The sequence below is a fragment of the Sceloporus occidentalis genome, unplaced genomic scaffold, assembly GCF_023333645.1.
Source record: "Sceloporus occidentalis isolate IW3139 unplaced genomic scaffold, rSceOcc1.0.p SCAF_2, whole genome shotgun sequence".
Lineage (NCBI taxonomy): Eukaryota > Metazoa > Chordata > Lepidosauria > Squamata > Phrynosomatidae > Sceloporus > Sceloporus occidentalis.
In genome coordinates this window covers 67469416-67713252 of record NW_028316982.1, presented here as the reverse complement: position 1 = coordinate 67713252, position 243837 = coordinate 67469416, and the positions used below count along the sequence as shown (strand labels likewise).

Sequence of the window (243837 nt, the reverse complement as noted above, 5' to 3'; positions counted from 1 at the left end):
CAATTATGATGAAGTTGGACAAACAGGTGAATAGACAGATGGATGATTTATTCATAAGGCTTACATACAGTGGACCCTTGTTATAGGCTGGGGTTTGGTTCCAAGATCCCCCGTGGATAACAAAATCCGTGGATGTTTAAGTCCCATTAAATATAATGACATAGCAAAATGGTGTCCCTTATAAAAAATGGAAAATCAAGGTTTGATATTTGAAATTTATACTTTTTATGAACATTTTCAAACCGTGGATGCTTGAATCCGTGTATAAAAAATCCGTGTATAAGAAGGGCCGACTGTACTGCCTTTCTCCCATGCTTGAGATATAAGGTATTTTCCAACATAATGAAAAAGTACCAGTAAATCCACATTAAATTATACGTTTTAATTTTTAAAACTGTTATAATATTAAAACAAATTTGGAACAGTTTCAAAATTTGCAATAATAACAATACATCACATTAACATATTTAAATCCCACTCAACCATTTAACACTTGTGTATGTGTTCAGTCAGCTGCTGAAAGTCTCCCTTAACAGAAAAGCCTCCTTGTGGAAGAATAATTGTGAGGAGGGAGGGAGTTCCAACATGGTCTGGGAGTAGCTACTGAGAAGGCTTTCTCTTATGTCTTTACCATACATCTTACTGAAGATGGTGAGAACTAGATAAAATGCAAAGATCTCAAAAGGCAGGCCTGTGTGGAAGGATAAGGTGTTTCAGAAAGGCATACCCCATTATAGGGCATTATAGATACAAACAACATCTTGAATTGTGTCTGGAAACAGACTAGTAGCCAGTAGCTAGATGGTTCTGTGCTTCTTGTAATCCACCTGACCAATAGAGTACCCACAACACTTTTGCCCATCTGAAATTTCTGACCGCTTTTCAAAGGCAGATAATGTAAACTGCATAATAATAATCCATATGGGATGTGCCTAATGTATGTGTCACCATGGCCAGATCAGGCATCTTCAGTAATAGGCACAGCTAGCACACTAGCTTTAATTGCGCAAAGCACTTTGACCAATTTAGAAACCTGGTAATTCCAGTTTGGGATTGGATCCAGAATTAGTTACAAACTGTAAACCTGCATTTTTAAATGTAGTGTGACCTCCATCCATCGCAGGCTGAATGCCTACTGTATATACATACTTGGCTATAAGTTGATCTCATGTATAAGTCAAGGGCAGGTTTGGGGGCCAAAATTTTGATATGACATCTAGATAAGTCAAGGATAACATTTAGGGACATGTAACAAAGGATGTAAAGGATGAAGCAAGAAAAAACGATGCCAAAGAACTTCCAAAATTCTGGCAGGCATAACTGTTTGTGTTCACTCTAAAAGCTGGATGGTTGAGAGAGTAAAGGAGGTCAGTGCTTCTTTTAGGTGCTTCAAGGAGGGCTTAAGATGTCACCTTTTACCAGAGGATGGTTCCTTTTTTGATAAGAGTTACAGTACTTACAGTGACACATGGATAAGTCAACCCAGGTTTTTAAAGTCAATTTTTGATTAAAATTTCTAGACTTATATATGAGTATATACAACATTCCTTGATCTGCCTTTCAGATGATCTCCCGGCATGTCTCTGCCTTCTCTGTTTTAAGTTTCACTTTGATCCTCATCCAGTCCATTATTGATACCAGACACTGGTTTAAAACTAAAACAACTTCCTTAGATTGACATAGAAAGGAGAAACAGAGTTTGAAGTCCCCAACATGTTGGTGGCACCAAATTCTAAATTTTCAGATCCACCTGCCACCACCCCGTAGTTTCATGTAAATATTAAATAGCATATGTGTGTGTGGGGGGGGGATGACAGAAAAATGCCACAGTCAGGATGTCAAACAAGTATCACCCAGCACAACTTCTGAGCCTGTTCTGCTAGGAAGGACTGAAGCCACTTCAGAAGAATGCCTTCACAGAGAGGTGGTTATTAAAAATACTAAATACTAAAGCCAGTGATATTGAATCCAATGAAGAGATCCACCAGAGGGAAAAGGCACTCCATTCATTTCCCAGTGTAGATTGTCTACCATTGTCTACCAAGCTAACCAATGCTCTGCCTATTCCCTAACAAAGCTGAAAGGAGATTGAAATGGATCTAAACAATCTATTTCCTTCAGAAACCTTTAGAGATGAGAGGTCATTATGCAGTCCAGGACCTTGCCTAGAAATTGAATATTGAAGATTGGGTGATAATTGGACATTTCAGGGACACTGAATCTTGTTTTCCTACTGTTCCTTGCTTTTATAATTGCATCTTTTAGGCATAGTAACACTTTCTTCTATTGCAGAGAGCCATGCATCACTTTACACCCCCACTCACAGTTTTTATAAGCTACAAAGGGCAAGGATCCAGCATACATATGACAGGCCTCACCTCCCTAAGGAGCCTGTCCACATCCTTGGAATGTACAAATTCATATGTATCCATTATTGTTGGATAAGCCAGGGCCAGCATTAACATCCGTAGAACTATTACTCTCAACAGTGTCTAATAAAGTTTCTTCCTGACCAAATGCATTGTACTGAAAGAAAAATGTTATGATTTGTGCCAATTTATAGTGCACCATTTATTGTTGCTTTTTGTAGTTTCTTGTTTCTTTCCCATATAAACATTCTTTTGACTTAAAAAGACTTGAATATTAAGGTAGCACATTTCAGTTAATTTGTGGGTTTCTTGTGACACCGGTTGTTATATTAAATGATTGTGCATCCAACACCCTCACATCCCTCTCGAAATGTATTTCCAGATGTGTTGTAATCCTCATATGGTCTCCTTCTGTTTCTCCCCCAGTGTGTCCTTCATATTTTTGAATTCTCTAGTGTTATGACACAACAGTAGTAAACTATAATGGTATTGCTGTGTTTGTTTCCTTCACAAAAGATCATGTTCACACACTCCCTTGCAGACTGTCTCCATTCCTCAAATAGGGAGTGATTGCATGCCTGTTGCGTGCGTGTGTGACATGGTGATCTTGTTGCAAGGAAACAAAGGAATAGTACAATTACAGTTTACCACTTTTGCACTATATCACTAGAGATTTTTAAAAATTTTCTAAGCAGTAGCTTCCTGTGCTCATACATCCCAAAACACATATACACACACTAGCATACCTTCCAGAGGTCCCAATTTGGCAGGGACAATCCCAGTTAATCCTCTATCATTCCACTTTCTCAGCTCCTTTTAAAATGTCCCAGTTTTGCTCTCCTCCTCTCACTCTTCCCTGCTTTGACCCCCTGTTTATGTATATTGCTGCAAACTAAGCTCTAAGTGCAAAAATAGTTTGCTCTCAGTTAATACAGCAGGGGGGCAGAGGAGGGAGTGAGGTCTTGCATTTCTCTGTAGAGTTAGGCAAAAGCATACTGCTGAAGCCCTTCCTACCTTGTGTGTTCTTCCAGATTAATCAATGTTGTCATCCTGCCCACACTGTGATGTTGCTTAGCCACATGTGTCCTGGTTTTCATTTGTGAAATATTGGAGGGTATGCACTAGTCAACCTGAGGAAAGCTTCCACTCTTGCCTCTTCCCATTCTTTCTTGATCTTGCTGCTTCACTCTAAGCAGAAATTGACTGATATGCAGGGGTTGGTGTTTCTGAGCACAGGAGTCAACTATTTTATCACTAAAGCTCCAGAGAGAGGGTTTTAAAAATAAATAAATAAATAAATAAATAAATAAATAAACAAACAAATCATTAAAAAGAGGCATGAGGGGAGGGAAGAGAAGAGAAATAGGGAAGAGGGCAGAGACATCCTGAAAATAAGGAGGGCTGGTGGGATTGGACACACTTGGCTGAATTGTTACAGTTCATGAGATGTCCAAATGCATTGATGTTTTTAAAAATGCCTTTCAGGTAGAAACAAAACACTCTGGACAAAGATGGGGAAATACCCAAAAATATTGCATAGTTGGGAAAACATTGCTTTTTTAAAAAAGTGGGACAGACGACAACAAATACTGACACTTGCAAACACATTTGCTCCTTCAGGAAGAGTCAAAACCCAGAAAGTGATATGTAGATTCTTCACAGTGGGCTGTCACTTCTCCTCTTGCACACCATAGTGTAATAGCCCCTTGTCCACACAAGGGAGCTCTACTGGACAGCTCTAGGTGGACATAAAACTGGTAAATAAAAAAGGGCTCTTGTTTTCTTTCTCTCTTTTCTTTGCTACCAGTACCACTATGGAATAGTAGGCCTTCCCTTAGGTTTCAGCCTTGGCACAATAGGAATTGAACTTTCTGTTTCCTTTGTTGTGGTTGCTTTCCCATTTATTTATTTCATTTCTGACACACTCTCCTACTATTAGGTTACAAAAAGCAGCTTACAGCATGATGAAAACATAATACAAAACTACAAAATATAACATTCCACCTAAAACAATGTAGAGAACTATAACATGTTCATGCAGCATAATAATATTTTTATATCTAACAACCACCTGCAAAAATTCTAATTAAAATCAGAATGTTGGACTATATCTATATCTATATGATATAGATATCCAAATCCTAGGTGTCACAATGTGTGTGTGTGTGCGTGCGTGCGTGCGCGCGCGCACACACACACACACACAGACTTCACTTGATGGTCAATATAGAAATTAATAGAGTACATAACTGGAAGCAGAAGATGGAGATACTCCATTCTTTCTGTAAAAACAAGATCAGGAGTACATTGTGAAACAGACCATGAATTACTAAAAGCAAAAGTCAGAGTAAAGCTAAATAAGAGTAGTAAACCAACCATCATGCCAAAATACAACCTGAAGAACAACCCCATAGAATTTACAGACAATGTAAGAAAAACAGATTTGCACTGTTAAATCTAATTGGCCAGAAACCAGGTGAACTCTGGACTGAAGCCAGGGATATTGTCATGAAAGAAACTGAGTATCCCACATAGAACCATAGAGTTGGAAGAGATCATGAAGGAATGCAGAAAGTCATTATCTGCAATGGAAAATAAAGATAAGCTTCAATGGACGACAGATGAAACTCGACACTGTCAAGGTCAGAAGAGAAGAAAAAGTGAAAGATGACTGAAATAGAATGAGAACCCTGAATGCAACTGTTCAATGACTTGTGCACAGGGACAAGGACAACTTCTATAATAATCAGTGCAGGGAAATAGAAGATGACAACAAAAAAGGAAGAACAGGAGACATCTTCAACAAGATCTGAGAAATCAAAGAAAAATTTAAACCAACTGGGGGAAAACCAGCAGGGGAACACATTGTGTGATTAAGTAGAAATAAAAAGATGATGGGAACAATACACAGAAGAACTATATAAAACAGATGGAAGGATGACAATTCATTTCAAGAAAAACCATATCAAGATGAGACACCAATTTTAGAAAATGAAGTGGAAGATGCACATACAGCACTTGGGAGAAATAAATCTCCAGGAACAGATGGCATACCAATAAGCTGCTTCAGTCTACAGCAACATAATCTACTCTAGTTCTAACTAAATATGTCAACTAATATAGGAAACAAAACAATGGTGCATTACAGACCGCCTGAAAGCGGCAGTCTGCCGCCGCCGCCATTAGCGGTGCCAAGGAGCCCCAGCGGCCAAACCGCGAGGCTCCCCGATGCTGTAAAAAAGAAGCGCCAAAATGGCACTTTTTTTTGCACTCTGGAAGTGATGCTGCAAGTTGCTAGTCGCGCACTCACGGCATCACTTCCGCCACACAACGTGCGGACGCTAAGTGTCCACAACGTCAAGATGGCGACACCAGTGTAGAACGGGTGCCGCCATTTTGTACGTCATCAGGACATACTAGGGGTATGTCCTGATGACGTACAAACCCTAGTACGTCCTGAGGACCTACTTTACGCCCGTTTGTAACGGGCCAATGGTCCACAGACTGGAAATGCTCAATCTATATTCCAATCTCAAAGAAAGGAAACACCAGGGATTTAAGTATTCACAGGATCACTGCATTAATTTTCCAGGCAAGCAAAGTGATACTCAAAATTTAACAACACAGATTTATACCATATATGGAGTGATAAACACCAGATATCCAAGCTTGATTTAGGAAGGGAAGAGGCACTAGGGACCATATTGCAAACATATGCTGGATAACAGAGAATACCAATGAATTTCAAAAGAAAATCAGACTATCTTTTATAGTTTATAAGTATTTGATTGTATAAATCACAAAAAGCTATGGATCACTCTTAAAGAAAAAGATGTGCCACAACATTTGATTCTCCTGGTGTGTAACCTGTATTCAGAACAAGAGGCTCCTGTTAGGACAGAATACAAAGAAACAGAATGGATTCCAGTTGATAAAGGGAGGCTCTATCTTATCACCATATCTATTTAACTTGTATGTCAAAAATATCATACATAGATTAGACTCAGAAGCAGGAAACGTAAAAATTGGGGGAAAGAACATCAACCATCTAAGATGCTACTAACAAAAAATAGCAAAGACTTGGAAGGATTATTGAAGAAAGCCAAAGCAGAAAATGCAAAGGCACATTTACAGCTGAACATTAAGAAAACCAAAATAACGATCATAGATGATTTACAAAACTTTAAAATAGACAACGAAGACCTTGAAATAATTAAAAAATAATTAAAGATGTTCCATACCTTAGCTCAATCATTAATCAGAGTGGAGATTGTCAAGAAATCAGAAGGAGACAAGGACTTGGAAGGGCAGCTATGAAGGAACCAGACAAGATCATGAAGTGTAAGATACAGCCCTTAATACTGAATTTAAGATGGCCCATGCCATCATATTTCAAATATCTATGTATGGTTGTGAAAGCTGGATAGTAAAGAAAGCTGAGAATCAGTAGTGCTTGAGAAGAGTTCTCAGGATACCATGGAGTGCTAAATAGACAAATAAATGGGTCCTAGAACAAATCAGGTCTAAACTCTCCCTAGAAGTCAAGATGCCTAAACTGAGGCTGTTGTTCTTTGCCATATCATGAGAAGACAAGATGCATTAGAAAAGACAATGACGCTTAGTGAAGTTGAGGGAAGTGGGGAAAGAGGAAGACTGTATTATAGATAGACTCAATCAGGGAAACCACAGCCTTGAGTCTGGAAGACCTGGGTGGTGCTGTTGATGACAGCATGATTTGGAGGTCTCTCATTCATAGGAGTGCCCTAAGTTGAAGTCAACAACAAAGCCACTGGTGACTTTAAAAGCCAACAACAATACATTGGACTGACCCACAAGCAAACTGGTTAATGAAGGAAGAAGCACAGTTGTAATATTTTCTAAATGGTCAGCTTCAACCAGAACTCTCATAGGTGGCTGAGTCAAATTTCCAGGTTGTCTTAATGGGACATATAGCAATCTAGGTATCCTAGTACTCACACACACACACACACACACACACACACACACACACACACGGATGACTAAGCTCAGGAATGCTTCCAGGTGAATGGTTCCTTGAGTTATCAATCATACACAGCACAGCAATTCGCTCTTTGGAAGTGGTAGAAAAGCATGGAATGGTTACACAGAGAAGACTTGAGGGCCTTTCACACTACACAGGTATAGCACTATGATTCTACTTTCACTGCAATGATAGCATTCTCTGGAATCCCGAGGGTTGAAATTTGGCCTCTGGTTGAGAATCCTAAATTCTCTGTAAAATGGAAAGTCCAGGATTCCATAGGAAGCTGCCATGGCAGTTAAACTGGAATTGTTGCACTATAAATATGTAGTGTGAAAGGGTCCATAGAAACTTATCAAATTCTGTGAATGTGGTAGAACAATTGTGCACTATAAATTAGGTCTAGAAACAGCTCAGGTGTGCTCTTCTCAAGAAAAGGAACAGCCAATATATTACACAAAATGATAAAAAGCAGTCCTGACCACTACCATCACATGGGCATATGATTACAATCTAGGAGTGTCAACTGGTTGCCTCAGTTGAACCATCTACCAGGAATAGATGGACGCTGAGCACCTATTCCAGACTCATCTGAATTTCCAGCCAACCATTCTTTCTGTGTTTTCTGTAATATATTTTAGCTTGTTCACCTTCATGCAGTCCAACATCTAATTAAAAATAGGCCAAACCTGTTCTTCAGCCGATTCATCAACCCATCATTCAAAATGGACTTCTCCTATTTTTGTATTTTATGTCTTATATTATGTGGACTGTAAACTCCTTGTGGTAGGAATGTTAAGTAGAAATCATTCTTCTTTAGAGCAGTTGTACCTCTCTCTAACAAGATTGGGGCCAATAAAGCGTGCTGAGGCCTGAAGCAACACTTAATTCACGAGGCTCTATAGCACTGCTCCCAAACGGGTATTCTATTGTATTTAGAGGACCCTCATAATTTATATAACTATTGCTTACATTGGTTGTTGTTGTTTTTGTTCACCTTCAAGTTCTGACCTGAAAGTGAAGCTATCATGGGGTTTTCTTGGCAAGATTTGTTCAGATGTGTTTGCTTAGATAGATTGCATATAAATCCAGCAATGAAAGGAATATAAATGGTCATGGTAATTGTCCAAATCTGGTATTTTGAAAGAGATTCAAGGAATATAGATATCCATGGTAATTGTCTTAATCTGGTATTTTGAGAGATATACAAGGGGTATAGACATCCATGGTAATTGTCTTAATCTGGTATTCTGAGAGATATACTGTCCACCAATTGTACACCCTGTTTCTTGTCATCATTTTTTCTAGCAAGAGTGACCAGTACAGAGGTTACATTAAAATGGCCATCATAAAGACTACTGCCTTTTAATTGCCACTTAAAAGATGGAATTGTAGCTGACTGTCAGTCAGCTGCAAAACATCAGTGCTAATTCCGATAGTAAAAGTCAATGAGCAGGTTGTGATTTCCTAGTGTCCTGTATCATGATAATGTGCAGCCCTGAAAAATATACACGCATGTGCATGTGCACAGGTTATAGGACAACTAGATCAAAGCATCTCCAGATTAACTCAGAAATAGTTCTTCTTAATTATCAGTGACAAATCCACTCTCTCTTCTGGCACATGTGCCAACTGGGGCACAGGACAGACCGTCAAAAAAGGATTGTCTCCCAGTGCTCAGCTTTGGTCCGCGGGGAAGCCTCAGCCTCCAGACCATGGGACTTCCCTGCGGACCAAAAAGAACCCGCAAAAAGTGGGTTCTTCTTGTGGCGCCATTATGATGCGCACTCGCGATGTCACAATGGTGCCACAATGTGTGGATGTTAGGCATCCATCACGTAACAATGGTGGCACCCATCTGTACAGGGCGCCGCCATTTTGACGCCTTCATCACATGCGAGGGGCGAGGGGCTTCTAGAAGCACTGCCTCTCGCCCGTGATGACAGTGGCCTATCGTGCCCGTCTGGACCGGGCCTATGAGTCAGTTGCAGATACAACATTGTTTTAGAATCAGGCCTTGGTTGCAAATGTGCTCTGGAGAAGAAGATTAATGGAAGTACAGTCCTCATACTGAATAGTACAGACTGGACGCTGCTAAAAGACCTGATTTGATAGAAATATCATGGCACCTAGTTTTCATTCTAATAGGGAGTATATCAAGATCAGTAGATTTGGCCTGGGTGCCATGTAGAGCATGTTTCTAGAGGAGAGCCGTAATAAATAAAGTGGTGTCTTTGTTCTAAGTCAAGACAGTTTTGATGGATTAGTAGTACAGAACAATGTGTTCTGAAAGACAAAAAATAGCCAGTACTATGAGATTTACACTCACAAATATTGCCATGTGTTTCTATTGATAAGCTCAATTTCAGTGGTAGGTTTTAGCAAATACATATGTGTATTCATGCAAGTATATATACTGTGAGGGAACAGTACACTCCAAATACAAAAATTCCACATCCTTTGATACTTGGGAGCCATCAATCACCTGGCTAAATCAAGTCAGTCCCAGTGACAGAATGAATGAAAATTTGCATGTCAAGATGTCTATAAATCATCTCCACCCCCATCCCCACCATTTTACCCTAAGGCTCTTTCACATTACACAGCTATAGCACCATGATTCCACTTTTAACTTCCACAGTTCCATTTTATGAAATCCTGAGGTTTATATTTTAGTGAGACACTATAACTCTCTAATGAGAATTCTAAACACCCCTCTCTGAACTGCAAATCCCAAGATTTCATAGGATGGAACTATGGCAATTAAAGTGGAATCATGGTACTGTAACCATGTAGTATGAAAGGTCCCTTCCTGATTTATTTAATATGCTTTTATCCTGTTTAAATTATTCAGTTGTTTTTATCTGGGATTATTTTAAACTGTTCATATTGTTTCAGTTGTATGCCACCTTGAGATCTTATAACAGAGGGTAGGACAGAAATATTTAAATAGATGAGAGAGAGAGAGAGGTAACTCAGTCCCATGGATTTGATGGGTCTATGGTATTTGGGCCCAAGAACTGGATGTAGCACTTAAAGGCCAACCTGGACAAATAAAAAAGAGGCAGGTTGAATTCCCATCGTTACAACTGACTAAATTAATGAATGACTCAGTATTCTATTTTTAAAGACAATTTGTTCACCCGGTTAAATACAGTTCTAAAGGCACAGGCAATTGTCATAGCATCTGGCTGTAAGCAATCATACTGTGATACTCACTGAGACAGAATTCAAGATTGAAGCAGAAGGAAAAACTGAAACAAATCCATTTTAGCAAGTTATATTTTACCCTGGCTAGTTCATCTTTAGCTAGTACATTATTAGTGAAGAGAGCAAAAATCAAATTGCCTGTCTCTTTATATCTTCTTTGTATAAATCTATTTGGATTTGGAGCACAGTTTGGGCCATCCCATTTCCCATGAAGCCGAAGGGCATCATTGCACTGGGGGCAGTATAGAAAAGCATGTCCAAAATTATCAAAGGCTCCTTCTGAATAACAGAACTTTTTCTTCCCTTATCACTATCATCATCATCATAATGATGATGATGATGATGATGATCATCATCATCATCATCAATAAAATGGGTCAGCTTATTTAAATGGCTCTTGAATAGATTCAGAACATAGAAAATAAAGCACTGCTTCACATAATGTAGTTAATTTATGGCTTTTATTGCCTCTACATGCAATGGCACCACTAGTTCAGACGCAGACATTAGACTGGTTGTGTGCTATTAAAAAGAGCTTGGACAAATTCATGAGCAGTAGCTTTCTGGAACTAATTAACTATGATAGCTGAAAGGAACCTCCAGGTTCAGAGGCAATATATCTCTGAATACCAAATGGAAAGAGCTATCACATTCATATCCTGCTGTGGGCTTCTCAGATGTATCTGGTTGGCCCTCAATGGCAAGAAGATCCTTGACTAGATGGACACTCAGTCTGATCCTCCAGGGTTTTCTCAGGTTCTTAAGGCAAAAGTGGAAAGGTGCTAAATTCTTTTTGCTATTTTCCAATAAATTAAATGCATTAGTTGATGAATACACAATTACAGATTAGAAATGTAGTTGTGTAATAAGTCAAGAAATAAGAAGAAGAATAGGAAGGGCAGCTATGAAAGAACTGGAAAAGATACTGAAGAGCAAAGACATAGAACTGAGCATTAAAATCAGAATCGTTCAGGCCATTGTATTCCCAATTACCATGTTGGATGTGAGAGCTGGACAGTGAAGGAAGCAGACAGAAAATGTGGTGCTGGAGAAGAGTACTTAGGTTACCATAGACAGCCAAGAAGACAAACAAATGGGTTCTTGAACAGACCAGAGCTCTCCCTGGGAGCTAAGATGATCAAGTTGAGACTATCATACTTTGACCACATAATGAGAAGGCACGGATCACTAGAAAAAACAATAATGCTCGGAAAGGCAGAGGGTAGAAGAAAGAGAGGAAGACCCCAAACCAGATGGATAAACTCAATTAGGGAGGTTATGGGCAAGGGCTTGCAGGATTGTTGGAGATGTCTCATCCACAGGGTCACCATGAGTCGGAACCAACTTGAGGGTAGCTAAGAACAACAACAACAAGTTAACTACCTATTTTTTTTTTTACTGAAATGAATTAAAAACAGCTTTCATGAGAAAAAATATAATAGATAAAAGCATAAAATAAAATTCCAAAGGCAAGACTAAAAGATCTCTGAGACAGGGAGATTTTGGCCAAAGGCCTAAAAAATAAAGTCCTGGAGCCCAACAAAGCTTCCCTAGGAGGGCATATCAACCAAGTAAGTGAATATTTGATTTGAAATGAAGATTTCCAAGTTTTGAAATATTCACCCACTTTATGGAAGGTACTCCTGAGGGAACCAGAGTGCTGAGGCAGTTTGAGCATTGGACTACAACTGTGGAGACCAGGGTTTGAATCCTCACTTCACCACAGATACCTACTAGGTGATCTTGGCCAAGTCACACTCTTTCAGCCCCAGAGGAATAAATCTTGCCAAGAAAACCCTGTGTTAGGTTTGTCTTAGGGCCACTATACAACAACTTGAGGGCCCATGACAACAGCGACAACAACAACAAATTCCTGAGGGAGCTGTATTGGAACCCAATATTTTATGTTCATCGGTACCTGGCTGAAGTCTATCTGTCCCAGGGAGCTTTCAATGGAACTTTAACTACTGGTAATGTTTTGCTTTTTAATTTTAAGCTTAAAAAATATTTGAAACACTCATTTTCATTTCAGGACTAATACCTGCCAAATCCTTTTTACAAATTTTACCTATTTTGCAAAATTCATAGCTTTCCTTATGAAAGACTGACTTGATTTTTGAAACATACTATAAATAAGTTGATCGTTTGCCCAAAAGTCCTTTATTCTGCACATGAATTATATCAAAATGGCAACAGTGTTTGATTTGAAATTTCTCTTTTTGTTTCTTTTTCAGTTTATGAAATCATCATTAAGGCTATTTCATTTCCTGCCCTGCTTTTGGAAGCAAGTTACCCTGGATGTTTTTGCCCTCCGGTACTTGGAGTACTATCAACACATTTGACAAACTGTGGGTGTAAGTGAAGCTGAACCCTTTTAGACGTTTCACAATCTCATGTGTATGAAACAATGAGAGGAAGGATAGGAGGAAGGAAAGACAAAGCCAAATGGTGAAAGTGGCAAGGAACAGAGCACTAGTAAAATATTAAAGAGTAGAATTACTTTTCACAGGGCATGAGCAATTCAGCATATCAGGAGGGTGGACTGGGAGAGGATAGCATTTGTCCAGGCAGCTAGGATAGTACACAGAGTGCTTGGCAGAGGCACAGCCTATATTCCACAGAAAAGACACCTGGACTTCATACCCAAACTATACATTTATTGTTCTAAAATCTAGCTGAAAAGCTGTTGAAATGCACTTTGGTCTCTGATGAGTTATTTCATTCTGCAAGATACTCATTGCTTTCAAGTACCTGATAAAATGTATATGAATTAAAAACAAAAAGTTCACAAAATGGTGGGGTATTGCTTTGGGAACAAGAATAACTTTGCTGGTTCTCACTCAGTATTTCAAAAATATTTGCTTTATGCCCCTTCTAACCTGCCTTTTTGTATATCATGGGATATTCTCCCATTGTAGAAGCAAAATTTGGTTCTGACAAGTAGTTCTTATTACTTCATTTTGTTTTACTTGTCCTGAAGCACTTACCAGCCATCTGTGTTATGACAGTGCCTGACAACCAAAACATATAAATTAGAAGGCCATGCTCATGCCTTCTATTTGGTTTCAGTTGGGTTTCCCCCCTTTTACCCCTACAGTGTCTGTGTTTTTCTATTTTTTTCCAGCTAATGTCTAAAAAATTGTCTTGCAATTCTTCTTAAAATACAAAAATGAAAAGGGGGCTACACAAATTAGCTAATTTTAGAACGTTTGAATCTATAAGCTAAATTTGGTCCACCTGTGAGCATCTGTTTAAGCTTTTTGTATTCCCCAACCTGATTCCCTGTAGCCATTTCAGACTGTAATTCCCATATGCACTGGCTACTATTGTCTGTTATGAGGGATCAGGTGAGCTGAAGTCCAGAACAATCTGGAAAGCACCAGATTGGGCAAAACTATTCAAGGGGCTTTGTAAAGTCATTTAAAAAAAATCACTGGATCACTCCTCTCCCTTCTTGCTTGCCTTTAGCTATTGCTTTAATTCCTGTAGGGTCAGCTGGTGTTTGTTCCATAAAAATGCATTTACCAGACTAGACTGCCAGAAGGCAACTGTGGAAACGAAAGTTTACTTTCTATGCCCCATGCTCAGTCTATCAGCTTCTCCCTCCACAACAGATTGACCTAAATCCTTTGTATGAAGGAAATGTCTTTTCACAGAAAGATGGGTAGTTCTTTCTCTTTCATGACATATTCTCAAATATTGTGGAGAACAAGAAGCTCACTCCACCCTTGAGAATGTAGAAATATACACTATGGAGACTGCCCTTTGAAGGAGCAGGTCAAATTGCTATCAAAATGGAAAATGCATGTTTTCTTTTAAACTTACCCTTCAGGGTTTACACATTTCAGAGAGTCCATTGATACATAGCACTCTTAGATGGGTGACAGCATAAGCTTATGCTCAGCTACTCAAAAGCAAGCCCCACTATATTATATAGGGCTAACTCCCATGTTCAGTTAAGATAATCTTGAAGCAATTTGTTTGGAAATTTTAACATCCCTCCCTCCCCCCGAGTGATACCATATTGTATTAGATACCATACTGTTCTTTGACCAGGGAGACATATGGATTCAAATTCTATGCTCAGCCATGAAGTTTATAAATAAATAAAATAAATAATTGTTCATATCGTGATCGTGTGCCAGTCTCATCCTAGCCAAGTTTACAAGGTGGGAATAAAGGAAGACTGAAAAGCGGGATGATGCTCTGAACGCAGTGTTGGAAGAAAGAGAGTAAAATTAACATAGTAGCCCTGCTGAATCATACCAAAGGGTCTGTCTAGTCCAACATTTTGTTTCTTATTGTGGCCCAGCAGGTGTCGCTACAAAGCCCAAGGGCATGAAGCCATAATAACTTTCTTCTTTTGTTGGTCCATGGTTATTGATATTTGGAGGATTCAGTAAGCTGACTGAATCTTGGGCACAGCCATTGTGCCCAATAGCCACTGATAACTTTTTCCTACATGAATTCATCTAATCCTTTTTTAAAGCTGTACTGTATATGTGTCTCCACTTTGTGAAAGTCAACTGCACAGTTCAGATGCAGAGGATGATGAAACTAATAAACAGTTTAACTTTATGCAAAGGGATCGTGTAGCACCTTTAAGACTAAGGACATTATTGCACGCCAAATCCCCACCGGGATAGACGTGGGTTGTAACCATCACCAATGGGTCTTATTGCACTGCCCCATATCTTGGATGGGAATGGGAAAATCCCATTCATGAAAAGCTGCAGGAGAAGCCCACATTGGGCTAGACCTGTGTCTATCCTAGGACAGATTTAGTGTGTGATAATCTCCTAACTGAAAGAAAGAAACTAGTAGCATGAGCTTTCATAGACTTGAATCTACTTCCTCAGATACAAGAATTTAACTTGCTGCAGCCCCAAACTATTAATCCTAAGGTTCCATAGGATGGAGCCAGGGCACTTAAAAGTGAGATCAAACTGCTACAAAGGCATACTATGGATATACCAAGTATCAAATAACCACCTAGGGAAGATTTGTCATTCAAAATATGGCATTTGGAGACGTCATTAACCATCGATCACTTGTCCCTGCATGCTCTATTCCTGATAAGAAGATACATCCATACATCACCACTGTCCTATTTGGGGCCCCATGGCACAGCTTCTAATTAGAGAAATGGAATCACAGACTATTGGAAAGAATAATAATATGAAAATTAACAAATATTCTAAGGAGACCAAACTGTGTATAGTTTGTAGTGAGCCATATCATGAATTAATTTTTCCCTTTAAAGGAGAATGAACGAATTGTTATGTGTCCCTTTACACTGCAGGGAGAATCAACTCTCCTTTTAGGCTGATGTAACGTTGTTTTGAGTGTCCACCATTTCGGTCCCTGGTGGGTTGGCCCAAACTCAGCCTATCTACTAAAAGGTGAATTTTACACCACTCCTAGGAATACAATGATTGATCCGCTATCTGGAAAAGCAGCTTAGCCTGGAGGATAGAGAGAAGGTCATTTGACATCACTCTGTGCACTTTTTTTAAAAAAAAGTCTCTGTGACGATACCATTCGGGTTCCTGTCCAGAAGAACGATGAAGATTCTGGACACTCAACAATACTGATTTCTACAGTTAAAGAATATCAAAGGAAACCTGACAAATAAACCCGACCGTTCCCTACCTTCCTGTCACTTTATTCATTTTAATTATGTAACCAAAGGGAATGGAATTATTTGGTGAATCCCAGTTTGGCTGGGCTCTGTATGCTATAAAACGGTGAGAAACATTCATGGGCAAACAAGCAACCACACTGTGCCCTATAATCTAGTAATCCAGGCAGTGTATATAATTTAATACACTGCAACATATTTTTATCTGATTTTATCTATCTCTTGTTTGGCAATGTGAGATAGTATCCATGATTTCTGTGCTGTCCTCTTTGGTCTCCTCTGATGAAATTTTATGTACACAACACTAAACACAGCTGAGTAAAAAGTAATCAAATTGCAACTCAGTTATTGAAAATGTTCTGACAATGTTTTTTTAAATGTTGCTATGAATTATTATGGGATGTTTTCTGAACTTGGAACTTTCATAGGACAAAGGATGGAGTACAGTAATTGCAAACAGTCAGAAATGAGTTGTTTGTGAGGGATGCAGGTTATGGGATATGACCATATTCATTACATATTCATTACTTCCCCAGGTCACTCCAGTGCTTCTGTTCAAAGTACAAACCTCAAGATCCCATAGAATGGAATCATGGCAGTTAAAGTGGAATAATAATGGACTTTATCACAAGGGGGAAATCGGGGATTTAAACAGCGATTATCCTGTGAAAATTGTGCAATCGTGATTATCATTTTCACACAATGTCACGATTAAAGTGCCACTATCCTGGGAATAAACAGGCAATAATAATCTACAAATCATTCATGGGGGAATCCTATTGCCTGTTTATTCCCAGGATAATGGCTTTTTAATTGCAATGTGTGTGAAAATGTTAAACACGATTGCACGATTTTCACAGCATAATCGATTTTAAACCCCTGCTTTTCCCCGTATGATAAAGTCCTTTGTTATAATTGTGTCCTGTGAATGGATCCCTGGTCAATAGGAGCTGCTAACCCACCAAAGTTCTTCAGGGGGTGTCCAGCTCTTGGCACCCCTTCTCCATAGAGTTTCTTGTGGAATCCCAATCCTTCTCCTTGAAGGAAGTCTCTCTAGAGGTCAGGGCAGCTGGGATTCTCACAGTTTTCTGAGCACAGTCATATAGCCATGCCACACTATTTGAATATCTGTGTTCATGCAGGATGAATTAAAATAAAATCAAGCAACATTGCTGTCACCAAAAATCTCAGACAAGCCCTTCAGAGCAAGAATTCATGGCCAGTATTCAAAGGTCCCAATTCACACACTGAGAGCTATCATGGTAGTATTCTTCTTTTAGTGCAAGAGACTTTTGTGTGCAATGTGTAATTGATTTATGGAATTAATTACAACAATATGACAAGATGAAATGATGACTGTCATCCTAACAGGGCCTTTTTTTTTGCTGGGGGGTTCCATAAGAGAAATTCATGGAGGATAGGTCTAATACAGAAGAGGCTGGAAAAGTTACTTTACATTGTTTCACGTGGCCAGAACCAGACTAGCAACTGTTATTGGCTGCCCAAGTGCGGAATGACTGCCAGGAGAGATTTGACATCTAAACATGCTGTTTAAATTTAAAACAGTATTAAAGACTTATGTCTTCCAGGAGAACTACCCAATTGATTTTAAACTAGGAATTTGAAATTGGGATGTTTTAATTTTATGCCAGATGATTTTATTATGTCTGTGTTTATGTGTTTTAATTTAATTTAATGTGTTTAAATTATTTTATGTGTTTTAATCTGTGTCGCAACCTGTCTTGTGCCTTGGTCACCTGTTATACCAGTTCAGCCTGCAAGGAATCGAGAAAACTAGGCTGCAGAAGAGCCAGAAAGAATGGGGCTGTAGGCTTGTAAGGGAGTGTGTGCTCAGCAAGGGACCAGAGATCAAAGCAAGGCTTGGGTCTTGTTTGCATGGATCAAAAGGCCCATTCCCCACACACCACCCTGCTCAGGTGTTGTTCTGTTTGGATGATGCACAGTGCAAAACCCCTTATTTTTTATTTATTTATTTATTTACTTTATTTATATGCTGTTTTTCTCTCAGGACAGGCCCCAGGTGTGAACAGTCTGGACAATGTCTGGCATGTTTCACACCAGAACTGGGGTATAACACTGTTATCATGGATTAAAATAAGTTACCTGTTGCTTCAGGAACATCCAGAGGCCTCCATTCCCGCGCCGTGCTGGCAGTCTGCATGGATGTCCTATTGACGTGCCTGGTGCATTGCTGCTGGGCATCTCATTTTGACCTGAGAATAAGAGACTCGCGGAGTCTGTACAAAGTTGGGTGGCTTAGTGAGATACCAATGCAGACAGCGTCCATGACATGGGAACAGAAAGCCAAGTAATGGGGGTATGCTGGGGCAGGGGCAGAGCCAGGATACTCAGGCTGCTCCTGGAGTATCCTGGCCAGTGCAGACAAGGCCTGAGAAGCATCTGTGTCAGAGGGATGGAGAGGAAGAACCATTTAGCAGTAGCCTTTATGAAAGCTGACAGCTTTAGTGAGAGGACAGCTGGATCCAGAGGGTTGGGTGCTAGACCTACATGAAGACTTTTTGAAAAGAGGTCAGATCTGGAATCCCAGTCATATGCAAGGCCGAGCAATGACAGACTTCCATGTGAATTAATGGCGGTGCAGTCTGGCAAAATAATTGGCTCTTAATAAAGTAGGAGCTGGAATTTTAGGTTATATCCCATTCTGAGTGGCAAATAAAAATTAGTGTTTCCAATCTGAAGTCGAAGACTTTCATGGCCGGCATCCATGTTTTTTTGTGGGTTTTTTGGGCTATGTGACCATGTTCTAGAAGATTTTCTTCCTGACGTTTCGCCAGCATCTGTGGCTGGCATCTTCAGAGAATGCTTGCCTGGAAAACGTAGGTCTATATATACTGTGTGAGCCTGGGCATGCAGGAGAGAGTTGCATGGGTATTGTTCTGTGCTGATGGCAGCCTCCCAGCCTGAGGCCTCCCAACCTGAGGCCTGCCATCAGCACAGAAGAATACACTCCTGCATTCCTAGGCTCACATAGTATATATAGACCCACTTTTCCCAGGCAAGCATTCTCTGAAGTTGCCAGCCACAGATGCTGGCAAAACGTCAGGAAGAAAATCTTCTAGAACATGGCCACATAGCCTGAAAAACCCACAAAAACCAGTGTTTCCAATTGTTATTGTTGTTGCCTCCTCCTTCAGGTCATTTCCAATTTATGGCAACCCTAAGGCAAATCGATCACGGGATTTCCTTGGCAAGGTTTGTTCAGAGGGAGTTTGGCTTTGTCTTGCTCTGAGGCTGACAGAGTGTGACATGCTCCAGGTTAGCCAGTCGGTTTCCAGGGCTGGGCCTGGCATCCAGAGGGATAGTCTAACACTCAAGTTGCTACACCACATTGGCTCTTTTTTGCAATTATTAGTAAAAATTATTATACTTAGATTATCTTTAAAATAACTGAGGAAAATGTGGTCCATGGGCTTCATGTGGCCAACAAATCCCAGTTTTGTGCCCCTGAAGCCCCAAGCAGTCTCTCAAAACACCTGTGAAATCCATTAAAAAATCTAGGCAATTTGGGAGTAATTTCTGCCTGAATAATTCATAAAATGCACCAAAAATGTGTACAGATGGCATGGTTTAGCCTCACCCCTTGAACCTTTGCTGCCAATGAAAAATCGGAAAAATAGTGACCTAAATGGCAAAAACTGGCTTCTCTGCCACTGTTGTCCACCCAGACCTATAAAAATAAAAAATAGTACATGATTCTCTCTGCCTGTACAACCACCTGTGTGTGACGGCCATAACTCCTCCAAATATAGTTTTTGTTGGCTCAAAATTTGACAGAATGCTGTTGGTAAGAGTCCAAGTTGTAGTACCAAGTTTCAAGGTGAAATTTCAAATGGTTAGCTGGCTGGTGTTGCATGTCCTACTTTTAGGCTGTGCTTGACCACTGTTTTTGACACTGAATCCACAGTATGTTCAGTGAGAGTTTTTCTTACATTCACAGATACAGATCATTCATGAGCAACTCCCTGGTGGTGGGGGCTGCACTACTACTGCAAATGCTGTGGCTACTGTAACCACAATTTCACCACTACCATCTCTTTATTTACAGGCAACAGACCATGCAAACACTATATTAAACCATTCATTTTTTTTTCAAAAAAGAAAGAGCACATGATACATATTATTAGATGCAAAATAAACCTAATATTTATAAAATACAGTCCATTAAATATATGCAATTATAATTATGCTGTCATAAATGATCTGGTAAAAAAAGCCAAATTTTAAACTTAGCCATTTGCTCAGTAACTGACTTGTTGGAGCCCTGGAGCAACATGATCAAAAGAGACTCAGGGGAGCAGCCTGAGAAAAGCTGGATAATTGGATATATTATGTCTTGGCTAGCCCCTTGACAATAACAGCAGGGGAAGAATACTTGTGAGTTACTCTTTTTTTGAGTATTCTACATGCAAGATACACTACTTATTACAGGGGCAGCTTCTGTTGTTTGGCTTTTTTCCAGGACATACTCTACAGTTGAACCTTCTGACCATAAGGAATTCCAAAATGTCCCCCATTTTGAGCGTGATTAAGAAGAGTGAGTAACACTACGTTTGTCTGTCCCCCTTTGAGAAATTCATTTGCCTGGCACCCCATCCTCACTGTAAATAGTGGGATAGGATGGATCTTTCTAGAATTCCTTTTTCCTAAGAGCAGCAGCAGACAAGACTTGCTCCCAGAGTTCAAGGCACATTTGTTTCTTGGAGAGGAAAAGGACAACAAGTGTGTTAGGCAATGGGCTACTAGAAGACACAGTGCAAAAGTTGAAAGGATTTTCTCCTTAAGTTCAGCACATAGCACAAATTAAAGGAATGATTTAAATGTAGAATCAGTCAAGAATTTGTTGGTATATTTTTAAGCATTTGTCTTGCTCAGAATTCTAGAAACATAGTCCAAGCCAACAAGGCATTTTAACAAAGGCCTGTTACAGACTGCCAAAATAAAGCTGCTTCAGGTCTCTTTGGAGGTATGCTATTTAAATGATGCATGTGTCCTAAGAGTCCGGAGGACGCACCAAAGTCACACCCCATTCCTAAGCACCAGAGTGCAGCTTTGGTGCAGTTTCCGGATTCTTAGGACCCATGCATCATTTAAACAGCATACCTCCAAAGAGACCTGAAGTAGCTTTATTTTGGCAGCCTGCAACAGGCCAAAGATAAGTTCATCAGAAAAATATGGTTGAGTACCTAATAAAATACAGTATATGCAATATAGATGTAAACAAGCCATATGAAATTAATTTATAGTTATATGAATGTGTTCACCTTTAATTTCTTTTTTAAATTTTATTTTAACTTTGCATCATATACAAATACATAGAACGATACAATTTTGTATATAAAGAAATGGAAATATGCATACACACACACACACACACACACACATATATATACTTGTATGTATATTTGTAAGCCAAATACATCTACTATTGGGGCATGGTAACTTCTTTTCACAGATATTTGAGATTACTTTCTGTCATCATCTGTTATTCACTTCTTGTCGCGTGGTAAAGTCATTTTCTTATTAGATTTCTTATTGTTTTCCTTCAGTTAGTAGAGAGAATAAGGATTGTAAAACGCTATGATGAATTATGGCCATCCAATAATCTTTTTATTACTGTAATGAGGAGTGGGAATGAATTGCATTCAGAAAAGTAACTTCTGAAGTTCTGCTTTAGCATGCCCTTTTGGCTATTTAGGGGAATCATAAGACAGACATCAGAGCTAATGGAACTGAGGCATGGACAGAAGCTGAGCACAGAGCTAAAAATTCAGAATATATTTGAAGTGCTTGCTTGATACCCAAAAGATTCAAAGGTTTCCTTTTGTGCCAATGAAGAATGCTGGGCATGTGTATAATAAAATACAATAAAATGGAGGGTTGAAATCAACAAAACCAAAGCCAAAGCTATAACTAAAACGAAACCACTCAGACATGGAGGGATTGCAAGTAGTCAGGTCACAACAACCCAGCATGGTGACGTGGTTTGAATGTTAAGCTATAACTCTGGAGACCAAGGTCTGAATTGCAGCTTGGCTGTGGAAACCCGCTAGCTGACTTTGGAAAAGTCACACTCTCTGAGCCTCAAAGGAAAGCAAAGGTGCCCCCCCCCCAAACAAATCTTCCCAAGGAAACAGCTTGGAGTTGCCCTACGTTAGAAATGACTTTAAGGCATACAACAACACAAACAACAGGTCAACAACAATCAGACAAAACTGCAGATTGGAAAAGTGACTTTTATTTTTTGAAGATCAACATCCAGAATTCCCCAGCTAACATGCCATTCAGGAGTATGCTGGAGAATTCTAGGATATGTCATCCAAAACGTTTGGTGTTAACGCTTCAAACCTACTTCAGTGGAGGTAAATCTTGCAGAATTTACTTTTTTGGATTAAAACTTCCCGGAATTTGGATTATAACAGTTCCTAGTGGCTATGCTGACTGGTGGGGTTCTGGGATCTTTAGTCCAAATGTAGCTTTTCCCAGCTTTGGGTGGCTATGGTGTGTCATCGCTATAGCAGCACTAAGTGAACTTTTAAGAACAAGAGCAACACCTTGGGTGTGTCTCTGAGTCTTTGAAGAATTGAGTTCTCAGTCTGCTGACTGACTCTGAACTCAGATTTTTAAGGCTGTCTTTCCTCACAACTGCTCTGCTTACACTGGGTAGATGCAGATGCAGAAGAGAAACTCAGGTGCCCTGAAACTCAGGTGCATTTGGTCTTATCACACCTACCTATGTTCACAACAAGTCTAAAGGGCAAAGGGCAAAACATACCATCAGTGTGGCCCTCATCACTGGAAAAAAGCCTACCAGTCAAGGAGTGACAGACTTCAATTTGCAAGAAGGAAACAAAACCTTTGTTCTATTACAGGCCATAGAATGTGACAAAGTTTCCATCTGAAAATGACTTATAGTTGCAAAAATATTTCTACTAGCATTCCCAGATTCCACAGCCAAAAGGTGGCCAAAGAGAGGAAATAAATAGCTTTAAAAGTGGGTAAAGAGTGACCCAGAACTCCATAAAGTTTGCATATGCTATTTTATAAGTACAGATGCATCTATAGAAAGAATTGTGTTTATTTAGAGAAAAAGGAACTTTTCAATTATGTGGCTGCTGAGTTGGCTACTCCAGGTGTCACTTGGAGGCAGATATTTTCAAGGTCTCTGCTGTCTTTATTATTATTATTATTAACCTTTATTTATAAAGCGCTGTAAATTTACACAGCGCTGTACATACAATCTTTTTAATTGGATGGTTCCCTGCCCGTCTTCTTCTGATTCTTTATATTAAACTAGTTTTATTAGATTGGACAGCCTTCAAGTAGAGGACCATCCTCTGTGAATTAGGACATATGACTGACTTATCTATGTTCCTCCCACTAGCTCTGCATAGGGTCAGCTGTATTTTAGGTGGGGCTAGAAATGACCCAATTAAAGGTACTGATCCCTGTTTACAAGAAGTTGGGTTTTCTAACCAAATCTTATATCTTTTATTAGCCTAAAATGCATGCTGGTTCCTGCCTTGCTTTTAAGCATAGAGAAGACATTATAGGGTCATAATTATATATAATCATAAAATAATCATAAAAACCATAATAATGATCAGTGTTACATTTTGCTACATATTTTAAAAACTATACATGCTAAAATAGAAGTACACATATATGTATGTACATATCCATTTAACTACATAGGTTGCGTCTTTTCTCGTAACATCCACTGCAAATGTGGTTGCTGGCTTTTTTTAAAAATAGACTTTGAAACATTAATCTTTTGTTTCCTTTTAAGCAACAGGATAAAGTTTAAATAAACCCAACAAGTTTTTTGAATTACTGTTTTTCCCTTGGCTGCATCCTTATGTTCCTCAACCGCAAACATACCTGCCAACATTTCACAGATGAAAACCAGAACTCATGTGGCCAAGCAATGTCAGAGTGTAGTCAAGATGGCACACACATATATGTATAGAATTCAAAGATGTAGCTGTGTTAGTCTGTAGAATCAGTATATAGAGAGATCTTGTAGTACCTTTGAGACTAATTCAAAGAAAGATGTTGGCAGCATGAGCATTTGGAGACTTAGGTCTACCTCCTCAGATGCATTTGGTGATCTGAGGAATGCCAAATGCATTGAAGTCTACAAAAGCTTGTGCTCCCAATTTCTTTCTTTCAGTTAGTCTCAAAGATTCCACAAGATCTCTCTACATACATATATGTATATGCATACATACTATTACTGAGGGAGAACACACAAAGTTGGAGAGGCTGTACCAGTTTGCTTTGGCTTGAGGCTACTGGAAAAAGCAAGATCTCCCCTTCCTCTCCTCCTCCCTGATGAATGAACCTAGTGCAAACTCCTTTTGCACTTTGAACTCTGCTTGCAGCAACTGAAAAAAAGCTGAGGACAAAGAGGCAAAGTGGGAGAAGAAGAAACACTATGCAAGGTAGGGAGGGGGGAAATCAATGGGGCAGGAAACCTACATTAGTTGTGTGGAACATTTTATGTCATTCTTTTGGTGTGTGATCATAAATGCATAAGAGGCCAGCTGAATCAGACCTTAGAAAGTTGCTTTAAGAGAAGGGAATCTGATGAAACTTTGGACGTTATCAGACAAGGGAAATTGGAAGTATAATGCAATAGCAATCCAAATGCAATCATGGGGTTTAACGTTATTGCGTGATAGACTACCACACGCAATTTCGGGCAATAGAAAGTCAGTCTGAACGCAATCAAGTGGTTTCACGTTATTGCGTGAGAGGTGATCACATGCAATTTCAGGCAATGGCAAGCTATTTTTGGGCAATGGGAAGTCAGTTTGAATGGAATTCAAATTCACGTGAATGTATTCTGGCCCCACTTTCTTTTCATTCGAAATTAAGAGAAATTCCTCCCGTATGATAAACTCCTCTGAAGACAACAGTTGCAGGGCAATACTCTGGGTCATACTCAATGTGCTGGCAGTCTCACTTATTGCAAAGATGCTTGTTTTTTCACCAGTCCTTTTATTAATGCCCTCTATTAATAATATAACTTACACTGCCACTACTTCAGGTATCAGATTTCACTCTGATCTCATGGTCAACAACATCCTGTTTGTAACCATGTACCTGATATATAGATTGGAACCTATCTGATTATATTCCACACATTTAAGGAAGTGGATTGTAATACATTTGTGAACTTGATTGTTTGAAAATCCTTATAAAAGGAGCTTTGCAAATTCTGGACCCAGGATCCCTGTAGTGTAGAATCAAGCTGATGCTTCTGAGAAGAGGGAAGGAGCACGATATCATCACTAAACCTGGAGGCCTTTATTTGGCTGTTGTAGCCCACAGCCATTTTCAGATCCACTCCCCATGAATTTGCCCAAAACCCGTTATAGACTTTTGTAGCCACAGGCTATTACTACATCTTTTGCCAGTGAAATCTGTGAAATATTTATATTTTGTGTAAGGTTATTTCTTTAGCCTGCCCTGAATCTATTGCCTTATTGAAGTAGAACAAGGGTGCATCTACACTGTAGAAACGATGCAGTTTAACACCACTTTAACTGCCATGGCTCTATTCTACACAATCCTGGGATTTGTAGTTTTGTGAAACACCAGCATTATTTGGCAAAGAAAGCTAAAGACTTTGCAAACTACAAATCCCAGGATTCCATAGATGAAGCTACAGCACATAAATGATGTCAAACTGCATTATGTCTACAGTGTAGATGCATCTCAAGTGTCTGCACACTGAATGATTGAATCTTGTATTTTGCTAGAACTCTCCTTTTCAAATTTGAGGGCAGTGCTGGTGGGAAATATCAGGACAGAAAGTTGGTAGAAAACAAAATGAAATTGTCATATAATGTTCCTGGTTTCTACCATAAAACTAGGTAGGAAATGTCAAGATATCACCCTTCCTTTGGAACAACCTATTCACCTCACTGTTTTACTACACGGTTGGGAACCTCTGACCTGTGAGATATGGCTGGTTGTTTCTTGTGTTCTTATATCAGCAATTGGTGCTAACAGGATATTTGGGGGGGTTGCAGTTGCATGGAGCTGAATTCTGCTTTGTAGCCAGGAAGCTATTTACCAGATATGTATTGAACTAATCTCTGCTCTATATGCTTGGAGAAATGCTAAATTTGTAGAATTACATCTAGTTCTGCCCACTTTGCTTTGGACAAACTCAATGGCCTTTGCTCTGTTCATTGTTGGAATGAATCCCTTTTCAAATTGGACTTTGAAAATGCTCCATCATACCACTCACACTCCCCATCATATGATGAGCATTATATTGGTTTTATGAAGTTGAGCCATTTTTTGTACTCTGCTTTTGGAAAGCTTTTTACTTTTTTTGTTTATAGCTTTTTCTTTCCTTTTAAATCTGGGATCTAAATTTTAGTCAAGGGTAGATTGGAAGTGGAATGGCAAGTGGATATAATTAGAGGTTTGAAGATCTGATTATATCCTTGCCTGTGACATGTAAGTAATATTATGTTACCAAATAATGGGAGAGAAGGTAACACTTCAACCTGGCAATTATTTTGTTATGATACATTTGGAGCCACAGTGGAATCAAGTGGCACACTGAACGGCAGGGATCATAAAGTGTCTGGGCCAGAGAGAGTTTCATCTGTGCAATTCAGATGGCAAAACACTATTGGCAGTGTCAGTATACCTCATATATGGAAACTTCACACATGGATCCATGTCACCAATACCGTATGTCACCATAATTGGTAACATGACAATGCAGATATTGAAAACATTGTCTTTAGATGTTTTTTAGGTAATACGGATAGGATAGCCTTTGGGTTTTGACTCATGAATGCAGTTTCATGGAGCCTTGTCATCTTGTCATGTTTTAACTGATACAATGGTAAACATGCAAATATAGAGATATCTTTCTTCACTATTAAAAGTTCGGCTATGAGAACTGGTGTTATTTTGTTTGGCTTTGCCTTGGTCAAGCTCTTCGTCTCAGCCTTTATTTCTGGGTCTGAGGATGAAAAGCATTTTGCAAAATGTCCCCCTTGACGCATATTAATCTCATTTATGTTTTGTTGTTAATCCCACTGCTGAACCGTAGATAGTTGGGATCAAGAAAGGTGGAAGCAATCAGTGATATCACTGGGGAGGTGCTGAGAGACACTGCAACAAAGCACATGTTCCCAAGACATGATGAGAAAATGTTAGAACATTTATCAAGCAGGCTTAAAATGTGCAAGATTTAAAGAAGAAGAATCTAAAATAAACCAGAGTTGCATTCCAAAAGCATGGCCACTCCATATAACTTCTTTAAAGAAATATATTCAGTTAATCTTGAAAAAGAGCATTTGATGCCATATTCATTGGGTCACAATCAAGAGCATTTCTAAGGTTGCTTCGCCGTGAGTTCCTGGGCTGGTGCCTTCCCCTTTCAACTGCTTCCAGTCTTTGCACCATACCACAGGATGGTGCAGTCCATAAGTGAGAAATAGCATGAAACTGAGCCAAATTCCCCATAGCCATCTTGTCCCTTCTTGTAGCAGTTGGCTTGGCACAGAAAATTCCAGATCCTCTCCCTTGGGCTCCATTATGCAGGGCATTAGCATGCATACCATGCAGAAGGCTAGTCTGGGCAATTCTTTGGCATTATTTATTTATTGTGGGGAAAATGAAAAGGCTAACGTAAATGTAGGCATCTGGAGACGGGGTGGAATCATGAAAAGACTGATGAGGGAAATAATCACCAAGGGAAGAATGAAGAACAGCCTCCTCATAACTAATCTCACACGAACTCTGTTTCAAGTGACTTGCATTGTCTGTCTGTTGATTGTATACAATTCCCAATATGTCACATGACACAAACTGGTGAAAGAGAAATCCATGCTCACCTGGCTCTGGCTTGCCCCACATTACAAGAGGCTTTAAACCTTATGCCACAGTGATTTTATCTGGACATCAAGTCTGCACTTTGTGGCAAGGTTGAAGCAGACAGCTAGACAAGCAGGCGAGCCATTCTCTGGGAAAGTGGCAGAGTGCCATTTGCCACTTTACAGGGACTCCCCTCCCCACTCCCTTTGGGCCTGGCTTTCTAAGACTGTCAATTAACAGGCCTCAGCAAACAGGGGAGGAGAACATGAGCTGCCCCATGACAAGGATGCTGATACGTCTCCCTGCAAGTGTTGGATGGGATGTGGAGGGAGCTCTGTTGTCCAACATATGAAATGTGAAATGTGAGCCTTAAAAGAGTCTCAGCCTCTTGATGCTATTGATGGCCACTCTGCCCCTCCCACCGTGCTCCTCGCTGAATGAAAAGCTGCATTGTGATCTTTTTACGCAGCAAGGAGATTATGATGATCTCATAGGTCCGGCTGAAAAGGACTGTCGTTACTCAGTGCCATGGGAGTGATCTCATGTGTGTGCTGGGCCTAGGCAAAGGGAACCTATCTGGAGAAATCACCACGTGCCCTGCTCTTGTGTGACCTACTTGTAATATGTGCTGCTGTTTTTACCTGCTTGGTGGGGTATTTCTTTTGAGATGGTTTCTTCTGGAAACTAAGAATAGGATGCACTTTGGCAAAAAGGGCAAGTGTAGGCATGAGAGGTTCTCCACTTCCAGAGTCACATGAGGGCTGGAAATACATTTTTTGGATTCAAATGTCATGCTGAAAGTAGCATTTGCACACCTCCAGAGAGTTGTGTGAATGCTCAAGGCAGAGTACACATTTTGTCACAATGTTTGCAAGGCTGGGAGGGTATTTCTGAGAAATGAAGTATACCCAAACCAATGTGCATATTTTAAAATGAACCAATTACACACACACACGGAGAGAGAGAGAGAGAGAGAGAGAGAGAGAGAGAGAGACAGACAGACAGACAGACAGACAGACAGACAGAAACACATTTAAGCCAATAAAGCTACATAAATTAAGAAAATTGTGTAAATATATGCATAAATACAGAGAAATTCATTTTAAATATTTGCACCAATACACTGTAGGAAGAAAACAAAGTCTTGTAACCCAGTATGAGCTAAGAGAATGAAAGACAGATTGGATTTGGAGATGGAGAGATTTTCTCATGCCTAAAACATGTGGCGGTGGCTCAAGTGGTTAAGATGCTGACTCTTGATTGCAAGATCAGCAGGTTGGCAGTTTGAGGCCCAGGTGCTGCATGATGGGACGAGCTCCCATCACTAGTCCCAGCTTCTGCCAACCTATCAGTTCGAAAGCATGCAAATGCAATTAGATAAATAAGTACCACTTCGGTGAGAAGGTAAACAGCGTTCTGTGCAATCATGTTGGCCACATGATCACAGAGTAGTCTCTGACAACACTGGCTCTTTGGCTTAGTAACAGATATGAGCACCGCCCCATATGGTCAGAATCAGACACAATTTGACAACCTTGTCAAACCTTTACCTTTACCTTAAAACAGAATAAGGCACTTTGCTGCCTGAAGCAAAAGACAGTATTGTATTCCAGTCTATCCCTATTCCAAGTGCAGCCACCAAGTAGTTTGGAAACTGAACATGGGCAAAGGGATAGCATCCTCAACTGCATCTGAGGCAGCAGACTAGATGAGAAATATAGGGCAGGCCACACATAGTACACACAACTTTGTTCTCCAACACCAGCATCTCTGCAACTCTCCGCCCCTTAGCATCTGCTCCCTCAGGTAGCTTCTCCTTCCTCATATGTGGGCAAAAATCCATTTCTGCCTCAGAGGAACTGCTGCAATCTAGCATAGTCCAAGTACACTGGAAGAGTTCTGTCATCCTCTCAAGGTATATAAACTCTCAGTATTAAGTTGTTTGTGGCACCTAGAATTAGTTCACCCAATATGGGACATTGAGATGACAATATCATCACCTCATATCCTTCTGGGGTTCTTCTGTTGTAACACATCTACAATGAAAGGAATGTAATATATTAACTCCTCCAAATATTTGATGCTGTTGCGTATCTTCAAGTCCTTTCCAACTGATAGTGTCCCAAAGGCAACCTTTTCTTGGACAGATTTGTTCAGAGCCCTGATCCCTACTGCAGCCATAAGTTTGGGAGTTTGATCCTAGAGGGTTCCAAGGCCTTTCATAGGTTAGTAAAATGAGTATCCAGCTTGTTGGGGGCAATTGGCTTACAGACTGTAAACCACTTAGAGAGTGCTGAGTTCACTGTAAGCAGTATAGAAATGTAAATGCTATAGAGAAAGTTAGCCATTGTTTTCCTCAGAGGCTGAGAGAGTGTGACTTGCTCAAGATCAACCAATAGGTTTCCAAGACAGAGGGGAATGTGAACCCTGATCTCTAGGAGTCATAGTTGAACATTCAAACCACTGCACCACAGTGGCTTATAGTTCAGCCTCTGTAAGTGTGTGTGTGTGCGTGCGCATGTGCACGCACAAGTCTATTTGTTACCCAATGTGACCTTAACACCTGCATATACTTTCTATATGTAATGTTCTAAGATACAAGATGGGAAACTCAGGTCTCTTGCAGCTAATTCAAGCACTACTGACTTTCCCAGTAAGGGGCGTTATTCTATCTACTTGCAGTGCTTTGTGCAAGTTGGCACAACTGAGTGAGTAAACTTACAAGGAAAGGAAGGTTCAGCTTGTTGTTAAACTGAACACATTTATACTAACTCTCTCTCATCTTTCATTTTTTTCTCTGCAGATGCATAAAGAACAGTACAGGAAACATTAAAGAATGAGTAGTAAAACTAAAAATGAATGAGTGGTAAATGGGGGACCCGGATTTTTAGTCAAAATACAGAAAAGAGGGGTGGCAGAGAGCAGAGAGAATGTAAATGCACGGACAATTTCAAGGTGAAAGAAAAGAAGAGTGAAAACAAGTGGCGGTGTGTGTGTGTGTGAGGGACAACATTTTTTAAAAAAAACCTTGGGAGGCTTCATTCATAGACACTTCAGGGGAGCTGACTTCAACCTGGTGCCTCTTAAATGTGTTGGTCAACAATGCCCATTCATCCCAATCAGCATGATTTGCAAGATGGGACTGGTGATAGTTGTACTCCAGCACATCTGGAGGATGCCAGGTAGGTGAAGGCATTCTGAGGTATTATAGATCAACATGCATAGCAAATTATACTTAAGCCATTTATTTCAGTTGGCTTAAGTACACTGGCGCCTGTTAGATTATGATTTAGAGACCTTACTATATCTCCACTGGTTTATATGCAGGCAACTATTGCCTTTTGACTGTGACCTGTTGAAATTGCAACCTGTTCTTTTACCACGGTCTTCTCTTTTTTTCCTGAAATAGTTGAACAATTTTTGCTTGTCCAAGATGGAAAGTCCTACATGCACACTTGTGGAAACTTGTCATCTGGCCAATTATCATCTTTCCTAGTTCAGCATTACCAAAATGGATAAGTGACTTTTAAAATGTGTTTTTCAGCAAATGACTGTCAAAAACTGCCATGTGTCAAGGTTTACTGCCTTCACTCCTAGCAGCTGCCCTAAACCCCTGCTTTAAAGATTGAAATCTAAGACAAGAAAAGAAGCTAAATAAATAGATTTTGACATGAGGCAAATTCTGCAGCCAGAATAACATGAATTAAGCAAACATGCATAATTCTCTTAATTAAGAAAAATAAGGGGTTGTGGGATGCGCATGTACAATTGGCTTTCCTTTGTTCTTGAATTTAGTTTCCTTTCAGGAAGAGATTCTGTGAACTAAAGAAACATTTAAAAATGCAGCTGGAGTTGAGCAAAGTCCTTGCTCAGCAGAGTTCAAATGTATTTCTGTGCCAAAACATACGTTACCACAGGAATCCAAGATCTAGGTTAGCAATTCAGTTCAGGCTTCAAAATATGTTTCCAAAGTAAGAGCTCAGCGACTGTTGCTTGAAGAATTTGGTCACACCAGTCTGAATGCCCAGTAACTCCCCAAATTTCCTCGCAGCTTGGCACATAAAGTAGAAGGCTAGAATTCACCTAAGATGGTCAGCCACTTTCTGAGACAGTTAAAAAACCATCCCTTTTCAACTCTGGAAGATTTTAACAAACCCACTCAAAAGGGGTGGTGGTGGTGGGTGAAGCTGAGCCAGCCTGAAGAAATAAACTAGAATGCTAGGTACAGAGACTGTTAGGCCAGAAAGCAATTTGAATGAAAAGCTTTTGTGGGTATGCCAGCAGCTAATTCAGCACCGGTAATTGCTTTTATTATTTTTTCCATAGTTGATAGCCATTTTCACACTTTTGTAAGAAAGAACTCTCTCAATCTCTGCCCCTATTTTTCAGTCAAAACTGGGGAGGGGAACCCCATAATTAGAAATAATAGTGCTAAAGATCTATTCTAGGACAGAAGGCTTTTTGTACAAGCAACTTTGTATAGGCGTGCATATATTTGGCACATGGTTCCACTGCTCTAAATTATAGCCATGTCCTCAGACCTGGCGCATGATTCGAGATGCTGGGATGCATGTAAACAGAGGGTTGCCTTGGCTGGGGCGCTGCAGGTCAGCCAGGACTGTTAATGCTGTTTTCAAATGTTGTCTGGTGAGCATTCAAACTTAATTGTCTTTAAAAGCACTTCAGAGCCACACAAAAGGGATTTGTTTGCTTGTTCTGTAAAATCTAAGGTGCTTCTAAGCAAAACTTGATAGGGACAAATACTTAGAACTAAACTGGGTACTCCAGAGGCTCATTTATTGTCATTGTATGTTCATGATGCTAGAAAACAGCTTGTGACCACAGCCAAAAGGGTGTGATAGCTGCATGAAGAGCATCTGAAAAACTTTTATCGAAGACTAAAACAGTTCCTTTTTGGGAAGACTATAGGTCCCAGACTCTCCTCACTAGCTATACTGGTAAGGGATTCTAAGAGTTGCAGTCCAAAAAAGGAACTCTAACTCTAGCGTGAAGTTGAAGGCTTTCATGGCCGGCATCCATAGTTTTTTTGTGGGTTTTTCGAGCTATGTGGCCATGTTCTAGAAGAGTTTCTTCCTGATGTTTTGCCAGTATTTGTGGCTGGCATCTTCGGAGAAATCTTCTCTGAAGATGCCAGCCACAGATGCTGGCAACACGTCAGGAAGAAACTCTCCGAGAACATGGCCACATAGCCCGAAAAGCCCACAAAAAATCTAACTCTAGCCTTTCCTCACTAGCTCTTAACCTACAGTAATCAACTTATGCACAGCCTACTCCATATGCAGGACACACATGGGGTGTTCAAAAATAATTTTGCAGTAAAGTAAACAATAATAAAAGTGGGATTTTAACCCAAAATCTATCTGGACACAAAAGAGAAGATCTAGGGAAAAAGACAGACATAAAAATAATAAACAAGATCAAATACTTAGGTATTATAATCACAGGGAAAAACTCAGACTTATAAAAAAATAACTACATCAAAACATGGAATATAATAAAAAATAAGATTTTAAAAACTGGAGCAACCAGCAGTTATCCCTCCTTGGTAGAATTGCATCTATAAAGATGAACGTACTACCAATAATGTTGTTCTTATTCCAGTCATTGCCCATCTTGCTAAATAAACAACCATTTAATCTATGGAAGAAGGATATTCAAAGATTTATATGGCAAGAAAAAGACCATGCATTAAAATGACAGCTATGTATGACCGTAAAGAAAAAGGAGGACTAGGACTGCCTAATTTAGAATATTATTTTTATGCCTGTGCATTGATTTGGGTAAAAGATTGAATATTATTCGAAGAAAAAAGAATTTCAGAGCTAGAAAGTTACAACCTCTCAAAAGACTGGCATACATATCTATGTTACGAGAATTTCAAAGAAAAGAAAGAATATAAAGATCATTTTATTAGGAAACTACTATTGAGAGTGTGGTATAAATATAAAAAACATTTCTATAATAAATTCCCCAGATGGTTTTCAATGCAGGAGGTGCTCCATAATAAAGAGAATTTAATGAGAGGGATTAGACCCAAGTACGAAGATTTACTAGCAAAAAAGAAAGATGTTATATGCCTAAAATCATTAGAAGAATTAGAAAAGGAAGGAATAAAAATTCCTTGGTTTTTGTGGGTTTTTCAGGCTATGTGGCCATGTTCTAGAAATTTTTCTTCCTGACGTTTCGCCAGCGTCTGTGGCTGGCATCTTCAGAGTGATTCTACAGTGAATCTTTCTCTGAAGATGCCAGCCACAGATGCTGGCGAAACGTCAGGAAGAAAAATTTCTAGAACATGGCCACATTTCCCGAAAAACCCACAAAAAAACATGGATGCTGGCCATGAAAGCCTTCGACTTCACAAAAGTCCCTTGGATTGTATATTCGCAAATTAGAGAAGACTTTAAAAAATGGACAACTATGGAATAGAGAGTGAAGTAAAGTTATTCGATAAAATTGTGAAGGAAGGAGAAAAAGGCAGGATATCGAAATTATATAAAGTATTGATAGATATGGAACAAAAAGAGGAAATGATAAAAACCAATATGGTAAACTGGATGCAAGATTTTGGTAGAACTATTCCATTAGCCCATTGGGAAAAATCTTGGCAACTCATCCATAAATTCTTGAAATGTAACAATCTAAAAGGTTTTTTTTTAAGTGGTACCTTACTCCTGCCAAATTAGCAAAAATTAAAAGGTTAAAAGAGAATAAATGCTGGAAGTGCAGGAAAAAGGTAGGCACAATGTTCCATGTATGCCGGAAATGTAAAACAGCAAAGAAATTTTGGACAAAAATTTCTAAAATTATGGAAAGAAAACTGAACTTTAAATTACCATTTGCACCAGAACTATATGTATTAAACCTAATGGAAACTGTAAATGAAAGGTTGAATCTGGAAGAAATCAAATTTTGATTTATATGTTAACTGCGGCGCGAATTGTGTACGTGTGTTATTGGAAGTGTAATAAGGGTCCCACCATGAAAGAATGGATCACAAAAGTACAAGAATTGGCAACAATGGACATGATCTCTATGATCAAATGGAGATTCATTTCAACAGCATAAGGAAAAAATGGGAGAAAGTAGTGGAACTTTGGGCTTAACTACAGAGGGAAGGTAAATAATGTAAATCAAGTCAATATTTGTTCTGGTCACAATTCAATGAAACTACGTTTCCTTTTATTTGTTTTTGTTTGTTTGTTCCATTTCTACAATTCTCATATTTGTAAATGTTAAATAAGCATATAAATAATTAAAAAAATAATTTTGCATTAAAAATAGAGGTCTTCTGCACATGGTAGCAGGAGCACACAGTTGGTTAGCTGTTGATGGAAACATCGGAAGGCAGATGCTTTACATATAACCACCACAATCCCAAATGGCTGTAGAAAGTCAGCTTTCCTTTGAGCCTTTTGCTGTCACAGAACCCCTCCTAAAAAGTCACACTTGGGCAAGATTGTCTAGAAACAGCCCCTCACCAACTCTGGCCTGGGTATTGTAACAATGGCTTCTCAGATGGTATGTGAAGAACCACCTGATAACAGACCAGGGCCATACCAAACACCCTGAATTCTTAAATGGTAACTTGTTTTCTGTTTTATTATCATTTATTATCTGCCCTCTGCTTTCAGTTAATTACTCTTTCCCCCATCTCTTAATCTTGGTCCTTCAGTTTATAAAGTGCTTTTTAAACTCTGACCCTGGGTTGGGATTCATGATGCTGACTAGTGCACTTCTTGGGGAATAAATTTGGTGTTATTAGGCTATATCTGATTACTAGTTCCAGATAAGAATAGATCGACTGAATCAATTGATAAATGATAAATCGACATGCTTGCAAATCCCATTGATTCAATTGGTTTGCTCTAGTTGGGACTCAAAATAGGGGTCTTTCATTTCCCATTATTAACCCCACCTCAACTCTTTCTGCTGCTTGGACCTTAGCTAGAATTTACTAAGAGGGACCTAATCCTTTTGTGTTTTCCTTTTTATAGAATATATAGGAACATGAGAGCTATGCTGAATGCAATCAAAGGTCTACCTGATCCAATATCCTATTTACACAGTGACCTTTTAGATGCTTATGCAAGTTATATTGGAGTGCAATACATTTATCTGGCCAGTTTTATTTTCATTCAGTTTTATTTGGAATTGCTGTTTGTTAATGCTCTTAATATTCCATTGTAAATTATCACAAGCACTCACTGAGTACAAGAGTGATTCAGAAGTACAGTCAGATGCATCCATCCATCATTTCTCCATTTTTTTCCAGGTGTGCTGAGTTCTCCTCTCCATTAAGTGCTGGAGAAGACCAAGAGTTTCTGTGTATACCACATGCACTCAGAAATTCCTGCAACCATAAGGTTAAGGGAAATTGTGCATAAGCAAACAGAACAGGGCCAAATGCTTCAGGGTAGAACCCATGCTCTGCAGAAGTTCCCTAGTCCAATCTTTACCACCTACTAGTTGAGCTAGAAACCCTGGAGGACTTTGCTAGACAGTGATGACAGTACTGGGCAAGTTGAACCAATGGTATGACTCAGTAGACATCAGCCTCTTGTTTGACCTGTTTAAATGACATGACATCAACTGCTTTGTGAAAGAAGGAATAGCAGTAGCGTTGCCAGGTGAAAAACAAGACAAGATTGTGCAGAAGTAGGAATGTCAGTGGGTGGAGCTTCCATGGCAAGCAACACTTGTTGAAATTTCCTCTTCTATACACTATTAAAGATATAGGAGCTCTAGGGTTCGCCTGGTAACCCTAGACAGGAAAGAGAGGGAAGCAAGTACAAACAACACCTGACCTATTCTTCCTCCAGCTGGATTATGTTCCTCTATAGCAGTGCTATCTATCTTCAGTGGCCCTTTGGGAGGGAAGCCAGGAGAGAGGAGTAGGCAGCCAAAGAAAACCACTAGGTCCCTACTGGCTTTGACTGATCCTCCCCAGATGACAAAACTATCCAGAAATCATCTTGTGAAATGGAAGCAACTGCATTGCAAAGGGAAGCTAAGCAACATCACAACAGGCAGTTTCTCATGTTCCAGCTAATTTTGTTTTTGTTTCATTTTAATGTATTTATTGCTTCTTATTAATAGTTTAAGCTGCTTAGAGGATATCAGTTGAAAAACAGGATACACATACATCAACAATTTCTAATAGGCACATGAGTCTGGGCCCTCCATCCACTTTACCTTTTTGAAGGTTTTTGGAAGATTCCTCGGAAACAGGGAAGAAGGAATCTGTGTTTTGACTAATATTGAAACAAATCAAAGTTAGAGTTTGTGGATTATATATGAAAAACTAATCTGTTTTTCTTTCAAAATTCAGGCTGCAATCCCCTACACACACTTATGTACACGAAGGTAAACCCCATAGAATCAATTTCTGAGCAGAAATGTATAGAGTTGATCTGGCAGTTACTGGGCAGAATCCAATATTTCGTTCTTAAGAACTAGTGAGTAAACACAGATCATGTTTTACTGAAGCTGCAACATAGATATTTTGGGAGGGCCAATCCACATATAAAAGACTTCAAAGTCAGATTTGAACATGGCTGTCAGTTCAGGATTATCCCAGATTGTGAAGTTTCTGGACTCAAAACTGAGACATGGGGTGCATCTACAACATAGAAATAATGAAGTTTGACACCACTTTAAGTGCTGTAGCGCCATCCTATGGAATCCTTGGATTTGTGGTTTTACACAAATTTTTAGCCATCTCTGCTAAAGAGTGCTGGCACCCCACAACACTCCAAATATCAGGATTCTGTAGAGTGGAGCCATGGCAGTTAAAGTGATGTAAAACTTCATTATTTCTACAGTGTAGATGCACTCTTAGTGATGTCGTTAAGCGTTATGCATTAAGTAACAATTACAGTTGTTCACAGCTTGCCACTCTCACACACACAGACAGAACATATTTTCCTGTTTGGAAATGGAGACAGAAATCTTAATTAAAAGAGTTGTTCCCAGAGCAAGGAGAAATGAGACGAAAATATTTCTTCTTCCTTACTTAGACAGATCAGATAAGGACCACTTAACATAGCCTACTAGCTTCACCTTAGGATTGTTGTAAGTCAGAAATTACTTGAAGGCACATAACAACAACAGTTTACATCTTGCCAGAAGATGAATGGAGAGCAGAGTGTAGTGTGAGTGTAACACTACCCAACTGGGGAGGAAGGAGGAAGCTAGTAAATGAAGACTCTCTCCGGAGAGTCTTTTCAAATTGCAACTCAATTAACCTTGCAAATTGTAGCTGAACTGAAAATTTGCATATAGCCTCTTGCCTGAAGCGAAGCCCACCCACTAAAAATGGGAGAATCTGCACCCTTGTCTCCTGCCTAGAAATGACCCACAAAAACTGGATACTCAGGCCCTGAGATATGGCAACCCTAGCTGTGAAGCATAACTGTGGCCAACCAGATTTCTAGCCCTCCTGGTGACATTGCAAGCAAATGTGGCAAGTTGTTACAGAGATGGCCATATCTCTTTTTTGATTTGCTGTTGGCATACCATCAAAAGTAATCCCATGTGGAGTGCAAATAAAACATAATTAGGCCATTTTAATTTTCAGTCCAAAATGTGAAGTTTTGTTCCAGACGCAGCTGGCTGAGTGCATACATACAAGCATGGATTTGTAAGTAAGTGAAGGCTACTTAAATAAACCAAAGTAAACAATGTAGTGTTTCCAGCACATATTCAGAACTTGGTCTCATTTTTTTTATATAAAAAAGACCCCCCCCTTTCATTTACTCCTGTGATAACTTCCATGCACTTAGTACTCTGCCCTATTCTTTTTCCCCTTAGCTTGCAGATTAGATGTTTTTAAAACAAGAGTTGGACTTGTAGAGAATGGGGGCAATAGCATCCTGCATACTTCTGGCACTGCATAAAGGAAAAGGCTGTATGATAAACAATCACCCAGGACCCTTTGGGGGAAGAATGCAAGTCCATTCTCCCATCAAGTCAGCTGTTTTTCAGTCTCCCATTAGGTCAGCTATCTCTGACCTTTGCTTTAACAAACAAATCACTTGGGGAGAAAATGCTGGTTGGGACAACACATCCAATGGTATCAGTCAGGCATGGTAGGGAGTTGGATGTGTGTGTTTTGTGGTAGTAGTGGTGGAGAGAGAAATCTAAATTTGGAACAACAAATAAAATTGGATACATTTTTCTCTGGCATTATCTTGCCAGGGCAGACACTTTAAGATTAAGAATGACAGTCAAGTACCAGGGGTAAACAAGCCCCTTATCTCTATGGTGCCTGCCTCTGCTGTTTTCAGCAATTGTACACTCACCTCCAAGTCGAGGGAGATACATCTGTGCAAGCCGCAACGGTGACCTCTTTTACTTAACCATGTTATACTATCAAAGATCTATGTTAAATGAAACTTGGGCTCCTGCCAACATAAGGCATTGAAAGGGAAGACTATACAGGTAAACCTTGCACTGGGCCTCAAGGGGGTCTCACTTAAAGGATTTCTATGTCATGCAGAGGCAATTAGCTTCTTCATGGTTAAGCAGAAAGACACATATGTACACACACACACATATTCTCCCTATTACATTTTTCTTTTCTAAAACTTAAGTTGAAATTCTGGCCCTGTAAATATTGACTAGAATGAAAGGGGGGGGGGTATAAATAAAAATAAACAGCAATCTCCAGATTATTATTATTATTATTATTATTAACCTTTATTTATAAAGCGCTGTAAATTTACACAGCGCTGTACATACAATCTTTTTAATTGGACGGTTCCCTGCCCTCAGGCTTACAATCTAAAAAGACACGACACAGAAGGAGAAGGGAGAGGTGGTGGGGAAGGGGCCTGTCTAGTAAGATAATACATATAAAATACATAGCAATACCGGGAATGATTCAATAAAACAGACAACAAAAGAACATCAAATAGCAAGCGACAATTATGCAATGCCTGGGAACGCTTCTCTGAACAGGATGGTCTTCAGCTCCGTTTTGAAGCTGGTTAAGGAAGTGATGGCTCTTGTTTGCGGAGGAAGAAGGTTCCAGGAGTGAGGGGCAGCAAGTGAAAAGGGGCGAATCCGGGATGGGGCAGAGGAAATCCTGGGCTGGGACAGCCGACTTTGACTACCCGAACGGAGGGCCCTAGTGGGAAGGTGAGGAGAAAGAAGGTCTGATAAATATGGAGGGGCCAGCCCATGGAGGGCTTTAAACGTTGACAGCAGGAGCTTATACTGAATGCGGAAAGGGAGGGGGAGCCAGTGAAGGGATGCCAACACAGGAGAGATGTGGTCAGAGCGGATAGAAAAATATATACATACAGAAATGTAACTCTTCCTTTTTTTGGGGGGGGGGGATCAGTGTGAACTTTGCACATGCTAAGTCCCGTCTGTCTTTTAGATTTCTTTGAAAGCATCAGCACTAGGCTGTGTTTTGTTGACAGGCAAAAACAAGATTTTGGCTAATAACTGGTTGCTGTGGAAAGGGTACTGTACTTTAGCCACATTGCTGTTCTTGTTCTTATTATATTTATTTGTATCCCGCCTTTCTCACAAAATTGGGATTCAAGGTGACTTACAATTTAAAACACAGTGCAGCTAAAAACATACAAAAGGTGAGCATTAAAATAGGATCAAACTTTTGACAATATTAAAATTATTTAAAACTACACATTAAGAAACAAAATGCAATTAAAATATGAAAAAACTATTAAAACAGTTCAGTCTAAAACAATATAGATCTCCCAGCCCATTCTTTTAAAAAAAAAATCCCATTGTAAACACATTCCAGAATTGAGATATCTTTGCCTGGCAATGGAAGGACAGAAGGAAGGAGGCCAGTTTAGACTCCCTAGGAAGGTAGTTTCAAAGTCCAGGGTATTCACTAGCCCAGGGTATTCCCCACTAGCCATGTTTGTGATGGTGGTAGAACTGAGAGAAGAGGTTTTTGTGATGATCTCAGGGCCTGGGTTGGCTTATCCAGGGAGATATGGTCCCTACATGAGCCACACTGTTATAATGCCCATACCTGAATTAGTGTTTTCAGGAAGGGACTGAGACCATTTGAGATTTTAGGTAACTTAAACATTGCTTTTTGCCCAAAATGGACCCCAACATGGCACACAATAGTGATTAAAACAAAATATTGCATTAAAGACCGAAGGATAGAATTCATTCAGCTTCTCTGCAGTCTCTTTGACTTCCTGCAGAACAGCTTTAATTTCCAATAGTACACTCTCTGGTTGGGTTTCTACTCTGGATGTATCTAAATACACTTTTAATTGTAATTCCACCCCCCGGGGCCAGGCCTTCTCCTCTATGCCGGCCCCTGACGGGGCACCAGGCCCCGTCAGAGGCCAGCAAAAAAGCCAGCGGGGGCCGCCAGCGCTGGAGGCCTCCTCCTCTTTGCCGGCCCTTTTGCCATTGCAGGGGCCCTCCAAGAGGGCTCTGGCGATGGCAACGGGCCTCCCAGAGGGTCGCTGCCATCACCGGAGCCCTCTTGGAGGGCCCCAGCGATGGCAACGGGCCTCTTGGAGGGCCCCAGCAACGACAACGGGCCTCCCAGAGGGTCGCTGCCGCAGCCGGAGCCCTCTTGGAGGGCCCCAGAGATGGCAGCGGGCCTCTTGGAGAGCCCCAGCGACAGCAGCGGGCCTCTTGGAGGGCCCCAGTGACGGCAATGGGCCTCCCAGAGGCCCGCTGCGGCCGCCGGAGCCCTCTTGGAGGGCCCCAGCGACGGCAACGGGCCTCCCAGAAGGTCGCTGCCGCAGCCGGAGCCCTCTTGGAGGGCCCCAGCGACGGCAAAGGGCCTCCCAGAAGGTCGCTGCCGCAGCCGGAGCCCTCTTGGAGGGCCCCAGAGATGGCAGCGAGCCTCTTGGAGAGCCCCAGCGACGGCAGCGGGCCTCCCAGAGGCCCGCTGCGGCCGCCGGAGCCCTCTTGGAGGGCCCCAGCAACGGCAGCGGGCCTCCCAGAGGGTCGCTGCTGCAGCCACCGGAGCCCTCTTGGAGGGCCCCAGCGACGGCAATGGGCCTCCCAGATGCCCGCTGCCGCTGTCGGAGCCCTGTTCGAGGGCTCCAGCAGCCTCAGCGGGCCTCAGCAAAGTCTCGTGCAACCTTTCTTGTGATCGCCCGAGACTTCGCCTCTAGCCCGCTGCCATTTTGTTTTTCAATGGGGAAGGTCGTGCGAGACTTCGCCACCATTTTGAAAAACAAAATGGCGGCCCTGGGAGCTGGGAAAAGCTGCAATCGGCGGCAGCAGGGGCAGGCAGGGGCCGGCCGAAAGACCTCCGGGGGTCCTATCCGGCCCGTGGGCCGGAGGTTGCCAACCCCTGATCTAAAAGAACACTTAGCTAATGAAGTATTCCTTGTCCCACTCACAAACTTAAGTAAGTCCTACATTGGCCCAATAGAGTGCTACATGAGTAGATTTCCCACTCCGTAAATTCTCTGTAAATGTGCAGCAATACTGCAACCAAGACAGGAAGATAGGAAGAAAAAGAGTGAGCGGTCCCTTATACTTCCTGCAAAAGGGATATCCTACACACCACACAGTTTCTTGCTGTCTAATTTGTACATGTTTTATACAGATTTGCAGTATAAATGAATTACTCTCAGTACTTTAACAATCCTTTTTTGATCTCTCTGACAAGTCTGTGCATCTTATTTGAAGGACTGTAGGCAGTGAGTTGCTTCTCCTCTTTCTCCATCATCTCTTCTTCTCCTGTATTCATTAACTGTGTTGCATTGTTCTGGAGCATGCTTCTTTCTGTTGCCTGTATTTTCCACTTTATTGGAACATACATTTTCATGTTTAAAAATAAAAAGGCTCTCACTGTTTCCATAGGAGCTGCTTTTTTGTGAGGTTTTTTTTGGCCCAAGCAGAATACCAAAAGTTATACTTGCTTTTAAGTAGGAAAATGTATGAACTGGTAACTGACAGTCATCATCCTTAAGATAAATATAAATGATTAGCAAGAATATAAGTATTGCTTTTCAGCTTCTCAAAACTTGCTAGGTTTTTCCCCCACATTCCCCAAAAGAAAAATATTCAGACTTTAATGATCCTATGCCTGAGGTCCATTGAAACTTAGCAGAACAGGCCTCATCGAAACAGTTTACAAGCAAGGTCTGAAAACACAATCTTCAATTGCATAGCATACTTTATGCCTTGAAAGAGCATCTATGATGGGACTGTGGTTGTAGTTAACTGTGTTTCTTCATATTAACATTACCTGTCTCTATGAGCGAGTAGCATGATGCTGACTGGAGTCATCCTTCTCTGTTCTGCATAGGAACATCTTTATGATGCTCTTAACATACAAACCTGAACATATAGACCTATTTTATTTTATCAGCCAAAAGTTAGGGAGTTTAGAACAAAAAAAGAGGAGTTGGTTGACTTGGATTGGCTTAACAACTGGTAGCAGTAGCAAGAAACAAGACATTAAAAAAACCCCACAAACCTGCAGCAATAATTTTAAACAAAAACAGAGAAGTGCCAGAGAATAAATCATACCTACCAACATTTCACAGATGAAAATGGGGACATGTGTGGCTGAACAGCAGCAGTCTGTGGTCAAGAGGGTAAACATTATTAATGAAAACAAAACAAAACAAAAAACCCACACAAGCACAGAGAGGCTGCAGCAGTTTCCTTTTGCTTGAGTCTACAGGGAAGGGTAAAATTCCTTTTCCCACACTGAGTTAATTCATTGTAAACTACTTTTGCATTTTGAACTCAGTTTGCAACAGATGAAGTAAGGGAGCAAAGTGGGAAGAGGGAGGAGAGAGAAACTGGAATATTTTTAAAATGCTGAAACAGTGGGAGGACTGGGATTGATCAGGATAGGCCTTGCCAAATTGGGACAGTTGGAGAGTATGATATATCTATGAGCCATAAAAATATAGTTCTATTCCTGCCTCAACAGCAGCAACAAGAACAAATGGCCAAAAGTGCCAAGGCTGGTCCATTTTGGGTCTTTTTTTTTTTTTTTTTGGTAAAACAACCATCTTAAATATACTAAGGGCACCAGATCCTGTTTGATTTTGAAAGCTGAGCAGGGCCAGGCCTGGTTAGTGCCTTGGAAGGGACACCTCAGCAGAATACCAGGTGCTGTAGGCATATATTGCAGAAGCAAACAACAGCAAACCTCCTCTGCATAAATCTTGCTAAGAAAACCCTATAATAGGGTTGTTTTGAGTCAGGAACAACTTGAAGGAACTAAACACAACACATTAAAACATTCAAATTACATGTCTGGTCAGCCAGGGTGGCTTCCAGATGTCTAGGGGATGTACTACGTTAAACACCATGCCCCCAAACCACCCAGAAGCCAGCTTTACTGGCCAGTCTGTTCCCGCCCTGGATCATCCATACCAATCTCTATTCAGTTGTTTGCATTGTATGCTTGAATGAAATCAATCTGTTCCAAAGGTCCCTATAGAATAACAATGTGTATTTTTTAAAAAAACACCTGCAAGTTTATGTGATGTTGCATGCTATAAATGGATGCTAAAAATAAGGCAAAACATCCAGAGCATGAGGACATCAGAGACTACTCTTTGTTCCAAATGGGTCCTTCTAGCATGGCATGTGCTGAATCTTTCTCTTTGCTATCTAGTTTATAATGGATAACAATATACCTGAATGGTGACAGGCTATTCTCTTTCATTATCTGAGCAACTTGCAAGATTATTTGGATCTTGATGATGCTTCCCCATTAATGCGAAAACGAGGTACTTTCAACTACTACTAAGGTGGTGGTCATGTACCAATATGAATTGACTTTCTTAGTTTAATCCAGCACATTGAAAGTTATAGGTTAGTTAAGGGTGTCCTTAAAGTTAGTATCGTTTCATGTAGTGCATGATGTGCTCAGAGGGTCTATGTATTAAAGCATCACAAGTGAGAAGGGTTTCCCTGTGCAACTAGATGATAAATACAGACTGTGAAAAGTTCTATATTTAAAGGTTAACTTGCTAGCATCTTCCATGTGAGGTTTTTTTTTTTGTATGCACTCCCCTTAAAATGGAAGCTAGTCTGACACGATAAATGTAATCATTCTATACTTCACCCAGTACTATAACATTTTAAAATATTCTGGGACCCAGCACATTTGGTAAAAGGAAGCATAATAATGATGATGATGATGATGATGATAATGATGATGATGATGATGAATGTGTGTGTGTGTGCACGCGCGCAGAAATCCCCTGAGATAAACATTCCATTTCTGGGTTTCTAACTGAGCTGATAAACACAGACATCCAAAAAAGCCAGCTGTTCTCTTTCATCTGTTTGAAGTGCAGCTGGAATAATGCCCACAGAGCCTCCACAAAAATACTTTCTTTGAAAGCAGCTTGCTAATTGTCTTTGAAGGGATTAATCTCACAAATATCAGAATGCCAAAGGGATCTGGTGCCACCTAATGGTCATGGGCTGTGCCATCTTTCATTGTATAACTATGTCTGACCATGCCAGCTTTGTGATTACTATGTCTCTGTGTATGTGCCTTCTAGATTTCCTGTTGATTTATAGTGACCTCATGAATTTCATAGGGTTTTCTTAGGCAAGGAATACTCAAGAGGTAGCTTGTCAGTTTCCTCCTCTGAAATATAGTATACAGCGTCTGGTATTCATTGGCAGTCTTACATCCTGATCATATTTAGCTTCCAAGATAAGACATGATCTGGTGGCTTAGGGTATTTAGGCCCTGCCATGATTACTGTACTGGCAATCTAATCTCCTCTGACCTGTTAATGTACATACAGAGCCTTGGAAAAAAATTTTTGTCTCCCTTTGACTTTTCCACATTTTCTTGTTATAATTTGCTCTTGAAATGGATTTAATGAGTACAGTTATTGCTTGCTGCATATGAGTTGCTCAACAAATAGGTGCAAAATATTTTGTTAACACAACAGAATACTGTATGGAAAAATCTAAGGGGTGTGTGTGAATACACCCATGCGTGCACAGACCAATAGTTGCAATTGTGAGACGTGGGTGAGTTGGAATGAATTTAGCATTCACCTCTTAGAGAACTCTGGTGCTACAATAAACTACAATTCCCAGGATTCCCTAGCATTGAGCCATGGCAGTTAGAGTGCTGTCAAGTGCTAGGGAATCATGGGAATTGTAGTTTATTGTAGCACCAGGGCTCTCTGACATAGAAGGCTAAATGTCTCCCAAATGTACAGTTCCCAGAACTTCCTAGCATTGAGCCAAGGTAGTTAAAGCAGTCTCAACCTGGATTATTTCTGCAGTGTCTTTTGGATATTTATTAACAGTGAACTCAAAAATCTAATCTGTTTCTGTTAGCATTGTGTACAGAATATTTTGAACACACTGAGTTGTCCCTGTATTTATTTTTAATGTTAGAAGCAATAGGATTGGCAAAGAAAATGACATATACTATATGGATCTTGTTGCTGAAAGTAATACTTTTTGTTTTTTGCATCTTTGAAATAACTCTTATGGGAGCTCAAACTGCCTTTCCGAACGTGTTACTTTCCAAATGGGTACAAATTCCACAATCCAATTGCTGACTGTGGCCTGAGGGGTTTGCGATCCAACAGATCTAGGAGGTGATTTCTTCTCACCTTCCCACTAGGGCCCTCCTTTCTGGTAGACAAGGTCTGCTGTCCCAGCCCAGGATTTCCTCTGCCCCATCTCGGATTCGCCCCTTTTCACTCACTGCCCCTCACTCCTGGAACCTTCTTCCCCCGCAAACAAGAGCCATCTCTTCTTTAACCAGCTTCAAAACGGAGCTGAAGACCATCCTGTTCAGAGAAGCGTTCCCAGGCATTGCATAATTGTCACTTGCTTTTTGTTGTTCTTTTGTTGTCTGTTTTATTTAATCATTTCCTGTATTGCTATGTATTTTATATGTATTATCCTACTAGAGAGGCCCCTTCCCCACCACCTTTCCCTTCTCCTTTTGTGTCGTGTCTTTTTAGATTGTAAGCCTGAGGGCAGGGAACCGTCCAATTAAAAAGATTGTATGTACAGCGCTGTGTAAATTTACAGCGCTTTATAAATAAAGGTTAATAATAATAATAATAATAAGTGACAGATTGGCGGAGGCTCCCCTTAAAAACCTGGTATCAAACAAACTGTAGAATTCAATTTTGCCTTTGATCTGCTATCACTTTTCTTTTATTCCCACCAAAACAGGAATTTGTGCAGCCTGAGGTCTGGCTCCCTGGAGGGGAGATACGCACTATGTGCAATAAATCCCTGCTTTCTTGGAATATTACAGGAAAATGAGAGATGTATTCTGGTGTTTTTGTGGAATAAAATGTTGAGCTGTGCTGTTATGGAAAAGGTTTTTATTTGTCCTGCTGACACGTTTCGGGAAAACCGTTCATGAGCTGATTTTTCTGTTTCTCTTTTTCTGTAGCCAGTTTCTAGCATTGAACCAACAAAAACCCAGAATACATCTCTCATTTTCCTGCATTTCACGGTGTTTTCTCCCCTTCAACTCTTCCCTTCTTAGCATATTAACCAGGCCAGAAGCAGACTGGGCAATGGAAGCGGTTAGTGCCTCTTTACTGTCTGACTCTTTAAGACCTCTGTTGAAAAACAAAAACAAAACCCCAAACACCTTGCTCTTACTATACTGGATAACTTTTGGCTAATTTCCAACACTCTATTTTTGGACAAGGTGCTGGAGTGGGTGGTGCCCTCTCTGCTCCAGGAGTGAGATGATGTGATGGTGATCTAACATCCATTTCATGGCTTTAGGCCTGGTTATGGGATGAAGACAGTTTTGGTTGCCTTGGTGGATGATCTAAGCTGGGAAATGGACTGGGGAAGTGTGTTTCTGTTAGATATAGGATGGGGGACACCTGGCTGAACGAGACAACATATGAAAGGTATCTAGAAGTCCAAGTAGACTACAAGATGAACATGAGTCAACAACAACAATAATAATAATAATAATAATAATATTTATTTGTATACCGCCCTCTGGCAAACCAATCCGGGCGGTTAACAACAGTAAAATATAAAATTTGACAATTAAAAACCCTTTATCCCTCCTCCCCTTAAGACAGTATTAAATAGTATAACATATTAAAAACACAATATCAAGCATAAAAACAGCAATTAAAACTAAAAACCCTGATATCCCTCTGTTGATCCTCAACCATCACTAAGATGGGGCCACGGGAGGAATGAGGGAATCAGGGAACCTGGGAACCTGGGCCGGGATGGTTAATCTGGAAAGGCCTGCCGGAAGAGATCCGTCTTGACCGCTTTTTAAAAGCTGTCTAATGATGTTATCTGACGGATCTCATCTGGCAGGTCGTTCCAGAGTTTGGGGGCGACAGCAGAGAACGCCCTCTGGGAGGTCGCTGCAAGCCTAGATTTTAGAGGCTGCAGTAAGTTCTTCCCAGAGGACCGAAGAGCGCGGGGAGGATTGTATGGGAGGAGGCGGTCCCTAAGATAGCTTGGACCCAAGCCATTTAGGGCTTTAAAGGTGATAACCAACACCTTGTACTGGGCCTGGAAGCTGCTAGGCAGCCAGTGGAGGGACCTCAAAACCGGAGTAATGTGGTCCCTCCTAGATGTACCTGACACAAGCCTGGCTGCCATGTTTTGAACCAGCTGTAATTTCCGAGTCAAGCACAGGGGTAGCCCCATGTAGAGTGCATTACAGAAGTCAAGGCGTGAGGTTACCAGCGCGTGCACAACCGTCTCGAGATCCCTTACTTCCAGAAAAGGGCGCAGCTGGCGTATCAGCTGAAGCTGATAACAGGCACTCCTGACCGTCGCATTTACCTGATTTGTCATCAGGAGCGACGAGTCAAGGAGCACCCCCAGACTGCGAACACAGTCGCTGGAGGAGAGTGTGACCCCATCCAGGACTGGAGGTTGCAACCCAATTCTTGGTTTCGGGGCCACTACCATGAGCACCTCCGTCTTGTCTGGATTCAGTTTCAATCTGTTTTTCCTCATCCAGTCCATTACCGCCTGAAGACATTCATTGAGAGAAGAGATGCCATCGGAATTCGAGGCCGACGAACGAGATACGGAGAAATAGATTTGGGTGTCGTCAGCGTACTGATAACACCCAGCACCATAACTCCGTATTATCTCACCCAGCGGCTTCATATAGATGTTAAATAACATCGGGGACAAAATAGCCCCCTGAGGAACCCCACAAGTGAGGTACCTCTTACTGGAGCTATAGTCCCCAAGTAGCACCCTCTGAGACCTGCCCGAGAGGAAGGACCGGAACCACTGCAAAGCAGTGCCCCCGATACCTAACCCCTTCAGGCGGTCCAAGAGGATGCCGTGATCTATAGTATCAAAAGCCACTGAGAGGTCTAAGAGCACCAACAGGGTCACGCTCCCTCTGTCAATGCTCAGACGCAGATCGTCGGTCAAGGCAACCATGGCAGTCTCAACCCCAAAGCCTGTCCTAAAGCCAGTTTGAAATGGGTCTAGATAATCGGCTTCATCCAAGACAGCTTGGAGCTGAACAATGTAATGCGGCAACTAAAAAGGCCAATGCGATTTTAGGCTGCATCAATAGAAGTATAGTGTCCAGATCAATGGAAGTAATAGTACCACTATATTCTGTTTTGGTCAGGCTCCACCTGGAATACTGTGTCCAGTTCTGGGCACCACAATTCAAAAAGGACATTGAGAAACTGGAGCGTGTCCAAAGGAGGGCGACTAAAATGGTGAAAGGTCTGGAAACCTTGCCCTATGAGGAACAACTCAGGGAGCTGGGGATGTTTAGCCTGGAGAAGAGAAGGTTAAGAGGTGATATGATAGCCCTGTTTAAATATGTGAAAGGATGTCATATTGAGGAGGGAGAAAGCTTGTTTTCTGCTGCTCCAGGGAACAGGACCAGGAACAATGGATGCAAGCTACAGGAAAAGAGATTCCACCTCAACATTAGGAAGAACTTCCTGACAAAAAGAGCTGTTCGACAGTGGAACACACTCCCTCGGAGTGTAGTGGATTCTCCTTCCTTGGAGGTCTTTAAACAGAGGCTGGATGGCCATCTGTTGGGGATGCTTTGATTTGGATTTCCTGCATGGCAGGGGGTTGGACTGGATGGCCCTTGTCTCTTCCAACTCTATGATTCTATGATTCCCAGGAAAAATTGGTGTATTTGAGGGAGAAAGCCTTCCTGGTGGTTGCTTCCAGTGTGGAATGGAATCTCTTACTATTGCTAGAATGGGTCCCTCTTTGTTCTCTTTCTGCCAGCAAGTGAAAACTTTTCAATTCTAGTAAGCTTTCAGGAATTGATTGCAATGGGTTTTAATGGTGTATTATTTTGTTGTTATTTGTACCTTGCTTCGTAATGAGTTTTTAATATTTTAATTCTATAGATTGTTTAATTGCTCTTTAAATTCACTTTTATATAATCCTACTAATGTTTTTGTATGTTTTAATCTATTCTGATTTTTAATATTATCTAAGCTGCTTTGAGTCCCAGATGGGCTATAAATGAAAATAACAATAGTACTGCTCATTTGCTTTTCAAATACTTGCTGAAATTACAATCATCATCTTTAAAAATGCCTAAAATACGCTTTGAAAAACATCTTTCATTACATCAAATCGGGTAACCCACCATATTACTTTTGAAATGTAACTTCATTATGACCTTTCACACCCAGCCTCCCCGATAACATATTGCAGGTAACTATTTTGATTTGTTACTCTCAATCTTTACACTTTCCTCAGTCTCCAATAGATACTGCCTAAACATTTTGAGAGAAAAACACAGTATAGCGGTTTTGTGTACTGGACCAGAAGTCTTGAGAGAAGGGTTCAAATTCCATTCAGCCATGCAAACAGACTAGGGGACCCTGCACAAGTCACACTCAGCCTCAGAGGAAATTTCTGAAAACATCTTGCCAAAAAAATAAATGAACTAAATACTATCAAAGGTTTGCCTTAAATTGATGGCTTGAAGGCACATAACAAAATGTTTTCAAGTTCCTCTGTTGAAATGGGAACTCTTGAAACTTAAAAAAAATCATAGAGTTGGAAGAGACCACAAGGGCCATCCAGTCCAACCCCCCTGCCATGCAGGAACTCTCAGTCAAAGCATACCCAACAGATGGCCATCCAGCCTCTGTTTAAAGACCTCCAAGGAGGGAGACTCCACCACTCTCCGAGGGAGTTTGTTCCACTGTCGAACAGCCCTTACTGTCAGGAAGTTCCTCCTAATGTCTTTTCCTGTAGCTTGCATCCATTGTTCCGGGTCTTAGTCTCTGGAGCAGCAGAAAATAAGTTTGCTCCCTCCTCAATATGGCATCCCTTTAAGTATTTAAACAGGGATATCTGTTTAAAAGTATCTACATGCATCATAGTATCCAGTCCTAGAGACTACATATAATAGGTATTGGCAACAGGGTGAATCTGGGGTCAATTTTAGGGATGTATGAATGATCAATGGGGAACATAAAAATGGTGGCAGCGGTGGGGGATCAGTATCAGTAAGGCTATTTCTGGCTTTGAACAATGGATAGGTTTTTAAAAAATGGGCCACTTCACTCCCTCGTGATTTACTTACATATCAATGGCAAGTGTATTATGTACAGCGCTGTGTGCAAATTTATGGCACTTTATAAATAAACTGGAAGTAGTAATAGTAGTAGTAGTTATTGTGTGTCAGGGGCTGCAGGCCCCCACTTTTCCCATTACTGATTTAAATAATATGACTACAATTTTTCTATACTTTCTGCAGCAGGGAGATAGAATGATTGTTGTTGTTGTGTGCCTTCAAGTCATTTCCAACTTATGGTGATGCTAAGGCCCACCTATCATGGGCGTTTCTTGGCAAGTTTCTTCAGAGGGGGTTTGCCATGACCATCCTCTGAGGCTGAGAGAGTGACTTGCCCAAGGTTATCCAGGGGGTTTCCATGCCCAAGCCAGGATTTGAGTGCGAAAACTACTATCCCATCCTGGCTGTCTCAGAGAATGGTAGGTAAATGAAAAGTACACTTGTCCCTCCATATTTGTTAGGGTTAGGGGCAGAAGACCCCCGTGAATATGGAAAAACTGCAAATAACAAAAACACCATGTTTTTACTGAGGGGACACCTCTCTAGGTATCTCTAGGCCCTACAGTGCAACTCTGTGGTTGATGTCCGACAGACACTGACCATAGAACTGCCCTGGAGGAGCTACAAAGGCCTAGTAGAGTATTATCTCTAGGAATCTCTAGGGCTTTCAGTGCAACTTTTAGTTAAAGTTGACCATAGAGTTGTGCTGGAGGACCTAGATATTCCTAGAGAAAACATATTAATTAAATCCGTGAATAATTAAATCCGCAAATATCAAAGCTGCAAATATGGAGGGATGACTGTACATCTCTATCATTTGCCATGTGATAATTTTGTGATTCCTTCCCTTTTATTTTTTATTGAATGGAAAGACTTATTCCAGACTATTTACTTATAGCTGGCAGGCCACATTCCCCATCTCTCTGGCACATGACTCCTTTTCACTAGATGCATGTTACACTTTCCTGTATTGAGGAACATTACAAAGAATAAACAGCTTCCAAAATCTATCTATTTAAAATACTGTTTATTTGTGATTTAACATTAATTAGCATTACATCTATGAGCAATTTCCAACAACATTTATATATCTTTTTTTTCCACAGGACACAGGTTGGCTGGCTCATTCTTTATGCCAAAGCAAGTAAATAGAGGCATTAGCAAAAAAGGTGCAAATAGTTCACGGTTGCATTTTTTAAAAAATATTTATGCACATTGCATTCATTTAGATATATTTTTTAAAAGTTATGAAAAGCATAGTTCACAGGTTACTTTTTCTACATATGTTGTAATACAACACAAAAAATGTAGAACATAAACAAAATTAAGCAACTTAGAGATTCCCACTATTTTTTTCAAAAAGAACACACTTATTCCAGTATTTTGAGATATCCAGAATATCATTTCCAGAGTCACTCCAGCGCTGCATTGTCACACTTACACAGTCAAAGCTAACCCAGCCTGAAACATGCTATAGTCATTTTTGGCATGCCAAACCACCCCCCAGTCATATATAACAATCTGTATACGGTATATATTTTACCTGTCAATCTGGAAGTCACATTGATATTTGAGCTGTATTTGTTTTTGTGGCTACTGATGTAGAAGAGAAATTCAAAGGCCCTTCTATTATTTTTCATGTTTTAGCATGTATTTACAGGTTCATTCTTTGTGTTTTTTAAAAAAATCCAAAACAAAACAAAACTACCAGCAAAGAGGAGCAAGTGGCAGAATCGGCACCTACAGTACTACACTAATTGGTTCTATGATTCCATGAGAAAACCCAGATTTAAATGATCCTATAAAAAAACTACTAAAGCAAAGGGGAGAAAGTGTGGCACTACCCAGAAATCACTATACACTGTTTTATAATTTTAAAAATATGAAACTCCTGTTCCATAATTTTAATAAAAATACTCCCAAATTCATACCATATATTTTATGAAAAATAATTCGCAAGCTATTACTCTCCTTAACTCCACCCCCTTAATCTTTCCATTTCACTTTCCCTTTTTCAATTTTGTCTCCTTCATTTGGTTGTGGGCCCTTCTAGTTGATAGTGCAACACATACTCAGTTGTTTCTAAATCTCTACATTGGATCCAGACTCCATTCAAGGAAGCACATCTGTCATGTGGATATGTGCATTTTCCCTGCACCTAAATGGCTATATAGTGTCAGTTAAAAGACACTGTTCTTTTCCCTGCTACTGGGATCATTGCCACACAGAGTGGTGCCCAAAATATGGTTGCACAAGAATCTCAGGCAAGTGTAGAGCCACTGAGCTGCTTGTAGTCAGTTATGCATTGCTCATCAGCAACACAACTTTTCACACTATGGGCCTACTATTCTGTGTATTGAACACAGCCTTTTGTCTCCTATGATCTCACAAGACCTGAAACCGAGAGTCTCAAAACAAAGAGAGAAAAAAACATATTGTGGATTCAACTTGACCAACAACTCCCCAAAACTCTGCCTTGAGATTTTACCTGGACTTCTGGCAGAAGTAACCTCAAAAGGATAAAATGAAGCTGGGACATGCCTCGTACAGGCCAAAGATCAACAAGATTATTTTTCTTCATTTGAAAGCAATACTATGAGGAGAAAAAAATATAGCAAGATTTAAACCTGAATCCAGTTAAATTTATATGATTTCAACATCTGGTATCAGAGGCTCTGGACTCCTGAATTATATTTAGGTATACTCTACACCAAGCATCCTTAAATACGTTCTACTGTTAAATGCTTGGTTTACATGCCTATAATACTTTATATTGAGTGGTATACAAAAATTTCAACATATAAAATTCTTCTTCTGTTTTGCCATAGTTAAACTAAGTTATCAATGTTAAGCGTATAAAATCCCCTTTATTGAAAAATAAGGGCTTTCTCCCTGCCCCCCCAACTGATAGAATAAAAAAAGTTTCCAAAAAATTATATCTTACTAAAATGAAATATTTGGCAAACATTATTGTAGATGAATGCAATTCTTTACAGAATCTGTAAAATTCCAAATGCAATTCCTTTTACAGTTTCTCCCTCTAATATTATGTGCCAGTGTATAATAAATGACCTACTCTTGAAAAGATGTGGTGAGAGGCACCATCTGAGGAAGGAACGAAACAAATGCTATGGTCAAGATCACAATACAAAGAAGTATCATCCAATTACACAGTGAGGCAGTAGATTAAAAATACTCAAAACATTATCTGATAAACTCAACAGCTACCTTAGTGAAACTGTATTGAAGATTTTCTAGTTGAGAAAAATCTCCATGCATTACTTGCTACCATAAGGGTATCTGAAATTACTATAGTGCTATCTTGGAACACCTGCCAGTGTTAATTTGTGGTGGAACTATTCAATATTTCAAACCCTCATACTAATTAAGAGATGAATTCTTTGCTTGATTAACAGAAAAACTGATTCTATTTTTTTTCCAGTTCAGTACTTAGGTTAAGGCCCAGTTTCCTGCATAACCCCACCTAACTTGACCATGTTAATGGCTGACTAAAATGTGGATTTGAATTGTGCCAGGTAGCCTCAGGCTTCCACCTTTTCCTTCTTTTTGTTCTTTTTTAGGAAAGATGGAGTACGGAATTTCTTCTTCTTCTTTGAAGGTGATTTGGAAGGAGAGCCTTCAGGAGAAAGGGCCTCTTCAATCTTTTCAGAGGTCTTAATTGTAATCTCTACATTCTCTACAGTAGTGGTTAACTGGCTGACTCTCTGTGCAAGATCCTCTTCCACATCATGCGCATCTTCTTTACCATTCATCACCACAACTGGAAGATCCATAGAGATGAGGTTAGCTTCCTGTAGATAATCGCCATTATTTTCTGGGGAAAAACAAGAGGGAGGTATTTTAATCTTTGTTGCATTGACAGTTATGCACCAACACTACAAAGAGCTTTGGGACTTTGAGGGAAGAGTCAAATATTTGGGACTGGTCTCCTATCCTTCTCCATTTCTCCCCTTTCTTCAGTTGTTTGAAATAAAAAGATACCAGAGCTTAACACATGAGCAGTATTAATCACTGGATTTTTTGGAATCAAAGTTTTCAGCCATGTCCTGCACACAACTAGACAATTTAGACTATACCTCACATTAAAATGTGATGCAATGATAATCCCACTAGAGCAACATCATGGCCTGTTATAAAAGTGGCATTATGAGTCAAGGTACACAAATAATGCTGGGAAAGAAATGTGCATGCTTTCCCCAAAATATACTAACCGTACATCAACGTGATGTGGGTACTATCTCTAAGTGACCTGTTCTGAATGGCAAATGAGATTACAGCCAAAATCTGTCCAGCAATTCATATAATTTTAAAATGGATTCCCAAATTCTAATAAATCCAAATGGATTTTTAAAATACATGATTCAACAACATTCTTTTAGCCTTTCATATGACAAGGGTATTATATTTTCCTTGGTTGATCTGAATAATTATAAAATAACCAGCAAAACAGTGTAGAACAGGCTCACAATATTGCAGAGAACATTATACTGTGTACCTTCTAATTTATCAGGGACATTTTGTGGGGACTGAGTTTGAGAGTTAATTTGTGAAACAGATGACCCATCATCTGAGAATAATTCTTGATCAGCATCTGCAGGACAAGAGCTTGAGTTAGTAAAGCCATGCCAAAATAACTGAACACAAAAAGATCAGTACATTAGTGCATACAAAACACAAGCAACCTTGCTAGCACTGACCTGACCATGCTAAAGTTATAACACAGAATTAGGTTAGGTTATAAATTCCATCATATTAGTAAACAACCATTATTAAATGTACACGAAAGATGGCCCCAAATATTTAGAAGAAAGCATTCCGTGAAACATACTTTGATTTAACCATGGAGCTGTTACTTACAAAACAGAACAATCTATGCAACGTTAGTGCTGGAAATGCTAGTGTTAGGTAACACCAAGTTGACAGTTCTTGTGTTATTAAAGACTCTTTATCAGATGCTTTGAATGGAGATGGGTGAAAATGTTGTTGAAATCCAATACTTTTACCTTTGAATCTTTATGCTTTCAAAAATAAGAAATATTGGCAAGTTAGAAGACTGCTAGCTGTAATGCTAATACTACAGGCAAGAGAATACACTACTGACAACTACTTTGCTTCAGCAACGATGTAAAGATTCTTACCTTTCAACCCAAGTTATTATACTATCAAAGTAGCCCAGATAACAATACTGAATTCCTTTCAACTAAGATTAAACTTTTTTTTTCATATGCTGACATATGCTAATATGTGAAAGCCATACAACTGTAGATCAGATGCCACCAAATGGATGCAGCCATACTTCACATGTGGTAAGAATTTAGAAGTGAGGAACACAAGGGATGATACTGTAGAGAAGAAAATTGGTTCAGGGAGCCCTTTTTGGGTGATAGGTGCAAACAGGGAGATAGTAGTAGGTTTAAATGGAGTAGAGAAGGACCTAAAGAAACATGATTTAGGGGAAAGGCCCAGAAGAAAGCAGCCAGCAGATAAGAGGAAACAGGGAATGGTTAGAGAAAAATACAGGGTGCATGTCTCATTGAGATATATTGTGGAGAAAGGCAGGCTGGGCCATAAAAAGAGTAGAGTATACTATATTGAGTTTATAATGCAAAGAAGACATGATCTGTCCAGAAAGAGGGTGGTGTGTGGATGTGTGCTTTAGTAGTGCATTAGACTGTTATTTACACATAAAAAGGATTTCAATCCATTTCTTCAGATATGCCTCTTCACCTGAAGTAGTGGATTGAAATCCATAAAAGCTGATGGTAAAATAAATTATAATCAAGGGTTTTGTGTGTATATATATATATATATATATATAAATGTAATTTCAAATTATTGATGTTTCAGTAATGATTATTCTTCTGGATTTGTATGCTGATTCACTAGATGGAAATCTTGAAACAGTGAAGATCCAGCTGATTACCCTAGTGTCAAAATTAAAAATTCTCTTGGGGCCACAGATCACAGTTATTAATCTTAAATTTTAATCTCTATTGATTTAAACAGGTTCTACGGATGGTGTAATGTTCAAAATTATACTAGTCACAACATAAAGGGTACGCATGAGGCCCTTTTGCCCACATATTGAATGGAAGGGACCATGGGGACTAGTCCTGCTGACTGTTATTATACTCCCCTAACAAATATCTATTTAAATGTAGACTGGAAGGGGTGCTCTCCACAAAAATTTTGTATGTACACAGAATATGTGAGGAAGGACCCTGGCCAATCAGGTTTTCCCCATGCCTACAATAGGTCTCCAGACGTATATCTGAATACGCGGATAATGCCTTCCAAAGAACACAAAGAAGTATGCATGGACACACATATGTAGGATACGTACAGAAATGAGAGTTCTTCCCAAAACATAAATGAGTAAACAAGGAATCTAAAAAATAGACATTAGTGACATTGCCATTGTCATTGCTTAATGCAATGAATGCAGTTTAGAAATCTTGATTTATTTTCAATTCTGTCATTTCAAATTGACTTCCCCTAAGCTCATCTTGGAAACTTTCAGGTGCCCACAGTGCTCACCCTCAATCCCTTGTTGTTTGCGTTCAATTGTCTTTTTGTACTCTTCCAGTTCCTTTTCTGTGAGATGACTGAATGGGTTGGGAGGGGCTGGTGGGGCATGCTCATCTTCTTCAAACTGTACTGGCTGTAAGAGAAAATACTTTAGGAAGTAGGCACCTTCTCCAAAAAACAAAACAAAATGGAAAAAAAAACAGTACAGGCAAACAAACACTAAATCCCCAAATCTTGCAAAAATTAGTAATAACATTCTTTAAACAGGAATCTTAAACACAGAAGCATATAAAAAACAGCCTTCAAGACATAAATTATCCTCAGTTAATGAACAATTATGAAGACATGAAAGGGTGCTTTAATCAGCATGCCAGGCCAGTGTAAAGACGAAACAAACTTTAGGTTTTAAATGTAAAGTTGAAGGCTTTCATGGCTGGCATCCATAGTTTTTTGTGGGTTTTTAGGGCTATGTTGCCATGTTCCAGAAAAGTTTCTTCCTGACGTTTCGCCAGCATCTGTGGCTGGCATCTTCAGAGAAATCTGGAGTTTAGGTTTTAAACTTTAGGACCCAGAAAGGTTGTTCAAATTATTAAGAAGATCACACTTTGAGACAGGTTTCTCTGAAATAAACTTAAAGTTTTTGCACCCATAATTCACTGAACACACTGTACCCCACTTCTTTCTTTGAAGGAGCTTTCACAAATGCAAGGCAACGAACACCTGCAGATGTGACAAGACCAACTTCAAGTATAAATGCTTTACATGCTTGGTAAGTTATGTTTTTATTCCGGACAGTGTATATACTTACAGCACTAGGCTTTTTATCCACCACAATACCAGCAAGCAACTGAGACTGTGGACCTGCAGTCTTTAAGTCATACCGATTTTGCTCCCGAATCTAGTGAAGAAAAAAAAATAGTGCGCTTTTTTTGTTTTTTTAGTACCCCAACTCGCAAATTCATTGAAATACCAGGAATGAAAGACCTGGGTCCAGAAAACAGAAGGTCGGTCAAATCTACCAACTTATTGTTCTTTGTTTTTATTCTGGATCGTACAGTCTAAAATGCTTGCAGATCCTTGCAAATGACAGCATTTTAATATTTTTGCTTCAGTGTGCATTTGGGTGTTTTTATATTTATAACTCAACATTAAACTTTGTCTTATTGTCTTAGCTTTGTCTTATTAGACTTATTTCATACTCAAGATTTCTGAATCAAGGGTAATGAGTTTCATAAAATCCAGGGAATTCTTAAGCAAAATGTATATACATTTACACTATAAATTTTACAGTTTTAAGGCATTCTTAGTGTTGGCAGCTTATTAGTTTTGCACTATGCCTAACTGTGAGCATGTCTATGTAATTTTAAACTCCACAGATTGAGTCTAACCCACTTTCAACCTCATCCATACTGAAGCCTAGAGCTTGGAAAAGAAATTGTTGTTACTGTTGTTGTTATTATTATTTTGGATTTCAACTACTAGAACTCCCAGTCAAGATGCTACAACTCTACAGTGCACATAGCCAGTGATACCAAAAAAGTAAAGTGAAACATAACTTCCAATTTTGACACTATGAGTGTGTATGTGCCTTCCAATCACCTGTTGACTTATGGCAACCCTATGAATCTCATAGGGCTTTCTTAGGCAAGGAATCCTCAGATGTAGTTTTCCATTGACTTCCTCTGATATTACAAGTTCTAGGTACGGAGCTTTCTTAGACAGATTCTGTCTAAGAAAGCTTCATGCCTAGAACTGGTAATACTATTCTGAGTTGATGTCTGGGTGACATTGCTGAGTTAATCCTTTCCAAGTAAGAGTTAGTAATCTCTTTTGAACCAAGTTGACTCTCTCAGGGTAGTGGCGTAGCCCTTTGATCACTAGCAGATGTGGAATTAGATGTTCTCAGAATTTCTGGATGAAACATTATGTATCTGGCAGAACAATCATTTCCCAGGGTGTAGCTCGAATTCATATGAATATCAAAGAATACATTGGGGAGAAAAAGCAGCCAGCAGTCTGAGCTTACAAAGAATCCCTTGTCATTATTCTTTTTTGCTATTGTTAAATACACTGGCTGACTGGGAACCAAAGAGGCATAGAACAGCAGGGATCATGCTAGCAGAACTGGCCATCTCTTGTGGGAATTGTTTACCTCCTCCTTGATGACTAAAAAGAAAGAGGGAAAACTACTGCAATATTAAAAATAGAGTAAAGAAAATGCTTTTCAAATAATAATAACAACAAAATTTATTTATATCCCGCCTCTCTACAAAATGCAATCGGGGCGGCTTACAAGATTAAAATACACAGTCCGAACCCTCAACCCACCCACTGCTTAAAATACAATTAAACAATGTGGAATTTAAAACATAAAGCAAAATTAAAAACAATACAATAAACTGTGGTGAAGTCAGAGGCCAGCAATTAGATTTTCCTTCTGATGGCCGGAGAACTATTCGGGAAAGGCCTGCCGGAAGAGATCCGTCTTTATAGCTTTTTTAAAGCTGTTTAGAGTGGTAATATGATGGATCTCGTCCGGCAGACCATTCCACAATCTGGGTGCAATAGCTGAAAAGGTCCTCTGGGAGGTCTTGGACAGCCTTGTTTTACAAGGATGTAACAAATTTTTCCCCAAGGATCTAAGTGTGCGGGGAAGATTATATGGAAGGAGGCGGTCCCGAAGATAGGTTGGACCCAAGCCAAAACATAATTTCATAGTTCATAATTAGAATGGGATTTTTGGATGGTGTTGAAACAAAATGTTTCGCAAAAATATTTATGGAAATATCAGAGACCACTAAGCATTCTGTTAGTGCTATTCTAATAGTACTCCAAGGCTGCCTTCAATCTAAATTTAAAACTCCCATCATATCCTGAACATTGGATGCTATCACACCAGCCCCATTCTAACAACAGTCATTCAAGAAAATATAAAATGGCAACATACTGCTTTGCAGCCATCCCTCATTGCACTCAGTCAATCACACAACCAGGGCTGCTGCCCCATCACACTCTCTTCCTAAACTCTTCCTTAACCCTGCCTTTCCCTACCCAGCATGCCTTTAGGGAGTTTTGATTTTGTTTTTCTCCTTTTCTGCACAATTCTGGAGCATTGCTGCTTCATTAAAGTTAAAAAAATAAATAAGTAACTAGGGCCTGTTACAGACTGCCAAAATAAAGCTGCTTCGGGTCTCTTTGGAGGTATGCTGTTTAAATGATGCATGGGTCCTAAGAGTCCGGAGGTCGCGCCAAAGCCACACTCCATTCCTAAGCACTGGAGTGCAGTTTTGGTGCAGCTTTCGGATTCTTAGGATGCATGCATCATTTAAATAGCATACCTCCAAAGAGACCCGAAGCAGCTTTATTTTGGCAGTCTGTAACAGGTCTAGGATACTTTGGAAAAGTGAAGGGCAGGTGGGGGGAGGGGACACTGTGATGCCACATGACTTGCAATTCTGCCCTGGAAGCGATGTTTCAAACCTAGGGACTTGCACAATTGCCTGGTCATTCATGAGTTTCCCCTGTGAATGGAAATGGATGTGCAGGGGACTGGGTAGGTATTAGCTGAAGGCATCATCATACGATCAGTATCACCAAAGTTGCTTCCTTGCACTTTAAAAGCCCCATGAGCAATGTCCACTATGAAACCATTTTTAAAACCACTCAAACAAGAAAATTTAACTACATCCCTCTACTGATCTTTATGGAATCTACTATACCTTATTTCTCTTTTCTAATACATCACTTGGGTTTGTATTCAGGGGGACGAACTGGTTTGGATCTTCAATTTTGATTGGAGTTCCTCCAGTAATCTTAGATGAGTCTTCAGCTTTTATCCACTTGGGTAAGAAAAAACAAAAACATATAGTCATAAGAGAAGAGATTATTATTAAGCAAAAGTTTGTAGTTTAGTAGTTGCAGAAGACCACAGTGAGTTTGCACTTGTTTACATGGACTACTCAGGGCTGGAACAGATGGCCAGGAATGGGTGGCTTAAAGCTACCCCTGCCAAAGATGCATTGGGGCTGCGGCAAGCACATGCTGCAGCCCCAATCCACCCTGAACCCAGCCCAAATAGGAGCAGAAAAGATGCTCTCCTGTTTGGGTCAGCAAAGGGCTGCCTTTTCCAGCCCTGCCAGAGCTCCAAGTTGATTTCAAGATGCACTGGCAGTGCGTGTAAACGCCATGCCATTGGAGCATCTTGAAGCCACCCACATCTTGCCAGCCAGGCAGGTTCCGGGCAGCTTTGGAGCATGCGGTGTGTAAATGCCACATTCCCAAGATGCTCGGAAGCGGGCGTCTGTTGCAGCCCACACTTTACTTAGCCATGTAGCTTTGCTTTCCAGTTCTTCACAATAGGAAACACATTGTACAGATGTTGCTGGGGTGCAATTCCCAGTAGCTCTATTGGTACTTGCAGTCCAATATTATCCACAGGGCTGCAGATTAACCATGCCTGCAGTGTTAACACTTCATAAGGACATTAATATTTACTGGTCCTTTAGTTAGAACAGATTTGAGATATTTTAAATATCTAAAATTAGAATTTTTGAATTCTGAAATTAGAATTTCAATTCGGCAGGCATACGTTTTAAGTACTTGTAATATCTCTACTGCCTGGATACTATTCAAAAGGACAAAATGTAACACGTTATTTCTGTAGCTATTGTTTAAATGTTTCTTTAATGCAGTACTTCTCATTTGTCTGCTTCCTGAATACAGGTTGAATTTCCCTTCTCCGGAATGCTGAAATACTCCAAAACCCAGAAATTTTTTCATAGGTGGCTGAGACAGTGACATTTTTGCTTTCTGATGGCTTGCTGTCTGCCAATTTTGTTTCATGCAAAAAAAAAAAATTAAAATTTTGTATAAAACTACTTTAAACTATGTAGATCCAATAAGGTATCTATTGAAACATAAATGAAATTTGTGTTTAGACCTGGCTTCCATCTCCAAAATATATCCTTGTGTATGTATATGCGAATATATGGGTATTTTAAACTAAAAAAAAAATAATAATCCAAAATCTAAAACACTTCTGGTTCCATGTATTTCAGATAAGGGAGATTCAACCTGTATTCATTTTGAAAAGTGGAATTTACTGAACAACCACCAGGTGGAGAACTACAGCTAATGTTCTGATGCAGCCAACTGCATGATAACTGCCCTGCCCTACATAATACTTTTTTTTAATGCATACTATCTAAATAATATGGATAGAGTAAAACACTGCCTTTAAGACAATGGGAGTTCTCTACATTGTAACATTTTCTAGAAAAGGGCAGGGGGGACTGTTTGTCTTTGATCAAGAACAACCTACAACAAAGGTATTTAATGCATACCCACAAGCAATTTTACTTCAAACTCTCTTCCTACAGCTGTTATGTTGTAAGATCCCAAACCTGCTTGGTCTTAAATCACTGCTGCGTGCCAGTTGCACTCAGAAGATGTAAGGTTGCTTCCATCTAGATAGAAGGAACACAGGAAGCTGTCTTATACCAGCCGGGTCCTTGCTGCCTGTATTGTTTTCCCCAACTTGCAGCAGCTTCCCAGGGATCATATTTCCCATCTTTCTCTTTAGATGTCAGGGTTCAAACTGGGCCCCATTTGCTATACCAGTAAACTATGACCTATATGAGACAGGTAGGGAAGGAGGAAAACTGTATGGATCTATGCAGTTTAATCTTTGACTAACTGCATATTAATCCTGTTTCAAAGGTACTAGTATAGTGGTGGGCAACTCTCAGGGGCACTGGCCTCCCCAGACTTTGGAGAACCGCAGCTCCCTGCTCCATCTCCCATGAAAAAATTAAACATTTTTTGTTTAATGTGGAGTGTATCATTTTTGCCATGTTCCCACTCTCCTTGGCTATTTTAGGTACCGAAGAGGTCTTTTTTTTATGACAGGAAATGATCCTTACAGTTCACTTCCTGATTTAACAAATGTCTCATCTGGGTCTCATCTGTTTTAGTCTATGTTGCAGTTTGTGTCCTCTTGTAATAATTCACACACTTAAGTTTATCAACATTTGTTCATTGGGAACATATTTAATCTGGAGGAGTTTTGGGGGAGAACATGGCATAAATTCTTGAAGAAAGATCAGAACATGCTGGAAAATTATTCAGTGGTGGTTATTAAGGAAGCTGATAAGCATGGAGCAATCAGCTTAGAGAACAGAGATAAATACTTTCAAAAGATTGTGGGGCATCTTCAAGATGCTACATATTATCAACCTATTGAGAAGACTGATCCCACAAAACAAACTGATTCTATGACTCATGTGACAGTGACTTGAGACTGAATGCACAGTCAAGTTTCTTTAGAAACCTAGGGTACACACTACCTAGGGTACATTCACACACTACCAAAATCCACACTCACTCTCCAGTAATGTCTGGCTCCAACTCTGTGCTGGAACCACTGTCTAATACATTGATGTTTGTTTTAAAGAACTCATAGTGTGAGGAAAACAATACGCTTTATATATAAATGAAGCAGAACACATAACCTAGCTACCACGAATGTTAATTTTTGGTATACCAGCATTCTGCATGATAAAGTGTGTAAGATAATGAAGTCTGTCTTAAATTCAACAGATATTTTATCACCTCCCACTTGTTTTCTTTTGTAACTAGTGAATGTAATCTTCAAATATATATAATATATATATGTATATTTGGACCAAATGCATCTCAGGAAGTAGACTTAAGTCTACGAAAGCTCATGCTGCCAATTTAGTTAGTCTCAAAGGTGCTAAAAGATTTCTCTACATACTGATTTCACAGACCAATACGGCTTAATTTTGGAATTCTATCATTATTATGTTAATTTATATTCCGCTTTTCTCCTAGAATTGGGACCCAAAGCGGCTTATACTCTAAAAACACAGTACAATTAAAAACTTACAAAAGTGACAATTAAAATGGAATTAAAATATTGCAATATTAAAATAGATCATTTGTTTAAACATAGAATACAATTAAAAAAAATAAAACTTAAAAATCATACACCTTAAAACAATACACCACACCTAAGATGTTCTTTAAAAACTTTCTGTTTTAAATGCCTGTATAAACAAAAAGGTCTTAACCTGCTGGTGGAAGGACAACAAAGAGGGGGCCATTCTGGTATCCCAGGGAAGGGAGAATCCTTGCTAACAGGATTCTGATTTTCCATACTGTGTCCTGACAGTATCCTCTTACCCAGAGTATGGGTTACAAAGAATCCTTTACAAACACTGGTCAATCACATTTATGGGTACAGTGAGCCACCTCAGATTATTTCAGAAGAACTAGAAATCTGAAAGACCTTCTGATTCAGACGGACATAGATTTTTTTAAGTGAAGCATTTTAAGTGGGGAGAATGTTTTGCATTTTCATTATTCAAACCATCACTGCCATCATGTAAGACCCTGAAATTCCAAGCTCTAGTCTCATCTATTTTAGGACATTCCATATGCATCACAACAAATAGCTTACTGTGGTTTTAGTCCGAGGACTTGTTTCACCATTCCGGGATTCTTCCGGAACATCCACTTTTAAATATGTATTTGGTGAGTTTAACCACCTTGTCTTCTCTCGTTGCTGTTTTTGTGCTAAGAATTTGAGAGGGGAAATTGGAACAGAATCATCTTCAAAGGAAAAGGCAGTAACGGTGGCTGGAATCTCAACATCACTCTTGTGCCGAGGTTTTTCCCTTACTAGGGGTTGCCGATAAGCATAGCCTGTTCTGTAACCCTGTAGAAGAATGGGGGGAACATAAATTTATTTTACTTGATCATTACAAAAACCTTGTTCATAAAATTAATGCTAATTCATTTGTGATTTTCAGTTCAAAATTTCACCCTCCTCCCAATGAATACAAAACCAGTACAAATTGCCTTCAACATTACAGTCGGCCCTTCTTATACACGGATTTTTTATACACGGATTCAAGCATACACGGTTTGAAAATGTTCCAAAAAAGTATAAATTTACCTTGATGTTCCATTTTTTATTAGGGACACCATTTTGCTATGTCATTATACTTAATGGGACTTGAGCATACACGGATTTTGTTATACACGGGGGATCTTGGAACCAAACCCCAGCGTATAACAAGGATCCACTGTACTTTAAATCTAGCTGTAAAGTGACAGCGACATATTTCAGACTTATACTGTGGCACTGTCTTCTTAGTAACAATCTATATAATAGTGTAGACATCTATAGCATCACCTGTGAACTATCACAAAAGTGGCTGTAGAACATTCTCAGTAATGTAAGAACTTTGGAGGACAGGCCCTATGGAAAGGATGTGAATCCCTACACTACTCTCCTCCAAACTGATGTCCTCCAAATAGTTTGGGCTACAACTGCCATCACCACTGATCATGCTGTTAGGATCTAGAGAGCATCAAGTTAAGGGAAGGAGAAAGAGAGGGAGGCAGAGGGAAAATTCTAATATTGATAAAATGCTTAACTATTGCCTCAACCATAACCCAATTGAGTTATTGGTTGATTAGTCAAAACAGGATGGAAGCCTGGTGTCTGTCATTTCCAACCATGACAAAGGCTCTCTACAAATTGGTCCAATGTTCTGATTAAAAGGATGACAAATCCAATCTATCAATTAGTACCACAACATGGTTTGCATGTCAAGTGTACAACAGAGTACAAATTAAGCATTCATGTGTGTTACTGCAAGTGAATGCTTGAAAGTACAAAGACATGCAACTCAACATAACAGTTGACAGGTTTGTGTTTCCTTTTCTTAAACCTCTTATCATATGTCATATCTCAAGATCCAGATTGGAAGCCTTCCCATGCCATCTGTGGCAAAGTAGCCACTCGTAGAAGGTGGCCTTCTCAGTGGTATTCTCTCCATTACAGAATGCTCTTCCAAAGGGAAACTTGCCTAGCATTTATCTTGATGTCATTTTGTGCCAGGAAATGTCTTTGGACATTTAGCCACTCTGAAAGCCTTTGTGGCTGAAGAGTGGGTATAAATACTGTAAATAAATAAATAAGGACATTTAATTTCATTTGATGTGTTTTATAAAGCCAAGATTTATTGTTTCTACTGATTTTACAATTTTAATACATTTTAAACTTCTTCTTTTTTTAAAAAAATATTATTTGTATTTATTTATGACAGAGTTAATATTTAAATTTATTTTAAATTTGCTTTAAAATTCCATTAACAAAAACCTCGGACATATTATAGAAGGCAAGGATACATTCTTGAATCCATCCCTCCATCCAGTTATATGAAAATAGTGAGAGGAGTTTTACAGAGAGCAAAAACAACATACGGTGAAAACAAGCTTAAACCTACTTCATAATATAGGTGAAGATCCCTGTTTACTGGAAAAAGAAAGATACATCATTTATTTCTGGCACAATTCCATATAGTATTAAGAAGTGTTGTACACGCACCAGGTTGTCCAGCATCCTCATCAGTGCTTCAAATTCGAGTTCCCCAACTTTCCATCTGAACTGAGAGGCCATGTTAACTCCCATTTCTGCTGCCACAGAATGTGTAAATGGTTTATACTTTTGCAAGTCTAGGGTAAGAAGATTGTCTATGCCGCCTGCAGCCAAGGCATGTACCTGTGACATAAAATGACTCAATAATTTGCACTCTTACAAATACTCTTTGAAGGCTCAAGGTATAGCCTTCCTCAGTTTTCCAGAAAGAAAATAAAATAATAATAAAATTTTTATTTTTATAACGCTTTTTGTCAAGCAATCAAAGTGGCATACAGTAGACTATCCTTAAAACAAGATTGAACAGTATAAAACTAAAACTAACATTTTAAAATTCAAACAATAACCATGGGCAGAGTTTGATAAATAGGGAACTCTTATTCATGGCTGAGTATTTTATTCTGGGAAGAAAACCACTGTTAATATTATTCTTCCATCAAATATAGCAACATGCAACAAAACAGTACTAAACTTGTAGAGCTGAACAATCTAAAGCACCCATGCACCTTTTTGCAACTAGCCAGATCCTACACATTCAAACAGTGCCAAGGAATAGCATATAGTTTAAATACACTTACAATCTCCAGCAATGAAAAAGAAACAGCTACTTCCAGTTTCACTGTAGCCAGTTTTCAGGATTGTGCGGCCTTGTGCAGTGGTGAAAATTCACCTCGACCCACTCTCTCCACTCATCCCTGTTGTGAAGTATGGCTTAGCTAACTAATAGAGCAAGGGCTGTGTAATTTTTGTGTTCTGGCAAACTTTTGATGTTCTAAAAATTAAATATATTAAGTTTTCTCTACACCCAATTGATTTTCTATAAATAATTGCTTAGTATAGATTGAGCTTTCTTTATCTGGAATTCCAAAATCCGAAATACTCCAAAATTGTCCATATGGGTGGCTGTGAGAGTGACACTTTTGCTTTCTGGTGCTTCACTGTACACAAACTTTGCCCTGGTGGTGCAGTGGTTAAATGCCTGTGCTGCAGCCACTCACTCACAAAGCACAAGGTTGCGAGTTCAATACCAGCCAGGGGCTCAGGGTCAACTCAGGCTTGCATCTTCTGTAGGTTGCTAAAATTAGTACTCAGCTTGCCAGGGACAATTAGCTTACACATTGTAAACCGCTTAGGGAGTGCGTAAGTGCAGTGATGAGCAGTATAGAAATGTACTTGCTATTGCTATTGCTCATGCACAAAATTATTTTAAAATATTATGTATAAAATTACCTTTAGGCTATGTCTATAAAGTGTATAGAGAATTTATGTTTAGACTTGGGTCCCATTTCCAAGATATCTCATTATGGATATGTAAATATTCCAAACTAAACAAACAAACAAAAAAACAAACAAACAAAAAAAAAACAAAAACCAAACCAAACAAAAACAAACCAAACCAAAATCCAAAACAATTCTGGCCCCAAGCATTTTGGATAAGGGAGAGTCAACCAGTAGCAACTATCTTCTTAATATACACACTGACTAATACTAAGAAAAAAGATAGCATTTAAACAGTATTTTCAAATATTGAAATTATGTCACATAAAATATCTCACCTGTGTTTCACAAGCTAATTGCACGGTGTAGATGTAGTGGAAGGCTTCTTCTAATGTTTCTCCCAGTGCCACTACCCCATGGTTTCTCAAGACCAGCACCTAAGAAAGACAGACACTCATAACTGGCAGAAACTGGGCATATACTGGAAAAATTAAACAAAAACATGATCTAGAGTAGAATACCTTACAGCTTGGCCCAAGAACTTTCTGGAGTTGAATTCGCTCTTCCTGTTCATCCAGAGATCCTTGATAATTATAATAGGCAACATCCCCCAGAATAAGAGCCTCCTGAGAGATAGGCAATATGCCACATTTCATGGAAGAAACCTGTTTCAAAGAAATAATGGTTCTAAGGTAAAGGAAATCTGAAAACAATTGAAAACCCCAGGATTATACACAAGCACATATTCTGTGAATGAAATTCATAACTATTTTGATGCAGAAGGACAAGGATTCCTATTCCGTGGGTAAGAATATATCAATAATGTGTGGGAGCCTTAGGGGCAGACTGCCAATATATGGATTTTAAGTCAAATGCAGACAAATGGCTTTAAGATTAGCCTGTGTAACTGACCGACCAACTGACTGACTGACTGGTTCTGAAGACAGACAATATATCCCTCACTCCTATCTTCTGGGTGAACACATATGCTTGAAATCTATGCAGGAATGACTGCTCTACACTGTGTACTGTATATATTCATGTATAAGTCTAGAAATTTTAGTCAAAAAATTGACTCCCAAAACCTGAGTCAACTTATCCACAGGTCAATGTAAATACTGTACCTTAACTCTTATTTTAAAAAAAGGAACCATCCCCTGGTGGAAGGCAAGCACTGAGCTCCCTCTACTCTCACATCCATCCAGCCTTTAGGAGGAAGACAAACAGTCATGCCTGTTGGAATTTTGTAAGATCTTTGACATTGTTTTCCTTTGCCCTATCTTTTACATCCTTTCTTACATGCCCTTAAGTTTTACCCTCAACTTTTCCATTTATCAAAATCCATAATTCCGGCCCCAAAACCTGCCCTCGACTTATACATGAGGCTGACTTATAGTTGAGAGTATACAGTAGTTTTTCCTTGTCCATTAATATCAAAATGATGAATTGATTTATATATAATTAGTAAGCACAAGCTTTTGAAGATCAATGATCCATTTCAGTTTTGAAAGCATTTATAGAATTCATCACACAAATCAGTCCCATGCCTGATTATTAAATAGTATGTTTCCAATTAACCATAGGTATTGAAACTTTCTCTTTGTGTCTTGATAGGACCATACTTACAGCTGCTGTTGCTGGAGTGTGTATGTGTATCACGCATCGCACATCAGGGCGCATGGAGTAGATGGCTGCATGAGGGCTGAATCCTGCACTGTCGATGCTTAGATTGGTGCTTCCCTGGTCAACCACCTCTCCTATGATATTTACTTTTACCTGGAAGCACAAGTTAGGGAAATAAGTTAGGAAAACATCTTTAATTACATTTGAGCCTTGGCTTATATCAGATAGCAAACTGGGAAAAGAGAGGAACTTATTACCAAGAATATAAAATGCACTGTCAACTTCAGTTGCTACTATCATACTTAAATTTTATCTTATCTCCTGTACCTTTGATAAAGGACAAGCTTTCAGAAAGAAAACCATAAGAGTTCCCAGAGTTTGCAGTATTACCTTGCTTCAATAGGACTTCAATCAGTTTAAAATACTCTACTGTATCATGAAGCATGTGCCATGCCCCAAGAGAAGTTCAGATTAAAAGCAAGCCCTGATCATCAAGCATATGTAGAGATCTGTAGAAGTAAGTGAATACAATCTTATCCCAACTCCCTGAAGGTGCTCTAAAAATGTAAAACCTGGGATACATTAAGGTGTGAACTGGTCTTTCCTGAACTGATTGGAGTGACACCCTCCTCCCCAGCTGAGTTTGCAGTTCTGCTAGGAAAATAAATCTGCTTGTAAACAAGATGTATGGAGAGACTGAAACTTGTATTAAAGGGAAAAAAACAGTACTGTTGAAGGTAAAGCACATTTATTTTGAAAATGAAGGAAGGCGCTTGCCAAAACGGACTGGGCATATGCTGCCCATGCCAGCACTGCATTCTCTAAATTGTACTTTGTGTCAACAGTGTGGGGAAAAACACACCTCTGACTACAATTAATTTAAGTATATCAAGCCATTCACTTTATTACGCACATACCAAATTGGAAGCAGAAGCCTCAGAAAATGACAGGCCTCTTGGAATGATAAGAATGTGATCATGTTCTTTGCTTACTCTTACCTGGAAATAAAGAAGAAAATACTGCTGTTATACTGTCAAAACTGTATACTGTATTTAATTCATATGCAGTCCATAGGGTTGGAGAGTTTAGATATACCGTACAATGGAGGGAAGGAAGGAAAAGAAGGAAGGAAAAGAAGGAAGGAAAATTTTGAGTTCAGTATACTTACTGTGATAAATGAATTTGGCAAGTGCGCCCATCCAAACAAATCTGTCAGCCTATACAAGCTGGCTAATTTACAACGAATAAGTTTTTCTCCCTTAACAAACGTAGTGGTATCTATCCCAGAGAGGTCATTGATGGCTGTGATCAGTCCAGCACCTAAAATATGTTGCATACATTTAGTAATGATACTGTTTCCAAAGGAAGCAATTAGAAACAAGTAATATCATGATTTTCATTACCTTCCTAACATATTTTAGTACTTATAGCTGCTAGCCATGATTTTTAACAAAATTTCACCTTTAACAACAGAAGGCACAACCATGTTGTTAAGGTAGGTAACTGCCTTAAAACAGTACTTAAATCAAATGCATAATTAAATGCTATTTCCCCTCTCCAACTGTATTATGCACAGAAAGAAGCCACTCCTTTAACACAGATTCTGTATAACAAAAGGGTTACCAATGCAGAAAAGATGGCTATTTCAAACTTCTATATACAATTCAATTTACTGATTAATGTATAGGTACTTTGTGGTCTTTTGTACTGTTGGGCAAACTGCATCTAAAGATTTTGCCAACATCATGTGGACTATATGTAATTCATAAATTAATCTAATGTCAGTAACAGTAAATTAGTATGATAGGCACTCTCTAAAGCAGCCTTTCTCAAATAGTGGGGCGGGCCCCCCGGGGGGGGCGCGAGGCTCTGTTATGCAGAGGTGTACTAATAACAATTTTATAGACAAATGATACTATTTACAGTCGCGCGGGGCTCGAAATGTTTTCTTCTTCCTAGGGGGGGCATGACAGAAAATAATTGAGAAGATACTCTCTAAAGAAAGACATACCATTTTACTTACTTAGCGGAGATGAGGAAAACCCTGCAAAAGAGCTTGCCATAATATAGTCAGCAATCTGCTGTAAAGCAAGCAATCCACTTGGGTTATTGCCCTTTTTCATCTGCTCCTGAATAAGAGATTCCAAGTCCTCCCGAAAAGCCTGTAAAAATATGAAAGCATCACGTAAACGATACCATTTTGCTTCATGTGATAAAAGTTCAAGTTCAATGACAATAATTACCAGCCAACAATTTCAATGCAACTAGCCTAGCTAGAGCGTCATGTTTAGGAACATCCTGAACTGTGTGCTTTCTCCAGTGCCCCTTCCTTTAGTATTTTGGAGACTGGAAGATGGAAATTGGATCCACATAGCCTTTCTTCAAAACATATACATAATTTTTTCAAAACATAGTCCCCTCCCCCTGCATCACATTCTCTTTATATCTGGAAAATGAAAGGAAGCAGAGAGGGGGCTGAGGATAGATCTTTCTGTATAACATTTTATTATCTACTTCTCTCAAAAATGTAAGTTTCTCACATGCTCACATCTTGTCCTATCCTCCTACTCATATTCCAACAAGCAACACATTGATATTATGCTAGATTCTGCAACAAAAGACTTTAAAACAGTTACAACCAAGTATTTGGAATCAGTGTAAACACAACAGCAACTGATAAAATACTGGACAGCATTAAGGGTTCCCAATCTTTCTGAACGTCACCAAAGACTTCCCTAATCAAAGCTGATTATTCTGCATTTCTATTGCTATCACACATACAACCTGCAGTTAACAAAGCATCTGACAGTGAAGCTCCTTTTTACAAAGTCTTTTTACACCCATCCAGCCCCCATTGCCTCCTCATCTTCTATGTTGCTGGATGTTTTTTAAACTGCACTAACATTCAGAGAGTAGTCAAGAACTGGAGAAACACAGACTGTCTGTGCCAGGTTACAGCAGTTTCTACAGTATACAATGAAATAAAGCTTCTGCAGGGAAAGAATGGGATTCTACTCTTAACTGATCCTACGGTAGCTGTGTGTCCACCTTGCAGGCAAGGTAAACAACAGCAGCCTCCAGAATCCTTTAGTTAGCATGTATGAACAGCAAAACAGAGGGAACAGAGACAAAAAGGAGAGAGCAAATAAGCCTGCCTCACCAGCTACCTCCAGCATGCTAAAAACCCATAGATTATAATCCTGGTCATCAAAATGGAAATAATGAGAAAAGTGCAGACTAGTGAAAGAAAAAGTTATGCCTGGATGCATTTTGGAAGAAACTTTGAAATGTTATCTAGAAGTTTCATACTGCTTTTACTTATGCAAGGCTAACCTGACCTGTTTGTTTAATTTCACATGGGCATATATATTTTTATTAAAATGTTTGCTGAAACATGTTGAGCTGCTTTTCCTTTTTGGCTGTAGGAACCTATCCCTATTCTTCCCATGTCATTTCTGCCTCTGGTATCAAATTTCTGTTAAAGAAGTCATGTCCAGGAACACATCTAGTTCATTAACTGAGGCATGCCTGTATAATGTTATTAAAATTTTAGTCCCAATTTTGTGATAAAGGCAGAGTATAAATAAAGATGATGATTTATATAAGTAGATAGTGATTTTTATATATAAATTATATTATAAAACCAATGTGTCTGTCTGTGTGTGCCTTCAAGTTGCCTGTCGACTTATGCGATCCCACAGAAAAGAAGCTTTTGACTGAATATAGTCTTTTTTAAAAAAAAATATTCACGTTATATAATTCAAAGAAAAAAAGTACAAGAGCTCAGTATAATTCATAATGAGTTACAAATATTTACAAATATTACAAATTACAAACTGTTTTGCTTATATGTGTGTGTGCGTGTGCGTACTTAGTTTTCCATATTAGCTGAGAGTGATATCTGATTCATTGTTCTAATCTCTCTTTAACATTTCTTACGTTCCTTTTAAATACACACTACTAGTAATCACAATATCAATATTAAACATTTAATTCAATTACATATTAGTTTTATTTTTTTAATTTAAACAAGTACTTTCCCTTTCATCTGAACGCTATTGATTTATTGGTTACTTCCGCTTCTTTTTAATAATATTAGAGAAGATATGCTTTCCTGAATCCCCCATCCCCCCTAAATATAACTATTTTGGTTGGTAGTAATAGTAGTAATAAAAATTTATTCGGTCATTGACCAGTATAAAAACAAATCACACAAGCAACATATCAATATAACAATAACAAATTAAAATATAAACTGATAGTAGACTGTACATGTACGGTATCAAACAGTTCTTTCTACATGGTAATAAAATGGCCATTTGACAGTTGAGGGCGCAGTTTACAAACAATATAACAGAATTTAGCCACCTTAAGGGATACTGTAGAATCATTGTTATCCAATAGGAGGCGTAAATAAAAGGAGTCAGGTTTGCCTGGGAATTTACACAGTAGTGGGCTAATCAGTTGGTGACGAATGTCTCTATAGAATTGACAATAAAGGAAAACATGCTCATTGGTTTCAACAGTGCCCGAGCCACATGGGCAAAAACGGATTTCAAAAGGTGTTTTTTTAAATCTACCTTCCAACATGGCTGTGGGCATTATTTTGGTTGTATTATCTTTGTCTGTGTTAACTTACCTATATAAAGTCAAAATAATATTAATATTCAACACTACTATTCAACAGTATCACTCGTTGTTGTCCATGAAAATAATAGTGGCAAAATAGAAAAAAAGCATTAGCAATATACAATGAATGTCTCGTATCAGTTTGGCTTTACCAAAATACTGCTTTCATGGAGGTTCCCCATAATCTTCAAAAGGAAGCCATTCTTTTTCTACTTTATTTATTGCTTTGTTATTGATTAGGAAGGTCAATTTATCAAATTCTTTCATACCAATGATTTTAAACTTCCACTCTTCTATTTTTGGTGGATCTGCTGATTTCCATCTCTTAGCTATAATTAGTCTCATGGCTGTTACTAATAAATCATAATTCTCCAAAATCTCACTTCGTCTTCTTTTTTAGTATTGAGGTCATATTAAGTAAATATAGCTCTGAGGAGAAAGGATATTGTATATTTAATTTACTTTGAATTATTACATGAACTTTGGTCCAAAATTTTTTCATAAGCAGGCAAGACCAACACATGTGATATAGTGTGCTGGCTTCTTTAGTTCCCCGTTTTATGGATTCTGCTCACGCTAACTGGCACATAGTATAAATACTGTCTTAAGACAGAAAAGGGGGCTTACAAAACAAGACTACTGCCAGAAGAGAAAACAACAGCACTACAATATTTTTTAAAAGAGCTAAGGTATATACAATTCCCCTTTGCCTGTCAACATTTTCTGTCATCTTGCATCATTGTGTCAAAGGTGCATAAGCCTTCCAGTGGTCCTTACAAGTACAAAACATTTAGTTTTTAATTTAAAATGTCCTTAGCACATAGTATACCAAATTAGTAAAATGATTTTACCAATTATGGTTTCTTAAATAATGCCATGAGAAACTAGAGGGCTTCAAAAGATACATGGTTCATTGCCACTAAGGGGTGAAACAGACAGGGCAAAATGAGTGGCAAGGAGCTGCTCCTGCCCTGATCGCCCTGAGACTGTGGTGACCACACACTGTGGTCCCGAGGGTGCCTGCTGCTGTGGCCTCAAATAGACTGCGGCAAGAAGTAGAAAAGATCCACTCCTTTTTTGGCCAAATTAGACGGTCCTGGTACAGCCTCAGAGCAGTTTCCACATGAGGTGAGGGTGTGCGTCATGTAATTGCCATACCCTCAAGCCGCATGGAAGCCAGCTTTTTAAGCCTGCCTTTCAAGTCTGCTTTCCCCAGCCTCCATCACTCAAGTGGAGAAAAATGCCTTAACTAAAGTGTCAAAAATCAAGGTCCCTGATCAGTTGAAACATTCAACTTTGCTGAATTTGTGCAAAGGAAATGTGTGGCACCACATAGCTCATTCCTGACTGAATAAATCTTGACATATCAACCCAAGATTGTTACATATGAACAGGACTAACAGATGTGTCAGCTTGGATCATGTAAATGTTCAAAATGCAAAACTCAGTTGTATCTGGAAAATCTGGCTAACATTATAAATAAAGCACTGCTCAATTATCGTACATTATTCATTCACTACTCCTTCTTTCTTACTTCACTTTATTATCTAAATAAGGGGCTGGGTAATATCTAAGATCAAGAGACTATATCCAGTCTCACTGGTCTTGGAAGGCTGCACTCAGCCCCACTGTGCTCCCTTTAATTTTTACTCAAAAAATTCCCCTGTGTTCCCAAGCAATGTCCAGTTTGCACTCTTACATCTACTGGGTCTAAAAGAGCCCCCCCCCCCCCCCCGCAAAACATGGTAAAATGCTCCCCATTCCTCCTGGAATGTGCTGGAACAATTATGAGTAATAAGAATTGCAGGCCTGAAAAATGATCTTGAGGGCTGCATTAAGGCCTGTGGAACACACTTTTTTTCACATCTGATTTAAATGGCACCAAAGGTATAAATAAAGATGCATTTGTAAAGTCGAAAGCTTTCATGGCTGGCATCCATAGTTTTTTGTGGGTTTTTCGGGCTATGTGGCCATGTTCCAGAAAAGTTTCTTCCTGACATTTCGCCAGCATCTGTGATGCCAGCCACAGATGCTGGCGAAACATCAGGAAGAAACTTTTCTGGAACATGGCCACATAGCCCAAAAAACCCACAAAAAACTAAAGATGCATTTGCCTCTAAAGTCACTCTGCTGAACTGAAATTAAATGTAAGCTTAAGAGGAGCCCTCAAAAGACTAGGAGTAACACTAAGTTTTCTATGAGAACAGAAGTCTGAAGGACTACAGCTGGCCCTCTGTATCCTCAGATTCTTCATCCACACATTCAGCCATCTATGGCTTGTATGTGTACACACACACTCATTTTAAAAAAGCAAATCTTGATTTTGCCATTTTATATAGGCCCTGGAACCAAACCCTAGTGAAGGGGTAGGCAACCTTTTTGAGCCGGGGGCCGGGTTGTTGTCCCTCAGACAACTGGGGGGCCGAAGCCAAAAAATAAATAATTAAATAATTTAAAAAAAAATTAAATAAATAAATAAATAAAATATAAAAAACAATTCCTACATACACTGCACATATCATATTTTGAAGTAAAAACCAAACCAGTCGTTATGCAACCTCTCTTTTTCCCTTTTCTCTTTTCTGCAGCCTTACAGTTCTGCAAAAGCAAACCCCCTCCCGCCTCTTCTGCACACAAGACTTTATTAGGAAGGAAAGGGTTTGAAAAATTAACTACTACTTCTTTCCTTCTTCTTCTTTTTTTTTTTTTTTGCCTTGGGCATGTCACACTCTCTCAGCCTCAGAGGATGGCAATGGCATCCCCACCCCCTCTGAAGAAAACTGCCCAGAAAAACCCTACAGAAGCCATAACAACTTGGAAGGCACACACAGCAACAAACCCAAACTTTGCCCGGGGGGGGGGGGGGAGCAAGTCACACTCTCTCAGCCTCAAGGGAAGGCAGTGGCAAACCACCACCACCTCTGAAATAACTTTGCAAAGGATCGTTTCATAATAAGTCAGGAAAATGACTTGAAGGCACACAATAACAACCTCACCTCCCAGCCCTTGTATCTTGAAGGCATGAGGGCACAGGTGGCAGAAAAGGACTTCACTTTCTGGTCAAACAGCCCCCCCCCCCCCCAATACACACACACACAATTCCAAAACACACACTAAGCACATTTGGGCATTTCACATGGCTTTACTTAACATGGCAATCTCAGAGGCTTATTGCAGAACCAAACTCTTTGGGTTTCACACTGAACATGGTTTAACATGGCTATGCATATATTGAACATGTCCAGGTGGTTTCACAAGAAGTGGATTTGCTGTTTCAAGTTTCGTGCACCAACTATACTTCTCAGAAGTGTGTACTTGGTCAAGGGACTTTGGTTTTTCTTCACTGTGCATGAGTTTGTAAAAATCACAGCAATTTACATTGGCCATGCCTCAGAGGTCTATCACCATTAAAGAACCAAAAACACACAGAAAAGGAACTTTGGAAAGTCACACTCTCTCGGCTTCTGAAACAGTGCCTGCATGCCTCTGAAGCTGACTCATATAATCATCATCATCATCATCATCATCATCATCATCATCACACTATCATTGTCAAAACAAGGGAGACTTGTTAGCATTAAAAGCACCCAAAACACACTTTGGAAGGTGACACTCTCTCGGCTTCTGAAACAGTGCCTGCATGCCTCTGAAGCTGACTCATATCATCATCATCATCATCATCATCATCATCACCACCACCACCACTACCATCATCATCATCATCACCACACTATCATTGTCAAAACAAGGGAGACTTGTTAGCATTAAAAGCACCAAAAATAATAAAAAAAAAACCTTGTAGCCAGAGGCCTCTGGCCACTCATCACCTCCTCCTCCTGTCCCCCTCCTCCTCCTCCCCCCTCCTCCATGTCCCGCGCTGGCCTGAGGGTGGGGCGGAGGAGGCAGAGGAGGCGGGGGAGGGTGGCGTTCGCCGGTGGCCCCAGAGCTTCTCCCCACCCTGTGGAAAGGCTGAGGCCTCCCCACAGGGCGGGGAGGAGGAGGCCGCCGGCGATCGCGCTGATTGGCACGATCGCTGGCGGCCCCTGGGGGGTGGCAATCGGCGGCAGGGCTGGGCTGGTACCACGGTCTCCGCGGGCTGGATCCGACCCGCGGGCCATACGTTACCGACCCCTGCCCTAGTGGATACCAAGGGCCCACCATACATCTCCTGCCCTACAAAATGTCCTCCTTTGTGTAGTTTGTAACTTTATTTAGTTAGTATGAGCTCTGTAATTCTTCAGAGAACACACCACATGGAAAAGAATAATTTTTTTCTTCTTCTTCAACTACAAGTCCTAGTTTAGCTCACTATTTAGAAGATTGCTTATTCTGGTTTATTACTGTTTTTCTGATTTGGTCAGAAAAACTGACCAGAATCTGGACAATAAGTACATAAATACAGGGAAATAAGTTTCCATAAATATCTTGAAGCATGATCTACAATGTAACTGTAGTTTTTTCATGCATAGCAATAGACCTGTAGTCTCAGATGGGGCTTCTTAGAGCTTTTGACCACAATAAAATATATTCATTCCCACATTTATGGACACTGAATTGCAGTATTAGCCATAAGCAGTAATGGTTTTAGCAGGTTGTATTTTTCCAGCTAAATAATATTTGTATGTTGATAACTAAACAAAGAAACAGTGGATGAAACAAACATTACTAAATGTAATTCATCTGGATTTAGTAAAAGCAAAAAACAAGAACTTTTCATACCATGTCTCTGTAAGTCATTCTAAGTGGACTGACCATGATAACCATATTATTAAGTAAAGATATGGGAAAACCACAAATAAAGGGGTGATAAGTGGAAAATGTTGAAGGAATTAATGATCCGTGGTCTCAATTTTCTGCATTTGAGACACTAGTAAAACTATTACTGGTAGATTTACTCTAAATCTGGAAAAAGAAAGGAGAGGCTAGGAACATGGGGAGGAAAAACCTGGTTAATTTTTGCCAGTTTCAGTACAGTATAACAGAAGAGCTCACAGTTCTTACTGTCTGGAAACTGCTGATAACCAGATCTTACTAGCCAATCTAAAATTAGAGGTAACTAAAAGCTCCCTACATAGCATTTTATGTAACACAGAATTTGGTGGGGGGGGGGGGGGAGTCCACAACTGACATGGTAAAAAGCAAGGAGGAATCAGGAAATGTGGTTTCCAAGTCATGATCATAAACTATGTATAGATATAACCCATTTGTAGTTGCCTCAGCTTATTCAGAAATCTTGTAAATTTATCCACTCAAGCATGGATTCAGGCAGAAGACTCAATCCCATCTTTTCTCTCTCAGTAAATGCCATAGATTATTTATGCTGTCTCTGAATAAACACGCTCACACACCAGTGTCTTCTACAAAGCAAGCATCCTTTCAAACCTCACAGTATTTGTACATAACCCACACACTATTCTAACACTTCCCTCCTCCAATATTCATATACAACATCTACAAAAGTGAGGTCTCTACATTTAGACTTCCCTTTCAGACATTTGTGCTATAGTTATAAGGGGGCAATATGAATTCTTGTCAAGTTGGAGGAGGAGGGCCTGCCTGCACCTGAATAGGATTATAGACAGCCCTCCACATTTGTGGCTTTGACTTTTGTGGCTTTGATTAATATGTTCTCTCTACGAATCTCTAGGTCCTTTAGCATGACTCTGTGGTCAATGTGCACCAGATGATATGTTGGATGACGTAAAGATTATTAAAGAGAACACTTTTCTAGGCATTTGTAGGTCCTCCAGTGTAATTCTATTCAGCTTCTGGCAAATGTTGACCACAGACTTGCGCAGGAGGGGCTAGAGGTTCCTAGAGAGGTGTTCTCTCAGGAAAAAAAAAAACCCTTCAAACAGTGAAAGGGATATTCTCAACAAGGAGTGAACATCTACTCTAGACTGGTGTGCACCTCCTCCAGGGTGAGTCTGATGGAAGATGAGATTTCCAAGGTTTATACAGTGAAGAAGCAAACAAAATCAAAGTGCACAAGTATGACCAATCTCCCACCCATTAGAACTGTGCAAGTGGTTGACAACATAGGAAAATTCATCCTCCAGTCTATTTCTCAGTCTTCATGTCTTTTTCCAGCCTTAAACTGCCGAGCTAAAACAAAAAGGATCAAATCAGACCACTAATGCAAGGCAATTCTTTCTCTGCACAGGGCAATGGTTAATGTTTGGACATGATGCTAACAGGGACTTCTAAATGTCTGGAGGAAGAGACTCAAATAATCACAATAGTACAAATATAGACATACCTAGCTTTTTTGTAAGCATTTTTAAATAGCATTTTTGTAGGGTTCACTGTTATATTTATTCAAAGAAAGAAAGTATTAATTCTAACTAGAATAGAACCAAGGAGTTAATGGAACTTAATGGAATTTACTAAGTGTTGACATACCATATTCCAATTTATTCAGCGAGTCTACTCTAGTGACAATTAACAACTGGATCTAGATCTCAGTGTTTCATTTATATTTTTAAATAAAAATAAAAATCTGTTTTAAATTTTAAAATATGATTATTTTTTTAAAAAAATCCTTGGTTTTTATCTATTCTGTTCCATATTTCCTAAGTAAGACAGGGTCAAGGATAGCCTTGCAGAGTGAGTTTTATCGCTGACGACTATTTCAGTTCCTCTTTGGAGATAAGAGTAACCATCATTAGAAAGAGCTTTACAATGCTCCACAATCTTACCTCATTCCTGACTTTGTAACATATGACCCCCATCATTTTTTAAAAAGATTAAATGTTTAATTTATGCTGCACACTAAAAGGCACAAAGCATACAAAACACAAAAGCACAAAAAACACAAACAAAAACAAAAGGGATATTCTCAGCAAGTAGTGAATGTCAACACATTCATACTTAATGACACTTTGTTGAATCTTGCAACTCAAAAGGTCAAAATTTCCTTTGCAAACTTCCAAAGTCTAACATGGTGTGATGGGGGTTATAATTGTTGTGGTCCTTTGTAAGCAGTAGCCACCTGACTAGTTGTCCTTTAGAGGCTATAAAGTTATCTGGCAGCTTTTTCATAAGCCACATGTCCCTTATGATTTTTTTTAAAAAAATTCAAATTATCACGTAAACGTTGGCATTCTTGGCTTCATAAATTTTTTGGCAATATTTGACCATTATTAAATAAAAGGTAGCTAACTGATTGGTCTGCCAACTATGCCACAAAGCAAGGAATTCCAGATACTTCACTGTCTTGGACACTGGCACTTTCACAGAAGGATTGCCTAGCGATCTGGATAATGTCTTCAGGCCCTACATAGTTGTAAGTACTAATTATTTGTGGGACACCGTTATAGACTGACAGAAACTACAATCCACTGATGAAAAGTATGGTTCTGGCTATAAACCAACTATCTACACAAATACATATTTCACAGTCAGAAATGAAGAGTATTATCCCTGGTGATACCATGGCAAGCCTATTTCTTTCATTAGACTTTGTACTCATAAATATTTAGGATTTGTGGATAGCTTTGCAAAAGGCATTCACATGATGTCTCAATATGTCAATAGAGCTATGCTAACAGAATAGGCATCCTCATTTCTTTTCTGTCCAGGATATCTGGATCAATGAGAACAGCAGCCTTGAGTTAACTTCCCCAGCTCTATCACCTGTCCCTGAGTGTGAACTACTTCATTCAGCAGGGTGGTGCAGTGGTTAAATGCCTGTACTGCAGCTACTCACTCACAAACCACAAAGTTGTGAGTTCAGTACCAGCCAGGGTCTCAGGCACAACTCAGGCTTGCATCCTTCCGAGGTCACTAAAATGAGTACCCAGCTTGTTGGGGGCAATAAGCTTACACATTGTAAACCACTTAGGGAGTGCTTAAATGCACTGATAAGCAGTATAGAAATATACATGCTATTGCTTGCTACCACAGTGCAACTATCTACTTGTACATAATTGCCACTTTACACCAAAAACCAAGTAATTGCCACACTAACCTACATGCTTCCACCAGTCACCGGACACAGACTGAGCTCTGCATAGTAAAGGGATATACTGTACCTCTTCAATTTTAGGCCTTCTGAACTCACTTTGGGACCACAGCACTTCTTTTTTCCTTGTGACTGTATGCATGCATACTGGTGTCTGTCAAGTAAAACAATTTCTTGTGTATCTAAAGAACTGGCTGTAGCCCATGAAAGTTTCTGAGTCCAGAGGAACAGCTATACTAGAATGTCGTTGCAGATACAGAATGATGTGATAATCTAAAGCAGGGGGTGGTTGCCTGTGGAAGGTTATGGGGCTGCATTAGCCCCCTAGGAGACATTGGACAGATTGGCCCGTTACAGACGGGCATATAGTACGCACATAGCGCGTACTAGGGTTAGGAAGGGGTGTGACTTCTTCACGCCCCTAACCCTAGTACACACTCTGCGCGTACAAAATGGCAGCGCCCTATATAGACGGGGGCTGCCATGTTGACGTATTGGATGCATAGCGTCCTCACGTCGCATCCTGGATGTGATGCTGCGAGTGCGCGTGTAGCGCCTCGCGGCGTCCCATCCGGGGCGCAAGAAGAAGCGCCATTTTGGCGCTTCTTCTTCGCTGCGTCCGGGAACCAGGCGGTTTGGCTGCTGCGGTTCCCGGATGCAGCAACCGGCAGCGGCGCGAGGCTGCCCGTTTTGGGCGGTCTGTAACGCGCCATTAATAGATTTGGGGGCATTTTTACTGTTTTGGAGTTCAAAAAAGGTCTCTCTTAAGCCTAAATAGACCGGGGGGGGGGGACATAAATGTAGTGGAAATGCACCCCATGCCCTCTAGTGGACATTTTGGAGCATATGGGGGCAAACATTTATTTTTTAAAAGTAAACTTTTTTAACCCTTGGAAGCCCAGGGACTCGCAAATGTAGTGTAAATGCCCATTACAACATATTCTGGAGCAATTTTGTTCTGCAAAAAATATTTTTAAACCCTGGGGGGCCCTGGGGACCACAGAAACAGTCTTGGGGGCTGGATGAGGCCTGCAGGTTGCACTTTGCTCACCTTTACCCTAAAGACTAACATCATTTATGGCAAGATTCCGTATAAAAGCTTGTAAAAAATTTAATGAGCCACAAGCTCTCTGGTTTTACTGGAAACAGTACTATAACTATTCCTCTAAAATTTGGAATTTACTGAATTTGTGGGAATGTGCTATTTTATGTGTCATGATGTATGTACGCTTGACCTACTGCTGTATATCTGCGTAAGATACATGTGCGTAAATATCTGAGATGCTTGTGCTGTTTTCCCCTGAAGTAATTTGAAGAGCATGAAGGCATGCAAGTTCGTTCTATGTATCAAACGCAGCATTGAAGAGCAGAAGCTCTAGCTTCCTTATGTGTTTTCAATCCATAGCATTTAATAATGAGTAATGAGAAGCCAAAGGAAAAGATATCCTGTGGATGCATCTTTGGCTTGTCTGAACAATATTCATGGTTTCAAATCCATTACTTCTATTTAGCCATAGCCATTATCAGTAATCTGTTCGCTATTTTCATCCCATTACTGGAGTAAAATTAGCTCATTAGATATTTCAGAAACAGAAACCATGCTTTAATTCTGCTTTGACATTAGGCAGTAGTATTCACTCCGGTTTACATACTTCTAAAAGTCTTCTGATGGAATTGCACATTATGTCAAGCTTGTGAAGCACTTTAGAAAGCATTAGCACAACTTAAACACACACACACAGAGAATGCAGTTCTTGCTCTTAATTTTGTTTTTTTTTAAATTACATTGATTCTGTGAGACTAAAAGGCATACTATAATGATGTCTTATTTAGCATGTCTGAAGAGATATATTAAATGGCCTATTTAAAACAAATGCTACAGTTCCACAAAGTACAGCTATTCAGAAAATGATATAGTATTCTCTTTCCTCCTGGTAGTTTTTGCAGACTCTTTCATACAAGTACAATTGGCTCAAAATAAGGGCTGTGCAGTGATTTTTTCCCTTTGTATAGTCAGTAAGCACATGATAAAGTATGTTAGGCCTTTGAAGCAATTTCTGTCCATAGCAACGTAATTAGTTTTGTCACATGTTTACTGATGTTGGCTCCAGGGTGACATTGTACATAGATTACTCTATGTCCAATATTGGATACATGAAACCATTCTTAACTGATGTGTACTGTACTGACAGACTTCACATAAAGTAAAAACACAATACAGAAAAACAGAATGATGTAGTTTCAGAAAGTGATAAAGTTCAAGCTGAAAATTTAGGAGCACATATGTTCAAATAAAAAAAGTTCTCTCAGTTAGCTAAATTCTAGTAAAGAGAATCCCACAGTACTTGCTAATACCAATTGATGGTTAGTTTCCGCTATGAGCATAATGTATTTATTTTAACCTTATCAAACAGCATTTAATATTTTAAAGAAAATCAATAGCCTAAACATTTCAGGTACTGCTCCAAGTAATACAAACATGTTAGGAATAAATTCTAGTTTGCACAGTTGGGCTCCTAATACATAGGTTGACTCTCTGAGACACTATTTCTTCCTCCATTTGATCAGCCCACCATGTATACAAACAGTCTATATATTTAGCACATTTGTTAGCTTCTTATGCATGTTGCCATGATCCTCTGATCTCTCTCTCTGTTAAGTATGTGCGCGTGAATATGACTTTATGTCACCTGTCGGCTTAAAGTAACCCCATAAATTTCATAGGTTTTTCTTGGGTGAGGAATACTCAGAGGTGGTTTTGCCATTTTTTTCCTTTGAAATATGGTTACAGCATCTGGTATTAATTGATGGACTGCCATCCAAGTACTAACGAGAGCCGATATTGGAGTTTAGCTTCTAAGATCAGACAGGACCTGGTGCCTTTAGGGTTCTTTTTTTTTCTTTTTCTTTTTCCTGCTAAAAGTATATCTTTTTATCAGCACTCCTACTGCTCGAAGAGTTTGTCCAGAGTTTTGGGGTTCAGTGACATACTATGTGGACGACACCAAACTTTATTACTCCTTTGCCCCACAAGGCAAGGAAGATATTTTAGTTCTGAACCAGTGACTGTCATCAGTAAAGTGACTCTATCATTCTAGATGACCCATGACTCTAAGTGGGGCTGCCTTTGACGAGTGTTCAGAAACTTCAACTGGGCCAAAGCACTGTAGCCAGATTGCTAACTGGGGCAGACTACAAGGACACACAACTCCATTGCTGGAACACCTTAACTGGCTGCCAGTCCATTTCCTGGCACAATTTAAAGTGTGGCACACTTTTAACACAGAAGTAAGGTTCAGTGTTTAAAATGATCACATAAAGATGCTACCTTAACAGTGGAATCAAGTCTCATGAAGTTCCATTGTCCATTTAAGCACAGTGACCTGAGACACACTCAAATAAGCATACACAGGACTGCAGTCTAAACAGACTGTGGTTGTTGTGTGGCTTCAAATTGCTTCCATCTATTGGCAACCCTAAGGTGACCATATAATGAAGTTTGCTTGGCAAGATTTCCTCAGGGGGGATTGCCTTTGTCTCCCTCTGAGGCTAAGAGAGCATGCTTTGTCCAAGGTCACCCAATAGGTTTCCATGGCTCAGCTGGGATTTGAACCCTGGTCTCCAGAGTCATAGTTCAATGCTCTTACCACTACCCCAGGCTGGATCTACTGCATGTTACTTTATGGTAGGCTGCCCAATTCCAATGGCACAAAGCATTATGATCAGACATAATGTACAAAACTGAAAAGCTGTATAACAAGATCTGTAATAGATTTTGTCTTGGATTCCTGAAAGAGCTGAAGTTGCAATGACTGCAACGGCAAGATGCAGTGAACTTGCAAAGGAGTATACATGAAGCTGGTGCTCTAAAACATTATCTAAATGAGAATGTAAAATATGGTTTATCCTTTCCAGCAAACCAAAGCATGTGAAGGCATTTGAAGCAATATTTGTGTACAGAATGCAAAGTAAGGATAAAACATCGATCTGCATGTAAATGTTCCAACACTTTCTATCTAGCTGGTGACTCCCCCCTCCCCCCAGACTCTTTCCTTGTGTCTAAGCAGCAATCAAATGCCATGTAGCTGGGAAGCTACTATTGTGCAGTGTTAATGAAGCATAGCACTAAGAGAGAAAAAAAAGGGAAACTCCAGATAAAGGACTGTTTGTTCGCACATGAAAACTGTACAAACAAATACTGTACAAACTATCCACTCATGAAAGGTTAAAGTCCTGAGATGCTCTCTCTTGCTGTGATGCAGCCCAGGAGGTTTCACTTCTTTGTTCAATTTGTTCTAGTTTTATACATAGTTTTGAAATGAATACATAAGACGCAAGTCTCCAAAAATAAAGAAACACTGTTGTTTTTCCTTTCCCCTTTGAATCCAACTCACGGGACTCTGCAGTATCTGGGTGACTCTCTTCCTTTGTTCCATCATGTTGAAGTCTTGCCGGAGGTCAGGAGACATATTTCTTTCACGGATGTAGTCAGGGTCATTTTCATTGATGCGGTCAAAATATCTCTCTTTGTGAGGCATGCTTGGTGGTGGAGGGGTTGTGATTACCCCCTGGCTTGTCTCAGCACTCATGCTTCAATCTGTATTGTTTTCTTCACCTGCAACAATAAGAAGTCAGGAGAAATTTAATGGTGTTTAAAAACAAGCCGTCAAATCAACTTATCAAGTATGGATGTATAAAATCTTCTGTCATTCTAAGGAGAAACAATGAGACAGAAATGCACCCAGAATCCTTCCATGTTTTGAGGAGAAATTCAGTGCTGGCTATCAGAGGTGGCAGTAGCAGATGAGAGAGAAAAGTTGTATAATAATACGTTTTAAAAATGACAATTAGCTTTCTGTAACACATTAAAATATACTAAAATAAATCCAAAATCTACGGAAGTATTAATGAGTTAAATGTAAGCCTTAATATTTTATGACAATTTGTTCAGTTTGCTTGCATGATCTTCTCTAGAACTATTAGCTATGTTACAGACTAGGTTTATCAAATGCTGACTAGCAGGATTACAAAATATTTCAACTCATTGAAATGTCTGGTGCAAACTACTATTCCCTGAGCTGTAATATGAACACAACAATTATCAAAGCATATTCACATGTAAGAGGGGCTGCCTAAATGCTGGGCAACTTTCACATCTGTTGAATTGTTTTTCTTTAACCAGAGGCCTAAAATCTGAATGTCCAGGCCCAAAGTCAAAAATTTTGGGTTGAGGTGGTTAAAATGTAATGAGGGTGGCCAGCACACTGTCAATGAAAAATAAGCGAGGTGTAGTATTTGTAAATAAATTATTAAATAGATTATATGTCTTCCACAAGGAAGTGAATATGTCAGCAGGAACAGCATAACCCAGTGAGATAAATGGCCACTCCATCCCTGCTCCTGGACAGAAGGACACTTGTGGTGAATGGGTGTCCATGGTCCCCATCCACTAGCCCAGACCTGCACAACTTAGCATTAGGCAGGGGCCAAAATTAAAATAGGTTGACCTCTTCGGGCCACACATAGGTGGGGGGATGGAGCTGCCTTCTGAGCCCCACCTGGCAACCACTTTGCAAGACTCAGAGGACATGAGGTGTGTGTGTGAGGTGGTGTCCTCTGATGGCTGCCATAGGTCAGAAGCAACTTGAAGGCACAAAAGAACAACAACACCCCACTAGGAAAGGCAGGGTGGTGCAAAGGTTTAAAGGAGCCCTGGTGGTGCAGTGGTTAAATTCCTGTACTGTAGCCACTCACTCAAAACCATAAGGTTGCGAGTTCAATACCAGCGAAAGGGCTGAAGCTCGACTCAGGCTTGCATCCTTCCGAGGTTGCTAAAATGAGTACCCAGATTGTTGGGGGCAGTTAGCTTACAGTTGTAAACTGCTTAGACACTGTTGATTCAGTATGAAGGAGTATATAAATGAAACTGTTTGTTTGTTCATTAAGTGGGAGACCAGGGTTTGAATCCCCTCTCAAACCACTGGGTGAGCTCAGCTAGTCACATTCTCTCAGCTTCAGAGGATGGTATGACAGAGTCACCATAAGTTGGAAATGATTTGGAAGGCACATAAAAATAATGCATAGGATTGCCATAAGTTGAAGTTGACCTGGAGGCAATGAACAACAAAATGCTGCTTTTAGGACCCAGCCTGGATCTGGTGCCTCTTGGGGCAGACAGCTTGGGGTCTCAACCACCAGGGAGGGCACTGAAGGAAAGGGTGAGTGGGAAAGCCCCTTGACCCTCTTCCTCTCCCCTTCTCGCCACTCTCTCTCAGACACTTCTTCCCTCGTCCAATAGAACCACCAGCTGGCTCCCCCAATATTGCCACAGTGGGTTTGTTAACTTTTGTTGTTACTACTCAACAGACCTCTCTTTCCACTGCTGTTTCTTCCTGCTCAGGGTTTCTGGGATGGCAGCAGTGCAGGCACAGCAACCGAACGTCACACTAAAGTGGAGCCCAGCCACCCCCTTCTCCTCCTCCTTGTTATCTCCCTGGGTGGTTGCTAGTGCTGCCATCACTACAGCCAGCACATGGGGCTCTGGATGCCTGGGGGAGGAGGAAGTGCCTTTGGAAGAGGAGGAGGGCTGGGCAGAAGGAAGAAAACCTATATCCTCCACATCCCCACAAGCCATAAAAAATGCTTTGAAGGGCCACATGTGGCCCATGGGCCATATGTTATGTAGGCCTGCACTAGCCCATAACTATGACCCTGATGACTGCCTCTCCCTGGAATAAAATCTTCAACATATTTATCCACTGCCTAAAAACAAGAGCATCTTTGTACTTGGTACAAGAGAATGACCTCATCTACTCTCAGAATTCTCCATAGTGTCCAGCTAACCTGAGTTCTTAACATAATAGTAATCTGTGGAGTGTCATAAACAATGGGAAATTTGAACATCTTTTTTGAAGCTTGGCACAGAGACAAGACCTCTCCCATTTGTACAAATCCTGTGTACTGTAACCATAGGGCCTTATTTAACTCTTTGCTAGCTTAGAAGAATGAAAAGAGTAGTTAAGTGCCTTGCTACTTCTCTCTAAAGAAAGAGTTAGGTCCAACTGCCTGTAAGTTCTCTGTAGTTTCCAGACTATGGAAGTTCAGAGAGGCAAAGGAGGCAGCATGACCACAAAAAAGGTTTGGCTATTGAACCAACCTAGTTTGCAGACTTCTGATACAATATACAATTTCTAATTGTGACTCTATAATGCACACACTTCTGTGAGCATCACTTTCAAGTTAGCTAGTAGTTTCAGTGGAATTTAACACTTATTTCCTGTAAACTGCTGCTAAAAGCTCACAAGAGGCCATCAGATGTGTCTAAGCCCTGAACAGTATCAAAAACTGTTCAGATATTGGGAAAGGAACATATGATTAGTTTTATTGAACTATAGCTATGAGTATGTTTATATAGTTCGGTTGCCTCCACCTGGGTATCACTCCAGAGATCCCCCCCTCCAGCTGAAATTGAAGAAACAGCTTGGATTTTAAATATCACATTGTAGAAACGTTAGAATTCATGTTAACTGTCTTTTAACACACACTGTACTGAACATGATAGTGCATGAATGCTGGCACACAGCTTATTTATATGTCATTTCTTCAATTTGTATATAATTTTTAATTCCTACCAGGTAGTGTACATACATCATTAGCTATGGTTTTTGCCCACATCTATAAAGCACGAAGCTCTTGTGAACATGAACAACTTTAATAAGAAAACACTGCTTTTCTGTACATTAAGATAAATACTTTTATACAGACATTAGCAATTCATAAAGTGGCACAAACTAAGGCACAGAATTATGAAATTATGCTCAGGTTGCACAGAGATGTCTTAGTAGGGTATACTATAAAAGGATACTAAATACATGAGTTGGGGCTGTGACCATGATTTAAAACCCCAAATAGAGTTCCCCATGGTAGCTACACAGGTGCATACTAGCACACACAGATATTTATCTACTATTGGGGAAAACTGAGAAATTTGACTTGACTTGCATCTCCTGGTGCAACTCTCCAATTCCATCTCTTTGGTGTGGCTGCCCTTCCAAGACATCAATTTTCATGTGAGTCCAAAACAACAGGGAGCAGAAGAGATACACTCAGCTATTTTCCTTTAGTTGGACACACTGCAATATCCATCCATAGGGACCTCCCAGGTCCCTGATGATATTGCCGCTATGCATCCTGCAAAAGGAAAATAGATGGACCTGGACCTGCTCCCCCCACTTGCCACAAACATGGGTAGGGGACTGTCACACTGAAAAAGAGTGTGTGTGAGATTTTGGTCATTGTGCTACTGGAACAGAATTCTGCAATGACCAAAAAAGTGGGTTATGATGGCATATGTTGGACTCCTGTAATCTAGACGGTATTAACAAATGGATGTTATCAGTGTTGACAAAGAATTATAAATTTTTAAACTCCCCTTTCCTAGCTACTTAAAGAGTTTTTAAACTGTGGCTTGTCATCATTGTAGTACCTCTGTTTCTCTTGAAGAATTTGGATCTAAGACTCCACATTTTGTTAGGATGTAGAAAAACAACTACAATGGACATACTACAGAGTCACAATTTCTTCAACATGCTGACTACAGCATTTATTTCACTCTAATAGTGGCAAATTTCTTTACAGCAATTAATTCCTGAGTTGTATGCTGGAATGTATTACTGAAATTTGAAAAATTAAAGATTTTTGAGAATCCTCCTTGCAACCCTGTTCTGAAGATATAAATGCCATACTCAAATAATCTGTCAAATCCTTTGTGAAGTCATTAGTTCCAGTCTGTTACTTTAAAATGCATTTGTACAGTGACAATAGTGTAAAAAAGGAAGATGCATGCAATTATAAGAGAGCCAGCATGGTACAGTGGCTTGAGTGTTAGATGAGGACTCTGGGAGACCAGGGTTTGAATCTCCAATCAGCCATGAAAACCCACTTGGTAACTTACTCAGCCTAAGAAGAAGGCAATGACAAACCTCCTCTCAATAAATAATGGCAGGAAAAGCCTGTGATAAGGGCACCATAAATCAGTCATCATGAAGGTATATAATAACAATACAAGTATGTGAACAGCAATGACAGTTCCCCCAAGGAACAGGAAACCTTATGTACTGTGATATCCTTGTTCTCATGCTATCCTTTATTTCAATTGGATGTGTCAATATTATAAGAGAAGATTAAACAGCCTAAGTACTCTCTAAATTTGCACTTCAATTATTCCTTTTTAAATTTGCACATTAGAACTTGAACCTATTTAGCTCATTCCACAGTCTACACACGCTAAAGAGGACTGCTGAGTGAAAGAACCAGCCTCTCCATGCTGGCACCAGGACTTCACCATGGCACAGCAGTACAATAGAGGGTTACCTTGATAGAGCTTCATCCAGGAGACTACACAGTATAGCTTTGCCAGGCAAGGCCATTTGAGATGGAAAGTCACAAGCCAGAATAAATAGCTAACAAGGGACTATTGGACTTTCTGAGCATTTTAATTATAGCAATACAAGTTCCAATTTACACTGCATCAGCTTAAAAGAACTCATCTGATTGGTGTTTGAACTAGACACTTCCTATAGGGCCACCTACATCAAGTCTAGTGAATAAAATTCTAATTACTGTATCTGATAACCTTTAAATAATCTTTTATTAAATCATTAAAATAAGATTAATATTTCATTTGGGCTTCCTCTTCTTTTTACATCTTCCATTTTAATAAACATTTTTGACAGAAATTGATAACAGATTTAGTCCCTACACTTTAACTATGCTTAAAGACTTACAACAGAAATAAATGTATATTGTTTTGTTTTACCTTTGCTCTATCTCCATATTGCTTACTGTCCTCTTTCTCCTGTGTGAAACATTTTGTTACCTGCTCAGCACAGAAAACTTTTCCTCTTGCACTCTGAATAATTCACATTCTTTGAATTTATTTTATTCTGTTTATTAATTTATATCCCATCTTTCTCCCATGACAGGATTCAAGGCAGCTTACAATAACAGGCCTTTTTTATCCTGACATATACAATTTACTGTCATGTTGAGATTTATATCATAGGCTTCTGATATCTGAACTAGTAGACATTAATGTGACATATTTCTTTTTCACAAATATGCCGCAAAAGACTTACCTCGTTCTTCGTATTTCTGACTAGTGTATTCATTAAACAATCTGCTATCTTTGAGGACTTTTCTAGGATATTAGGAGTGTTGGGTTTTTTCCTACTTCCTTTCAAATCAATTACATAGTTTCCAATTATGATTGTTAGGTTCAGTTATGCAACTGTTAATAGCAGAAGAACTCAATTTAATTACCCTTTGAACCTCTCATCTCTACAAAATTAATTAGGATATGTAACCACATGACAAGTCCTATTACAAAAGAGGTAGCTTTTCCTATGAGATAAAACAAGCATTTGAGCTTTTATCCCTTTTATCACTTCCCCCACATGCCAGCAGATTCAGAAACAGGGGAGGAGAGAAATAACATTTTAGCAGGATGTCAATAACTGTTCAGTTATTTAGCCACTTTTCACTACATTCAAAAAACTACAATCCACAAAATATATCTATTTTTCATCAAAAGGCCAAACTGTCAATTGCTACAATGGGGGACAACCAGAATATTTTGTTATAAATCTGTATATATGATCACACCCCACAATTTTTCCCCATTTAGACCAACTGAGCTGCTAGAACAGTTTTCTTTTCCTCTGTGACTTTTATTAAAAACAGACTTGTCTCAACATTTAACAATGGCTCGTCTTCCTCTGAGACAGTTATACACTTCAGCCAGATAATTAATTGCATTTTAAAGTTAAAGCTGGAAATAAAGAAGCAAAGGATTGTCTAACTCAGTGCTTGCAAACCCTTTAGAGACTGAGTGCCCAAACTCAGTGGTGTTCCTGCAGCAGGTGTCACCTAGTGCTTTAGGCTTCCAGTGTGTGTGTGTGTTCCCGGGGGTGGGGCCTCCGGGAGGGACTTTCAGGAGAAACCCAAGGCACACTCTCTCAGCCTCAGAGAAAAAGAAAGAAAATTAGCCTGCACAGGTATTTAACAGCTCATAGTTAATACAGTATCACCAAAGAACAAGGGATTGGTGAGGTGGTATACATGTGCCATGAATTTTAAAATTCAGCTCCCTGTTTTCCTCTTGTTCAGTCACTAGAATCATCTGCCCCCACTGCTACAGAACTGAAAGCAGTTGGTGCATAAGTACTATCACCCCTCAGAGTGAATTGAAAGAAGCAGCACTAAGACTATATGATAGTAACATGGAAATGTATATTATGTAGAATTATGGTAGCAAATCAGTCTTTCTTCTCAACAATGGAAGATCTCTATTGATGGTGATCATCCTGAGGTTCTTCAGGCGGATGAGGGCACTGATGCCTTGGAACTCTAGCACTGACTGGACTCAAAAGTAATAATTTGATTAAACTGCTCTTTTTGTAGGAGCTAGAAAACTATTTCACTTTGGGCTCTCTGTGGCCATTCTACATGCAGGATGCCACTGCCATCTATAAGGGCAAAAATGGGGCCAGGTACCCCCTCTCATCATCACAAGCCAGAAGCCCATGACTGGGGCTTGCAAGTAGAATAGTGGCGGTGGTGCCAGCAGTTAAGGGAGTGTGCATCCATCTGGTCTACTGGCTATTGTGGAAGAGAGAGTGTGATGGCAAACACCTGTTTTTTCAGAGTGGGTTAAAGACCAGGGTTGGGCCAGATCTGCTGGAATGTCATCCAGTCTGTCTGGCCTAGGGTTGTTGGTCTGTGTCATTTAAACAGGACAATGCCATGCATTGGGAGGGGGGGAATACAGGCTTTTTAGCCTATGCATACAGCCTCTTACTGAGAATCTCCCCAAAATATCCATATGGGTGACTCAGAGAAGCATCTTTCACAGCCACTGAGCTTGATTAACAAATGTCTATCTAAGTAAAAAGCTCACTGGCTGCAAAGATGACAACAGGTGGCTTCCATTGTTAGAGAGCTCTATAGTCTAAGAACAGTGCATATGATGCACAATAAAAAATCCCAATGCCACCTTAAACTTGCCAGATTTGGGCCTGAGTATCCATTATTGCCATCAGGAAATATATCTTTGACTATGTTTGAATTCCTCAAATATCCAGAGAGATTAATATATTATATGTTAAGAATACATGTCAATTGTTGGAGGGAACTATTATTTTTAGAACAAATCTTGACAATTAATTTGACGAAATTTCCTCCAATTTAACCAAATTATTTCAAAATATATAAATGACACCTAATATATAAGTTGTACAAGATCTATACAAGAAAGCGACAAATGCAGTTTCAAGAGAGACAATGCAACAGACACACATTTTGCAAATGTCTGAAAACACACTGTTAGCCAACAAACACTAGAAACCTATTTTAGAAAAGATAAAAGATCATATTTGGCATTAATAGTTCTTATGACCTATTACACACCGTAATACAAAGACTCAGAATCTATTTTATCGCTAATATCTTGACCAATAGCGAATCTTGTACTTTACTAGACACAAAGCAAGACATCTAAAAGTTTGACAGATATTCTATAACTTGGACATCACACTACTGTCTAAACTGAAAATTATATTTTAGAAGGATGGGAGAAGGTAATCTTTGAAAAAATTTCTTTTTTGATTCTTGGATAGTATAATATATACATTGTGTGCCATAAACATCTGTTTGTTTTTATACATTTTTATTTCTGGATTCGTTGTGGATTTGATTCTGTTTTGATTACCTCATAAACAAATAGACACAATTTTGAACTGTTTTCTGTGTCAACTAAATTTTCAACATTAAATTGAGAAGAAAAATTTGTTGTTGCTGTTGCTGTGTGCCTTCAAGTCATTTGCAACTTATGGTGACCCAAAGACAAAGCTATCATGGGTTTTTCTTGGCAAAATTGGTTCAGAGGAGGTTTGCCGTTGCCTTCCCCTGAGGCTGAAAGCTTTTGATTTGCCCAAGGTCACCCAGTAGGGTTTCATGGCCAAGCATGGAATCAAACCCTGGTCTCCAGAGTCCGAGTCCAGCACTCAACCTACTATGCCATGCTGGCTCTCGAATGCATCTACACTGTAGAAATAATGCAGTTTGACATCACTTAAGTGCTGTAACTCCATCCTATGCAATCCTGGGATTCGTAGTTTTGCAGGGTCTTTAGCCTTCTCTTGTCAGAGTGCTGGTGCCTCACAAAATTAGAGTCCAACATTTAAACCACTATGCCACTATAACTTGCAACAAAAATATGCTCTCTCATAGTGTCCACATTTCTTTTACTCTTTTCTTTCATTCATTTTTGTCTCATGTACTAGCATTCAACTGGTTATACTAGAACTAAATTGTTACTACAGTTTTTCTATTTTCTAAATGCCAGGAGTGTTAAGGGTTTGGAAATTTTCACAGCACCAGGAAATGTATTCTGCTTTACATATTTTCTTGTAGGTAGTTAGCATGATTTGCATACTATCTGCAGAAACATGACTGAATGCCAAGTCAGAGCAGGTAGACTTGCTCCACTAATTGTATATGGTCAGCAATACTAAAAGAGAAGGGAGTTCAGTTTCTTAAAAGGGAGATACTGAAGGCATAATTCCAATGAGGAAGAAAAATGGGAGATGTCTCAAGAAGCCAGGATGGATGACTAAGGAACTTTCAAATGAGCTAAGTTTTAAACGGAACATATATAAGAAATGGAAAAATGGGGAAATCCCCAAAGAGGAATTCAAACAAATAGCGAGCACGTGTAGGGGTAAAGTCAGAAAATCTAAAGCACAGAATGAACTTAGGCTTGCTAGAGAGGTTAAGAACAATAAAAAGGGGTTTTTTTGGATATGTCCACAGCAAAAGGAAGAAGGAAACGATATGGCCACTGTGTGGAGAAAATGGCAAAATGCTAACAGAGGACAGAGAAAAGGCAGTTACTCAACACCTTTTTTGATTCATTTTTTTCAGAAAAGGCAAAGGGTGCTCAACCTGAGGATAATGGAGTAGAGGACAGATTAGGGGAATTTCAGCACAGAATAAGTAAAGAGATAGTACAGGAATACCTGTTTAACCTAAATGAATATAAGTCTCCAGGGCCAGATGAACTACATCCAAGGGTAGTAAAAGAACTAGCAAATATAATATTGGAACCATTGGCAATAATCTTTGAGAACTCCTGGAGAACAGAAGTCCCAGCAGACTGGAGGAGGGAAAAATGTTTTCCCCATCTTCAAAAAGGGAAAAAAAGAGGATCCAAACAGTTATCGTCCAGTTAGTCTGACATCTATACCAGGAAAGATTCTAGAGCAGATCATTAAACAGAGAGTCTGTGAACATGCCCTATGAGGAACGACTTAGGGAGCTGGAATTTTTAGCCTGGAGAAAAGAAGATTAAGAGGTGATATGATAGCCCTGTTTAAATATTTGAAGGGGTGTCACATTGAGGAGGGAACAAGCTTGTTTTCTGCTGCTCCAGGGAACAGGACCAGGAACAATGTATCCAAGCTGCAGGAAAAGAGATTCCACCTCAACATTAGGAGGAACTTCCTGACAGTAAGGGCTGTTCGAGAGTGGAATAAACTCCCTCGGAGTGTAGTGGAGTCTCCTTCTTTGGAGGTCTTTAAGCAGAGGCTAGATGGCCATCTGTCGGGGACGCTTTGATTTGGATTTCCTGCATGGCAGGGGGTTGGACTGGATGGCCCTTGTGGTCTCTTCCAACTCTATGATTCTATGAACATCTAGAAGACAATAACATGATCACAAAGAGTCAACATGGGTTTCAGAGAAACAAGTCATGCCAGACAAACCTGATGTCTTTTTTTTGATAAAATACCAACTTGGTAGATGAAGGGAATGCTGTGGATATAGTATATCTTGATTTCAGTAAGGCTTTTGACAAAGTTCCCCACGACATTCTTGCAAACAAGCTTGTAGAATGTGGGCTAGACAAGGCAACTGTTACATGGATTTGTAATTGGTTGATTGACCAAAGCCAAAGGGTGCTCAACAATGGCTCCTTTTCATCCTGGAGAGAAGTGACCAGTGGGGTCCCATAGGGCTCTGTCCTGGGCCCAGTGCTATTCAACATCTTTATCAATGACTTGGATGAAAGAATTGGGAGATTACTTATCAAATTTGCAAATGACACCAAATTAGGGGGAGTAGCTAATACCCTGAGGATAGGATCAAAATTCAAAATGACCTGAATAGACTAGAAAGCTGGGCCAAAGCTAACAAAATGAAATTCAACAGGGAGAAATGTAAGGTACTGCACTCAAGGCGGAAAAACGAAAAGCACAGATATAGGATGGAGGACACCTGGCTGAATGAAACTACGTGTGAAAGGGATCTAGGAGTCCAAGTAGCTAACAAGGCCAATGCGATTTTAGGCTGCATCAATAGAAGTATAGTGTCTAGATCAAGGGAAGTAACAGTGCCACTCTATTCTGCCTTGGTCAGGCCTCACTTGGAATATTGTGCCAGTTCTGGGCACCACAATTTAAAAAGGATGTTGAGAGACTGGAGTGTGTCCAAAAGAGGGTGACTAAAATGGTGAAGGGTCTGGAAACCATGCCTTATGAGGAATGACTTAGGTTTCTGGGTATGTTTAGCCTGGAGAAGAGAAGGTTAAGAGGTGATATGATAGCCCTGTTGAAATACTTGAAGGGATGTCATATTGAGGAGGGAGCTACCGTATTTTCCGGCATATAAGACGACTCCCAACTTTTCCAGTTAAAATATAGAGTTTGGGATGTACTCACCGTATAAGACTACCCCTCTTTCAACGCACACCAAATAAAAAATTTAAAAAACATCAGATTTGATTTCAATATGATAATTTAAATTCAAATGCTTATGACATGCAGGTCCTTAGCAGGAAACCTTGTTGTATACAAAGCCTGCTTGGATTGATCAGCTATCCCTGCCTACCCATTGCTCCCTGTCCCCAAGACTATCAGAGTGGTAGCTGCTTTCATACGATCGCCTGCAGCCGCAGCCATTTTTGGGCTCCCCTCACCATATGTGGTGACCACAGATTCTCCAGTCCAGCTCGGAACTTTCAGCACTTGCCCTATAATATGACACCCGGCATATAAGACGACCCCCAACTTTAGAGAATATTTTCCTGGGTTAAAAAGTAGTCTTATATGCCAGAAAATACAGTAACTTGTTTTCTGCTGCTCCAGAGACTAGGACCCAGAGCAATGGATGCAAGCTGCAGGAAAAGAGATTCCATCTCAACATTAGGAGGAACTTCCTGACAGTAAGGGCTGTTCGACAGTGGAACACACTCCCTCGGAGTGTAGTGGAGTCTCCTTCCTTAAAGGTCTTTAAACAGAGGCTAGATGGCCATCCGTTGGGGATGCTTTCATTTAGATTTCCTGCATGGCAGGGGTTGGACTGGATGGCTCTTGTGGTTTCTTCCAACTCTATGATTTTATATTTATATTCTGGAATTCTTACAAATTGAGTAAGTGTGCGCTCATTTCCTTGATGACTGTTAGAAACTGTGGGATTTAAGAAGCAAACATTTTATAATTTAGAAATTGCTTATAGCTCACAGACAATCAGTTGCAACTTCACTGTAAAAGAGAGAGAAACAAAAAATAAACGTGGGAGGGAATAATGTTGTAAAAATATACAATAAAACCATAGCTTATGTAATGTAATGTAATGTAGTGTGTGTGTGTGTATGCGCTGCAAATAAACTGACAGTCAACAGTAATAGGTCACCTCTCTCAGCATACTTCATCTCTCTCCCCTCCCCAAACATTTTTCCTTTACTCTGCTCCAGGGTAAAAGTTTTTCTTTAAGCTTGGCTGCCTACTGAGCAAACAAAAGCAGGCAAATAATCAGGAGAGCAGTACATTTGTTACAAAACATCCATTGATCAGGTGACAAGCTTTCAGGAACTCTGTTTCAGCATCTACCATGAAAGTAGTTGCTCTGTTCTCAAGTACTTCATGAAACTAATCACAGAGACAGATTAAGCAAAGAAGGGATGTATCAGCAAGGCTGTTTTACTCCCTGGTTATGGTCATTTACCCAACTCCAGCTGGCTTTCAAATAATAGAGATTCTTGATTTCTTACATACAGTAAAGGAACTCAAATCTTATTGTTTATCGTTGGCTTCACCTAACCCCAGAAAAACTCAATCACTTCGCTAGCTCTACTGCTACAAATGTTTCTCAGGTTAGCTGCTCTTCAAACATACACATAAATCCTAAAACCACTTGTTTTCTGATTTTTTAAAAAATGAAGTGGTTATTCAGTTTCCTTTGAATATTTTATAATGCTGAGCAGTTACTGAACATTACAAAGAATTTCTTTAGCACTTTATATACTTAAAATACATCTCTTCCATGCACATTTACTAGGAAACAACTCCAGCAGCAATTTATTTCTTAGCAAATAGACATTAAAATTTCAAATGCACAACAACATTAAATAACAGATTGTTCTTTAAAATCCCTCTCTAAAAAGCAACTTTGGACCAGTTATGGAAACTGGAAGAATACAATGCTTGGAACAATTCCCATTGAAGGAATTTTACAATTATTGTGGCTTTTTAGCTTAGGAAAAAAAGACAGACTGGTACATACATTGTAAGTTTTTATACATTGATGGTGGATAGGGAGAAAAGATGAAGAAAGATATTATGGCAATCCAATAATACCAATGGCAGTAGTAGCATTTACATATCTATACAACTTAATAGTGAACTCAGCACTCTCTAAGCGGTTTGCAGTCTGTAAACCAATATTCCCCAACAAACTGGGTACTCATTTTACCAGTCTATGAAAGAATGGACGGCTGAGTCAACCTTGGAGCCCTGAGAGTAAACTCACAACTTTGTGGCTGCAGTACTGGCATTTAACCATTGTGCCACCAGGGCTCCTTTTAATAAGGCTTAACTGTGTGAGAATCAGGATATACTATTGGAAATACTTTAGGGTCCAAACAGACTGGCCAAAATAAAGCTGCTTCAGGTCACTTTGGAGGTATGCTGTTTAAATGCTGCATGCGTCCTAAGAAGATGGAAGCCGCACCAAAGCCATGCTCCAGTCCTAAGGACTGGAGTGCAGCTTTGGCACAGCTTCTGGCCTCTTAAGATGCGTATGTCATTTAAACAGCATGCCTCCAAAGTGACCCGAAGCAGCTTTATTTTGGCCTGTTTGTTCAGGCCCTTAGTTAGCACATTGTTAAATTAATCCCCTACCACAAGAAACAGTGGTGGGCATCAACTTGAATAATTTTTCTTCTTAATTTCCTGTGTTATTTATGTCCTTATGCAAGTTTAGTTATGCCTTGGAAGATATGTTTTCTATACAAATCAACACATAAATTGCCTTCATTTTATCCTAGAACAGAAGAATCCTTTATTCTGGAATGTAAGAACATGCCTGCTAAATCAGTCCACAGATTATTTAGTGCACCAGTGTATTACCCACATTGTACTACCCATAAAAAGACATTAGGAGAATAGATGACTCATACTGTTGTTTCCCACTAAACACTATTCAGAGGCTACCCAGGGTTCCGGTAATAGCACAAATCCCCCGCCTGTCCCCAATCCAGACTAGAGCTTGGATTACAGCATCCTGGAACAGATGACCAAACATTCAGAAAGATGTAGTAGTAATGGGAGATTTCAACTATACTAGTATTTGTTGGAAATCAAGCTCTGTCCAGAATACAAAGTCCAACATATTCCTCAGCTGTCTTGCAGACAATTTCACTGTCCAGAAGATGGAAGAGGAAACAAGGGGGATCACGTATTTTAGATCTGATACTAACCAACAGTGATGACATGGTTAATGGGGTGAAAGTGGTGGGATCTTTAGGTAGAACTGACTATGTTCTTCTGCAGAAGAAAAGGGAAGCAAAGCATAGTCAGACACACATTCCACATGTTAAGAAAGCTGATTTCAATAAATTTAAGGAAATACTGGGCAGGATCCTGTGGTTAGGAACACTAAAAGAGGAGAGATTTCATAATGGATGGGAGTTTCTTAAAAGTGAAACATTTTTAAACAGATGTTCAATGACCATCTTTGATTGTGTATTCCTGCATGCCAGGGGGTTAGGCTGGATGGGGCCCTTGTGGTCTCTCCCAACTGCAAGTTGTTGTTTTTTTTACTCTATATACCTGCCACTGTTCTGGAGGTAGCATACAGTTAGTTTCCACTGAATGCTATTAGCACAGGCTTTACAACTTGAAGTTCTAACAGATTAACTGCCCTCCCTCCAGTCCATCTGCCTTGGTCCAGGCCTTGGAGGTAGAGAGGAACTGCTGGACCTCTTACCCTTTCCCTCCACCACTCCCTTCTCCTTCTGTGTCATGTCTTTTTAGATTGTAAGCCCGAGGGCAGGGAATCGTCTAAACTAAAAGATTGTATGTACAGCGCTGTGTAAATTTACAGCGCTTCATAAATAAAGGTTAATAATAATAATAATAATAATAATAATAATAATAATTAATGCTACCTTCCCACAGGTAGATTTCACAGCTTGAAATCAGAATTTGAATCTGGATGGCAGATGTTTTTTGAGAATGGGGCAGTCACAGCTTCATACATGTCTTCAGGGAAAGTTCGGTTTCTCCATTACTCTAAATCTAAAGTCTTATTGCATCTAACTCCCAATTAATCTCTACTCTTATTTATTCCTCTTTTCTGGAAAGCCTCACAATAATTGCTATTTCATTATATATTTTTTATTTTATTATAAACTTTCAATACATATACATTTTCTGCTCTGATACATCTCTGTCCCCCATCTCTTTTGTACCTCACAAGGGTACTCTGTTTCCTAGTCTTCACAATTCCTTTTATTCCATACTTGGTTCATTGTGTTTTGGTATTACTTTGGATCATTGTTTACTGAATCAATGAAAACAAGTCTGCACTAAAATAAAGCTAAGGGACACACTGGGAAAAGTATCCATAGCACACCTCTCAGGTAACTTCCTCCAGTAGTGATGCTCAAGGGGGATTCATTTACTGAAGATAGAATAGTAACCTCATGTCACATTTAGAGATGCATCATCTAAGTAAGTGAGGTGACATCACATTGGACTCACTGCTTTCTTTAGGAGGAACTTCCTGACAGTAAGGGCTGTTTGACAGTGGAACACACTCCCTCGGAGTGTAGTGGAGTCTCCTTCTTTAGGTCTTCAAACAGAGGCTGGATGGCCATATGTCAGGGATACTTTGATTTAGATTTCCTGCATGGCAGGGGGTTGGACTGGATGGCCCTTGTGGTCTTTTCCAACTCTACAATTCTATGATTCTTTGTTGTGGCCTTCATATAACTCAAGGATCTGATTCACATGTCTGGGAAGATATGATCTAGGCCTTGCTGAGAACTGCAATTTCTTTAAGATATCTTGGAGATGGAACCCAAATCTTAAAATGAAATTCATTTATGCTTTGTGTACACCTTATACAGTACACACAGCCTAAAGGTAATTTTTATACATAATATTATTAATAAATTTATGAATGAAACCATCAAAAAGGAAAAGTGTCACTATCTCAGCAACCTATGTGGACTATTTTGGAATTCTGGATAAGAGATATTCAGCCTATAACAGGAATGTGAGTGAGGTCTCCTCACTCCATGTTGCCTCTGGGAGTATCTCAATGACTGGCAGTAAGTGCTCACACCCTGCCAGTTGTGACAAAAAAGCAAATCTGATGGAAGAAATTTCATATAGCATGAAGTAGATGAAATACCTGTGTCCAAAGCCAGTCTGGTTACAGTAAAAAATTCCTGCTAAGACCCCAAAGGCAAATATTTTCAGCTCATGCTTTAGCAGAGAAAATGGGACACACAAAAAAGCAAAGAGAGCAACTTCCACACTGTTGTGCTTTACAGCAGTAGGGCCTATAGGGAGAAATGTCCCTCAGGACCCTCCATGCATCCTCCTCTCAGCCAGTAAGTGAGGGATGGGAAAACCATCCCCAGCTAAGGACTCAAGCTAAAGGATTCTCTGGGTGTTTTCCCCATCATCATGATGAATGCAAAGAGGTCAAGAAAAAGAGGAATGAATCTACTTTTGCACAGCATTGAAATGAATGTCTACCTCGTTTTATGCTGATCTTACATTAATACAAAATAGTCCTGCAATCAGGCATAGAGTTATTCGGTCCTAATTCATTCTTCTTTCAAAAACACTGGTGCAGACATCCCAGGCTAAGAAGCTACCAGGAAGGGCCTACAGATCAGCAGAAAGCTTAAACTTGCTTCACATCTGGTGTGGAAAATTCTGTGACATGAGAACAATACAAAGCATTTGATAGTTCAAATGTGAACATTTGGGGGGGGGGGCTTACAGTTCAGTGGTTTCAAAAACAGTTTTCAGAGATGGCAGCCTCTTTCTTTGCTTAGAGAGAAAGTATTTGCCGCAGTCTTGGCAGCATAAGCATTAGCCCATGGAAACTGCCAGTTTCAGTTTTTGTTTCTCATGACCTAGCTTTATTTTCACTGTACTTAATTCAGTTTGGACAAAAAGTAAATACAAGAGAAAGGAAAGGGAAAAAATAGGCTGGAAGGGTGAAGAGGGAGAAAACTCAGCTGGGTCTTTGAACTTTTCCAACTTCCTGGAGCATTTTGTAACTCATATTGAATAACATTTATATTTAGCATTTAAAACATTCACATATAAAAAAACATTGCTGGCCATTTGATTTTGTACTAGTGAGAAATTTCAGAATACATACATACATACATACATATATATGTTTTCTCTGTTAATATTCTGAAATTCCTCACTAGTACAAAATCAAATGGCCAGCAATGGTTTTTTTATTTACTATCAGCTTGCAATTTTGCATAATTTATCATGTGTTCACTTGTGGATGAATGTGTACTCAAAGAACAATTTTCTTCACTTTTTACAGCTATAATTTGGTTCCATGGCTCCACTGAGATAACTATGATAAATGTAAGGAAAAATGTACAATACATTATTTGGAGTATTCTTAGAGGGCAAGAATTTGGAGGTTAGTAAATATTCCCATTTCTGCAGCACCTTCTAGCCTCCTAAAATCTTTTGCACAATCAGGAACAGTTATTCTGGTTCTTTTCAAAGTTGCCCTATGCAGCAGAAGGGGGGGGGGGGATCCATTTGTTGCTAGATACACAACTCATATATCAGTTCTAACTTAAGTTAAGTGGATTGAATTTGTAAGGAATTTCATGTCTTTATACATGTGCCTTGTATCTTAACTCGTCCTGTTGGGAATAACTAATAATAAGAGCAACATTGAGGAATCCACCTGTTTTTCTCATTACTCCCAGCAGTGCGTTTTTACCTTCTGCATTACTATCATATCAGAAAGTCTTTTGTTTCAGAGTGCTTTTGCCAATCCTTAGAAATGTCACAGCAGAAACAGCTGCCCCTTTATTCAGAATGTAGGTTCAAAAGTTGGGAAAGGCAAGCAACTCAGAGGACAGGCACTCAACAGCTGGCAGATTTTATAAATGTTTACATGAACAACTGATCTTAAACAACACTGTTATAGCATGCACCACACAATTTTTATAGCATAAGCCTTTGGACTTCCTCTAATTTACACAGTAGTATGTGGGCTAATCTTTAACTTTCACAAGTCTCCAATATTACCAAACAAAAAGGTTGTCAAGACTTCTGAAATGCTGCCACCTAGTGAATGTCTGGAGTTCCATTACCAATGTATGCCATCTTGAAGACCACTAGTGTATTTTTAAGCAATAAAATTGTAACTGAGAGCCTATAGGGACAGAGCTGGACAGGGTTCCCAGTAGGACTGTGAGTACAAGCCAAAACCAATCAATTCTAACATAAAGGAAGTGCCTGATGTTATTGTTTACGTTCACTGTTCAACCATAGAATCATAGAATTGTAGAGCTGGAAGAGACCACAAGGGCCATACAGTCCAACCCCCCTGCCATGCAGGAAATCTAAATGAAAGCATCCCCGACAGATGGCCATCCAGCCTCTGTTTAAAGACCTCTAAGGAAGGAGACTCCACTACACTCCGAGGGAGTGTGTTCCACTGTTGAACAGCCCTTACTGTCAGGAAGTTCCTCCTAATGTTGAGATAGAATCTCTTTTCCTGTAGCTTGCATCCACTGCTCCGGGTCCTAGTCTCTGGAGCAGCAGAAAACAAGTTTGCTCCCTCCTCAATATGACATCCCTTCAAATATTTAAATACTTAACCATCTGGAAATGGCAATTGCTGGAATGAGGACATGGTGAAGAATACACTATGGGTTTGCACCATTCTAAGCTTTCATGTTAAAAAAAATCTGTTTTTTTCCTGCTCTATGTTGCATCACACAATCTAAAATTGGTATTATCACAAGAAAATAATTTTAAGTAAAAACCTGTCTATATGTGTATTTTCCCAATAAATAAATGCAGCTCTGTTAAATATTAGCCATCAGTTCATCTTCTGAAATATGGAGCTCATATTTTCAGATACCCTCTATATCCACAGATTCTTTATCCACAGATCCAAGCATCCATGGCTTGAACATATTTTTAAAAAGTGTAAATTCCAAATAGTAAACCATTTTATATAAGGGACACCATTTTACTAATGGATTCTGGAACCCAATCCCAGTGGATAACAAGGGCCCAGTATACGTTTCAGTTATTGACAGTGAATATACAAGTATGACACAAGCATCATAGGATCAGGCGAAAATGTTTCTTGACTGGTACTATAGCATAAGTCATCATCTTGGAACATGCCATAACTACATTTTCCTATGCACTATGTCTATCAATAGGATCTGGAGAGTAACCTCTTCTTTATTTAGAATGGAATGGCTCAAAATCTCTGGGCAGTCACAAAACACTGTGTCCTAATGAGGAGGTCAGTGAGGCTGCAACTCCCGTTTACGGTACGTGAGTCTTCTTCTTTGGAAGTCTTTAAACAGAGGCTGGATGGCCATTGTCGGGGATGCTTTGATTGTGAGTGGATGGCCCTTGTGGTCTCTTCCAACTTTATGATACTATGATTTCATACAAATTCTGGAAGATAACATGCATTAAGAAAAGTAAAAGCAGAACTCAAAAAAACCCCTTATGAAGATCAAATGCAGTTTTGAAATGATGAAAACTTCTGTTCAAAAACTGGCTACGTATAACCAATAGTCAATACTAATTTCGGCAGAACTATCTATAATGGCACCGTATTAGGGATAATATTAGTGCAGTCTGCAAAAATTTCAAGAAACAAACCAGAAAATAATGTGTTATGGTTGTTGTTATATCCTTCCCTGGCTGGGACTCAAGGTGATTTACAAAGGTTAAAAGAGAAAAAAATTCTCAAACTGATATCATAAAAAATAGTAATGTAATTAAAAAGGAGTTAAAACAAAACCATTAAAAACAACAACAAATGAATTGTGTAGCACATCTACCAAGGAGGGCAACTCTGTATGAAATCAATTTTTTAAGTTTCTTCAGGCTAGCAACAACAAAATTTCTGAGAAAAGGACAGGTTGCTTACCTGTAAATGTAGTTCTTCAAGTGGTCATCTGCGAATCCACACAAATGGGTTATTCTGTGCCTGTGCAGCATTTCCGGATCCTACTGGAATTGCTAGGGAAGAATTTTTGGCGGTAGCTCTGCCCACCCTCTATATAGGCAGGATGTCTTCCCGCCCTTTCTCAGTTCCAAAAAGGTCCGCCGTGAGAGCAGACAAGGAAGAGAGAAGGACATGACACAGGGGAGGATGGGCAGGATTTGTGTGGATTCACAGATGACCACTCAAAGAACTACAGTTACAGGTAAGCAACCTGTCCTCCTTCTTCGTGGTCTCTGTGAAGCACACAAATGGGTTAGACTGACAAGCTTATTCTTCAGTGGAGGAGGAAGTGTCCTGGCAATAAATAAATTATTAAACCAGAAAAAACAGTGTGTCAGTTATTTGACAGGTGCCAACTAACCTTAGTGCATTCCGGAAAGGAGAACAGCTCTGCCAAAGGCTGCTTCACATCGGTGTCTGGTATCAAGCTTATAGTGCTTGATAAAGGTCAGAGATTGTGACCATACCACAGCCTTGCAAATGTCCTCCAAGGGAATTCCAGAGAGGAAGGCTGAAGATGAAGCTACCACCCTCGTGGAATGGGCTCAAATTTGAGCAGGCGGAGTCTTCCCAAAAATCTCATAAGAGAAGAAGATTGTGGAAGTCACCCATTTGGAGAAACGTTGAGGTGTGACTGGAAGCCTCATTTTGGGGTTTGAATAGCGGATGAAAAGTCTGGGAGAACAACGAGAGGACAAAGTCCTGTCAAGGTAGAAGGCTAGCACCCGCCTGACATCAAAAAAGTGGAGCCAGCGCTCGGTGTCGGTGGTCGGGTTCGGGGCTAGTGTTGGAAGAATGATGTCTTGACTGAGATGAAAGGTGGACACAACCTTTGGTAGAAAGGAAATGTCCGGTGTGCTGAGGTGATGGCTTCCAAGAAGGCTGTCTTCCAGGTGAGGAGCCTGAGATCACAGGAAGCCAGAGATTCAAAGGGTGAGGTAGTGAGTGCTGACAAGACGAGCTGGAGGTCCCAAGCGGGGATTGGGATCATTGCCAGCGGTCTTAGATTGGCTAGGCCCTTGAAAAATTTCTTCACGAGCGGGTTGTTGAAAAAGGATGAGTGGCCGGAAAATTGGAAGTGGGCACAGATGGACACGAGGTAGCATTTTAAGGACTAAATGGAGAGTCTGGATGCTGAGAGGTGGTGGAGAAAGTCCAAAACAATAGAGACAGTGACCTCCGAAGAGGTGAGTCCCGCTGAGGCCATGAAAGCCAAAAATTTAACCCATTTGAGGGCATAGGAGCGCTGAGTGGAAGGCTTTCGGGAAGCCAGGATGATTTCTCGGATCGGTAAAGAGTTGGTTCAGGGGTGAATCCACCACGCCACAAGACGGAGAGTGTCCACGTTGGGGTGGTGAACCCGACTGTCGTGAAGGGTCAGGAGGTCAAGACGGAGCGGCAGAGGCCGGAATTGGCTGTTGGAGTGATGGAGAGGGGGGCGAGCCATGGCTGTTTCGGCCACAAAGGAGTGATCAGGATCAAGGCCATGCACTGAGGGCAGGAAGCAGGGACGTGGCCCTCACCCAGGCAGAAGAAGCACAAGGAGTGTCCGTCAAGTGCTGGGATGTTTGTCCCACATTCAGTGCACTTTTAAAAGAGTGCGCAGACATCTTTAAACCAAAGCTGAGGGACGAAGAAAAAGAATTGTCAAGGGGTCCAAAACCAAGTCCAAATCACAATCCAATGAGTAGTCAGTCAAATGAAATCAGAGCAAACACAGTAAACGAAAGTGAAAGCTAAGGAAGGAGTGATTATAAGTGAGGTTCCTAAGCTGTTCATGCAGTGTACAACAGCAACTGAGAAAAGGTGGGAAGACCTCCTGCCTATATAGACGGTGGGCAGAGCTACCGCCAAAAAGTCTTCCCTAGCAATTCCAGTAGGATCCGGAAATGCTGCACAGGTGCAGAATAACCCATTTGTTTGCTTCGCAGAGACCACGAAGTAGAAGAAGCATTTCCCTGGAGAACAATAAGCCAATTTAAAACATAAAATTTGTTCACGATATGCATAACTTGCTTGTGCAGGCCACAACATTTAATATAATGCCTTTTCTTTTCCATAGCATGCTATTTACTGAATTTTGATTACTGAATTTAACCAGAAAAGTTACAAAAAAAATTGTATCAACTGATCTGTACTTACTGTAATTGAAGATTCTAGATGATGTGGTGAAGTTTGTTTATCAATTAAAATACAATTCCTGATAAAAGTGGAAGACTAGTAGCTACAAAAAATTATGAAGAGACAAAAATACTAGAGATATCATTTTGTGTGTGTGCGCGCGCACCTTCAGATCACCTATTGACTTATGGTGACCTTACAGATTTCAAAGGGTTTTCTTAGGCAAAGAATACTCAAAGATGGTTTTGCCAGTTCCTTCCTCTGAAGTATAGCTTACAACACCTGGAATTGATTACTAAAATGTATGGGGGAAAGCCAGTGTGTTGTAGTGGTTCAACTGTTGGACTAGGAGTCTGTAGACCAGGGTTTGAATTTCTGCTTAATCATGGAAACCAACTAGGTGACACTGAGCAAGTCACACTCTTGCAGCCTCGGAAGAAGGTAATATTAACCCTCCCCCTCACCCCCAGAACAAATCTTGCCAAGCAAAGCCTGTGATAAGATCGCAATAAGTCAGAAATGACTTGAAAGCACACAATAACAAATGTTAAAGGACCAGATCAGTTAACACCAGCACATATAACCAAATGGTTATCACATTTATGATATACAGAGACAGCCAGCTGCTCGAACTTGACTTGGCCAAACCATCTATGTTCAAGGAGTCAAACTGTCAGAGCTGCCTTTGCAAATGGACAAGGTGGGTGTTTCCATAAGTTAATAGATAAGATGGGTGGGTTACCAAGATGAGCTGTGGTAAGTACCAGGCTCACCTCAATGGCTGGTTTTTTTCATGTACTACAGTATTTCGGAAATCACCATCTCTACAAATGCAGGCTACATTAAATTTTTTGCCACAATGCAGGATAGAGTGTACTGCTGATAGATGTAGTAGGCTGGAATTCTCTCTTTTATTATTTCTGCAGATCTCCCAAAGCAGGGGTAGGCAACCTTTTTGAGGTAGGGGCCGGGTTGCTGTCCCTCAGGCGACTGGGGGGCCAAAGCTGGGGGTGGAGCTTCCACCCTCCGGGGGTGGAGCCGCATGTCAGGGGCAGAGCTTCCACCCTTCGGGAGCCAGGCCTCCTCCTCTTTGCCGGCCCCTGATGGGGCCCCAGGCCCCGTCAAGGCCGGCAAAAAAGCCGGCGGGGGCCTCCAGTGCTGGAAGCCTCCCCCTCTTTGCCGGCCCCTGACAGGGCCCCAGGCCCCGTCAGAGCCCGGCAAAAAAGCTGGTGGGGGCCGCCAGCGCTGGAGGCCTCCTCCTCTTTGCCGGCCCCTGACAGGGCCCCAGGCCCCGTCAGAGCCCGGCAAAAAAGCTGGTGGGGGCTGCCAGCGCTGGGGGCCTCCTCCTCTTTGCCGGCCCTTTTGCCGTCGCTGGGGCCCTCCAAGAGGGCTCCGGCGGCGGCAGTGGGCCTCTGGGAGGCCCTTTTGCCATTGCCGGGGGCCTCTTGGAGGGCCCCAGTGAAGGCAACCGGCCTCCCAGAGGCCCCCTGCCGCCGCCAGGGCCATCTTGGAGGGCGCCAGCACCGGCAACTGGCCTCCCAGAGGCCCGCTGCCGTCGTCGGAGCCCTGTTCGAGGGCTCCGGCGGCCGCAGCGGGCCTCCTGTGGTCGCACGAGACTTCACCTCTAGGCCACCACCATTCCCCCCCCCCCCAAATGGCAGGGAAGGTCGTGCGAGACTTCACCACCATTTTGGGGGGAAATGGCGGCACCCGGAGCGGCGAAAAGCTGCAATCGGAAGCGGCAGCAGTCAGGGGCCGGCCGAAAGGCCTCCGCGGGCCGCATCCGGCCCGCGGGCCGGAGGTTGCCGACCCCTGTCCCAAAGGGACAAAGCTCTCAAAAGTTTTCTACTTTCATAGACACGAGATCATCTAGTTGAGCAGTCACACTCCCACATTCACACTATCACTACATGTAAAACCTACACCTTCTGAAGGCTGGAATAACTCTTCAAAACACTTTCATCTTTCTGCAATTTGTGTTATGTTCTGACCCCCTGGCCCCAGTGTTTTTTAGAAGACATTTCCACAAACATCCCAGTCAGGAAACTCCATTGTGGTAGGTGGTAACAGTTTCACTTCTGCTGCTGATAGGTGGCACAGAAATCAGTTGTTAAGCTTAGTCACATGGTTACCACAGCTCTAAATTCTGGTTCAATGGTAATTTTCAAAATATTTTCTTTTAAAAGTGAAGGAAGAATTTTAAAGTTACAGCCCGAAGACTGTAGTATATGGCAATATTGTCATTTAAGGGTATAATTAGACCACTCCCACCCAGGACATACCTCTTGTGGCTGGGTGCATGTATACAGGAGCTCAGGGAGAACAGCTTGTAGCAGGAGTCTGTGTTTACTGAACATAATGAAAAAGTTAGGTCTACAATTCAATGCAGGCTAGAATGCCATGACAGTCATTCTTTGACTGCCACCTATGGCACAAAATGACTAGGACATTGTTAGGATCCTAAAACTGGAACAGGAGTGCACTGTGGTGAGAGCAGCAAATGAGAGATCACCCTGGCTCTTTTTAGTAGACACTGTTGGTGAAAAAAGCCTAGGAGCAGCAAGGCCTGGTGTGTTGTGCAATCCTATACAAGTCATAAAATTTGGTGATAATGCAAAACTATAGGTTTGTTCAGATGAGCACCCGGAGCAACTTTCCTCTTGCCACCAAAAAGCAAGGTCCCCTACCTCTTTTCCTGGAGGTACCACAGGCCACTACCCCCACCCAGCCACATTGCTCACCAGAAATTCATGGTATTCAAGTTTCAGGCATAAGATAACACTTTATTTCAACCTATGGTTCTGACATAACGAGACTTCTTCCCAGCCTTGATTAAGTAAATAGTTTACATAGTTGTGTGTGAAAAAGGACTAATCGTAATTTGGAACTTAAACTACTGTTTAAAGAACTGGCATGCACTCAGTTTTTGTAAAAAAGAAGTTAAGCAAACTATTTTTGTTTCTTTTGTTAAACATAATCTGGCTATAATATGTATTCCTGAGAAGTTAGGAGGGGCCTGCTTATTAGCTAAGGCTGCAGCCCAATCGTAAACCAATCATGGTATGGTAAAATCTGGGCAGAAAGAGAGATAAGATTTCTTAGGCAGGTTTATGTGGCCGTGGGTCAAACAGCTCCAGTTACAAAGTTTGCTATGACAGCAGGAGGTCTGGTTCTTGTCACAGAGAAAACTATAGGATCACCAGGGAAAGAGATCAAGTAGTGAGTAAGTGTCACCTAAGATTTCCAGGCAAGCTACCACTGCTGTGTAATTTTCTGTGACAATTACCATAGGAAAAGGCACAAGTGTGGTGTCAAGCCAGACCTTAAGGAGGAATTCTTCTTGAGTGAATAGTGGACAAGGCCAGAAATGGACCTGTGGTACCGTGCCCCCTGAGGCAAAAAGTTGTTCTGTCAGAATGGCTTTGGAATTTGGAAGAAATACCCAGGAAAAGCACACACTGATCTCTATTTTCCTTTCTTTGTGTAAGAAAAAAAAAAATACCTAGCATATTTATCATTCTGTTCAATCCAAGAGGAAAGAGGAATCATAGGCAAAAATTCTCACATGTAGTTTGTGTCTGTAATAATTTGCAAATGTAGTCCACAGGTTTGTATATGCACACATAGTTCCTTGTAGGAGGCAGAAGCCTAATATCACACCTCCTGTAGGCCCTATAAACCCTCTAAAGTGAGGTCAAAGGCTCTTCTACACATCCTAAACCTGGCCCTGGTCACTGAATATGTTCTCTGGTCATCTAAGATGTTTTTGCAAGTGGCACATTAGAGAGCCTACATCCTAGAGTGATGAAGAGATGAAGATGATTTCATAATTCAGGCCATTAGGAGCCTTTTCTTGAAAATAAAGTTCACTTGTACAAATTTGTTATTAGGTTTTTTTTCAGGTATAAGACAAACAGTAAGTAACTGTCTGGACTTTATCACGCAAGGCAATAAACTGCAGTAACAGCTGTTTAAAATCCACCTCCTTTGCACCCCTTCTGTGATGCTAGCATTTGTACTGTGATAATTTCATTCAATTTCAGGTGGTCTGGGAGGGGGGGGGGGCTTTAAGTGTTGCTTGTCAGTGATGAGGGATGAAGGAATTCCTAATCTGAATTGACTAGATTAATCACTGGCAGATTAAACACATTCATCTGCCAGCAATTAGACTTTCCTAAATCAGGACGTCTCCAGCCCCCCTACCCAGAAAAAAAGGACCCTTTAAACGTTGAAGGTAAGATTCCTTTTAATTTATATTTTTTTGGGGGTGGGGAATATCTCTCTGTGTGTGCCAAATTAGGTGTGGTCAGTGCCAAATGCTATGTGTGGTGAGTTATTAGAGTGATAAAAGGTTGTTAAGATTGCGAAGGTGTTATAAAGAAGAAACTAAGTCCCGATTGCACAGCACATTTGAAAAGAACATGATTTTATCTGAGGAATAGCCTGGTGTGATGAAATCTTCTGAGATTCATTTTGTTCAGGAGACTGTTAGGATTAAACAGACATTTTTCATGGGACAGCAAGATTATCATCTCACTATATGATTGAGGCAGCTAATAATCAAGTAGTAAAATTAATTGTATTTTCTGCAAATGATTCCATATTGCTTATTTCCTTTAGCAATACTGCCATTTAGAATCATAGAGTGGGAAGAGACCTCAAGGGCTATCCAATCCAACCCTCTGCCATGCAGGAATACACAATCAAAGCAACCCTGACACTCTCTGAGGGAGCCTGTTCCATTGCTGGAACAGCTCTTACTGTCAATAAGTTCTAGTATCAGAATCCCACTATGATGCACTCTATACGAAGGGAGCTGCCCTGGCGATATGAGGAAAAAATGAGGATAGATATCCTAAATCAAGATACCCTTATAAATAAAACTGCCAAATGAAACACACATACAAGTGGGCAGCTTTCTTTTTGTAATATGAGTCCCTTTGACTTCACCACTCTTATTCCTGCAAACAGTACTTGCATTCCTGTTGAACCAACACCCAAAGAAAACACTGATCTATTTTCCTTTTTATAGTACCAACCACCTCACTGTGGTGTAAATGGCCCCTGGTGAAGTGGAACAACACCTCACTTCCCATTACAAAAAAGGAGGAAGGAAGGGGAGAAAGCAATATAGCAGCACCTTTAAGGCTAACTGGTTTTTATTTTAGCATACATTCAATGTGCAGCAATTTTAATCTCTGAACATTCTGTGATGAATAAAGAAGATTACAGTGACTGCTGTGAAGATCTGCGAACTGTCAACTCACCTCTTACGAACAGGGCAAACATAGTGACGTATTTACTAAGTGAAGCTCATAGAGAGGAAATGAAAACTTGTTATCCTGACACTGGTGTGGAATTGAGGCTCATGACAGGAAAGGTGGGGGGAAATTACAACAATAAATATATATATTCAATTGAAAAATGACTGCTTTTCTTGCACTGCAATTTATCCATCCAGCCAAGCTTGTCACTATGATGAAGAGAAAAATCCCGTCTTCTGTAGAATCAAAATGACAAACTGCAGAACACTGAGAAAACAGAGAGCGTTCACTATTGTATAATTATTCTTTCTGCCTGTTCACATCAGTTTACAAAGTTGCCATGGTAACCATTGGCAAACATATGAGTTTTTTCGTGATGTTGGATTTTGAACAGAAATTCTTTTGTGAGAATCCATGAGGATCAACAGCCAGTGCCAGACATGCAATGAAATTCTAATTACTTCTATCATGTCTAACACAGGGGGGGCGGACACTCACTAATCCTTCCTGAAAAAGATCCATTCCTGCATTAATTTTTTTATTGGAAATCATCAACATATTATAGGAAGGAAGATTATTCAATAGACTGAATATCTCTGAATTAAAAACAGTGCCCTAAAATGTTAACCACAACTAAAATGTTAGCCTCAACTAGGTCAACTACTATGGACACTGAGTAGTCCACATTTACAGTTGGCCTTCGGTATCCGTGGACTTGCCATCCACGGATTTGAGTATCTTCTAAATGGAAAGTGTGTTGTGACTCCTGTTGCTCAGTTTGTAAATAATCTTACCAGACTTGTCCCCAATGGTGATAGGCACATCACTGCACCGCCATTAGGGACAATGGGCCTGGCAGCGGCGGCAGATCCAGGGTAGGGTGGCTCCAGTTGAGGAGGCGGACACATTGACACCCCTCCCCAGTACTTGATCCTGGTCCCGGGGCTGCACAGTGAGAAGGGACAGGCTGGCTGGGGAGGTGGCTGTGACCTCTTGAGTCTCCCTCCTGGAAGAGGGATCCTTGAAAGGAAGGAAGGCAGACCTGCCCGCTGCCTCCCTCTGCAACCCCCTCTTCCCACCGAAGAGCAAGGAGGTGCAGGGAAGTGCCATGCACTGTAGCCCGGAGGGGAGCAGAGAGGTTGGGACTTAATATCTCAGTACAGTCACCCCTCCTAACTCGCGGATCTCGGATCCATGACCTTGGAAATCCGTGGAGGGGCGACCTCCGCTGTATTTAATGGGGTGTGCCCCTGAGCATGCACACACCTCATTCAAGCCTATGGGGTTTGAATGTGCGTGAGCCTCTATTTTCACGGGTGTGTGTGTCTGGAACGGATCTTCCGTGCAAACAGAGGGACAACTGTATTTCTCAATGTGTGTTCTTATGGGCAAATACTACACATTACCTGAGCAAGCAAACAGCAGCACTCCTAAATGACTCTAAAAGTTGGCTGGCAAAGGTACAACTTTAATCACTGAAATAATTATCAATATGCATGACTGACCTAATATCTGACTTAAACCTCACTATTTCATAGAAAAATGGGACTGAATTCAGACCTAGTTGCTCATACTGATGGTAGAAATAATTCACTTTGACACCACTTTAACTTCCATGGCTCCATTCTAGAATCATGTGATTTGTAATTTTGTGAGGCACCAGCACTCTGACAAGAGAAGGCTAAAGGCCCTGCAAAACTACGAATCCCAGGATTGCATAGGATGGAGTTACAGCACTTAAGTGATGTCAAACTGCATTATTTCTACAGTGTAGATGCATACGAGAACCAGCATGGCATAGTAGGTGGAGTGCTGGACTCGGACTCTGGAGACCAGGGTTTGATTCCCAGCTGGACCATGAAACTCACTGGGTGACCATGGGCAAGTCACATGCTCTCAGCCTTAGGGGAAGGGAATTGAAAACCTCCTCTGCACAAATTTTTGCCAACAAACCCCATGATAAGGTTCCATTAGGGTTGTCATAAGTTGGAAACAACTTGAAGGCATGCAATAACAACAGTAAATGCATTCGATGTCTGGAGTAACCTAGATCACAATGACAATTATGGAGAGATCTCTAACTTGGGTATGGCTCAGAAGTGCATGGACATTACTTCTTTAAACTACAGATCTACTTTTGAGGACTGGAAAGAGGAATATTAACTCCACCGAGAAATAATGTTCTTAGTAATGTGAGGTAGTATGAAAGACTGCATTCTTACATGCAATCCATTAAGTGATTGCAATGTTTGAATCAAGCAGGGGCTTAGTGTTGTCAGCAAAACAGGGATAGACTTATTCAGCTGAGAAAATTTTTTGTTAGATGTATTGCGGTAAGATAATATCAAATTTCACTAAAGCTGCAAGATGTTTAGCAGAATTACAAAACAAACAAACACACACATTACTATCCTGAAAGAATCACCTGATGTTTAAATAAGGTTGAGGGAATGTTATCTTATATTTAAGATATGTACATTAAAACTGGGTAGACATAAATCTCCTTATTTTAGAGCTATTATAAAGCTGTACAAGTGGCATACAATTGATTCTAAAATTTCAGATTATTTGAGTTCAATCATGACAGATGTTTACTGCAGTAAAACAGTGTTTTGATATTCTTGAGTTGGCAGAAATAGGTGTGTGTATGTGTGTGTGATGTTTAACGCCAGAAGAAGGGCTACACAAGAATTAATATTTTTATCTTGTATTTTTAAATATTTTTACACTGTATTTATTCTTGAGCCCAAGAAAGGGGATTTCCGGGGGTTTTGGCACCAGCACAAGATTCATTGGTGTTTGGGACAGCTTCATTTCTACCCTGTAGACATTTCATTGCTGTCAACCATAAGTGGTCAACGGAACAATCTCCTAGCCTGTATAAGCAGTTAGACATTTTCTTTTTAATGCATTACATTTTCTTTTTAGTGCATTTTAATGCATACATGATACTTCCCAATTACATTTTCATTAAATTATCCCTAAAACTACTATGTATGTTTATTTTTGTCTCTTTTTACTACAGGAAACAGTGACAGGAGGTTCTGAAAGTTAAGTGAAGCATTACGTTTTGGCTAAAAATGAGAAAACACCCTACATGCAATCTAATAGCCAATTCCCAAACTCAGTCTAAAAAACAAACCAACAAATTCCTTTCGGAGAAGACTTTGAATACAATATTGGCTGAGCAATGATACTTGTTATTCTTATGCTCTAATAGCCCATTATTCACTTATGGTTACCTCAACAAGATAAAACAGTGAAAACAGCATTTCCCCTGAGCTGAGAGGGTGTGACTTTCCACATGGCCTAGTGGAAAATTGAACCCCTGATCTCCACAATCCCAGTGCCTGTGTTTATTTATTTATAAATACAACAATAACTTTGCATGCATGGGAAGATTTTACTTGTTGATGGGTGGGGGCATTTTAACGAATGTAGTAAAAAAAATAAACAGCTTCATTTATATACTCCTTCATACTGAATTAACAATGTCTAAGTGGTTTACAACTGTAAGCTAATTGCCCCAACAAGCTGGGTACTTATTTTAGCAACCTCTGAAGGATGCAAGCCTAAGGCGGGATACAGACGGGCAGGGGAAGACGTCTTGGAGGTGTATTCTGCTGAATACGGAGCCTCCAGACCGCCCACCCTGGGGGCGTGGCTCAGGTGATGGGGCTTCCACATGGGGGGCAGTGAAGACGCCTCACCTGGGGCCGTTTCTGACCTGCAGTTTCCAAACCGCCGCCTCGGAGGACGCTGCAAAGAGAGAGGCAGCTTCCTCACGGGCGGCCAAAAACGGGGCTTTTTTTTTCTTTTGCCGGCTGGCCGATGCAAAGCTGCGGCGCTCAGCAGCGGCGGCAGAAAGCCTATGTGCACATTTAAAGCGCCCAAGCCCCTTTAAAACTTTTTCCCTCGCCCTGCCCAAGAACAATAGTGGTCTCCTGCCAGCTGGTGATCAGCTGGTGTTGGCATCCTTGTCCGCTTGCACGTTGCCAATGTCACCAGCATCATGGATGCCTCCTCTCCTTTGGTCCCCGCGCTCTTGCTGAATCTGCAATGCACAGCCACAGCTGTCGCCGCTGCCACCGCTGTCCCCCTGCCATCCCCCATCACCTCCCTTGTACATATGTAGATATTTAAAGTTTTAGAGGTTTTTATTGTTAGGTGAAAAAGGCACAGGAATGTGTGCAGGGGTTCTCTTTACATTCCAAACTTTCCCCAATTCTAGCAGCGCATGCGTACATGTTGCTCTAGGGTTAGGGTTAGGGTTAGGGTTACGAGTCTTAAAATGCGTTGCAGCTGTGCTGCAGCTTCCACACCTGCATGGCAGCTGACGCTGCAATTAAAGCCTGACTGCAAACTGCGCATGTTCCAGGACCCCGACTCATTATGTGACGCAGCAGACACGGAGCTTTTAAATGGGCAACTTAAATTAGCAGCGTAATAATTCTGGCGTACCGGTGCAGCAGTTTACATACGGAGCTGCGCAGCTGCGCATCATACAGAAAAGAAGCGGGGAAAAGCAGCACCTTTTTAATGCCGCTTCTTCCCGCTTGGGGCGTGCGGGCGGCGTGTTCATGGCGGCATTCAGGTAAGGGCCGTCTGAAGGCTCTACCTTCATGACGTCATGAACACACCCCTTTTTGCCCGTCTGTATCCCGCCTAAGTCAAGCTTGAGCCCGGCTAGTATTGAACTTGCAACTTTATGGTTTTGAGTGAGTGGCTGCAGAACAGGCTTTTAACTACTGCGGCACCAGTAACATTTCATGAATTAAATTTTTAATGTAATTTATGTATAAACGAACTATTTTAATGTAGGGGTTTTTTTTACTCAAGAACTCCCTAAAACATATACATAAAAAGAAGGCAGTCCCTGAGCAGTTGGCCAACATGGCCAATGGCCCTTTGACCAGTTCAGGTAAAAAAATAATGTTTGTCTTTTTGTTTACTGCCCCTGCCACCCATTTCTGTCATATTTTGGATTCAAAATTAACTTCTGTTTTCATGGGAAAAGTTTTCTGATTTACCTGTATCTCATGGATTTAGGGATGATGATCCTTTGAAAGTTTCACAAATCTTCCTTGAATAGAAGATGGCCAAGGTACAGTGGAACCTCGGGATACGAAATACCCGGGTTACGAATTTTTCGGGACCCGAAAAAATCCAATTGGAAATAATTGTTCCGGGTTACGAACGTTTTTTCGGGTCCCGAAAAAACTTTTGGTGCTTTTTGCCGCGATTTTACACCAAATCGCGGCTTTTCCCCATTAGCGGCTATGGGGATTCGGCTTGCGAAAGCCGTTCGGGTTACGAAAGCGGCCGCGGAACGAATTATTTTCGTAACCCGAGGCTCCACTGTATTAGGGCACTATGGCTGAAAAATAGCAAAAACGGCAAGCTTGGTACCTCTTTCTGTACCACTTCTATAAGCCAATTTTAATAATTAGTGGATGAGGACCCTTAAAAAAAAGATTTAGTACTTCTCCCTAAAACATTAAGATTCTAACACACCTTGGTTGCTTGCACTTAATTTACAACTGCGTGGGATAATTAGTCTAACATTAGAACACATATTTACAATTGTCTTAGTATCTATGCTGATGAAATTAATGCTAAAATTTTGCATTCTAGGCACCTTTCTCTGGCAGACATACCCATGAGATCACCAATATATACATTATCAAGTATGAATCATTTTTACGAACATCCTATCCTTGACAATGTGAATTCCTGCTTCTACAACAATGTATGGTTGTGGCAGGATGGCAGGTTAAGGTTCATTTCTCATTCTGTTTCCTTAACACCACTGAGAAAGGTCTTATGTCATGTCAATTAATGTCATTTTCAACATTCAATGAAGCAAGGAACAGGATTAGAGGACTAAAATGTGGAAATAACACAGAACAAGCCCTCCAAAGTTCCACATCAAATGCCAAGGCTTGAACTCACACAAGAGATATGTGATGTTTTACAGTATATGCCTCACCTCAAAAATCAGGCCCTTTTCCAGGTCAAGCTGTTTTATAAGCCTGACTTCAAGGAAAAAAAGAAGCTTGAATTTTCAAGTATCAAAAGCCACAATTTTCTATCAGAAATACTAAGGTATACTTTGGCGAAGAAAGTTTGTTGCAGCTGAAAAAAACTAATTATTAAAATTTTTAACCATTGGTTTCTCTTCTAAATCTGAAACTAAACTAAGGATGAAATCATTTCTGATTTGCTGGTGGGATTTCAAATGCAATGAAAATGAAACTGCCAGCTTCGCACATCCCTGTCTACCAGTTTTCAAGTGAGTACACCGAAAACTCTTAAGACTTCACCAAACCACTATTTAGCCAATAATGGCAACTATGATAAAGGTTTGGGACAGGGTTCTTTCTTTACCCTACCTGGTCAACCCTGGTATACTCTTGCGGTTTTTCATACAATTATTAATCAGTCCTGACCTTGTTTAATATCCCAAATCAGACAAAACTGGATGTTTCGAGAGTAATATGCAGGTTGAAGCTGTTTCTAAGACTGAAGTACAGTATATGCTTGCAGATTTGAATTAATTTGTGTTCACTTCTGATTAGATCTAAATCCTAAACTCACAACTCATGTTGTAAAGCAAAGGCAAAAGCAAGCATGCTTCATGTTCTCTTCATGTCTTGCAGAGTTTAACATCTCATGTTCCTCCAAAATATATAATTGTTGTATTTTCTGACATATAAGACTACTTTTTAACCCAGGAAAATCTTCTCAAAAGTCGGGGGTCATCTTATACGCTGGGTGTCATCTGATATGACAGGTGCTGAAACTTCTGAGCTGGACTGGAGAATCTGCGGTCGCCGCATATGGTGAGGGGAGCTCAAAAACGGTCATGGGTATGGAAAAAAGAGCTGTATTTGCACTAATGCTCTGATAGTCTTGGAGACAGGGAGGGCTGGGCAGGCAGGGAGAGCTGACCAATCCAAGCAGACTTTGTATACAACACGTTTTCCTGCTAAGTACCTGCATGTCATAAGCATTTGAATTATAATTACTATATTGAAATCAAATCTGATGTTTTTAAAATTTTTATTTGGTGTGCATCAGAAGAGGGGTAGTCTTATGTGATGAGTACAGTGGGTCCTCGCCTTACGCGGGGATCCGTTCTTGATCCCTCCGCGTAAGGTGATTTCCGCCTATGCTCAAGCCCCATTGGAAACAATGGGGCTCGTGCACGGTGGTGCAGCGGCGCGTGGGGCGCAACGGGCGCGCGCGCCCATTCAATTGGATGGGACACGCCGCCCCTTCTGCCCCGCGTATGCTCAAGCCGCGTAAAGCATGCCCGCGTATGATGCAGGCGCGCTGTATATCCCCAAATCTATATTTTAATTGGAAAAGTTGGGGGTCGTCTTATACGCCCAGTCTTATACGCCAGAAAATACGGTATAAAATATTACACTCTGTACAAATTACCAGTATATTTACCAATATACTGATCTTCTAAATTTCCATTCAATCATCACTGTACTATAGAACTGCTGATTTACCAGGCATTTTGTGTCCACAGCATTCAGACTGAAAAGACTGTGTTATTTTCTGTGACAGGGTAAACTTAGCAACCTCACTGTTGCTTAAAGAGAACAGGAGCATTTTAGACAGTTTTAATTGGCAGGCAATTCTGTTAGCTGCTCTAGCCACCCTGCTATTACTTTATTATTCAGTGCCTAAAGCTTTAGTTATTTCCATATGCATTATGGATATATTGTCACAGACACTGTCAGACGTGACAGAAACTGCACATTATGACACCAGAATAATCCTTTTCTGAATTGAAAATTGCCATTATCTGTGCATCTACCAACCCATTTCCAAGGAGCAAACTCTTAACATGGCTCACACAGTAAAACTGGTTCCTAATCCAACTATATCAAATTATGGGTTTATTACAACTAGAGGAAAAGATTTCACAAGAGTGCAGAGCTGAATTATGTGAACAAATTCTAACTCAACATTCTCATTATGAAGCCAAAGAATAAAGCCACGTTTCTAGCAGAAGAGCAATGAAATATTCTTCAAAACAGACTTTGGTTGCATCACTCTCCAACTGGTCTGTCAAATACACAGCATCTTACTACACAATGCATCTTTATGGGTGGAATAAAAGGCTCTTTAAATTCCGCTTTTATTTATTTTTTATTGAATGAACTCACTCTTACACAAAGTTCATGCTACGATGTCACGAACAGTAGAACAGCCAGATCACAAGTTCAATTCTGTAAATTATATGTAGAGAGCATTCAAGTATTTACTTGTGCATGTATTCCCTTACACAAAATTCCAAAGTCTTGTTAATGACACCTACAATATTAAAGTCTCTATGGATATTTCAGAACTATTTCAACCAACAGCTTTACCCAAGACTTGTTTATCCTAGGATTTAAGTTATAAAGAACTTAATTACTTCTACCTGCAGTTTATAACTGATCACATATCCATTTATTCTGACCAGATAAGATAAGGGGATGTTTAGCAATTGCCAGTGGAGGGTCTTTTTCTCCTACCTTAATTTCAATTTAGAATGATCCTTTTACATGTGTAAACAATTCCCTGTGTCATCACAAAGAAAGTTAAATCTTTTACATGGTAGCTTCTGATAACAATGTATTTTTCCTACATTTATAAACCTGAAGCTGGAAAACATCTAGCAGATGCATACTGCAACAGCCAACTCCCCCCCCCACCACCACCCTTTTGTGTTTTTAAAAAACCAAAACTAAAACAGGAAGCTGATGCTGATCACATATGGCAATACTGAAGAAATCTTGCCCTGGAGATGACCTCTTTTTTTCCCCCTCCATCAAGCCTCCTGTAATACATGTGGTAGAGAACAAGGGTGGAGCTCTCTCTGCACACAAAACCACTATTAAAAAGCTAAAAGCATGGTTGTTTGTACTTCATACTGGCAAAGTCTACATTCTGACATCTGAGGCAGGAAGATTTAAGTTTTGGATACTGAGCAGTCTACAGTAACAGGCCACTTGATTTCTAAGAAGAAAGAACACTAGTGTGTCTGTGTCTTCACGTTGCTTGTCAACATATGGTTACCCCATGAATTCCATAGGGTTTTCTAAGGCAAGGAATACTCAAATGTTGTTTGCCACGGATATCTTTTGAAATGTAGCCATCAGCACCTGGTATTCATTGGCAGTCTCACATCCAAGTAATAACCAAAGCTGACCCTATTTAGCCTCTAAGATCAGATGGGATCTGGCACCTTTAAGGTATTTAGGCTACATCTCTCTAAAAAGAGAGTCCCATGGGAATTAAGATGGGTTGGCTTTCCCCTTCAAACACTGCATGAAAACTGATTGGGGCATTTATAGATACATTGGTATCACAGAAAATGAAATGCAGAAAACGTGAAATGCTTTCATGGTATCAAGAAGCTGTCAGATCTTAATATCCTTGTAATTTGCTACTAATGCATTTGTCTCTTCTGGACAGCAGTTGTTTGAGTGAGCACCTGGATCTCTTACTTTGTAACATTGAAGGAAAAGGTATTAAAGGAATTAGATTTGGTTGGTTGTATCTGAAACGTCAACAGCAGCAGCAACAAAAACAGGATGGCCTGAGTAGATTGTTTCGGCTATCTGGAAAAGATAATGTGAGTTCCTGATTTCAAGATTTTTTTAAAGGCTGTACAATCGAAAACAGTCATGATGTTGGCTTGCTGTGGTAATTCTGTGTTATTTAATCTGGCAATAGCCTAAAGAAGTTACTGGACATGTCCAATGCATGGCAATAGTTTATGAAAAAGCGAGTACACACCAGTAATGTATTCTTTAATATAAAAAAGAAAAAGAAAATTAAATTGCATGCTCATCTCAGGTTCATGTATCTTTTAGCAAAAAATGAGGTAGTGTTCCCCCAAATCTTAAATTAGAGAATTTAGCATTTTAAATTATTTGCATTTATTGATACATTTTTTTTAAAACCAGATACAATCAGATTTATTTAACAAATACTTGAGACCCAGCCTGGTATAGTGGTTAGAGTATTGGACTATGACTCTGGACACCAGGATTCGAATTCCAGCTCAGCCATGTAAACTCACTGGACGACTGTGGGCAAGTCACACTCTGAGGATGGCAACAGCAAACCTCCTGTGAAGAAACGTGCTGTGATAGGGTTGCCAGTCTTGAAGGCACACAACAACAACAAATACTTTTTAATACAACTCTCTTGCTGGAATTTCTGATGTGGAGGAGTGCAGAGAATTCATGGGAGATTTATGTAATTATCAAATTTAGTGTTGGGCGTACCTTTAAAAACTTGTTGACATTATGCTAATATGTATCCAAGGGGGCGGTGAGAGGTAAAGGAGGCAGCAGGGGGGATATGAGGGGAAAGGGGGCGGAGGGGGGCTTCAGTCAAATTACTAGTGTGCAAGAAAGACAAGGGGGAACCAGCAGTCTGGAGGACCATAGTGGCAATGAGGGTTGCATTAAACTTCTTTTCAGGGTCCCTTAAAACCACAGAGCCTCACTGATCACTTTGTGTGATGGTGTCTCCCACTCTTCATCTGCCTAGGTGAACTCACTCCTTTAGCTGTGTCTCTCACTAGCAATGGCAATTCGGAAACTCTTGTGAGGCTTAGGTATAGGGCGTCGCTTCTGTGGCTCAGAGCAGCATAATTTTGGGACTGACAGGAGCAAGGACTTAAGAGCATGTGGTGGCAGGGAAGAAGTGGTGGCAAAAAGGATGCTGCTTTCAAATCTGGGATTCTGATTAAGCTTTGTGAGCTTTTCTGGGACTTGGCTGACAGGCTGGAGCAGTGCTGCTGTTTCTGCTTTCACTGGACAGACTGAGAAAAAAGGCAGAAGAAGCAGCCATGTTTCGGGGGCGGCGGGGGGCGATTTGAACCTGTGTGCAGAAGACATGTCTCTGGGGAAGAAGAGGGAGGAGTACCCAGGGTCACTTTTTGGAAAGAGTCCTTTGCCTTGGAACAACTTCAGCAGTTAAAATCTCTTCCTTTCCTTGTCCATGTTAGTCTCCAGTCCAGACAGTAAACTCCCTACACACAGCCCTCTCTGCCCTGATGAAGGATGACTGAGAGTCCTTCAGTGCTGGGGAGAAGTTTCTCCCTTTGTACCAGGTTACCCTGGGAATAGCAACCAAGCAGCTGGCTGAGTAGTGAGCAGCCTCTTGCCTGCACTGGCCTTTGCCACAAGGATGACATGGGCAAGAGGCTTCTCACTTGCTACTCAGCTCACTGCTCGGTTGCTGCTCACAAGGAGACTGGGTGCAAAGGGTGCAGCGACCAAGATAGATTATTTTGAATTTGCAAAAGAACTGTAGATCAGGAAATATGTTACGGGGTGGGGGTGGGGGGCTCTAAGGTTGTTGACTGAGAGGAAGGGGGGCAGTTGCCTGAAAAAGTTTGAAGACCACTGATCTACATGATCCAAGTTTGGTAACCACTGTTTTAGTCCCATTATGGGTTAAGAGGTATGTGGGGAAGATGGAAGAATGATAACATGACATTTGGAGACCAGAACATTGCTGTTTTCCAGTTACACACACTACTCCAAACTGGAAAGGGGTGTGGACCAGGGGTGTGGTACAGGGGGTGTCCAAGGTTATGTAGTGCCCCTTGGCAATACACTGTTGACCTCAACTATATAGCATTCACAGTTCTGTTTCTTCCCATCTCATTCCACCCTCATTCCCAAGAAGCACAAAAATACACATGCTTGAGATGAACAGGGAGCTGTTATAGGGAACAGAGGATCTGTTCACTTCCTGTATCCCAACCCAGCCATGTCCCTCTGCTTGGTCAAGGCTTCCTATCTTTGGCATGCTACCTGTACACTTGGAGGGGAAACAAGGCTCTCATATGTTGTGAGGATTCCTTGTTAACAGGTACTGGAAACCATTGGATGTAGCCATTTGTATTTTCTGTCAGTATTTTGAACAGTCATAGGTTTTATGTGTTTTAAAGACTGTTTAAACTCTTCTCTTCATTACTATAGCAACATAGAAATGGCTGCCTTGCCACTGCCACCCCCTTTCAAATCATGCTTCTAATACATATTCACATTACAACATAGCTCCTCAGATAAGGCTATACTTTAGTCTGAATACTGTCAACAAGGTGTCTGACTTGGTATTCACAATGCTCAATTTTACAGAAAGCTTCTCACACACACCTATATATACAATGACAAAACTGATGTTTTCTAATGGAAAATCTTTTCCAAAGCAAATTACTGTTGTTTTAAAGCAAGGATCTGCCCTTTATTTCCCAACCACCACCCACTCTTCCAAATAAACAAGTGAGCTGATGTTGCATAGGAATTTTAATTGTTTCCATAACTCTTACTGTCTGCCAAAAAGTACTTAATATGAGATAGCTTAGTGAAGTCACACAAAATCCGTGCATGTGATTGTGTAATGAATGAAAGAACATTAAACTTGTGGCTCTGCGAATTTTATTCAAAAAGAAAAGAAACACACCCCAAAACATGTGGAACATTGGTGAAGAAATTTATCATTGGATTTAGGCTCAATGTTTCTTAGCCTGATTGCTGGTGCTCTAATTGCAACTAAAGAGGGGTCATTTGGGCAAAGGGTAAGTGGAATGGAGGTGTGAATTATCAGAGTTCATGAACTGAAGTAGCCTCCTTCAAGTTCTGTATTCCTATCAAACTGGCTTATGGAATAATATACATTTTTTTATCTGTTTACATTGATAAACAGTTTATAGGAAGTAACTAGGACAAGTGAAGTTTAATGTTAAACAAAATCTGCAGTGCACCAGGATGTAAAATCATGAACAGAGTAAAAGATTAAATACATCTAAGGTCCCAAAGACCTAAATACCCTAAAGGCACCAGATCCCGTCTGATCTTGGAAGCTAAGTCAGGTCAGTTCTGATTAGTACTTGGATGACAGACCACCAACAAATACCAGGTGCTGTAGACTATACTTCTGAGGAAGGAACTGGCAAAACCACCTCTGAGTATTCATTGCCTAAGAAAACTCTATGAAATTCATGGGGCTCACCATAAGTTTGTTGGAGGTCCCTAGGTCACATTTTGTGAAGACCTCACAGAGGGCTTTTGCCATCGCTGCCCCTTCTCTTTGGAATAAGCTCCCTGTAGAATTCCGCTCCGCTGCTTCATTAGCCTCTTTTAAGAAAAATTTAAAAACGCATTTATTTCGGTTGGCCTTCCCACCTTAGTTAACTGTTTCTTCTCTGCCCCTGTCCTTTTTCCTTTGACCCCGGACTATCGTAAATTGATTCTTCCCATTTCTTGCCCTTGACATGTGTATTTTATTGATTCCTGTTCCCATTTTTTGTAGCAATGTTTTTAATCCTTATATTGTAACTGTTTTATCTTGTATTGTAATGTTTTAACTTTTGTAAGCCGCCTTGATCATTTCTATGGAAAGGCGGGGTAGAAATAATAATAATAATAATAATAATAATTATTATTATTATTATTAGTTGACAGGCATCCTGAAGGCATGCACACGCGCACACACGGTCACCAAAATATCTAGTTTGGGAGAGGTTTTTTCCCCTAAATGGTTAAATCTTGATCCTTTATATCATTCTGAGTTCAAAAGCTAGTCCCATTATTTAATCTTTCTAAGGCAATTATATTTTGACAGTTAGTTGCAACAAATCCTGCTGTGATCAATGACATTAAACACCAAATAGAGATATATAGGATTCCAATATAAAGCCCAGTACTAGAATGCTATTGTTGGGGCAAAGTCAAGCACTTTACTGAATAGATCTGCAATGAAGTTGAACACAGTTATATGGATTTCTGTCTTGCGTATATCTGAGATACACTCAAATATCATAATACAGTTGGCCCTCTATTTGCAGGAATCTGTTCTGTTCCCCCCCCCCCCCCCGGTGAAAATGGAAGCCCATGCGTATAGGGCGTGTGTGCCATTAGAAACGACAGAGGTCGTTCCTCCGTCCACGCCCCCCAAGAAAGGCCCCTGGACTGTGCTGTTTGCTGGGCTGTACCTTTACTGCCTTGGTTGTTGTGTCCTGCGCAACTCTGCAGTTTGGAGGACTCCCTGCCGGACCATCTACAGCACTGCCTGTGAGCTGAGGAACACCTGGGGGAAGGGCGAGGGAGTGTGTGTCCGGTGAGAGTGGCGCATATTAACCGGCTTGCCGGCTCCCTCCTCGTCCACGCCCCCCAAGAAAGGCCCCTGGACTGTGCTGTTTGCTGGGCTGTACCTCTGCTGCCTTGGTTGTTGTGTCCTGTGCAACTCTGCAGTTTGCAGGACTCCCTGCCGGACCATCTACAGCACTGCCACTGCGCAATTGCACAGTGGCACACTTGTGCAGTAGGGGACGCCAGAGCCACCCCCCACAACACCAGGGACTGCGCCCAGAGAGCGCCAAGACTCTGTTTTTGCCGTTCCCCTTCTGAAGGGGAGGAGGAGGAGCCGGTGGGAGTACTCAGGGTTTTTTGTTTTGTTTTTTAGTGTGTTTGTAATTGTATTTTTTAACTGTTTATACTGTACTGTGGCTTCGGTCATAATTTGATTGTTGTTAGCCGCTTTGATCTCTAGGAAAAGCGGGATACAAATAAATTGTTTATTTTATTATTTATTTATAATCAAGGTCGCAGATTTCAGATTTGTGATTTAGGAGGGGTAACTGTGCTTGTTGGTCTTCAAGATACCACTTATTTTTCTGAAGTGGACCAGACCAAAATACAACAATCTGATGTGTGTATGTTATTCTGCCAACTTCCAAACATCCATCCATCCATTTCTTGAGCATTACAGCAACATCTGAACTTTTGGAGAGTTGGGAAGGGGAACAAATGTTCATAACACTGCATGGAATACTTGAATAAAGGGAGAAATGTATTGTCAGTACCTGTCATTTCTATGTCTAACTGCTAACCAGAGAGCTTATCACTACCACCACTTGCTGGTATGTTTTGGCACCACAAATCTTTCAAACATATACCTCAATAGTTTTCAAGCTATCTCATGTTTTCTCACATGGTCTTTGTTGCCTTCTGTTTTGCTCCTGTGTGGCTTTGTATATTCAAGTTGTGTTACATAGACTAGGTAGGCCAAGGTGAATGGGATGAGGATTAACAGTAGGACAAGTTTCTCTACGTTGGTATGGCACATTGTCTTTGGAGTTTTATGCTTTTCATTTGTGGCTCTCTGACAGATAGCTTTGTTTGGTAAATGGTGAGTGGTTATTTCCCATCCCATAATGCCTGGAACAAAATGACTTTAATGACAGTCACATTTCATCATAAATGTGGTATTATGTCTCTACAAAATTACAAGTTTGCTTAAAACACTTAGTATCTACTGCTAAATGCTTCTGTGATAGCCACGTGATCCAAGAACTTGGTGGGGGCGGGTAGTAGGCAAATGAGAGTACAATTCAGAATTCCAGTTCATACCTACAGGCAGTCATGACCACAACAGTGATACAAAACCACATGGTTGTATGCAAGTAAAAGATGCTGTTGCCACACACAACAGGCTGGTGGAAAAGCTAAAGAGCCAAACAGTTAGGATATCTGGATGTGCAACATAGAGCCCATTCTTCTAAGATAGGTCTCCGTGCATTCTTCTGAAATAAGGGCTATGGGCTCCTTTTAAGAAAACAAACATAAAACAAACATACACATACAGGAAATTGAACTGCTACAACACAACCACTTGAATTTCCAGCAGAGGGCTCTACAATCACCACCTGCAAAATCATTTTAACAAACATGAACAACCTGGGTATTTAGTCAATAAAGTAGAAACACCATGAAATGGATGACTTATAGATTTACAGCGAGAGAATATGTGGGTAGAGGCAAAGTGCTTCTTAATGCATTTGGGTTGATAACATTAACAGTAAACTAGCAGTGTGCCTCAATGACACACCTTCTGAGAGTTATAAAGTTCTCATATATGTAATAGATGGTTTCGCATATGATGAGATAAAGCATGAAATGATGCTGATAAAGCAGTGAGATAATACTCAAATTCCCATCCTTAGAAAAATATGTACTTTCAATACACACCTGTTTTGCTAATAACTTCTGGCTTTATTTTTTAATAATCTTTGGTTGCAACTAATTTCAGTAGATTTCCCCCTCCCCCCCAAAAAACCCCCATAACTTCACAACTCTTAAGCCCTCAGAATCAGTACTTTTGCAGGAAGTATTTGTTTCCAAATGAACCCACAGTATTTGTAACTTTAGACTACTATTGGTGCAAATGTCCATGCTGCTTTCAGAGCTAGAACTTGCCTTTCACAGCTGCAAAGGAAATGACAAGAGAAGAAAAACACGGGCAGCAGAGATCAGCAATTAATTCCATCCACAATTGGCCAGATGTTTGTGCATGGAGGAATCAGTCTGTTTCCTTTAGGGGCTCTCACCACTGAAAACTGATCTTGTACTTTCAGAGACACAAGCTGTTTGTAACATGTTAGGAATGTACACTGGATCACACAGAGATGAAGAAATCAAATCCAGATCTGTCCGTCTTTGCAGCGTGTGTTGCATGTCTCAACTAAGAGGATCAAGTTATTCTACCCCTCTCCTCCCCTCCACTCCCTTGATAACAATGGACAACTGCCAACTCTGTCAGATTATAAGCAGAGTGGACACAGTTGTGTTTTATTAACAGAAGATAGGTGCAGCAATCATAGGGCTCTACCCTTTGTGGCATGTTAAAGGCATCCAAGGCGCTGGTATTGCAGGGGCTTGCAAAACAAAATCAGTGGCATATTTGTCATTACTACATCATGAAGAAAAATCAAGCAGTACAGGATTTCTACTCATGAAATACACATGGTCTATTTTATCATCCAGTGGTTTAGTGCATCTGCACCTGAGTTTCCCACATTTTCTATCCCACATTGTAACAAAAAACTTAATTTTTTTACCTAAGACTACCATGTCCTTGTTGCTATTGTGAGATATGTTTTGAACATAATATCCCCTTGAAGAGTGAGGCAACAGTGTATAGTCCACAACCCCTTTTATAATGGGCCCTTGGAATTTATATATATTTTTAAAGTATTTTCAAGCCATGGATTTTTGAAACCATGGATATGGAATCCGTGGATACAGAGGTCCACCTGTATAGTGCAGCTTGATAGCTCTGGACATGCTAAACATGCTTACAACCTATCACTCACTGCCAAAAACACACACCTCTGTTTCTGATCTACTGAATTTTTAGGAATGGGATTGCCTCAGTATGAAGAATTAGATACTGGGACAGCTCACCTTATCACTAGGCACAAATAATATTCAACACAAATGAAGTGTTAGCTCACACAAATATGAAAGCTGAGTATTTTGTTCCAATCTAACAGCTATATGTACATCTTTTAAAAAAATGTTTTTCATGCATATCAAAATTTGTTAACAATTTTCTTAGCCAAACACAGTAGTTTAGAACCACAATACACTTAAGCACAAATCAAGTTAAATGCTCATCAAAATTCTTGCACTGCACAGAGTGACACAAATACACTGTTGCCTAGTACAGTATATAAAAAAGCTGATAATGAAAAATGGCTCTTGTTCAATATATTCACATGAAACTTGACCACTTTACATAGACACACCCTTTCTCTTCCTTATCTACTGAACTGAAACTTTGTAACTGCCAATATGAATAACTACCTAACAGAACAGTGTATATCAGAAATAGAGCACAGTTTTTGAAAACAGTTCCTAAGCTATTTCCTTGGGACTATTTTTGGTTGATGTATATTCTTCTTACAATTTGTGCTGAAAGCTGGTAAGGCAGTATGCATCAGCACAAATAATGATTCTTGTATCTATGACATTAAAATAATAGTTTCTTTGCTGTTGTGACAAGTAAATGAAAATTATGATAGTATCCACGGGGAAAGAAGATTTAATCATAATATAATGTCTATCAAATGAGACTACATATAATTCTACTATACACTCCAGTCCCAATCCTACATTTTTGAAATTCAAAATGTAATTTTTTCATAAAGATCAAGCATAGTCTAGGCATCAGATCCCCTGGCATTATGCCTCATCTTGTTTATTGAGATCAGTTGCCATCTATTTTCATTATCTTAGGGGGGAAAGATTCATGGTGTGGTTGTACTAGTCTATGTTGGCAAGACACCAAACAAATACCATGATATATGCCAGGCATATGCCAAAATGAAATCATTGAACAATGTATGTATATTTAAATTTGCCTAACTATTTACCTGTATCTGTTAATGCCAACATTATACACAATTTAAATGAAACACTTGAATCTGGTCAATAACCAATCATTTCCTAGACCATTAGTATTCCACTACAGTATCATCCATGAAAAATCACATTATAAAATAAAGCTGAAATAAATGGTATTACTATTCACATTTTTCTGGCACAGTTCACACAAAAGGTGGATTAAAGGAAGCCAATATTTCAGGTGAACACTGAAATGCCTAGAGCAAGACTGCATCACAGATCTCGACCAAGACATCTTCCATGGTTTTATGTCTCAAGAATGTCAGAAATCCCAGAAGTCGCCTCAGCTGAGACTGAGGAGCTCATGTTACATTGCTCAACACTAGTGATATGTCAAGAGTGAAGTTCAGCTTGTTTATTGCTAGCCAGTATTTGTAACCAAGCAATGTGACAAAAAGATAAATGTAAGAAAGAAAAACAGAAGGCAAGAAAGAATGAAGAACATATTTTAGTGAGCCTAACTGTAATTTCCAACTCTGAAATAAGATGTTTGTCTTAGCTCAAGTACTAAAAATAACAAATAAGGTATCATTCCACAATAGGGTCTATTCCTTGAAGCAGAACTTTACAGTGATAAAGGAACAGAATAATGCAGAGAAATAGTGAACCATTAGTTCACTTCAATAGAATTCCATAAGAGATTGCATACTAACAGTGCAAAACTAATCACTACGTTCTTGTACTAAAGTTCTGAAACTAGATGTGGGAAAACCTAGTGCAATGAAGGGATCACGTCTAATTTTAGGGACGTTATTAGTGTGAACATGAATAGAAACATTAGAAAAGTGGCACAGACAAGTAGAGTTCGGTATCAGTAATTAAATTCAATAGGTACAGACATTTTACATAATCAGTTTCATATGCCAAGAGCCTCATAGCAGAAGAGTCTAGGACAGGTTCACAAAATGTAATTGCTGAGTATGTTCACAGTTCCATGGTCCTACAGATTATACAAATGGTCCAGTCCACAAGCCATCAGTCTGTATTGTCACTATCAGTTTTTACTTGAACATCACTAGATGGCCAATGTAACGTATATGGAGAAAAATACATTTACAGAGATTCTGCTAAATTGAGTATTAGCTACATCTAGAGCACAGATATTAAAATGAATGCATTTTATTAATTACACTGTAAACTCTATTTATTTCAGTAGATCCACTCTTATGTGGGGATTTAGTTCATTTTTATGTTTGCTAAATCTATATAGCCTACTTCCAAGTCTCCACTGATTTCACTACCTGGAGTGTGCTTACTCCCACTGTGCATCCTTGTCTCCATAGGAAATGTTTGAATGGGAGACTGTCAGTATTTGTCCACATTAATCCATACCTTACTCGCTGTTTGTGCAGAGTATTTATTGTGAGAAAATAGCTCTAAATCTTCAGGTTTCATATTTGATTTTGGAACCGAAAGACTTAAGATTTCTCAAGAAAAACAAAAAGAATTGTGGAAGGGGTTTCTAAAAAAAAAAAAAAATAGACAGTAGCACTGTAGGGAAATGATGTGAATAGCATGTAGAGCTAATAAGCCATGTTTTGTTTGCTTGTTTGTTTTGCCAAGAAAGAGCTCAGAAATAGATGAGCTAGAAAATGTGCATCTCCCTCAGTACTTCTTTAAAAGGCAGGAAACATTTGCAGCTATTTCCTTCTGCAGATAAGGTGATGGAAATTAAGTTGCACAATATCTCTGATCCACTAGAATAAGTGTGCATCATTTAATGCTGACTTGGCACCATCGTATTTTTAGGATTGCCTATTTCCACATAAATATTCCAATGTTAATCTTCCGTTCAGAGTTGAGGGGGATAGTAATCAGAGACATGAGTCTTTTCAGTGGTGATACTAAATCTTTTGAATATTTCTCACAAGGAGTTTTTCAGGGATGTAGCCAGGATTTTAGGAAAGGGGGGGGGTCCAGACTAAGTGCCACCATTATAATGGGTCTTGGGCGCAGCAGTGCAGCAGCACACACCATTCATTTTTCTAATGGAAGGGGGGGGTCCAGACCCCAAGAACCCCCCCCCCCTTGGCTACGTCCCCGAGTTTTATATAGCATGGATACCTTTCTGGCAGCAAGATGTCCTCTTATATCTCCCAGTCTTTTAGAATTTGCTAATTTATGTTGGTGTGCAAGTATTCAGTGTATATTTTTATTTAATGGCAGAGGTTTGGGTATGCAATAGGATAATGAAATCAATCCTACCACAAGTCAGAAGTTTCTTTTACATAATTAGATAATCTTTAACGCCTAAAGTAGGCTGAGAAATGTAGTCCCTCCTTTGATGTACACATTAGTGATTAGCAGCTGCAAGAGATAATAGAAGTCCAACATCTATTTTAGGACAGAAAGACACCTTCATTTGTCAAAACTACTAGTTTTTTCAACTATTTTTTTAAAAAACACACACTTGTACTAATAAGACAGACTGAACTTTAAAAAGGTATATTTTTGTTGTTCAGGCAAACGATACATGTGCCAGCATGTTTACAAGCCACTGGCCTTCAGTTATTCTGATTTTTAAAGAAGAATAAAAACCACATATTCAATAAAACATATCTTCTAGATTCACATCTAGAACTCCCTAACAAATGGTGTTAGGAGCTGAGAGAGGCTGCATTTTACCCCATCCCCATTAGCTGACATTCTTCTCTATAGTGGCTCTCAAATACTGGAAGTGAACAGAGCTGTTAAGAAAAACAGTGACTAAGGTCCAAAACACGCTGCAGAAATAATCTAGTTTGAGATCACTTTTCTTCTTCTTTGTGTAATGTCCAGTAGCTCTAAAGATTCCCAAAGAAATTCTGTGGAACATTCCCCATTATGAATTGACTAAATGTGGTGACAAAACACATTTTAGACAACAATTAGAGTAGAAAGAGAATGATGGGCAAGATGAGAAGTTACAAATGCAGCCAGTAAAAAGATCTGGCAATATGGTTAGAGTGACAAGATCAAAGCTAGATCTAAAGTCACTGTCGTTCATTCTGGGACTGGGAGAACATGAGTAAGATACTGGAATCAAAAAGAAGACAAAGTTAAATGCAGATAAAACTGGCTGTACAAAAAAGGACTATAGGGCAATTATTTCTAACTAGTGACCCATCAAAAAGTAATGGGTCACCAGGTAGTATTAATCAATAAAAGCATACAAAATGGCCAGTGTTCTAGGTTTTTATGCAAATCACTAAGTTTTGACCTTTCCACCATACATGAGCACTGGACCAGAAGAAAATTTGTGAATGCCTATAAGTAAGCTGTAAACATATATTTTAAAGAATGTATTATATGGATGTATTTTAATGGTTTTATACTAATGTATTTTAACTATTGAGTTTAATGTGTTTTTAAAAATTGTGTTTTGTATTTTAACATGTTGTAGCACAACTCGAGGCTTGAGGAGAACCAAGAAAGAAATAAAATTATTTGTTGTTGTTGCTATTCCCTTTTCTTAATAAAATGGATAGGAAAGCAACCTTTCAGTGAAGGGATCTGGTTCAGCCAATCAAAATGTGTCTGGCAAGGCAAATAAACTTATTGCTACATTAAGACAGAAACCACTGTCCCAAAACCTGCTGGATCCTTCATAGATTTGAGGGTTCAGATCTTCACATACTTTACTCTTAATTAAAAGAAATGAAGCTACAACACATTATAACCAAGACTTTCTTACCAATTCAACAAAATTAATTCTAAACTCTGAAAGCAATAGAATAAAATTAGGATAGAAAGTAATTGGGTGAAAAAGAATGGTAACTTTCTGCAGGAGGGCAGGAATCGGCATCTGTAAGGCATCCCACTGTGAGTGACTTAATTCAATGAGCAAAAATGACATCAGTTTCAGCTAGCATGCCAAGATATTTCACTAACATAAATATTAACATTAAAGCTACTTCTTCCTAACAGATCAATTGATTAATAAAAATAAGAGGTAGTTTTGTAGCATACTTCCCTCATGTTACTAAACCTGCACAATGAAGTTGATACAATTGTTTGATAATATGTTTACCAAATCTCTTCCGGTAACATTAGTTATAATAAGAGGCTTCTGTCCATTTCAAATCCAGTTGGAGAAATCTTGTGTGTTAGAAGAACATACCTCTGTTACATAACTGGAAAAACTACATGTGCTAAATCCAACAGCTATCAGCACTAGCAGTGGATCAAGTGATACGTTGCATGCAACCAGCATTTACAGTGTAAATACCATTATCTTTTGAAAAGGATGCAAAAAGGCCCTTACCTCAACATGTAATTGTCATACCTAAATCATTCTTGCTATTTCTTCTCTTGACAGAAAGTCCTTATACAATTAAATGTGCAAAGGAAAGCCGGGTATGAATTTCTTACCTTAAATAAGGCCCCCAGAATTCAAATGAAAACAATGATACAGGTTTGCCAAGACTGGGGAGCAGGGAACCCTGAACATTTCAACTACCACTCAAACAACACACTCTTGCATCATTCCTTTTTAAAGTATTAGCCAAGGTTTTCTTACCCATGAGTGCAATCAGAAACTTTACATTAACCTCAACCTTCTCTTTTTTGTGTTGCATTAAACTGCTTTATCTCATGGCCCAGGAATCTGACAGTGAAAGCGATATGGAAATTTATCTGCTGCCAGAACTATGCTAGCCTATGGTATTAGAAAGAGGAGGGGCCGTTGGTGAGATAGGGAAGAGTATTTTAACACTGTACAGGCACTGTAACAAAAGTATTAGCAATAGCCTAGAAAATACCTGTATACATATGCATGTATGTGGGGGAGAATATTAAGATTGTATCCAGCTCAGTGGAGCTAAGAATCAGTAATACGGAAGACATCTTGAATAGTTGCTACAAGACTACAAAAACTGATTAACTGCATGAGTTTTAACATACCTGTTAAATACTGTATAACTAAATGTGCACATCAACGAAACATTTAAAAAACACAAGGAGGACGACACAGAGAAGCAGAAATGCTTCTTCTAGGATTGCAGTCTCCATGGAAATTTCTTCCTCTCCTTTCTTCGTTGCAACCTTAAGTGCCACCTGAAAATTGGTTTCAGAGGGTTTCTCAATCAATCATATCCAATTTTGGGGGTGCACAGAGGGCTACAGTGGAGAGAAAGGATCATCCTCTCCCACTGGATCCCACCATTCCATCACTGGATAACGATTTGTATAATAAACTAGAAAAATTAGAAAACAAATTACGTAATATAGAAACTGACAAAACACTCCTCCTCCTTTCTATTATGCCTTATTGCCAAGGACATTCACATTCTGAATCTATGATAAAAAGAGTCACATGCGGAAAGAAAATGCGACAATGGATAATCCAAATACAAGACTTATTACTGTTAGTGTCAAATAGTAAATAATAGCAGTATGAGCTCCTAAAACTACTTGATTTAACTATTATCTCTTACCATGGCTACAACTACTTTCAAAAGGCAAAGTAACCCCCCCCCCCCCAATAGTCTTCCCAGCTCTCCTGACATACCACCTCATTCTCCAGAGCAATCAAACACCTCCTGCTATCTAGATGAATGCAAGCTGGCTTTCCAAATGGACAAAGTTATCATTCGCCATTAGTGGCCAAGCCATGCCAAAAGCAGAGAAGTGGGAGATGAATAAACATAACAGTACTATTTCTTCAAAATGGTCCCAGGGAATGACTTGATTGGATATGACAGCCTGACTGCTAAAGCAAAGCAGTTCTAGAATCCACATGAGAGGCCATTCAGACAAGCTGATTAAAGCATAATCATTAAAGTCTATTCCTGATAGCTGTCTATTAAATGAAGCACCAGGTTTTTTTTAAAAAAAACCAACCCAAAATCTAGAAGCCTCTGTCCCCATATCTGGGATTCCATATAACCACATTTCAATTTCATTTTTATCAGCTAGCCTGTTTCTACTCTCCACACTATTCCAATGCAGATTTTGACTTATTTGACAGGAGTGATGTGATTAGAGAAAGACAATAAATTCCTAAAAGCTTCTCCTTATTTCAGACAATACTACATTTAAGTGTTATTCACATAATCCAAGTATAATACAACAAATGACAACTTATTATCCAGAAACATGAGTTATTAATCACACTTTTTATTAACTATTTCTGTTTGTCTCGTACATAACTTAATGTACATTTGCAGGGAAATGCAGATTTGCTGTGATGAAACAATGGTATTATTTTTAAACAGGCCATTTATTCAAACATTAAGCAAAAGCAAACATTAAGACTCCTCGGTGTGCATTTAACTCACACTAGTAATAAATCTAATAAATCTCTGGTCATGTAAAGTTCTATAAGCAGAAATATCACAACAACAAAAAGATCTTTGCACAACAGTTTGTTGTGACATTAACAGCTGTGGGCCAGAGCTCACTGATAAATGCATGAAATGATGATGATGATGATAATAATAATAATAATAATACTTTATTATTATATACCGCTATTCCTTTTTCAAGATCATAGCGGTGTACATGTTAAAAAACAGTATAAAAACAGCAAAAACAGCATTAAAACATCAAATAATCTAGGTAGGCATGCACAAGCACACACAAAAAACAGTGAGATATTTATATATCTATCTTGTCTCATGCTAATATGGGGTGAAGCACACAGTAGATAAAGAGCAACCTCTGGCTGCTCCAGCCATGGTCCCAAGGCGGCCATGGCCAGGAGCTAGATTATTCAAGATCCTTTTTAATTCAGATTACTCCAGCTCCTTTTTGAGCTGGTCCAAAGGACTAGATCGTGGTCTTGGAGCTGCTTGTGGCTGCTTTGGGGGAGTGTGTCATTTGAACGCAATGCCCTAAAGCAGCCAGAAACTGCTGTATTTGGCCTGTGTGTTTCACCTGGTCCCCCCCCCCCTCCCATCAATCTGAAATCACTGGACAAAATCTAACTTGTTTCTTTGTTCTGTTCAAAAACAGGACAGGAACAGAGGGATTTATCAAAGATTGCTGCCCCACTCTGCAGCAGTGCTCCCCAGTTTTACCCTAAAGTTTGCTCTGGATGGTTGGGGGAAGCCTTTTCTTAACAACAGCAACAAAAAAACTATTTTAATCTACAACTGCAATGAATTCATACACCTTCTTCAGTTAATGTTTATCTGAAGATTATACAACCTAACTACAAGATAATATTTATGGAGTGTTTTCACTTGCCTCTGGGCAGTGCTCCAATCTTTCATAATTTTAGTAAACTATACAATTCAATACATTAGCACAATCTACACTGAATAATGGCTAGGAAAGATAGAGAAGCTGGGGAAAAAAAAAACATTTCCTTGAACTACAGTTGTGAGCAGTCAGAAAAAAGGGGGAAGATTTCTGTGATCTAATGGAAAAAAGAAAATCTACAGAATCAACCATGAAAATAGTCTCCCTTCCTTTTCAGAGGCGATACAACCATTAATACATTCTGTTTTTACTCTACTACAGAAAGTTATACAGTTCCCCTCTGTTTGCGCAGACTTCATATTCATGACCCTTGCTTACTCATGAGCAGCAAACAGAGGGGATTAAAATGGGGCACACGCTGCGGGCAGGCACTCCCACTCAAGACTATGGGGCTTGAATATGTGTGAAATTCTGTTTTCACGGGGGGAGGGGGTCCAGAATGGATCCCCTGCAAAAACGGAGGGCTGACTATACACACTAGCAAAGATACAGTGGAGGAACATTTTCATTAGTACTCCCACATAATAATTTAGAATTCAACACAATAGAACATCCCTGTTTTTTGTTTGTTATTTTAAGCTGACATCAACATATAAGATTTCTGACTGGAAAATCTGTGGACAATCATCTTTTACCTTGTAGATTCAAAACTTGGGACCTAGTTATCACATTATATAAAATAATCCATGGCAATAAAACCTATTGGAAGATTCATAACCTTTCCTTGAAGCTACTTAAATTCATCCTCTTAATCATAAGCTGCATTTGAGACACCACAAATATTTGAATTTATCAAATTTCTGAATTCTCAATTTTATTTTCAACATTTTGGGAGCACACAACCATTTTGGATGCATTTGTTCAACTTGTCAGCACTGTCTTTATTAATTCTTATAACAGATTCACTGTTAAAGTCAATTTAATTAGGAGGGCTAGAAAACTGTTGCTTGGCCTTTACAATTACCTTATCACCAAAGCATTAATACACCAGTCTGATTCCATTACCCTGACATACATGTTTACCACTAGAGCACCATTAACTTCATCTCTGTAGCTCTGAATTATTTTTATTCTAAATATTAATATATTTTCTTTCAACAAAGTTCACAGGGCAGCTTACAAAATCTAAATATCAAATAACTAAAATACATATATCAAATAAAGCACAAGGTAACTGTGAAGACACACCCAACTAAAGGTGGTGGCAGGCTTGGGTGTGCAATGCCGGTACCCTGGTGAGATCAAACTCTTCTACCCAAAAAGGCTCTGATGCTGAGTGTAAAGTTCAAAAAGGGGGAAGTTTAATTTAAAGAACAAAAATAAAGAGTTTTCTACTCCCCAGCTCTAGATAAAAGATACTTTACAGTTTGGCTTCCAGAAATCTTCAGGGTGTCATCTCACTGGGTTTGATCTCCTCACTCAATGGAGCTGGTGCAGGGTCTTTCAGCTCCAGATTTCTTTGTCTTCTTTGATGCTGGTAACTAATTTGGCTAACTCAATCCTGGTAACTAAAATGGCTAACTTATTCTTGGTAACTAAAATCAGCTAACATGTAAGAAATGCCCTTTCCAGCTGTCTGGGCATGTTTGCCACCAAAAGACAACTCTCTGCCTGCTCACAGCAAAGACAGCTCCAAAACTAAAAAGCCTCTAGCTAAAGCAGAGCATGCTGGGAAAGGGCAAACCAAACTTGGAAAAATTCAGGGGATCCTACAGCTCCTCCCACAACTAATACAATGAACTTTCCTACACTAAAATATTCTATGGCCTGAACCAACATGAAAGAAAATGCAGGGGAGATTCAAATAGTCCTGGCAGGACATCACAGTAACAATAAAATACATAGGTACAGTAAGTGTTAGTCTGTAGAATCAGTATGTAGACTCATCACCAAATGTACCTGAGGAAGTAGACTTTAAGTCTATGAAAGCTCATGCTGCCAACTTCTTTCTTTAGTCCCAGGATCTCTCTACATGATAAAATACATGAAAGTATCCAAAATCATTTGATGGAGATACATACTGTATATACTCATGTATAAGTCTAGAAATTTTAGTTTAAAATTGACCCTAAAAACCCAGATTGACTTATCCATGGGTTGATGTAAATTCTGTATTTTAACTCTTATTAAAAAGGGAACCATCTCCTGGTGAAAGGCAAGAGAACAATTTGTCCTGGAAGCACTGACCTCCTTCTATTCTCTCTTCCATCCAGCCTTTAGTGTGAGCCAAAACAGTTATGCTTGCCATAATTTTCTAGGTTCTTTGGCATTGTTTTCCTTTGCTTTATAATTTAGATCCATTGTTGCATGTTCCCAAGTTTCACCCTCGACTTATCCAAGGGTCATATGAAAATCCATAACTTCCCCCCCAAAACCTGCCCTCGACTTATACATGAGGTCGACTTATAGTTGAGTATATACTGTATTCAAGACTCAAGTAAAACAAAACGGGGTCCTCAGACAGACTTGCCAGGTTTATACCAATGTCATTGTGGTACCATGTTAGGGCAAAGCCTTGATTGGTAATGGATTTCCACAATGTTTGGAACATGTAGTTTCACATGCAGATCCTCCAGTGTTACAAAGACATAATGTGCTTAATTATGATGGAAGAAACTGTTAAGTCTAATATGATACGATGGTCCCAAGACACTGGCAGTTATCCCTATGGACAGTTGGGAAAATGTGTGGAAAAGAAACCTCCGTTTTACTAAATGTGTTAAATTAAGAGAAAACTATTATAAGTTATTTTTTAGGTGGTACTTGACCCCAATTAAGATTGCTAGATTGGCGTTTCTTACTGTTGGAAATGTAATCAAAAAGGAGGCACCTTATATCACCTTTGGTGGCAGTGCAAATCGGCTAAAAAAATTTGGATCATGATACACAGAACTATAACAAATGCAATGGGGAAAAATATTCCTTTACCCCTGAGTTATTTCTGTTAAATATTACTGATGGGATTTGGGACAATCTAGTTCAAGATGAGTTGAGTGTTTTACTATATGCAATAACTGCTGCTCGGATATTATTTGCCAAATACTGGAAAGCCAACTCTATCCCATCCTTAGAAGAATGGATTTTGAAATTGAATGAGTTAGCAATCTTGGACATGATCTCAATGTCCAAAAATGATAGAACAGTTCAGCAATATAAAGCAAAATGGAAAGAGGTTGCAAAACTATGGGAAAATAAGCTTTCTGTATAAATATCAGGGTGCAAGATTGTTTGGAATAAGAGATATTTTATGTTAAATATTACATATGTATTTGTATTATTTCAATAATAAAGAACTGGAAAAAAAAGAAAAAATGTGCTTAATTATGGAATATGACTTTTGTCCAGGACCAAATTGTTCCAAACAAAAAATCTTACTAAATTTCTACATTTTATTGTCCTTAATACTCAATGAGTTGGCATTACAAGCTCCTCACTAGATTCTTGAAACCTTGGAGTATGACTCACTATTCGAGAAGCAGTCAAACAACTCACTCTGGACTACCACATTTCTGAAGGATGGTATGCACAAAGAGGAAAAAGTACTGTCCTTTTTATTTTCTCCTCCAGTACTTTCTAACTACATGCTTCAATAAACGCTGGAAGAAGGAGAAACCAACTGTTGTTAGGAGCAAGCTACATGTAAGTTACTTATCAGTTACAGGTGATGAAGTCCTGTCTGGTCCCTCTTTCTCTGGGAAATGTTTTTCTGAAATCTTTACAGGACATGAATCATACCAGTTGGGAAGAAAGTGACAACTGTCAGACAGCTGCACAGTTGGGACAAGAGATTTGACCCAGGTGAATTGGCAGCTTGTATATAAAATGAATGGAATGACTGGTAGCATTTTTTGACACTCATCCAGCTTTCTCTTTAGATCTTACAGAATTATTTAGATATAGGCACAATGAACTTATCCTGAATTTCCTTATTTATCCTAAAGCATTAATCACTACATATCTATAATTATTATCTTTATTTTAATAATAAAATTGTATTGATAAAAAACACATAACATACAGTATACAATATACAAATTACAATATACAATATACAAATTACAAACTAAAATATACAGCGACATACACAAATTGAACTATACATTTAAGCCTCCTTAAAAAGTTCAGTAGTCTGTGATATTTACATTAATTTTAACCATTAATACGTAAACACTATGGTTTAAATTTCTATTTTCTGTTTACATTCTTGTTATATTAAATTATACTGTAATTATTATATTTTAAAGTCCGCTTTCATAAATGACGAGAGCAAGGCCACACAGAAACAAATGAGGCAATTTAAAGGAAATATATAAGGAAAATAGCAAGTAGAATGGGAAAAGCAGAAATTTACAATAAAGTGAAGTCTTTTCTCTGAAGATTCAGATAAAATGTAACAGCAGGAATATCAACAGCAATTGGTTGTGAGAGTTCTAGTATTCAGAATGAAACTAATATCTCATCAGTCATTGGCTCAGCTGCTTATGTTATCACTGGATGTTTTATGAACTAGTTGGGCTGTTTAAAAGCTGCAGACACACAATTGGTAAAGCATTGGTGGAAAGGGAGGCAGATAAGGAGGAGACAGCACTATCAGCAGATGATATGCAAGAATGAATGAGGGTAAACAGACACAGAAATGGTACTCCCCCCCCAGTAGACTATCAAAGTTATATATGTTTCCATTTTATAATAATCAAAAGTAACAGTGATGCCAATATCCATGGAATTTGAAATACAGATAGTAATTTCACAAGTACCTATACTAACAACCCTTGCAATTGGTACATCTGGCATTACAAAATATTCATTCTTGTACTAATAATTTCCAACGTAAACGCACTTATTACCTGGCTGTTTTCTTCACTGTTGTCTTTGTGTGTGTTAAAGCAGTTAACCTGGAAACAGAAATAAAAATAAAACAAAGCATGTCACCTCAAGATAGAACTTGTATGGATTTTAAGCTTTACTATCACTTTACATGAGAAAATACTATTCAATTTTTTTTTTTAAAAAAAAAATACAAACAACCCACACAACCAGGTGTTCAGGAAAGTGAACTCTTCAACTCTTCTGGCTCCCCAGAATTGGCTCAAATACAGTCACAAGGTCAAACACTTGAAATCAACGACGTTTCATCATACATAACTATGTTTAACAATTCTAGCTAACATATATACATGAGTTATGTACAAATCTTCCGAGATGAATCAAAACTGTTGTTACAAAGTAATAATGAACAGTATCGCACTGGAGATACAAAGATAAAGTGTACATAAGTAGAACACCACAGAAGTACCGGGAGGTGTGTGTGTCAAGATATACCACAAAATAAAAATAAATAATGCTCCACTTCCCAGGTTTTCTGTAAAACTTCAGAAAATCCAAAAGAGAGTACCTGACCTTCCATAGTTCTGTCTATGTAGAAGGCAGAACCAGCACATGTCATCCTAACTGCTTATGCAAATGCTCTATATAAAGTGAAACCATTCCCATCAGTCCTATAACAAACAGAGGATGCCATGAGACACTGGTTTCTCTCACTCACTGAAATAGAGAATATCATCTGACAACTTTTGGTTCAAATGAGAAGGGGCATGGAGAGAGGAATGAACTAGGAGCCATTCTTATTATGGGGGTGCATAACGTTCAGAAAATGCTTTACAAAACTGCAGTAGAGGCAAATATACCTACCATTTGCCTTCCAAGAGGATCCTAGAGCAATGTTATATCCAGGGCGCGGGGGGGGGGGGCGCGGGGGGGGGGGCCGGTGAATTGAGAATGCCAACCAACATCCAGCAATGGGAATTCCATTACTATCACTGCTTGTTTTAAAAAATTTAAAAACAGCTTTAATTTTTTTAAAAAAAATTACAATGACTGTGAAGCCAGATTGCTTCTTTTTAAAACTTCTGCAAGTGCAGATAGCTTCTAAATAGCCCCCCCCCCCCCCAAAGTTTGAGAACCATGGCCAAAATGATTTCTAAATTTGAATAAAGCTTGGGATGGCTACTGGTCATTGTTTTTAGTTCATCCACATTTAACATCATGCCACGGTGGGAAAAGGGACCAGCTCAAATTCTATGGAATCACTGGGGAAGTGGGAAATACAGAATGGATTCATGTTTCTTTCCTTCTCAAGAACCTACTACAGATATACAAGCGTATGAGTTCCTGGGCATTGCTGTTTTAACAAAAATATTAGTTCAAGAGACAGATGTAACATGGAAAGAATAGTCCATAGTGATACCTTTATTGGCCAACCAAAATGCACAATATACATGTTGCAAGCTTTCGAAGTTTTACTGGCTTCTTCATCAGCCAAGGTGTTACAAACCAAACAGGAGGAAAAAAATGGAAGATATTAGTCATAGGCCTGCATTTTGCTGTTTCTCTTCTTAATTGAGCTGGTATATATTGGATTGCAAAGGAAGTGTCCTTGTTGTGATGCAAATGGATGTTAAATTTCCTGGACCTTGAGAATTTTCCAGTTACCACATGGCCAGAAGGAGGAGGTGCCACTACCAGCTTGCAAGATATGCCTCTCCATACCATCTTAACTAAGAAGAGAAAGAGCAAAATAAAAGCCTAACATTTTCAATTTTTCTCCTGTTTGGTTTGTAACACTTTGCCTGATGAAGAAGCCAGGGAAGCTTCGAAAGCTTGCAACATGTATATTGTGCATTTTAGTTGACCAATAAAGGTTCCATTGTTTGGTGATTTTTTTTATTGGATTTGCTATATGGCTGACATGGCTACCCTTGGAAGTTTTATAGAAAGAACAGGGATGCTCACCACAAAAAAAAAAAAAAAAAAAAGAGCAGTTAAATATGTTTTAGCAAAATTTTTAATTTACCTTGCCAGTTGTAGGTACACAAAGCTATACTAGGATTGGCTAGGTTAGATTTCTAATCCCAACTCAAGGATTATTATATTGTTTACTTAAGACAAGCTGCAGCAACCTGACATCAAAGGTCTATGCTTCCCCAGCCTTCCTTCACTATACTCACAATACTGATGCTGTTCCAGCTAGACAGAGGACAAGGAAGAAAAGGGTAGGCAAGCAAAACTTTCTTAAAAGGAACATATTTATCAAAGGCTTTGTTAACTGCAATATGCCTATGTCCGTATGCAGTGAGAGTAAAACTACTGCCCCTGCCCCAAGTTATCTGCATATTGTGGGAAGGCACTTAAACCAATACTTTCTAAACAACAATGAACACTAAGTGATTCATCTAACTATGAATACATTTATTACAAGATAAAAAAAGGTTCTGCACACTATCCTGGAGGGTATGCTATATACTTTTAAAAATATATTATAGACTACTTGTTATTTTTACTAATTTTAGAGAACACTACACAAGACATTAGTTATTTTATAGATAAACTGTCTACATTAAAGTTGGCAAGCTGCAGTGCATTATTATTACATGGTGCATTAGAAAGGCTCAATAGAATTACATTTTGATCTTTCTGTTCTCTTCAATGAGGTTTAAGTAAAATGGTTATTACAAAAATATCATGTGATCTTCCTTTATTCCTAGAATTATAGTACTTAAGCATTTAGCTAAAAAAGGCTTTAAGTAAGAATGCAACACACGCACCTTATGATCCATGTTTCAGCCTCTGTTTTCTTCTAAGAACATATATTTTTTGCTGCATTTTACACACAAAGCTTCCCATGAAAGGCTGCAATTCATTAGCATTTTTATCACCACTTCTTTAAGCATTCCAATACATGGGTATTTCCACATGCATCTGATGTCATTTTCTCTTGTGATCCAAGTACATATATGTGTATGTGTCTTCAAGTCATCTGTCATCTTATGGTGACTCCATGAATTCCTTAGGTTTTCCTTAGGCAAGGAATACTCAGAGGTGATTTTGCCTGTCCCTTTCTCTGAAGGGGGGGAAGTGATGGCTTAGCAGTTACGACACCGACTCTGACAACCACATGGTTGGCAAATCGTCAGTTCAAGACCCAAGCACCGCATGTCAGAGTGAGCTCCCATCACTAGTCCCAGCTTCTGCCAACCTAGCACATCGAAAGCTTATAAAAAGTGCAAGTAGATAAATAGGTACCACTTTGGTGGGAAAGTAACAGCATTCTGTGCAATCATGCTGGCCACATGCACACAGTCGACTTTGACAACACTTGGCTTAGTAATGGCTATGAGCCTCACCCTACAGTCAGACACGACTAGACAATCACATCAAAGAGGAAACCTTTACCTTTTCCTCTGAAATATAGCCTAAAGCACCTGGTATTCATTATCAGTCCCCCATCTAACTAGGGCTCACTCTACTTAGTTTCCAAGATCAGCCAAGATCTGGTGCCTTTGGGGTGTTTAGGGCCATACTCCTAAATTACTGTGTATATTATTCTAGCACCACTCAAACTGGCAAAGTATAATAATAGCCATTATGCATGTTAAGTGTTAGAGGAACAAAATGTGTGTGCATGTATATAACAAACAGAGAGAGGGAAAAACTAAATGGGATCTGGGATGCAAGACCAGCCATGGCTCTGCCCATAGTTGGCATATAATCATACATGCATGGGTTCTGAGCCATCTTAATCCTTTGATTGAAAAAGATTTCTCAGCCTGGTATACAGACATGTTTGCTCTACCAGGTGAGCTATAGCCTGGGTGCTAACAACTAAACCATGTCAGTGTTTTTAAACACATTGAGAAAGAAGGATTTGTTGCACAAATGAAGCTAACCATCTATGGAGTCTTGCTGATCTTTAGGTCAATCCAGTCCCTGGACATACCTGGAATATTCTTGGGTTTGTAAACACTTAATGAACTATTATTCAATTATGTAACATTTTAAGGTATAACAAACATAGAAAACATTAAAATAAACATTTGAGACTATTTTATTTTTTTAATTAAAGAACAGTAGAATATATCTATGAAAAACACAATATATAAGTATAAAATCAAAAAGGAAAATAAATCATGTATTATCTATTTATAATAATATAAAGTTCAAAACTCAATATAATCAAAACAATGTACTGCACAACACTTCTGATAGCAATATTTATATATAAGAGGAAACAGATCACAATGGAATGTGTTATTTACAAATCACAAAAGCAGCATCTTTTGTATTATTATTCTTCTCTAAAAGGTTTATAAACAACTCAATAAAATTATCTATCAGACATTATATCATAAAAATTGTTCAAAATCCATTGGTACCATTAAGTTCCATTTTACAAAGAAAGGGAACACAGATCTATTTTGTAAATCTCTGTAAGTAGACAATACTGAAGTATTTATTGTGGTTATTTACTAGCAGGCTTCAAAAGAGAGAAAATGAAAATGAGAGAGTTTAGAATATCTTCAGTGTTATAATTCACATTATGACTATGTGTCAAACTCTCCACCATTGATAACTGGCACTTGCTGTATTCACATACACCCCCTTGCTGTGAAATGTTTAAATAAGTTTGGGTGGAATCCACTACATCCAGAAGTTATTTAAGTAGTTGAATGAACTCCACTATCACATGATTTCAGACTGAATGCACTTGTTTCCAGAAGAGCCAAGGGTCTGCTCAAGGACATATCTAAATAAACAGCATTATGAAGGCCAAAAGCTATTTAAAAAAAAAAAAGGAGGAGGAGGAGGAGGAGGAAGTTTTGTGTAGAAGCACCAAACAAAACTGGGCTATCAATATGTGTGTACACACACACACACACACACCATTGTGAACATCTACTGAAGCAATATGAGCATCTACTGAAAATGGAAAAGAATATAGCTGAACTAACATCCACCAAAATTTAGTGAGTGGATATGGAAGGCATTAGAGAAACAACTAAGAGGTCAATGGTAACCTGAAGCCACTGTGGTGTAGTGGTTTGATCACTGGACTACAGTTCTGGAGACCCTCCCTGCTCAGTCACAAAACCCACTGGGTGATCTTGGACAAGTCACATATTCTCAGTCTCAGAGGAAAGCAAAGGCAATCCCTTCCCCCCGAACAAAGCTTGCCAAGAAAATACCATGACAGGTTCATTTTAGGTTTTTGTAAGTCGGAAATGACTTGAAGATACGCAACAGCAACAACTCTGAAGTAGCCAGAGAGATCTTTAGGGGAGATGGAAGAAACAGTCCATGGGACTATCACCCAGATGTTCCACTAAGGTGGGCTTTATGAAAGACTAACAAAGAAGAAAGCTATCTCTGAAACAAGCCCATAACAAAGCTTATTTGGAGACTGTCAAAAGACATATTCAGGACAGAATAAACATGTAGATAAAGATTCTCTGTACTGAAACCAAAACTGAAATTTTTGGCCCTGCCACAAAATACTGGTTGTAACATAAGGCCAACAGTGCCTACTTTCTGAGAACACTATCACCATAGTGATGCATGGTAATGCTTTTCTTCAGCAGGGGTTGGGAAACTGATCAGAGCAAAAACTGTTTATGTCTAGATTCTACAAGGTGCTGGGATTGGGCTGGAGATCCTCTTTCCAGCAGGGCAAGATCCGAAACATATAGGAAACAATGTCACTGAAAATGAAATATGTCGTAGTGAGCTAAAGAAATGTGCTCTGGGGTGAACAACTACAAAAATCCTCCCAACTATTAGCTTGTCTGACTAAATCAAAAGAAGCAACTCTGGTACAATTCCTGAACTCAGGTTAGAAAAGCAAAGGGAAAAAAAATCAACAGATGTTAACAGAAAATATGAGGTTGCATAATAATGGATTAAGAACCATATTTCTCTGTTTCTACTTCAGTTCCCTTTTCTATGGTTTCTCATCCCAAGGCATCAAAGGCTATGGAAATTGAAAAAGTATCCTTAGGGAAATAATTGGAAATTTTTATAACATGGTATTTCCTTATACCACAGACCATAGGAATGCAAACAGCTTTACCAAAGAGATTTTCCTTACTGGAAACAACTGACAATTAACCCAACAACTGTTCAATCCTATTCATTGCCAGTCCTAAGCATACAGAATGCAAGGAAAGCAAACACAATAATTATATATTTTTTACAAAACCAACAGCCTTGAGAGTTTCAGATGTTTTGATAGTACAGGAAAATTAGTATATATATGACTTTATCAGACTTACATACATAGTAATCCTAGGATGCATTCCAACTTCTAAACATCTACAAGGAAATCTTTGGTTTTACTTAGCAACACAGAACAGTTCCAGCTTTTCCTGTTCCATCAGAAACCATCCAAAAGAAAGAAACTGGTAGCACAGCATGAGCTTTCACAAATTTCAGTTTACTTCCTCAGATGTGAGGAAGCAGACTGACATCTATGAAAACTCATGCTACTAGCTCCTTTCTTCCAGTTAGTCCCTGAGGTGCTACAAGATCTGTTTGCTCTCTGATTCCCCAGACTAACATGGCTGTTTTTTAATTCCATCTGAAACTATGGTCCGGTACACACTGCCTGCAAAAGGCGGGCTGCAGCTGCCTCTCTTTGCTGCACAGCATTACTGCAGCAACCAAATGACACATTACCACTGCGCAGCAAAAAAGGAGCGCTTAGAAGCAGCTCCTGTTTGCTGCACAGCTGCGATGCAGCAAAGCACCATCGGACGGTGCAGTGACGTTGCATCTGTGCAGCGCCATTTGGACACTGCACAGCTGCGACATCACCAATGTGTGCAATGTGTGGGCAAGGCCGTGCAATCATGGCAGCCCCCATACATACTAGGGTTAGGAAGTGTGCAGTTGGAGAGCAAGGTGCTGGGAGCACAGTGCATTTGGGCAGTCTGTACCGTGCCTATGTTGGTGATGACATAACTGATGTGATGAAAATTGAAATCAATCCTATTATCCACTTGCTTATTTTGCCATATCTTAATGCAAAATGATATTAAAAGGTAGTCTTATGCAAAGTCAATACAAAAACAGGTAGCAATCCTGTGTGTACTACCTAGGTGCAGCCACATTTTAAAAGAACCAGCGAGTTCAACAAGACTTGCTCCCATCATTTTCTCTGATTCAACACGCCCATTTCCAACTATGTTGAACACTAACCAAGCATAACCTTGTGGCTCACTGTCAGGAAAGCTTGATTTCTTCATAGCCTAATTAAGGGCTAAAATTTTGGCAGTTGGGCACACAAATGCTTGAGATTATAGAAGATTTTATTGCAGATTTTAAAGATCAGTTTACACTAATTCTTTAGCTGCCTTAAACTCTTGGAAGTTATTCTGCATTTTGATAATAAACACTACAGAATTACATCATTTGAAACCAAACAGAAATAATCTGACAGCTGTTAGGCAAGCAGAGTTAAGTGTTTAGTCAAAGTGGGATGGGGGGGATCTGATTTAAACCACTGTTAAATGTAAGAAATAATTTAATTTCAAAATACACACTTGTCAAATATATCTGCCAGGAATCAAAGACCATTTTTCTTTCAGATGCAAACTATCAGTAACTGGTTAGCTAGGAGTATCTGGGACCTGTAGTTTAACACATCTGAAGAGTACCAGATGGGGAAAAGCTCAATTGGCCCTGGGCAACTGGAATAATTAAACTCTATCCATTTATTCAAGCACCAAGAAGTCCAGGACCGGTGCTGTAGGATTTACCTTTCTTTGGATAAGAGACAGCACTGAGCAGTAATTCTGTAATACCTGTTTATTCAAGATTCAAAAGGAATAGACAGACTTCTAAAGTAGATTACAAAACTGCTGATCCTGGATCAGATTGCCAAATCCACTTTATTTATTTGGACATTTATACTCCCCTTCAAAAAAAAAAAAATTCCCAGAGTGATTTAGATAAAGTAGTAACATAAAAATAAAAATGTACAAATAAATTGAAAAAGTAATCTTTAAAACAGAAACACTGCAGCAGATCTGAAATCAGCATAAATAAATAAAAACAACAAACTAAAAGCTTGTGAAAATAGAAGTCAAGTTTTGTGCTAGTGCTGAAAAATGTAGGGGCCGAACAAGTATCCTGATGATTCTACAGTACCACTGAGAATGTCTTCTTCCCAAAGCCACTACAATGTTACTTTCTGTTTGTGCGTGAATATGTGCCTCCAAGTGGTCTGTCATCTTATGGTGACCTCATGAATTTCATAGGGTTTTTCTTAGGAAAGGAATAATTAAGGCAAGGAACTGGTTTTGCCAGTTCATTCCTCTGAAATATAGCCCACAGCGCCTGGTATTTGCTGGCAGTCTCTCATCCAAGTACTAAGCAGAGCTGACTCTGCTTAGCTTCCAAGATTAGACAAGATCTAATGCCTTTAGGGTATTACCTCATCTAAACCTCATCTTTCACTAGATCTTAATGAATGGATACCTACTGTTTGGGGTGTCAATGACTTCAAAAGCCAAACTGTGAAGGGTTTTAAAAATAAAAAACAAAACAAAACAAAAATCACTAGGAATTGTTCCTTGAAAAGTTTTAGGAAACAGCGCAGCTCACCTCTGTTATTGCTTTTATGTGCCTTAAAGCTGACTCCAACTTGTGGAGGCTTATCATAGTATTTTCATGGCAACTTTTATTCAGAATGGCTTTGCCACTGCCTTACTCTTGAGTATAACTTGCCCAATGGTCTCTATGGCTGAATGGGGATTCAAACTTGTCTCTCGGAATCCTGGTCCAAACTTCCAACCACTACATCACATTGGTTCAATGTAGCTGGCACAGCACTAGTATAGTAGCTACATTCTGAACTGCAGCTTCTAAATCACATTCAGAGGCAGCCTACATAACAGGGACGTAGCCAGGATTATAGGAAGGAGGGGGTCCAGACTAAGTGCCATCATTATATTGGGGCTTGGGTGTGGCGGCGCAGCAGCACACACCATTCATTTTTCTAACGGAAGGGGGGGTCCGGACCCCAAGAACACCCCCTTGGCTACATCCCTGCACATAAAATGCATTACCATTATCTAACCCCAGGTACTACTTGAGCATGATGACTGTAAAGACTAGGCTGTACCTGTCCAGATAGAGTGATAACTTACTAGCCTAAGATGCTAGAAGACACTCTATGCCACTGAAGCAACTTTGCCTCTGGTGATAAATGTGCATCAACTAATATTCCCCAGATTGCACACCTGTAAATGTAGACCCAACTAGGTGACAATGACCACTGCATCTATGGCAGATTAGCAACTTCTCTAAAATGTGTCCCGTCATCCCTATATTGGGGCTCAGGTTAATATTTCCCAATCTGTCAATTATTGTGCCTGGCAATGATGTAGCACTTCCATTATTTCACCACAGTTTTTTTTTTTTTTTAAAAAGTAAACACATTGATGCTATCTTACCTCCAACCTCCAGAGGGCCCTATTAAGCAAATACATGTAAATACTGAATAATTAGGTAATGGAACAGAATCCTGCAGGTTTCATACTGAACAGTATAGATGCCAAGGAAATAGTCCTCAAGAATTACCTTCTACAAATAAGCCACCCAGGCAAGAATGGAATCACTGAAAAAAGTGCCCTTAAATCCCAACTTGAACAGCCAGTCAAAAAGGCTACAATGGTAGACAATATCAAAAACTCCAAAGAGATTCAGGTGAACCCACCCCATTGTCTTTATTTGGTCCTCCTTTGGGGCAACCAAAGAATTAGCAATAACAAAACAATTTCAAAGAGTTTCCTGAATGGCTCAAAACAGTCTTATCTAAGTGTCCAGACCTGAATAGCAACTATCCATTCCAAGCACCTTGTTGATAAGGATATTATTATTAGCAACTATCTAACATTTATTAAAATCTTCAGAAGCAGCCACACTACCTTCTCTCTAAAGGAGGCATTTGCCACTTTCTGGACACATAAGGTCAACTGCTCCCTGCTTAATGTAATGAGTGAAAGGGTCAAGCGTTAAGTATGCATGATTTCCACTGCACTTGTCCACATCCTTCGGCTTTGACAGCTGAAACCTATACAATCTGGGATTTGACAATGCTCTGAAAACTCCCAACAAGCTGAACGGATTGAGGTACTGCATCCAAAATAGAGGCAGAGGTGAGCAATTTCATTCTTGAAACACATTGCAAGGGCTGAAGGGCGGGGTATCAGTACTCTAATAAATAAAATAAATAAATGTCACAGTGACCCTCCAATAACGCATCCACAATGCTAGATGGCTCTGACTACTAGAGGCTCTTAACTATTCAATCTCTGGACAGTATTGCAAGGATGAACAGGTGCTGGGTACAAGTTTCTGCCAATCTCAGTGTCACTGAGCAGTTTCAATAATGGATTCTTTATACCAGATAGTTTCTCACTTCTTCATAGAAAGCAATGATACTTTGAGAATGCCTGAATTTTAGCCTTCTTCAGGTAGAAATTCCCAAAACTTAACTTTATTCAAACTTCTCCCTTTCTCAAAAAAAATTGTAATGGTTTTTCTGCATTTCCCTCTATCTGCCAAAGGCGTGTAAGAAATTTACAACCATTAACACTTAAAATGCACCCACGTCATACACAGCTTCCAGCATATGCCAGCGCCGCCCGAGGAGAGTGCCCACTCGCGAGGACTGGGACATTGCCGCGCCTGCACAGCATTTCGGAAGGGGGAGGAGCCGGTGGGAGCGGCAACCTCCAAAAGCCAGCCCGCCGCCCCCCGGAAAAGACACCAGCGCTGAAGTCCATTATTGTGCTAACAGAGAGCCAGGAAAATCAAACAGTCTGGTATGGACTCACTTGGGATATTAGTTGGGAAATTGATGCAAGGGGGAAGCAGCAATAACACCTCTACCTCTTAAATTCGTCATGGACATTGGGGGTTTGATAATTCCATCTTATCTGATTGCCAATATCAGATACTAGTACAACTATAGCTGTATAAATTAAGTTAATTTATGGCATCATTTGATGTTATAAAAACAGGATTTTTTCTTTTCCACTGTTTTATATTTGGATAATCTATGATGATGATTTCAATAGAGTCACAACAGCAACAATTGGAACATGATGTAGAGGAGAGTGTTGTTAAGAGAATGGTGGCCAATTGTACTGATATAAAGACTGAAATCGGTCAGGGAATCCCGATAAAGAGTGGTGAGGGGCATGGGGAGATATGGCGCTGATTAATACATCGAAAGGAAGACGAGAACGATGTTTAATATCTATCCCGCCTTCCAGTCACCCTGTTAACCCAAAATAACTGAGGATCGTCCCATCCATACCACAGACCCTCACCTTGCTCCTATGTAATGCCAGGTCGGTGAAAAATAAATCCCACATCATATACAACCTATTAGATGAACAGGACACCGACCTGGCATGCATCACGGAGACCTGGCTGGGGGAGGACAGTTGTGTGACCTGGGCTAAAGCTCTCCCAGCCGGGTACACACTGAAGGAGCAGGTCAGGGAAAGTGGGCGAGGGGGAGGAGTAGCCGTGGTCCATAAAAGCTATATTACCATGACCAGGAATTCGGTTCCAAAACTGAGACACATCGAATTTATTTACCTGACTCTGAAGGCCAAGGACAGCCTGAGGATTCTGTTGGTCTACCGTCCACCCCGTTGCCTAACAGACTCCCTGGGTGAGCAGACACAGCTGGTCTCGGAGCTGGTGCTGGAGTCCCCCAGACTTCTTGTTCTGGGGGACCTCAACATCCCCTTCGAGGCCGGCTCAACAGAGCTAACAGGTGCGGCTCGGTTGTTCATGGAATCCATGACAGCCACGGGCCTGTGCCAATTGGTCTCGGGTCCAACACACTGTGCTGATAATACACTCGATGTAGTCTTCAGTACGGACTGAGAAAATCCGTGGGCGGAAATAAATGATATTTCCCCCCTGTCATGGATGGATCATTCTCTGGTCAAGGTAGGACTGAAAGCCACGATCCAAAAACCCCTCGGGGTTGGAGGACCTATTAAAATGGTCCGCCCTCAAAAGCTGATGGAACCCAAAAGGTTCCAAGAAGCCTTAGAAAGTGTTGCGTTTGGGAACGATGGCGATTCTGTCAATACCCTGGTTGATAACTGGAATACGAACCTCACCGGGGTAATAAACAGTATCGCTCCCGAGCGTCCTTACCAGCCTGCTCCAAACAAAAGACCGTGGTACACTAAAGATCTTCGCCAGATGAAGCGGGCTGCACAACGACTAGAGTGCTACTGGCGGAAACATCAGAACATATCTGACAAGACACTCCTTGAGAACATGTTACGTTCCTACAGAGTGGCAATCGATACAGCAAAGAACTCGTTCTGTGCTGCACGGATTGCATCGGCTGAGTCTCGTCCAGCAGAGCTGTTCAGGGTGGTTAGGGAATTAACTCAACCCCCGGCCACCCTGAACCCTTTATTAGAGCCAACGATAGCCTTCTGTGAAGCTTTCAATGACTTTTTTGCAGATAAAATCTCTCAGATAAGGGCTGATCTTGACGCTGGTCTTCTGACACAACCTATAGCAGAGGCGTCCAGTGACTCTGGAAACAAGATTATTTTGGATTGTTTTGAGTTTGTGAATACCAAGGACGTGGACAAGCTCCTTGGTCGCGTAAAAAGGACGACATGTCCCCTCGACCCTTGCCCTTCTTGGTTGACCATTCAGGGAGGAGATGCTATAAAAACTGCATTACATCTCATAGTAAATACATCTCTTCGGGAGGGTATATTTCTATCGGCCTTAAAACAGGCAATAGTAAAACCCTTACTGAAGAAACCCTCCCTTGATCCCCTGTTGAGGTGTAATTATAGGCCGGTCTCCTTATTACCATTCTTGGGCAATTTGATCGAGAGAGGGACACGGAGTTGAGACCGCCATGGTCGCCTTAGTTGATGATCTTCGTCTGGGCATTGACAGGGGAAGTGTAACCCTGTTGGTGCTCTTGGACATCTCTGTGGCCTTCAATACCATCGACCATGGTATCCTTCTGGAACGCCTGAGGGAATTAGGTATCGGGGGCACTGCGCTCCAGTGGTTCCAATCCTACCTCTCAGGAAGGTTCCAGATGGTGAGGATGGGGGACAGTTGCTCTCGTAAAAGAGAGCTGACATCTGGCGTCCCTCAGGGCGCCATTCTGTCCACCATGCTATTCAACATTTACATGAAGCCGCTGGGACAGATCATCCGGAATCATGGAGCACGGTGTTATCAGTATGCTGATGATACCCAGATCTATCTCTCCATGTCTCCGGCTGATACAGTGACTAAGGACGGCACCTCTCCTCTGGATGCCTGCCTGGGGTCAGTAATGGGCTGGATGAGGGAAAACAAACTCAAGCTGAAACCAGAGAAAACAGAGGTACTTGTGATAGGTGCCCCAAATCTAGACAGGGAAATTTGTCATCCAGTCCTGGATGGGGTTACACTCCCCCTAAAGGACAAAGTTTGCAGTTTGGGAGTACTCCTGGACTCATCTCTACAGTTATCATCTCAAGTGGATGTGATGGCCAGGAGTGCTTGGTACCAGCTTCGGCTGATACGCCAAGTGCGTCCCTGTCTGGATCAAAAGGACCTTGAAACGATAGTACATGCACTGGTAACCTCTCGCTTGGATTTCTGTAATGCGCTCTACACGGGCTACCTTTGTACCAGGTTCGGAAGCTTCAGCTAGTCCAAAATGCTGCAGCCAGATTGGTCGCGGGAACTTCAAGAACCGACCATATAACACCAGTATTAAAATCTTTACACTGGATGCCAATCAGCTTCCGGGCGCAATACAAAGTGTTGGTCGTTACCTATAAAGCCCTACATGGCTTGGGCCCGAGTTACTTGAGGGAGCGCCTCTCCCTACATAATCCACCCTGCACCCTCAGAACAATGGGGAAATATGTTCTTGAATGCCCAAAGGTAAGATTGGCAGCAACGCACCAAAGAGCTTATTCAACGACAGCTCCAACCCATTGGAACACACTCCTGGAAGAGATTCGACAGTTCGACACTGGAAGCCTTTAAGAAGGCATTGAAAACCTATCTCTTCCGGGTAGCATACCCTCCCGATTCGCTGTAGAGAAACTAGTCCCGAATAGATAAAGATTATTTAGCTGATGCCCCTGACTGCTTTTATATATTGTTTTTAAAATTTTCGATTGTATTAGCTGTAACTGATAATATATTATACTATGACATGGGTCATATAGTTTTATTGTGTGTGAACCGCTTTGATCTGAAGGAAAAGCGGTATATAAATAAAAGTTTTATTATTTTTTATTATGCTGGAAGCTGTGGCAGAAGGAAGGGAGCCACACACTGGAAGAAAACAATGGCGCATGCTCACGTGGTATGCGCCCTGTGCGCCACTGTCACACTGCTGCAGGAACTGGTGGAAAATGTGGTGCTTTCTGGACAGAGACAATCCATAGGGAGAAGGAAAGACGGAAGAGAAGGGTTTCCCATCTGACTGAAAAGTGAATCTTCTTATATGCATGCGCGCGCGCGCGCACACACACATGCACACACACACCTGCGTGGCAGGTCTCTCAGAAATCACTGCCGAAGCAGGGGGAGTGGGGCATCAGGGGGCGGTGCTTCTTTCAGGATCTTTCTGAGTTGTACAGTCAGCCCTCTGTTTTTGGCGGGGGATCCATTCCATCCCCCCCAGGAAAACAAACTCACACCTATTCAAGCCCCAAAGGCTTGAATGGGGGAATGTGCCCATGAGTGGCTGCAGGTGTGTGCATTGGGCACACACCCCATTCTAATTTCCTTCGTTTCCTCGTCGTGAGTAAGTGCGAGTTGTGGATATGAAGTCTGCGCAAACAACTGTATTACTGTTTTGACCTGTATATAAGTCGATCCAGGATTTTAGGGTCAATTTTTAAGCAAAAATTTCTTTGACTTATAATCACGTAAATACAGTAATAGGGCAGATGCTAGTATGCAATTGAGCTACTGCTGTTCAGATTTCAGATTCATATAAAGCTTTAAAATATAGCAAGGCCTTATAAATGTTAGGTAAGTCAATAAGATGGCCAAGAAAAGGAATAACTGGCTTAAGCACAGTGGTATGAAAAGACTAAACTCTTGATGGCAGTGACTACAAAATTTTCTGACAAAAATTCTGAAACATTTCCCAATGCTCTAAATGAAGTATGATTCAGCATATTTGGTTTAAATATTATGGTTGGCCCTCCATAGTGGCAGGCTAGCCATCCACGGATTGGAGCATCTGGAGATGGCCCCGCACCATTATTCTAAATGGCGGCATGTGCATATGACTGCACAAACATGGTCATGTGCATGTCACACATCCATAGACAATAATGGGACTTGAAATCCCATGCTTTTGGGCAGGGGTAGGCAACCTGCGGCCCAGCGAGGCCTTGGGACTGGCCCCAGCCCGGTCCTGCCGCCGATTGCCGCCGGGGCCTTTGGCCTCTCGCACGCAGGGGCAATTGTCTATAGAAGCCTCAGAAACATGCATTTATATTAACATTTTTTTTAAATTAGCAAATTTTTTCACGTGTCCTCCAGTTTTTTTAAAAAAAGTGTCCACCATTTGAAAATTTTGTCCTACATTTGTCCCAGTTTATTTATTTATTTAATTTTTTTTTTTTCATTTTTTCATTATTTATTTTTTGGCTTCGGCCCCCCCAGTTGTCTGAGGGACAGCAACCTGGCCCCCGGCTCAAAAAGGTTGCCTACCTCTGCTTTTGGGTATCTGCGAGGTGGGTGGGATGGAACGGAACCCCCAGTGATACGGAAAGCTGGCTGTATATTCAAATGCATTCAAAGCTTTATGTGGAAATTATTTTATTGACATGTTTTTAATAATGGTAAGAGACTATACTCCTTATATTTAACAACTATCCCTGAAAGAATACTATTGCTAATATCCTATATCTCCTACTTACCGTAGCTATGAATACGTAACTAAGTGACACTGCGTGGTCCAACCCTCCAAATATATCTTAACAGCCTTGATAACAATAAAAAAGAGCAACCTCCTATAAAAGAGTCCCCACAACCAATTAATCATCAAATGCTTCTTTAAATCAAAGGTCTTTACCTGCTCCCAAAAGGAGAGCATGGAGGGATAGCTTCCCTCTGAAAAGGGAATTTCCATCATAAAGCACAGTACAAGTAAGGACTACTACAGTATTGAGATCTATAGGTATTTTCCTAAGATTCTGGTATTTTTTACTTGTATGCTGTTTACAATATGATTATGCATAACTGATAAACATTCACATTCAAGTTAATTTTTAAAGCTCTTACAATGTTGGTGCATATTTTAACTGTTTGTGAAGAATGTTATTTCTATTTTTACCAAAAAACAAAAACATCAAACAAATCCTTCCAAGAATTAACACCAATCAAGCTTCAACTCCTCTTCCAACTCTTAGTTTGCTGCTCACTACAAAATACACATATGTCTGCAAAGGCCTATTTAGTCCTTTCTAAATCCAACAGTTCCTTCCCTTCTGCATAGGTTCTTTAGTGCCTTTCAAACAAAGTTTATTTCAATGGAGGAAGCAATGGAAATACTGTCTGAAGTGTTGTTTTGTAAATGGTTTCTATAAAGTCTCTCTTGAGAAAATAGAATGTATGGCTACTTCCACTCTAGATTAATTGCATTCCACACTCAGCTTCAAGTTTTTGTTCTACATTTTGTATTTGCACACTAATCTCAATGTTAACATTGTGTGGGTGGGGTGAATCCCATTCGTTCACACATTTCAAAGCAGTCTGGCAATGCTGGAGATAACATTCTATTTCCAGTTGAGTGGCTGAGAGAAGGGATCAAAAAGTTCAAGACTAAGTTGCATACATGTGCAGCTGTATGCCTGGGCTTATTTCAGGATACTATTCCACTTACAAAGCAGAGCAGATTATGAATGCATTTTACAACCTGATGGCATCCAAGAATCTATTTTTAAAGATGTTAATGGGAGCATCTAACTGACATCCCTCAACTGAGTACATTTGCATAACAAAAAGTATATCTCTTGGTCTTATTCTGGATGCAAATTAAGAAGGCAATTCTATTCATCAGGAATTTAACTTGCATAGTGTGATTTCTTCCCTGAACAATTTAGCAATTTATATTTTAGTACTTTCAATATTTAGAGAGCCTCCTGTAACAACATATGAATATAGTCCCTACAATAATTCTATAAAATCAGTCATTATTATTATTCTACAATAATGGAAGAGAGGGGGGCGGAGAGTGAAAACCGAGAAAGGGGCTTGCCAAAGGACTCCTGGAACACTCACAGAGAGATGAAATTAGAACTGGGTTACTCTGGGTTCATAGATCCACCTTTATGCTTCCTTCAATTCTCAGATTCTAATTATTTAGAGGGACAGGCAGAGGCTGACAGGACTTGCTGTAATTCAAACAGAGCATGCTGGATGGGTTCAGCAATCGCCCTAAAATTTCTATTTGAGGGATCAGCTGTTAACTCAATACAGCATTTTCAAAGGGAACAACACACCAAACTCTCTAAAAGGATTCTTTTAAAATGCACAAAAGCTTAAGTTCAAAGTATCATTCTATTCTAGCCACCCCATTAAAAGGGAGACAGACCTAGCCAGGGAGAAAGATGAGTGATTCATCCGCACCCATGTTTTACATTTGAATTTCTCTTTGCCTTTTAGATGCCATGGCTAGAAATGAATGGCTTCTGTGTCTGACAACATACATCTTTGATGTTAAGCAGAAGACTGTTAGAACTCACTGAGAACATGAAAAAAGGCTTTATTCCAGAGATCAATTTCTAAAGGGAATACCTTCCCTCAGCATGTATGAAATGTTAAAAAGTAAAACATTGTGTATAAGCAAGTTCTCATTCCTGTTTACCTTATCTTTGCAAAATACTCTACAGCTGCGGGTTGATGGATGCAGTTCTCATCCTCCATCGCCTTTTTACGCAGATAACTGTTCACTCAAGGAACAGAAAGACTGTTTATGGATTGAATGAAATTGTCAGATTACTAAAACCCATCAAATTATTCACTGCCAAGAAATACAGTGAGGACACAACTAATGCTAAGTCACATGTATAGCTGTTGTCCGACATGCAACACAACAGCCATCAACCAATACCCTTGAGATGTACTGTTTATTAAAGTAAATTTAGTTCTTGATTCTTTAGGATGCCAACTATTTTTATTCATGGTGTTTTACAGTTTTGTGGGTTTTGGGGGAGGGATTAGTCAAAAGTGTGTCTAATGCACTTCTGACAAAATTATGGTCTAGTCTAGCTCTGGAAACTTTCACCTCCTAGCCTCATACTATGATGATTCATTAGCTTTCACAAACTAGGTCTGAGGAAAGTTTACAAAGCTTATCCTACAATATGTTTCACTCGGTCTCAAAGGTGCAGCAAGATCCCTTTGCATTTTGAAGGCAGAGAACAGCCCAGGACTCTGTTCCTATCTCAAAGTGGTCCCAGATAATGCTCTGCCTAGCTATAGTGCTGCTGCCACTTCCCATTTTCCTCTGATATTCAGGCTCCAAAAATGTCAAGGCATTTTAAAAATATATGCATGTGAAGATCTATATAAAATCAATTAGGCTTCAAAGATTTAACAGTGATGTTTTTACTTTGTGCCAGAATGACACCAGTGTTGGCACCAAACAGATCTCTGAGGGGAAGGTGTTCCACAGCAAAAAAAAAAAAAAGACCTAAATCCTAAAAAATGCATATATAGGGGGAAGCATACTGAGGTCCCAAGCCACTTAGGGCTTTAAATGCCTTCATCACATGTTGAATTCAGAACAAAGTGTATTTGAGAATCACAGCACTTCCTTTAAGACCAGTGCTATATGGTTTCTATGTTATATTCCACTCAGCAATCTAGTCAACTGCAGCTTCAAAGTTACCTTCAAGGCCAGTTCCATTTATCATCATCATCATCATCATCATCATCATCATCATCATCATCATCATCATCATCATCATCATCATGCTTTATTTATATAGCACTGTAGATTTGCAACAGTAACAGTAACAACAACAGTCAAAACTAGAAATGCTATTTAAGTTTAACTAATGAAGACATCTAATGGAAATTAAATTTAGTGGTTTGCTTTTGGGTAATAATATAATTATGTTTTGTTTTGCTGCATAGTATAAATTAAACATGCAATATGTGTATTTTGTAAAATAAATAAATGTGCTTATTCACAGACTAAACTTGTGCAAGGATTCAAAATGTATGCATGTATACACATGCACAAAAGGCAAGTTTTTAAAACAGGGGTTCCCAACCTGCGGGTCACGACCCCTTTGGGGGTCACTCGACCCTTTCTCAGGGGTCGTCAGATTGGGAATCCCCCCTGCCTCTCCCCTCCCCTTCTCCTTGCAGGTGCTGGCGCTGGCACAGACACCGCGCGGAGAAAAGGGGACAGGGACATGTCTGCCTCCTGTTCTCCTTCTCCCCGCAGGCACTGGCGCTGGCACTCGCGGGGAGAAGGGGAGGAGGAGGCAGACACATCCCCGTCCCCTTCTGTCTGCAACTGCCAAGCACCCGTGGGGAGAGGGGGACTGAGTTGGGCCTCCTTTCTTTTCCCCTTCTCTCCGTAGCTGCCTGGCAGACGCGGAGAAAAGGGGACAGGGTCGGGCCTCCCTCCTCTTTCCCTTCTCTCTGTGGCTGCCTGGCAGCCGCGGAGAAAAGAAGATGGGGTCAGGGCTCCCTCCTCCTCCTCCCCTTGTCCCTGTGGCTGCCAGGCAACCGCTGGGAGATGGGGAAGGGGACGGGACTGCAAGCCCCAGTGACCTTTGCACCGGAAGTCCCCCCTCCCCACCGGTGGCCTCCCTAATTGGTTGGGAGGCTGGGAAGGGGTGGGACTTCCAGCTACAAAGGCCGCTGGGGCTTGTAGGCAGCCAAAAGTCCCACCCCTTCCCTGCCTCCCAACCAATCAGGGAGGCCGCAGGCGGGACTTTCATCGCCAATGGGGGTCGCGGCCCAACAAAGGTTGGGAACCGCTGTTTTAAAATGAGTTGCACCAAGAAAGTTAATCAGATACCTAAGAACAACTGGGGTTGGAGTTGATGACTGGGAGAATACATTTTGCCACCTATCACAAATTCTTCAAGTTTCCTCCTCCAATAAAGATATGAACAAGAAAGGGAAACAGAAGATTATACTAGGGCTATTCAACAAAACAAAAGACGAGGAAATTAGCAAAGACTCAAGAGACCAAACCTCACAACCAGCCCATCCCAAACCTCCAACAGCTCTTTTGATCTACTGTATATACTCGTGTACAAGTCAACCTCATGTATAGGTTGAGGGAAGTTTTAGGGTAAAAATCATTGGTTTTGATATGACCTGTGGATAAGTCAAGGGTAAAACAGTGGAGAAGAAGATTTTCACATCAGACTAAGGAAGGAACTGGAGAGATATGTAAGTGCTTACTGGTAGAAAGGTTTTCCATGGGACTGAGAAGGAACAGGAGGGAAATGTGGTGTTTGCTGGGCAGGGATGATCCAGAGAGATAGAAGGGGGAAGGTTAGAGAAGGTTTAAACATCAGACTTAGGAGGTAGGAACTAGAGCGATATAATAATAATAATAATAATAATAATAATAATAATAATAATAAATTTTATTTATATTTCCCACCTCTCCCTTCGGATTGAGGCGGGATTACATCAGTTAAAATACAATACAAATTACAGTTATTCAATAAAATCACGACAACTATTACATTATTACTAAAATAGTGACTTGCCACCTGTTTGCTGTGCTTCCTGGAAAAAAGGTTTTCCATGGGACTGGGAAGGGGAAATGTGGTTCATGCTGGCCAGGGATGATGCAGAGGGAGAAGGAAGGACGAAAGAGAAGGTTTTTCCATCAGATTGAGAAGTGAATCACCTTGCACGCATGTACACGCACACACCTGCCTGGCAGCTCTATTAGAAATCACTGCCAAAGCTGGAGGAGTGAGGCACTGTGAGGCGGCTCTGCTTTTAGGATCTTTCTGAGTTGCATTACTATTTTGACCCGTATATGTCGATCCATGATTTTAAAGTCAATTTTGGGGGATAAATTTGACTTATATAGTCTACCCTTGCCATATTTCCCATATTTCTCATACACGGCCTTGAGCATATGCATATGGAAAGCAGCAAGTGACAAAATGGCGTGCGCTCCTGAGGAGTGCGCCACCCTACAAACAAATGGGACTTGAGCATAGGCATTTTTTCTCATACGTGAGAGGAGCGCAGAACAGATCCCCCACACATGAGAAGGGTGGACTGTAGTTGCCAACTGCTGTAATACCAGCTGCTCTAGCAAACCAAAGAAGAGATGCAAGAGATAACTGATTATAAAGCTTCCATGAAATCACATGGAACTTTGATTGAAGAGTGCTGAAAAGAGTCTAATGCCAGAATGCACATTACCAGTATAAATGAACAAAGCCCAGCATCATACCACCTTGGCCTTTTCTCTGTATGGTCATGGTGGGAATCCAAATCTCCAGATCAGTTCAAACCATGTCTGACTGTGCAAATCCACTCTGGAACCAAGTTGGGTCAATCTGATTTGCTCTGGAGCTGACCATGTTGAATTTGATCCGTCTGAATTAGTCTGATTTGCTTCCTTATTTGGAACTGGACTGAATCAGTTGTATGACTTTATTCTTTGATCAGGAAATCCACAGATCCTAAATCCTTCCCACAAGTCTGGTTAATTCAAGACACAACTAAGCAATGCACTACAAAAATATAAGTCCACAATTTTCTGCTAGGTTATGAAAACAGCAACTAATTCAGGAAAGTTGTGACTGCAGAATTTAATGTAGTGGAGGCTGACACAGGACAATTTGAGATTCTTCATCTCTGGCACCTTTTGTAACAGCTATCATAATGAAAGTCAGCGATTGCAGTGACAATTTCTAAATCAACAGAGGGATTATAACCCTCCTGAAAGGTTTTAACTGTTAAGGGCCTATTAAAGCAAATTAAACATACAGAACAAGGATGTCATAATAATCTGCTTTACTGTATGACTGGAAATAAAAAGACATAGCTAAAAACATTTTAACATATGCTCTAAGAGGGAATTATAATGGAACCAAGTGTTAGAAATGTGTAGTTCTAATAACATCTAGAAACTTCCAATCCTGCATCCAATTCAGGTTTGAAACACATGCAAATCCTATTCAGTAAATTGCCACTCTTCAGTCACATTTGCTGATTGCAGAAAGTAGACACTTTTAAGCTGCATTCTAGTGTCATCTGGTAGCAAGACTTTCTATCATGTCAGCATTTCCGTGAGGAAACCTACACATGGCCACCCTGTAGGATTTTACTAGTTGGATCTCTGTGTATATAAGGGATAAGTCTTAAACAACAGCAATGTAGTTATTTTCTGCTCTTCTTGCCTATCATCATCCAACACCTTTTTGTGCTTTTGTAGAAGCACAAAAATATTATGTGTTCAATAAATGACCTCCTTTTTTATGTCGTTTCAAGACATCTCTGAATTATGGTGACTATAAGGTGATCAATCACTTTCTTTTCTTTTTTGCAAAATCTGTTCAGATGGGTGTGCTATTGCCTTCCTGTAAGGCTGAGTTTATGATGTGCTCAAGGTGGGTGTCCACAGCCAAGAGGGCTTCATTTCATTATCTTAGAAACTATAAATCACTAATGTACCACTGAGGTGAGGCCAAGATTGTGAGACTGCAAAGATGAACATTAAATGAATGTCAATTACAAGTAAGCAACCTGCCTTTCTTTGTCAGGATCTCTGCGCATCACACAGCATTGAGTGACAGGGTTGATGGGACAGAAATTATGACTGGATGGAAGATAAAACATATCTAACAAATACAGGATCTCCTTGGGTTCTAATATCAAGGTTTTGTTCTCTATCCTTTAATAAAAACTATTTCCAAAAAAGATATTGCAGAACTCTTTTTTTGCTTCTATTAAGCCCACCCATTCCCATTCTAGAATTTTTACTTTAAACCATCCATTGGAACATGGATGACAACCAAAAATACCCCCAAGTCTTGAGGCATAGTCCACAATTACCTGATGAGTTACAGCAGGTCCCCCTTTTTGCTTTTAAGAAGCCCTTCTTTGGAATGTTGTCTTCAAACTGGTCTCTTCAACTTGGTCAACAACCAAAAACATTGACAATTTTTCAAGACTAATAGCACTATGTATTGGGGACACATGCAGATATTCTTTTTTATTACAGTGCGCCCTTGCCTTATGTCAGGGATCCGTCCCGGACACCCCTGCACATAAGGCAAATACTGCATATGCTTGAAAACAATGGGGCTTGTGTACATGGTGCAGTGCATGCCATGGGCAACGCACACCATTGGCTGTTCTGTTGTGCAGCTTTCAGCATAAACTGAAAGCCGCATATAGCGCACTCCTGTATGAAGCGGGTGCACTGTATTTCAGATCCTCCATGTAAAATCTGCATTTTTTCATAGCATCAATACACTAAATCAACATTTTCATCAAGTTATCCACCTTAAACTCAAATTCTCTTTTCTTATGTCACCTTCAGCTCAGATTCTGTCAGCATGCATATGAAGTTGGGATTTTCTGGTTGCTGTTGTTCCCAGTGCATCAACTCACATGTGCCCACACAGAAATGCAATGTAATTTTAATGGCCATTCCCCAGTTTGGAAAGAGAGCTCCCTTTTGGTGCTCTTCACTATTTTAATTTTTTTAACTATCCCAAATAATTTCTTGTTGATTAACTTTGTCACTATACCACTGCTAGTTCCAGATCATATATGATCAAGTTTTAAAAGCACAGGACACAATATAGATCCAGGGAGAACCTTATTTCTTACACCTATCACTATGAATCCTGTCCATTTCTTCCTCCTGTTTTCAGTGTTTATATCTATTATCAGACCATAAGAGGACTTCTATTATCCTGTTACTTCCAGATTTGTTCAGAGACTTTATTTGATCTTCCAAAAAATAAAAAAAATTAATAATGCCTATCATACTGTTTCTGTCTGTCAAGAATACAAATCCAGATTTAGTGCAGATAAAGCAGGGTCCATCCTGGTTAATACTTGGATAGGAGACTGCCCACAGCCAGGTGCTGTAAGCTACATTTCAGAGGAAGGTATCAGCAGAACCACCTCTGACTATTTCTTGCCTGAGAAAGCCCTATGAAATTCATGGGGTCACCAGAACTTAACACAGGGGATGTGGATGTGTGTGTGTGTGATATATATATTCACACACAATCACACACACACAATACCAACTTCACACTACAGTGTTATAAAATCCTCACTGCAGCTGAGGGCAATGGGATTTAAGAGGTAGACCAAGGTGCTCATTTATAAACTTCCTTAAAACATTAAAATGCAAACTCTTATTTCAAACCATTGTTTGCTCTAAGCCATGTCAGAGGTTCGACTCTTGCGCACATTTGTACAACCTGATAATGCTTGTTTCATTCTTGTAAAAAGGCAGTATACTCAATTATTTAAGACATTCTCTGGAGCCCTGATGGTGCAGTGGTTAAATGCCTGTACTGCAGCCATTCACTCACAAACCACAAAGTTGTGAGTTCAAAACCAGCGAGGGGCTCTGGATCGACTCAGCTAGAATGAATACCCAGCTTATTGGAGACAATTAGCTTACGCTTTGTAAACCGCTTAGTACACTGATAAGTGGTATAGAAATATACTTGCTATTGCTATCTCCAAAATACTGCATAGCTGTTTATACTGAGTACGTTTTCACATGACGACTTCTTTCAAACACAGGCTGCATATATTTATATACGTTTCTCATATATGAAATCATGATTATATACTAAGGCATTACCAATAGTATTGTAAAAATCTGCTCTACTGAGACCAGTGATTTCTGTTTTGCTGTACTGATTTGCCAGCTGGATCAAACTGCAAATGGCTTTCAGAGAGTCACCACTCCCAAGAAAAGCTAGTACTTGGCTGGCTATCTTATGAGTCACAGCGAAGCATTATATTGTCCAGTTAATATATCAGATAGAAAAGAGTAAAGTATTTTAATGCCACTTTTGCTTAAACTGACACTTTAGTGACTCAACAGTAAAATAAAAACTAGTTTTAAATAAGCCTCCACAGAATAGTTATTCATTCTCTTGCCTATCACCTATTAAACTACAAGACTAAGAACAACTGCAGTACTCTAGTTTGAATCAACTTTTTTTTTAAAAAAAGGAACATTTTTCACAGGTTTAAAATGTTGTAAAATTTTTATTTTGGGGGTACATAGCATATTTGGTGTATGGTTAAAGATTTTCATTGTGAAAATAAGTATGGTTTTTAAAATTAAACCTTATGCTACTTGAAAGTTCATACATGAGAAGCTCCTGAATCAATTTAAAACAGGATAGGTAGCATAGCACATTTGGGTTATAAACGGTTTCAGTAAATAAAGACATATCATATAATTTGCTATATGTAACCAGATGCCTTTAGCAGACAATAGTTTAAAAGAGGAGAGTTTCTAAGGACATTAGTTTAACACAGGGGTCGGCAACCTCCGGCCCATGGGCCGGATCCGGCCCCTGCAGGCCTTCGTTGCGGCCCCCGGGGGCGGTTGCTGCCGTCGCCGTGCGAAAAAATAACGGCGCCCATAGTGGCAAAAAGCCACGCTGGGCGCTGCCATTTTTCGCCCAAAATGGTGCCGAACTCTCGTGCAACCTTCTTTGAGGTCGCGCGAGAGTTCGGCACCATTTTGGGCGAAAAAATGGCGGCGCCCAGAGGCAAAGTCTCGCGCGACCTCAAACAAGGTTGCGCGAGACTTCAGCCTCCAGGAGGCCCGATGCGGCCGAGGGAGCCCTCGAATAGGGCTCTGACGGCCGCATCGGGCCTCTGGAAGGCCCGTTGAAGCCGTCGGAGTCCTGTTCGAGGGCCCTGGCGAGGGCATCGGGCCTCCTGGAGGCCCAATGCCGTCGCTGGCGCCCTCAAAGAGGGCTCCGACGGCCGCATCGGGCCTCTGGAAGGCCCGCTGAAGCCGTCGGAGCCCTGTTCGAAGGCCCCGGCGAGGGCATCGGGCCTCCTGGAGGCCCGATGCCATCGCTGACGCCCTCCAACAGGGCTCCGGCGGCGACAGCGGGCCCCTGGAATGTCCAATGCCGCCGTCGCAGCCCTGTTCGATGGCTCTGGCAGCGGCAGCGGGCCTCCTGGAGGGCCGATGCCGTCGGTGGTGCCCTCCAACAGGGCTCCAGTGGCGGCAGCGGGCCTCCAGGAGGCCCGGTGCCGTCACTGGGGTCCTCCAAGAGGCTTTTTTGCCGGCCTCTGACAGGGCCTGGGGCCCCGTCAGGGGCCTGCAAAGATGGGGAGGCCTGGCCCCCGGAGGGTGAAACTCCACCCCCGGCACGTGGCCCCGCCCCGGAGGGCAGAAGCTCCACCCCCGGCATGCGGCCCCGCCCCAGAGGGTGGAAGCTCCACCCCCGGCATGCGGCCCCGCCCCCAGAGGGTGGAAGCTCCACCCCCGGCATGCGGCCCCCCAGTCGCCTGAGGGACAGCAACCCCGCCCCCGGCCCAAAAAGGTTGCCTACCCCTGGTTTAACACATATTCTACCTCTCACTGCCAATATTTAGAAAACAGACATTCCTTAAAATCCTGCCATTATACTACCTTTTATTGTCTATTATCAGTGTCCTGATAAGTCTTAAAAGGTTCAAACACTAAATCAAATGTGTGCAACAAGTTACTGCAACATATTCTTTCCCATATCTTCTCTACTCTAAAAAACTCTGAATTCCTCTGTATTTCTCTGTACTCAACCACACCCTCCCAAGATGTTGGAATTGGAACTAAGGTTCTAATATGCACATTTAAACTATACACAGAGTTAGCGCCTAATCTGGGATTAGGAATCATCTCATTGCCCTGGTTTAGCTGAGAAGAAAGTAGCCCTGAATTACCAAACTGAGTAGTAATTCCACATTATTTTTACTGTAGCCCAAAGGCCCCTTTTGCATCCCTTAATACAAGGGTTCTCAACCTTTTTGACTCATGCAGCCCTTATTTCTATAGCAGAGCCCCTAAGAGACCTGCTCCATGTCTTACAAATTAATGGTGTCCAGGAGTATATATAAGAATATATTCTTATTCTTAAATTTCATTCAATTTTTATTTTTCATTTTCCTGGAGTGGCTGCGGAACACCTGGGAAGTGCATGCGGAGCCCTAAAAGCTCCTTGGAACACTGGTTGGGAATCCCTGCCTTAATAACTACCAAAGAATAGTATATTCTCAAGCAGCATAGTAAATCTGCAGCATAGTAAATTATTAAAGCAAATGTTTCTTATAGACGTTTAACAGGACTCCAGTTGTAAAATTATACTCACATACATAACATTCCCCTATGAAGTTGCTTTGTCTGTTAGCACAGTTACATATATACCACATATTCCTAGTTAATTTTTTCTGGAGCACAGGTTTGGCGCAGCTTCTGGCCTCTTAAGGTGTATGTGTCATTTAAATAGCATACTTCCAAAGTGACCCGAAGAAGCTTTATTTTGGCCTGTCTGTACAGGCCCATTATTGTCTTTTCTATACATGCCTTCTCATGATGTATCCAAAGTATGACAGTCTAAGCTTATCTTGGCTTCTAGGGATATTTCTGGCTTGATCTGCTCTAGCACCCATTTGTTTGTCCTTTTGGCTATCCATGGGATCCTCAGCACTCTTCTCCAGCACATCTCCAATGAATTGATTTTCCTCCTATCTTCTTTCTTGACTGTGCAGCACGGTAATAGGGAATACAATGGCTTGTATGATTCTGACTTTTGTGCTGAGTTGTAGTATGTCTTTACATTTTAGGATCTTTTCTAGTTCTGTCATAGCCACCCTCCCAATTCTTAATCTTTTCTAGTTCTGTCACAGCCACCCTCCCAATTCTTAATCTTCTTCTGCTTTCCTGACTGCAGTCCCCATTCCGATCAATATTTAATTCTGGATATGAGAACTCTTTTACTATTTCTCTTTCTTCATTGTCTAGTTTGAATGTGTGTAAGTTCTTTATGTTCAACAATAAGCCTGCCTTTGCACTTTCCTCTTTGGTCTTCCTTAGTTGTTGTTCTCTGCTAGTATTATAGTGTCATTAGCATACCTCAGATTGTTGATATTTCTTTCTCTTATTTTCACTCCTCCCTCTTCCATGTCCAAGTCTATTTTCCTTACAATATGCTCTGCATGTAAGTTGAATAGATAGGATGATAGGATGCATCCTTGCCTGACCCCTTTGCCAGTTGGGAACCATTCTGTTTCTCCGTGTTCTGTCCTGACAGTAGCCTCTTGTCCTGAGTTCAGATTTGTTGGCACTCCCATGTCTTTAAGGGCATTCCATAGCCTCTCATGATTGATGCAGTCAAAGGCTTTGCTATAGTCTAGGAAGCACAGGCTGATTTTCTTTTGGAACTTCTTGCCACGCTCCATTAGCTATCATATATTTGTAATGTGATCCTTGGTGCCTCTTCCTTTCCTGAACCCTGCTTGGACCTCTGGGATTTCTCTCTCCATGTACAGTTGGAGCCTATGTTGCAGAATTTTGAGCATGGATTTGCTTGCGTGGGAGATCAGTGCTATGGTTCTATAGTTGCTGCAGTCTGTTGTGTCTCCTTTTTTATGGATGGGGATGTATATTGATCGCATCCAATCTGTTGGCCACTGTTTTGTTTTCCATATCTGTTGACATATGTTGGTTAGCACTAAAGTTGACTCTGTCAACGTGGATTGCAAACTATTCTATATAAGCAGTAGAACAAATTCTCACACCACTTTCTTGCATCTTGTTTCTGGCACAGAAGCTGCCATAATCTTGGAAGGCCAAAAAAGGTTTCCAGAAATTTGCAGAGCTGAATTCTGAGGTAAGTTTCGACTACCTTATATATATTTTAAAAGATGGCTACATCCTCCCATTGAGTTCAACTCCTCCTCATTTCCATCTATCAGCTATCTGAGCCAAACCCCCCCACCCTTCTTGATCTTCTCTCTGTTCTGTGATGCTGACCCCATTTTGACTATTGTGCCCTAACACATTAAGCATGAGCTTAACACTACCTTCACACTCTGGGAAGTGATAAATCGAGTGTGTACATTACTTATACTTCCTCCTCTCTCACTGCTTCAAGTTGTTGCAAAATCTTTGAAATCTGAGATGCAAGACATAGCTGTGCAAAAACATTTGCTCCAATACAGTAGATGCTCAATCTGTTCCCCCCCCCCCCCCCGCCAAACAGGAACTATAAAGGAGAAAGAGGATGTGAATACAGTAAACTTCACACAACCATATATAAACTGTGGGATACTAGGAAACCAGATGCATGCAAAGTAGTATACCTTTACCACTGGCATCAAGGCAATCAGATAATTGGATGTATTGTAATATTTGTGCAAACGGAAACAAATAGTAAAAAAATAAAATTCAGGCCCGTTACAGACGGGCACAAAAGTACGCTCAGAGCGCGTACTAGGGTTAGAAAGGGGCGGTGCTTCTGCACCCCCTTAACCCTAGTGCACGCTCTGCGCGCACAAAATGGCAGCAGCCGTTCCGCACGGCCACCGCCATGAGGATGTCACAACCGCGCTGCCTCTATACGGGGCGGCACGGATGTGACGTCCTCGCTCCGCGCCAGGGCGCATAATGTGCCCTTAGCGTGGAGCAGGAAGGAGCTCCGTTTCAGAGCTCTTTCCTGGTTTGGTCCGCTGGGCGCAGCCTTCAGACGGCTGCGCCCAGCGGACCAAAGGAGAAAGGGGCCAAGCGGCCCCTTTCTCCTCCTCCCCACCGCCGCAGGGTGTCCTTGGGGCTTGAAGCCCCAAGTACACCCCTTTTCAGGCTGTGGGGAAGGGGCCTTTTGCCGCTTCCCCGCAGCCTGAAAAGCAGCGGATCGGGGCCTCAGCGGCTGCCGTTCTAGCAGCTGAGGCCCCGATACACCGGGGAATGGGGCGGGTGCAGCCCGCCCCAAAGAGGCGGTCTGTAACCCGCCTCAGTCATCTCTAAAAGTCTTCATTAGCAGCTAAAGAATCACTAGCAACTGAAGAATCTGTTGTTTTTCTTTTGACAAGGTTACAGTAACGGAAAGTAATAAAATCCCCTATATCAATATCAAAACACATCTTTATAATTAGAAAAATGTATATCTATTATGTACATATGCTAGAATTTCTCATGGCTTTACAGATTGCTTGTTTCATATTTTGACATCTTGGTGCTTAAATATTTAACAATCCCTTTATACCAACACTAGGACAACTCACAAATTATATTAGACCATTTACATGTTTAATTTTAAAGTAACTTTCATAACTGAGGTTACTGCTTCTACTCAGTATTTACTTCTATTAAATTGATTAAGATAATTGTAGCTATCATCAAATTGCCATGACTAAATCCTCTGACCTAGTGGTTGAAATCAAAACAATTATGGTTTTTCAACCTTTTAACAACAGAGTCACTAACTGAAAATATATGGCAGAAACCTCATTAAAAATCAATTATTGCAAAAGAATTGCAACATTTCATAACATGAAAGAGCTACTGAACAACAGAAAAAACTATTGAACAATGGAACAGTGTAAATTTATAGAGCTATATAAATAAAGCTTAATAATAATAATAACAGAATGAGTTGGAAGGCTATTAATTTAATAATGAAAAATTAAAAGTATTTTGCTGACCACTGAGTCACAGTATGGCATTTAAGATGGCATTAATACTACTTGCATTATTGTTATACAGATAAGCAACCCAGATTTCAATCAAATAGACACTTATTTATTGGGAATAAACCCTATTGGACACAGTGGAACCTCTGAGAAAACATGCATAGGATGTATCATTGGCGCTTTATAGACGGGGCCTTTTGGCCGCCGTCATTACGCACGAGGGGGGTGTGCTTCCTGACGCACCTTGCCCCTCGCACGTAACAAGGGCATAAAAATGGCGGCGCCCTATACACATGGGTGCCGCCATTTCGATGTAACGGATGCCTAGCATCCGCACATCGCATCGCCTTGATGACGCTGCAAGTGTGCCATTGGCGCCTTGCGCCATCATAACAGTGCTGGAAAAAGAAGCCGCTTTTTGCGGCTTCTTTTTGCTGTGCAGGGGAGCTGCGCGGTTTGTCCGCTGCGGCTCCCTCAGGCAGCAAACAAGGGCGGCGGCAGACCACCCTTTTGGGTGGTCTGTAAAGCACCATTCTCACTCAGGTCAAGGGAAATTAGCTACAAGTATAAATGAGAAAGGATGGAACCACCTGTGAAGTTGGGATAGCTGGCTCACAGCCACTTAAGCAATCAGAAGAAAAAGATCTGGATGATATGGAAGCTTTAACATTGTACTTTTGCAAAGTGGAAAGCAAGAATATGATACAAAGGTAGTGCATGGCAAATACTAGGAGTTTAAATACTAGGTAGTTCAAACAGAGCAAGCATACAAATGCACTGCGATCACATAGCCATGTCTAGGAACCAAGCTACAAAACCCTGTAGTTTTTTGGACTATTCATACATCCTAACACAGCAGTTTGGGGCTTTTCCTTCACTGGGGATGGGGATGAGTAGATTGAGAGGTTTAAGTGATAAAGTGAATTGAATCCACAGCCCTCGTGGTTGTAGCTGAGTTCTCAGTCACTTGGACATTCCATCTGTTTGGTCCAAAGTGCTGTATTTATATCTTCTGGACAAGGACAATCCTCCATGAGGTTAGCACAATAAAGTAAAGCCATTACTGACTGAATACCTGAGGAAAGAGCTATGAAAATAGTAAGTGAAATATGGTGCAGTATCTCAGTTCTCTAGAATGTACCTTTACTTACTGTCTCATCCAAGTGAACATTTGTAAGAGTCTGACACAGGAACTCATGACACTTCAACGGATGTTCGCTGTCTAAAACAGTCCCCAACACCCAACTTACTTTCCATTGTCTACTTAGGCAGTTTAGTCCGAAGTAAAAATTAGGCCACAGGTAACTGGCATTAAAGAGCAGAATGTATCACTGCTATGAGAGTTGAATAGCTCTACTGAAATGGCTTGCTATTGGTCTAGCACTTATCCTGATAAAATCTGAAATTATATTTATGTGATAAGAGAAAAAGCAAATGCCTACATCACTGAAACCACTATCTATAGCCAAATTCACCACAGCATGCTTAAATTATGCAGAATTATTCTATGCGGCTACTAGATGCCTCTTAATTATTGTTTCAAGCTGACTGTCTTGATTCTGGCAAATTAACAAGAGCCATAAATTCCAGGGAAGTACCTTAAATGGGTACAATGGACTTTGCGTGGGTGATGCCAGTAAGTACAGATTTGGCTGAAGCAAGTTTAATAAATTAATGCCAAGCATTCAATTTGCAATGAGAAAAGGGGGGAAAGTAAAGACAAAGCAAGTTTGTAGCTCTATTAAATCTATGTCTAAGTGGGAAAGCATTCTTCATAATGAGACCACAGATGTTACTTTTAAAAAGGATTCAGGGGAAATACCTCTAGAGTTTAATCACCCTTTTAGGCATATTCAACACACGCTAGTTTAAAGCAGAATCTTCACAGGATTTGCTTAAAATTTAAGAACATTCTGCTGCTTGTTTCCCAGTGCTGGAAGACTGTATGAAGAGAACTGTGCTCTCTTCTTTTAAGTAGTACTCTGGCATATTTTTTTTTTAAAAAACTCATTTTGTCCTTTGCAAAAGTAGTCAAAGAAAATGTATTTAATTTCTTTCTTTAAAAATACTTTGTTTCATTAAAAACCAAGGTAGTATTAAACACAAGACTTTAGTGTCAGTTACTCTTTATTCACAAATGTCACAAAATGTTAGAAGTTTTAAAATTTGTGGTCACCAGGAACTCTTCCCTGAACAGTGGAGTAGGTAAAGTCTTTGCTCACATCAACTTGGGCTTCAGAAAAGCTCAAAATACCTTTTAAGTACATTTGAGATCAAGAATAATCCCTTACTCCAAACTCAGGAGAAGGGCTAGAATTTGTCCACATGATATTGCAAGGTAATGAAGACAAGATGCAGCCATACACATACACATACGCTTGACACTGAGGAATCTCTTAACAGTTGCACTAAAGTGCAGCAGAACTGCAGGAACAATGCTCTGCCTGCCTCCCCCAGCTCCAAGGGCTATGTAAAGCAGAGAGTCAATCTTTTCCTGGAAGATTAAATCAGAAGGACTCTTTCTGGGGACTCATGACTTTTGAATACATTTAATTCCAGTGTTACTCTTGAGAATAAAAGATAAAATATTTTTAAATATCAAAATGTACCGCTTCTTACAATATTTCAAAAAGGATGCACTGAGGCACTGATGGTGTCTCAATTAATTTATGCAACTGCACAATAGCCTAAAAGACAGATAATTACACTCTTACCTCGGGTTACGAACGCGCCGGGATACGAACTTTTCGGGTTACGAAAAAAAAAAAAAATATTTCCGGGTTACGAAGGTTATTCCGGGTTACGAATAACCTTTTGGTGCTTTTCGGCGCTATTTCGCACCAAATCGCGGCTTCCCTCCATTAGCGCCTATGGCTTTCTCGGCTTACGAAGACTTCCGGGTTACGAAAATGGCGGCGGAACGGATTATTTTCGTAACCCGAGGTAAGAGTGTAATTAGCTAGGGATCTTAAGCATGGAGCTCCAATGTCCAGAATCACCCCAACTTAAAGAATATCATCAGATCTTTAAGGCAGTTACTTTTATTTGGAGACTAAAAGGTGCAAATATCCAACATTTTACAGGGTTTCTTCAATGGCCTGTATTGCAACATTAACAAGGACAACTTATAGTCCTGGCTTGAAGCACTGTATTCTCATTATCAGATGGTCTTTGGCTGCTCTGAACCATCCTGTCAGGACGCTTTGGTGTGATATAAATGTCCACTCCACACGCCCACTGACGAAAACTCATCTGTGCAATACTTTGCCGCAAATGAAACATCCACCCCACAACTTGGCTTTATCAACATTCCCATGGCTGCATTCAATCAAGTAACCATAGCAAAGTTTTTATATCTTCACAGAGTGTCCAAGCTTCTTTAAAGAGTTCAAAATTCAATGAAAAAACATTGACAGCACAAGCTCAAGTAAGCCCTCTAAAGCAAACTACAAAAGTCATTACCTTCCAGATGTATAAAAATCAGGGAAAGCATCACAAAAATGTGAAGGTGGAAATGAAAAAGAACATTTTTCATAAAGTAAGGAGAATGAAAGTTACATTATGAAGTATTTCAAGAAATTAAGGCAATTTTAATTTTAGTTAGCACTGGCAGCTTTGTGTGCCCAGATGTCGCTGGACAAGAACCCACACCATACCTGACCTATTGACTGAGGATGATGGGATCAGGACTTCATCAATATTTGTCTGAGCCAGTGTGGTACAGTGCTTTGGGTGCTGATCTAGACCTCTGGAGACCAGAGTTCAATTTGGCCACGATAACCAACTGGGTGACCTTGGGCAAGTCATACTCTCTCAGCCTCAGAGAAATAGAATGGCTAACCCACTTTGAACAAATCTTGCCAAGGAAACCCCATGATAGGGGTTGCCTTAGGGTCACCATACATCAGAAATCACTTCAAGACACATAACAACATTAGCATCTGACTAAAGCTAAGAAAGACTGCTATGACAGAAAAAGCATTATACTTCCCCAACTGTGATTATGGCCAATACTGACAAGAGCTGTAATGTAACACAGGACGTCATGTGGTTGGATAAACTGCTGTAGGTACACAGTTCAAAGTCACAGGATAAATCCACATTTAAAATCCATTAGTAATGAACTTCTGGAAACAGCTGAAATCATCTATGATGATAATACAGTGAAAAAAACATCACCCATAGCTCTTAAATTCAAACAATATATTAAAGTTTAGCTTCCATCAAAGGTTATTCCTTTTGTCTGGATACCTGATATGACACAGAAATCGAACTTGAGTCTAAACAATGCAATCAGTTTAGACTGCAATCAGAATTTGTACATTTGTAGGAAGTACACAACTGAGTAGTCCTAAAATTATACTGCTGTTATATATGATTTTCTTGAATTAAATAATATACATCAAACTGAAAGCTGCAGAGCAATTGCTTTGTAGTCCTAATTCAATCAAGATGTGATGACAGTGTGCCAAACTTTATTGTAGGCTTTGCTATCACAAGATTGGTGAGTGGGGGAATGGCAAAAGCTAAGATGCAAAGCTAAACTTAGGGCAAAACTACATGATTTATAAAGCATGATCTGCTTTATAAATAAAATATGGCTAAAGACCCGACAATTTGACTTTAACAGTGATGCTGACGGTGGAGCTATGAAACACTTTGTGCCATTTCCAAATCCCAGTGCTCTCCTTGTTTGCTGTTTGTTTGGGGGTGGGGTGGGAAGAATGAGGATGTTGGAAAATTCAATCCTGTTCTTCTGCATATCATATAATCAGGCCCTAAACTAGATCCAGCAAGCTAATGATTTGGTATTGTATGTATGAAAGGCCCTCATTGCCGTCTGTTTTAATACTGCTCTTAAGTGGAAGAACACTATTCCAATATATAAGTAACACAAGTCACATTATGTATTTCTGCACAGCCAATATTGCAATGGAAAGTTTTTCAGCTTCCAAGTCTGAAAATGGCTATTATACAAGAAGAGCACAATAAAGTACAATAGCTTCAATTTACTGAAACAACAAGTGACCTTGAGAAAGTGACAGATCTCTCAATAACTCAAATTAAGTTTCCTTGCTTATTTGCACAAAGCACCATTCTTCCTACTGTTCTTATTTCTATATGAAAGCAAAAAAGAATGCCTGTTATTTAGCCATGAGAAGGGAATAAGGATTCAAAGAGTAAATTATGCACACAGATATAACCGAAAAGTCAAGCTACATTGTAATCATGTTGTGGCTTTGCCCTCAGTTGACTCTCTCTATAATCCTCTTATGACTCTCACTTATTCTGTCATGGTGAATTTTGTTTACATAGCCTTGTAGCAGGAAAGATGAGGTCCAGTATATTTTGATGTTTGTTTGGGGCAAAGATAGGTATAGAAATTTGATAGATAGAAATTTAAATAAATCAAATATTAAAATAATCAAGCAGCATTGGTTTTATACCTTTCTGTGCCTGGATTTACTTGTTTCCCACTATGTTGCTACATATTTATTTTTGTGCCTTTCTGTACTTTCATTCTGGCACTTAGAATTTTGCCAGAGTCTGAAATTATGCAATTATTTTCCATTTGTATTTTTTTTTAGTAAGACAAATCCCCAGAGTATGACTAACATGTCATATATTAAAATCACACAGCAAGGCACAAAGCTAGACATGCTTAAACCTCACTTACTTCAATGGACTTACAAAAATGTTACCATGACCATAGCATATTGTTGAAATGCTATAAATGCTACTCTAGTCACCTATTTATTCTCACCAGATTACTGGCAGGCAAAAAGAGCAACTGACCAATTTCTTGGTTATACTTCTAAAAGATGTTAAGGCTTTGGCATTTTAAAAAAAGTGAGAAAACTACCCAAAAAGGGAAACATGAAATTTTAATTCAAGACAGGGTCACATAACTAGACACAAGAGACATGTTTATCTAATGCGTGCATGTGAGCGTATACATATCTTTCTTACATGGGTAGTAGAGAACAGACAAGACTCAAGACAAGAGTATGGGTTTACAATATCAAAAAAAATCCAAGTCCATACTACAGTCCATTACAATATCTCTAAATCACCTGTGTTCTGGGAGACTGGGCCAATAGTGTTTTTCAGTTAGATCAAAATGATCTCTGGTATGATAGTACCACTAATACCCAAGTTTGTAACTCAAGTGATTAGGACAAGTCCTTAGCTAATGTCACAACTAATATTGGATAATAAAGCCTGGCAGGATCAACTTTGTATTTCTGGCAAGTATGAGTCCCAAATAAGTGAGGGGATGGTAAAACAAAGGCTGATGTTCAAAATGGATTCCAGGCTACATGAAAATGGATATAAATGGTACATGTGTTGCTCATCATAGCACTTGATTATTATGTCAGGAATATGTAACTAATGGCTTCCATACTTCTGACTCTCAGATAGAATGTACTGAATTGCCATGGCACATATACTGCAGCCTCTTATTAAGCAGCACGTGATTGCAGAAAACATTCTTTATTCAGTGAGAAAATCAGTTTAATGGCTCTGCGAGAAGTAAATGTCTCTTTTATAGTCAGCAGGTTCTCCAGTCTATATACAATAGGATTTCTTGAACAACCACCTGCTCTTTTCAACTAACACAATTACTCATACTTACTAAAAACAGCAATATGGTATAAATACCCTCCTAATTGAACTTTTAACACAATCAGAATTCCAAATAACCTGTTCAACTGTTAAGTCCTCAACTCCCAAAGCTGTTTTCATGGCCCGGAACCCCTCCAGTCTCCCTGGATTCCTCTTTTTGTAATAAAGAGTGAATTGCTTCTCTCTAAGAGAAGCAATTTACTGTTTACATGGGTTGCAGGATTCCCCAATACCAGCAGTAGGCATCCAAGCATTACTAGTTTTATTTCCACACTTCCTTTACCTTCCTGCCATTTATGCAGCCCCCGCAGGGTCCCAGAGGCAGAAAGATGGGCCATGGACTAACCCCAGGTGACTACCCCTGTTTTACTGGTACCTCAGATTTGAGTGAGTGAATTCAGTGTTCTATTCAGTCAAGCTTGTATCAAATATAGAAGAGGGTTCTCAACACTACCAAGATTCTCCTTGAATCATCTAAAGTTCATTTATGTTTAAGCACTATATTACTAAGAAGCAGAAAATTACTTAAGACAGACAGATAGTAGTGTCTTAAACACATCATACTTCATGTTCATAGTGTTCATAAGAAGCCACATTTTCTCAGACTGCTCTAGTACATAAGGAATACCACCCCCCACCATTGTAATTTTCAACTCTGATGCTCAAGCTTTCCACCACCTAGAGTGGAGTTTCACAGTGAAACCAAGTAGAATGGCAACTCCAGCAATTTAAACCCTCTTTCCCTCCCTGCTTACCTGCTCAGTCATCACCACCGCCTCTGGCTCCTCATTGCTACGGGAAAGGCCGGGCGGTGGTATTGAAGGCCAAGAGGCCTCCAGGCCACCACCTGGCCCTATTGCGGCAGCGGTGAGGAGGATGAAGCTTGGTCTCACCCACCCTCTGCTGCCTCATCCTGCTCGCCGCCACCACCTAAGGGTCATTCCTGTGGCGGTGGTGGCGGCGAGGAGGCCGTGTTGGAGGCCTTAAGGGCCTCTGGGCTGGCACTGCTGCTTCGCCTCCTCACCACCGTCGATGGCAAGGAGGCAGAGCAGCAGCTCCAGAGGCCTTCAAGGCTTCCAGCACTGCCACCCAGCCTCCTCGCCGCCTTGGCCTCCACTGCCACCGCGGGAACGGCTGTGAGGTGGTGTTGGAGGCCAAGAGGCCCCCAGGCCACCATCTGACCCTTCCGCGGTGGCGGCGGCGTAGAAGCCATGGCTGCGAGGAGGCTGGGAGGCCGAGAGGGAGCCTCGTCTTTGTCGCTGCCGCCACTACCACACAAGGGCCTCTTGGCCTCCAACACCACTACTCGGCCTTTCCCGCGGTGGCAGCGGTGATGAGGTGCCAGAGGCAGTGGTGGCAACCAAGCAGGTAAGCAGGGAGGGGAGGGAAAGAGGGAGGGAGGCAGGGAGGGAAGGTAGGAAGGAGGGAAAGAGAAGGATTTTTGTCCCCAATGGCGGTGCGCATGCATGGTCCCAGAGACTATGAGATGTGGAGTCCATTTGGGCCTCCACTGATGACATGTAGATCTTGTAGTACTCCCAAACGAAACAGCTGTTTCCTGAGTAGAGTGGAACCCCATCCAGGGCAGATCATGTAGTTAATTTCCATACTCGGAGACCACCAGTTCTCTGTCTTGCTGAGATTAAGCTTCAGTTTAAATTGGTCCTGATCCAGATCATCATACCTCCAGCTAACCATGATGACAAGATATAGAGCTGAATGTCATTCAAGCTGACTGATGGCACACAACCCCAAAACTCACCCAGCAAGTAGCTAGGAAACAGGATGGAAGCCTATGGCACTCCACAGTGTAATAACCACAGGAATGAACAGGAATTCTCCTAGTGCTACTCTTGGGAACTAGCTCTACAGATAGGAACAGAACCACACTTAACTCAGTGTTTCCAACCCCCATCCCTCAGAGTTGGTCTAAGAGGACACCATGGTCAAAAGCTTTTGTGAGATCTAGGTCACTTTTTTAACATCTTGAATCTCTAAAACAACAACACCAAACCCTGCTTTCCTTCTCTTTATTTTGCTTCTTTCTTTCTTTTTTCTCCCAATATACCAACAGCAACTCCTTATCGAGAGCCAGCATGGTGTAGTGGTTTGAGTATTAGATTATGACTCTGGAGACCAGGATTAGAATTCCTATTCGGCCATGAAACCCACTGGATGACCTTGGGAAAGTCACATGCTTTCTCCCCGAGGGCAAAAAAAGGCACCTCACCTCTGAACAAATCTTGCCAAGAAAACCCCATGACAGATTCACCTTTGGGTCATCATAAGTTGGAAATGAAGTGAAGGCACACAACAGCAGCAACAAAAACAATTCCTTATCAGATTCATACAAGCTTATATTTGTCTTTCGATTCAATCTATTACATTTTAATGTTCTTCACTGTTTCAACCCAATAGAAGGAACCACATTTTTGTGGCTGTTTGGAGCCCAGCATGGGACTTTATAGAAAAACAACAACCAAGAAATTGAACTGATGAGCTATTTGGATTTTATTTATTTTTTTTCTAGGACAGATGCAGGAAGAGGACTGAATGCAACCTACAGGCGACACATTTTCCTATCCCTAACTAATGGGATATGGAGACCAGTGGTCTCAGTTAAACGTAGCAAGTTGTGCTCTTTCTCATGAGAATCTTGATAAGTGTTTCTTTTCTTAACTGGCAGAACACACCAGTATTATCCCTTAACTCCCATTTACCTGTTTTGTTTGGGTCAAATGGTATCTCAGATACTGGAATAAAATAGGAAAGCTGTTTTCTCTAACCTCTGTTTCAGCAACTACTTAAGTAAATCAGGGGAAAAAAAGGTGAGGGGGTCCATTCTCATTCACCTAGTATTTAGACACGGAGACTCCACTGAAGACAAAAGGAGGTTTCCAACATCAAATTAACCGGCAAACTTTTAATTAAAAACAACATAGGGAGTAATCAAGGAAACTATTCTCCAGGCCATGATTACATAAAGACAGTTACAATAAAATACAATAAAAACAGTCACTGTTAACCACAAAGAACCTGTGTGGGCCTGAGCTCCTTGGCCATATTTCAGATTCAAAATTTAATCCCAGACTGTTCAGAGGGACTCCACAAAAGATTACACCTAGCCTGACCCATTCTATTCATCACTGCATTCCAACCTGTCTTCATTTCTAGAGGAATTGTTGCTCTTCACTTACTGTCCACTTCTATAAACAGGATTACACAAGGTCTCATAACAGTGTTGGAACATAAAATGCTTCTGTTTAGGGCCCAACAACTCCTTTCCATGCTATATTTCTCATGATTTCCACCCACCTCTGTTAAGCATCTTATGGCTACTGACCATGCTCAGCTCACACTCTGGTAGTTTGGGACTGGCTCGTCCCTCAGTCCAGACTGTTTTTCCAGTGAATGCTAAGGGCAACTCTCACTTCCTTTCCCAAGGGCATTTTAAAATATAGAATCATAGAATCAGAAAGTTGGAAGAGACTACAAGGGCCACCCATTCTAACCATCCAGCCTCTGTTTAAAGACTTCCAAAGAAGGAAACTCTTCCATTCTCTGAAGGAGTGTGTTCCACTGTCAACAGGTCTCACTCTCTGGAAGATCCTCCTAATGTTGAGGTGGAATCTTGCATCTATTGTTCCGGGCCCTATTCTCTGGAGCAGCAGAAAACAAGCTTGCTCCATTTTCAATATGAAATTGTTTCTAACAAGGCTATCATTGCACCTCTTAACCTTTTCTCCAAGCTAAACATACCCAACTCCCTAAGTCTCTCCTCACAGGGCATGGTTTCTAGACCCTTCACCATGCTGGTCGCCTCCACTGGAAATGCTCCAGTTTGTCAACATCCTTTCTGAACTGTGGTGCCCAGAACTGGACACAGTATTCCAGGTGAGGCTTGACCAAAGCAGAATAGAGTGGCACTATTACAGTCGGCCCTCCTAACTTGCGTATCTAAGATCTGCGCCTTCGAAAATCCACTGAAGGGTGTTTTCGCACGGGGGGGGGAGCAGAACAGATCCCCTGCGAAAATAGAGGGCCAACTGTACTTTCCTTGATCTAGAACCAGGAGAAAACCTATCTGGACAAACAGATAACTAGGAGTTCATTCCATTATCCTCTCTTTGTACTCAACCCACTCTACCTAAAACCCAATGTATCCTCCCTCTCTATTAATATGTTGCATTAGTAGTCCCTCTGGGCCTCTTTACTGGGATTTACCTCTCCTCAAGGTCTCTCCTCTCTCTGAATATTTTGGGCATCTGAAAACTCTGGGGCTAGCCAAACACTGCCAAAATTGTTGTAGGTGGGTGATGCTATTCTGGCTACAGAAAAATCTCAATTGTAACAGATGAAACACCGATTATATAAATGTTACAAATCAGTTACATATATAATAGAATGGCATCATGATGCATGGAAGTACAGTAGCACCTTGTTATATGCTGGGGTTTGGTTCCAAGATCCCCCGTGTATAACAAAATCTGTGTATACTGAAGTCCCATTAAATATAATGACATAGCAAAATGGTGTCCCTTATAAAAATTGATAATCAAGGTTTGATATTTGAAATTTATACTTTTTGGAACATTTTCAAACCATGGATGCTTGAATCCGTGTATTAAAAAATCCATGTAGAAGAATGGCCGACTGTATACAGTATCAACTGTTCCAAAAAGCCTCTGGCACATGCTAAATAAACAAACAAACAAATAATCGGGCCATGGCAATCCCAGCAAATAACTTGCCTTAACATTTTTTTTTGTTTAAATCTCTTAATCTTGTACTATAAGGCTAATAAAATAAAATGATGTTTGCACTCCCATATTTTGGGATGTCTTTCACATGACACTTATGAAAAATCTGTAGAAGTTCAAAAAGGAATACAAGTAATGCAAAGGCTAATATATATGGTTATTTTAAAAAATCTCAAAACATCCACTCTGGCAGCCTGGTCTTGATGTTTCTTTGTGGCAAACCTCAAAAATTTCCTCCTGCTTTCTTGTTACCTAATAAAAATGAGTTTTAGTATTTCCATCAAATCCCAGAAAGCATCTGTTCCACTGATGTTGCAGGTGCTGGAAAGTGGAAGGAAATGGAGAATGTGAGAAAAAGAGAAACCAAGGCAGGAGAAAGGTGGGAAGGGATCAAGAAAAAAAATCAACACTTTATTATCCGAATTATACCGTGTAAGCAATACTAAACACACTACAGAAGTACTAAAGGATTCATTATAGATCACCCTAATAACAATATACAACACTGTGCATTATATAATATGCAACAGAAACTGGAATAAAATAGAAAAAAAGAACTGGAAAAGGCCACAATGCACAAACCCCTCCCTTCCCTACAAAAACTCTCAAGTCAAAAGAGGAAAAATCAGCCCTTTGGACCAAAAAAGGACACACATTCTAGAAAGGATCTGGCCACTTTAGGGTTTCCTACTGAGCAAATAAGTCGTGCTCACACTCCAGGCGAGGCCTCCCTTTTTTCTTTCACTCCATTCTTCAATTGCTTTCCAACTGATACAACAGGCAGGGGCATGTGATCCAATTCCTTCAGTCCTTAATCCTTGTTCTGAAGGCTTTGACCTGTCCTATCTGGACAAGGGAAAGCTACCTCATTCTACAGTGAATTCTAAAAATGAGAAGTTAACTAGTTTGATAAAGTACAGGATTAAATTCAGCTTTAATAAGGAAATCCAATAAATTAAACCATGTTAGGGGGGGAATTAATACATTGATTATCTAATGAGTCAATCAGCTAATTATTTCCTATCTCTGGATGTATGCTTGAGAACAAATACCCACAAATGAAGCATACAAATGTCTAACTAACAGACAACTGTTAATATTTAAATTGAATGAAGAGTTATTCTTAAGTTTATAACCTGAGTTTGACAGTGTTTTATATAAAGGTCATCTCTCTCTCCATCCCTGTCATTCTGACAGTTATAAGGATTGGGGAAGAACAGTCATATGAATTTCTGGCAATAATCCTACTATATTAAAGATAAAGCTAGCTATGTTTAAATCTGATTTTTTAAATAAGAAACCTTTCCTAACAGGAAGACAACAACGTAGCATGGTGGTAGCTCAAAAATACAAACACTTCTGTGCCCAGGGTATTCCCATACTAAAAATAACATGCTGTTATTCACAAGTGTCCCTCCCATAGGGAGGAGTGTGCTACATCCCCTTGTCTCCATTCTCCATCCAAATACAACATGGGCACAAAAGTACAACTTCACACAGAAGCAAAGTACAATTTAACCATTTTAACTGTTACCATGGTAACAGTCAAGAGGAAGAATCAACCTGATTGCATATCTAGGGTGTCTGAGCCCCAGGACTTCATACGTCCTCCTTGGTTGGCACATTACATCACGGAACCAAGCCCCAAGACATTGATATGTAGTCTGGCTGGAAGGACAGATACTACCTCTCCAGCATGTTCTCATTCACTGGCCACCTGCAGAGCCCCCATCTTTGCTTCCTTTGCTGCCCCTCCTCCACGTGGGCTAATGTTTAAAAGACCAGTGCCCTGTTCTTGCATTAGTTGAGCTTGTGGCAGCTCTCACATGCCCAGAGATCAAAAGTTAGTGCAATACCTGGTACTCATTAGGTATTCTGCTGCTGCTGCTTTCATCTTTGGAAGATAGCAGAGGTATTCTTAAGTAGATACAGGCACAGTACAGTGCGCCAAAGAGGCGCCCCTCTTTGCTCTGCAGGAGCACCGCAGCAACCAAATTGCGCGGCACTGCTGCGGAGCAAAAAAAGGAGCACCCAGAAGCAGCTCCTTTTTGCGGTGCCGCAAAGCACCAAAGCTGGCGCAGTGAAGTTGCAGCTGTGCCGCCCCATCCCATTTGGAAGCGGCGCAGCTGCGACATCACCGTTACACGCCCCGTGTGGTGGGCACACTGCAGCTGCGGCGTGTCCATGACTTGCGAGGGTTGCTGGGCATGTGGGCGCTCCGCCCACCAGGCAACCATCGCACGTGACGAGGGCGCCACAAAGGCCCATCAGTTCCGGACCATAGTTGTGGGTCCGTTACATACCCAATCTTCAGCAATTGTGAATAGAGTTGTGGATCATAAACCAAAATTTTCTAATATTTATACAGTTCTACCACATTTGGTATATCCTGCCTATTTTATTTTTATTTTTCATTTTGACATCTCCAACACTTGTTCTCTCCTGTTTTGTAGATCTTATTTAGTTTTACTGGGGTGTAATACCATCTGTTGCTAACTTTCAAGTAGTTTTCTTCCAAGTCTTGGTACACTTATCTTCCTCCCATCACAAATTTGGGGCAAACTTTTATTCAAGCATGTTATACAATTAGTCACAATTTTAGCTGGAGTGCAGGTCAGCTAAAGGTATTAAATCATCTGAATACAGTCACCCCTCCACATCACGGGAGTTAGGGGCCAAGGACCCCACAAAAGCTGGAAAACTGCAAATATGAATGATAAAGAGCCCTCTCCCATCAAGAGCACCACCCAGAACTCTCTTTGCCACCATGAAACACATAGCCTCCCCCAAATTTCTGAAATGCTTTCACTTTTCATAGGATGTTAGCAGCCACAACTACAAGGATCCACCTTCTCTCCTCTCCCTCCCTCCCAACCAGACAAAAACACTGCATTTCCCCCACTTTTAACCAACTTTGCAGTCTCCTCATTTCTAAAGTCTTTCCACTTTGAATCCAATGTCTGCAGCCATCACCACAAAGGGAAGATACAGTGTTGCTTTTGTCTGGCCAGGAGTGAGGGAGAGGGGCATGAAAGGAGTGGCTGCAAACACTGGATTCAAAGGGAAGCTTTTGGTTTTGGCTGGCTGGGAGGAAAGATGAGGAGGAGGGAGGGGTGAAAAGGTTGGTCTTGTTAAGCAGTAGCTACAAAGTCACAAATAATCAAAACCACAAATCTGAAACCTCCAAATGTGAAGCTGCTATATATAGAATCACATAACTTATCCATCTAGACCAATAATGTCTACTTTGGAGAGTCGTTCTCATGCAAAAAGTGTGACAGGACCTGCTAGTGCTTTTAACTGAAGATAAAACAAGCTAACCTGGAATCTGGGAGAATAATCACAAAGCTGTTATAGCGCTATTATTCCAGTTTTACTTATATGGCTGCCTCCTGGGGCATTCTGGGGTTTGAAGTTTAGTGAGGCCTCGGGGCTCTCTGGCTGAGAATTCTAAATACCTTTCCTGCGCACACAGCTTGATACTCAGGAATAATCAAATCCGCAAACCCCAAAGCTGTAAATTTGGAGGGACAACTGTAATTGTTCCATAATTTTTATATTTATATATTTTAATATTGTGGTACTGTTTTTAAATTGTATTGTTTTATACTTGTTGTTCACTGCCTTGAGTCCCTGTATTGGGAGAAAGATGGGATATAATAAAATAAAATAAAATGATTAAATAAATTGAAAGAGATTAAATAAGCCAGCCTTGCAAATATATTTTTAAAATTACATATCCCACCATTTCTACTGGACCACTTCTCTTTCTATATTTGTTAGTTTGTAAGCTACATTAAAATACTGCTACTATAGCACTCCTCTTTTGGTTTTAATGCAACAGATAAACAAAGTGCTGGGTTTTTTTTATAAAGCAGCATAAAAGGATTTAGAAACAGGTTACTACCGACAATTCTTCCCATCTGTTCCCCATCCTCATCTTGGCGGGGAAGACCTACAGGTTCCTTCTAGAAACATGAAACTGTCTGCTAAAAACAACAACCCACATTCCTCTCTGTAATTGTAGAAGGAACATGGAACCATGATAATACACCATTTGCAAGGGAATGCAAATATTTTAAAATTTAAATGTATTAGTAGTGCAATACTATGTTTACTAGGATTTACATACATCTGTAAGTACATAATTACTGCCTTAGTTAACAGATCTTGTATCATCTAGGTGTCTCCAAGGGGTTAGCAGTATCAAATCTATGGAACTCCCAGGTAGTTAAGAGTTGAGGTGTTTGGTGGTGGGTATCATCACTAGGAGTTACCAACCATATATAAATTAGCCTTGTCCTCTGGCTCTAATGTGGTCCTTTACTACAATGCCCACCCTTGTCAGTCCTTCCCCATTTAAAAATATATGCAGGGTAAGCATCCTTCCAAGTTAATCAATAAGCAAAGTACTCTTTGGTTTATTTTTTATTGCACATTCATAAAACTGCCCCTGACAGGTCTGTATTTAGTAAAAAATATCAGATGGCGTCTTCATTATGAATCAATAGATTATGAGCACAAGAATCACATGCAGAAAGAACCAATTATCTCCATACAGAACTTTAATAGATGGGGCAAGCATGCTTTGATTTTCTACTTCAAACATGTTTTCACAATTAACCACCAGCATATTATAGTCAGGTGAGGGCTGTAACCAACATCTTTTACAACAGGCCCTTGTGAAACTTGAAGCCAAAATATATCAAAGGTCACCTTGCATAAAAGGCAGGTTTTTTTTCCCCTAAGCACTCTTACAAAAGCTTTGTTCAAGCAGACGGAACTCAAGATAGCATTTTATTTAACCCTAGGCAATGGAAGCAGCATACAATTTATATTACAAAGGTAGGAGATGAGATTACCTGCAGTTAGGTTGTTTTATGATGGAATACTGGCTGGTAGCATCTCTCTAAAGCAAAGCTTTGGGCTACTTTTCGCCTGCATAAACTAAACACAACATCACACAATTCAGTTATCCTTTATTTCAATACTTCAATAAACACTTTAAGAGTATAATAATAGCAACGTATGTTTTTTGGCTAAAAAAGATAAATTACTGAAGACAAATAAGAAATCTACTACATGTCATATTCATAAAATGCTACAGATATGTTGTGAACTGTAAAAGTACACGTTAAGACAATAGAATGGACCCCATATTTCTTTCTCTTAGCTGTTTTTTCTCTTTATTTTCAATTGAAAGAAACTGAAAACTGTGAGTATGCAGAAAGATCCTGCAGCATCTTTGAGACTAATTATGGAGCAAAACAGACAGGCAAAAGGAGGTGCTTTCAGGCTGACTTGAAGGTGTGGCATTTAGATAACACTTGCCTTGAAGTCAGCAGGAAAGTGCCCTCTAGGCACCTTATGCAGAGAAAAGCTGCTTTTTTCCTGGCTTGAAACCATATCATGCGGTCACGATGTGAACACTCCAGCTGCCTTGGGAGCCGGCAGTGCAGTTGGTGGGGTTTCAATGTGGCTTCAGAAAAGGCAGCTTCAAGACACTTTTTCCTGCCCATCTGTTTTGCCCATCTTTCAGTCAGTCTCAAAAGTGTTGCAAGAACCCCTTTCATACTCATTATCCAGAATGACACAGTTATGTCTTTGAATGATAACTGTCAAATCTACTTAACATAACAGTTTACATATTTCACAGTATACAAGAAAGCATAGCATTTCTAGGAAGACTGAAGAGGCATCTACTATGCTCAACAACATTCCTAAAGATTTTGAGCCCAACCAAACAAGCTTGTAGAAATATCTCTGTGTGTGGAGCTAAAAGAATTCTGCCATGAATTGCAAAGAAAAATAGTACAAAAACAGCCTGTAATGTGGCATAGGTTATCTTTGTAAACTCGCAGATAGGAAGGCTCACTGGCTCATAGCTTAAGTATCTTACTAACTTTTTTCATGTTACAACTAAAAATCTTACATAAATTAAATTATATGTAGTATACTGAAAATGCTACTAAATTTGATCTTGATTAGCAGCATTAGGGGAATCTCTGTTTCTTCATCTCTACCTGCATCTATGTCTTCATATGTGGACAGAGAGGAGGAAGCAGGGCTCCAGTGAGCTTAGCTTTGAGAACACTAATCCTCCTTCATGCAGTGCTGTATCAGGGAAAGGTCTGAGGGGAAGAATTGGTGTCTTTTTACCTTTCCTTCCTCCTCTTACAGTGGAAGGAAGCAGTTTTTAATTTCAGAAATCTTAATTTTGGAAATCTTCTCTCTCCTTCCCTCCATCTATCCACCCATTCTGAAGAATTCAGGTTTCCATTATGTGGAAATGTATAACCCATGAATCTACAGAACAGCAATGCCACTGGAACTTGCAGAACTTGGTGCTTATGTGTGTGCGCTCTTCCTCAATATAACATGCCATTCTTCATCAATACAACACATGCATACTCTGTACAGAGTTGTCTTTCCCCCCCTTCAGTTTGCCTCAAGCGTCTTTGGGAAGCACAGCCTCTCCTGTCACTCTTTGTCATGTCTTCAAAAAGATGTCCTTCAGATGCAAGTCAATGCCATGTTGGAGCTTCTTTTCTGTAGACTGACCACATATGGCTATGTATTGCACAGGAATGAGACAAATACATGGACTTCTATGGATGACTTATATAGCTGTGTGTCAAATACAGCCAGTACAGTTATGAATAAATGTTGTTATTGGCTAGTTATTTAATAATGAATCCTGTTACCTGGGATCTTCCAGATCAGGTCCAACTGCATGACTGAATAGTTGCACAGATAACTGCATGCTGCTTCCTTAATCTTTTACATAGTGCTGTCAGTATTTTTTTAACAGTTTTACTTTTTCTTGCATGCATTCTCCTCAGCCCTAATCCTCACCTCTAGAATACCTAACATTATAAACTGTCGGGACCATCTGGCATAAAACAAGTCATAATCTCCTTTCATGCAACACACTATAAAATCACAATTGAAAAGCTAAAACTAAACAAAATAACAACAGCCTAAAATCAAATTTAAAATGCAAAGGTCTAACTAAATAATACATTTCTGGTTGCCTGTTGGAAACCTAGTATGGATGGAACCAGCCTAACCTCCAGAACAGATGTATTGCTACAATGCACAACCCTGTATCTTGTACTCAGCAATCTAATCTCTACGGACACATAACAAGGCCTTTTGCTGAAAATATCAGATTTCAGGAAGGTACATGCAGGATGAGGCATTCTTTCAGATATTCTGGTCCCAAGTCATTTAGGACTTTAAAGGCCAAAATCAAGTTTGGAAACAAACTGGAAGCCAGTGAAGGTAGTCCAGGCTCAGTAATGCATATATATACATACTAGCCCTATCTCCTAGGTGTAGTTTCCAAACACTGTTCAAGGGCAGCCACAAGTCAGTCTAATAAAGCGATAATTAAAACTTGGATCACTATAGCTAAGGAGCCTTCCCTCCAATACTAGTCAAATCTGAATAAAGGCACTCTCAATGCACTGATGTACTACCATAAAGGGGGGCTTGGACTATTTTAAACAATGCCATATAACAATGATAACATCCCTGAAGGGCATTCTATTACCCTTTCTTCTTAAATACCAAAATTCAAGACATTTTCTGATTTCTGGTGATCCTATCATGGGGCTTTCTTGGCAGAATATGTTCTGAGGAGATTGCCTTTGCCATCCTATGAGGCTGAGAAAGCGTGGCACGCCCAAGGTCACCCAGTCCGCTTCCATGGTCAAGAGGGATTTCAAGCCCTGGTGTCCCAGTGACCTTAGAAAATGTCAATTTTTGACGGTAAAAGAGTGGTCTGTCTCAATGATAATACACTACTGTTATCTTGCCTAAGCTAATGGGTAGAACACAAAAGGAGCCAACTAAATATGTAGTGTAAATCCATACTACAATAGAGAAACATAGTCTGGAAAATATTTCTGGTAGTTAGCTTGCGCAATGCTACAATATATTTTTATTAAGAGTATGATATCTCTAACATCTGTTCTAAGTACCATTTGAACACAAACCAGTCATGCTCCCATTAAGGCAAATGTATGACAATGTTATTTGAAAACCAGACTGGCAACAACTTCCCAGAGGATGTTTTCTGTTGCCGCTCCAAAAATCTGGAATGACCTGCCGAAGGTGATCCGCCATATAACATCTTTGGAGGCCTTCAAGACGACAATAAAAATGGACCTCTTCCAGCAGGCATTCCCAGACTGACCTCCTCAGAATGTTCACTCTCCAATGGCATAGCTGTTCCCACCGGACGGTGATCGCGATTGATTTTATTGGGAGCATTTTATTGGGAATTGCTGTTTATTTTAGGGTGGGAGGGAGTTTTAGGATGTTTTGTTATGTTTTTACTTGAGGGTTGTTGTGTAGCATTTTTATTGTTCTCTTGTTTGTTGTTACCCGCCTTGATCCAATACAGGGAGAGACAGGATACAAATAAATATTATTATTATTATTATTATTATTATTATTTCAAATGAATCAAGTCATTACTGATCATTAATCTCAAGTTAAATAAGATCTCTTGGGGTTGTGGGAGTGGACAGGAAGAAAATTTAATGGGAAAAAAAACCTCCATAAGCAAAATGCTACAAACCCATCAAAGTATCTGACACATTAGTTTTTTTAGCACCATTTTCAGCCATTGACAACATTGAATTCATGTAGGTGATCTCTCAGTAACTTTAAAACTGAAAATTAGCCAAAAAAGGAGTGCCATTAAAGTATGAATGAATTATACTATTGACTAATAGTATAATTTATCAGACTTGAATGAATTATATACTTGTGAGTTTATTGCCTTTCTAGCAGGAATCAGACTTTTGCACTCTTAGGACCATGTCATGTAATGTAGTATATACAAATGTTTTTTCACTGCAAATAGCAGTTGTTGGAGGCAACAATCAGGATTGGGTCTGGGGCTTTCTTTTCCACAATGAGATTCAAAGGAAAACTGGCTCCCTATCTGCTGGTGTTGATGGGAGCATACCTTCCAGGCCAGGAATTCAAGATCTTTTAAAATAAAAGTTAACTGATTCTAAGACGTCATAATAAAAACAAAACAAAAATGTGACACTTTACATATCTGAATACTAGTTGTATACTCCTGTTGCTCAATATATTTCTACTTAGATGGAAAAATCAGGTACATTCCTAGTCTGTTTCATTGTGTCTTTTTATCATCATTACCATATGAGCAGCACAGAACAAAATCTTATGTGCTTCTAATTCCAGTGTGTGCAACTCCCAATTAGCCCGCAGCAGTTCTAGTTATAAGGCAATAATAATCAACTAGAGCAGGCATTCTTGTTGAAGGGCTTCTCTATATCCACTGGAATATCTTTGTATCCTGCAGAAAAAGTCTTTGTCAATCCATGCTGAATCCCTTTATCTTAAAGTGATACTTCTGAAGGTGAAAATATCTATAGGTTTTAAACGGTTTAAAATCTACAGCTTTAAAAACAAACAGCTACTCAAACTGGGTAAACATTTTCTATTCATCTGAAAACAAACAAATGGCAGACACTCAACCACTCTACAACAATGCAACCCTATTTACTGGCCTTACTCCCAGGTAACTACATACATGAGCATAGCTATAGTTGCTTTGCTCTTTTGACTTGTCCTCTACTTCCAAGTTATGTATTATTTTTGAAGACTGTTGAAGAATGCGGAAAGCATGTATTACAAGATTTCAGGTATTACTGTATGTTTGAAGTTCTAGAGTATCACACTAATGATCTAATTGCAAGACTGAAAGTTATCTCAGTAAATTATACTGTAACTCTCAAGCAGGAGCATGAAATCTAACCACCCACTGAATAGACTTTAATTCATTTTCATAAATGCAGTAATGGACATTACACAGCCAACCTCGACTCAGTTGCCTAAGTATATTTGTTATTTTCTCTTAAGCTAACCAAATACTACCAAGTACCAAATACTACCAAGAAACCTGGCAGGAAACTGAACAATTACAGAGTGACTCATTCTCTGCCATTCATTCCCAGCTTCCATCAATCAGAGGATCACGGACACCTGCAGCGTAAGGATGAATGCAGTATCTTGGCCAACAGCCAGTGTCATGGGGTCTGAACATCTGCATGGCTGTGATTGCAATGCAAATAAAAGCATTTTGATTCACCATGGTATAGAAACTGGCAGCCTAGAACTGTGGCAGTCAGAGCTTCTTTTGAAAAACAGGCCTCTCATTTCACTGTCGCACAAACTACTTGAAGATGTGCTAACACTGGCCAGAATCCAAAACAGTCATATGGGGAATCTTCAAATGCATAGTGCAGTTTTTAAGTCCTCTCTGCAGAGAACGATCCTTCACATCACCTGACTTGCACAACAATACTTATACAGCAGACCTTCTTTGTACTGACCATAGTTGTTTTAAGGGCCAGCACTAGAAGATGCAATCAAGGAACAGTACTGAGGATGAGTCTACATATACCTTCATCTATACCACCTCAAAGCACTTTACACCAAGACTTAGCTTCCTACATGCTTCACCAACTTTGCCTTTAAAAAAAAGGGCTGTGAGCTTCAAAGGCTAACTCAATGAATTATATGCCCTTTAGGGGGGCTGGCCTACTATTACCACAGTATAGACTTTGGATATTAAATTAATGAATCTGTCATTCCACATGGCAGAATATACATTAATCAGCCAGCCCTCCCAGTTTTGTGCCACCTTTGTGAAACTGATAAGGTTGCTCTCCAGCCCACTCATCTAAGACATTGATAAAAATGTTGAAGAGTAATGGCCCTAGGATAGCATCTTGAGGCACCCCATTTGAGACCTCATTGCAACCTGAAGCACAGCCATTGATGGTAACTCTTTGAACACAGGTTTTCCCACCAATTATGGATCCATTTCTCCCCCCCCCCCCCTCCTTCCACCCTTTTATGCTGCAAGAGACTAACACAATTTCTTCTTTGAAAAATTCACAGATAAACACTGTTTTTAATGTTTATCCCATAATTTTCTAAAAACAAAGAGGCATTTCAATTTACTTCTGTGATTGTGGCACAGAATGTAAAAGCAAATGAAAAAGAAAAAGTAATCTGTATATTGCTCTTCATTTGGAACATGAAACTTGACTTGTTTTTAGCTTTGCTGTACTCCATAAAAATCAGTTCACCTCAGTCTCTATTATGCAACTTGAAAAAGAAAAGTAGTTTTTTACCAGAAGGGCTCTTGGATCCTCTATACTTATGCAAAATAGTGCCCCACAACTTCATTTATCATCTCTAGGTTTTTGTGCCAACAAAAACTATTTACGCTGGTAATATTTAGTATGGAGCAACATTGATTAATCCTTAATTAAGCCAACTACTAATAACCATTGCTTTCTAAAATAAACTCAAATAGCTCCCATAATATTTTCAGGAAGACTGATATACAGTACAAAAAACTCTGACTAAACTTTAAATGTGCCTTATAAAACGTAACACTTACCTAACTAAATAAATGCTCCTCACCACCCAGATGAACAGTACCCACCAGCCATCTACTGTGGGCAACCCAAAAACATTTTAAACATTCTGGTTTTGCTGCACATCTAAGACTACCAAAAAAGTATGCCATGCCTCAATGTATGCTTAATAAACTTGCATTAGAATTTGTTGGCGACAAATCAGGTAGAACAGCTATATACCTAAATTCACATCACAATATTTACTAAAGCATAAATGGGAAATGTGAAGCCCTCCAGATGATGTTGGGACTCCTCACAACTGGCCTAAGTTAGCTAGAGTTGATGTGAGTTGCAATACAAAAACATCTGGAGGACCAGAAGTTACCTGCTGTTATAATGGATCTGAAAGGAAACTGACCAAGAGGCATTTGAGTTATTTCGATTGCTCACTCATCTAACATCTGCTCACTAATCAAACTGTAACAGTATTGAAAGGCACCTCATCAATACAAGTATATACTCTGTATAAATATAGGCCACTAGATTCCCTCGCTACATATTATTTGAAACGGAGATACCAAGAAGAAAAAAGCCGTCTTTGTGAAACGTCATTCAATTTTATCTAACAAAATAAGCCAGCAAATTTAATATTGTAATTGAAAAGAGAAAACTGATCAACAAGCTGAGATAAGAGATCAACAGAGATAAGAAAGAATTAGAACATTTTTTTCTTAGAAATGCTGCCACAGTAAATTGAGAAAATATTTACAGTAAATCCCTCCACTCTACAGAGAATATCTTACTTATTATCTCCTACATTTCACTGCAACTCTTATTCAAACTTCCAAAATCTGAACTACTCTGAAAGAGTCCAAACTGCAAACTTTTTTCATTAGCGGCCGAGACAGTGACACTCTTGCTTTTTGATGGTTCAGTGTACACAAACATTGTTTCATCCATAATTTAAAACTATTAAAATGTATAAAATTGCCTTCAGGCTATGTGTATAACGTGTACATGAAACATAACTGAATTTCACATTTAGACTTGGGTCTCATCTCCAAGACATCTATCTCATCAGGCATATGCAAATATCCCAAGGTCCAAAATAAAAAAATCCAAAATACTTTCTGGTCCCAAGCATTTCAGGTAAGGGAAACTCAACCTGTATGTTTCACTTACGTTTCAAGCTTCCAAATTTCAATTAGCTGTTCAGCAGGATAGGATGCTGAATTAGGCTGCAACAATATTCACATTCATGCCTCATTGGATATGGGATGTAGTAGGACACGTTTCCTACACTTGTGCCTTGGGTTGTAAATGGTCTCCAGTGGCCATGAAAGAATTCATCTCCCCTCCTTAATACAAGTAATTTCAGCTTCCCTGCTATACCCATTTGACTACAGGAATGAAAATTATCCATGAAGCCTAACTGGGCAGAACAAAGTAAGAATGGCAACTTTTGCCAGTATCCTTTCCACGGTGAAGTATAAGCATCTTACTTCTGGCACACGGGCGCATAGATAGCTCCAGGGCACAAGTCTTATTATGGCAATGCAATTCTTATCAGTGCTGTTCAGTTTATGCACACAAGTGGCAAACACGAAACACGCACCAATGTAAGGCAGACAAAACCCTTAGCAACAGATGTCCTGAACATGAAGGAAACACAGAGGAAGCAGATGAACAAATTGAGTATTGGCTGGGTATCAGTGCATGGGGACCACACACAAAGAGGAGGAAATAGTGCCAATTAGCTAGAGGCCAGGACATTAACCTGTTTGCAGCAGTTCCAAGCCAACTGGAGATAGCCATTCTGGATACAATTTCCAAAGGATGTGTGAAGGTGACCACATGAGTAACTAGCCCATTAAAAACAGGTCATGCTGAACAAGTCTAACAGTCCAAATGTAAAATACTGGCATCCATTCTGCAAAAGAGAGCCAGTGTAGGGTAGCAGTTTGAGTGTTGTTGGACTATGACCCTGAAGACCAAGGTTTGAAATGCCACTCAGCCATTGAAACCTACTGGGAGACCTTGGGCAAGTCACACTCTCTCAGCCTTAGAGGATGGCAATGGCAAATCCCCTTTGATGAAACTTTTTTAAAAAAGGAACCCCATGATAGGGTTGCATTAAGGTTGCCATAAACCAGAAATGACTTGAAGGCACACAATAACAACAACAACAACTTTCTACAAAAACTGCACCAGTGACCACACATATGAGCAAAGATCGTACCCACCCAGATGATTAAGGTCCAAAACACACTGTGGAAATAATCCAGCCTGAGACCACTTTAAGTGCCTTGGCTTAATACTAGGGAATTCTGGGAACTGTAGTTTTGTTAGACTTTTAGCCTTCTCTGTAAGAGATCGTTCTGGTACCACAATAAACACTGTTTCCCAGGATTCCCTAGCACTGAGACAGGGCAGTTAAAGCAGTCTCAAACTGGATTATTTCTGCAGAGTGTTTTGGACCTAAGAATGATTGCAAATTAGCACAGAAGGCACCAGATCCTGTCTGATCTTGGAAGTTAAGCAGGGTGAGCCCTGGTCACCACTTGGATAGAAGACCACCAAGGAAATCCCAGGCGCTGGAGGCTACATTTCAGAGGAAAGGAAATTTGACAAGACACCCCCACTTGAGTCTTCCTTGCCTGAGAAAACCCTATGAAATCCATGGGGCAACCTGAAGGCAAAAATACAAAAACACACACTTGGGACTTAGAAACCTGAACCCACTCAGGTAGTGCTATTATTATTATTATTATTATTATTATTATTAAGCAGCTTTATTTATATAGCACTTTAAATTTACACAGCGCTGTACATACAATCAATTAAAACAGAGAAAATAAGCCTGCCTGTGGCGTGCATTCTATGAAAGTAATTAAACAGAATACATGTTAGTACACATTAACATTCAATAAAATAAGGGAAACAACAAATTACAAATAACCACAAATTAAAAACAATAACAACACAAATTACAATACCAGGCCTTCCCTAAATAATCCACCTGGGTCTACCATGGAAATGGACTATCACTGAGAAGACCCAAATAGCCCATCCCTTGTCTCTGACTGGCCAATGTTTATCTTCTTAATTGTTCCTGTTATTTTATTACAATGTAACTGGGAATTGGGGGAGGGGATTGATGGGATGTATTTTAATATATGCATATTTTACATTGTATTTAATTTGTTGCCTGCCTTATTTTATCAAACCCTTTCGTGTATTATTTCATATGCGTTATGTTATTATTTCGTGGAATGTACGCAATAGGCAGGTTTATTTTTATCTATTTTGCTGTAAATCTACAGCACTATATAAATAAAGCATAATAATAATAATAATAATAATAAGCTGCCTCTATCCTGCAGGAAAGGTGGCGCATAAATAAAAATTTACTATCACTATTATTATTATTATTATTATTATTATTCCATGAGACCTTGCACCCTGGAATGGGATTCCAAAGTTAGAAATAAATAAATAAATGCACCCTCTTTCTTTCTTTCTTTCTTTCTTCCTTCCTTCCAATGCCTGGTGGGGATGCATTTCCCCCCTTGGTCCTTTCTTTCAGCTTTTCAAGTGCAACACTGAACAAGTAGTTGGGGAAGAGAAGGAGGCAAGGAGAGTCCTTCTCTTGTTATCTTGCAACTATTGTGGACACCACCATCTGCAAAAACACAAACACACACACACCTTCCCTCCCCCCAAAAGCGGGAAGAGACACTGAGCAAACCCTGGCAAAAGGTTCCAAAGGCTCCTAAGCAGCTTCCATGCAAGTTGAACCAATGGACTAAGGAGATGCAGGGAAGCATAAGCCCAGACATACATGCATATATGCAACACACACACGTCCCTTGCAACGCAGGGGCTCAGAACACAGCCTTACCTCCAGCAGCTGCAGCCCCTTTGTGCTTCCCTCTCGCTGCCTCCGCCGCTCTGGCGGGCTCCGCCGAAGAGCAGCAGCAGAAGCGCTAGCCCCGCCCACTCCACCTCCTCCTCCACTCACAGGCGGGGAGAGAAAGAAGGGCGGGGCCTGACCCGGGCTGCGAGGGGGCGGGGCCAAGAGGGCTGACTCACTTTCTGGCAGGAAGAGAGGGAGAGGCTCCTCCTCCTCGTCCTCCCTCCAGAAGCGGATGGCGCACTTTCTGGCAGCGCCCCTCCCTCCCCCAGGCCCTCGCGCCCCTCCCCCCTCCCCCCGCCAACGGCTCTCCCAGTTTGAATCTCACACTCGCCCCCTGGCTTCCCTGAACACAACAATAAACAACAACAATAATGATGTGTTGTTGTTATTTCTTACTCTCCTCTTCCTGTGAATCAAGGAGGGGAACAGCCAGAAGCCTCACACTGTCTCCCCCCTTTCCAAATAAGAATGATAATGATAGTAATAATAAAATATAATATGTTATTTCTTGCCCACCTCTCGCCCTGGATTCAGGCAGGGAGCAACAATTAACAAACACTGACCTCTGTAAAAACACACCTAGGATTGTAGGACAAATAATAATAATAACAATATAAATGTTACTTCTTTCCCGCCTCTCCTGAAGGCTCCAGGCAGGGCACACTACATGTTAGAGAAGATGAGGCACATATTAAAACCACCAATATTTAAAATCCACCCTTTTATTTTAAACTGGCACCCCCTCAGAATTGTTGCTATCCACCCTTGAGTGGATCTTGACCCATGGCGACCCTGTGGATGAGACATCTCCAAGGCTTCCTATGCTCCACTATTCTTCTAAGTTCTTGCAAATTCATACCCATGACCTCCATAATAGCGTCCATCCACCTATCATGTGGCCTTCCTCTCTTCCTACTTCCCTCCACCTTTCCTAGCATTATTGTTTTTTCCCAGTGACTCGTGCCTCCTCATGATGTGGCCAAAATACGACAGCCTCAGTCTTGTCATCTTGGCTTGCAGAGAGATTTGTGGTTTGATCTGCTCTAGGACCCATTTGTTTGACTTCTTGGTTGTCCATGATAACCTCAGCACTCTTCTCAGCACCACATCTCAAATGAATTAATTCTCTTCCCATCTGCTTTCTTAACTGTCCAGCTCTCACACCCATGCATGGTAATAGGGAATACAATGGTTTGTATGATTCTAACTTTCGCGCTCAATTGTATGTCTTTACATTTTAGGATATTTTCTATGGGACGTACTAAAACAAATGATAGTACTTGCCCATAGAGAAACCATACTTACCCACAGAGAATCACACTAAAATACTAGCCCATAGCAACAATTCTCCAATGATTTCCTATGGGCAAGTACGGCTTCACTATGGGCAAATATTCCCCAGTGATTCCCTCCACTCTGGGCCGCATAACAATCTCCAACTCCCAGAATTCCATAGCCTCAAGCCAGGGCAGTTAAGCAGGTTATTATTCCAGTGTGGATACAGCCTCAATGGAAAAGGAGGGGCCCTATTCACAGGTGACACTGCTGAAACCCAAATCCAAACCACACTGCAGAAATAATCCATCTTGAGACCGCTTAACTGCGCTGGCTCAGTGCGAGGGCCCCAGAGCTGTTTGACAGAGAAGGCTCCCAAAACTATGGCTGCAGGCACACTGCAGAATTAATCCAGTCTGAGAGTGCTTTAACTGTCATGGCTCAATGCTCAAGAAACTTGGGATTTGTAGTTTTGTGGCCTCTGTTAGAGAGCTCTGGGGCCACAATAAACTACAATTCCCAGGATTCCCTAGCACTTAGCCAGGTAGTTAAAGTGATCTCAAACTGGGTTATTTCTGCAGTGCATATTCAGCCTACACTTCCCAGGATTCCCTAGCACTGACCCAGGGCAGTTAAAGCCATCTCAAACTAGATTATTTCTGCGGTGCAGATTCAGCCTACAGTTCCCAGGTTTCCCTAGCATTAAGCCAGGGCAGTTAAAGCCATCTCAAACTGGATTATTTCTGCGGTGCAGATTCAGCCTACAGTTCCCAGGTTTCCCTAGCATTAAGCCAGGGCAGTTAAAGCCGTCTCAAACTGGATTATTTCTGCAGTGTGGATCCAGCCTACAGTTCCCAGATTTCTCTAACATTAAGCCAGGGCAGTTAAAGCAGTCTCAAACTGGGTTATTCCTGCAGTGTGTTTTGGATCATGGTTTTGTTTTAGCAACACCCGTAACCACCACCTCAAAGTCTGGCTGCATCCGCACTGCAGAAACAACCCATTTTGACATCACTTTAGCTACCCTGGCTCAGTGCTATGGAATTCCAGGAATTGTGGTTAGTTCTGGCACCAGAGCTCTCTGACAGAGAAAGTCTCACAAAGCTACAATTCCCAGGATTCCACAGCATGGAGCCAGGGCAGTTAAAGCGGTCTCAAGATGGGATTATTCCTGCAGTGCAGATGCAATCATGAAGCCTCCCAGGAGCTGATTAATAGTGTCCATCCATGGCTCACGTTCCCCCTCCCTTCAATATTCAAGGTAGCATTTTAATGGCCAGTTCTGTGGCTGCAGCTGTGGGCCTGTCTTTCCTTCATGCTGACACTCTTCCCTCAGCCTGGAAGCAGCAGAGGTAGCTTTTCTTGCTATGGCTTTATTATGTGAACACACCACACCTTTCGAGGTAAATAAACCTCTTCCAAGGCAAAGTGAGGGGGAAATTAAACGGTTAACCCTTTCCACTGCCTCCTCCTCCATGAAGCTCGCCCACAACCTGCCTGTTTAATTCCCCTTTCCCCTCTCTCAGCTCCTGCAGGCCTCTCTCTGCTGCTGCTACTACTACTACTCCATATTCCCTTCACGTTCCCCCTGCAACTCGCCCATTGTCTCCATTCAAAACCCACTCGCCCAGTTTACCACCCAAATTCTGCCACAGCTGCAAATGCAGCTTCCCAGCACAATCTTCACTTCATCTACACTGCAGAAATCATCCACTTTGACAGTGCTTTAACTGCTATGGCTCCATGCTATGGACCTGCAATCCCCAGAATTCCCTACCATGGAGCCATACTAATTAAAGTGGTGCCAAACTGGATTACTGTTTCTGCAGTGCAGATGCAGCCATGGAACGTATCCTGAAAAGTATCTGAGATGGTAAACATGGATCCAAAACACACTGCAGGAATAATGCAGTTTGAGGTCACTTTAACTGTCCTGGCTCAGTGCTAGGGAATCCTGGAAATTATAGTTTATTGTGGCACCAGAGCTATCTCTGACAGAGAAATATCTCACAAAACTAGGAATTCCTAGTTTACCATTTCATATTGTTTTCAGGATAGGTTCCATGGCTGCATCTGTGCTGCAGAAATAATCCGATTTGACACTGCTTTAACTGCTATGGCTCCATGCTATGGAATTCTGGGGATTGTAGGTCCATAGCATGGAGCCATAGCAGTTAAAATGGGGTCAAACTGGCCGATTTCTGCAGTGCGGATACAGCTTTTACTCTATTTCTTAACACCTCACTCCAACACCCAGCAGGCTGTGAAACCCAGAGGGAGAGGCTACTCATAGGTTTCAATGGGACTGCTATAATGTGGAACTTGGAAATCAATCCCTTTCAGTCACAAGATGACCAGACAAGTCCTCCTTTTCCAGGACATGGCCTACCTTTTCAGTGTTCTGTCCAGGAGGAATTCCAAAAAGTTCTCCATTTTGAGCATCACTAAAGCTAAGCATCGCATTTTGGGCATCACTATACTTATATGACTCTTTTTAGCTTTTATTTCGTAATGTTCTAGTTTTTTTCTGGAATGCCCTCCATTTTGCGGTGCTTTGTCCTCCTTTGGTCAGGGCGACCAGATGTCCTAACCACAAAAAAGGATGAGACACTCCAAAATGGAGGACATTCCAAGAAAAATGGAGGAGATTCCCAAATAAAAGCTAAAATCTGGGTATTCATTTTAGCAACTTTGGAAGGATGCAAGCCTGATTCAAGCATGAGCCCTTTCGCTGGTATTGAATTTGCAACCTTATGGTTTTGAGTGAGTGGCTGCAGTACAGGCATTTAACCACTATGCCACCAGGGCTCGGTGTTTTGTTGTGGTGTGCCTCCAAGTCATTTATTTTTATGGCTACCCTAAGGCAAACCTGTCATTGCGTTTTCATGGCACGTTTCTTCACAGGGGGCTGGCCATGGCCATCCTCTGAGGCCGAGAGGCCACTATCCATGTCTACTCAATAGTATGTAGAGAGGTCTTGTAGCACCTTTGAGACTAGCTGAAAGAAAGAAATTGGCAGTATGAGCTTTCGTAGACTTCAGTCTACTTCCCATACTCAACAGTATGTTCACTGAATAGTAACCATGTATAGGATATTCAATAACCATGTATAGTGCGCCCTTCCCTTACATGGGGGATCTGTTCCAGCCCCCCCCCCCACATAAGGGAAATACTGCGTATGGTGGAGCCCCATTCAAAACAATGGTGCACGTGCGCCATAGCCTCTTCTGGTGCACGACTTTCAAGGTAAGCTGAAAGCCGTGTATGACACAGGCACACTGTATTCTCAAAAGTATCTTAGGTGGGTTACACACCACCCCAAAGTACGTGCTCGGCATGTACTAGGGTTAGGAAGGGGTGTCCTTTCTGGACGTCCCTAACCCTAGTACATGCCGAGCACGTACAAAATGGCAGCGCCCATTCTACATGGGCACCGCCATTTTGACGTAGCGGATGCTTAGCATCCGCACGGCACGGCATGGAAACGACGCCGCAAGTGCACCATTGGCCCCTTGCAACGTCATAACCACGCCGCAAAAAGAACCCACTTTTTGTGGGTTCTTTTTGCGGTGCCGGGGAACCGCGCAGTTTGTCCACTGTGGTTCCCTGGTGCAGCAAACATGGGCGCCGGCAGAGTGCCCTTTTTGGGCGCTCTGTAAAGCGCCTATGTTTACTCAGTATTAATTCTCACTGTGTGTAGCAGGGCTTACTTTCAAGTAAAAGTGCAGCCTTTAAAAAAATATATCAATTTAAGAGTTAATGGTAACCAAGGTCTAAAACACACTGCAGAAATAATCCACCTTGGGACTGCTTTAACTGCCCTGGCTCAACACTACAGAATTCTGGGAACTGTAGTTTTGTGAGATATTGAGCCTTCTCTGCCAGAGCTCTGGTGCCAGAATAAACTACAATTCCGACGATTCCCTAGTTTTGTATCCAAGTACATTCAATTGACTTCAGGTGGATTTAGGTTGTAATTCTATACATGCTTACTTAGTAGTAAATTATGTTGAATGCAATGAGTCTCGCTTATGGGAATCTGGCTCTTCCTTCCAGTTGAGCATATTTACCATTTCAGATAGTTTTCAGAATAGATTCCAAGGCTGCATCCACACTGCAAAAATAATCCAGGTTGATACCACTTTAACTGCCATAGCTCAAGGCTATGGCATTCTGACAGTTGTAGTTTGTTGTGGCACCAGAGTGGACTTCTGGTGCCACAACAAACTACAATTCACAGAATGCCATAGCCCTGAGCCATGGCAGTTAAAGTGGTGTCAAACTGAGTTATTTCCACAGTGCAGATGCTGCCTGTAAGAGGCTTTTTTTGCAGACACTTTACCCACCCTTTCCAGCCCTTCCAGTATGTTCACACTAAACAAGCTTTCCATGTCTCTCTCTCTCACTGGATGCAGTAAACCAGCCAGACACACCCACACTACCTACTACTGTCTATCTTGAGTTTTTCCCTTCATCTCCCCATCCCCTTTATATAACAGGCAGATTCTTCTGGCGACCAAGAAAAACCTTAATAAATAATAATAATACTAATAATAAATACCATTCTAGTATATGGAAGATTGAATACTGCATAGTTTGGGCTAGTTCTGGCTCTTCTTTACCTTCTAAATTAATTCATCACCCCTAATAATATGCTTTTCAAGAAGAAAAAGCCTTGGAGGGTATGGATATTTTGCCAGTTCCCATCATGCCAATATTGAAAATTTACTGTGGTTGAATCTTGACTACAGAAAGGGGGGGGGGGGGGGGAGGTTGCATATCTCCATGCCATTTATAAAAGAAAACATAATCCTGATTTTACTTCCTTCTTCCTCCATGCAAATTTATGTAAATGATCTGTTCAAAAGCACTCTGAGGGTAAGGAAAGGGGAGGTGTCTCTCTCAGTCAGACCATCAAATAACCATCCAAGTCTCTTACATAAAAAGCATGCATCAGAATAGATTCTAAGTAGGGCTGAATATTCCTCCTGCTTTTCCCATCACAACTTGTATATACAGTGTGTGTGTGTGTGTGTGTGTGTATATATATATTTTAAAAGGAATCAAAGCATTCTTACCAGATAGCCTTCCTGGTTCTCCTGTAAGGCTGCCTTTTCCTTTTGTAGGAGTATTAAATCACACAATGCTGCAGAGAAGAGAGAGAGAGATGCACACACTGCAGCAGCAGCACTGAAGCCAAAGGACAGGAAAGTATGTTACTTCCTAGAGAGGCTCTATATTGCCACTAGGCGCTGGCAGAAGCAAAAAGCATTTTCCCCCCTCTGAAAGCTCACTGACTCTGCCTCAACTATTTCCTGCTATCTGGAATACAGGAAAGCTGATCAAAAGACTTGGAGAGGCAGAACTCTGTGCAAAAGTTCAAATTGAGAATTAAGAAGAATAACAATTTAGATTGACAAGGAAAGGAGGGGAATTCATCCAATACATGTTTAGCTGGAGACTTGAAATCTCATAGGCTGCATCTGCACTGCAGAAATGATCTGGTTTAACACTGCTTTAACTGCCATGGCACAATGCTATGGAATCCTGGGAATTGTCGTTTTGGGAGACATTTAACCTCTCTCCAAGAGCTCTGGTGCCATCACAAACTACAAGTCCCAGGATTCCATAGCACTGAGCCATGGCAGTTGAAGCGGTGTCAACCTGGATTATTTCTGCAGTGCAGATGCAGCCATAAACTTCAGATAGATTATGTCCGGGAATGTATAAATAAGGTCAGAGTACAGTTAAGAGATCATGAACCTTAAAGTTTATCATTACACTGATCCATATGTCAAATAAGTGTTTTTACTGTCAATTAAATGTATAATCAGAGATAATCCCAGCTCAGCCATATAAACCCACTGGATGAGCTTGGGCAAGTCACATGCTCTCAGCCTCAGAGGATTTAACAGGAAACCCCCTCTGAAATCTAGCCAAGAAAACCCCATGATAGGTTCACCTTAGGGTTGCCATATGTTGGAAGACTTGAAAGCACACAACAACAGCAACAGTCAAAGATGCTGCAATGCAGTACTAGTGAATAATGCTAAATATAGTTAGAAAATTCATTGGTATTTCACAGGAAAAAAAGACACAATCAAAGGAAGGCAAAACAATCTTAGTTCTGTCACACGGTTTCCATTAGTTTTCATTAATCAGTGGTCCAGAGCAATCCTGTACATGTTTACTCACAAATAACTTTAACTGAGTTTATTGGGCATACTTCCAATGAGAGATTCAAGATTGCATCCTTTGTGCTTACAGTGAAGACACAGAAGAATTCTTTGCCAAATGGCATTGAGATGCTAATTATTTTTACCATTTCTGTTACAAAGAATGCAGTGGAGTGTGGAACACAGTGGTGCCAAGTGTATGTAAAAATCTCTGAAGCAGACATATCTCTGTATGCAATAAATACTGCAGGGTAGTCTTGCAGGAAGAGTAGACCACAAAGGGGAGTTTCTGAAGAATATTATGGCGCAGTACATACCGCCAACAAGCGGCGTACTGGCGCCGATTTTAGGGTTAGGAACTGTGCAGCAACCGCACGGTCCCTAAGGCTAATACGCCATGGCAGCATTACAATGATGGTGCCCCGTGTACATGGGCGCTGCCATTGTGACGTAAGCGACATGTGGCATCCGCACATTGACGCACATCGCTTATGTAACGAGTGCGCCATTGGCACACTCATTACATCCACCCTGCGGCGGAAAAAGAACCTGCTTTTCCCGGATTCTTTTTCCTCCGTAGGGCTTTACTCCAGAGTAAAGTAGGCCGCCAGCAGGCCACCCTTTTCGGGCGGTCTGTCCCAGGCCTATGTTACCTATTGTATATGATTTAGGACAGACATACTGTACAGTCACTGAAATACTATATGCAATAATTAACTTTTTCACAGCAGCTGGTCTGTAATAGCATTTTACATATAAACAATCATACGGTAGTTACAATTACTGCATATATAAACTATGATTGAATGAAGTTGCCCACTTTTTTTCCATTGCTTGATTAGTAGTCCAAAAAAAACCCTGTACACTTATGGACATTATTTGCACAGTAGCCGTGTTCTAATTCTGATGGTGTGATTTCCTGTCCTGATATTGCTACGTCATAAGAAAACACAACGGTGTTTATCACACGGAGGTTTTTGCAGCTTTTTGCAGCTGAGATCTGACATGACTGTGGTTCCAACGATGTGAATTCATGCGATAATATGATGTGTTATCACACACGATTCCTTTCTATGGGGGCTCCTTCCGTGGCGCTTTCACAGTGATTCCAAAGTGACCCCTCATTTTGGTGAAATCGGTAACAAGCGAATTCACAGAAATCGCTTCCAAGCTCTCTTCTATTTCACTCCGAATTGGTCTGGTGTGGAATGCAATTTTGCTTCTGTTCTGGTACACCACCGCCAAACCTCCCGGGTTGAAAATTTCCTATGATGCGGCACTGCAATTTTCCACCATTTCCTTTCGGTGGTCCTTTGACTTTCAGGGCAACTCGTTTTTTGGGAATATATACATGTGTGTATGTGTGTGAATGTGAATATACAGATACAGTCTGTCTGTCTGTCTGTCTGTCTATCTATCTATCTATCTATCTATCTATCTATGTGTGTGTGGAAATTGCTGAAATGGAAGGGAAAATAAAAAAGGGGATGAAGAAGACACAGAAATATTCACAAGGCAAATTATTCACGCAATCACACAATTATGCGAAACAGGGAACAAGAACTTGTGCCCCTTTTCACCCTGGAAATGTACAAGGTCACAATGCTTTCAGACCCCCACTGAGCATGTGCAAGGGTGCCGATTCGAATCATTGAATCCGCATGGTATGCACTGGTGTAGTAATACAATTTGCACTCACTCCGCTTTGCGTAAATCCGCATCACATGATTTGCCTTGGATTCGGTTCCCTCTCAGTTCGGAAGAGCAATGGAAGGCCAACCAGGTGTGATAAAACATTCACATTATAACGTGAATTTGGATCTGAGCTGCAAAAACCTCCATGTGATAAACACCAACAAGTGGAGTATTCACAATATTGTTTGCTTCTAAGTTAGAGGAGTTGTGTTCTTCAGCAAGGGATGAAGCAAAAAATAAAAGCAAAACAACAACAACAACAAAAAACCCATATTAAAATAAGAAGGGCAAGGATTCTGAAAACTTATGACCTGTAAGAAGGAGGTTTTATTATGGTAGCTATGATCGAGTTAACTTATACTTGTTATTTTTGTGTAACTTTGAGACAAACCCCAAACACTAAACTGAATAAGGGACTAAAAAAATTATACTTTCACCTCCCAATCTTTTCTTGGGACCGACCATATCCTATGCCATGCCTTGCAGAAGTATTCATTCCCCTTTGACTTTTCCATGTTCAGTTTTGGTCTGAGTAAATGAATTGAAATAGATTTAATTAGGCTTGTTACCATTTCATGTATACATGATACCAAACAATGTGAAGATGTAAAACATTTTTATTCTGACACACAAGTTAAGTAAACAAAAACAAACTGGAACTTGTTGGTTGCATAAGTATTAAACTCACAAAACCAGTGTTTGGTAAAAGCATCTTTGACAGCAACTGTATTTTAAAGTACAAATACACCCAATAGGACATTCAACTTAATCCTATGTTTATTTGGAAGGAAGTTCCACAGAGTGCAATAGGGTATATTCCCACTTATATCCACAGGATGGGTTGTAGCCTAAAATCATTTTAAATGTGATAGCCCCATACATGAATACTTCCAAAATACACTTGTTTCAGTAAGTGCTCCATAAGGTAGATGTGATTTTCAAAAGGCCACACCACATGGGTCTGCCCTGTTTTACAACAATAAAACTATTTTGCACCTCCACAGTGTTGAACATTTGGTGTATTTCAAGTGGTGACCATGCCAGTTAAATACTTTTAAGTTCCAGATAGTAACTCAACAAAATGTGGAAAGTTTAATGTGGAAGGAGGAGGTGAATATGTCTGTAAAACACCGTGTTTCTACACAAGAAACCATGATTTAAATGTTAATGATTTACATGTTGGGAGTTTCACTTATTGTGATATTTTAAGGTTGTGTGAAACATGATAGTTGCCATATGGATACCACTAAAAATCCTAGTACATGTGTGTCATGTTTACTTTAAAAGGCTCTTAGGCAGTTTGCCAATCCATTTGCAAACTATAATTGTTTGACTGAGTCAGTAGATTCATAGGTATAAACCAATGGCCTGTGGTGCTTTAAAAATCACATCAACCATGTGGAATAGTTACTGAAATAAATGTTTTTTAGCAGCATCTTTGTGTGAACTATGCCATTTAAGCTGGCCCTTTGGCTATAAATCATTCTGTGCATATACTGGTAATGTTGAATTCATTTACTTACTTCCAAGTAAATATAGGCCCGTTCCGCACGGGCAAAAAGTACATGCTCGGCACTTACTAGGATTAGAAAGGGGTGTCCTTTCCAGACGCCCCTAACCCTAGTACACGCCGAGCACGTACAAAATGGCGGTGCCCATTCTACATGGGCGCCACCATCTTGACGTAGCGGACACTTAGCATCTGCACGTCTCGGCGCCATTATGACGCCGCAAGTGCACCAATGGCGCTATGCGGCGTTATAATGGCACCACAAAAAGAAGCCGCTTTTTGCGACTTCTTTTTGCTGTGCGGAGCAGTCGCATGGTTTGGCCGCTGAGGCTGCTCTGCGCAGCAAATGAGGGCGCTTTACAGACAGCCCTTTTGGGCGGTCTGGAAAGCACCATAGAGCCGCACATTTCATTTAGTAAATTTGAGCTTTAAATATAAAGGGACAATTGCTTCTAACATTTCTAAAGAGAAGAGACATACTTTGTCTCTTTAAAAAAAAGGGGGGGGAGCTACTTGCACATAAATCACAAAAGTGGAATTCTGCCATTTTGGAGCATTGTTTGATTTCTATGTAAAAAGGTGATGAGAATGTAATGAGAAATTTATTACGAAAAAGCATTCTCACTGTTATAGAATTATAGAATCATAGAATTGTAGAGTTGGAAGAGACCACAAGAAGAGTTCCTTGACCAAAGTACTTTATAGTTTTTCACACAGCTGTGTATCACATAGCATACATGCCCAGCAATCACTCTAACATGTTCAATGACAATAATAAAAATACCACAATGTTTCCCAGGGACCATTTTTTCAAATCAAAGGCATTATGTTCCAGCTCTTTATATTCTGTTCCCTCTTGCTTTATAGCTTTGAAAGCTATATGGCATACCGCCAGATGTTGTAACGTTGTAAAATGTGCTCTTTGTACAAATGATCCTAAGAAATTTCCTAGGATAATACATGTTGTTGCTGCTGCTAATGACTGTATGTACCAAAAGAGCATCCGTTACTGAGAAATATCTTTCAAATAATAGTTCAAAGCTTTACAGATTGCTATATTGTCTAAGAGCTAAATCACTTTTCCAGCTCAGGCAAGAAATTGTAGGAGAGTTGTCTTTCATCCCTTCATTACCTAATGTTATGTTCTATGATTACTTAGGCAAAGGTTCTCAGTCTTTGGTCTTCTAGATGTTTGTACTGTATTTCATTTCCCAGAAGACCAAGCCAACATGTGTCCAAACACCCGGAGGGTCAAAGGCTGAGAATCACTGTTCTAAGGACTTCAGACTACTTCTCATATGACATAATGTCTTAGATTTAGCCTAAAACATGGCCTCACATTTAGGCCAAGCCATATTGTGATTAATGGTGCTACTGCCATGCATGACATCATGTTGGCACTAGTGTAATGTTTGTCTCCATCCAGCCCATTATCACTTAACTGGCTAAAAGAAAAGATGCTTCAATATGCTTTACCTGTGGTAGGAGATTAGACAAAATGATCATCAAAGTTCCTTCAAGCTCTATCATTCTATGGGGAGGATATTGGTTGCCGGCTAGGTACTTGGTAGCTTCTGGTGCATGGCACATGAACTTGTAGACATTCCAGGTGTCTATTGCAGTGAACAGATAAATCTAGGTCTTAAGTCTGTTACTTTGCTACTGATAGCTGTCCAGCTCCAAAGCAGCAATGGCGCTAGAACTAACTAAAGCATTACCAGTCACACACACCATAAACTTTTCTTGAACTTTCTCAGCTCACTATAGTATCAACCTCCTCCCATTGAGCTAAACCCCTCTTAAACTACTTTTACTCCTTGTCCTTCACACTCTGCCTCTGCCACTCCACTTCTCAATATTCCCTTAGTCAGTTGGTTGAATCCAGAAAAAGATGGAGTCCATACAATCAGTAAAAATAAACCTGCCCATGGCATACATTCTACGAATAATAGCATAATACATATCTGCCTGACAGTGAAAGCTGTTTGACAGTGGAACACACTCCCTTGTAGAGTGGTGGACTCTCCTTCCTTGGAGGTCTTTAAACATAGGCTGGATGTTCCTGCAAGGCAGGGGGTTGGACTGGATGGCCTTTGTGGTCTCTTCTGACTCTATGATTCTATTATTCTAGTCTCTATGTCACAACTATGTTTTGTGAAGACTATTATTTTTTATTTATTTTATTTGCATGCCACCTTTTCCCCAGAGCGGGACCCAAGGCTGCTCCCAAAGAAAGACTTTGTATAACAGCTCTAACCAAGCAAACTTGAAACTTGAAAAAAGAAACTGATTGGAAAAGAAAGGAAGAAATGCATGAGAAACCAGACAAGCTAGAATGGTAATAATCTGCATGCAATTTGATTTATGTCTGTTCGAGGACTAATTTATGAAGGGAAAAATAGCAGCAGCAGCAACAGAAGAAGAAATCAATTATAATTCAGCTTATCTGAAAAATAATGCTATTTGAATTCTTCCATTTAAAATAATGAAAACTGCTTCTGTCTAGTATGATTCCCATATAAGTAGGACCAGTACCTGTGAGACTTGAAAAAATATGTTCTCCTCTAGGTCTTCCAGTGTGACTTTATGATCAGTTTCTACCAAACATCACACATTTCAATAGCGTTCGTTATTATCTGCAGTTTCACATTTTCATGGTAAGTCCAGGAATATATTCTCCACAGATAAGGGGGTCCTATTATAATATAAATGAATACTTATCTCTTTGAGTATCTATCTCTGCCATAGCTTCAAGACTATGAAGACCGTGAAACAAGATCTGAAACCTGGAATGGACTGTGAGTCCTATGAGTGTGTAGTACAGGGTTGTTTTCTTTTTTAAATTAATTTTAATGAACTATTTAATTAAAATATGTCTATGGCCTGTAGTAACATATTTGGTAATAAGGTAGTAGCTGTTGCTAACCTTCCTATGCAATGAACCAAAGATAAGTCCCAAATAAAGTTTAACTAAAGATAATAATTTCTCAGTCTAGAAGACCTCTAGACAGCTCTATGTGGTTCAAGCCTTCTGAACTCAAGAGTTACAGGACAAAAGGGAAAGTCTTGCTGTCTGGGAAAGGCTGAATGACTATTGTAATGGAGGGAAAGAGAAACCAATTAGAAAAACAATTAAAAAGTGAAGAGAACAAACAGTTTACAGTGGGACCTTGTTATTCACTGGGGTTGGTTCTGTGGATAACAAAATCCATGGATGCTCAAGTCCCATTTAATATAATGATAGAACAAAATGATATCCCTTATATAAAATGGAAAATCAAGGTTTGCAATTTGGAATTCATACTTTAAAAAATATATATTTTCATGCCATGGATTCTTGAATCCGTGGATTAAAAAATCTGTGGATAAGAAGGGCTGACTGAATAAGCTTTAGGAATTTGGGCATTTTGGATACTTATTGAAAGTTTTTATTTGATATCGCTTGCGCTCCTTTTCTGTCTTTGTATATGTCTTCCTGTTTGGTATCTCTGGCTTGTTGTCTAGGTAAGGACAGAGAAATGAGACAGCAAGCAAACTATGTGAATTGCTCAGTTAACATCACAGGAGGATAGCCTCGTATGACATGGAGCAGATAGGCCAAAGATTATATATATATTCATATAGTATTTGAGGGCAGGAGATAAGTCTCAGTATTAATTAATATACTCTGTTAACGTGTTGATGAAATTACCTCTTTCAACTATTCACTTGGTAAGTGTACATTTTTGCATATCAAGTATTTTCTGATCTATCTGGTTTGCATGTCTGTACATAAAATGTTTATTAATAGTAAAAGAAATTAATTAAGGAAAAAACAAAGATAAAAGGGCATGTTGGTTATTACCTATAAAGCCCTAAATGGCTCAGGCCCAGGATACTTGAAGGACCGCCTCTCCCTATATAATCCGCCCCGCGCTCTCAGGTCGGCCGGGAAGCAACTCCTGAGGGTTCCTGACACGAGATATTCCGTGACTGCACAGAGGGCGTTTTCTAGCTCAGCCCCGCAGCTTTGGAACTCTCTTCCCGATGAGCTCCACTCGGTTACCTCCCTTGATCTGTTCAGGAAGAAGTTAAAAACTTTCCTCTTCCAACAGGCTTTCCCCCAGATGCTATGAGATCTGCTCTCTCCCGTTGCACCAGCACTTTATGCTAGTTTGTTTGGTTTTATCTTGTAACTTTTTATTCTGTTTTTAATTAATCTGATGTATTGTTGTGGTTTTTATATGAATACTGTTTGTAAATTGTACATTGTGTAGTACTCTGTTGTAACCCGCTTTGACCTCCCAGGAAAAGCGGGCTATAAATAAAAAGTTTATTATTATTATTATGACGGTAATATTATCAGTGCCACACTCTGAGATTCCAAAGTAGATTTGTCATCCATTGCTTACAGGTAGGGATGCCATATCCCGGCGGCCCCCGGGACAAACCCGCTTTTGGGGGGGCCCTGCCCGCCCCGGCCCAGTTCCCCCCCAATTCCGGCCTTTGTCCCAGGCCCAGCCTCCGGGCCAGGCGCGCTCATGCGGTCATTACCACGGCCACTAACGCGGCTGGCCGGCCACCCACCTCCTCCTCCTCCTCCTCCTCCATGGCCGCGCTGCGCCGCGCTCTGCCTCCACCGCTCCTCCTCCACCTCCCCCCAGCGCAGCTGCTGCGCAGCCCACGGCACTTGCCTGGGCCACGGCTGGCAGCAGTGCGCGCTTGCCCCTTTTGTGCGCTCGTGCGCGGAGCTTAAGGGGCAGCGCTCGCCTCCTAAGCCTTCTGGCCAATGGCAGATGAGCAGGGGCTGGCCTAGTTTCCAGCCCCAGTCTGCCATTGGCCAGTATCAGGAGCTTTGGAGGAGGAGGAGGCGGAAGCAGAGGAGGAGGAGGAGTAGGCAAAGGAGGAGGAAGAGGAGGCAAAGGAGGAGTAGGCAAAGGAGGAGGAAGAGGAGGCAAAGGAGGAGGAGGAGGCGGCGGTGGCGGTAAACGAGGAGGAGGAGGTAATGGAGGAGGATAGGCCTCTGGGCAAGGGGGAGGGAAAAGTTTTTTTTATTATTTTTAAACATATACAACCCAGCCTTGGTTTTTTATTTTATTTTATTTTATTTTATTTTTAAATATATTCAACCCAGCCTTGATTATTTTATTTTATTTTATTTTTGTTATTAAATAATAAAGTGTCCTCCATTTTGACCATGTCTAAGAAACATGCATTTATATTAACATTTTTTAAAAAGTCATTATTTTTTTGGTGTGTCCTCCACATTAAAAAAAATGTGTCCTACATTTGTAAATCTTGTCCTACATTTGTCCTGGTTTGGAGCTCCTGACTTATGGCAACCCTACTTACAGGGGCCTTTATTCCATCACCAAACAGGAAACCTTTCTAGCTGGAATTGCTGCTAGGAAACCCAATGTTATTGAGCATGAGCTCCATAAAATCTTATTACCAACTATAGGATAAAATAGTATGAACATTGCATTGTAATAGTAAAAATTAATAAAAGTTACATTTAAAAGTACAGATATGTTAAAATATTTTTTATCTCCAGTGAGATGCACCATCTTCAAACTTACTTCTCCTGCAGTGCCAAGTTAAAAACGATCTTTTGAGCTATATTCTAAATATAAGGTGTAATACTTATAAAATATAACACCATCCATTTTTAATTAGGATGAAATGTGATTTATCGGTCTTTTCTTATAATACAGTTGAGGCACGACACAGTTTTCACTTGTGTTAAAGGGTGGGCGGTGCAGAGGGAAACATGGAAGGTAGCCACAGCAGTTAATACTTTTTAACACGTGTTTCTCTCTCCCTTTGATTCCCTATTGAGGTTCATATTAATTGCCTAGTAGACATAGGCCCTGTACAAATGGGCCGTTTAGCATGTCCTGGAGACGTACTAGGGTTGCCTCGGGGCACCGTTTCTGGATGCCCCACAACCCTAGGACGTCACCAGGACGTCACACCTGTTTGGCGCCATATACACGGCTGTGATGTCACTGCTGTGCGCCATCCAGATGGGCGCACGTGGCAGTGACATGCTCGCGCCGCCGCAGGAAGTTTGCAGCGGCGCTAAAAGGACCTGCTTTTCAGAGCTCCTTTTCTTTCCGTGTAGTCACGCTGCGCAATTAGGTTGCTGCGGTGCGGTTACGCGGAAAAGAGAGGTGGCTCCCGGCTGCCTCTTTCTGGCGATCTGTATCCCGCCCTAGTTATTGTGTGGCATAGGGATGTAGTAAAAAAGTTAAATAAAATTTCCTGTGTGTTTTGTAAATGTGGCTTTTCTCAAGTCTCCCTCACGAGAATTCCCTCTTGTGAGCTGTAGTTGTATGTGATTTTAGGCAAGAAATACATACCTAATCATTGCTATAGGAATATAAATAATAAAGGCTATATGAAATTAATTAAACTTTGAATGCATGATTTTTTCAATTGAGTTCATTAGATTTTTCTAACCCTAAATAACATGCAATTAAATGTCTAGGTAGTTGCACAGTTAATTAAAATAACACCACAAATTTCAAGACATTCTAGAGTATTCCAACAGCACCTGAAATATTTTGATTATCTGATTTCCAAGTTGTTTCATGACCTTTGCAAAACCAAAGTATCTGTTATTAGATGTACTGGCAAAACCTTACCCTGCCTTTTCTCTTTGACTGCTGCTCAGCTGAGTATCTCTCTCCCTCCCTCCCTTCTTGTCTTGTGGGAAGAAGAAAACAGTAGCTTATAAAAGAGGGATCCTCTGTTTTATTTCCTGGCAACATGGCTACTGCCATCCTGGTTACTGCTGGCAGCTCTGCCACTGCATTCCTAATGAGATAGACCAATTGTGAAAAGAAAGGTGCAAAGCCAGTTGACTAGGATGTCAGTACCTCCTGGGATTAATGCCAGTGTGCTGAAGGGTCACAGGGCAGATTTTACATTTAAAAGGGTACCTCTGGTCCAAAGCACACTGCAGAAATAATCCAGTTTGTGACCACTTTAACTGCCCTGGCTCAGTGCTAGCGGATCCTGGAAATTGTAGTTGATTGTGGCACCAGAGCTCTCTGACAGAGAAAACTAAATGCCTCACAAAACTACAGTTCCCAGAATTTCCTAGCACTGAGCTAGGGCAGTTAAAGCGGTCTCAAACTGGATTATTTCTGCAGTGTGTTTTGGACCTCAGTGCTCTATTCTGCATTCTGGTGTTCCTCCAGCACCAGTGCTCTTTTTTGGTGGGAAGGGAAGGATATACCCTGCGTAATACTGTATCCATCTAAGCAGCAATGTGAATTCCAGGTACACTTGCAAATCAAAAGTTACTGGCTGACTCCTAAATCTAGTTTCATCCCCACTGAGTTCCATGCAGAGCTTATTTCCAATGCAGCCTACATTTTCCACAGAAGAGATTACACCAGGTTCAAGTTACTGGAAGCAAAATTCCAAAGATTATGAAAATAATCAAGCATATTTTTTTACTCTTTTGTACTACTACTACTACTGTTCCAATCGTTTTACAGCTCATATCATGCCAAAAAACCTAGTTCTCATTTCCTGCTAGCCCCCGCAGGGCAGGAAAGAACATCCTGTTCTTATAATAACATTGGGGGGGGGGGGGAATCAAATCAATTTGAATCTATATGAAAATAAAAGACAATTCTAATCCTGGTTTCGGATTATATAAATGTAATAAGTGCAAAACAGACCTCTTTGAATCTATTGTTTATAAACTCGTAGCCTCACAGAACCTTAGGTTGAGAGTTCATATCAGTCCAGCAGTGAAAATATCCAGGTGTTATCTTCTGAGTACTAATTTATGAAGTTGAAAGAAGGCAACACCTACATTTAGGATGCATCTTGTTCAGTTCTTTCTCCAGGAATCCAATGATGGGGGAACAGAATTACAGCAGTAGGGGGACTAAAGGAAGGACAGTAAGAACAATTCCAGTTCAAGGTCTTGGGCTGGACAGTGGGATTCATGCTGATTCAGTCACTTTGTAAGGGAAGTGCTTGAGAGCAATCCCATCAGAATCTTTTGAAAAACATATATTTGGAAAGGAAGGGACAAATTGTCCCACTCTGATTACCAAGAGTGTAAAGTCTGTATAAAAAAAGCTTAATGCATCTAGCTTTTAACTGCAAGGCTAAATCAAACTCCTATTCATTTTACCATATATGTTCCGGGCGAAAAGGCATGTCAAAGAGTGAGTAGTCCATCTTGCTATAGAGGTTGGGGTGATCAGCAGTAGGGCTGCCCTGCAAGACCAGTGAGTACTGTTAAGATGGGATAGGAAGAGAGCCTTTTATTAATTAAAAATGACCCATGGTAAGGTTTATGTTCCAACAACATGTACTGTATAGGAAATATAAAAAGCACTATTAGTACCATATGAAAATATGCCTCTGGGGTACTATCCTAAATTACGTATTTGGATGTGCACTCCATTGTAATCATGAGAGCTTACTTCCACACACTATGTTTAAGTGATCTATCTCAAAGGGAAGTTCTCAATTATTTTTAAACACATGCTTTTAAGTATCCTTAAAGGTGAGACATGTTTACTTTCCCATTCTCTGTAACAGTGTCCCCACCCTTTCCCCAAACTTGACTGATCTAAGCAGATGCAACTTACCATGTCCATCAAAGAGGATAAGTATGTACCCTTTTGTATGCTTGTTTATTTTATCAGGCTTCACTTTGATCAAGAACGTCTCTCTCCCAAGAGGGGACAGCCTTGTTTTCCCAATAATTAAGGAAAATTAATTGTGGATTTATTAGCTGTGTAGACTAGAATTATCCAGAAACGAGTCCTGTTAGGGACTTGCCTATTTGCTTTCATTGTTACCTTTCCCCCTTCCCCACATTAGCATTTCCCATTTTTCAGCCTGCGTCAATACCGCTGATCTAGATGTAGCAAATTATTTACATTTGACAGGCCAACCAGCTCTGACGCAGCAGAACAGGCACTAAATCTGTCTGAAATGTTGGAACTTTTTCTTTTCTCCTCCCTACAGCTGTCTGTGTCACCCAAAAACTACCTCCAGAGGATTTCCTAGCCCTCCAGCAGTGGCATCACTGGGGTGGTGCGGCAGGTGCGGACCGCACCAGGTGACACCCTAAAGGAGGTGACACCACTGCTGCTAAAAACACCTACATTTTGGCAGAAACAGGCTGTAGCATTCATCTGCTTCCCTTAAAAATGCTTTAAGAGATGGTGGGAGTGGGGGAAGCTCAGTGGGAGAAGAAAAGAGTGGCCCTGGAATTTTTTAACAATTAAATTTTCAAATTTCAAAATTTTATTTTTTTAAAAAAATTAAATTTTTAAAATTTTTATTCTTTTAAAATTTTCTTTAACAACATCACATTTTAACCAAATCTTCATTGTGTATATTTAAATACATTTAGGTTGTGCATATGGTATCATAATTTAAAGGTATAATTTTAATTTTACTAGTTGTTTATGTCAGAACTATTAGCATTACATTCAGTGGTATATGGGAATTATGATTTATGAGTAACATTAGTACAAAAACATTGTTCAGGATTGTATATGGTGTGAAATGGGTGGAGGTCAATGGAAGGGGGGTGACACCATGAGTTATAGCACCAGGTGACACCAACCCTAGTCCCTCCGGGGCTGATCTTGGGCAGGAATAGTGTGCTGCAGTTGGGAGAGAGAATTGCCATCTCTCCTTTTTGCTGGATTTTGTCATAGAAGTCAATTTTCCTTTGTCTTAATAGAGCTTCCCATACCATTTCTCCTTCTAAATCTGTTAGTGCTCTCTTTAGATTACTACTACTTTTAATGCTTCTCCTTCCCACCAGTGAAACTCTACTGTCATGAGCCATCTGTGGTATTCATTGCAGCCACTCTTTCTGTTGCATTGCCTTGGCAACAAGATTTTGCAGTGAGGCACCAGCTTTGAACTTGTCCAGGTCCACAACAAAATGCACGCAGCATGTTTTACTCACTAACACATCAGGTTGCCGTGACAACTATTCACTATGTAACCTCACCTCCCTTGCTTTCGATGCTGTAGTGTTTGCCGTTTCTGAGATTACCAGAGGCTGCAGAATGCCAGTTTTGGGTTCATTCGTCTATTATATATGAAGCAAGTATTAAATAGAGAAATGACTAAAGAACTGAAGAAGAGATTAATACATAATGTGATAATGAGTTCTGCTAATAGGAAAGTGAAGTTCTGTGTAGAGGAATGTATTATCAAGTGAGAATTGTAGAATCCATGCTGAAGGAGGCAGTAAATATCAAAGGCTATTTTCACAGAATGTGGATGGGTCCATTCTTGTCATGCTTTAATTTCAGTAATGCACTCCAGACATTTAAGAAGTCACTATACATTGGAGGTTTTTTAAATTATATCTGAGCTGGCAATTCTGATTTAGGATTGTAGATATGAAAATGATGCTATTTACTTCAGATTAACCAGTCTGAAAAGAAAAGATTTTGTAGGCATGCTCCAAATCTTTTTATAGACAGTCATATATCTGTAGCCCTATTTCTGCAGACACCAGACCTACCTGTAACCATCTGCTAACCGTCTGCTTCCAACACAAAGTTCTTGTTTTAAAATCTTTTCCCTTTTCGTTTTGTCACCTTTCTCCTGCTTCCCTCCTTAGACTCTGTGAGGAGGGAAGCAGGAGAAAGCCGATAACTGATACATTGTTCCCTAACAATGTGTATATGTTGGCCCTGCAGTGTGAAGGATCTGGCACTGGGATTTATTTGCATCTTGCTTTAGACTCTTTCATTCTGTGGCTGTCTCCTGCATATGTATGTATGTGAAAGCCAGTATGGCTTAGTGGATTGAGTGTAGGACTCAGACTCTGGACATCTATGTTCAGTTCCCACCTTGGCCATGGAAACCTGCTGGATGATCTTGGACAAGTCACACACTCTCAGCCCCAGAAAACCCAGGGATAGGTTTGCCTTAGGGTCATCATGATTACTTGAAGGCAGACAACAACAATGATGTATGTATATAAGTCTTTAAATTAACTCACCTAGAAATTTCTATTTGTCTCGATTTACAACCTTTGTAGGATTATGGGAGAACATTCTAAGCAGGATAACTTTTCTTCTTTGGAGAACCATGCAAAATTTCTAAGGAAGGCCTGCCAGGGTTCTCCAAAGCACAATATGCAAATAATGGATATGATTTATACCACCACCCCATGAAACTTGCAGCTTTGCAGTCTTCTAGTGTACTCCATTCCAGTCTTTCACACCTGTATTCTGCCCCCCCCCCTCAAAGACAAACAGCATTCTGTGGATACTGTACATGCTTGGTCATCACTGAGCTGTTGGGGAGTGTTGTGGGTTTTTTCCAGAGTGTTTTTCTGCCCTGCTGATACTTTCCTATTGTGCATGGACAATTCCTTTTTTGTTAGGAAAGGTTTGATATTGACTGCAGGACAGCTAATAGAGGGGATGACAGCTAAGATTTAGAATAACACCTACTGTTCCATTCATGCACTGAAGATCTGTTGAAATCCTGCCTTTTCTGTCATGGTCACCAGCCCATATGTATCGGCCTTTCCTCCTCCATTTACACATGATGGAGGCGAATGCACATCTCTCTCCCTGTAGGATATCATAGCACACATATGGCTTTAGTCTTTTGGCATCAAAATAAAGCAAAATAAAGGAGGCTTTTCAGTCTCTTTTACTTTTCATTAACTTCCTCTGGTTTTATCTGGTTGGGTTGTATGCTTCCACTGCTTTTCACAATGGTTCATCCTTATATTTCTTTTCTATTTTATGTGCCACAGTAAAACTTTTCTTCCAGGCAATAGAATTCAAAAAGTCAACATGTTGAACAATAGACAAGTTTGTTTCAAAATGCAAGACACCAGCAGTACCACAGGATGCAGCATGTTTCAAGTGTTCTTTAAGTTTGCAAACAGGAACAGGAAAGAAGCTACATTTTCCCCTTTCTTACTAAACAAAAGTTCTCATCACCCCAAGGCAGGAAATATTCGTGGCAATGGGATAATTAATGTAGGTCTGAAAGGACAGTGATTCTATTTTAAACATACTCCCTGTTATGAGCTGAAGAGTAGGAGTATTGCTCTAACATCCTGCTCTTGTATGTATTCGCTTGAGATGGATGTATGATAAATTGAAATCAATTGAATTTAATTGCATATAAGAGTTTTTGTGGTTTAGAATGTCATGGTCTTCTTAACACAGAGAGAGATCTAAGCATCAAAGAAGTGGAGAAAATTGGTATCTCAGTACAGTAAGATCTTAGTACACTGACTTAAAAGTTAGTTCTATTGAAAACCAGTCAGGCTTGCTCGTTTCTTAGGGCTGAATGAATGTGATTCCTTTTGATTTATTGATAATTAGTACAGAAACATTAATGTATGAATAAGCTTCATGGAATGAAATTATTTCAGGTGGTAGGGCAGGTCTGTTTGTGATAGCTATTTTATACATGTAAATCTTCACTGTCTTTATCATCATCATAACCACTACTATTGTATCCATACCACATGACCCCCATATCCACGAATTCAGTATCTGTGGTTTTGCTTATCCACATCTGGAAAAAAATGTTTTCTTAGGCATTTTTATGACTGGAGTGTGAGTCTGTGGTTAACCTCCAGACAAAGCTTTAATAGAATCATGCTGGAGAACCTAGAAATGCCTAGATAAATGTTTTATCCAGGTATTTCAAGGTCCTCTTGTGTGATTCTGTGGTTCCAGCTTGGGCTAGAAGTTGTTTATCTCATTGAAAATAACAGGGTTCTATATTATCTGTAGTTTCAGATATCCGTGGGAGGGAGTCTTGGAACATAACCCTCTTGGACACAGGGGTCGTACTGTATACCACTTGCAGTCAGATACTCCCAGTGACTTATTTTCTTTCAGAATCCCCATGTAACTAACCATGTTGCACCACTTTGGTGCAATATTTTTTCCAATATAGGTATCTATGGAAGAATGCAAAACCAGATTGCAAGAAAGATCTACGAGCAGAAACTAGAAAGCACGAAATCAGCACACAAGATGCTGTGCACATTGTGACAGCCTTACACAATGGCAGTGTGACTGACATTTCAGAATTTTGAAAGAGGCTGAAAGAACATGGTGTTTTGAGGAAATAATGAAAACAAAGTATCAGAGTGACAATATTTTTGCCATGTGAAGTGATATAGATTGTTGCATTTAAAAAAAAAAAGGTTAAATTAATGAATAAAACATCCAGGTGAAGGGTAGGTACTGTTGTAGTATGACTATCCAGCAGGAGCAGAGGATATTTGAACTTATTGTATATTTCATTTTTCTGATGAGTGCATGTTTAGCACTAATGAGCTGTTGAACAGCTGTTTAGCTATCACTGCTAATCAGCTGTTCACATATGTCAGAACTAACAAGTTAATAGGGAGATAATTGGCCTTGAAAGTTCTGAACAGGCTATTATTAGCAGTGTTACAGATGTGCTGTTCTCTTATGCAAAGTGACTATTTTGCATATCTGGGCCTAGGTAGGAGGACACTAATGGATTCTGAATGAAATATATCTAGAGTATGAATGAGATGGGGTCTTTGGACCCCTTTTGGAGAGTTTCTCTGTGTGTGTGCCTTTAAGTTCCCTATGTACTTATGGTGACCCCATCAATTTCATAGTGTTTTTTAAGGCAAGAAATACTCAGAGGGTAGTAGGGATTTTATATGTTCTGTATTTTTAACTTTGTTAGCCGCCCCGATTGTTCTCAGAGGGGCGGGATACAAATAAATTTTATTATTATTATTATTATTTATTTATTTATTTCCTTCTGCTGCAAGAAAACCTACAGCACCTGGTATTCTTTGACAGTCTCCCATCTAAGTACTAACCAGAACTGACCCTGCTTAGCTTCCTAGAATCTGATAGGATCTAGTACCTTTAGGGTATATAGGCCTTTTTGGACAGTTCAGACTATTGATAAAAGGAAAGCCAGTGGAAAAAATCTGAGATATGGTCTAGTGAACTGTTTGGGGTATTTCAGAACACCAGTGGTGCTTTTGGAACAGCATATCTTGTACCCAAGTATTCACATCTACTTCTTTATAATACTTCAGCCTGACTTCTACACATAACAAAAAGCTAGAACTGGCAGCTTATTTTAGTTTATGCTGGACAAACCTCATGTGCACTTGACCTCCTACTTTGACACCGTGGTGGCCACCTTTTGAGGAAGAAACTGTGGCTGCAGCAAAGCCTGGAGGGGCACATTTGCCCTTCTCCTTCAGTTTGGGGGAGGGGAGAAAAGTATCATATTTATTTATTCATAATTTATTTAATTTATATCCTGCTTTTTTTTTCAGTATAGAACCCACATAGATTATGTGACGTGAGGGTGGCAGGGGACTGGTACTCACATCAATTATCCATTTTGTGAGAACAGGGTGTTCCTTTCCCTCCTTTATCTGTAAAATATTAGATGGCATAAAGACATTTTGGTGTGTTAGAGCAAATGCTTTGCAAGCAGAAAGTCCAGGTTCAATCCCCAGTATTTCTAGTTACAGCTAGAAAATACTCCTGTTTAAAATCATGGTGTAAACAATACTTAGCAAGAGAGACCAATAATCTTACTTGATACATGACTGCTTTCCATGTTCCTATGACTCGACAGAAGGGTTAGGGAGCTTCAGAAGGATTGGGTTGAATGTGCACAGTTGGGGCTTTGCCTGGCCTGGCTATTCACCCACGCTTGAACTCCTCTCTTTGTACATACATGCTTTTCTGGATGAGAACCAAGCTTGCAATATCCTGAAGTTATGAAGCCTTAAGCTTCCACTTTGAAAACAAAACAGTTGGTATTCAGACTGGTTTTTGAACTTTGATAGTACCTCATAAATTCACAGTGGATTGATAAGAGTTGGCAAGCAAGGATTTAGCAAGAGATCGAGAAACTTCCTTGATAATAAATCATCTGTTATAGTTAAGCTCAAGTTTGTTCTTACTCCAGTTTATTTACCTTTTTCCAGGGCTCTTCACTCTTTCCCACTGGTTTGAGTAAACCAGTTGCAAAGACATGCATGTATGCATGCATACACATACATACATACACAGAGTGCAAGGGGGGAGGGATACTGTCCCCTAAATTCAAAATTCAGATTAAAATGGGTTGAGTTAGTTTTATTTGAAAGGTAGAACCCTGTCCACAAACTATGGTCTTGTCACATGAATTTCATTTGGGTAATTTCAATTATACCTCAGAGTCCCACCTACCTTGCTATGGACACATGAAAAATACAGGTATCTTGAGTTTGCAGTGATGTACACCTCCCACATATGGTAAGTTTCTATTTACATTTTAGGCAGAAAGTGTCTGCATAATATCTGTTCCTCAAGAAAAGGCACTTTAGTCATCAAGGAATTATACTGCATTTTTAAAAGTTCAAATAGGTCAAAGTGGAGTGGTGTAGGGAGGGGCAGATGTAATTCAGGTGATCAAAGTCCATGATTATGAACAAGTTTTGCTGCTTTTTCAAAGGCTACTTGGTGGCAGTGTATTGTGGGTCATGCACAAAAAAGATTGGAGGCAATTACATTGTCCCTTTCCTTGAATATAGTTTACAACTGTGCATGGCAAGCTAGCAACCTTGATGTTGTGGGACATGGTTTTACTTTAAAAACAATATAAATGAACCAGATACTTCCAAAGGCACATAATATTTCTGAGTTTATCTGGGATAGAAAGACGTAGAGTTGCTCTAAAACTTTTTTGCAGAAGCTCATTAAATAGAGGAATAGAGTTACTAAATATATATCAGTCAGTTAGGCATCCAAGTTGAAGTTTATTAAAAGACAAATGAAGGTAGAAATGATCTGGAAGAAGATAAGATTCCACTTAAAGGCATATTGTGGATAGGAAAGACGAGTAGGAAAAAACTTGACATTGCTAATGGCACAGTAACATTTTCCCCCAGCCCCCTGCTAACAATTAATTCTTTCTTTCTTTGTAAGCACTACAGTAAAATCTCTCTTAAAAATTGAAACAAATGGAAAGGAACAGGAAGGTTATCTTGAGACTCTTTGTTTTCATACTGAAAAGTTAATAATGACTGGACTTTGGGTACAGTTTATGGGAAAGGGATGAGATAATAAGATAAATAAACATGTTTAAGTACATGGGTTATTATTTCTTAATGTTACCCAAAGAAAACTGAGATGATTGGGGGGTTCCCAACAACTTGATTGAATTGATTTTCTTCTTAACTTCTTTCTTAACTGTCCAGCTCTCACATCCATACATGGTAACAGGAAATAAAATAGTTTGTATTATTCTGACTTTTGTGCTCAGTTGTATACCTTGCATTTTAGGATCTTTTCTAGTTCTTTCATAGGCCCAAGACAGATGGGCTGAAAGGGGCATGGCGGCGATGATACGAGGGTTCCAGACCTCGCAACAACTGCGCAGTCTGGAACCTTAGTATGCAATGGCAGTGGCCTGATGGCGGCGTCCTGTCCACATGGGCACCGCCATCTTGACGTAACGGACGTACAGCATCCGTACATTGCTGCACGTCCATTACATCACAAGTGCGCCAGTGGCACACTCGTGACGTAACCCGGGCGCCACTAAAAGAACCCGGAAAAACTGAGTTCTTTTAACTCCGGAGGGATGTCGGGCAGTGGGGCGGTTGTGGTGTCCCTCCAGAGTTAAAACAGGCACCTGCAGACCGCCATATTTTGGGCGGTCTGTACTGCACCATAGTTGCTCTCTCCATTCTTCATCTTCTTCTGATTTCCTGGCTATAGTCCCCATTCTGATCAATGTTTGATCCTAGGTATGAGAATTCTTTTGCTATTTCTATTTCTTCATTATCTAAGTTGAATTTATGAAGATTCCCCATGGTCATCATTTTTGTTTTCTTTATGTTTAATAGTAAGCCTGCGTTTGAACTATCTTCCTTGATCTTCCTTAGTAGTAGTTCCAGGTCTGTGAGGTTTTCTGCTCTGAGGTTTTTTGCTAGGAGCAAGCCGCTGAGCGGCAGTTGGTACTGATAGCAGTGTGAAAGATACAGAGACCACCTCCTCACCCACCCCCTCATGAATATTGGGAACACTGCGCCAGCGAGCGCCCGCCATGAGAGAGAGAGACTCAGAAGGAGAGTGGCCTGCTCTAGTCCTAGCTCCCTTCAGCCATCATCTTGGGGGGAGAGAGGCAGGCAAGCTCCAACTGCCTGCCTGGAAGAAGACAAGCCCTCCCTTCAGCCACCATCTTGGGGGGAGAGAGGCAGGCTAGCTCCAACTGCCTGCCTGGAAGAAGAAAAAGCCCTCCTTCCGACCAACATCTTGAGGGGGAGAGAGGCCTGTTATGTTTTTTTTTTTACTTTGTATTGTACTTCCTGTTGTACACCGCTTTGATCTAATTTGGAAAAGCGGTATATAAATAAACATTATTATTATTATTATTAGTATTATTAGTATGCTATTTGTAATTGATTGTTATTTTTGCTGCCGTTGGAAAGCTGGGGATTGTTTTTATGTTGTGTTATGCTTTGACTATCATGCTATGTTATGTATTTGTAAATTTTTTTTGTATAATTATTCAAACTGTTATTGTGCTTCATTATTCTGCAATGGTGAGGGTTATGATCGGGAGGAGGTGGGGGTAAGGGATTATTTCAAAATGTGATTTTATTGTAATTTGTATTTATTGTAATTTGATTCCTTTGGGAAAGGCAGAATATAAATAAATTATTATTATTATTATTATGTCATCTGCATATCTTAGACTGTTGATATTCCTACCACCTATTTTCACTCCTTCTTTTTCTGTGTTCAAGTATGCTTTTCTTAAATTATCTTCTGCATATAGCTTTAAATCAGGGGTAGGCAACCTGCAGCCCGTGGGCCGGATGCGGCCCGGCAAGGCCTTGGGACCGGCCCCAGCCCGGTCCTGCCGCCGATTGCCGCCGGAGCCTTTGGCTTCTCGCATGAGGGCATGGGGCCTTTGGCCTATCAGGAGGAGGCAGGCAAGGGGGAGCAAGAGGCAGGCAAGGGGGGCAATTGTCTATAGAAGCCTCTGAAACGTGCATTTATATTAACATTTTTTAAAAAATCAGCAAATTTTTTTGCGTGTCCTCCATTTTTTTTTAAAAAAAAGTGTCCTCCATTTGAAAATTTTGTCCCACATTTGTCCCGGTTTATTTATTTATTTATTTTAAAAAAATATTGTTTAATTTATTTTTTGGCTTCAGCCCCCCAGTTGTTTGAGGGACAGCAACCCGGCCCCCGGCTCAAAAAGGTTGCCTACCCCTGCTTTAAATGGTAGGATGATAAGATACAGCCTTGTCTGACCCCTTTGCCAATTGGGAACCATTCTATTTCTCCATGTTCTGTTCTGAAAGTAGACCTTTTGTCCTAAATACAGATTCCTCATCAGCACTATCAGGTGTGTTAGCATTCCCTGTCTTTAAGGGTGTTCTAGGCAATCGAAGGCTTTGCACAGATCATTCACTGCCATCCCAATCAAAATGTGTTCAATGGTAGTGATAATTTCGTTAGGGCGGATGTTGGGCTGCCACATAGATCTTGTCCACAATTGATGCCAACTAATACAAATTGTCCAAACTACATAATGACAACACCAGGCACTGTATCTTGGGTAGTGGCAGACAGCTGCCACAGATTAAGCCTAGGTGAAAGCTACCTGGTGGGAAAACCCATCTATTCATGATTTTACTGCTGTTCCTTCTGCAGTTGCTCCAAGTCATACAGGAACTTTTCTGGTGTTGGACCATATCACTGCAGAATCCCAATACCAGCAGTGGTTACAATATAGCAGCACTTGTGGGCCCAGACTGCCATTCACTGGGCTCCCCCTCAAGTGCACTGTGGTGAAAGCCCACTAAAGTCTAGTGCCAATCCTGCCTTACATGATATGATATCTATCTTTGGTATATATCATGTTCTAGAATATGATACAAGTGATGAGTTCTAGATGTGAAGAACTTTAGCTTCTATGGAAAACAATGAAAATATACGGGTGACATATTATGTGTAGATATGTTGAGTTATTCCTGAGACAGGTCTGAGATCATGTGATAGCAATCTGGCTGCTAAAATCCGGTTTTAAGCATGGCTGGTGAATATATAAAAGCAGTTTTATGTCCTTGGAGGAAAAGCTGAATTCATATGCAATAAATAATTAAGATAGTATGATATGGCATTATATGGAAAACTTGTGCTTTTCACTTTCTGGCCATTGGAAATCCAATGTAGTCTTCATTCTATTTTCTGATATTTCAATAGTCATATTGTTGTTATTGTTGTTGTTTGTATATTTTTAGATCTCTCTCTACAGCTGTAAAATTATTTGGAGGACAAAACTTAGGAAGTTTAGATTCACAGGATGTTGAAGTCTATAACTGATGCCAGATTCTACAAACACATTTTCCTCCTCAATACTTATCCAATTGTTAAAATTTATTATTTATCTATGTTGACTTTGGACAGTGGTGTTTAAAAGCAGGATGCATCAGCTGTGGAGAGAGGATTGGGATATACTTTTTGTTTTGTTTTCTTTTTTTAAAGAAGATTGAAAATGTGGGAAATGAGATTTGCAGTGGTCACAAAGGTGTGACATTTAGGAATTCTGATAAGGTATGTTTATTTCCTGATATGGGTAACAAAAGAGTAACATCCTTTGTCATATGACAGACATTAATATCTTCTGATGCCACATCCTGATTTTTAAAAAATGGGATCCAAATGAAATGGAAATATGTAACTACATATTCTAGACTCATACCACAGTGTTTGCGTGTATATATGTCTGTACACACATACATGTTTATTTGTGTTTGATCACTACATGCATACATAATCATTTAAAAATAATTTTAAAATCATTTTAAAAAATACCCAGCAGGCATAGTCATGATGAAACTGCTTTAAGTACTTTTTCATATTCTAAATAATTAAGTATATGTTTGATAAATTAATTATTACATCTTTTACATTAGACACAGAGGTGGTGTTAAGATCATCAAAGCTCTCAAGAGTCCAAAATTTAGCATCAAATTATCCTGGAGTTTATTGGAAATCTAATCTCACTTCCAGCCCCTGGTATTTAATGATTTTCCATGCATTATTCAAATATAGCAAGGGGTAAGGCTGCCAGAAAGAACATTAATCTCAGCAAGCTCTCATTTACGGTCCTGATAATCACTCTTTCTTATCCATTTTGCTCATTCTAAATAGGTGACTATAATGCTCATTGAGTCTAATGGGCTCTTACACCCATTTAGGCATCCATGTGTGTTTGTGGGCCTACTGTCTCCCATAGGATTATCCATGTAGTTAAAACTGAAAGCAAGTATGATAATCCAAAATCCAATTTCTATCAGATAATCTGTTCCCAGAGGCCATGAGCCTCTCTGTATGAGCACAGCAGCTTTTAGTGTGATCAAGTCATAAGACTGAGATTCCATTGGACTTCCATGCACACGTCAGAACTGAACTCCACCATTAGCTGGAATTCTGTTAAAGCTAACCTGTGCTATAGCATAACATATCTGATCCAGATATCTGATTGTTGCTGTGCTGCAGTTGCCAACATCCTTCACCATTGGCTATGCTGCTTAGAGGTGCTGTGTCTTGTGGCCCAACAACAACATGATTTTCACCCTGGTTCCTCTCAGTAAGCAGATTTTGGAGCATGGTTAAAGGTGGGGGGAAAATACTTCACATGCTGTATTGTTACAACATTGTGTCCCACAGTCTGCACAATTAAGATTTGTGTCTTAATCAGAAACAAATTTCTCATAACATGCTTTGTGGCTTAACCAAAATTTGTTTTGTCTCCTTGGTCCTCAGATGATGCATATACACTCTTGGGGGTTATTCAGAAGTTGTTGTTTTAGTGCGAACATGCAGATAATCTCACTCAGCTATTCTGGTTTTGTTGTTCACATTATTTTTTTAAATCAGAATTGCATCTTTGTGCATCTTTGCAAGTTCTGTTGTTCACAAGTGTCAGCGCTCTGAATAAAGATGAAGTTGATGATGCAGATGTATTTGAAACATATTCAAAGCATGACGGGTTTTATCCCGGTTTATTCCAGGTCTATTCGAATCAGTTGTTCACACATCTGACAATGAGAATCTTTTAGGAAAACTTGAAAAAAATCCCAAGATCAGTTATTCCTGGATTTTCAGTTTTTTGGGTAGCCCCCCCGCCAAAAAAAAAAACCACTTTAGCGGATGCATTCAAAATGCATTTGAACAACAGAGATTGATCCCACATTCATGCAGGATTTTTAAAACCATCTGAATAAACCCGTCTCATACTCAGTTAGGGTTGCCAGTTCAGGATCATCCTAGGTACTAAGGTTTCCAGGTTAATAACCTGAGGCCTATGGACAGCCCCTGGTGATGCCATTAAGTGTAACACATTACTATATATACTCATGTGTAAGTATAGAAATTTTAGTCAAAAAATTGACCCAAAAAACCTGAGTTGACTTATCCACGGATCAATGTAAGTACTGTACTTTAACTTTTATATATATATATATATATATATATATATATATATATATATATATATAGAGCCATCCCCTATCCCTGAATAGAGTGGTAAAAAGGCAAGAGTTTAGTCCATCCTGGAAGCACCAGAAAGAAGCATGGATCCCCTCTACTCTCTCATCCATCCAGCCTTTAGGATGAGCACAGTATGCCTGCCAGAATTTTCTACGTTCTTTGGCATCATTTTCCTTTGCATCGTCCTTTACATCTTTTGTTACATGCCCATAAGTTTTACCCTTGACTTATCCATGGAACATATCAAAATCCATAATTTTGGCCCCAAAACCTGCCCTTGACTTATACATTGGGTCGACATAGTTGAGTATATATGGTAAATACCAACCACAGTTTCTTGTCTCACACACACACACTTTCCTGTTTGGAAATTAAGACAGTCTTAGCTAAGGGTCTTTTCTCAAATCAAGGTGAAATTAGGATATTATTTCTTCTCACTTGGGGAGATGGTATATGGAAGATCTAATCTTGTCTACTTGCCTCTAACTGGTAGGTGGATGCAGAGCTGGGGGAGGCAAGGAAGCAGGAGACTTAAAGCCCATACAGACAGGCCAATATAAAGCTGCCTTGGATCACTTTGGAGGTATGCTGTTTAAATGATGCATGTGTCCTAAGAGCCCAGAAACCATGCCAAAGCCACACTCCAGTCCTAAGGACTGGAGCGCTGCTGTTGTGCAGCTTCTGGCCTCTTAAGATGCATGTGTCATTTAAACAGCATACCTCCATAGTGACCCGAGCCAGCTTTATTTCGGCCTGTCTGTACAGGCCCTAAGTAAAAATATAGAACCCCCCCCCTCTGCTCAGAATATTTGCAAATTATAGTAATATTAAATTAAGCCTTGGAACTTGTAATCAGCTGCTCCTCTCCTAGCTGAGCTTCAGATTTTCACATCTGGGACTGATTGAAATTTCCTCCAGCAATCCCTTATAACTCAAGGATTATCTACACATTTTGTTTTGAAATGTGACTCTGAATAATCTCACTCATACAATCCCAATTTGTTGTTCACACCATTTTTTAAAATCCAAACCACATCTCTGTGCATCTCTGCATGTTCTGCTGCTCACATGTGTCAGCACTGTGAATAAAGATGGAGCTGGTGATATGGATGTATTAAGAACACATTCAAGGCATGCAGAGTTTTATCTCGGTTCTATCTGCATCAGTTATTCACACAACCAACAATGCAAATCTTTCAGGAAAACATGAAAAACCAACGGAGATTGATTATCCCAAATTTTGTGGGTTTTTTTGGCAACCCCCCCCCCCCCCGAAAAAAAATTGGATGCATTCGAAATTCATGTGAATAATACAGATTCATCCTACATTCTCCTGGGGGTATTTATGTTTGAATAATTCACTAGTGTCTCGGAGTAAAAGAGATTAATGATACTCCTCCACACACTGTAATTCCTAAATGGGCAATCTTTTGTCCTCCAAGGCCTGAGGGAGTAGAAGGGAATGAATCTGGGGAAGGCTGAACCTGGCACAAAAGGAGAGTCATGTAAAAAAGAGATCTGCTGGGCAACTGATCAGGAAGAATGTGGGCTTCAGAAGCTGTAGATTTCCCCCTGCTAGTGCTGTCAGAAAAATTAGATTCCTGCCCCCCTGCGCCCCTTAAACACCATTGTTTTGGATAGATAGAGAAGTGGGAGAGTGAATCATGGGTTGCCTGGGCAGCTGGGGTGGTAGTAATTCCAATATTTTTGCAAAAAAGAAGGGGGAATTCTATTACCCTTAGGCCCTATTTTAAGGAAACAAACATTTCCATACCATCTCCATTTTATATTTAGCCATGAGGGAGGTGTGTCTGTGTCTAACTATCCATTTGAGTGGGGAGGAGAAAGAAATAGGTTTTCATTTATATATTTATATATTCATTCATTCTGAATGGATGACAACAATGACAATGATGATGGTATTTATTTGTATCCCGCCTTTTGCCCAATAGTGGGCCTCAAGACAGCCATACCATTTTAAAATGCAGGGGAAAAAAAGACATATATTAAAATAAAATAAACATATTATAATATTAAAACATTAAATATTTAAGATATATGACAATTTTAGAGTTCTTAAAAAGATAGATGTAGGCTCAGATTATTCACCAAAGGCCTGCTGGAACTGAGAGGTTTTTGCCTGCTTCCAAACACGCATTAATGAGGGAGCTAGTCCAGCTTCTCCAGAAAGAGAGTTCCAGAGCAATGGAGCAGCCACCAAGAAGGCCTCTATAATGTTCCCACTAGGCATGCCTGTGATGGACTGAAAGAAGGACTTCCCCAGAAGATCTCAAGGCATGGGCAGACTCCATAGGAGAGAATACAGTCTTTAAAATAACCTAGACCCAAGCAATATAAGGTTTTCTTTATAGGTTGCAGCCAGCACTTTGAATTGTGCCTGGAAACAGACTAGAAGCCAGTGGAACTATTTTAAAAGGCGAATTGTATGCTCCCCATAACTAGCCCTGATCAACAGTCCGGCTGCAGCTCTTAGAATCAGCTGGAGTATATAATATATTTCCTAGCCTCCTGCAGAAGCCTGTTTTCTTGATTGAATTACTGGCCACAGCTACCATTATGGAGAGATTTCTTATCCGCTTTCTTAATTGTCCAGCTCTCATATCTGAACATAATGATGATTCTAACTTTAGTATTCAGTTGTTTGCTCTCTAGTTCTTTCCTTGCTACACTTTCTATTCCTACTCTATAGGAATGTATATAGGCTATAATATAAGCTATAATACAGGGGTAGGCAACCTTTTTGAGTCGGGGGCCAGGTTGCTGTCCCTCAGACAACTGGGGGGGCGAAGCCAGGGGTGGAGCCACATGCCGGGGGTGGAACTTCCACCTTCTGGGGGCGGAGCCACATGCCAGGGTGGAGCTTCCACCCTCCAGGGGCGGAGCCACACACTGGGGGTGGAGCTTCCACCGAAGCATCATCATCATCATCATCATCATCATCATCACCACCACCACCACCACCACCACTATCATTGTTACAGCAGACCTTTGTTACAGCACTTTGGAAAGTCACACTGTCTCACCTTCATAAATAATAAAAATAATGAAATGAAATAAAAAGCAATAATAAAAATAATGAAATACAATAAAAAGCAATAATAAAAATAATGAAATAAAAAAACAAAAATAAGTGTTATATATTTTTAAAAATTAATGGAAAAAACCCAAACCCAAGGCAGACCTGAAATGACTCACCTTTCCACCTCCTCCCCCTCTTTCTCCTCCTCCTCCTCCTCCTCCTCTTTCTCATTGAAAGGGCATTTTGCAGAAAGAACACCCAGGGCAAGTAGTAATAATAATAATACTAATAAAGTTACAAGCAAGGAAATTACTAAAATGCAATTGAAAATAAACTGCAGCAAGCATGCACACAGTTTCAACCCAGAAAAGCCACAAGTTGGTGAGAGAGCATTTTGCAGAAAGAACACCCAGGGCAAGTAGTAATAATAATAATAATAATAATAATAATAATAAAGTTACAAGCAAGGAAATTACTAAAATGCAATTGAAAATAAACTGCAGCAAGCATGCACACAGTTTCAACCCAGAAAAGACACAAGTTGGTGAGAGAGCATTTTGCAGAAAGAACACCCAGCTAACCCCCTCCCCCAATGAACCAACCTCTCGCCTTGCTGTGGCTGCAGCTGCTGCTCTGGCTCTCTTTCTCCCTCGTTCTGTACTCCTTCCTTCTGCCTCCTCCTCCTTTCCCTGCTCTTAGGGAGGAGGAGGAGGAGGGCGGAGGGTGAGGTGGAGCCTGCTGCAGGCCTGCTGCAGCCCCTGGAGCCCTGTTGGAGTGCTCCAGGGGCTGCACCAGGCCTACTAGATGGGCGCCGCCATTTTGTTTTTCAAAATGGCAGCTGAAGTCTCGCGTGACCTTTGCCATCCTGGAAATAGGTGGCAATCGGCGGCAGGACTGCACAGGGGCCGGCAGGAAGGCCTTGGCGGGCCAGATCCGGCCCACGGGCCGCAGGTTGCCGACCCCTGCTATAATATTTTATAGTCTGCAATAGAAATATACATTGTTCACACACAAGCAAATAAGCATAGTAACCTTGTCCAGGTTTAGCCCCATCCCCTCCAAGAAATTGAGACATCTATGTTCTGCATCTGGAGATGGCCAGTGAAAACCGGCAACCCTTGATCCACTGAGAGCATGAAGTATATTACATCTTGTTCTATGTCTGGGGAAATTTTCAAGTAATTAATAAATGTTCCTTTTATATAATTTGGTTTCTCTGTCCCCTAAGATCCATTTGGTTCATTTGTTAGGTACAGAAAAATCTTTGTGCCTACCAAGAGAGAAAAGCAGACACACCTGAGATTCAATTGGCATCTCTTAATTAGCTTCAGCCCCTTGCAAAAAGAGAAATTAAAACGTGGCCTCACAGAAGAGCTTATCAGATGAAGAAATAAGCCGGTTTACCAATTCCACATTCAATTCAGGATCTGGGATGCCCCCGGATGTTATCAGACCTAAACCACCACCGATCTAGCTGCAGTGCTGCTGCCCGAATGCATCCCGGGTCAAAGCCTCATCCAGCCAGCACTTTTTCGAAGTCAGAGAGTTTCTGACTTCAAAAATGGCTGGCTGAGCAAGGCTTCAACCCGGGATGCATCTGGGCAGCGGCATCGTGGCTAGATTGGCAATGATTTAGGTCTGATAATATCTGGGGGCATCCCAGATCTTGAATTGAATGTGGAAGAGGTAAACTGGCTTATTTCTTTGTCTGATAAGCTCCAGTTAACTAATGTCTGCAACCTATTTCAAATTCTTTTGCATACAGTTGGCTCTTCACAGCTGAAGTTTTATTTTTGTGGATTTGATTATTCACTGATTTGATTAATATATTCTGTCTAGGAATCTCTAGGTCCTTCAGCATGTTCGATTTCCACCAGATGTTGACCATAAAGTCACACTGGAGAACCTAGAGATTCCTAGAAACAGGGACGTAGCCAAGGGGGGGAGGTTCTTGGGGTCCGAACCCCCCCTTCCATTAGAAAAATGAATGGTGTGTGCTGCTGTGTCACCGCACCCAAGCCCCATTATAATGGTGGCACTTAGTCTGGACCCCCCCCCCTTCCTAAAATCCTAGCTACGTCCCTGCTAGAAAGAACATTTCTCTAGGCATTTGTAGGTCCTCCAGCATGATTCTGTGGTCAACCTCCAGAGTTGTGCTAGTTTTGCCTAGAGAGATGTTCTTTCAGGTTAAAAAAAGGTTGTTTTTTTTTAATTTGGGTTTTTTCCACTTTAATAGGGGTTCTACAGCTATAACCCTAGCAAATGTAAAGGACCCACTGTAATATAGGATTTCTGTCTGGCAGGAGTGGGGGAACACGGGCCCTTCCAGATATTATTAGACTGCAACTCCCATCAGCCCTAGCCAGCATAATCAATAGCAAGGAATGTCGAGGACTATAGTTGAACAACATCTGGAGGTCCACACAGTTGCCACTTCTGCAATATGGGCTTGTTGCAGAAATCACACGCTAAATGGTGCTTTTGTTTCAGTCGTACAAAGATGCTCCAGCTGAAAAAGGAAAAACTAAAACTCCTGCCTCTTTTGCTGGCACCAGTTTACAAGAAACATGAAAAACACACAGAAAAAACATATGAACCATATCACAGAATATCAGTTTATAATTTGAAACTCCTTTGGACAGAGGAGAACAAATACTCTAGCTTTATTTCAAAGCACTTGCTGCAGCAGAAACATTCCAATTTTCCAAACAATGAACAATACATGTTGGAGAAACTATGGCGGGTTACAGACCGGCGAAAAGCGGCGGCCTGCACCTGCCCCTTTCCCCTCTGGATTGGGGTCTCAGCGGCCAGAGCGGCAGCCACTGAGGACCCGATCCGCCGCTTTCCAGGCTGCGGGGAAGCGGCAAAAGGCCCCTTCCCCACAACTTGGAAAGGGGTGTCCTTGGGGCTTCAAGCCCCAAGGACAACCCGCGGCGGCGGGGAGGAGGAGAAAGGGGCTGCTTGGCCCCTTGCTCCTCTGCATTGCTGGGCACAGCCGTCTGAAGGCTGCGCCCAGCAACGCAAACGGCAAAAGGAGCTCCGTTTCGGAGCTCCTTTTGCGGCCGGGGAAGGGGTGCACTATTCGCCCTGGTGCGGAGTGACAACATCACGTCCGCGCCACCCCGTATAGAGGCGGCGCGGTCGTGACGTTGTAATGGCGGCGGCCGTGTGGAACGGCTGCTGCCATTTTGTGCACGCTCTGCGCGTGCTGGGGTTGGGGGCGTCCGGAAAGGATGCCCCTTTCTAACCCTAGCACGTGCGGAGCGCACACTTTTAGGCCCGTCTGTAACGGGCCCAACTAACTTTAAGGACTGTATGTAGTTATTTGTTCATCACTATGCCTTGCCACAATCATACAACAATCCTGAAGCTTTGATAAAATTTTATTCATGATTTGCCCAGCTGCTCCTAATGTTTTACTGGAATATGGACATCCAGATTTCCTCTGCTAAATCAAGGCCAGGAGCAAAATCTCAGAAGAAGGCTGGGAATAATGATGAGTCATAAAGCTGAAGTGTGTGTATATAGGGGTGGGCTAAATTTATTTTAAGTGACAGTCTTAATGCAATGTTGTTATAAAGGCGGAACTGCACGTCACTCGCGTATGCATGTAACAAAATCCAGATGGCTGTTTTTCCCAGGGAAAAGCAGATTTAGTAGGAGGAGATGGAGAGACAGAGAGAGATGGTAGAAGGTAATGGTTTACTTTCTCCTACTTCCTCTCCATGCCAGCAACCCCCATTGCTTTTTCCTGGTGTCTATGTGACTTTTGTCTGATAGATTTGTTCATAGTACAGTAGAAAATGCCAGGTCAGTAAATGGAAAAACACCCTTGATCCCGGTCTTGATTATGGATGAGCATGCTGACCTGGTTTGTATTATAGAAACTTTGCTGGATGAAGCTGGAGGGGTCAATTTCTCATAGCTCACACCCTCATAGTCTCCTGGGTTTAAGTGTGAATTAGCATGTGCCTTATAGGCTATAGCAAAGCCTTTGACTGCATAGATTACAAAAAGCTATGGAACGCTCTTAATGACAAGGGAATGTCACCATTTGATAGTCCTGATGAGAAATCTGTACTTAGGACAAGAGGCAACTGTTATAACACAATACAGAGAAACAGAATGCCTCCCAATTGGCAAAAGGCTCAGGCAAGGCTGTATATTATCACCCTACTTGTTCAGCTTGTATGCAGAAAATATCATACAAGGAGCAGGTTTAGGCTCAGAAGAAGGTGAGTAAACTTGAGAATAAGGAATGCCAATAATCTGAAATATCTATCTGACACCACACCACTAGTGGAAAATATAATGAACTTGGAATTAAGGAAGAAAGTGCAAAGGCAGGCTTGTTGGTGAACATACCCCCCCCCCCATTGATTACCGAGGACCTTCACAAGTTCAAACTAGACAATGAAGAAATAGAAATAGTAAAAGAATTCTCATACTTGGGATCAAACATTGATAGGAACAAGGACTGCAGCCAGGAAATCAGAAGAATATTAAGAATAGGGAGAGTGGCTATGAAAGAACTAAAAAAGATCCTAAAATGCAAAGATATACAACTCAGCACAAATGTTAGAAAAACATACAAGCCATTGTATTCCCTATTACCATGCATGGCTTTGAGAACTGGATAGTTAAGAAACAAGATAGGAAGAGTGCTGAGGAGTCTGTGGACAGGCAAAAAGTCAAACAAATGGGTTCTAGAGCAGATAAAGCCAGAAATCTCCCTGGAATCCAAGATGACAAGACTTAGACTATCATACTTTGGATACATCATGAGAAGGCATGAATAGCTGGAAAAGACAATAATGTTAGGAAAGGTGGAGGGAAGTAGAAAGAGAGGAAGGCCACATGCTAGATGGATGGACTTTATTAAAGAGACCATGAATCTGAGTTTGTAGGAGCTAGGCAGAGCAGTAGATGACTGAATATAATATAATTAGTAAATTATAGACAGTGCTGTCTTATAACACTGTTTCGTCTGTTCTGGATCATTTTTAAGATCCATTCTTAATATGGTTTAATAAAGTTTATGTTTAACTATGTGTTCTTTTTATTGTTTGCAAGGGGTGGAAAGAATACTCAGAGTTATTCACTACCAGATCAAAAAACAGGTTTCCCAACAGTTGGGTTATCCTGTTGAGAAATCATAGAGCAGCAAGATTTTGTGTCAGTTGCTCCCAGCATTCAAATGTCCCAAAATGTTGCAGAGTAATTACTATATGGAGAAAAGCATGTGGCTCTTTTTTTAAAAAAAAATAAAAAATCAAGTCTTTCTCAGGAAAAAAAGGTGTTTTTTTTCTGGACAATAATTTCTCCAAAACCCTTCAGGTCATTGGAATATGTGGGGAATACTGTGAATAAATATCAATATTTCTCTGCAGTAGGGAGGAAAAACTATAGCAATTTTTTTCTCTTTGTGTTCAAGCACACAATAGTTGAGGATTTCAACCCCCACTGTTTGCTGTCCTGAACAGAATGGTGTACAATAATGTTTAGTTAGGCCTTAAGTTTAGAGCATGACTTAAGTCTATTGCAAAGTAGTGCAAACTTTCCAAGGCTTAATGCAGCAAACTTTCCATGGTTTAATAACTTCCTATTAGAAATCTTGCAGGAAGACCACAAGAGGAGTCTGCGGTGTGCTTCTCTACCTATGATGCTGAGATGAAGTTAGGGAAGAGGTCAAGGCCAAATAAAGATTGTTGGATCCCTGGAGCAGTTTCAGAACAAAGTATCATTTGTTCATGTAGATGAACTGTCTGGTTTTGTACTCCAGTGGATCAAGCTTGTTTGGCTACCAGGCCAAGAAGATATCT

General features: G+C 40.3%; 1 protein-coding gene across 9 annotated transcripts; it reads right to left on the bottom strand.

Moving 5' to 3' along the window:
- Positions 1–52648: 52648 nt before the first annotated feature.
- On the bottom strand, positions 52649–209236 carry ADD3 (adducin 3). 9 transcript variants are annotated; one of them, XM_089509854.1, is made up of 17 exons: positions 209137–209223; positions 192313–192397; positions 145373–145420; positions 87484–87704; positions 72521–72659; positions 71666–71817; positions 71415–71495; positions 70501–70650; positions 69396–69539; positions 69213–69311; positions 67606–67779; positions 65668–65925; positions 61907–62026; positions 58996–59085; positions 58197–58320; positions 56155–56250; positions 52649–55473 (listed from the first exon to the last, which is right to left on the bottom strand). In XM_089509854.1, exons 4-17 carry the CDS (start codon positions 87676–87678, stop codon positions 55181–55183), a joined length of 2115 nt encoding a protein of 704 aa, XP_089365980.1. In that variant the 5' UTR covers positions 87679–87704; positions 145373–145420; positions 192313–192397; positions 209137–209223; the 3' UTR covers positions 52649–55180. The 9 variants fall into 9 exon arrangements, with proteins under 9 accessions (XP_089365980.1, XP_089365979.1, XP_089365978.1 ...); XM_089509853.1 differs by lacking the exon at positions 209137–209223 and adding an exon at positions 202769–202827; XM_089509852.1 differs by lacking the exon at positions 192313–192397 and having other exon boundaries at positions 209137–209236.
- Between the last annotated feature and the right edge of the window lie 34601 nt (positions 209237–243837).

Coding starts and splice junctions, on each gene's coding strand:
- ADD3 (XM_089509852.1), bottom strand. CDS start 87,678: ATGAGTGCTGAGACAAGCCAGGGGGTAATCACAACCCCTCCACCACCA. Junction 72,660..87,483: donor CCCAGATACTGCAGAGTCCC/GTGAGTTGGATT, acceptor ATATTTTTACAG/GCTTTTCGGGAGGACTTGGA. Junction 70,651..71,414: donor AGGCTTCTGCTTCCAATTTG/GTATGTGCGTAA, acceptor TTGTGCTTCCAG/GTAAAAGTAAATATCATAGG.